At 43.4% G+C, this 278,111-nt stretch overlaps 2 protein-coding genes and 1 non-coding gene across 4 annotated transcripts; all 3 read left to right on the forward strand.

Moving 5' to 3' along the window:
* Nucleotides 1-5,441: 5,441 nt before the first annotated feature.
* On the forward strand, nucleotides 5,442-176,681 carry PRKAR1B (protein kinase cAMP-dependent type I regulatory subunit beta). Its single transcript, XM_029053257.1, has 11 exons — nucleotides 5,442-5,686; nucleotides 8,732-8,916; nucleotides 38,680-38,850; nucleotides 41,535-41,626; nucleotides 107,068-107,129; nucleotides 110,935-110,981; nucleotides 120,523-120,681; nucleotides 138,365-138,425; nucleotides 142,096-142,217; nucleotides 173,141-173,222; nucleotides 173,564-176,681. The coding sequence occupies exons 2-11, from the start codon at nucleotides 8,740-8,742 to the stop codon at nucleotides 173,734-173,736; spliced, it is 1,146 nt and encodes a 381-aa protein (XP_028909090.1). The 5' UTR covers nucleotides 5,442-5,686; nucleotides 8,732-8,739; the 3' UTR covers nucleotides 173,737-176,681.
* Nucleotides 35,489-35,626, forward strand: LOC114809758. Its single transcript, XR_003757536.1, has one exon. It is a non-coding gene; the product is annotated as a small nucleolar RNA SNORA7 (small nucleolar RNA).
* Nucleotides 176,682-220,366: 43,685 nt separating the features above from the next.
* Nucleotides 220,367-254,491, forward strand: PDGFA (platelet derived growth factor subunit A). Of its 2 annotated transcripts, XM_029058036.2 has the most exons (7): nucleotides 220,367-221,026; nucleotides 222,861-222,957; nucleotides 231,951-232,055; nucleotides 235,701-235,888; nucleotides 249,510-249,636; nucleotides 250,743-250,826; nucleotides 252,309-254,491. In XM_029058036.2, the coding sequence occupies exons 1-6, from the start codon at nucleotides 220,964-220,966 to the stop codon at nucleotides 250,796-250,798; spliced, it is 636 nt and encodes a 211-aa protein (XP_028913869.1). In that variant the 5' UTR covers nucleotides 220,367-220,963; the 3' UTR covers nucleotides 250,799-250,826; nucleotides 252,309-254,491. The 2 variants fall into 2 exon arrangements, with proteins under 2 accessions (XP_028913869.1, XP_028913870.1); XM_029058037.2 differs by lacking the exon at nucleotides 250,743-250,826.
* The last annotated feature ends 23,620 nt before the right edge of the window (nucleotides 254,492-278,111 follow it).

The raw sequence follows: 278,111 nt of genomic DNA on the forward strand, positions 1-278,111 counted from the left end.
CAAGATGGCTGTATATTGGTCTTACCTTGCTAGAGAGTTAAAGGTGCTTGATGGTGAGATCTGGGTTGAACGACCAGTGCCTTTTTGCTTGTCCTTGTAGGGGAGAGAGAGATGTGCCTGGGAAGGATAGGTGTTGGGGGCTAGAACGGGGCCTGAATCGAGTGGCCAAGGGGGCTGTCTTTTCGTCTTACCCAGCTACGGAGTTAGAGGTAGTCAATGGTGAGATCTGGGTTAAACAACCAGTGCCTTTTCACCTGTCGCTGTTGGAGAGAGAGATGTGCTTGGGGAGGATGGGTGTGAGAGGCTAGAGCAGGGCCTGAATGGAGTGGCCAAGAGGGCTGTCTCTCGGTCTGATCCTGGGAGGAAGTGACAGGTAGTCGATGGTGAGATCTGGGTTAAACAAGCAGTGGCTTTTCGCCTGCCCCTGTAGGGGAGGGAGATATGCCTGGGGAGGATGGGTGTGAGGGGCTAGAGCGGGGCCTGAATTGAGTGGCCAAGAGGGCTGTCTTTTTGTCTTACCCAGCTAGTGAGTTAAAAGTAGTCAATGGTGAGATCTGGGTTAAACAAGTGGTGCCTTTTCACCTGTCCCTGTAGGGGAGAGAGATGTGCCTGGGGAGAATGAGTGTGAGGGGCTAGAGCAGGGCCTGAATGGAGTGGCCAAGAGGGCTGTCTCTCGGTCTGATCCTGGGAGGAAGCGTCAGGTAGTCGATGGTGAGATGTGGGTTAAACAAGCGGTGCCTTTTCACCTGTGCCTGGGGAGAATGAGTGTGAGGGGCTAGAGCAGGGCCTGAATGGAGTGGCCAAGAGGGCTGTCTCTCGGTCTGATCCTGGGAGGAAGCGTCAGGTAGTCGATGGTGAGATGTGGGTTAAACAAGCGGTGCCTTTTCACCTGTGCCTGGGGAGAATGAGTGTGAGGGGCTAGAGCAGGGCCTGAATGGAGTGGCCAAGAAGGCTGTCTCTCGGTCTGATCCTGGGAGGAAGCGTCAGGTAGTCGATGGTGAGATGTGGGTTAAACAAGCGGTGCCTTTTCACCTGTGCCTGGGAGAATGAGTGTGAGGGGCTAGAGCAGGGCCTGAATGGAGTGGCCAAGAGGGCTGTCTCTCGGTCTGATCCTGGGAGGAAGCGTCAGGTAGTCGATGGTGAGATGTGGGTTAAACAAGCGGTGCCTTTTCACCTGTGCCTGGGGAGAATGAGTGTGAGGGGCTAGAGCAGGGCCTGAATGGAGTGGCCAAGAAGGCTGTCTCTCGGTCTGATCCTGGGAGGAAGCGTCAGGTAGTCGATGGTGAGATGTGGGTTAAACAAGCGGTGCCTTTTCACCTGTGCCTGGGGAGAATGAGTGTGAGGGGCTAGAGCAGGGCCTGAATGGAGTGGCCAAGAGGGCTGTCTCTCGGTCTGATCCTGGGAGGAAGCGTCAGGTAGTCGATGGTGAGATGTGGGTTAAACAAGCGGTGCCTTTTCACCTGTGCCTGGGGAGAATGAGTGTGAGGGGCTAGAGCAGGGCCTGAATGGAGTGGCCAAGAAGGCTGTCTCTCGGTCTGATCCTGGGAGGAAGCGTCAGGTAGTCGATGGTGAGATGTGGGTTAAACAAGCGGTGCCTTTTCACCTGTGCCTGGGGAGAATGAGTGTGAGGGGCTAGAGCAGGGCCTGAATGGAGTGGCCAAGAGGGCTGTCTCTCGGTCTGATCCTGGGAGGAAGCGTCAGGTAGTCGATGGTGAGATGTGGGTTAAACAAGCGGTGCCTTTTCACCTGTGCCTGGGGAGAATGAGTGTGAGGGGCTAGAGCAGGGCCTGAATGGAGTGGCCAAGAGGGCTGTCTCTCGGTCTGATCCTGGGAGGAAGCGTCAGGTAGTCGATGGTGAGATGTGGGTTAAACAAGCGGTGCCTTTTCACCTGTGCCTGGGGAGAATGAGTGTGAGGGGCTAGAGCAGGGCCTGAATGGAGTGGCCAAGAGGGCTGTCTCTCGGTCTGATCCTGGGAGGAAGCGTCAGGTAGTCGATGGTGAGATGTGGGTTAAACAAGCGGTGCCTTTTCACCTGTGCCTGGGGAGAATGAGTGTGAGGGGCTTGAGCAGGGCCTGAATGGAGTGGCCAAGAAGGCTGTCTCTCGGTCTGATCCTGGGAGGAAGCGTCAGGTAGTCGATGGTGAGATGTGGGTTAAACAAGCGGTGCCTTTTCACCTGTGCCTGGGGAGAATGAGTGTGAGGGGCTAGAGCAGGGCCTGAATGGAGTGGCCAAGAGGGCTGTCTCTCGGTCTGATCCTGGGAGGAAGCGTCAGGTAGTCGATGGTGAGATGTGGGTTAAACAAGCGGTGCCTTTTCACCTGTGCCTGGGGAGAATGAGTGTGAGGGGCTAGAGCAGGGCCTGAATGGAGTGGCCAAGAGGGCTGTCTCTCGGTCTGATCCTGGGAGGAAGTGACAGGTAGTCGATGGTGAGATCTGTCTTTTTGTCTTACCCAGCTAGGGAGTTAAAGGTAGTCAGTGGTGAGATCTGGGTTAAACAATTGGTGCCTTTTCACCTGTCCCTGTAGGGGAGAGAGATGTCCCTGGGAAGGATGGGGGTGAGGGGCTGGAGCGGGGCCTGAATGGAGTGGCCAAGAGGGCTGTCTCTCGGTCTGATCCTGGGAGGAAGCGTCAGGTAGTCGATGGTGAGATGTGGGTTAAACAAGCGGTGCCTTTTCACCTGTGCCTGGGGAGAATGAGTGTGAGGGGCTAGAGCAGGGCCTGAATGGAGTGGCCAAGAGGGCTGTCTCTCGGTCTGATCCTGGGAGGAAGCGTCAGGTAGTCGATGGTGAGATGTGGGTTAAACAAGCGGTGCCTTTTCACCTGTGCCTGGGGAGAATGAGTGTGAGGGGCTAGAGCAGGGCCTGAATGGAGTGGCCAAGAGGGCTGTCTCTCGGTCTGATCCTGGGAGGAAGCGTCAGGTAGTCGATGGTGAGATGTGGGTTAAACAAGCGGTGCCTTTTCACCTGTGCCTGGGGAGAATGAGTGTGAGGGGCTAGAGCAGGGCCTGAATGGAGTGGCCAAGAAGGCTGTCTCTCGGTCTGATCCTGGGAGGAAGCGTCAGGTAGTCGATGGTGAGATGTGGGTTAAACAAGCGGTGCCTTTTCACCTGTGCCTGGGGAGAATGAGTGTGAGGGGCTAGAGCAGGGCCTGAATGGAGTGGCCAAGAGGGCTGTCTCTCGGTCTGATCCTGGGAGGAAGCGTCAGGTAGTCGATGGTGAGATGTGGGTTAAACAAGCGGTGCCTTTTCACCTGTGCCTGGGGAGAATGAGTGTGAGGGGCTAGAGCAGGGCCTGAATGGAGTGGCCAAGAGGGCTGTCTCTCGGTCTGATCCTGGGAGGAAGCGTCAGGTAGTCGATGGTGAGATGTGGGTTAAACAAGCGGTGCCTTTTCACCTGTGCCTGGGGAGAATGAGTGTGAGGGGCTAGAGCAGGGCCTGAATGGAGTGGCCAAGAGGGCTGTCTCTCGGTCTGATCCTGGGAGGAAGCGTCAGGTAGTCGATGGTGAGATGTGGGTTAAACAAGCGGTGCCTTTTCACCTGTGCCTGGGGAGAATGAGTGTGAGGGGCTAGAGCAGGGCCTGAATGGAGTGGCCAAGAAGGCTGTCTCTCGGTCTGATCCTGGGAGGAAGCGTCAGGTAGTCGATGGTGAGATGTGGGTTAAACAAGCGGTGCCTTTTCACCTGTGCCTGGGGAGAATGAGTGTGAGGGGCTAGAGCAGGGCCTGAATGGAGTGGCCAAGAGGGCTGTCTCTCGGTCTGATCCTGGGAGGAAGCGTCAGGTAGTCGATGGTGAGATGTGGGTTAAACAAGCGGTGCCTTTTCACCTGTGCCTGGGGAGAATGAGTGTGAGGGGCTAGAGCAGGGCCTGAATGGAGTGGCCAAGAGGGCTGTCTCTCGGTCTGATCCTGGGAGGAAGTGACAGGTAGTCGATGGTGAGATCTGTCTTTTTGTCTTACCCAGCTAGGGAGTTAAAGGTAGTCAGTGGTGAGATCTGGGTTAAACAATTGGTGCCTTTTCACCTGTCCCTGTAGGGGAGAGAGATGTCCCTGGGAAGGATGGGGGTGAGGGGCTGGAGCGGGGCCTGAATGGAGTGGCCAAGAGGGCTGTCTCTCGGTCTGATCCTGGGAGGAAGCGTCAGGTAGTCGATGGTGAGATGTGGGTTAAACAAGCGGTGCCTTTTCACCTGTGCCTGGGGAGAATGAGTGTGAGGGGCTAGAGCAGGGCCTGAATGGAGTGGCCAAGAGGGCTGTCTCTCGGTCTGATCCTGGGAGGAAGCGTCAGGTAGTCGATGGTGAGATGTGGGTTAAACAAGCGGTGCCTTTCACCTGTGCCTGGGGAGAATGAGTGTGAGGGGCTAGAGCAGGGCCTGAATGGAGTGGCCAAGAGGGCTGTCTCTCGGTCTGATCCTGGGAGGAAGCGTCAGGTAGTCGATGGTGAGATGTGGGTTAAACAAGCGGTGCCTTTTCACCTGTGCCTGGGGAGAATGAGTGTGAGGGGCTAGAGCAGGGCCTGAATGGAGTGGCCAAGAAGGCTGTCTCTCGGTCTGATCCTGGGAGGAAGCGTCAGGTAGTCGATGGTGAGATGTGTGTTAAACAAGCGGTGCCTTTTCACCTGTGCCTGGGGAGAATGAGTGTGAGGGGCTAGAGCAGGGCCTGAATGGAGTGGCCAAGAGGGCTGTCTCTCGGTCTGATCCTGGGAGGAAGCGTCAGGTAGTCGATGGTGAGATGTGGGTTAAACAAGCGGTGCCTTTTCACCTGTGCCTGGGGAGAATGAGTGTGAGGGGCTAGAGCAGGGCCTGAATGGAGTGGCCAAGAGGGCTGTCTCTCGGTCTGATCCTGGGAGGAAGCGTCAGGTAGTCGATGGTGAGATGTGGGTTAAACAAGCGGTGCCTTTTCACCTGTGCCTGGGGAGAATGAGTGTGAGGGGCTAGAGCAGGGCCTGAATGGAGTGGCCAAGAGGGCTGTCTCTCGGTCTGATCCTGGGAGGAAGTGACAGGTAGTCGATGGTGAGATCTGTCTTTTTGTCTTACCCAGCTAGGGAGTTAAAGGTAGTCAGTGGTGAGATCTGGGTTAAACAAGCGGTGCCTTTTCACCTGTCCCTGTAGGGGAGAGAGATGTCCCGGGGAAGGATGGGGGTGAGGGGCTGGAGCGGGGCCTGAATGGAGTGGCCGAGAGGACTGTCCCTCGGTCTGGCCCTGAGAGGGAGTGAGTTGATGGTGGGCTGTAGGGCTGCGGGCCCCGGGGAGGTTGTCCGGATGGAGGGATGAGCTGCGGGGCGGGCGGGGGGCGGGGGGGGGCAGGGTGTGGGCCGAGGTTTGTCCCTCGGGGTGGTGGGGGGGGGGGGTGGGGGGGGTGGGGGGGGCAGGGTCCGGGGTGGCGGCGGTGGGCGGGGCTTGTGCCCGGTGATTGACAGGCGGGGCACTTCCGGCGGCGGCGGCGGCGACGGGGGACGCGGGGCTCCGGGCCCAGCTTCTCCATCGCCCATCGCGCCGCAGGACCGGCCTCCGCCCTCCGCCCTCCGCCTCGACCGCCGCGGGGGGAGCAGGAGCAGGAGCAGGAGCAAGAGAAGAAGGAGGAGGGGCCGGGGTCGGGGCTGAGCCGGCTGCAGTGCGGAGCCCCGGAACCGGGAACCGGGAACCTGCCGCCGCCGCCACCGCCGCCTTCCTGCTGAGATTGCTGTCTCCTGACAGGTATTTCCCCGCCCGGGGGGCTCTGGACCCCCTCCCCTTCTCTCCCCTCTCCCCCTTCTCTCTCCCTCCCTCCCTCCTCTTTCTCTCCCCTTCCTTCTCTCTTCCCTCCTCTCTTCCCCCTCTGCCTTCCCCCCCTCTCCCCTCTCCCCCTTCCTTCCCTCTTCTCCTCCCCCTCCCTCCTCTCTCCTTCCCCTCCTTCTCTCTCCCTCCCCTCCTTCTCTCTCCCTCCCCTCCTCTCTTCTCCCTCCCCTCCTCTCTTCTCCCTCCCCTCCTTCTCTCTCCCTCCCCTCCTTCTCTCTCCCTCCCCTCCTTCTCTCCTTCCTCTCCCTCCTCCCCTTCCCTCCCTCCTTCCCCTCCTCTCTCTCCTCCCCTCCTTCTCTCCTTCCTCTTTCTCTCCCCCCTCCTCTCTCTCTTTCTCTTCCCCCTCCTTCCCTCTCCCCCTTTCTCTCCCCTCCTCCTTCTCTCTCCCTCCTCTTTCTCTTCCCTTTCCTTCCCTCCTCCCCTCCTCTCTTCCCCCTCTCCCTCTGTCCCTCCTCTTTCTCTCCCCTCTCTCTCCCCTCTTTCCCCCCTCCTTCTCTCCCCCTCCCCTCCTCTCTTCTCCCTCCTCCTGCTTCTTTCCCCCCTCCACTCCCCCCCTCCTCCTCTCTCCCCCCCTTCTCTCCCTCCTCCTCCTCCTCCCCGCCCCCCGTCCATCCTCATCCCCCTCCCCTCCCAGTCGAACTGACATCCTCCTTCCCCCTCCCGAGGACCAGGAGGACCACCCCTCTCATTTCCCCTCCTCCCTGCCCCTTCCCCCTCAGGACCCCTCCCCTCCAGGGGCAGCAGCAGCAGCAGCATTGGCCAGGTCTGCTGGGGGGCGGGGGAGAGGAGGGGGTTGGCTTGGGGCTGCTGATGGTCCACACCCCCCTGCCCCAGGCCAGGCCAGAATGAAGCCCACAGTCCTGCCCGTGCACAGAACTCCAAGGATGGATGCTCCAAAGAGGTGGGAGAATGGGCAGTACAGGCCCCGGCTCTCCGGTTCTCCCCCGCTTGGGGAGGACAATCCATGCGTTTTCTGCTTCCCTCCCCAACAAAGAGAGAGATCGTGATATTCCTAATTGCCAGTGGTTGGTGGGATTGCGAAGGGAGGATTTCCAAGCCCAGGTGAGATGCAGAGACCAGGGTGACTCCTCTTCCTCCCTACCCGCTCATCCCCGTCCGTCCCATCCCAACTGCTCTCCCCTGCTTCAAAGCCTTATTGAAGGCAGATCTCCTCCAAGAGGCCTTCCTAGACTAAGCCCCACTTTTTCTCACTTCCCACTCCTCTACTCTGACTTTCTCCCTTTGCTCTTCCTCCCTCCCAGCCCCAAACCGCTTATATACATAACTGTAATTTTATTTGGATTGCTGTCCATCTCCCACCCTCTAGACTGTGAGCTCATTGTGGGCAGGGAATGTCACTGTTTATTGTTGTATTATACTTTCCCGAGCACTCGGTACAGTGCTTTACACACAGTAAGCACTCAATAAATACTATTGAATGAGTGAATGAATCCCTTTCTCTGTCTTTAATATTTGAGTACTATGAGGTTGTAGTCACTGATTTAATTCATTCATTAAATCATTACTGTGCTTGGGAAGTACAGTTCAGCCACAGGGACACTCCCTGACCCCAACGGGTTGACAGTCTAGAAGGCGGGAGTCAGACATCCAAACAAGTAATAATAAAAATAACGTAGGTATTTGTTAAGCACTTACTCTAAGCCGAGCACTGTTCTAAGTGCTGGGGTAGATTCAAGGTAATCAAGTTGTCCCACATGTGGCTCACAGTCTTAATCCCCATTTTACAGATGAGCTAACTGAGGCACAGAGAAGTTAAGAGACTTGCCCAAAGTGACACAGCTGATAGGTGGTAGAGCCGGGATTAGAACCCGTGACCTCTGACTCCTAAGCCCGAGCTCTTTCCACCGAGCCACGCTGCTTCTCGTGTAAACAGGCATCAGTAGCATCACTATAAATAGATTTGCTTTGGAGGTGGGGGAGGCAGAAATTTACAGTAGAAGTTCTGACAGGTGCATACTGGTAGGGATCTTGGGATTGTAGGATATTCTAGGACAGGGGCCAGGTTTTTTTTTTTCCAGTATATGTTCCCAAGCACCTAATACAGAGTTCTGCCACCAAGAAGGTACTCAGTGAATGCAGTTGATGGTAATGGAGATCCAGAAACTGTTGATACCCTTTGGAATGGTCAATAGGTCACTAAAGGAGGCTATAGAATCTATTGTTTCAGACATCTTTAAAAACAGATCAGGTGATTGGGTTGGTTTATCTGTGGTAGGAGCATGCCCAAAATGGCCATTTAAGTTCCTTTTTATCCCTAATTGTGTATAATTTCCATCATGGAGAAGCAGACTTCGTTCAAGTTGCCAAGAATTGATTTTAGGCCATTAATCAAGGCTTTCCTTAGTGCAGAGAAGGAACTTAGATTTTTTTCCAATAAGTCACCATAAAACATTTAGAGATCTCTCAGACTTTCTCTCTCTTCTCGCCGCTCTGTGGTTGTTGTTGCCAAATACCGTGTGTCATGACCAAATTGAACTCTCTCACATCCGTCGCTTAATAAGACTAGATTTAGCGAAGATCATATAAGCGCTGATTATAAATGTATGCAACTATTTTACATTAAAGCCATTCTTGAGTTCTCCACTCTGACTTGTCCCAAGAGCGCTCTTTGGTCCGATTAGACTGTGAGCCCATCATTGGGCAGGGATTGTCTCTATCTGTTGCTGACTTGTACATTCCAAGCGCTTAGAACAGTGCTCTGCACATACTAAGCGCTCAATAAATGCTATTGAATAAATGAACGAAGGCCACTTTGGCATAGATCTGAGTTTGAAAAAAAACACAAAATAAATATCTGCTCTTAGATTTTGCCAGGTATAGAAAACATTAGATAAAAGTATAATTTGTCATGTGGTTTGATTAAATCCCTAAGCAAACTTTTGGGGCTATTAAATGCCATGTTTTACTTGCTCCATTTTCTTGGGTATCTTTTCTTTTTTATAGGTTTGAAGATGGCTTCTTCTTCCTCCTGTAATGTAGAAGAAGATGAGAGCTTAAAGGGATGTGAACTATATGTTCAGAAGCACAACATCCAACAAATTTTGAAAGAATGTATTGTAAACCTTTGCATTGCCAAACCAGACCGTCCCATGAAATTTCTGCGAGAGCACTTTGAAAAACTAGAAAAGGTCAGTGTCTTTGAACTGTCCATTACTTTCCATTTGCCAGTGTATTGATAAAGAGCATAAAGTGAACTTTCTTTTCCATTGGAAGATTGCTTACAATTGCTCTAAGAAAATCTAAAGTGTTTATATTTTCAGGGGGACTGTGGAGAAGTCATGCTATTTTTAAATGATAGTTCTATCCTGTTTGGAGAATTTGATGTATTTTTTTGGTTCGAGTTTTTAGCAAATTTATTTACAAATCCAGTTCCACAGCTATTATTTCAAGAACCAAATTATCACCAACCGATTCTCCCTCTGAAGTATTAACAAATTAGATTCATTCAGTCGTATTTAATGAGTGCTTACTGTGTGCAGAACGCTGTACTAAGTGCTTGTACTAAGCTAAATCATTACCAAAGCTGAAGATTCATGGAAAAATAATTTAAATCAACAAATAATGACCTTTACATACTGGAAATATTCCAAATTCAAGCCCTCCATCATTTACCCATAATCCACGTACTGTGTTCTCCAGCCTGAAATGTAAGTAAAATGTTAATATTAAAAATGAGGAAAAGGCTGCATATTTGAAAGTCAATTTTAGAGAGAGTTTTCTAGATGAGTCTTTTGACTTGAATTGTTTGCAAAAGATATATTTGAAGGTCGGAAAAAAAGTTTCCATATCTACTGACGTTCTCAGCGCTCAAGTGGTCCTGGAGAATCTCAGCAATTGTTTCTCTCCCACCGTTCCCAATTTGTTTCTCATAAAATGGCAGAAAGACTTTATAACTTCAATTCCCTTTTTAATCCTGAATTTTTTTCAGCATTTACTGTTACTTTTTTTGAATTATATTCAATATTGTCAAACCAGTAAGATTGCGTGCCTCATGTTGGTAGTAAATTGGAAGATTTTGTTTTCTGAAAATTTTGAAGTACACTGTTGTATTTATGACAGACGTTGGTTTAAACCATGCTGGTAAATTGATTTTATAGCACTGTACAATTTAGTATTTGAATTTACTAATACAGAATAGGATTATATTTTAATGACTTAAACAGAATTCATTTGTTTATCAAATAGCCATATTAACCATATGTGGAGGAAAGTGGTAATTTTTTGAAAATAATTTGTAGGTGATGTAGAGTTCCATTTTTTTCTGTTGTAGGAAGTATCTTCTTGGTTCCTGACAGTGAAACTCATTTTTAGAAAAACATTTGGAAACGAGTGTGTTCGTGACTTTGTTGCCAAGTATGTGTTCGTTGGATAATGGATAAATCACTTTCCAGAGATAGGCCAAATCTTGGGAGTATGGATGTGGAAACTCTGGGCAGTCAATTAAATTGTGAAATATGGAGATTAGGTGTAATTGGATGAAAAAAACATATTTCTTCAGCATCTTTTCAGTGTTACTTTTTTGGGTCATGCATTGCGTTAGCTGCCCAGTCTCCTGTATGTAACAGAAAATTAGCTTTCAAAAAAAATCGTTCATAAATATTTGGGTAAGGGTTCACACATCCCAGTGGGGAAGTCCTTCTAACTCATTTTGCACTGTAGTCTATAGTATTTCTTTTTTCCTTCAGTTTTCCTGCACCCAACTTAAATGGGAAAAGAGTTGTAAAAATGACAATGCCAATAGTGCCGGCCTTCAGGAGCCACTTAAAGTAGCCTGTTCAGCCAAGCTCTATATTTAGAATTCCTGTTTCTTCTGGGACCTATGTTGAATAAGGAGTTCTATTTTTAAATCTCTTCGAATATATAAATGGCTGTGGGCCTTCATAATAAAAGTTTGACCAGGATTGTGATATTTGAATAGGACAAAGGGAAGAGAGTTTTGAACTTGTTTTTCTTCAAAGAATGACGTCACAGAGCTGAAGAGGAAGAAGTAATCATTTCTGAAAAAAGCCCTGCCCCGAAAGAGACTCGTAACCAGGAGAAAGGGCACATTTTGAATTCCAAGTTCCTCACAGTTTCCTGAATTACATGATTAATAGAATGTGAGAGGACGGAAGAATTCTCCCCCACCAAATGTGGTAGACTTGAGGTAGTAAAGAGAATGGTAATAGGACAAGGGTGTTTCCTTCTCTAATTTAGGAGACAGATAATTTGTGCATAATTATTTTCTGGATTTCCAAAGTTTCAAATTCTTACATGAAAAACATGGTACCTTTATGAGTCTACTCTGAAAATTAACTTTATACATAAATCAGAATTTCCAACTTTAGTTGACCTTAGCCCTCGTTGCAAAACCTTGACAAACCCTCCTCTTTGGAGATCTGATTTGAAAATAGGCTGGGAACTTTCAGGATTAAAGTGATGTTAGCAAAACTGCACATCCGTGACCCCTTTGGCTATAGGCCATGGTACATTTTGTGTTTCTTTCCCCATTATAAAAGACAGTAAGTACATTGCATTAGCATTTTTCACTTGCTAAGATTTAAGGAATTACCACTATAAAGAAACCACATTTGTTTGACTGATACCTATTTCAGATAGAATCCATATATATGTATATGTAATGTGCTGACTTTTTTTTCTCCTTAGTCAATGTTTATTGAACGCTTACTATATGCAGGGGACTCTGCTATGCTCTCGGGAGAGTATAATACAATAGAGCTGGTAGACATGATCCTTGTCCTCAAGGAGTTTACAGTTTAGTCGGGGAGGTAGAGATTAAGAAATTACAGATGGAGGAAAAAGCAGATTATTAGGATATGTACATAAGTATTGTGGGGCTTGGTGTGGGGTACTTACATAGCAAGTGCCTAAGAGGCCCAGAGTGAAGAGCATAGGTGGTGCAGAAGGGAGGGTAAATAGGGAAATGAGGGGGTAAATCAAGAAAGGCTTCTTGGAGGGAAGATTATTTTAGTGGGACACTGAAGATGGGGAGAGTGGAGAAATATGAAGGGGAAGGGAGATTCAGGCCAGAGGGAGGAGGACATGAGGGGCCAGCAGTGAGACAAGATCGAGGTACACTGAGTAGTTTGGCCTTAAAGGAGTGAAGTGTGTGACTGGGTTGTAGTAGATTAGTGAGGTTCGGTAATAATAATAATAATAATGTTGGTATTTGTTAAGCGCTTACAGCGCTAGGAGTAAGAGAGCTGACTGAGTGCCTTAAAACCAACGGCAAGGAGTTTCTTTCCGATTCCAAGTCTTTTGAGGAGTGGGGAGATGTGGACTGAAAGATTTTAGTTTTGTTTAGGGTGTTTTTGTTGTTTGGATAAAAATGATCATTCCACCCTACCTGATGAATGTATTACCTTTTCATCTGATCAATTTAACTTACGGTGCAGTGATCTGTGCCGGTGTTGTTTTGTTTTCAACAGAGTAAAAGTTTTAGCATTTGCGTTCAGTGAATGGAGGAAAGAAGTCCAAGATAAGTCTAGTCAAATAAAAATACTCTGAAAACACACATGGTGTAGGCCGAGTTAGAGGTGTCTCCACTGTTTTTGCAGCAATCGCTTTCTTTGGAGTTATAAAAGTTAATCGTGCCAAAGGATTCATCTCTGGACTACTGTTTGGATGATTGCACATGTGGCCAACACTTTCAGACATGTAATTGCGCTCTCATTGATTTGAATGCTGTGCTTGTATTCTGGTGGGAACTATTCTTTTGGTTAAATTGCACCTTTACATATCAATAATGTTCACATCTGTTCAAGGTTTGAAACTTTAGCTGGGACAATAACAGTTATGAGGCAGAATAATTCTCTTGCAGTTTTTTTAGCTGGAGAAGTAGCATAGCCTAGTGGATGGAGCACAGGCCTGGGAGTCGGAAGGTCATGGGTTCTAATCCCAGGTCCGCCGCTTATCTGCTATGTAACCCTGGGCAAGTCACTTAATTTCTTTGGGACTCAGTTACCTCACCTGTAAAATGGAGATTAAGACTGAGTCCAGTGTGGGGCTGGGACTGTGTCCAACCTGATTTGTTTTTGTATCTCTCCCGCCCCTTCCCCTGCCCTCCACTGCTTAGTATGGTGCCTGACACATAATAAGCGCTTAACAAATACCACTCTTATTACTATTATTGTTATTGTTACAGAGTGCTGTTGCAGAAAATTGATTTACATCCCATAGGCTACTTTTGCTATTAGATCCTAGTACCTTTTAGAGTCAAAGGTTGCAGGATGTTAGTGCCTTAAGTGGATGATTGCTTTCCAGACATATCTCTTGTGGACTATAAGCTTGAGGTAGGCAGGGATGAAGACTACCAACTCTGTTTTATACTTTCCCAAGCACTTAGTATAGTGCTCTGCATAAACTCTCAAATACCATTGATTGGTATACACACACTTATTTGACAGTGCTTAGACAAAATTTTTGAGTCAAGCCCACATCTCCTTTACTCGAAAAAAAAAAATACTGTCTTGAGTGCAGAACAATGCTTTAGGAAAATTATCTAAGCAGTGAAATATGGACTGGAGAGGGGAAGAGACTAGAGGCAGGGAGACAACTGAGGAGGCTGATGCAGTAGTCAAGTAGGAACATGACAAGTGTCTGGACTACTGTGAGTAGCCACCTGAATAGGGGTTGGGGGGGAAGAACAGGGTAGACCATAGATCTGTTGTAGAGTAAAAACTAACACAATCCCACTGCACCTTCAGCTGCCACCCCATCTCCCACCTCCCATTTCTGCCCCAATTCCTTGAATGGGCCTATTGCCTGACTTCCTCTCCTCCAGCTCTCTTCTTGATCTTCTACAGTCTAGTTTTTGTCATATTCACGCCACCAAATCACTCTCTCCAAGGTCCCTAGTGGCCTCGTTGCCATTTATAATAGACTTTGTCATGATCGTCCTCGAACTCTCAGCTGCCTTTTCATTCAGTGGTATTTGTTGAGCTCTTATTATCCTGCCTCTGCCACTTGGCAGCTGTGTGACTGTGGGCAAGTCACTTCACTTCTCTGTGCCTCAGTTCCCTCATCTGTAAAATGGGAATTAAGACTGTGAGCCTCATGAGGGACAACCTGATTACCCTGTATCTCCCCCAGCGCTTAGAACAGTGCTCTGCACCTAGTAAGCGCTTAACAAATACCAACATTATTATTATTATGTGCAAAGCTGGGTACTAAGACCTTACTAGGTGCTAGCTTACTAGCTACTAGCCTCCAAAACTGTGGGCTATTACCTTCTGGAAACTCAGCATTCTTGCCTGACACCCTTCTCATCACGTTTTCTTGTCTCTTTGGCCTACTCTTCCTTTGTGCCTCTCCTTTTTGCTTCGGATGCCCCTCAAGACTCTGTTCTGGGTCCCCTTCTCTTCTCAATTTACACTCACCCCATTCAGGAACTCAACTGCTCGCATGTCTTCACCATTTATCATGCAGGTTATTCCCAGATTTACTTTGTGAGCCCCAACTCTTCTTTCTTTGCAGTGTCATATCTCCTCCTGCCATCTCTACATCTAAGGCCCAGCTGCACCTTAAGTTTAACGTGTCTAAAATTGAACTCATCTTCCTTCTCAAATGCTCACCATCACCAGCTTTCCCAACCCAGTTGACATGACCACAGTCCGTCCCATCGCTGAAGCCCACAACTTTGTTATCTCCTCTAGACTGTAAGCTCATTTGGGCAGGGAATATGTCTGCTAATTTTGTTGTAGTGTACTTGCCCAAATACTTAGTACAGTGCTCTACACATAGTAAGCGCTCAATAAATATGATTGATCCTTGACTCCTCCGTTCTCTGTTTGATTCAACTCCTATTTTCAGTCTGTTGCCAAATTGTGTTAGTTTTTACTCTACAACATATCTATGGTCTACCCTGTTCTTCCTCCCTCCTCCCCGCATTCAGGTGGCTACCCACAGTAGTCCAGACACTTGTCATGTTCCTACTTGACTATTGCATCAGCCTCCTCAGTTGTCTCTCTGCCTCTAGTCTCTTCCCCTGTCCAGTCCATATTTCACTGCGTGGATAATTTTCCTAAAGCATTGTTATGCACTCATTTCTCCACTCCTCAAAAACTTCCAATTGTTCCTCATTCTTTGACACATAAAGCACAAACTCCTGATGTTGGTTTTAGAGCATTCAATCTGCTCTTTTATCTACTTGCAAGTTTAGCTTGACTTTTGTTCCTCAAGCGTATGCGCTAACCTGTTCACTGTGCTTCATTCTCTTCTGTCCCACCACAGATCTCTTGCTCATGCCCTCCTTTTTATCTGAAACTCTCTCTTCCTTCAAATGTGACAGACCACAACTCCTTCCATCTTTAAAGCCCTTCCAAAAACATGTCTCCTCAAGGAGGCCTTTCCCCATTAATTTCTAATCTCCCCTGCTTATATTGAGGAATCAAATACCACTAAAAACACTTCTGTTCTCCCTAGATATTTTCTGTGGAACTTGCTAAGTGCTTACTATGTGCCAAACATTGTACTAAGTGTTGGTATAGATACAAACTAATCAGGTTGGATACAGTTCCTGTCCTATGTGGGGCTCACATTCTAAGTAGGGGGGAGTAGGATTTAATTTCCATTTGATAGATGAGGAAGCTTAGGCACAGAGCAATTCAATCACTTGCCCAAGGTCCCATAGCACGGAAGTGGCAGAGCTGGGATTAGTACCCCGGTCCTCTGATTCTCAGGCCCATGTGTTTTCCACTAATTCACACTGCTTATCGTTTTAAGTATTCACGATCTTCTGAAATGTTTACATGCCCTCTTCCCTAAGCACCAACTCATCCCCTTTTTCTTCTTCCTCCTAGCTATAATTTATTGTAGTGTCTAGATTGTAAGCTCCTTGAGGGAAGAGATCTTGTCTGTTAATTTTGTTGTACTCTCTCAAGCACCTAGGACTGGGCGGGACAGAGTATGCACTCAATAAATATGACTGATTGATTTAATTATTCTTAAAGTAACTGTGCTTCTCTTTTATGCCTATACAAAGTAATAATAGTATATTTAACTAAATGGTCTGAAACTAGTGTATGTGTGTGTGTGTGTGTGTGTGTAGTCTTTCATAGACACAAGTGCTTAGTCCAGTGCTCTGTACGTAGTAAGCACTCAATAAATAAGAATGAACGAAAGACACTAATGATAGTGAAATTCACCTATGAGCTTACCTGTGGCTGAAAAAAGGGCTCATTGCGGGATTCATTCATTCATTCATATTTATTGAGTGCTTACTGTGTGCAGAGCACTGTACTAAGTGCTTGGAAAGTACAATTCAGCAACACAGACAGCCCCTGCCCACAATGGGCTCATAGTCCAGAAGTGGGGAGACAAAGATCAAAACAAGTAAACAGGCATCAGTAACCTCATTATAAATAAATAGGATTATAGATATGTACACATCATTAATAAAAAAATAAATGTAATTATAAATATGTATATATATACACAAGTGCTGTGGGGCAGGGAGGGGAGTAGAGCGAAGGGAGTGAGTCAGGGTGGTGGGGAGGGGAGGAGGAGCAGAGGAAATGGGATCCTTGGTCCCAGCCACCCTGGGCACAGGCCTGGACTCCTTCTGCTAGGCTACACTGCTTCTCATGGCTGCTGTCAGTCATTTTCCACCTGTCCCACCCGGTGAAGATGTGTTATGGTGAGCTTAACTGCAATGCTAGGAGTCTGACTATGTTCCCTAACTCACATAGATAGTATTTCCTCTTATTTGTAGCCTGCTAATCATCCTGCCTCAATTCAGCAATGGCCAGTTTCATTTAAGAAAAAAAAATCCTAGGAGTTGAATTCTTTTCAAGAACAACGTTGTTTTGCCCTAAAGAACGATATAGAGGAGTTTTGGCGAATTCAGCCCAATATAATCATGACCCACAGCCTACAAAAGATGCGGTGGTTGATTTCTCTGACCGATTCTATTCATTCTATGCAGAAGTTTGTAGTTAGAGAAGCAGTGTATTTTAGGAAACGCTTGTGCTAAAATAGCACACAGTTTGGTTTTCAACACTTTGCAAGACTAGCTGTAAATCAGGGGACACTAACAATGTAGTGTATGTTCAGGTGGTCCTTCAGAAGAGTAACTGCACAATCTTTTGGCCAGGAGATCTGGGTGACCAAGGGCAGTTATTCTTCTGAAGGACCACCTGAAATGTGTCTCCAGATTTATGGCCACTCTTGGAGAGTCAACTGAACAGTGGGTTAGTTATTTTAGCGAAGGTATCTCTTTCTGCAGCATGTAACAACTCCCATCTGGCATCAGACCACCTCCAACTAGGTTGAATTCAGCTCACATAATACTAATGTCCACACCCAGCAAACTGTATGAAAGATGGTGAAGAACTCTTTGCTTGAGCTGAACTACATTTTCTTAAAGGGTGTGAGGGCTTGAGGGAAGAGAGGCAATGTTTATTAGGAGAGAGGTGCGGGTTGAAGTTGAAAATGTTGACGTTGAATCCAAAATAGCATTCAAGTGAGGATTACTAATAATGAGGGTATTTAAGCACTTACTACGTGGCAGACACTGTTCTAAGCGCTGGGGTGGGTACAAGCAAATCAGGTGGGTCAAAGTCCTTGTCTCACATGGGGCTGAGGATCAATTAGCAATGCTAACTGATTGTGGCATTAGATCCATTTTCAGACATTTTTTTTTTCTCTGAGGTTTTATTTTATGATATGATTTTTTGGGTAAAGTGTGTTCTGTTACGGAGCTTCATGTAATGACGATTATGGCATTTATGTGCTTACAATCACTCTCCCCACCTTCAAAGCCTTATTGAAGGCACTTCTCTTCCAAGAAGCCATCCCTGAGCCCTCACTTCCTCTTCTCCCACTCCCTTCTGTGTCACTCTTGCACTTGAATTTGCACCCTTTATTCAGCCCGCCCTCAGCCTCGCAACACTTATGTGCATATCTGTAATTTATGTATGTTGTTGATCTCCCCATCTAGACTATAAGCTCATTGTGGACAGGAAATGCCTCTACCAACTCTGTGGTACTCTCCCAAGCACTTAGTACAATGCTCTGCACAGTAAGCGCTCAGTCAATACAGTTGACTGATATTATGTGCCAAACCCTGTCCAAACACTGGGGTAGACACAAAGATAATCAGGGTAGAAGGCAAATAATATTATATGGCCTGTTACGATGGAGTCTCCTTCAGTTATAGTGTTATCTATTAAGCACTTACTATGTGTCAAGCACTGTACTAAGTACTGGGGTAGATATAGGATAATCAGGTCCCATGTGGGCTCACAGTCTTTGTAGGAGGGAGAGCAGTTATTGATTCCCCATTTTGAATGTGAGGGAATTGGGGCACTGAGAAGTTAAGTGACTTGCCCAAGGACCCACAGCAGACACGTGGTGGAGGTGGGATTAGAATCCAGGTCCTCTGACTCCCAAGCGCCTGTTCTTTCCTTTAGGCCACACTGCTTCCCTCCCTATCCTCAGTACCGAGAAGCAGCGTGGCTCAGTGGAAAGAGTACGAGCTTTGGAGTCAGGGCCCATGAGTTCAAATCCCAGCTCTGCCACTTGTCGGCTGTGTGACTGTGGGCAAGTCACTTAACTTCTCTGGGCCTCAGTTCCCTCATCTGTAAAATGGGGATTAAGACTGTGAGCCCCATGTGGGACAACCTGATTCCCCTGTGTCTACCCCAGCGCTTAGAACAGTGCTCGGCACATAGTAAGCGCTTAACAAATACCAACATTATTATTATTATTATTACCTAGAACCTATGCAGAGGAATTGATTATAGTACTAGTGGCTGCCCCTGCTATTCCTATTCCTTAAGGGGGACAGAGTGCAACAAGCAAGTGGGTGGGACGTGCAGCACAGGTGCAGTCTTTGCCCATGTCAGCCAGTTAGAAGCAGAACCGGGACTAGAACCCAGGTGTCCTGTTTCCCAGAACAGTGTTTTTTCCCCCTGAACCAACAGCAGAGCTCTCATAGTCCTAGGGAAGGCATAGATCTAAGAACAATCAGGAAAGTGGGCCCGATAGACAATGTGATGCTAGGCTCAAACACAGGTTATAGTAATAGTATTAAGCACTTAACTGTGTGCAAAGAGTTATGCACTAAGTGCTGGGAAAGAATACATAGTTGGGGAAGCAGCGTGGCTCAGTGGAAGGAGCCTGGGCTTGGGAGTCAGAGGTCATGGGTTCGACTCCCGGCTCTGCCACTTGTCAGCTGTGTGACTGTGGGCAAGTCACTTCACTTCTCTGTGCCTCAGTGACCTCATCTGTAAAATGGGGATTAACTGTGAGCCTCACGTTGGACAACCTGATTACCCTGTATCTATCCCAGTGCTTAGAATAGTGCTCTGCACATAGTAAGCACTTAACAAATACCAACATTTCTTAATTAGACATGGTACCTGTCTCCTGGGGGGCTCACAATCTAAAAGATATTAGCATCAAATGAAAACTTCCACTTCCATAGACTGACTTGCAAATCAAAGCACTGAACTCTATACAAAGCTCCGCTGTGCCCCACCAAAACCGTTTAAGGAGTTAATGTTAGACACCAAGATGATTTGCCCTGAGACTTTTCCTTTATACAATGTATTTTATTTATCACCAGTATGTGAAACAAACCACAACTACCACTTTACTAGGAAATTGGCCCTAAAGGCAACTCAAACAGGAGGATCTGGTTGGGGGTCAGGAGAGGAAAAGTTCTCACAGGGCTTGCTCTTTGTATTTATTTAGAAAACTTCCCCTCCCCCCTACTTCTCAGGGTTCAGTTGCTGTTTTGTTCATACTTTTTATTCCACACCAGGTGTTTCTTAAGAAAGCTATCTAGAGGGAGTTGCTGACTTATCTAGGTTGGCAATTGCTGTTTGGTAGGCAGGCAGGCTCAGTAGTGGTGGAGCAGAGATATGGCTAACTGCCCCTACTTTACATCAGCATCATCGTCATCAACAACATTTATTGAGCCCAGTAGGAGCGCCACTCATTCAACCCACGTATTCAAAACTCCACTCATTCAATCCACAAATTCAATCCATCACTAAATCCTATCGTTTCACCTTCACAACATCGCTAAAATCCTCCCTTTCCTCTCCATCCAAAATGCAATCACTTATCCTATCCTATCCTGTCTCGATTACTGAATCGGCCTCCTTGTTGACCGCCCAGCCTCCTGTCTGTCCTCACTCCAATCCATACTTTGCTGTGCTGCCTGGATCATGTTTCTACAAAAATGTTCAGGATATGTTTCCCCACTCCTCAAGAACCTCTAATCGTTGCCAGGCCACCTCCATATCAAACAAAAATTCCTCACTTTTGGCTTTAAAGCACTCAATTGCCTTGCCCCCCTCCTACTTCACCTCACTACTCTTCTACTACAACCCAGCCCACACACTTCGCTTCTCTAATGCTAACCTTCTCACTGTACCTCGATCTTGTCTGCCTCGTTGCCAGCTCCTCACCCACTTCTTGCCTCTGGCCTGGAACGCCCTCCCTCCTCAAATATGACAATTTATGTCCCCTCCTTCAAAGGCTTATTGAAGTCACATCTCCAAGAGGCCTTCCCTAAATGCCCCTCCCATCTCCCACTCCCTTCTGCATCACCCTAACTTGCTCTCTGTATTCATTCCCCCTCCCAGCCCCACAGCATTTATGTACATTTGATGTGTGTCTCCCCACCTCTAGACTGTAAGCTTGTTGTGGGCAGGGAAGGTGTTTACTGTTGAATTGTACTGTCCCCAGGGTTTAGTACAGTGCTCTGCACACAGTAAATGCTCGATAAATACAATTAAATGAATGAATGAATAGCTGTAATTTATTTACATTAATGTCTGGCTCCCCCTCTAGACTGTAAGCTCACTGTGGGCAGGGATTGTGTGCATAGTACAGTGCTTGGCACATAGTAAGTGCTTAAATCCCATAATAATAATAATAATAATAATATAATTTGGTATTTGTTAATAATGTTGGTATTTGTTAAGTGCTTACTATGTGCCAAGCACTGTTCTAAGCACTGGGGTAGATACAAGGTCATCAGATTGTCCCACATAGGACTCTCATTCTTCAAGCACTTCCTATGTACTCTCCCAAGTGCTTAGTACAATTCAATAGTTGTATTTTTGAATGAATGAATGAGTGAATCCAAAAGGAATAAAACATGCAATTTCCATCATCCCAAGAGCTTTTCATATAATGAGAGGAGAATGAACAGTGAAAGGGAAACAATGGGGCAGGTAATTGGGATGATGACACTGTGTCCCTTCTTCTTGAAGGCTGATTTGGTTCTGGTTCGAAGCAGCGTTGTCTAGTGAAAAGAACCTGGGCCTGGGAGTCTTTCATTCATTCAATCATATTTATTGAGCGCTTACTGTGTGCAGAGTACTGTACTAAGTGTTGGGAAAGTACAGTTCAGCAATAGAGAAAGTCCCTGCCCACGATGGGCTTACAGTCAAGAAGGGGGGAGACAGACATCAAAATAAGTAAACAGGCATTTATATATAAATAGAATTATAGATATGTACGTATATACACAAGTGCTGTGGGGCAGGGACAGAGGACCTGGGTTGTAATACTGCCGCCACTTGTCCCCTTTGTGATGTTGGGCAAATCATTTAAATTCCCTGGGCCTCAGTTTCCTCATCTGCAAAATGGGGATTCAATCATATTTATTTTCAATCAGTGGTATTTACTGAGAGCTTACTATGCAGAGCATTGTACTAAGTGCTTGGGAGGATATAATGCAACAGAATTAGCAGCCATGTTCCCTACCCATAATGAGCTTATTGAGCACTTACTGTGAGCAAAGTAATAATAATAATAATGCTGGTATTTGTTAAGCGCTTACTATGTGCAGAGCACTGTTCTAAGCACTGGGGTAGATACAGGGTAATCAGGTTGTCCCACATGAGGGTCACAGTCTTAATCCCCATTTTACAGATGAGGTAACTGAGGCACAGAGAAGTGAAGTGACTTGCCCAGAGTCACACAGCTGACAAGTGGCAGAGCCGGGATTCGAACCCATGACCTCTGACTCCCAAGCCCGGGCTCTTTCCACTGAGCCACTCTGCTTCTCTAAGTATTGTACTAAGCATTTGGGAGAGTACAGTTTAACAGACTTGATACTCATGTTCCCTGTTCACAATGAGTTTACAATCTGAAGGGTAATTCAATACTTGTTTTCCCTTCCCCTTTAGACTGTGAACCCATGTGGGACCTGATTATCTTGAATTTACCCCAGTTCTTAGTACAGTGCATGGCACATAGTGTTTAACAGATCCCATAATAATAGTAATAATATAGTTGGTATTTTCTAAGCACTTACTATGTGCACGGCACTGTACTAAGTGCTGGGGTAAATATAAGCAAATCAGGATGGACACAGTCCCTGTCCCAAATGGGGTTCACAGTCTTAATGCCCATTTTACAGATGAGGTAGGTGAGACACAGAGAAGTGAAGTGACTTGTCCAAGGTCACACAGCAGACAAATGGCAGAGCCTGGATTAGAACCCAGGACCTTCTGACTCCCAGGCCCCTGCTCTATCCACTATTATTGTTCTGGAATGGCTGTGTTCCAGTACCACATTGTGAGGTCTGGTGAGACTCTAGGTCCTCCCAATTTTGGAAATTCTGGGGGCTGATACATGTGGGTCTGGTTCGGGAGGGAAAGTAGTGGGCGGGATTTGCAGACAATCTGGACTGAATCAGTCCATCGGTGGTACGTATGGAGCGCTTACTATGTGCAGAACGCTGTACTAAGTACTTGACAAGAGTACAGTGCAGTAACGTTGATGGCCACGATCTCTTCCAATCAGGAGCTTACAGTCTAGAGGGGGAAATGGCAAGAACTATCAACCCTAGCAGTTAGGGAAACAAAATATTTTCAAAGAAGATTTTTGCTCCTGGACAGATAAGGATCTAAAATAGAGCAAGTGGAAATACTGCTCCTCAGAGTTTGGAAAGATTATTTTTGGTGGTGATCTACAGAGGCTTCAATAATAATAGTAATAATAATGTTGGCATTTGTTAAGCACTTACTATGTGCACAGCACTGTTCTAAGCACTGGGGTAGATACAGGGTAAACAGATTGTCCCACGTGAGGTTCACAGTCTTAATCCCCATTTTACAGATGAGGTAACTGAGGCACAGAGACGTTAAGTGACTTGCCCACAGTCACACAGCTGGCAAGTGGCAGAGCCGGGATTCGAACCCATGACCTCTGACTCCCAAGCCCATGCTCTTTCCACTGAGCCACGCTGCTGCGTTGGGGCTAGATAGATCTGAAGTAAAAATAAACTATTCGTTGTGTATTATATGTCAAGAAGGGTCTCCCCCTTCCGTAAAGTCATCTCTGATTGCTGAGTGCAAAGGCAAGACAAAAGATTTCCTGCTCCATTTTATGAGGGGACTGAGGTTCTTTTATTCTTCACGTGGCACATGCAGGAACCTTCCGGCATAGACAACTTGAGTATTTCAGTTATCAAGAGTTGGCTTGGTGGTTCATTCAGGGTGGCCGAACCTACTTGTATCTATCCCACAGAAAAATTTTTTATCTGTTTCTGTTTTTTGCTGTTGGTCTAAAATTCCACTCCCCATACACAGATAGAGTTCTGTAAAATAAGAAACTGTCTTCCCAATTGTTGAAGGGTTGCCAGGAGATAAAGATGTAGGTGCAGCTGGATTTTTGAGAAGTACATATTTGCCCGACTGTTGCCGTGTTTGTTCCATGTTTTCCCCAGACAAGCCTTTCAAGATATGGGCCTGGAAACCTGGTGGTTTTTAGTCCCATGAGGTCTTGGAGGAAGTAGCTCTCAGAACATAGACTGTAAGCTTGATGAGGGCAGGGAACGTATCTACTAACTCTGTTTATTGTACTCTCCCTGACACTTTGTACGAGCTCTGCCCACAGTAAGAACTCATTAAATACCATTGATGATGATGATGGTGATAAGCCAACCTGGTCATTTGAGGTCATCCCACAGTTTATTAAAAAAATCAAGATTGGACAGGGTAATATGTTGAAAACGAAAATGATAGTTTTTTTTTATTCTTACTGTAATATTTACCTGGTTGCAGATGAATACAGTATTTTTCCTATTTTACTCCAGCAGGAAACGTGCGTACCAATTGTTATATTGTACTCTCCCAAGCGCTTAGTTCAGTGCTCTGCACACAGTAAACACTCAATAAATACCATTGATTATTTTTTAAATGGAAAGATGAACTGAACTTAGTGTTGCTCGGTGGAGGAATTTCAAAACTTAATTGGTTACAGGAACATGCCAAATTGGTTATAGTCCAAATTGTTTCCCTCTGCAGCTCTGTGGATCTGCTCTATTTAGAAGCCTTCCAAAGGGTACTCGGAAGGATGAGAATTGGGTTTTTATTAAAATGGAAATAATATTATCACTGGTAATTTAGCTGTATTAAAATAATCACAACAAATATCTAAGCACCAGTCGTAGGGTTTTCACAGTTAAGCTTTCCTGTGAATACTTACAAGAAATGTTTTATTGTTATAACAATGTTATATAGTACTTTCCCAAGTGCTTAGTACAGTGCTTTGCTTCCAGTAAGTGTTCAATAAATTTGATTGATTGAAATGCAAATCTGCCTTTATTTTACTACTTTGTCAAATTTTGATGCCCACCCAATTTAGTCCTTTGACATTATGCTGCTGTTTTATACAATTCTAGTTGAGTACTATGCTGATAAGCTCATTTTGGGTAGGGAACGTGCCTGGAGGGAGAACTTTGTAGGAGATGCAGCAAGTTGTAAGACTTTTATCACAGAACTCTATCTTCCTACCCAAACCCTGTCCTCCCCATGAATTTCCCATCACTGTAGCTGTTTGGGTACTGCTCTTGTCCATTTTCCCCCATACATCACACCCAGAGGGTCTGATAGGACCAGCATGATTTTAAATCTGGAAGTCTGTATCCCAGGAGAGCAAGGAATATTAAAAAAAACCCCACAAAGAAATATGGAATAAGCAAACTGTAAAAATAAGCAGGTTCATGTAAATTAGGGGGGGCAAATGAAAACTTAAAGTGTCAGAAGAAATAAGAAGGCTTAGAGTCAGATGAGGTTAGACCAGGAAAAATTCAGGGAAGAAGAGAGTCTTAAGCAAAGCCTTCAACAAGTAGATAACAGTCTGGCAGAGAAGAAGCGGGAATATATTCCAGATGGGAGGAGGAACAGGAGTAGTGGATGAGTGGCTGGAGATAGGAATGTCTTGGTTTGGCTGGATCAGATAGTACAAGTGGGTGAGTGGATAGGGAGAGGAGAGAAGAGGATGGATAAGTAAGGGGAGAGCCAGTTGTTTGCATTGAATCTAATGCTCAATTTTGATTTGGTTTGATCAGTTTTGATTTGTTTGTGAAGCAAATAGGAGCCATTAAAGACTTTCGAGTAGAGGGAGTGACATGGTCAGATTTGGTTTTTGAAAGTGATTCTTGATGGTTAGAGGAGATATTGGAGTTGGAGAGGCTGCTAGCCAGGAGACCAGCAGGGAGATTTTTTTCAGTAATCCAGTGAGCTGGTTAGGATCTGAATGAGGGCAGTGGCTATGACATCCCAACTCTGCCACTTGTCAGCTGTGTGACTGCGGGCAAGTCACTTCACTTCTCTGTGCCTCAGTTCCCTTATCTGTAAAATGGGGATTAACTGTGAGCCTTACGTGGGACAACCTGATTACCCTGTATCTCCCCCAGTACTTAGAATAGTGCTCTGCACATAGTAAGCGCTTAACAAATACCAACATTATTACCCCAGCGCTTAGAACAGTGCTCTGCACATAGTAAGCGCTTAACAAATACCAACATTATTATTGAGAGGAAAGGTTGAAGCTATGAGATTTTACTGAAGTAGAGAATGGCCAAGTTTAGTAATAGGTTGGTCTGGGGACAGAGAGGAATCAAAGATAACCCTATGGTCACCAGAATAAAGAACAGGCAGGAGAATGATGCTGTTGAATTTTGGTTGAAGTTAGGAGGAAGTGAAAGTTTGGGAAGTTGATGGGTCAAATTTTCACCTTATCGAGCTTGAAGTAAGTGTCCGGGCATCCAGGAGGAAATACTAGACAAAGTCTTTGCAGGAGCCTACGGAATTAGAAGTTGATTCTGCTGAGTGTGTAAAATAGGGATGAAATACCTGCTCTCCCTCCCACTAAGACTGTGAGCCCCATGTGGGACAGGGATTGTGTCTGACCTGATTATTTTGAATCTACTCCAGTGCTTAGGTGCTTGGCACATAGTAAGCACTTAGTAGATGCTATTACTATTATTGCTATTACTATTATCATCATTATAACTGGGAATCTGAGTCAGCCAGTAGCAGTGGTGTGATAGCACCTGCTTTTCTTTAATTTTCTTTGGTTGCTGCTTCTCTAGTCTGCCCCACACGAGGAACATCCAGGTGGGCGATTAAAAACTGTGTGAGAGAGAGACTGAGACTATATCACACCTGCAGGAGTTGGAGTTGTGGGGGCTAGTGGAAGGAAGGGCAAAGGTAATTTGTATAGTTTCCCTGCCACTGGGAGTTGGTGTTATCCATAAGTCGATCATATTTATTGAGCACAGAACCCTGAACTAAGCACTTGGGAGAGTATAATATAGCAGAGTCAGTAAACACTTTCCCTGCCCACAGCGGTGGTTTTATCAGAGAGCTGGGAATTATTCTGTTCTTTGGATTACATTCATTCATTCAGTTGTATTTATTGAGCGTTTACTACGTGCAGAACCCTGTATGTACTAAGTGCTTGGAAAGTACAACTCGGCAACAGATAGAGACAATCCCTACCCAACAGTAGGCTCGCTCACAGTCTAGAAGGGGGAGACAGATAACAAAACAAAACAAGTAGACAGGCATCATTAGCATCAAAATAGATAAATAGAATTATAGAGATATACACATCATTAATAAAATAAATAGAATTACAGGAGGTACGTGGATTGTGCTCCCCCATCCCCTTAGCCAAGTGTCACGTGAAACCATCTTCAAGCCAGTTAAAGCATTTGGAGATGGCAAAATAGTTGGCCACACTTCTAATTTTGCAGATACAGAGCATCCATAAATAGAGACACTTTTTGCCCTTTTATGTCTCAGAATGGTTTTTAAACGTATCTAAGTACAAGCATTCCTCCTACAACATGATGGTTGTATTCCTGCAAAGCTTGTGCAATAAAAAAAAGTTTTATCGATCACTGTTTCAGCAAAGAATAAGAGCTTAAGGAAAAGATGGTTTGAAAACAGTTGAAATAGTACCCAACCTTGGTCATGCCAGGTAAAATTCAAAAAGGTGCTGAATAAATTAAAAAAAAAATTGTTTCAAGTGACTGCCTTGAACTGACACTAACTGACCTTTTTCCAACTCATTAGCATGGCACTGGGCATCAATTTACAGCTGCTTAAAGTTCAGTTTCCAATTAATAATGAGAACAGCACTCATTTGGTTCTATGTGCCATACTAATGAACTGATAACAATGTTACCATGGTGATTAATTGATCTTGCTTGAAATATACTTTTGGAATGGACCATTTCATTTGATGACACCATTCTCCACTTTTTCCATCCCCTTTTCTTCTGTCCAAATTATGCACGCTCTGGCAGGAAAGCCTCTAAGTAATTTAAATTAATATAGAAAACTGATTGCCTAAATCACGATTAAACAAAATTGGGCAGGTGCTTTTGGAGATAACCAAAACCAATTTGGTAATCTGAACTCTTGAATTTCTGAAGTTGATTCCTTCCACGATAGATTTTGAGGGGGGAAAAATTATAATAAAGGACATTTCTACAATTTTCTCTTATTCATAAAATTCCGTAAAAATAATAAAATAGTCCTTTGATTCAAATGGATAATTCACGATCGGCAGTCTACTAGAGAACAATTGAATAAAAATGGCATATTATGGATGTGATTAAGGCTGTAAAAAAACCCCCACATAGATACTCATATTTCTTTTCAGAAGAACCATGATTACTTATGCAGAAATCTGGAAAACCTTTTGCTTAAATTGCCCTTTGTCCTGTGATACATGCTTTTCAACAAGCCACCCTTTATTTCAGTTTCAAAAGTGATTTCTAAAAAACAGTTGCCCAAGATCAGCCAGGCCTCTTAGACTATTTCGCATCTCTTCAGGAGAAGGCGCAGTAGTTAAGTTGTTGAGGGCCCACTGGGGCCAATGTACTGTATTTAAGTGTTTGGGAAAGAACAACAGAAGCATGAGATGGGTTCCTTGCCCACAAGGGGCTTTCATTTTCCATAGGGAACACAGTTGCTTCCTGCAATCCAGGATTATTTTCCAGGTTTCAATGTTAATCTTAGTAAGAACCATCAATGCCGGTGAGGTTGAGCTGCCCCTCTTCCCAAATTCCCATCTTGTAAACTCTGCTTTCCCAAACTGGCCAAATCTGGTTTTTTTTTAATGATATATGTTAAGCTTTTTACTATGTGCCAGGCACTGTACTAAGCGTTGGGTTAGATACAAGCTAATCAGGTTGGACGCTGTCCATGTGCCCCATGGGGCTGCTAGTCTGAATCCCCATTTAGCAGATGAGAAAACCGAGGCCCAGAGAAGTGAAGTGACTTGCCCAAGGTCACACAGCGGGCAATTGGTCGAGCTGGGATTAGAACCTAGTTCCTTCTGACTCCCAGGCTCGTGCTCTGTCTAGTAGCCCACACTGCTTCTCACAAGTGCATCTCGACTGATGGGAGGAGGCACCCAGGGAGCATGATGTATATCTCAGCCGGGGCATGAAAAGAAGACCCGGTGAGTACGGGGGAGGGTGTGTTTGATTGCCATGTGATCCCCAGGTCTGTAGCATCTCTAAGTAAGCTCTGGCCCCGTGGGTTCACAGTTATGAATGGCAGGCCTTTGGATCAGAGACCGCGGGGACTGCAGCTGTCCAGCAGGCCACAGGACTGGGGCTCTCTAAGACTAAATCAGACTCCCGGACCCACCGCCAGCCCAGCAGTCCCCAGAAGAGGCAGTTAGCCCAGGGCCAGCACTGCTGTTTCCCAGGCTCCTCGGGGAATATGGCCTGTTCTTGGCTGTGCCTGCATCGGATAGAAGTGGAGATGGCAGCAGTGTAGGCAGCAAGTGAATGCCTCTTTCCAATCCAATCAATCAATAGTATTTAAGTGCTTTTCATGTGCAGAGCACTGTAGTAAGCGCTTAGGAGAACCTGCTCCTCTCCAGTCCCTCCCCCCTCCTGTCCCTTTTCAACTCTTCCAACTTTCCCAGCAGTGACTCAAGAGATCTCCCACCTTTTCTCAAAATCAACCCCTCCCACCTGAGCCTCTGATCACGTCCCTTCACACTTTATCAAAACGTTTGCCCCCTCTCTACTTCCCTCCCTGACTGCCATTTTCACCTGTTCCCTTTCCAATGGCTTCTTCCCCTTCTGCTTTCAAATGTGCTCATGTCTCCCCATCCTAAAAAAAAACCCCAAACCTCCCTTGACCTCACAGTTATCCCTCCTGTTATTGCTCCATATCCCTCCTACCCTTCCTCTCCAAAGTTCTTGAGAGTTACCTACACCCTTCCTACACTTCTTCTCCGATTCCCTCCTTTACCTTCTCAAATCTGGATTCCGTCCTTTTCACTCCACTGACACTGCCTTCTCAAAGGTCACCAGTGATCTCCTTGACAAATCCAGTAGGCTCTACTCCGACCTAATCCTCCTCCACTGCTGAGCTACCTTCAACATTGTCGACCATCTGGAATCATTATCCAACCTTGGCTTCACTGACACTGTCCTCTTTTGCTTCTCCTCCTCTCTCTCTGACTGTTCATTCTCAGGCTCTTTCATGGGCTCCTCTTCTGCCTCCCACCCCCTAACTGTGGGGGTCCCTCAAGTTTCAGTTTTGGGTCCCCTTCTGTTCATCTACACCCACTTCCTTGGAGAACTCGTTCACTCTCATGGTTACTACTACAAATTTCTATAAGGATGATTCCCAAATCTACATCTCCAACCCATATCTTCTCTGTAATCTTGTACTGCCTGTTGCCTAAAGGACGTCGCTACTTGGGTGTCCCAAAACACCTCAAACTTAACATCTCCGAAAGAGAACTCATTATATTCCCATGCAAACCCTCTATTCCCCCTGACTTTCCCATCACTGTGAGCAGTACCACCATCCTCCCTGTCTCAAAAGCCTTTAAAATTGTGGTGTTATTCTTGACTCATATCTCTTTCAAATCAAATCTCTTTCAAATCGTTAAATTCTACCGGTTCAACCTTCACATCGCTAAAATCCACCCTTCCTCTCCATCCAAACTGCTACTACTATATTACCCCTATTGTGCCTTGATTACTGCATCAGTCTCCTTGTTGACCTCCCTGCCTCCTGTCTTCCCCAACTCCATCCATTCATTCAATAGTATTTATTGAGCGCTTACTATGTGCAGAGCACTGGACTAAGCGCTTGGAATGGACAAATCGGTAACAGATAGAGACAGTCCCTGCCCTTTGATGGGCTTACAGTCTAATCGGGGGAGACGGACAGACAAGAACTTGTCAGCTGTGTGACTTTGGGCAAGTCACTTCACTTCTTTGTGCCTCAGTTACCTCATCTGTAAAATGGGGATTAAGACTGTGAGTGTGAGCCCTACTTGAGACAACCTGATTGCCTTGTATCTACCCCAGCCCTGATTGCCTGGCATCTAGTAAATACCATACTGAGGGAAGTCAATAGCCCCTGAAAAAAGCTTTCTGTATGGACAGTGCCTCTCCAGAATAGCCCTTTTTCTTCATCCAAGCAAAAGGGAATTGGGCAAAATATTTGGTCACACTTCAGCATCTTTGGCCATGATCATAGAAAGTGGAACTTTTGGAGATGAGGTAGATAGATCTGTAACATGTACTACCTTAATCATACTTTGCCCACACCACTTGAATGAACGGGAAGGTGCTTGTGGCCCTATCAGGGCTTGAGGCCACTGGCCCACCTGAAATTTTCACTGAAGTCACCCTGACCTGTGAAGTGGAGACGGGGAGGGGTTGTGGTGAGGATGGAAGAAAGGCTGTGACAGTGCCGAGAAGCAGCATGGCTCAGTGGAAAGAGCACGGGCTTTGGAGTCAGAAGTCATGGGTTCGAATCCTGGCTCGGCCACTTGTCAGCTGTGTGACTTTGGGCAAGTCACTTAACTTCTCGGTGCCTCAGTTACCTCATCTGTAAAATGGGGATTAAGACTGTGAGCCCCACATGGGACAACCTGATTCCCCTCTGTCTACCCCAGCGCTTAGAACAGTGCTCGGCACATAGTAAGCGCTTAACAAATACCAACATTATTATACTTCACTCTGTTGCCCAGTTAATTACTATACAAAACCACTGAGTCCATGTTTCTCCTCACCTCAAGGACCTCCAACCCATCCACCTCTGCGTCAAACGGAAACTTCCTACTATAGACTTTAAACACTCAGTCACCTTGCCCCCTCCTATCTGACGTCCCACAAAAACCCAGTTCTCACACTTTGTTCCTGTAATGCCACCCTACTCACTGAACCTTGATCTTATCTCACCTCTGCCCCCTCGCCCATGTCCTGCCTCTCTCCTGGAAATTTTCTCCTTCTTCATATCTGATAGACGTTCCCTCTTCTCACCTTCAAATCCTTATTAAAAACACAGCTCCCCCAAGATGCCTTCCCTGAGTAAACCTTCATTTCCTCTTCTCCTACTCCCTTCTGTGTTGCTCTTACAGTTGGATTTGAACCATTTATTCACCCTTTCCTCAGCCCCATAGCACTTATGTATAAATCTGTAATTTAATCTATATTAATGTCTCTCTTCCCCTGTAGGCTCTTTGTAGACCGGAAACAAATCTACCAACACCATTATATTATACTTTAGTGCTCTTCACACTGTAAGCAAGCACTCAGTAAATATGACTGATTGAGAGAACTGCTACCTCTCTCCCCTCATCTTCCTTTCCCCCTTTTCCCTCTTCCCTTTTATATGCTTCTTTCATTTTTCCCTCTCTCTTCTCATTCCCTCTTCTCTCCACTACTCCATTTTGACCCCACTCCTTTTCCTGCCTAAATTGATCAGGTTTTTGGTCACCTTGCACAGAAGAAAAGGAAGAGGGTGTAGGTAGTTGGGGGAGGGATCTGGACTTTGAAATCCTGGATCAGTTCAAAATATGTGGCAGGAAATAGGTTCACAGGTTGGGTTTTGACTCTGAGTTTGAGGAGAGTTTCAAATGTCATTTTAACATAATTAGCTTCAGGTTGGAAGAGTGGCTGGATAAATTCCTTGTGAAGCATATTGCAGGGTAAAATGCCCACTTATTAACTAACATGCTTGTGGGAAATATTTTTCTAGGGCTATTGAAGCTGTTTGCATTTTGGAAACTTGCCACGACCCAGTGAATTTCAGTATACTGAGTGTTCAGACAAGGACTCAGCTTAGAAACAGGGTCTTAAACAGTTCTTTTCATGAAATCACTAAAAGGAGACGGAAAGAGATTATTGGAAAGTAATTACTTCTTATCATCAGCATCATTAACACCCAAGCTATTTTGTTCTCTTTGCTGATAATAATAAACACTGAAGATAGGCGGATTGTGAAGTCATCCAGGATCAGCAGGGAAGCACCTTTATTTTTGCCACCTGTATCCTGAATCATTTAAAACTTCTCTTTACAAATAGCCCCAGCTTCTTGCTTCCAACGGATCTGTAAGCTATCCATAGTTCTGTGAAAAAAACACCATCTTAATTGCAACAGTATCTTGCTACTTTGAAACAGAAGACTGGCTGCTATTGTTTAATTTACTCAATTCTATTTAGTTGATTAGAAAAAAAAATAAACCATCTGACTTTTTCCATCTCATTTAAATCGTTTGACTTGGCTATTGTGTCCCACAACAACGTGTTCTACCTTCTCCTCCGCATCTCCATTGTTTCCTTAATATTCTGCATTTTTTTTCGGATCTGGAATAATGCCTGTGCTATGTCATTAGCACAAGTAGTCCATATTGTTTAATCCATTAAACCAAATTTCCATGGTCTTCCTGCTGGCTTTGGTAGGTGGACTATTGATTTTCCCCAGTATCTGATCATTTTGTCCCTTTTCTTTTAGGGAGCCGAAGGTCCTGAGTTACCGATCTTAAAAAACAGTATTAGAAAGGATGACGCTTCCATTTATTCCAAATGCCTGTAAAAGTCTTTTTTTATGCAGCTTTTAGAAATTTGTAGTGTTTTCACCAAAACAGTGTCCTTTATCAAACCAGACATCATCACTGAAAAAAATAAAGCTGCAAGTAATTAGGTTAAAAGTGTGTATTTGACATCTTCACTGCATATTCTTTTAAATCTGGCTGTTTTATGTAAGTATGATTTCTTAGCGATGTGAATGTTTTGTACCATTCTCATGGAAAATGAGCTGGCTGGTTGTCATGACAACAAAAGAATGGTGAGGTGTTTACTTGGAAGTATGTTCCATATAAGTAGTCATAGCAAATGATGAATGATGATAGGTGTTTGCATAACTAGTCTGCTTAGAAACTACCTTTCTGTAAAACTTACTTGCTGTTAGAGGAGTAGCTTTATAGACTGGAGCATAATTCAGGATATAATAATAATTATGGTATTTGTTAAATGCTTACTATGTGCAGAGCACTGTTCTAAGCGCTGGGGTAGATACAGGGTAATCAGGTTGTCCCACGCGGGGCTCACAGTCTTAATCCCCATTTTGCAGATGAGGTAACTGAGGCACAGAGAAGTTAAGTGATTTGCCCACAGTCACACAGCTGACAAGTGGCAGATCTGGGATTCGAACCCATGACCTCTGACTCCCAAACCCGTGCTCTTTCCACTGAGCCACACTGCTTCTCTTATACTAAAAGCCCAGAGACAATTAGAAATATGCCAGTTTAGTGAGGATCCTGAACAACTGTTCCTTAAAGGCGGGTTACAAGAGCCTCAAAAATGTGACTATATCATGAGGGTAAGTTTACCCATAGACAAATATGAATAACATGAACTTCCCTGACTAAGCCCTCCTTTCTCTTCTCCCTTTCCCTTCTGTGTCGCCTTGACTTTCTCCTTTCATTCGTCCCTCTCTCCCAGCCCCACAGAACTTAACGTACGTATCTGTAATTAATTTATTTGTATTAATGTCTGTCTCCCCTCTAGACTGTAAACTTGCTGTGGGCAGGGATTGTGTCTTTATGTTATATTACAGTCTCCCAAGTGCTTGGGTTAGTGCTCTATACATAGTCAGCGGTCAGTAAATACTAATGAATGAACATGCAGTTAGGTGTCTTTCGGGAAGCAGCTACTTCAACATGACAGTCGAGCCCATCAGCTCAGCCAAGATTACGTTGTAGATTCCTCCCCACCCTTCCATTCCCTCACCCTTGTGCAACGTAGAGGCTTTCTTGACCCACCTGCACCCTAAATTTCCCTGATTCCCTAGGATGTCATTTTTAAATGAGTGTCACTTATGGTGCCCCTCTCAAGCCATGTGCTGTAGCCAGCAGGAAGGGAGCAAGAACATATTACTGGGGGCTCAGCTGGGACCCTTCTCACAGCTGACTGACTCCTCTAGACTGTCCCTTTTGTGGGCAGGGAATGTGTGTCTGTTGTATTGTACTCTCCCAAGATCTTAATACAGTGCCCTGCACGCAGGAAGCAATCAATAAATATGATTGATTAGCTGGATGCTTGGGTCCTGTCCCCACCTCCTTAACAATCACAATAACAACTGTGGTATTTGCTAAGCGCTTACTATGCATCAGGCACTATACTGAGCGCTGGGGTGGATACAAACAAATCGGGTTGGGCACAGTCCCTGTCCCACACGGAGCTCACAGTCTCAATCCCCATTTTACAGATGAGGGAATTGAGGCTCAGAGAAGTGAAGTGACTTGCCCAAGCTCACACAGCAGACAAGTGGCAGAGCAGAGATTAGAACCCATGACCTTCTGCCTCAGTCCGTGCTCTATCCACTATGCCTTGCTGCTTCTTACCTCAAGTGCCCAGGAGCTGCCCTGGTTTGACCAGGTTAATTCCCTCTTACCCCTCTCTGTATGGTTTCAACCTCCTTTCCCCGGCCATGTGTGCCCAGCGGCTGCCCACTCGGGCTGCTTTGGCTTTCATTCAATAGTATTTAGTCAATAGTATTTATTGAGCGTTTACTATGTGCAGAGCACTGTACTAAGCGCTTGAAATGAACAAGTCGGCAACATAGAGACAGTCCCTGCCGTTTGACGGGCTTACAGTCTAATCGGGGGAGATGGACAGACAGGAACAATGGCATTGGCAATGGCAATGGCCCCCGGCCCCCGAGGAGCGCCAATCCCCAGTGCGGCAGAACTTTGGCCATACTTCCCCCCACATCGGGATGCTTTCCCCTCCTGCTGAGAGTGGCTCTGAGCTCATCAGCTGCTCTCTCTCCTCAGCTGTCTGTGTCTTGTTCCCTGTCAAATGGAGTTCAGCTGCTTCTAGTGTTGCTGCTCTAAGCAGACCGACCACCCCGGTTACCATAGAGACTGGTGGCAGTGTCTGTCCTGAGCTGACGAGCCCAGAACCACTTGCAGCAACTGGTGGAGAGCTTCCATGATGCGGGGGGGTGGTGAGGGGCAAGGGGGCTGGGAATTGCCACAGCAGTGTGAGCAGAGCCCCAAGAGGGCCTGGGTGTGGGGGCCAGGTAGGGGGAACAACTGCTGAAGCCACTGGGGAGCCCAGCAGCATGTGGCTGGTGGGTTGGTTTGGTGGAGGTGGAGTAGAAGATTAGATCCCTCTCATTATCACACCTGGAGAGTGTCCTGTATTCTACCGGTCTTGGCTACTAGAGGGAGAGTCAAGCAGAGGCCTATCCACTCCATTCCTAGCTTGGGCAGTGGCTAGCCAGTGGAAGGCAATCTGCTATAAGTCAGAATTCACCTGTTGCTGGGCAGCAGCGGCATGGGAGAGAGTGAAGGGCGGAGACTCAAGTTTATTGCATGGAAGAAGGCAATGGTAAACCACTTCCGTATCTTTGCCGAGAAAGCTGTATGGATGCACTACCAGAACGGCTGCAAATTAGGATGTGACAGTCTGTCCATAGAGTCGCTATGGGTTGGAGACAACTCAGCCTAAGACAAGACAAGAAGATTGGAACCTGACAGAAAGCATTAAGGGGGAGGTAGGTTAAATTGAACCAGCATCCCTATGCTTAGGAGGGACCCAGATGTCTGGCCACTGAGTGGGTCCAACTAGGGCCTCATGAACATTTTCCTATTCACTTCCCTTTGGTGGCACTGAAGCATGTCTTGAGTGAAGTGCCTGTGTGTCATGGTTTACTAGGGGTGGGGGCTCTGAGTTTGGGTCAGAAAATGGGATAGGAACTGATCGCAGGCAGAGTGGAATTGGAGCACGGCGAGGAGAGGGAATGTATTTATCAACAGTGGTTGGTTGTGACAGGATTGGAGGGAGGTTACTAATCTTTTTCCAAACTCTATGTACATATAAGTGGGAAGGGAATGTGTTTGTTATATTGCACTCTTCCAAGTGTGCTCAATAAATATAATTGACTGACTAATAATGATGATTGTAGTATTTAAGTACTTACTGTGTGCCAAACACTATACTAAGCACTGGAGTAAAGGCAAGAAATTCAAGTCAGACATTGTCCCTGCCCCACGTGGGGGTCACAGTCTAAGTAGGAGGAAGAACAGGTATTTAATCCCTATTTTACAAGTCAGGAGTCACAGAGAAGCTAATTTGATTAGCCTTGATTTGTTCAAGACCGTACAGCAGGCAAGCGGTGGAGACTCAATTAGAACCCAGGTCCTCTGACTCCCAGGCCCAGGCTCTTTCAACTAGGCCAAGCTGTTTCTCTGTATACCAACAATGACTATAATATCTACAATTTAGAGCGGATTAAAAAAATCTCATTTCCTACTTGAAAAGCTTACCTTCATGGGAAATCAACTGCTTTCTTAACCTACTTTTATTTTTTTATGGAGAAGACAAGGAAGGGACAGATATCAGGTCTGTGATGGGAAACTGGATACCTTTTTTCCTGACTTACCTACTCTGGGAAGACGTTCTGGAAATAGTGGATTCAAGGGAGTTTTGAATGAGGAGTTGAGAGATACCTTGATAAAGATAAAATGGAAGGGGTTTTTCGGCATCAGGGCAGCGTGGAGGAAGGAGATTTGTAAATCAAAAGATTTAGTAAATGCCTGATGAGTACATGGCAGTATAAAAATGCTCATGAGTGTACATTAGAATAAATAGACATGATCCATACTCTCAAAGAGTTTACAATCTAGTGGGGGACACAGACACTAAAGTAAGTGACAGGTAAGAGAAAGTAGTGGGATGGGAGTACCTAAGTAATGTGGTGCTGAAGTGGTACAAGTGGGGAATATAAGATAGAGGGAATAAATGTATATGGAATAGGAACTAAAGTAGACAGAGAGGGTTCACTTGACCAGAGGAAAAAGTATAGGTGGGGACAGCTGGAGGAAATGCAAAAGTCAGTGATAAAAAGTATGACTGAATTTTCCCATCAAAGGTAGTCTTTCATTTTTAATTGTAATCTTTAAAAGAATGGACATATGCCAGGTTTCTAACACAGTTCTTTGTGGTGTCATTTTTGATGTGTCAGTTATAACTCATTCCCCTCAATAATACAGTTTGGCTAAAATATTGGATTAGGAAGTGAATTCAACACCAAGTATTCACTTTGTCAACATGTGGAAAATAAATTAGTTTTGGAGGCGAAAGACTGGAAAAGCATATGTAATCACTGGCAACCGAAAAGCATTCCATGTTCATCTTCCTGTACCTTATCTGTCTTTCACTGAATTTTTGCTTGGGTGCATAACATCAGGACTTATTGGGGATATCGCAGCTCATATGTGATGAGCAGCATGGCCTAGTAGAAAAAACACAGGCCAGGGGCAGGGGGCAGGTGGGTCAGAGATTCTGGGTTCTAATTCTGCCTCTGCCACTTACTTGCTGTGGGATCTCGGGCAAACCATTTAACTTCTCAACGCCTCAGTTTCCTCATGTGTAAAATGTTGATTAATACCTTTTTCCCCCCTTTTTAGACTGAGAGTCCCCTATGTGACAGGGACCATGTCTGATCGATCTGTAACCATATCTCAGTATCTTCCCCAGTGCTTAGCATGTAGTAAGCCCTTAACAAATACTATTATTATTATTATTATTATTTTGACACTTTGTTACTCCTGTCAGCTCCAGCACATATGTAAGTATTCTTACACTCTTTTACTACCCCTATCTGTAACTTATTTTAATGTCTATCTTGCCCTGTAGACTGTAAACTTCTTGTGGGCAGGGATCATCTCTGCCAACTCTGTTGTATTGTACTTTCCCAAGTGCTTAGTAGAGTGCTCTACTCTTACACTTAGTAGAGTGCTCAATAAATATCCTTGAATGATTGGTTGATTTTATGTGATACCTCTTTTTGCTAGTCGGTGAGACAAAGCAGTGGGGAAAGAAGCAGCATGGCCTCATGGCAAGAGCACAGGCTTGGAAGTCAGAGGTCATGGGTTCTAATCCCAGCTCCATCACTTGTCTGCTCTGTAACCTTGGGCAAGTCACTTAACTTCTCAGTGCCTCAGTTACCTCGTCTGTAAAGTGGGGATTGAGATTGTGAGTCCCACGTGGGACAGCCTGATTACTTTGTATCTACTTCACTGCTTAGAACAGTGCTTGGCACATCGAAAGCACTTAGCAAATGCCATAATTATTATTATTAATTATTATTAAAAGCCTAGCCAAGGACATGGAGAATTTATTAGGATCTAGTTCAGTGTCTTGTCTGGAGCAGATTCTAAACAAATGCTAGGTGATGATATATTCTCATATCTACTTAGCAAAGATTAAATATTTCACCTGTATGTTTATTTTTAGGTCTAGGAAGAATGACTTCTTTTGTTTATATATATTAACTTTTTTCTTCCATTTACAGGAAGAATGCAAACAGATTTTGGCTCGACAGAAATCCAATTCTCAGTCAGATTCCCATGATGATGAAATTTCTCCACCTCCTCCAAATCCGGTCGTTAAAGCCCGCCGAAGAAGAGGTGGTGTGAGTGCTGAGGTTTACACCGAAGAAGATGCTGTCTCTTATGTTAGAAAGGTAATTTGCCACATTTCAGCAGATTTTCATATATGTCGTACAACTGCAGTGGAGCCCTCATTGCTCCAGTTTAGGCAAAAATCCAAATTTGAAGCCCAGGATCATTTTATATCAGAAAGTCTTAGAGAGCAGATCCACTTTCCTCCACTAACCAACATGCTTAACCCCTTTATACCTAACTGGAGAAGAAAATACTTGGGCATTTTCAGTTGCCTCTATGCTATTAATGATAAAACTGGATATTACATAGAAACTAGAGTGGCCTAGTGGAAAGAGCACAGGCCTGGGAGTCAGAGGACTTAAGTTCTAATGCTGACTCTGCCACTTGTCTGCTGTGTGACCTTGGGTAAGGCACATCACTTCTCTGTACCTGTTACCTCCTCTGTAAAAGGGACATTTAGTATCTGCTCTCCTTCAATTTAGACTGAGCCCAGGTAGGACAGGGACTCTGTCCAACCTGATAACCTTTTTCTACTCAGTGCTTACGACAGAGCTTGACACATAGTAAGCATTTAAAAAAGATCATACAAAATGAAAGAAACTTCATTCAGATCACTTAGATCTTCAACATTTAACAGTATATCCACAGCGTCAACATTTAACAGTGATTGTCACTATTCCATTCCAGAGGATAATTGTCAAATCTCTGCTAGAGTGGTATCCTGCATCTTTCCTCCCATCATGCTTCCCTTCTGATAGTTTCATGGTATGGCTCACAATTCCATTTTGACTTGGACTTTTGGGCTCATGGTGAATATCTATTTCTCCGGTCTAGTAAAGTTTTCCAGTTTTGTTGAAAATCATTAGGCCAGTGCCTGGATGAATTGCACTGACCTGGTCAGTCTTTTGGAGCTAGTTAGGAGAGCTGAGCATGGCTTCCAGATCTCAAAACCCCTTCCCCTCTGCTCTGGAGCACTTTCCAGGTTGGTCATATAACAGTGGTGAGAGTCCTGAATACTCAGGACGTCTTTATGCCTCCTCCTACCTCCTGTTTTCCTTGCACTCAAGAGGAGAGACCAGCTATTTCAGATTGGTACCCCTCCTGGAAACCTGCCTTTCTTCACCCTCTTTCCCACAGTTTTCCCTTCCCCCTGGTTTGTGTACAAACATGGGGAAAATGAAGTTTTCATAAATCAGAAAATGAAGTTACATAAATCAGTAGAAATGGGACATTGCTGACTCACACGGTTATTCTGTGTTTTTCAGAAGTGTCATGCTCTTCCGTTTCGTATTCTCAAGTGCAGAGTACAGTATATAGCTCGTAGTAGGCATTCAGTAAATACTATTACTTCTAACACTCTTAGACAAAATTTTAGGGGAACCAGGAACAATTCCTTCTGCCTATAGGGATTGTATTTTGCACTCATCCCTACCATAGCCTACTTGACTCATGACCGTGATTTTTGTTTTTTGACTCTTCACAAGCAAATCCTGATGCAAGGATACACTTAACTCCCTCTTGGCTGAGGAGACTAAGGCTCACTGTTTAGTACCTAAAACATAGAACTGGATTCAGGAGGTCAGGATTTTAGCCCTTCTAGTCATACCTCTGATTTGCTCTGAAACCTCTGTGAATCTACTTCTCCTTTGAGTACCTCACTGCAGAGAAGCAGCGTGGCTTGGTGGATAGAGACCTGGGAGTCAGAAGGACCTGCATCCTCATCTTGGCTCCACCACTTATCTGCTGTGTGACCTTGGGCGAGTCCCTTCATTTCTCTGTGCCTCAGTTCCCTCATCTGTAAAGCAGAGATTAAGACCGTGAGCCCTGTGTGGGACGGGGACAGTGTCCAACCCAATTACTTCGTATCTACCCCGGTGCTTAGTACAATACCTTTCACATAGTGAGCACTTGAGAAATACCACAATTATTATTATCTGTAATTTGGATTTATCTTTCCTTCACCAGTCCCAAATCAAAGTAAAACCTTAGATGAAAATTTCACTGAAGTGTAGTCAATTATTCTATTTAATGGAAGCAACATGCTAATAGCAGCGTGGCTCAGTGGAAACAGCACGGGCTTGGGAGTCGGAGGTCAGGAGTTCTAATCCTGGCTCTGCCGCTGGCCAGCTGTGTGACTTCAGGCAAGTCACTTAACTTCTCTGTGCCTGTTACTTCATCTGTAAAATGGGGATTAAAACTGTGAGCCCCACGTGGGACAACCTGATCACCTTTTATCCCCCAGCTCTTAGAACAGTGCTTTGCCCATAGTAAGTGCTTAACAAATACCACCATTTTATTGTAAAATCTTGTGCTGATAGGGATAAATGAAAATTTGTAGCATTTTTAAAAAGAGAGAATCTCCTTTGTGTTTCTTACCCTAATACAGTAGTGCTATCAACTATTCCTTTATGTTGTTCTATAATTCTTATTTCCAGTTAATTGTATTGAAGAAATTGACCCTTGGTTTTTCCATGCTTACAGAGAGGGAGTGGTGATATGTGGCTCCAGGGGCCTTTCCAGCCAGTGAGGGGAAGAGACAAGCCTGAAGACAGTCACTTGCAGATTGGCGCCATAGTGTGGAAGGAAGTCAGAGGGTAGACAGACTCACAGCTAGTTAGAGCTTAGAAAAATCTGCCGTGCCTAATCCCCTTGTGGATAATCAAGGTTAACTGCAGTCACTTTGACTCCCTAAGATCTAAAGTATATTCAGAGGAAGAATGGCTCTCTTTTTTTCTTTCTTCAGGTTATTCCAAAGGACTATAAAACAATGACTGCCTTGGCAAAGGCGATATCTAAGAATGTACTCTTTGCTCATCTTGATGATAACGAGAGAAGGTATGAAATATTTGTTTGCTTATTCCAACTTTTTGTTTATGCATACCATTAATCCAAAGAATGCATAACTGTCCTTAAAGACAAAGCCTCTGTAAGATGAGAAACATATGATTTTCCAAGCTAGAAGCCTCAGATGCCCTCCCACACTGTGTCATTAAGTTCCTATGACTATAGGGCGTTCACTATTTATCGCTGCTTCACCACCCAGTTGTGTTGACTGTAATTTCAGGGATCTGCAACTGTCGTTAATTTTGGAAAACTCTGGATTTTTAGAGCAAAAGCAGAAGTTCATTAACATATGGAAACATGATTTTATACGCTAACTTGTAATTTAAAGCCTTTTAAAAGAGGATTACTTTTCTGAAGGGGGTCATTCAGTTGGCCAGATACCTACAGTAACTCTCAAAGAAACAGAATAAACTACCTGGTACAAAGCAGGGAATGAAAAGTTGCCCTCATTATCAGAATTTAAATTGGATTACAGAGTGGCAGGGCAATATGCACATAGGAACCAGAAGAAGAATAACAAAACCTGTATCGTACTGGAGAATTAAGGCACATAAAATGAGGGAACTGTAGTAGATCTGAAATACACGCAGTTTGGCTGTAAGGGGTATTTGGCTAGAACATTGTTAGAGAATTGGGGACTGCCTGTCTGACAGCGGCAGTCCGTTTGGATCCAGGGAGCTGTAGTGTAGAACAGAATGGCTTGCTTGCGTGACCAGGGACCAGGCAGCCTCAGAATTGATGAGGATTACAGCTTGAGTTTGCTTTAATATGGAGTTTTGCAACTCCACTTTCGGCCTGGTCAGAACATTTTGTATTTTTCTGTTACTCGATTGGGTAATTCAAGGGTTGTGAAATTTCCAATTCTCTTTCCTCAATGAGAGTAAATCTTTCAAACACCTTCACTTAGCCTCTGCAGCCACAATGGGAAAGTCAAGCATGTAATGCAATTATCTTGATGAACAGGGATGATAGGTGCTGCAAGTGGCAAACTCATCTGTTGGCCAAGGACAGTATTTACACGCATACTGAGTGGAGTGGATTGTGAGTAACACATAGGTCTGTTTAGCCACTTGTGTGAACCTGGGTAGGATATGTCATCATTTTTGTTGCTGCTACGAGCTCTAGAATTTTCTCCCTTACCTTTTCTCTCTCTCCTTTTCCCGCTTTTTATAATACAAAAATCTGCATTAAGCCAGCTAGAGTCCTTAAAAAATGAAGCCCCAGAACCAAAAAGCACAGGTACGAGAAGAATTAAAAACCATGCCCAACCATCCATCCATCCATGTCATTTTTTAAAAATTCTCACTGAGGAAACTAAGGGGAATAATGGTTTTTCTCAAAATAATGATTAAACCAGAGCTACTTTCCAAGCACTTAGTACAGTGCTATGCACACAGTCAGTGCTCAATAAGTATGATTGAATGAAAGAATAAAACAGAAATAATTCCTTTTTAATAACTATATATTTTTTCTGAATTTAAAGTTTAAATGAGGTTGCACAAAGACCTAATAAACTAATCTCCAAAATTTCAGTTGAATTGGATATAATAATGAAAACAATTAGTAAATGCCAGCCCTTGAATTGACCCTTTCACTAGACTGTATCAACCGAGCTTGTGAAACAGGGTTAACTGTGCTTTTTCTTATTTCCAATGCCTGAGAGATAACAAAAGATGTGGAAAAGGAAGTTTTTCCTAGTAATTTTTTAATGAATTTCTGAAATTCCAGGAAAAATACTGGGCTTCCTATTCTGGCCAGGTGATGAGACAGCATATAGGGGCTTTATGGTCTTAATTCCTTACCTCCCTTCACTACCAAAATATATGGCTTGAAAATCATTGCCTGTCTCTGGCAGTAGCTGGTTGCTTCCTCAGGTTCAGATCACTGTCTTGCTTCTTTGGTGGGGCATAAGGATCTGATCCTTGGATAGGATCTTTGGACATATAATCAGGAAGTCTAATTTTCTGGAGAAGGCACTAATGCTAGAAAAAGTTCCGGGAAAGCCTGGAAAAGGCAGACCAGCAGCTAGATGGGTAGAGACCGTAACAACGATAATGAAGAACCATTAGAGAGGTTGTGGCAGAGGACAGGAGGTTCTGGAGAAAGTATATCCATGGAGTTGTTATGAATCGGAAATGACTCAATGGCACTTAATAATAATAATCATAATAATAAAGATCTTGATATATGAAGGGATGGGGGAATGGGTGTTATTCCTCAAGAGACAGTGGAGTTGGTGGGAGGGGTTGTTCCTTCCCCGGTGCAGTCCTAGGCCCCCAGTATATGGAGCTGGGGAGGCTGAGGGGATTGGAGTCCCTTCACCCTGGTAAAGTCCCAAACCACCCAGTGATTGGGGTGGGTGGTAGGGGGTGGAGGGGATGGAAAACCCTCCTATTGACTCCATTCTTGGCTTGCAGAGAGGCTCTGGGGGTTAGGGGATTGGCGACCCCTCTGTCTGGCATTATGCTGTACTAAATCTTTACTTATAGGTACAGGCATTGAAAAACCATTATTTCTATTATTTTTGTTTACCATTTGATAATTTGTTGATGATGAATTCTCTGGCCATATGCTAGTAAAGTTTCATGAAATCCAGAATGGAGGGTGGTGTTAGGACCTAGGGGTTGCTTTGCCGTGGCAGGAAGAAATGAAGAAGTCCAGATGTGGAGAACAGCGTTCTGAGAAGCTCAGGGTAGAAGCTGCCTTTAGAAAGGAGTAATAATAATGTTATTTGTTAAGCACTTACTATATGGTAGGCACTGCTCTATGTGCTGATAATGGTATTAAGCGTACGAGCCAGGCACTGTACTTGGTGCTGGGGTGGATACAAGCAAATCAGTTTGGTTACAGTTCCTGGCTCACATGGGGCTCCCAGTCTCAATCCCCTTTTTACAGATGAGGTAACTGAGGCACAGAGAGATAAAGTGAAGTCATACAGAGCTGGTATTAGAACCCATGACCTTCTGATTCCCAGGCCCATGCTCTATCCACTAGGCCATACTACTTCTGTAGCAGGAGTGGTCCATGAGTGGTCCATGTCTCCCCTCCTGAATTATCAAGCCCATGGCCGAGGAATCGCCACTGTAGTTTGGGCTGAGTGCGTTAAACCGGGGTGGCTCTTGAGCCAGCTGTAGCTCTTTTAAAATCAAAGCCCGGCTTGTTGGTGACACCCAGAGAACGCATACTTTGGTGCTGCTGCCTCCATGTTGAGTTTTTTGCCTCCACTCTTTGTCTATTCTATCAACCCCAGTCCCAAGGGTAAAACTTACGAAGGAGAGTTAGAGGTGAAACAAACCCTGTGAATTTCAGCATTAGTTTGGAGTGTATAAAGGAGGGGGAGTTGGGCAGATTTGCCACCCTAAAGGGCAGCACACATCTCATTAATCACTCAGGCTTTGCAGCTCTCTAGTTTTTGAAGATGAGAATTCCATAGTCATTGGATTTGGACAGCTATGTGCTAAACGGGAGCCCCATGGCTTTGGGTTTCCTGTGCTTCCCTCCACCCTCTGAGCCTCCCTGGCAAAGTAAGCCATTTACTCTGGACTCACTTCTCACTGGAAAGGTCAAACTCCTTGGCTACATGCTATATAGAATCTAAGAATGGGTTGTCGTCAAATTCTACACCCTTGCAAGAAGCATCATGGATTTCTAAGTTCCACTATCACTCAGAGCTCCAGAGAAATAAATCTGAAAGTAGCCACGTGTGCAGATAGATGTCTGGAAACTGTGTGCCCTGGACATCCTTCTCTGCCGTCCACAGTTCTATTTCCATTTAATAATAATAATGTTGGTATTTGTTAAGCGCTTACTATGTGCAGAGCACTGTTCTAAGCCCTGGGGTAGACACAGGGGAATCAGGTTGTCCCACGTGGGGCTCACAGTCTTAATCCCCATTTTACAGATGAGGGAACTGAGGCACAGAGAAGTGAAGTGACTTGCCCACAGTCACACAGCTGACAAGTGGCAGAGCTGGGATTCGAACTCATGAGCCCTGACTCCAAAGCCCGTGCTCTTTCCACTGCGCCATGCTGCTTCTCGAACCTGCACTGGAACCTAACTCCTGTCCCACATAACTCTTCCTCAGGCTCCTCTGGACATTTGGTATATACAAGGGAGTAGAAAAGAGGGATGATGGGCCATTTTTTAAGATTCCTATTTGTCTGGTTTATTTGAACCAGTGTACACAAAGGATGCATTGTGAGCCAGGGTCTTTTGTTCAAACAGGAAAATCAACTTCCACTTTAATACTCTGCAAGTGCCCTCTTTTCAGGCCCAGTGCCTTAACGAAGCAGCTTTGTATAAGCTGTTAAACCTGGAGGAGGCAGAGAAGATAGCTTTCCCTGAACTTTCACAAGAAATCTCCCCAACCTATTATACAAATATGTTGCCTTTCTCCAATTTACTAGAAGCTGGGTTTAACAGCTTTGTCGCTGGGTTATCTGTGGTTTGGCTCGTTCAGGGGAATTCTTTCCTAACTTTTTGAATGTCTGGGCTGGTTCTTAACTTGGCTGTCATGGAATATGTTCTTTAAATTCTTTCCCTTTTTGGTAATATTAAAGAACATATTTAAAGAAAGCCTGCATATGTTTGGTAAAGACCTCTTTTAAATCTATGTTGTAAATAAGCAGATATGGTGACTTTGCTTTCACCAATAATAATGGAGCCTTTTCTTTCAGGACATTTTTTAACTCAAGCCAGAGATGTGAAAGCTTGGAAAAAAATAATTATACTTAAGCCTATAAAATTGAAAGAAGGCAATGTTAAAATAGCTTATTGTTAATGCCTGCGAAGGATACTGTCGCATCAATTTGTGCTATTGTTACAGTAAAATCCCCAAATCTGCTACTAACAGGTGCAACTAGTAAAAACTAGAATCCCATATCAATGATTGATAAAAACTAGTCTTCTTTAGGAAGAACTAGAAATCACAACAATTTTTGAGTAAAACACAAATTTATAGGATGACCATGTGTTTTTACTCCTTTTTTTTAGTAACAATTAGGTTTTTCCGTACATCTCTTAGAGAAAACCAAGGTCATATAAAATAAAAATATTTAATTAGAAGAAAAAGATTTCAGTGGAAGACAAACTTGCGAATCTTATCCATTCTTTAAAACTAAGCATTTTCAAGAAGTAGTTATTTAAAAGTTGTTACTGAAGTGAATAAGAATAGCTGTAGTAAAAAATTGGCTATTCATGTATACTTTATATTCTAATACTTTAAAATTTAACATGTGAATTCTTATTAAAAATAGTTACCGAAATGAACAAAAATAGGTAGAGAATGAAAATAAATGATTTCAGTGTGTTTCTGCATGAGTTGCTATTGTGACACTCTCTTGTATTCTCCCAAGCAGTTACCTCAGTGATCTGCACATAGTAAATGCTCAATAAATACCACTGATAATGACCATCATAAGTAGAACCAATTTCGACAGGTCAGTAGTGATAGTAGTAGCGTTTATTGCCCCTTTGGAACGAGGCACTTGGGAAGAACAGAATGAAGGAGCAGATTCCCTTTCCTTAAGGAACCTAAACTCTAACAGTAGAGATTTGTAAGTATATTTACAACTAGAGTGGTCAAAATATTTATTTGAGTATGTGTTTACATCCGTGCCTCCCCTTCCCCGGGCAAACTTCCCTCTGCCCCTTATGAGAGGTCTTAATGATAATACTATTGATGGTATTTGTTACACACTTACTGAGTGTCCAGCACTGTTCTAAATACTGGAGCAGGTACAAGCTAATCAGGTTGGAAACAGTCCCTGTTCTACAAGGGGCTGACAGTCTTAGTCCCCATCTTTTAGATGAGGTAACTGAGGTATAGAGAAGTTAAGGGACTTTCCCAAGGTCACACAGCAGGCAAGTGGAGGAGCTGGTAGAATCCAAGTCCTTCTGCCTCCCAGACCCGTGGTTTTATCCACTAGGACATGCTGCTTCCCTTTTACTCTGTGTTACCTGTGCACTTGACTCCATACCCCTAAGCACTTGAGTATTTTCCCCACCCCTCATAGTACTTGATGTACTTTATTCTTCATCATTTCCTTATATTTTCCTTTGATTTATTTTAATATCTGTATTTGCACTGGATTGTAAGCCTATTGAGGGTAGGAATAACAAAAAGACAACAATAAATAAATAACAATAGACACAGTCCCTGCCCACAGCAAGCTCACAGTCTAAAGGGAGGAGTCATATATCAATAAATGACAGATATGTACATAAGTGCTATGGGGCTGGGAGGGGGGAAGAACAAAGAGAGCAAGTCAGGGTGATGCAGAAGGGAGTGGGAGAAGAGGAAAGGGGGGCTTAGTCTGGAGAGGCCTCTTGGAGGAGGTGGGCCTTCAGTAAAGCTTTGAAGTGTGGGGAGAGTAATGTAAAGTGAGGTTTGGGAAAAAGATTTAAGTTTGGTTTTGTTTCTTTTTAAAAGGATACTTGATTTTCCTAGCCCATTATACTACTCAAAGGCCCGTTTCCACATGGTCTCTTCTTTTGCCCTCCAAATGTGGTCCTGGATTTGATTTCTATCAGTCAGTGGTATTTATTGAGTGCTTACTATATGCAGAGCACTTTACTAAGCACTTGGGAGAGTACAAATCCTGCCTGATTTAGGAATGGTATTCAGTGCCTGTAGATAATAATAATGTATGCTGCACTTAAAATTTGGAGAGTATTTTATAATTACCCTGACAGGCAAGGCTAGAATTAGAATACATTCCTGACTCCAAAATTCCACCTCATCCATTAGACCAGACTATTCCCTGAGGCAAAACCACCCATTTAATACAGTAGGGGCCTTTTTTGAATTGGGTTCCTAGGAATTAGTAAAAAATCTACTATCTGAAGGCCTTTCAATACCTACGCCTAGCTCTGTCATATAAGTCCTGAAAAGTTTCAGATCAGCCTTGATGATTGACCAAGAAAAATGCTTAGATTTTTCTTAAAAATTTTAAATTAATAATCCATAGTTCTAGCTCCTAGGTCTAGAACAAAGAGTTAAAGAACTAACCACCCCAAAAGAGCTCACTTCACAAGTTTAGGCACCCAAGCATTGTCGCATCATTTTGTGTGTGAGAGCAATTATGTTTAAACCTTGAATTTTACTCCCATTGAGCATGATTCTTCCTTCCCCAGTCCCCTCTTAAAGAGGGAGAACTGGCTGTTAACTATATTAAGGTCCGCAAAAGGATCTCCACATATTTTTTTTTTTTTACAGTTTTCAGTCCCTCTAGACCATAAGCTCATTGTGGGCAGGGAAATTGTCTACGAACTCTGTTATATTGTGCTCTCCTGAGTGCTTGGTACAGTGCTCTGCACCCAGTAATGCTCCATAAATAGGAGCATCATGGCCTTGTTGATAGATCATGGACCTGGGAGTCAGAAGGACCTAGTTCTAGTTCCAGCTCCGCCAGTTGTCTGCTGTGTGACTTTGGGCAAGTCACTTAACTTCTCCGTGCCTCAGTTCCCTCATCTGTAAAATGGGGATTGAGACTGGTGAGCCCCATGTGGAGCATGGACTGTATCCAACCTGATTAACTTGTATCTACCCCAGTGCTTAGAACGCTGCCTGGCACATAGTAAGTGCTTAACAAATACCATAAAAAATATGATTGATTATAAAGCCTGCAAAGTGGAGACAGTGCTCTGTGTCCCTGCTTGGAATAGAGCCCCAAAGTCCTTAACACCACTTGGATGTGTAGTCGAAAGTCCGGGGAGTGGGACACCCTGTTGGCATTTCTGTGTTTGTGCAGCAGCCACCAATCTAGTCTGTAACCTTGAACTCCTCTGAGGGATGTTTAGAAAAGGTGGGCAGTCCAGACTTCAGCTACTTTTATGTGCTGCCCCTGGGTTTAGCCAAGAAGAGAGGGGCAATACCTGGAGGTGAGAAGAGGAGGAACAGGAGAGCAGTTCTCTCCTTCTCTCCCTTGTAAGTCTAGCTTAGCCTGGGTTTTTGCAAGTCTGAATTCTTCTTTTTAGAGAGAGAGGAGATCTTGGCCTCACTGATAGTGTGCAGGCAAACTTCGTGGTTCAACAGGATTATGTTCCCTCAAAGTATGTGACTCTTGTGGGATATATTTTCCCATGGTCTTAAAGCTTATAAATTAGGATCTGTTTTAGAACCTCTGGAAAAATATGATATTCCTTTACATACCATAAATGTAATGTTAAACTTTGTTTAAACCTTTGTTACAGTAGTTCTTAGTGTAACACAATATGAACTAAACAAGTTGTAATATGATTGAGTTTTTGCAGGAGGCTGCAGAAGAAGAGGCTTATTCTGTTGTCTGTAGTGGTTTTTCAGTTTTAGTAAAGAATGCAAAAACTTAGATGGAATGGCATTATTTTTCTTTTCTTCAGAAAGTACTATATATCGGGCTAACACTTTGTGAATACCTATGCACCTGCGAACTCTTCGTGGAGCTCACTCTTCAGTGCCTCCAAAGTTAGGGCTCCAGAGTCTGCATGCCAGTATTCCTTCGTTCTTTTTCCAACTGTAGACTTTGCCTCTGAAATCCCTAACCCTCACTCCCTCAACCCTTTCATCTATAAAACAAATTACATCGGGTCGACCAGACCTTGCTGAGAAAAGGCAGCAGTTCCCTGAGTATAAAATGCCTCCTTTTCCCCTTCCTTGCTCTCTCCTTACCCTCCTCATTCCCATCAGATTTCTGTCCCTCTGTGCTCTCTTTGTACCTAACTATACTAAACAGTATAATATTTTGATTTTTCGCTTCCACCATTCATTGTAATCTTAGCAGCTGCCTTCCTTCTTCCCCATGCCATTTTCTGGCTTGCAGTCCCACTTTCCTGGCCTGCTCATTAATATTTATATTAATGTCTGTCTCCCCTTCTAGGCTATAAGCTCGTTGTGGGCAGGGAATGTATCTATTCATTGTTGTATTGAATTCTGCCAAGTGCTTAGGACAGCTCTCTGCACACAGTAAGCGCTCAGTAAGTACAAGGAACCGAGGACAGTCATGGATCAGGCTGGGATGATGGGGAGGACAGTGGCAGTGGCTCCTCCCTTCATCCTGCCCCAATCCATCCCTGCCTCGGTCCCTGCAACTTTGGCCACGATGGGGGAGAGGGACCACAAGTCATCGATCTGGAAGTGGCGATAGATATGTGTGAGTAGGATGGCGGTGACTACCATGGTGTCCCCTAAGGGAAGAGTTAAAGGTAAAAGAAAGATGTAAAAGCTGTACTCTGCAGTACAATTCAGTACAAGAGGACCAGGGGCACAGAAAAGCTGCCCAGAATAGAGAAGGGCAGGGCTGAGGGAAGCAAGAGGGTTTGGGAGAAGAAATGGATTTTCCTGCAGCAAGCAGATGTAACTTCTAGAGTGCTGGAGTCGGTCATCAAACCAGGTAGCATTTATCTCCAGGGCTCCACGTGTTGTGGGGTACTTCTACCCTGGGGCATGCCTGGAATCATTGCACCGCCTAAGATATTGGGTATTTGGGGTTTGTGAGAGAAAGGAAGCCGACCCAAGCAGGCGTGAATGCTCTTTGGAGGTAGTACTTTTTTACGGCCCATTACTCTTTTTCATTTATAAGAAGTAATCATCAAAATTTATACTTGTGGCATTTGTTTGGCTCATCCCCAACTAGTGCCCTTTTCAGGAAGGCCCTGTTGCCATAGGTTGCCATCCTTCAGCCTGCACCTCCTAAAATAGAAGGGGCTACAGATAAGGTTGAAAAATAACTAGATGACCTAATACCTCTTTAAAATAGGTCCGTAATTAATTAAAAACAAACAAAAAAATCCACTTTGCCATGACACATCTCAACCACCCTGTTGGTTTGGTATGGGCAGTACCATATAATGCCATTAAGTATTTTGTTACCCACTGCTTCATTTTGGTTCAAGAGCTAATTTCCTGAAGATATTAGAGAACTTTCTATATTGTTCTCTACTCTCCCTCCCACCCCAACGTGAAGGTAAGCTCTATTAAAATGAAACATTTTGAGGCTTAAAGGGATAGCTCTGTGGAACCTTTTGTTTTGTTAGGTTAGGGGATAGCATATTAATAAATATAATTTACTTGGAGATCCACAGCCCAAAATAATTCTGAATCAAGATGATAAAATGCTACCCGTTTATTGTAAAAATGATTTCTGGATGAGCATAGGCACTGTTCTAATTGGTTAATGTAACAGGCACTCCAAGCCCCACACTCAGGAGGGGCAGGAGGATCCTGAGCTGTGATCCTGGGAGGGTAGTAGAAGCAGAGTGGCATAGTGGATGGAGACGGGCTGGGAGTCAGAAGATCATGGGTTCTAATCCCAGCACCGCCACTGGGACCACTACTGTGTGACCTTAGGCAAATCAATTTTCTTCTCTGGGCCTGTTACCTCATCTATAAAATGGGGATCGAGACCGTGAGCCCCATGTGGGATAGGGACTGTGTCCAACCTGATTTGCTTGTATCCACCCCAGCGCTTAGAATAGTGCCTGGCACATATAATTGCTTAACAAATACCATCATCATTATTATTAGTAATAGTAGTACTTGGAGAAGGTTTGAGCTTGCGGCCCTGGAAGGACACAGTATGTAGAGAGAGTTCTGTGATGCCATTCTGTAGGGTTAGGATACCCAGAAGTTTCGGAGTCCAAAGGTTAGGACTTAAGAGGAGTGAGGCTCCTATCCCCGAAGAGGAGAAACAGCAGCCAGCTACCTTGGTATCTAAAGATCCTAAGGGAAGGCTTTGGAGAAGGTGAGTCTGAAACCTGGGACACTCTGAGACAGGTGGGGAAAAGACTAGATGAAAGTATGCATTGGGCACTGACAGGGAACTAAAAAGCAACCCGGGAAAGGGAGGAAAGAGAGGCAGGAACAAATTCTGTTCTATTTGTTATCTGATTTCCACACTAATAATTCTTACAAGACATCTGTTGAAATCTCTAGAGAGCTCTGACCTTGTTGTCTGCCTGCAATATGGATGGGAGCAAAGGCTCTGAGTTCTGGGGAGACACATGGACCTGGGAAGCCAATGGAAGGGGAGATAGTTCTTTCTCCAAGTTTCCTGTAGCTAGAACCTGGAAGGGGCATGGTTGGCTTATTCCCAAGTGATCCCTGTGCCTTTGGGGAAATACCTAGAATTGAGAAATGGAACGGTGGTATTGAAAGGAGGGGGTTCACGACTTGGGGTTTGCTAGGCAGGGAACCCCAAAATCCTGCCTGACCCAGAAAGAGAAAAACTTGTTTTATGCCGTGGAGTCCTAGCCGATCCATAGCAACACCATGGACGCATCTTTCCCAAAATGCCCCACTTCCACCTGCAGTTGTCTGGTAGTGTATCCATAGAGTTTTCTCGGTAGAAATATGGAAGTGGTTTACCATTGCCTCCTTCTGCGCAGTAAACTTGAGTTTCTGCCTTTGACTCTCTCCTTGCTGCTGCTGCCCAGCACAGGGGAATCTTGATTTATAGCAGATTGCCTTCCACCTGCTAGCCACTGGCCAAGGTAGCAATGGAATGGATATGCCTCTGCATGATTCTTCCTCTTGTAGTTGAAACTGGTAGAGTACTGGAAACTTTACAAGTATGACCCTGAAAGGGTGGAGGGCATTAAGACCCAATAGAAGCTAGCAGGGGTCCGGATACTCTTAGGGACTCTGAGGGTCTATTTAGCCCAGGATTTAAAACTGAGAACTCCTGGAACCTAGAATGAGAAACTGACTTTATGATGATATAAGCACACTACAAAATATTGCCCCTTTTGAAATCTGAAGGTGGGCCCCCCCCCCCCAAAAAGATGCAATGCTGCCAGTACAAATGAGACATCCATGAGATGTTGGAGATGGACTGTTTGCCTTAAACGTTGCTGAGGTGGCTGTTGGATCATAGTAATGACAAATATGCTCATTTAAGGACACAAGAATTTTCTTGTAATCTTGAAGCATTTGAAAATCAAGATAAGATATTTAATCATTACTGCATTTTTTTATATGAAAAAGGTACTAGGAAGCAAATACTTTAACTGACCCTTCATTTGGAACTTCAAAGATGAATATGATAGCTAGCCAAACACTCATTAGAGGGCATTATTATCAGGATGTGATGGCCGATACATAAGTGTCCAGTGTTAATTAAAAATAACCAAGATTGAAGTCTGTTTTGATTTGAAAAACACAGAAGTGCAGTCCACTTGTTATCAAGATCTCTAATTGCTTTCCTCTCCCTTATCTTAAAGCATGGCTTTTTTTTGTTTGTTTTTCTAACGCTATTCGTTAAGCACTTGCTATGCGCCAGGTACTGTTCTAAACACTGGGATAGTTTTAAGGTAATAAGGTCCTGCATGGGGCTCACAGTCTTTCCCCATTTTACAGATGAGGTAACTTAGGCACAGAAAAGTAAAGTGATTTCCCCAAGGTCATAACACAGATGTGGCAGAGCAGGAATTAGAACCCAGGTCCTTCTGACTTCCAGGACTGTGCTGTATTCACTAGGCCACGCTGCTTCTCTGTTCTTCCAGGAATTGGCCCACATTCTCAATTAACTGAAAAACATACCTTATGTGCCAAATTCCAAATTCCAAATCTGCCTGCTCCCTTGTATCTTCCAAGTCTCTCTCTCTGTCTTTTTGCATGGATAGTGTGTTTCTAGAAAGGTGGTATCTTGCAGAATAGCCTTTTACCTAAGAGAGACTGCCTGTACAATCAGTTTGCATATTTAAAGTTACACATTACACAGTGCTTTACTTTATTACTGTAGAGCTGACCCATTCTGTGAACATATAATGTGCTATAAGAAATCAGTTCATATTTAGAAGTTCTCCCCCCTTTAGGTGGGGGTTTCTGAAATTTCCTGAAAATAAAAAATCAGCTCTGCTACAGAAGTTAAAATAGATCATTACATTGTAAATGCTCTAGCTTAGAATATTCATCAATCGATAGTTTCAACAGAGAGTTTGCTCCATTGTACAGAGCACTGTTCTAAGCTCTTGGGGGAGTTGGTAGATATGCTTCTTACCCTCAAGGAGCTGAAAATCTAGCCAGGGAGACGGAGAGACACTATAATCAATTCACAGGGAGGGGGAAATAATAGAGTATAGTTGAGTATGGACAAGGAATCACTCAATCCCATCTCATTGCGATAGTAATAATATTGATTATATGTTTTCTGTGGACAGAGGCTCGTACTAAATGCTGGGAAAGAGTATAGAGGGAGGAGTGAGACACGGACCCTGAATTTAGGCAGTGGAGGGAGGGGAAGTGAAAACTGGAGATGGACACATCAAGAATAATGAAACTCTAAAACATTAAAAATATGTGAAGGACAAGAACAATATGCAATTCACAATTAAAAACAAAATTCGGGAGGGAGGAGCTGTGGCTAGGGCAGCTTAATTTATCCCAGTGATTGTCAACCAGTCAGACATGTTTGTTGAGTGCTTACTGTGTGCAGAATGCTGTACTAAGCTCTTGGGAGAATGCATTATAGAAATGTAGGAGACACATTCCCTGCTCACAATGAGCCTGCAGCCTAGATTCAGAGTCTGCAGTAGTGGCTATGCAGCCACTAACCATCCCAAGATAATACGAGGCCTCACACTGCAGGTGCTGTTGTCATTCCCTCTGGGCCAGTGGGAAGCAGGATGGGGGATGACCTGGATGATGCAGAGGGGAGCTGGTGCTGACCTTGGGTGGTGGGGAGGGAAGGCGGTTGGCTCAGCCGTGGTGAGGGGCTTTATTTATTTATGAATTTATTGGTACTTACTGAGTGCTTACTATGTTCAGAGCACTGTACTAAGCACTTGGGAAAGAACAATGCAACAGAGTTGGTAGTCATATTTCCTGCCCACAACGAGGTTACTGTCTGGAGGGGTAGACAGACATTAATAAAAAATATCCTGAAACTCAGTTCAAGTGAAATAAACTAAGCCTATAACATTAAAGATTCTTTTATTCAGAAATCAAAGTCAGAAGTTATGCAATCTAGGGGCCAGGTGGCCGGTCTAAGAGTTGAGAGGCCACGGTTTCATTCCCAGCCTAGGGAGATGAGGCTGTAAATGCTGGACGTTTCACTCAGCTTCGGCGTTAATGAGGGGCCGAGAAGGTGCGGTGGCAACTTTTGTGCCCGACCTGGGCTGCACGGAGCTTTGCGGCAGACCTGTAGTGAGTTCCTCAGCCATAGTGGGTGAGCCGAGGGTGTGCAGTGTGCATTTTGCCACCTGGGATTGAAGAAGAGGCACAACAGTTGCTTTTGTACCCTGCCTGGCATTTGCAGAGTATGCTGGGGGCCAGCGGAAGGTTCTTCAGCCACAAGGAGGGCATTTGGGCTGAGGGTACCCAAGGAGGCGAGGTTGCAATTACAGGTGTTTCCACTCGATGATGCTGAGGGGAGCCAGTGCCGGCCCTGGTTGATGTTCATTCGTTCATTCACTTGTTCAATCATACTTATTGAGCACTTACTGTGTGCAGAACACTCTACTGAGTGCTTAGAAAGTACAGTTCAGCAATGAAGAGAGACAATCCCTGCCCACACTGGGCTCACAGCCTGCGGGCGGGGAGACAGAACAAGTGAACAGCCATCAATGTAAATAAATAGAATTATAGATGTTCAGCTTCACCGCACTCTTTCCATTGAACCTTGGAGTGAAAGCCAAATTCTGTCAATTCAGTTGGATTTATTGAGCGCTTACTGTGTGCAAAGCACCCTTGGGAGAGCATAGTATAAAAAAGAAAAGACACGTGAACATGAACACATTCCCTGCCCGCAATGAGTTTACAGTCTAGAAGGGCGACAGACATTAATATAAATAAATAAATTACAGATAGATTACAGTCAAAGGTAAACTCCAGCTTACCAGCTTGCTTTGATGCCTCCAGGCCTGGCCTAGCTACAATCAAGCCATCAGTGGTATTCATTGAATGCTTCCTACAGAGCACTGTACTTGGCACTTGGGAGAGCATAATACAACAGAATTTATGGACATGTTTCTTGCCCTTATGAGCTTACAGTTTAGAGGACAGTCTGTTCCATCCCTCTGGTCACCCACATTGCTCACCTCGGTTGATCCTCCAGCCCTAGGACCACAGGCCGTGCAGCTCTGCCCACAGCTCAGTAAACCTGCCCTTTGGGGGCTCAGGGCCACTCCTGTCCTTGGGCTGGACTTCTGTCCTGGAAACATTTCCCAGTTGTTTTGGTTCTGGCTGACTACACTATTTGTGATTTGTAGGAAAAAAATGCCCAGTGGCTTGCCAGCTGATAATCAGTGGCATTTATTGAGCGCTTACTGTGTGCAGAGCTCTACTAAGCTCTTGGAAGAGTATGATATAACAGAATTGGTAGACACGTTCTCTCTCCACAACAAACTTACAGTCTAGAGGAGGAGATAGATGTTGGGGCTGTATATGATGCCCAGTATCTTTTGCATCGGAAGAGTTTTCCAGAGGAGCCGAAGCATATTATAGCACCCGCGTTCTCCAGCACGGCTTGCAGAATAAATTGAATAGGATGGGGTCCACTACCCACCTCTCTCTTACCTTGTTGGCAACATGGAGTAGATCTGACCAGAGCACTCCCAGCTCTGTCCCGGCCAGCCATGACTTCAAAATCTCAATGAACTTTTCAGCGGAGTTAGATTTACTAAGCAGTTTCTAGAGTCCATGTGTTCTGATTGTTCCTGGAAAGTCTCTGAAGACATTGTAACAGTCTTCATGCTGTGAAAGGAGAAAGATCCAATGTTGAGGGTAACTTTTTGTGGAAGGGGTAATGGATTACAGAGAGAGAGAAATAAAGGGAAATTAGTGGAGTGGCATAGGGAAAGAATGAAGGCAAGGAAAGTGATGAAAATGGGCAATATGCTGCAGTTGAAGAATTGGCTCCTATACCAATAAAAATAATCTCCATCACCTTCAATAGACGTATAACTCCAGTAACTATAACTCGATTACAGTTGTGTACTGTACTTTCCCAAGAGCTTAGTATAGTGCTCTGCCTACTGTATGTTGTCAAAAAATCAGTGGTATTTTTGAGCACTTACTATGTGCACTGTGTACTGTGTGCGGAGCACTGAACTATTGATTAGAATTTGAAATTGGACTATCAGTGTTCTTTCATTTTTCCACAATGCAACATTTCTAGGTTCAAAACAGATTAGCACTAACTATTGATCTCATGTGGAAAATGAGAACTACCTGATTCTCAGCAGTCTCAGAGCTTCTGATCACTAAACTGAATTTCCATTTAAGAAATTTGACCTGTGGCATTTATAAAGAAATGATCATTGTTAATCAGACTCTCTTTGACCAAAATTAAACTGTTTTTTTAAAATCCATTCGTCTTTGTTGTTGACTCGCTTTCCCCAAATCTTTGTCTTTCAACTATTTCTGCTCCCTCATTTGTACTTCAAGCTGGGATTTTGAAACCACATGTGAACTTTCAGTAACCATTTTATGTCAGAGGAACTGAAGATGTGCTCAAGTAGAATCCCCAACCCTGTAGAAAAGAAACTACCCATATTTTGGGATTAGACACAGATTTAATGCAGACTGTTTTTAAGCTTATCCTCTCTTTAACCGGAGATTTTTTTTTTTAATAGCCTGATAAGAAGGGTGTTTTGCCTGAAGGCAGCTTTGTCTTGGTTAGTTTATATGACATTCCAAACTTTGTGCTCTTCAGGAGACTGTTCTGGTATGCCACCAGTTCCATATATAACCATTTAGAAACCCATCAATTTTTAATGTAGTATATTCAGTACAAGACATTTTATAATGGTATAGTGTTGAATGGATTCTAATAATCCAGGGAACTGGAAATAGATGTATTCGGTCTTTACATCTTTGCCAAAATTTAGGCAAGGTTTTTATTTCAAGAAGAAGTAGGTGAATCAATTCAAGAACACATTATCCCTTTTAAAAATGACTCCTAATAAAACACTTTGCCACATGCTGCTAATGGATCAGAAGTGAGTAAATCAGTGCAAATCATTTTTCTAATTCACCATGAAGTTTTGATGGATGCACTGAATGAGCAAATAAAAGACTATATTTGCCAGATGTCATCACTACAACATTTGGTTTAAAATTCATATTCTTCCTTCGTTCAGGCAGTCAAATAGGTTACAAGTCCAAAGTGGATTTCATCATTCTACATTGTAGCTACTGTATTGGCTGACATTTTTAATAGTTCTTAACCACTTTTCAGCTTTAAAATGTTAAGCAAAAAAAAAATCAAACCGTTGAATTTATTGACCACTTGCTATTTTGAGACTATTTCAAAGTTATTTCTGGCAATTGGTAGGACCATGATGTAATTCAGAAATTGAACATAGTGGGTTTGAACTGCTCTTTAGTTTGCTGTTCTATTTTGGAGGTGAATTAATCACCAGAGTACTGTTTAGTGTACTGGTTCAGGTCAGTTTTCAAACAGTTCCTTGTGAGTAGAAAAAATTCATGTGTTTTTAAAGAACTATTTCCTCCTCGCCTTCATCGCTGATCTCTTCAACAGGACTTACTGAACACCATAATGTCTCTGCAGTAGGTGCAGTTACTTTTTTTCATAACCATCAAGATTTGAAGCAGTGTTTTCATATTCCCTCTTTATCAGTAATCCTATTCTTTTGTTTTTGTCATTTTGCAAAGTAATGGCTAACTTTTTGGGAGTGAGTTATTTTCCTCTTTGGGCCAAAATGGTCTGTTTAATTTTCACAGCATGTTTAAATATATTTTTTAAAAGGGGGCGGTGGTTAGATTTGAAAATGTGTGGTAGTCATTTTTGAGCTGTTTCAAAATTTAGGATCATGGGTGCATTTTATATTGGAATTTAGGTACTCTGATGAGATTTGTATTAAAATTGTTATTTTGAATTTAGTTCATACATGTATTTTTGTGTTTTTGCTTGTCTCCAACATGGTTGAAAAACAGATTGGATTTTTTTCCTACATTAAATAGTTGTTTGGAAACTAAAGATTTGCTTTAACAGCCATATGAATTTTTTCTTCAGTGCACTAATGGAAATTAAGAATTCCATTAATTTGACTATGAGGAGGTAGAAATCTGTTTTTTTTTTTTTTAGAAAAAGGCCCACAAACCTAAACAATGATTTCGTTCTTTTTTAAAAGTTGGTTATTAAGGATTTTGACCTGTACTATATTATATCTTGTGAGGTAACAGCTGGTCTATCATTGTCCTTCAAATAAAGTAACAGTTGCTAAGATTTCGAGAAACAAAGATGGTCTTTGAATCAACTGGAACAGCTGTAAGAGACTGACACACCATGTACTGTCAGCTGCTAAATTCATATATTCAGACTGACTGAAACAGAATACTTTAACCCTTTGGCGCCATTAGGCTACTTTCTCTATGCCCCCATCTCCCATTCCACCCCACCCCCTTTCTCTCTCTCTCCAGAGAGAAAGTGCCATCTTCTGGGTTTTTGCATTCTTGTAGTAGAAGTAAAGTCCAAGGTCGATACATGCACAAATACAGTAATTAAAGGATCTGCTACTTTTAATTATTGTCTCAATGTGAATCAATTTTCTGTTCTGGTTGTGAGATGTATACTAAGACTATTTCCATACTTCTAGAATGATATTGCATGTGGCCTGGGGGCTGTTTTTTTAAAAATAAGCTTTTATGGTGCCCTTTAACTCTTCAAAGGGTTCATGTGAAATATTAAAGATTACTGTCATACTTAGCACTTGCATGTATCAAATCACTGTTGATACAAGACGATCAGATCAAAATCCCTGTCACACATGGGACTCCCTGTCTAAGAGGCTGGAGAGCTGGCATCCCCATTTTAAAGATGGGGAAACAGAGCACAGAGAAGTTATGACTTGCCCAAGGTTACACAAGAAGCTCAGTGGCCGAGCTGGGATCAGAACCCAGATCTTATGACTCCATGTCCCACTAGGCCCTGCTACTTTCCTGAGAATAATATAACAATCAGTCATATTGATTGCACTGTGCACTGCGCTAAATACTTGGAAGAGTACAATATAGCTGTCCTATGTGTAGATTGTATATCTAACATCACAGGTTGTTGCCATTTTTCATAAATTTGTCAGAACTGTGAATGTTTGTTGCTATTTTAACTGCTGGCAGCATTTGAATATTTTTGTTGGTCCTGTGACTTCTGGGTTTTCCAGAAGCTCATTTGAAGTAATGGAAAACATCAAAAGTATGGAACCATGTGTCCTCTGGTTCTTTTGGATATGATATATACATATATATCCTGTTTCCCTTAGGTTTTGTTTACTTTAAGAATTGGAGGGCTTAACTTTAGAAAATGTTTTATTAAGTATGAAATTATTTTACCAATAAGGGGACCAAAAAAGCAGACAAGGAAATTTAGTAGATATCCAACTATGTTGGTGTCAGAAAGTTGGATTATATTTCAACCATTGCTTAAAATAGTGCTTGTCACAAGGTAAGCCCTTAAGAAATACAATAAATAATAGCGAGTTTAAACTCTGTTTAAGCAATTTAGATAGAATTATATCTAGATTATGTAAATGCAGTATTTTGTATAAAGTACCGCCTCCGGTTTGGATGTTATAGTGAAACAAATGGTGTTGCAATCTTGTGCTCTGGGCAGTTCATACTTCTCTGCAAGTTTTAGTTTTTTGATGACACTTCAGAAGACTTTGGCATTCATTTTAGATTCAAATACAAGGTTAAAAAGACATTAAGAGAAGAATTGTGGGCTGATCAGTCAGTGATATTTATTGAGCACTTACTGTGTGCAGAGTACTGTACTAAGTGTTTGGGAAGTATAATACAGCAGAGTTGGTAGACCTTTTCCATGTCCACAAGGAGCTTACAGTCTAGAGGGGAGTATACAGTCTAGAAGACTGGGAAGAAGTCTGGGATTCTGGGGACCTGAGCTCTAATCCCAGTCTACCACTTGCCAGCTGTGTGATCTGGACAAGTCACTTAACTTCTCTGTGCCTCAGTTTCTTCATATGTAAAATGGGAATTCAAAACCTGTTCTCTCTTCTACTTAAGACTGTGAGCCTTATGTTGGACTGAGACTATTTTTGACCTGCTTTTTCTTATCTACTCAACACTTGGTATACATTAAGTGCTTAACAAATACCACTGTTATTATTTAAAGATATAATGTCTTCTATTAGCCTTTTTCCTGTGGGAGGAGGACTGGAAAAATCAAGTATTTCTTACAAAATACTAGTCTAACTTCCTTGTTTTCCATCCAAAATAGCATTAGTTATTCTATACTACTACGACTCCATAGCATCCACTTGAGAATCTCAAGCATTTTACAGAAAGCTATTTGTTATAGCTTACAAGCTTATTTGAGGCTTGTAGGTGGTAATGACATTCCCTTTTTCTGAAAGCCAGCTTAGTTCTCTTGAGGCTCAATTTGTTCTCTAACTGTAGATTGCTCTTTTTGATTCTCCTCAAAGAAGACAGATATGTATTAAGAAGACAAAAAAAAAAGTTCAGTCCAATAGTTGCCTAACCACCTCTGCATCCTTACCATTGGCTTTAAAGCACTGTCACCTTGCCCCCTCCTATCTTAACAAGCTCATTTCGTACTACAACCCAGCCTACTCATTTCACTCCTCTAAGTGCCAACCTATTGACCCTACCTCCATCCCATCTGTCTCACTGCCTAGCTCTTTCCCTCATCCTCCTTTTGGCCTGGAACTCCTTCGTCATATATGATAGATCACCACTCTCCCCACCCTCAAAACCTTAATAAAATTAAATCTCTTCCAAGAGCCCTTTCCTGACTAAGCTCTCATTTTCCTACTCTCTTACACTTGGATTTGTACCTTTTAAGTGCTTGATATTCACTCTACCCTCAGCCCCACAGCATTTATGCACATATGCAATGTCTGTCTTCCCCTTTAGAATGAAGCTCTTTGGGGGCAAGGACCATGTCTAACAATTCTATTCTACTGACCTTTCTGAAGTGCTTAGTACAGTGCTCTCCATACAGAAAGCCCTCAATAAATACCATTGATTCACATGAAAACTGCCTTCTTGGTGGTGGCACAGGAAGATAGAAAGGGAATCCAAGCCTATTGCCCTTTTTGCTCCCTAACTTTTACATTTAAAGTTTTTGGTTAATGTACTCCCTTGGGTTTGGTGCCTTCTTCTTGTTATGTTTGGGATGAGGGCCAATTTTAGTATTTAAATCTTGCTTTTAATTTAGTTTGTTTAACATGGATTATTCTTAATTACCTGGATTATAATGGCACTATATTAGGAAGCTTAAGCATTGTTGAAGCAATTTCCTAGTAAAGGAATTTATGTTGGTTATTGTGAATTTAAAGATATTTAGGCTTAGGAGAATAGGCCAATTTTAAAATCATGCTTTGGGAAAAACAAGGTTTAATTGTATGGAAAATGATTTTGCAAGCTGCTCTAGTAGATAATTTTTTCCTTTCAATAGTTTTTTAAAGTGGATTAGATGAGAACACAAGAAAAAAGAATGAAGATAAAAAAAGACAATGTCATACTATGTTAATGCTGCCTCACCCTCATCTTCTGGTCTGGTCATAGAGTAATAGTAATTCATGTTAATGTGAAAAAAGAAAAGCCATGCAGGGATATTAAAAAACAACAACTTTGGGTCTACTAAACATTTCTTCACTCAAAAAATCTTCATTTGCCCGACTGGTACTTACTAATATCACCATTTCTCTTATCCTTCTGTATTATTAGGCTGCTTGTTCAGTCCTTGTGCACTTAGAGGTTTCCCACAAGCCCAGATTCACTTATAAACTTAACTAAGAGACAAAATACAAAAGAGGCAGATTTTATTAGCCTTTTTTTAAGATTGCCTGGTTTTCCCTGTATCCATGGATGATTTTTCTTAGAACTATTTTGATTTCATGTAGGCCCTGGGCATTCGGTTATGTGTTCATTTACATGACTAAAGCTTCTTCTGTTAAACATTTCTTTGTATTTATTTTGGCCGTTGTGTCTGTAGTAGAGATGGTCTTTGGAAGGGTAATGTTTTCCATCTAGTCCAATAGCTGCAAGCAGGATTTTGTTTAAATTAGATAGGATTGGGATAATCCTGATCATCTCAGGAACACACTGATCTGCCTCGTTAATTTCTTCATTCCGATAAGATTGTTTTCTCTTGTATAACTGGTAATGATAATAATAATAATAATAATAATGTTGGTATTTCTTAAGCGCTTACTATGTGCGAAGCACTGTTCTAAGCGCTGGGGTAGATACAAGGTAATCAGGTTGTCCCATGTGGGGCTCACAGTCAGCGTGGCTAAGTGGAAAGAGCATGGGCTTTGGAGTCAGGACTCATGAGTTCGAATCCCAGCTCTGCCACTTGTCGGCTGTGTGACTGTGGGCAAGTCACTTAACTTCTCTGTGCCTCAGTTCCCTCATCTGTAAAATGGAGATTAAGACTGTGAGCCCCACGTGGGACAACCTGATTCCTCTGTGTCTACCCCAGCGCTTAGAGCAGTGCTCGGCACATAGTAAGCGCTTAACAAATACCAACATTAATCCCCATTTTACAAATGAGGTAACTGAGGCACTGAGAAGTCAAGTGACTTGCCCAAAGTCACACAGCTGACAAGTGGCGGAGCCAGAATTAGAACCCATGACCTCTGACTCCTAAGCCCGTGCTCTTTCCATTGAGCCACGCTGCTTCTCTAATTGTATTGGTATTAATATGTGAGATGGCTGCTAAATGAGAAAGCTCCCTTCCTCTCAGGAATTCAAAGTAAAGGACTGTACATTCCAAGAAGATAAAAGTGCAGAGGATATAATGTCATCTGCATTAGGAACTAAGGAAATGGACACTCATCTATTCACCTGGTGCAAGTAATAATTTGTCTTGGGTTGAGAGAAAAATGTTAATGTCATTCCTTCTGCCAGTATCATCTCCGTGGAGGGTGGTCTGTTTAAAAAAAAAATGTGTGGGCTGTACTTATTTTTAGTACTTATTTACAAGGCTGATGTAGGCTTCACACGCAGTTGAATCAATCCTTTTTGCTTTCCTTGCTGGTCTCATTCTCTCAGGCTCCCTGGAGAAAGAGCTGTCAACCGTACTAAAGTGTTATCTTCAAATAGAGAGTAGGGTGAGACCAACAGACTCCCTTTTACATGTAGTTGTGTTAAAGCACTCCAGTGAACTCTTTAGTGACTTTTTTGGGGGATGAAGATATTCAGCCCTGGTTTGGGAAATATTTCTCAGCTATTAAACTCTGGCTGTGGTTAGGATTTAAATGAATTGGGCTAAATGCAGGAAATTGTTACTCTTAAGAATATTGCGAAGAGATTTTTATGCTGACCCACTTGACCTCTGCATTCTTAGTTAATATATAGTTTGAAATATTCGCTCTGCCTCGTATAAGAGGATCTAATCAGATGACCTAACATTGAGACTTAGTGGTAGAATATTTTTTTCCCTCCAGGAGATATCAGGTTCCAAATATTCCCTCACAAGATGAATAGGGAAAGAAAGGATTGTTGAAAATCCTTAGAGTTCCCATGGCAGCCTCTGTGGGTTAATGGAGAAAGGGGATAGGGCTTTCTGTGTCCTTTGCCTCTTCTCACATGCGTGGGTATGTTGACTCAATCAATGTCATTTATTGACTGCTTACTGTTTGCAGAGCACTGTACTAAACACTTGGGAAAGTACAGTACAGCATAGTTTGGTAGGCATACTGCCTGCCCACAAGGAGTTTACGGTGGAGACTGACATTAAATTAGGGAAGGAGGAAATAGAGTTTAAGGGTATTTACACAAATGCTGTGGGGCTGGAGCGAGTATCGATTCCCCCTGGGATACTCATTGGCAAGCCTGATTTCTTATTCCAGGGACCGACTGGGCCAAGGGAGAATTGGGAGTCAAGCCAGAGGCCTTATGCACAAAGTTATTTGGCCTATGGTGGTACATTCCTGAGCAAGTGTTTTGTACACCGATTTAGAAAAAGGGTGAGAGAATCCTTCTGCTGGCTGTCGGGGGCCCCTCCTGCTCTGAAACCCCACTTAGAAGGTATTATTAGCTGACTTGAGGGCAGGAGATGGGACTGGAGCGGAGGGTGCTCTTATTCCCTTACTCCTCATCCCCAGAGGAGAGTTTAGTTATCCTCTGTTGACCGTAAAAGGGAGAATCAAACTCAACTTTGGGAAGATTGAGAATCAGAAGGTTACCAGGTTTTGACAAGCTGAGTTTGAAATTTATGTCTTAAGGTTGTTAAACTGTGATGCGAGAGGCATTTGAACCTATTTATTTTGTTAATGAGGTATACATCCCCTTGATTCTATTTATTGTGATTATGTTGTCTTGTTTTTGTCCATCTGTCTCCCCAGATTAGACTGTAAGCCCGTCATTGGGCAGCGATTGTCTCTGTTGCCGAATTGTACATTCCAAGCGCTTAGTACAGTACTCTGCACATAGGAAGCACTCAGTAAATACTGTTGAATGAATGAATGAATGAATGAGCCTTTCAGCAGAGCTGAAATAGGTGATGTGTGTTGAGGACCAATATCTGTAGTCACTATAAAATTCCTCCTACGGAATATTTAAAAATGACAGTTCTTTGATTAATTGATTTATGGTAGGCGTTATTTTGCCACAGCAGTTAGGAGTAACTATTTTGTAATGGTTAGAGCCCAGGCAGAAATTGAAACCAAGCTGATTCTTTACTGAGACAAATGAGGCAATAAAGACTTCTTGGTTGAAAGAATGGAGGATAGAATGAGTGGACCATTATGGAACCTACCACCTGGGGTCACTGTGTTCAAGACTATTACGAGGAGAAAGATGTTTGGGCAACAAAAAAAGTAAACGGAGAAAATTTTCAAGGGAAAAAAATTTTGGTAGCTAGTAATCCTAAAAAGATGTTAAATTAGACTTAAAAAAACCCATTGGGTTTCAAAGTATGAATCACATTTGGTTAAGTAAATAACCAATCCGTTTATGAGATCGGTAAGATTCACACAAAGAAAATATTAGATTTTCCAAATCATTTCATCATCTATTTTCTGCATACTTACACGAACTCTTTGTTTGATTAAGTATGCAGTAAAGTGTAGAATTTTTTTTGGTAGTCCATTGCCCTTAGAATTTGTAGGATATTTTAATCAGTTAATCAGAAAGCATCTTAGGTGCCATCTAGCTGCAGAACACTGTTCTAGTGAATACTTGTTATAGGATAGACAGTCCCTACCCTACACAGTGTACAGTCAGTTTAAGAAGAGAAAGGAACACCTTACTGATGGCAGATTGGAGATTTAGGACAATATTTAGATAATTTAGGCCAAGTCTCCAGCTCTTGAGAAAGAAAGGTCATACCCCATTTGGCATGAATTTATTTGTATGGCAATTTACAGCTGTCAAATTTAACTGGTCTTGTGTAGGACTAGTGTTAGACTGTGAGCCCATCCTTGGACAGGGATTGTCTCTATCTGTTGCCGAATTGTACATTCCAAGTGCTTAGTACAGTGCTCTGCACATAGTAAGTGCTCAATAAATACTTTTGAACGAATGAAACAATGAAACCAAATATTCCATACATTCTTGGGTCACTGTCTTCCAATGAAATCATTCCCATTAGAAAAATTCAGTACTCTTTTTTTTTTTTTTGAGAAATTCATTTGTACATTCCAGTTTGCTTAGGAAATTAACCTCTTCCAAATTATAAAACATTTAGGTTTTGTGTTCAATCTGTAGAGTGATGATGGAATGAATATGTAATCTGCGCACACTGCCATCTTTACACAGACATTCTCTTTTATTCCAGAGTCAGTAGCTCTCAAATAAAGATTTTGCTGTTGGTCAGTGTAGATTATGCAAAATTTTTGCTAGAGTGGCCACAGGGTGGCCCTGCTTCTCATTTCTCATGTCTCAAAGGCTAAATTGATTAAGTAGATTAGAATTAGGGTGCTGGAAGGGTGCTTCAAGCTTTTAATATGCTGAAAGCATAAATGATGACAGTCTTTCATTTGAGTGCTAGAAAACCCCAGTGTCATAATAGGTTAGTCATAACTGCTGCGATCCACTATATAACCAACTGTTTTTCAGCTTGCCAGGTATTTACTCTAGATTGTACCTAGAAGGATTCTCCTTACTGAAGTAGATGGTAGCAAAGCATCACCATTCATCTGCTTCAAAAGTCAGTTTAAAGGTGTGAGAAACTAAGCCGGCTGGGGTGAAACCCAGTATTTGCCAAAGTAGTTTATTCAGTGACTTTTAAAGCTGATCTAGAACATGGTCTTGAAAGAGGCCATTAAGAGTGAGAGGTGGAGTGATTGTCAGTTAATGATTTAAAATTGTACATGTTATGTTGGAGGCAGATTTCATCCCAGAATTTCGAAGTTTGTCAGGGAGTCAGTCAGCAAGTACTACATATAGGGAGTACTGAGAAGACTCATTTGTGGGCCCTCGAAAGACTCGAGCTTAGCACTTATGACCCCCTAGACTAGAATGGAAAGCTAGGTCTCCCTCCCGCCCAAAGGTGATAATAGACACTTCATTTTAGGCAGTCAAGCTAAAAATAGTTAAAGTCACAATTCCCTTCTTCTGGTCCCAACCTAAACAATCATCTGGTCAGTGGGATTATGAGATCTATTTAATTAAAAATCTACTAGATAAAATGTTTATTTCAGTCAGTGGACTTTGAGTGTCTACTTGAGAACAGTACTAAGAACTTGATAGTACGGGTGAGGCAAAACCCTTGTTCCCTGACTTTAAGGAGTTTACAAGCTAATGAAGGAGATGGACAGAGGTAAAATATAATTATTGGGAATAGGAAGAACAAGTAGGATAAGGCAGAAAGTAAAATTATAAAAGGATGAAATGCCCAGATTAAAAAGCATGTACACTTTTTAGAAGTGTACATAAGTCCTGAGGCTAGGAATAAGATACGTAAGTTCTAAGGGTGGATGTTGGGTTAACAAACCTGGGTTCTTATGAAGTGATCAGGGAAGACTCCCTATAGGAGGAAGGATTTTAGGGCGGCTTTGAAGATGGGACTTGATGTGTGAACTATAAAGCAATGGAAAATGGAAAACGAGCTACCCTTCTTCCACTAAGGTGTGCATTTGAAAAACAGGACTATACTTAACATCAAATAGGTCCTCAAACATTTTTTGCCATCCTGCTTATCTACTCACGTCTGTAGATGAGAGTAGGGTATTGGGAAGGTGTGAAGGTGAAGGGAAAACTATTCTACCTCCTGTGGGTCTTATGGTAGGTAGAATAGAGGGCAGTTCCAGAAACCGTTGAAAACCTGCAGAATGGTGGGAGTGACATGGAAAAGTAGAACTTTCCACATTTCTCCTACCCTCAAATGTCTGTCCCCTGCTGGTTTATGGTCAGTATTAATAGTACTAAGGAAAATAGTAGGGGTCTCTAAGTACTTACTCAGTGACAAACACTGTACTAAGTACTGAGGTAGCTAGCTACAACACAGTGTTGTTGAACAGAGTGCCTGACCCACATGGAGTGCACAGATATAAGAATTTTCTGCAATCCAGCATTCCAGGTGGTTGCCTGGGGTTCTAGTCCCTTAAATCTAGATTTGTTTGACTGCTGTTTTGTTGGAAATGCTTATCATTTTATGAATAAGAAAGATTTTTTTTTAAAGCCATACCCTCATACAAAAATGGTTAAAGCTACCTTATGACTGTAAAAGAGGCAAATCAAACTCTCGGTCTGCTGTTAGGTTATATGTGATCCTCAGAGGACAACCTACCTATGATGGAGGATGAAGGGAGAGGGGAGAGAAATACAACTCGAAGCCCACTCATCCTTTGTTTCTTGCTCTGGGCTGGAAGCTCTGCTCTTGCTTGGGGCTGTTCTGTGGCAGCTGGAGGCATTCTGAACACAGATCTCAGTGGGAAAAATCAGACAGCGGGAGCTCTCCTCCTCCTGTATGGAACATGAACCAACAGAGACCACCCACAAAGGTCCTCCCCTTCCTTGTCTGTCTTTCCCTCTCTGTCTCTCTTCCTCTCTGTCTCTTTCTGTCTCTCAATCAATCAGTGATATTTGAGTGCTTACTGTGTGCAGAGCACTGTTCTAAGCACTTGGGAGAGTACAGTACGTCATTGTCGGGAGGTACGTTCCCTGCCCACAAAAAACTTTCCGTCTTCCCTCTCCCATTCCCCTCTTCCCCCTCTCCCCTCTCTCCCCATCTAACCTCTCTCCCCATCTCACTTCTGTCCTCTGTCTGTTTCTCCCCTCCCTCCCTTAAAACGAGGTCATCTTGGTTTATGTGTGCACTTGTTCTTTTTTTGAGTGCTCAGTGTGACTTTGTGCCTCTCACTCCTCCTTGCCTGAGAAGCACACAGTGCTTCTCCCTATTTCTCTTTCTCTCTTTGTCTCTCTTTCTCTGTCTCATTTATTTTTCTCCTCTGCTATTCTTAGAGCACTATCTCTGCACCCATTGGAGCCCCATCCACTAACACTTATCTGCAAAACATTTTTAGCATGGTAATAATTTTACAAAGCATTTTTTAGAAATTTGCCTCCTTTAAATTGTTGTGGCCATATTTGAAAATGTAACTGGATAAGCAACCCTTTCACATGCTTGTTTTAAAAGATTATATATTCTCTCCCTCCCTTCCTAATCTGATTTACACCAGTAGTACTAGTGTGATAGGCGCCATTGAAATACAAAGTTAGATAAATAGTTTACATTTTGACAGAGACCACTTAACTGAAACTGCTTGATAGTATCATTAACTTCTTGAGGTAATAACAGCAAGAGAACACATAGTTTGCCACTTGAACATTCTTCAGATTAAGTGTGGTTAGGGAAAAATGCATAATATTAGATGCAATGCAGCATAAGTATGAGTTTCAGATAAAATGGCTGAAGGTGTAAAGATCATGTTTTGAATTGCACCAGTAATAGTTTGTCTAATATTCTTCACTCCCTGAGAAGAACATAAATCAGTAAATTCAAATCCTGTCTTTATAGGCAAATGTTTTAGAATAGGTATATTGTAACTACTGCACATTAACATATGAACATTTTTCCAGGCTCTTAAAAAGTCCAGAACTACTGGAGGTTCTTGAGGAGTGCAGAAAAATGGACTGACTGTTTTTGTAGTAAACTGATCTGGCCAGAAGAGTGAAGTATGAACTGGAATGGGGAGAGACAGGAGACGGGAAGGTCAGCAGTGCCATGTCAATTAATATGAAAATTTTGAAGATATGCCTCTAGATCTCAAAGATGCCATTTTCATCATTGTTTTCATGAATAATGATGAAAGATCAAGACAGTCAGTGGTATTTATTGAGTGTTTAGCTTATACAATAGTTAAGGCATCTCTTTACTCTCCAAAATCCTAACCAGAGTGCTCCATGGAGTGGCTATTTAATACCATTAGCCGAATGATCCCACAATTACAGTGTAACTTCACATCAAATTTGGCACTTAGACCCCTTTGTGGTTTTCGTAGATCTCACAAAAGTATTTGACACCATGGTTAGATCTGGAAATGACTTGGTATACTTGGCTGCCCTGCAAAGTTGATTAAGATTCTGAGACTATTTCAGGACACCATGATTAGCTGGGTTAGACTTGGGATGCCGTCTCTGATGCATTCCCCATTGGAGTGGGATAAACTAAGGCTGTGTAGTAGGCCCAACCCTATTCATTTTATTTAGTGAGTCCAAAGGACCTGAATGGAAATGTAAGCACATAATAATAATAATTGTGGTATTTAAGTGTTGACTATATGCCTGGCACTATTCTGAGCATTGGGTTAGATACAGGATAATCGGGTTGGACACAGTCCCTGTCCCACATGGGATTCTCTATTTTAATCCCATTTTGCAGATGAGATAACTGAGGCACAGAGAAGTTAAGTAACTTGTCCAAGGGTCCAAGGTCACACAGTGGATAAGTGGCAGAGCCGGAATGAGAACCTGGTTCCTCTGACTTCCAGTCTTGTGCTATATAAACATTGGACCCTTTTTTTTTTTTTTAAAGAGGCCTGGATGGTTCTGTGAAATGTTATTTCGTTCTCTGGCTTATATTTTAAATTTGATTTAAGGTATGTGTAACTCAAATGTGATAATCATTTTATCCCATTTCATCAATGGAATTCATTGTGTGTGTACTGTGTGCCAAGCACTGTTCTACGTGTTTGGGAGAGTACAATACAAATAAGTTAATTCCTATAGAGAAGCAGCATGGCTTAGTGGAAAGAGCATGGGCTTGGGAGTCAGAGGTCATGAGCTCTAATCCCATCTCCACTACTTGTCAGCTGTGTGACTTTGGGTAAGTCACTTAATTTCTCTATGCCTGTTACCTCATCTGTAAAATGAGAATTAAGACTGTGAGCCCCATGTGGGACAACCTGATTACCTTATATCTACCCTAGCTGTTCAAACAGTGCTTATCATATAGTAAGCGCTTAACAAATACCATCATCATCATTATTATAGAAGTCAGAAAAAAGAAAGCAACCAACATTTTTTCCAGTTGCACAATTGTGGAAGCAGATAGTTGGTTTTTTTCCTCCATTTTCTCAAGCATAAGACATCGGGCATTGAAAAGTGGTGGGCTTTAAGCCCTAAGAAATCTTTTTCAGCCTATGAATGGGGTCTATGAATGGGGTTATCTTGAAACCTATCTTTGGCAGATGAGCAAAAAAGCCATTCAAGAGCTGTGACTTCTAAGGACAAAATGTAGTTTTGGAAGAACATTTTCTGATAGAAAATGTCATTTGGGCCAGAATGTACCCTGGCAAACCTAATGTCGATAGTGATGAAGGGCCTTAAAATAGTCTATTTTAAAAGCACCACCCTTCATCTTAAAAATAATAGATATTATGGAAAGAATTAGTGTATAAAAGGCTACACATGTTTGCTTTTTTACAATATTCATGTTGGTATTGTTCATACATTTCTATGTCTTCAAATGTCAAAGACATTGTTCTCTCTAAGGACTAAGGCCCTGCGTAATTGTCTGTTGCTGTTTGCATTAAACTAAATGAAAACAGTTTGAGTTCACTAAAATCCCCTCCCCAGAATAAAACAATGATACTAAGTCCATCCACCAGTGACTTTATAATTGTCCAAAACAGTACTTTTCAAATTATTTTCTGCCAGTGATCTTTTGGGCAGCCATTTAAATAACACAGTCCTCCTATCAGCGAAGTTTATTTAAGTTCTCCAACTCATCGTCTCCCAACTGTAACTTCTCAGTGTTTCTAGGACCTGGTAGTCATTAATACACTCCCTCTATTTTGCCAGAAATACTGCCGGCCCCTGGACTTTTCCTTTGAAAATATTTCTCTTGGTCCCTGCTTCTTTTTCTCTCCTCAGTCTCTTCCCTCAGAAACTAGCTTAAGAACAACAATAATAATATAATAGTAATAATAATATTTAAGAGCTTACTCTGCACCAAGCATTGAACTAAGCGCTGTGGTAGATACAAGGTATTCAGATCAGACACAGTATCTGCCTCAGCCAGTGTTCACTTTCTAAGAATGAAGGAGGTATTGAGTTCCCATTTTACAGATGGGGAAACTGGGTCACAGAGAAATTGAGTTCCTTACCCAGGGTCACACAGCAGGCACAGTGGCAGAATCGGGATTAGGATGCAGGCCCTCTGACTCCCAGGCCTGTGCTTTATCCACTAGGCCCTGCAGCTTCTTTCACTAGTAGTAATTCTAACCCTAAGAACTCTTCAGAACTCAAGTGGGTGGATGGGTGGGTGGGTGTGTATGTGTGTAGAGAACACACTTTGGGGACAATGCTCTGAAATTCTTTTATGCGGATTAGAAGATCTGTATGCATTGGCCTAGTGTATGCTCATTTGATAGCTAACGAAGTTTTTCAGTGTCAGGATTTTGCTCGTTGAGGCATCACTGCTAGCTATTAATTGATTTAACAGCCAGGCAAAACCCCTGAAAAACAAGAGTCTTGGAGAAGGGCATGTTTCCAAGGATTTTGTAGAATTGCTGTTTTTTATATTTAAACATCCTACACACTTGGAGATTGAGACGTGATTGTTTTAAAAGGAGCAAATCGGTTAGTCTTGTGATCACAGGCTGCATTTATTTTGTTTAAAGTAATGCCCCTTCTTTTCCCAGAAATTGAGAAAATGGTTTTTGAAGCAGAGAGCCAAAGAGCACCAAGGCTTGCCTTTAACTTATGCTGACCTTTTTCTTCTTCGCTATTGTCTCTGGAGGCACACGTGGAGTTCTGCAGGGTCATGTAGAATCATACCTGTAACATTTATATGATTGTTCTGGGGTTAGATCTTTAAGAGCAAAGTAAATGGAGCAGAAGATGGAGGCAATTAACTCGATAATTAAGGCAACCAAGGGGAAAAGTATAGTTGCCAAGTAGGCAAGCTTCATATGATGACTTGCAACTTTCAAATGACTTTTCTGTAGTCAGGAATTGTAAATGGAATCCCCCCACCCCCCTCCCCCTACCACTCCCTCCCACGCACACACAACACACACACACACTCTTCACACACAGAACCATCTTCTCGGGTCTAGGGGAGATTGATTTTTAAGTAAAATGTAGTTGGCCTCTGGTGAACCAGTCTGTGATGCATCTGTTTTCATGTGCAACCCAGTTTAGCTAATTCTGTTTCGGACCTCAGGAAGGCCTTGCAGAATAAGTTTGACCAAGTTTCCAGTTTTGGTTTCAGTTACTTGAGTGGGTAGGTAGAATGCAATTGGGTGCCATTTATCCCAATCTTGTCCTTTCCTGTCTTCTTTTAACTCTACTGTAATCACTTAAGAAATGCTTTGCTTCTTGACCTCTGTTTTTTTTCTCATTGCATAGTTCCACTGGTGTTTTCATTTATTTACCTGGTTGGTAAACTTCAGGCATTGGAACCTTTTCATTTTTGTAAATACAAGTTTATTATGCTTCCATTTGAATAACAGAACAGATTTTGCTCTAAATTTGCATGTATAAAGCAAGTTAATCAGTTTTCTGGGCTCTTTGCAGTAGATAGATTATGGTGACAGGTGTTTTCCCAATTGGGAAAACTGTCCTAAATTTCTAGTCTACTGCTGAATCTGAAACTCCCTTCAGGATGGTCACCTCTATATATCCCCACATTAGTCTTACCTATGTACTTTGGGGAGGGTTTTCACTTCATTTTTATCTTAGTTTCTTAGTTGTGAGGCCATCCGTCCCCCCCCCCCCCAAAAAAGGGGCAGGGATCACATCTAATTGTATACTTTCTTAGTGCTTAAAACAGTGCTCTGCAGTCAATCCATAGTACTGCTTGTGGAGCACTCTACTAAGTGCTTGGAAGAGTACAGTGTAACATATAACAGACACATTTCCTGTCCCCAGTGAACTTACAGTCTAGAGGGCGAGACAGACATCAGTGCAAATAAATATATTGCAGATATGTACATAAGTGCTGTGGCGCTGGGTGAGGGAATGAATAAAAGGAGCAAATCAGGGTGACACAGTAAGTACTGAATATTTTTATGGTATTTGTTAAGTGGTTATTACATGTCAATCACTGTTTTAAAGATAAAACAGTAATTAAAACTGAATTAGGTTGGACACAGTCCCTGTCCTGCATGGGGCTTACAGTCTTAAGTAAGAGGGAGAACAGGAGAACTGAGGAACAGAGAAGTGAAGTTACTTGCCCAAGGTCACACAGCAAGCACTTTGCAGAGCTGGGATTAAAACTCAGGTCCTCTGACTTCCAGGCCCCTGCTCTTTCCACCGGGCCCTCCTGCTTCTATTACTGTATTATTTCCATATCTGATGTTACTTGGAGATTTCTTCCTGGGCTATCTTGATTTCCCCCAAGAGAAAGCTTATCAACTGGGATCGTGGGATCTACGAGTGTTATCTGTGACCCTTCCAATTGTGCCGGGGCAGCCCTGAGAGCTGCCATGTCTGATTTTATCGTGCACGCATGGACACGCACCCAAGGGGAGTTCTGCCTCTTTTTCATTGTAGGGCACATCAAAGGCATGAGGATCTGCCTGTGAACACCTCTTTCCTTTCCATTTGCTCCCACAGACTTCTGGGCTGGCCAGGGAGGGGTAGGAAGAGCGGTTGCCCGCAGACTACTCCTTTTGTCTTCTGTATGTCTGGAAACAAAAAAACATTGGGAAGCACTGCCCTAGAGGTTATTTAAGCAGCAACGCCTACATGGGAATTGTCAGTCTTCTGCCTGTGCCACCACCCCTGTAATTTAAAACCACGACTTTGGGCTTCAGAAAGCCAAGGTGTTGTTAAAAGGGAGGCTGAGGCTTCTGAATTTGGAGAATCGCTCAGCTGTTCGGGGTCAGATCCTCTTTTATACCGTCTCTTCCACAGACCAGATGGGCTACAGTAGGAATTTCTGTTCGGGGTTGAATTATAATTGAATGTCTTCTTTTAGAAACTCCTAAGTTTTCAGGCTAGAATTTCCTAGTCATTCATCTAATTTCATCTCTAAGAAACGAATTCTGGGTACTTAAAAAAAAATCATTTATGCCAGTTATAATGAAAAGGAAGTCCGGCAGAGAGGGGCGATCAAGGTATGATTCCAAAATTCTTCAATTTAGAAGGCTTCAAGCTAGTGTGTATTCTATCTAAGCACTTGCTTTTCCACATAGCCATCTTTCCAGTCTCTTCTTCCTATCTGTAATTTTTTTCTCTGTTTCCCCCGGCCCTATAAACACCTGGAAGGCAGGAATTGTGCCCTCTAATAAGAAATAGTGATGATATTTGTTCAGTGCTTATTTTGTGTCAAGCACTGTTCTAAGCACTGGGGTAGATACACACTAATCAGTTTAGACACAGTCCCTGTTCCACCTGGGCCTCACGGGCTTAATCCCCATTTTACAGATGAGGTAGCTGAGGCACAGAGAAAAGATGTGCCTTGTCCAAGGTCACACAACAGACAAGTGGCAGAGTGGAATTAGAACCCAGGTCCTTCTGACTACCAGGCCCATGCTCTCTCCACTATATTCTCCCAAGCCATAGCATAGAGTTGTGCATGCAGTAGCTGCTTGATTCAAATGATGGATTAATGGACTGGAAAGGATAAATTTTGCATTCCTGTTTTAAAAAACAAAGGGGGAAACTGATTGTAGGTAGAAATTATTGCTTCTTGGATTCTTGTGTTACCTCATTACTGTATTAATCTTCAAGTGAGTGTGCAGACTTTTCTGTTAGGTGCTCAGAAAGTTAGCAAAGGATCACACACAATTACTCCCCTCAAAAATCTAAAAGTCTGTGGAAGACATGCATATATATAAGAAACTGAAAAAATACAAGATCATAGGTCTCTCCTTTAGCCCCACCTTCCCATTAAGACATAACTTTAAAAAAATCCAAAGAGCATGACTGAGAAATTTCCAGTCCTGTGCCTTTCTAATAAAAAAATGAATATATGTAACAGTGACAGTTTTATTTCTTTGCTACAGTTATCTATTGCCTTCTTGTTTCAGGCACAAGATTTATTAGCCTCATGGTCCAATAGAGAAGCTGCATGGCTCACTGGAAAGAGCACGGGCTCTGGAGTCAGAGGTCATGGGTTCGAACGCCGGCTCTGCCACTTGCCAGCTGTGTGACTTTGGGCAAGTCACTTAACTTCTCGGTGCCTCAGTTCCCTCATCTGTAAAATGGGGATTAAGACTGTGAGCCCCACGTGGGACAACCTGATTCCCCTGTGTCTACCCCAGCGCTTAGAACAGTGCTCGGCACATAGTAAGCGCTTAACAAATACCAACATTATTATTAGTGATCTGTTTGGAACGTTACCTTTTGGGTCAATGACTTTTTGTTTACCTCAATCAGAGGTAATATCTACTTACACTTTAGATATATTTTTGCTGTTTAGTATTTTAAAGTGTATGCTGTGATCCTTGGAAGATATCAACATTACCTTATGTCTCACCTTACTAGATTTAAGATCTACTTAAGAAAGTCTATATTTAGTCAAGGTGTAAATTCCCCCTTTATTGCAGATTACCCAGTTTGGGGCATTGTAGCCTAGGTTTGGTCCTGAATGTCTGGTGGCCTGGGTTTCAATCCCGGCTCTACTGCTGGCCTGCTGTGTAATCTTGGGAAATCACTTACCCTCTCTGTGCCTCAGAATCCACATCTATGGAATGGGGATCATTGTTTCCCCCTCTTCTTAAATTGTCAGCCATGACACAGGGAGAAGGAATGTATCTGATCAGTTTATCTAGTACTACTCCAGCTTTTAGCACAGTGTTTGACTTAATAAAAGTCAACAGCGGCATTTTTTGAGCACTTACTTTGTACAGAGCACTGTACTAAGTGCTTGGGAGAGTACAGGACAATAAGGATGGTACCCACAAGCCCACGGTCTAGAGGGAGAGAAAAAGAATAAATATATTTATAATATATAATTTATAGATATGGGCATAAGGGCTGTGGGGCTGAGGGTGGGATGAATATCAAATGCCCAAAGATCACAGATTCAAATGCAGATAGTTTTCATAAGTAACTAGTGAGGACTGTCTCCCCTAGTTCAACCGGGGATGTAAAATATGGTTAATCTGGCACTCAGAAGACTTTTCCAGTGACATTCTGGGAGTCTCCTGAGATTGGGCCTAAAACCAGAATGTAAGTAAAAAAGAATTGTGAAATGGAGGTTGTAATGGAATCGCATGAGATATTTCAGGCAATGGCACCCTGACTTCTTCTGTGAACTGGTGAGTATTTGGTATGGGTCAGGCTTGTGGGTGCAGGGAACACTCAGCTAATGCTGTTGTCTGATTGACTGAAGCAGACAAAACTGAATGATGTTCAGCTGGTCTTTAATGGGTCCTGGCAGCCTGCCTTGTCTCTGAAGATCTGGTTGCTGATTTTTAGACTTGTCTGGTGGGTGCATCCACTCTGGAACAAAAAGTCATTTAAAATTATTTAATTTATTATTTACTGAACTTTCAGGGGCTTGCCATGAATTAATGTGAAAAGAGGAGGACTTGCATTAGGAGAAAGATTCTCTTCACTAATGGGCTGTAACAGTGTAGACAATCAAATTTCCAAGGCAGCTTAATGTTTTCAGTTTTGAGGAATAAAATAATGGTACCACGAGCTTCGAAAACGTATTGAAAGTGCTTCACTGCAATTCTCATTCTATTCTCAGAATAATCCCCGTGATTTGGGAGAGGCAAAGTATTACTATCCACATTTTACAGTTGAGGGACAGATGAGGAAATTGAACAAGAGAGGTGAAGTGGCTTCCCTGAGGTCACACAGCAAGGTCTGTGGCAGAACTGAAAAAGGAACCCAAATCTTTCTCATTTCATTAAGCCACACTGCCTCCTTGAGGAAGATAGCCACACAATTAAAGTAGCAGAAATTGAGTCCAGCAAGTAGTACATGACAGAGATACCATCTTAATAATAACAATAATGGTATTTGTTAAGCACTTTGTGCCAAGTTCTGGTCTACGTGTTGGGGTAGATATAGGGTAATCAGGTTGGTCACAGTCCCTGTCCCACATAAGGCTCACACTCTTAATCTTCATTTTATAGATGACGTAACTGAGGCCCAGAGAAGTGAAGTGACTTGCCAAGGTCACAGAGCAGATAAGTGAGTGGAGCTGGGATTAGAACCCACGACCTCTGACTCCCAAGCCCGTGCTCTTGCCGCTAGGCCGGGTTGCTTCTCAATGTATTTTCTCTGGAGAAGAAATAAAAATCAAATTCCCCATGCCTCTGTTCTATACTATTTATATATGTCTGCAGTACTCTAGATGGTAAGCTTGTCTGTAGACTATAAGCTTGTGGGCAGGGAACATATCTGCTAATTCTTTTGTGTCATTGTCTCCCATGTGCTTAGTACAGTGCTCTGCATATAGTAAGTGCTCAATAAATGCTGTTGATTGATACATCCAAAGAACAGACTTTATGGGTTTAAAACATTTTTTTATTACATTTGTTAAATGCAATTTTTGTGCCAAGCATTGTGCTGTTTAGGGGAAAGGTATGAAGATAATAATTCAGATACGATCCTGGCCTGCAGGTGGCTCACAGTCTAAAAGACAGAACTGATGACAAGCCCTCAAGGAAAAGGTAATGTGATTAAAGAGAAACCAACACATTAACGAAACAAGGACACCAGCAAGAACGATAAGAGTAATGCTAAATTACTGCAAGAGAAGAGTTTTAGGCTTCGTAACTCTCCGGCACGGCCATCCATAATCCAACAGTCACAGCTTTCCCAAACATTTTGGCAGTTGGGGAAGGTAAACAGCAGAATTCATATTATTACCGTATTTTGTTTACATATTCCACAGTGAGATTGTTCCCAGGATGTCTTTCCGGTCCCTAGGATCCATTCAGTAAATAACCCCATCCAGAACATTAAAGAGTACAACGGTGGCCTGTCAAACCTCAAAAAAGGAGCAGTTTACTGCCTTCTTGCCAAAAGGGTCAGACCTAATGCTTTTGAAATTTACTACAGCCTCCAAGGACCTTGTGATAGCTCAGGCCGTCTTGTCCAGAACAATTTTTGTTTACTTACCAGCCATCCCAGAGCTCCCAGGGTTCCGCAGGCAACTTACTTAATCCTCTCGATAGCCCTATAAAATCAAGAGGGAGCAAGGTTAATTTCCACTCTGACAAGTAGCAAAACTGAGATGCAGTGGGATTATGAGGGAGATAAAGGGTGGGTATAATGGAAAGCTTCTGTGAGCAGCCTGCCACAGCACAATTAGCAACCATGGCAAGAAGGGTGACTGTGTTGGTGGCAGAGAAAAGGCAACACTGATTGCCTCTTTTTTGCACTTATCTGCAGCTGCTGCTGTTTGCTGCCCCACGCCAAAAATGCCATTGGGGTGAATAAAGTATTTCAGTCTGTGTTTGTATGTGCACATGTGGGTCGGTCACCCTGCCTTTTCATCTTTCTGCATCTCGGGCTCCCTTTCTGGTCTTTTCTTTCTTCCTCTGCTATTCCTGGACTGGTGGTCCTGCTTCTCCTTCACCTTGCTCCCCTTTGAGCTCAGGAAAAGAGGGTCACATTAGGATAAGGACCATCATTTTCCCGGTTCTCAACTGGGTTCACCATAGGACCTGCCATTCTTTCTAAGAGCCTGAGGAGGAGGCAGCCATTTCAACAGAAACAAAAACATACATTTTCCAGAAGCTCATCAGTTCTGGGGGACCCGATTGGCTTAGGATGTAGCCTATTCTCGAGTGCTTGTTCTGTGCATAGCAGTATATCAAGTGCTTGGGATAGTGTAACAAGGTAGACACAATCCCTACTCTCAGGTTGCTTACAAACTAGCATGAGAGGCAAACATTAAAATACACAGCAGGTAGGAGGAAGCAGTAGAACACAAAGATATATACCTAAGTGCAGTAGTGTAGAAACTAAATGCGCAGGTGACGCAGAAGTGCTGATGTGGAGGATGCGGGGAATAGGTTGGTGGAGATGAGAGATTTATCAGGGAAGGCCTCCTGGAGGAGATGTGGTTTCAGAAAGGGCTAGAATATGGAGAGAGCAGTGGTCTGCCAGATGTGAAGCAAGAGGGAGTTCCAGGCAGAAGAAAGAGTAGTGTATCTTTATGGTGTCGTCTATCAAAGTAGAGCAGTTGGACCTTTTTTCCAAATATGACCAAAAAAGCCGGTGACTCATCCTAGTTCATTTCTTGGTCAAGGCAGCACAAGAATTTGTAGGTCTTGTTTTCTGAAGTAGAACAAATTGTAGGGAATCTGGACTGACCTGAAGTATTTATCTAAAGAATTATGCAGGATCATTTTTACTCACTTAGAAAAGCTGAAAATGCATGTTAGTTTTGAATGAATGTCAAGATTATCTGCCTAAAAGTCAGTATCAGTTTAGGGAAACAACTGCAAATTAGCTTTTTCCTTCCAGAGAAGATAACATTTTGAACAAGTGCTTAGTTCAGGGCTTTGCACAGTAAGCGCTTAATTCGATTGAGCGAACATTTTGTAAGCTCTCAGGAGAGCTGACTCGATATTGATATGAGGTGTAGGCCAGGTCCATGACACTGGAACATCCCGCTTGCTCCTGAGCGGTCCTGCCCTTCAGCTCTGAAGATCTCTAGGGTCCTGGTACGAGCATCAGTCCGGGGCTGAAGGAGATGGGCAACACCAGGGGAGATACAACCTAGTCCCTGAACTTCACTCCTCTAATGCCAAACTACTCACAATACCTCCATCTCCTCTATTTCTCCACCCACTCCTTGCTCCGCATGTCCTCCCTTTGGCCTGGAACTCCCTCCCCCTTCATTTGTGACAGACCACCACTCTTCCCACCACCTTCAAGGCTGTATTATTAAGAGTGTGAGCCCCATGTGGGTCAGGGACTGCGTCCAGCTTAATTAACTGGTATCGACCCCAGCACTTAGAACTGTGCTTGGCACATAGTAAGTGTTTACTAAGGACCTGAGACCTTCCCCAACACTAAACCCTCCTTTCCCTACTCCCTCTCCCTTTGGCATCCTTTATGCCCTTGGATCTGTACCATTTAAGCACTTGATATTCACCCCACCCTCAGCCCCATAGCACTTTCGCACATATTCATCTATCTTTTAATGTCTGTTTCCCTTTTAGACGGTAAACTCCTTGTGGACAAGGAATGCATCTACTAACTCTGTTGTATTGTACTGACCCAAGCGCTTAGTATAGTCTTCTGCACTCAGTAATCACTCAAATAAATACCATCGATTGATTTGATTGATTACCCACATCCTACCTCTGGCCTGGAACACCCTCCCTCCTCATATCAGAGGACTAATTGCTCTCCCCCACCTCAAGTCTTCCCTGAATAAGCCCTCCTCTCTTCCCACTCCTTTCTGCACACTCTTAACTTGCTCCATCATTCATCCTCCCTCCCATCCCCACAGCACATAAGTATATATCTGTAGTTTATTTATATTAATGTCTGTCTCCCCATCTAGACTGTGAGCTTGTTGTGGGCAGGGACTGTGTCTGTTTTATTGTACTCTCCCAAGTACTTAGTACAGGGCCTTGCACGCAGTAAGCACTCAATAAATGCCACTGAATGAATTGATTGAAGTGGCATGGAGCTGCCAAGCTGCCACTATCCACACAGCACTGTCTCCTCAAAGGAACCCCACACTTGTGCTGAAATGGTCTCTAGAGTTGGCAGAGACACAAAGCTGACCTCTCCGCCACCTTGGTCTCCATGGCCAGCTTTGGAACCCACTTGACATGTAGTCTAGAGTAGTTGCCCTGCACACTTGTCTTCCCTGCAGCCCTCCTCCTCCTCCTCCCTGGTTCCTCTGGCCCTGGCCACGAGCCACGCTGGAGCTGGTTTATGTATGAGTTTTGATAGAGTGAGCAGTGTACTTGACTGCTTTTGTGTGACATTTACCCTGAAGTCAGATTGAAGAGCAGCTTACTGTTGTCAACATTTGATTCATAGAGTTGTGTAAAATGGGAAAAGAATTCTTTTCTGTCACGCCAGAGGCCAAACTAAACAGAACTCTGTGAACAAGGAGGGAGTTTTTGGTTAAAGGGAGGAGATGCTGCATAGATCAAGTAACATTATGATTCCTGCCCTCATTGGCAATTTCGCAGAGTCACACACAAGGCTTATTGAAGTTTCCTAGGCTCATATTGGATTAAAATAAAATTTGCTCCACTTGGTAAGTTGTGGTAAATCTTCTAACCACATTAAAGCAAACAGACAGTCTGCAGTGAATGAAGGACCAGCAAAAATAATCACATTAACCCTCCATGTTGGAGGAAGGCAGAAAAAAAAGATTGACTTGAAAAGTTTCTGCTAATGAAGTCATCTCTCTAGACTGTCTGGAACATTCTTTCCTTTCATACCATCATATGAGGATCCTATTGATGATCCACTTTGTTTCAGCTATATAAGGTGATGAAAAATCCAAATCTTTGTTTGCTTAGAGGCGTTTCAAGAGCGTTTTGCTTCCCAAAGGTGTATGGGTATCATGAGGAAAACCCATCTAGATGCAACATGGATGCCATCATTAGTGGTAATTATTGAACACCATGACTGGAGCACTGTTCTAAGCGCTTGGGAGAGACAATTGAGAAGCAGCGTGGCTCATTGGAAAGAGCATGGGCTTTGGAGTCAGGGCTCATGAGTTCGAATCCCAGCTCTGCCACTTGTCAGCTGTGTGACTGTGGGCGAGTCACTTCACTTCTCTGGGCCTCAGTTCCCTCATCTGGAAAATGGGGATGAAGACTGTGAGCCTCACGTGGGACAACCTGATTCCCCCATGTCTACCCCAGCGCTTAGAACAGTGCTCGGCACATAGTAAGCGCTTAACAAATACCAACATATATATATATATGTATATATATATATACAATACAACAGAGTTGGTAGACACGTTCCCTGCCCTTGACAAACTTAAAGTGTAGCGGGGAGCTGTACTCTGAATGAGGCTTTCTCTTGAGAAGGATTGTTCATTTGGGGTCCTCAAGACTCTTCTTCCACCCAGGAGTGCTGGTTAAATATTCCTTTCTCCAGGAAGCAGAGCCATTCATTAATGTATTTTAATGCCTGTCTTCCCCTGAAGACTCTAAACTCCTTGTGCGTAGGGATTGCATCTACCAACTCCGTGGCTTTTTCCCGAGTGCTAATACAATGCTCTTCCCACAGTAAGTGCTCAATAAGTACCATTGATTTTTTTTTAAAGGTTTTTGTTAAACGCTTACTATTTGCCAGGCACTGTATTAAGCATCGGGGTAGATACAAGCTGATCAGGTTGGACACAGTCCCTGTTCCATGTAGTGTTCACAGTCTTAATCCCCATTTTTCAGATGAGGTAAGTGTGGCAAAGAGAAATGAAGTGACTTGTCCAAGGACACACAGCAGACAAGTGTCAAAGCTGGGATTAGAACCCAAGTCCTCTGATTCTCAGACCCATGCTCTTTCCACCAGGATACACTGCTTTTCAACTGATTGAGTGATTGATTGGCATAGCCAAATGTTTCTAGACAGCTGGTAATGTCAGTAGGATGACAGCTTGCTCTTCTAAGTCTGTGTTTCTGCTCAAACCCCCCAGAAAATGAAGGACCTGTTCCTTACTGTTTAATGGGGATAACCTCAGATCCTTGTAGAAACCTAATTCTCTCACTGCCTAAACTGCTGACCCTATGGTAGGAAGTTAGACAAATTAGGAAGAGCATGAATGCTGTTAGTTCATCTGCTCTATGCATCGTAGGTATATTTCTGAGATTCCCAAATGAGCCCCTGGTGGTCTGAGAGTAGGCTGGTCATTTGCTTGATTTTCTACTGGGCAATCTCATTTCAGCCAGTCTGTCTTCTGCCTCGAGTCAGATGCATTTAATAACAATAATAATAATAATAATGTTGATATTTGTTAAGCGCTTACTATGTGCTGAGCACCGTTCTAAGCACTGGGGTAGATACAGGGTAATCGGGTTGTCCCACGGGAGGCTCACAGTCTTAATCCCCATTTTACAGATAAGGGAATTGAGGCATCGAGAAGTGAAGTAATTTGCCCAAAGTCACACAGCTTTATGGGCCTGAAGATGTTAGAAGTATGATGACTCCTCCCTCCCAGTATGTCCTGTAGCTGATTTTACATTGCTTTCTTGGATTGTTGATTTTGTGATTTATTGCTCTTTTATTTTTCACTGTTATTCTGTCTGTGTGCTTATCCCCATTTAGATTGTGAGCCCCAAGTGGGACTTACCAGGCTCTAATCTGTTTACCATATGATTACCAGGGCACTTAGCGCAGTGCTTCTAATCTCTACATGCCATTGCTCCTCTGCTACTACTATATCTAGTACTCTTTCTTGGATATGTGCGCCCAACTTTAGTTATCTTCCCCCCCAACCCCCCCCCCCCCCCCGCAGGGATTGGGTAGTTGACATTTCAGAAAACAATTCTAAAGTGAATCTTTGGAGAAAACTTCACTTGAAGCAAATTGATTTGGATCACTTTGCAGACATTTCTGTTATCTTGAGCAGAGATAGTATTTTTTAAGCCTTACTACATGCCAAGCTGTATACTAAGTGTTGAGGTAGATACAAGATAATCAGGCCCCATGACCTAGTGGCTAGAGCATGGGCCTGGGAGTCAGAAGGATCTGGGTTATAATCCTGGCTGTGCCACTTGTCTGCTGCGTGGCCTGGGCAAGTCACTTTATTTCTCTGTGCCTCAGTTTCCTCATCTGTAAAATGAGGATTAAGACTCTGAAGCCCACTTGGGAAAGGGACTGTGTCCAACCTGACTGAGTAGCTTGTATCTTTTTCCAGTGTGTCGTACGGTCCCTGACATATAGTAAGTGCTTAACAAATACTATTCAAGTAAAAAAAGTGTCCCATATGGGGCTCATACTAAGTAGGAGGGAGAACAAGTATTGAATTCCCATTTTGCGGTTGAGTAAACTGAGGAACAGAGAATTTGTGACCTGCACAAGTTCACACAGCAGACAAGTGGTGGAACAGGGATTAGAACCCAGATCATCTGATTCCCTGGCCTCTGCTCTTTCCATTAAATTGCATTGCTTTTCAGAGGTAACACATACTTGCAGCAAAACATGAGCCCTATTTAGAACAGTGGCTGTGCCTGACTTGCTTATCTTGCATGTACCCTAAGGTTTAGTATTGTGCTTGGCACATAGTCAGTGCTTAACAAATGTCACAATTATCATTATTATTATTGAAATGGCAAAAATATATATTTTGAAAGTAGCCAAAGGATTGGTTGCCTTGGCTGTTCAGTTGTTGTCTCCTTTGAAAGATTGGCAAAACGTTGCAATCAGGGTCTTGGCTTTTATATTTCATGATTGCTTACCTTGTAGTTACCCTGACTCTCACGTAGTGCTTCATACATAGGACTCATTCAATGAATACCATTGTTACTTCCAGCATTGTTAATGAATATGATCTGTAAAGGAGCTATAGGCAGGTATTGATGCCCCTCTTCATTTCTTCATGCTTGGTGGCATTTCTTTGACCCTCATCATTTTGAAGGTTAGTGGATTTGGGGAAAATGTGGATATTTTAGATTTGTTTTTGAGGATGCTAGTTGAACCTGTTTCATTTTCAGTTTTCTTTAGGTAGTCTTTTATGTTTTCTTCGGGGCTTTATTTTTGCAGCATATTGTATAGAGAAATGAAATACAGACCAATAAAACATTTAAAAGCAATATAATTGAATATTAAAATAGTGATCTAAAGAGGCATCAGGCATTCCTCTAGGCATTATTATTAGATGGCTCAAAGATTTTTTTGCGTTATAAATTTTTTGAGAGGGAAGGGAGTTCAAAGGAAAATGACCTGGAGGTTACCTCCATGCCTTCCTTTATATGAGTTCTGTAGAGTTGGGTTACATTCCACTCTTTATACTATATATTTTTGGATGATTCTAGACTCTCAACTCCTTGTGGGTAGGGAATGTGTTTACCAATTCTGTTATATTGTACTCTTCCAGGCACTTAGTACAGTGCTTTGCACAGAGTAAGTGCCCAGTAATTACGATTGATTGGTTGAATGTTCTCCTAAACACACTTTCTACTATCAAAGAGGAGGCCCTGTAAAACCTAAAAAATTGACCAACGTGCAAAGATGTGGCACTTTCCCATTATTGAGGAAGTCACCATGATGGTTAGAGGCATGAACAATGAAAAGCATGGGGACCCAATGTCATGAAGAGAGAGATGTACAAGGAGATGTACTGCCCGGCTCATCTTCCTGCAGAAACGATCTGGGCATGTCACTCCCCTTCTTAAACAACTCCAATGGTTGCCTATCGACCTCCGCTCCAAACAAAAACTCCTCACTCTAGGCTTCGAGGCTCTCCATCACCTTGCCCCTTCCTACCTCTCCTCCCTTCTCTCTTTCTACCGCCCACCCCGCACGCTCCGCTCCTCTGCTGCCCACCTCCTCACCGTCCCTCGGTCTCGCCTATCCCGCCGTCGACCCCTGGGTCACGTCCTCCCGCGGTCCTGGAACGCCCTCCCTCCTCACCTCCGCCAAACTGATTCTCTTTCCCTCTTCAAAACCCTACTTAAAAATCACCTCCTCCAAGAGGCGTTCCCAGACTGAGCTCCTCTTCCCCCTCTACTCCCTCTGCCATCCCCCCTTTACCTCTCCGCAGCTAAAGCCTCATTTTCTCCTTTTCCCTCTGCTCCTCCCCCTCTCCCTTCCCATCCCCACAGCACTGTACTCGTCCGCTCAACTGTATATATTTTCGTTACCCTATTTATTTTGTTAATGAATTGTACATCGTCGTGATTCTATTTAGTTGCCATTGTTTTTACGAGATGTTCTTCCCCTTGACGCTGTTTATTGCCATTGTTCTTGTCTGTCCGTCTCCCCCGATTAGACTGTAAGCCCGTCAAACGGCAGGGACTGTCTCTATCTGTTGCCGACTTGTTCATCCCAAGCGCTTAGTACAGTGCTCTGCACATAGTAAGCGCTCAATAAATACTATTGAAAAGGAGAGGGTAAACACACAGTTTAAACAAACAACCATTTCCTCAAGATGTGAAACAGTGAGTCAGTGCCACAGGATCACCCAGGTCCTACCACTATCACCATTTTAATGAGGACTGGTGAGTGATTAGGGAGCAATAGCTATGAAGACACCTAAGTACTCTCAATTGCTGGCAAGATTCTGGCCTGTCGTCCTTCCAGACGATTTCCTAAAGAATAGCTTTCACCCTCTGTTCCTGGAATCACAATGTGGGTTCAGACCCCAGCATGGCACAGTAGAAACTACTTTTGCAGCTAAACAGATGCAGTAACTATGGGGAGCTGGACCAAGACCTTGGGTTGGTTTTCCTAGATCTTTCAGAAGCATTAAAAATCATTCTATTTTTAGAATGGGAAATTGTTTAGTTAATTTGATTGTACTTAAGGCATCCATTAAATTAAGATTCTAAGATCCCGATGGCATAATTGGTCATATAAATCAGTGGTATTTGAGCACTTACTATGTGCAGAGCACTGTATGACAGAGTTAGCAGACATGTTCCCTGCCCACAATGATATCAGAGAATATCGGCACCCTTTCTAATAATAATAATAATGGTAACATTTGTTAAGTGCTTACTGTGTTCCAAGTACTGTATTCATTCATTCATTCAATAGTATTTATTGAGCCCTTACTATGTGCAGAGCACTGTACTAAGCGCTTGGAATGAACAAGTCGGCAACAGATAGAGACAGTCCCTGCCGTTTGACGGGCTTACAGTCTAATCGGGGGAGACGGACCGACAAGAACAATGGCGATAAACAGAGTCAAGGGGAAGAACATCTCGTAAAAACAATGGCAACTAAATAGAATCGAGGCAATGTACATTTCATTAACAAAATAAAAAGGGTAATGAAAATACATACAGTTGAGTGGACGAGTACAGTGCTGAGGGGATGGGAAGGGAGAGGGGGAGGAGCAGAGGGAAATGGGGGGAAAAGAGGGTTAAGCAGCGGAGAGGTGAAGGGGGGGTGGTAGAGGGAGTAGAGGGAGAAGAGGAGCTCAGTCTGGGAAGGCCTCTTGGAGGAGGTGAGTTTTAAGTAGGGTTTTGAAGAGGGGAAGAGAATCAGTTTGGCGGAGGTGAGGAGGGAGGGCGTTCCAGGACCGCGGGAGGACGTGGCCCAGGGGTCGATGGCGGGATAGGCGAGACCGAGGGACGGTGAGGAGGTGGGCAGCAGAGGAGCGGAGCGTGCGGGGTGGGCGGTAGAAAGAGAGAAGGGAGGAGAGGTAGGAAGGGGCAAGTTGATGGAGAGCCTTGAAGCCTAGAGTGAGGAGTCTTTGTTTGGAGCGGAGGTTGATAGGCAACCACTGGAGTTGTTTAAGAAGGGGAGTGACATGCCCAGATCGTTTCTGCAGGAAGATGAGCCGGGCAGCGGAGTGAAGAATAGACTGGAGCGGGGCGAGAGAGGATGAAGGGAGGTCAGAGAGAAGGCTGACACAGTAGTCTAGCCGGGATATAACGAGAGCCCGTAGCAGTAAGGTAGCCATTTGGGTGGAGAGGAAAGGGCGGATCTTGGCGATATTGTAAAGGTGAAACCGGCAGGTCTCGGTAACGGATAGGATGTGTGGGGTGAACGAGAGAGACGAGTCAAGGATGACACCGAGATTGCGGGCCCGAGAGACGGGAAGGATGGTCGTGCCATCCACGGTGATAGGGAAGTCTGGGAGAGGACCGGGTTTGGGAGGGAAGATGAGGAGCACAGTCTTGCTCATGTTGAGTTTTAGGTGGCGGGCCGACATCCAGGTGTACTAACTGTACTAAGAGCTGGAGTAGGTACCTTCTAAGCAGATCAGACACAGTTTCTTTCCCGTATGGGGCTGTTAGTCTAAAGGAGGAGGGGAGAGCAGATATTTAATCCCCATTTTGAAGATAAAGGAAACTAGGCCACAGAGATGTTAAGTGACTTGTTTAGTGTCACACAGCAGGCAATCAATCAATGATACTTAGGGAGTATTTACTGTGGGCAGAGCACTGTACTAAGCCCTTGAGAGAGTATAGTGCCAGAGAATTGCTAGATATGTTCCCTGCCTACCGGCCACTTATAGACTAGAAGGGGAGGCAGACAACAAAATAAATAAATTATGGATAGGTACATTTGTGCTGTGGAGCTGAGGGAGGGTGAATAACAAGTGTTTAAAGGGTACAGGCCCAAGTGCATAGGCAACACAAGAGGGAGAAGGAGTAGGGAAAATGAGGGCTTAATCAGGGCAGGCCTCTTGGAGGAGATGGGATTTTACCAAGGCTTTAAAAGTGGGGAGTGATGGTCTGTCATATATGAAGAGGGAGGGATTTCCAGGCCAGAGATAGTTCATGGGCCTGGTGTTGGCGGGGAGAGAGATGAGACTGAGCTACAATGAGTAGGTTGGCGTTAGAGGAGTGAAGTGTGCGGGAGGTTTGTAGTGGGAAATCAGTGAGGTAAGATGTGGGGGTGAGGGTGAGCTGATTGAGTGTTTTAAAACCAGTGGTAAGAAGTTTCTGTGTGATGTGGAGATTGATTGGCCACCACTGGAGGTTTTAAAGGGATGGGGAGATGAGAAAGAATGTCTTTTTTGAAAAATGATCCAGGCTGCAGAGTGAAATATGGACTGGAGTTGGGAGAGAGAGGAGGCAGAGAGATCAGTGAGGAAGCTGATGCATTAGTCAAGGCGGGAAAGGATAAGTGTTTGCATCAGCAAACTAGTAGTTTGGATGGAGAGGAAAGGGCAGATTTTAGCCATGTGAAGGTAAAACAGGCAAGTGCAGCACCCTAAGTCCCCATCCCATGCTCTTTCCACTAAATCACCCTTGCTTCTCCAAAGGCTAATCCACCAGCCTTTGTCCGTGGCATGATCAGGGTGTTAAGTACGCCTAGCCAAATTGAATTTATTCTAAGCAGCCTTACTGTAGTTTATAACAGTGAACCTGGATTCAGGTGTTAGAAAACATTTATGATCCTTTGGAAATCTCTTCCAGCATGAAAGAGTATGAACATCATCCTTTATTCGACAATTCCTGTTTGCAGATGACTGTGCCCTAGAGCCATGAACCCAAGAAGTCATACAAATGGTTGTAAAATGCTCTGTAGAATCAGGTAGTTGTTATGAACTGACACTATGTTGGAAGAAAACTGAATTAATGTATCAGCCTGCACTGGGGAAACCTTACACAAGATAGAGGATCTATACTGGAAGTGTATTCATAGAATTATGTTACCTAGGCAGTACTCAAGCAAGGAAGTAGAAAATCCAATCAAGAGAGTCAGTACATCCTTTGGAGGCTATCAGACAGCAGGGCAGCACTGAGGTATATAAAGCATCAAACTAAACTGAAAATCTTCAGAGCTAGAGTGCTCTCTGACTTTCTTCCTTATTGTGAGACCTGATCTCTACCCATAATGCCCCATCTGACTCCGTGAGCAGTTCTTCATGGGGGTCAGCCCCAAGCCTTATTAAAATCTCAACCCCTCCACGAAACCTTCCCCACCTAAGCCCTCATTTCCCCTACTCCCTTTCCCTTCTGCGTCTTCCTTGCACTTGGTTTTGTACCCTTTATTCACCCTACCCCTAGCCCCCCAGCTCTTATGGAGAAGCAGTGTGGCCTAGTGGATGGATAGAGCACAGGCCTGGGAGTTGAAAGGACCTGGCTTCTGATCCTGGCTCTGCCACTTGTCTGTTATGTAACCTTAGGCAAGTCACTTAACTTCTCTGTGCCTCAGTTACGTCATCTATATAATGGGGATTAAGACCGGGAGCCCCATGTGGCACATGGACTCTGTCCAACCTGAGGAACTTGTATCTATCCCAGTGCTTAGTATAGTGTCTGGCAGATAGTAAATACCTAAGAAATGCCATTTAAAAAAATCCTCAAATTTATTTTAATGTCCATCTCCCCCTCTAGACCGTAAGCTCCTTGTGGGCAGGGAACCTGTCTGCCAACTCTGTTATATTGTACTCTCAACAAAAACGGTTAGTCCATGTCTCCCACTCCTCAAGAACCTGCAACGGCTGCCCATCTACCTCCGCATCAAAAAGAAACTCCTTACCATTGGCTTTAAAGCACTCGGTTTGCCCCAACCTACCTCACTTCACTGATCTCCTACTACCACCCAGGTCACCCACTCCACTTTTCTAGCTCAAGCTTACTCACTATGCCCCAATTTCATCTGTCTCACTGCCGACCCCTTTCCCATGTCCTCCCTCTGGCCTGGAACTCCCTCCTCCATATACTCTCTCCACTTTCAAAGTATTATTAAGGTCATATCTCCTTCAAGAGGCCTTCCCTGATTAAGCCCTCTCTTCCCCAGCTTGCTCATCCTTCTACATCATCTTTGCACTTCGATCTGTGACCTTTGGATATTTGATATTCATCCCACCCCTTAACCCCACAACACTTATGTATGCATCTTTAAATTAAATGTTATTCATAGTCATATTAATGTATGTCTCCCCCTCTAGACTGAAAGGTCATAATGGGTAGGAAACACATCTGCTAATTCTGTTGAATTGTACTTTCCCAAGCACTAAGTACAGTGCTCTGCACATGGTAAGCGCTCAAGAAATGCCATTGACTGATTGACCCCAAGTGCTCAGTAGAGTGTTCTGCACACAGTAAATGCTCCATAAATATGATTGATCGATTCCATCAGTGTCACTTTTAGGCTGTATTCAATATCAAGTGGCAAAACAGGATCACAACCAATGAAGTCCTGGAATAGTGTCAGTCTTTTAGCATTGACACTAGGCTTCTCTTGATGCAGCCTCGCTGCTAGGACATGTGAGGAGAGGACCGGAAATTAAGGTATCCAAACAGCAGTAGTAGGGTGAGTTGATTGACACTGAATAACTGAAAACAAAGGGGACAGAGGAAACATTTGAAGAATGCAATAAAACAGAGCCTTGGGTAATACTGCATCTCAGCTGAAAATTGGGCAGTAACTGCGACAGACAGTCGAGTATGGCTCACTGCAATCAAGAAAGGAGCAAGCTCCTTTTGAGTAGAAGTTCTGAAAAGATCATGAAGGAAAGAGAGAAGTGTATTAACAGCACCAAATACTACAAACAGCAGCACAACACAGTATTTTTGTCCAACACAGTATGGATGGGACTGGGGGTCCTTCATTGGCCTTTTCAGCCACCCAGGCACCCCATAAGCGAACTTCATCAGCCATTTTGTTGCCTTTTGAATGCTAAGAACACAGGGATGTGTGTGTGTGTGTAAATATAAAATCTTGGTAAAATGAAATGACACAGTGGGTTGAATTCTCGACAGCCTCCAGGTTAAAGAATAGCCCCACTTTTCTTCAGCTCCCCCTCCCTTCCATATCACCTTGACTCGCTCTCTTTGCTCTCGCCCCCCCACCCGCCCCACAGCATTAATATGTGTGAAATATCAGGTATTGAAATAATTCCATTTGTTTATATTGATGCCTGTTTACTTGTTTTGATGTGTATATATATATATAACAGTGTTCTTGAGGAGTGGGGAGACATGGACTATATATATCTGTAGTTCTATTTATTTGTATTGATGCCTGTTTACTTGTTTTGATGTCTTTTTTCCCCCTTGTAGACTGTAAGCCTTGTGTGGGCAGGGATTGTCTCTCTTTATTACTGAATTGAACTTTCCAAGTGCTTAGTGCAGTGCTCTGCACACAGTAAGCGCTCAATAAATACGATTGAATGAATGAATGGTTTGACTGTTGCTGTGAGCATGCACACAACCACATTATCTGGCACTGTACTCTGTTCTCTCCAGAAAAAAAGTGCTTTGTTGGAAGAGGGTCCCTAATTCCCAGCAACATTCTATCCCAAAAGCTTGAAAACATATTATGAAAGAACTAAGTGCATATGCATTTCTCCCCCTCTAGGCTGGAAGCTCCTTGTAGGCAGGGATCATGTCTGCCAACTCTGATGTATTTCACTTTCCCAAGTGCTGAGTATTGTGCTTTACACACAGTTAGTGTTGTAGTAAACCCCACTGATTGATTTGAAAAACCTCATTTGCTGAAAGTGAATTTTCTCCCTTAACCCTATTCTCCTATTGCTATATCTTCCTCCAAAGTGTAAATCTTACTGCATCTCGGGCTGTGAGTCTGAAAGAGAAAAGAGCCCCCTGAAACTGGCTGTTGGAAATATGTCTTTGCTTGTTAGTTACCATCTGCTGGAATTTGTTGAGTGTCAGCTATTCCTGGCCTGAGGCAAAATATATGCACGGGGAGGACAGTGTCTCCTCTAGCTCCTTGCTTGAAGCATCTGCGTTAATTTGGCAGTCTTGTCAGAGTCCCTCATACAACTGGAGATGGTCCCATAGAAATATTTAGATAAAAGTGTAGGTAGAAGGGGAGCGGGTGGACCTGGCAGCACGATCGTATTGATCAGCAGGAATTCAACCCTGTAGGTCAGGATACCTTGATGGAATAATTTGGAAACTTTAAATGACTGCATGGATACCATTCTGCATATCGAGTACCTAGCAACACTTGACACCTAGTAAGGCAAGTCTCAGTGTCAGCATTATCCCTATCCATCAGGGCTCTGAAGGAAGGCACTAGCGCTCTGCACACAGTAAGCGCTTAATAAATAGGATGGAACAAAGTGAATTAAAAAGATTTTAGTGACTTAGTTTCTTTCCGTGTGGAGGAAAGTCACAAGGTGGGAGTTCCTTGTCCAAAATCGGAGCAGTGACTGCAGCATTCCTGGACTCGGCCTCTGCTCAGGGGAAGCAGTACTCTGGCTTCCACTGTGGCATGTCGGTGGCAGCTGAGGCATGTACTTCGCTAACATGCACGCGGGGTGCCTCAGACTTGCTCAATCAGCCTGTGCAGCAGAATCCTTTGGAGGGCTTCTGAGGGGAGGAGTATCCCACTTCAGGGAGACAGTGAACAGAGAGCCTAAGATTTACCTGATGCTTGGCCAATATATGACATATCTGGGATTTCGCCTGGGGTGATCTATTGAGCACGAGCTGCCTCACATTATCCATTCGGTCTTACGTATAAAGGATTTCACTAAAGGCTGTTAGTCACTCGGCGATTGCCGTTTCATTTATATCAAATGGTTATGGAGTGCATTTCCTGGTTGGAGGCCAGAACTAAGAATTTCACAGAGGAATAAGTAATGAATCCTGGACCCAGACAACTTAGGTGAAAACAAACTGAAGGGCCTTTGGGAGTCCAAGTCCACAGCCAAGTGAGCAATAAGGAGTTTTATTTTAGAAGGGTGGACTGTGGAGGTGCCAAATCTGTGAATTATGAAGATTCCAAGTGGAGCTTTTGGGGTGGAATTTGTTCTCATAAAGTAGGTTTCAACTTGGGTTTTGCACTTTTAAAAGAGGGGATTGAGAGGGATTCTGTAATAACAGTAGTGATGTTAAACATTTACTATATGCCAGCACTGTAGTAAGCGCTAGGGCAGATAGAAGATTATCAGATTGGACATAGTCTCTATTCCCTTCATTGTCTAAGTGGGAAGGACAACTGGCATTTACTCTCCATTTTACAGTTGAGGACACTGAGGCCTAGGGAAGTTAAATGATTTGTCTAAGGTCCCACGGCAGGGAAGTGACAGAGCCAGGATTAGAAACCAGGTTCTCTAACTCCCAGGCCCTTGATCTTTACCCTAAATCACGCCGCTTCTCACAGAGTGTTACAGAATCAGGGCATTCTTAGGAAGTCATTCAAAAAAGAAGAGAACTTCTACACAGAGCAGGGTAATTGTACTGAAACAATTCAACATTTGTAGGAAAGACAAGGAAAAATGAAGTTAAGAGCTTTGCATTGCATCTAGAATGTCCTAAACCCAGGCCCAATATGCCTGGAATGGTTCTCAAAGTGTCAACTAGCCATTTAATATAATTGTAAAACCTTTCTTGTAACTATAATAAGGGTAGAACAATGCTTCATCAAGAAATGGCCTTTACAAACAGAAGAAATCACTGAAATACATTTTCTCTCATACATACATGTAGAAGAATGACAGGACATTTTCATCCAAGCAATGACCTTGGATTCATAAAAGAAATCAGCAGTAGAGTGTCTAAACATATTTTGAGGAAAAATACTATATAACTGATTTGTTTTGTAAAGTTGTATTATTCATTTGTGACTGTTCTTCTAGGTAAACTATTTTAAAGCACAAGCACCAGAGAGGTATTTTATGTATTTAAACCTAGGCAACCAGACTAGTACGTTTTGTATTTCAGTCCCCAGAAAATTGTACTCTAGAGGATTTTCAAAAGATTTTTTTAACTAATCAGAGCCATTAGGCATCCTACTCCCCACAGAATTTTAGTTGCCAATGGGAAGGGTAAATATTTTTTTTCTTCAGAATAATAGTGTAGAATAAGGAGGTTGAGATGGCAGAGTTAAGCAAACCAGAGAGAATATCAAGAAAAGGTATTTTCATATGGTATCATGTTTTATGGTTACTTCCTATGATAAGAAGACTAGTGCTATGTAACTGATGCTTTTACCTGACATAAAAGGGATATTTTCTTTTGTAGTTTCCTTTTCACTCAGTACTATGAAGCAATTTTACTTTGTTTTCCATTCAATCTAAATGTGACTCTTCTATAACAACAGAGTTCTTCATATCTAGATGTGATAACAATGAAAAAAAGGAATTTGAGCAATGGATGGTGAAATCTTAGATCCCCATTTTGTATTTTGAACTGAAATATAAAGGGCATAGAAGTTAGATTTTCCTGTTGATAACAAGTTCTTTAGAGCCAACGTGTTTGTAGAGAATAGCATTGCATTCAGAAGTAGGGTTTGGCTTTCTTACATTACTTTCCTATGTCTGAAAAAACCATTCAGTTGGAAACTTCATCAAATAAAAAGTTTGAAGACTACAGCTGGAATAAAGTATTTGTATGCAGTCTCCAAGTTTCCACTTGAATTTTTTTTGCTGCTCAATAGTGAGTATACCATACCTAAGCAGAACTGTCAGTTTCAGGACTATACAGTTTTGAATAGTATGCTCTTGAAAATTGTTACCGTGAATGACATATGATTAAATGAATGGCATTTGAACTTATGTATAACATCTGTAGTGTAGAATAAGAATGTGTGTCAAAGTGTGCATATATGTAAGAGTCCTTAACTCCCCTTTCATTCTTTAGTTTTTTTTAAAACTTAAAATATACTTAAAAATACTGAAGAAGTAGTGGGTGTGAGTATTCCTTTCACTTTGAGGGTTCCTCTTTTCCTTACCCCTCCCAGAGTTCTTTCCCCTTGAACAAAACTGTTAGAAAAAATTACCATCATAGAGAAGCAGCGTGGCTACAAAGAGCACGGACTTGGGAGTCAGAAGACCTGAGTTCTAATTCAGCCCTCGCCACATACCGACTGTGAGACCTAGGGCAAGTTGCTTCACTTCTCTGGGCCTGTTCCTTCATCGCAAAATAGGGATTCGATACTTGTCCCCTTCTACTTTCACTGTGAGCCCCATGTGAGACCTGATTATCTTGTATCTACCCCAGTGCGTAGTACAGTGCTTGGCACATAGTAAGCACTTTAAAAATACCACAGTGATGATGATGATGTTGATTATGATTAACATTATTCATTAGCCTTGAAATGATGCCGAATGAACCTGGGGTAACAGATAAGTTCAGAGACTAGTTCAGTGGCATAAAATGAAGATTATGTGGTCACCAATTCTATCAACAGTAAGCCCTGAGCCACGCCACCTTCTAGGTCTTAATGTTTGGGGCTCCTCACTGGTTCTCTGGCCATATGCCCGAGTCTCATTACCTTTGAGTGCTAGGAGAATGAGTCTTTCACTCTCCTGTAGCAGCTGGCATGAGTGCAGAGTGGATGTGCCAATGCACTCTCATTAGGACCTCCCCTCTCTGCGCCCCCCTCACTCCCCAGACCCCCCCTGTCCTTACAATAAAGGATAAGGGGTGACATCATGCACTCCATTAGTGACTGCTGCTACCACTCATAATCAAAATAACCTGCTCTGGTTAAAGGAGGGAAAATTAAGGCTCTCCTTCTCCCCCCACCACTTTAAGGATGAACCGATCACCTAGCTCCTAGAAACTGTAATGTGCTAATTACTAAACCCTGTTTGCTTCCAATTCAGTGAGCGGTAACTTAATTATCTCAAAAAGGTTTACTTCATAGAAGTGGAAAGCTGCCAAGTAAATTTTGTGAAACACAACAAAAACATTGTATAATCTTCACACGGCAATGTATTTTAAACATATTGATTTGCCGTACAGTGGTAAATTAGAAAAGGAGAGAAAACCTGTGGTGTGCCTGTTTGTGGGTGTGTGAAAATAATCTGAATGAAGTTGACAAATGGTTACCTGAAGATGAAACAAACATTTTGTTTTTGTGTCTTAAAATACAATGTCTTTTGTTTAGGAGTTGCTCTTTCTTTGTGCTCTATTCATAACCCCCTAGGATGAAAAGGAATCTCTCTTCCCTGAAACTATTAAGTTCTAACTGTTCAGTGCTTGCCCTTCTTCGTAATCTGACATGAAAGAATATTTGAAATCCCTGTTCTCTACCTTTGTTTTAACAAGTCATATACTGTTTGTTTTTTAATATCTGTGACCACGGTCTGAAATGCCTTCATCATTTCTTATTGCTTTTCTTGTCTCCTTCTGCACGTACTAAAAATGTCAGTTCCAAGTTTTTATTTATTTTCAGTTGAGCGTTTCTTGTGATTTGGAGGGAATTGGTTGACTTTTAAATCTAACTTTGCTCCATCTTTCTGTCTCTCTCATTCTCTCTCTCTCCCTCCCCCTTCTGTGTATTAAGCATTCCTCTATGTATTATGACCTGTACAAATTCTTGGTATCCACAGCCATTTGATAAAAGAAAAAAGAAAGGGAAATGTTGATATTCCCAAAAAACCTATTTTTAAATAAATGAATACAGATTATAATCCCTTTTACATCTAAGCAAATTCATTGGTTTTTACTCGGCTGGGATCATTGTCATCAATGGTGGCTACAGATATCGTTTTTAAATTTCATTCAATAAAATGCCTTTTAAAGTTGTATCGGAAGGTTGTTATCAGATTACAGATCACAGGAGACGTAGGGTGAGACTGCTAGCAGAATAATAATAATATTATTGTATTTGTTAAGCGCTTACTATGTGCCAAGCACTGTTCTAAGCACTGGGCTAGATACAAGGTAATCAGATTGTCCCATGTGGGGGCTCACAGTCTTAATCCCCATTTTACTGATGAGAATCTCCATTTTACAGATGAGAAATCAGAGAAATGATTCTCATTTCCAGTAAAATAGAGAGAATTCTTTGAAGGAAGTCGCTGAAAGTTGAAGAAAATCAGAATTGAGGGTGGCAGCATGGTTTAGTGGATAGAGCCCAGTACTGGAGGTCAGAAGCAGCGTGGCGTAGTGGAAAGAGCACGGGCTTTGGAGTCAGGGCTCATGAGTTCGAATCCAAGCTCTGCCACTTGTCAGCTGTGTGACTGTGGGCAAGTCACATAACTTCTCTGTGCCTCAGTTCCCTCATCTGTAAAATGGGGATTAAGTGTGAGCCCCATGTGGGACAACCTGATTCCCCTGTGTTTACCCTAGCGCTTAGAACAGTGCTCGGCACATAGTAAGCATTTAACAAATACCAACATTATTATTATTATTATTAAGTCTTGAGTTCTACTCTCAACTCTGCCACCTGCCTGCTGTGTGACCTTGAGCAAGTCACATAAACTTGCTGTGCTTTTATGCCCTTCTATAAAATTAGGATGATTGTGAGCTCAGTTTGGGTCAAGGACTGTGTTTGATCTGATTATCTTTTATCTACTCTGGTGCTTAGCCCATAGTAAATGCTTAATAAATATTATAATCAATTGTCAAGGAAGGTGATTGAATTACAAGTAGATGTTTTCTAGTAGTGATATTATTTACTAAGTGCCTACTGTGCACAAAATACTGTATCAGACACTGGGGAAAAAATACAAATTTGAGAATTAGATTCGATCCCGGGCCCACAAAGAGGGCCACAGTCTAAAACTAAGGGAGAGATGGGGGGGCGTGGGGTGGAGGTTAGGGCATAGTAATGAGCTGGTGACAGATAGTAAGATATCTGATAAAAGAAAAAACTCAATATAAAAATCAAGGTCAAGAGTAAACACTAAAAATTCAGAAAGTACAATAGGCAATGAATAGCAGTAGGGCAATTCTATGTATGGAAAAGTTATTGTAGTTTAACAGGGCAGGATATTGTCCCTGATTAAGCCACCGTGATATTAGTCATTTTTTGGAACGAACCCCCATGAAAGCAAAGTAGTCTCACTCACAAACATCTCGCAGCCCCTTACCCTTTTCTGCTGTAGTGAATATCGCTTGGGGTTTATGTAAATATGATGCCTCACCCATTGGACTCAACAGAAATCACTCACTTCCTCAAGACTATATAGCTAGCTAGGAGCAATCTGTTTCTTCCCATAATTGACCTGGCCTTTAGACGCGATTATCCTTTATGGCATTTCAAAGATGCTACTGATGATAAGCAAGGAGGAGGCTCTTCCCTGCATATTGATAATTTTCATGCCTTATAGTATGCATGCCCTTTGTACAATCTTGCCTGCTCCCCTGCTCCCCAAAAGCTGCAAGACCACAGTACTCCAGCAGCGAGTGATAAACTTGGTTCTTCCCTTGAAGCTACAGGGAATCGTGTCATCAAAAGCTAAGAAGGGAAAAGACTATATTCTCAATCAGTTGATCCATTAAATGTATTGAGTGCATTGTGTGCAGAGCACCATACTAAGTATTTGGGAGAATAAAATATAATTGAGTAAGTAGACATCTTCTCTGCCCCATCTTAGATGCACTGTGGTTCAGGCACAGACACTGCCCTCCTAAAAATCCCACTCCTCCAGGAAGCCTACCCAGAGTGATCACAACTCCCAAAAAACTAACACCTACTCATAGTACCTTTGCATTTTAAAATTGAGAAGAGATGTATATTTGTTAGCCATATATTCAATTATTGATCTATTTTATCCCAATTTATTTTTTTATATTTTGAAAATGGCATATGTTAAGCATTTACTATGTACCAACACTGTACTAAGGGATGGGGTTGATGCAAGCTAATCAGGTTGGATGCAGTCCATGTCCCCCATGGGGTTCACAATCTTAATCCCCAGTTTACAGATGAGGTAAGTGAGGCACAGAGAAGTGAAATGACTTGTCCAAGGTTGCACAGCAGACAAGTGGTGGAGCCGGGATTAGAATCCAGATTTTTCTGATTCCCAGGCCTATCTATGCTTTATTCACTAGGCCACACAGTTTACTTACTGCTCTATCCTTCCTCCTGCTTTCACTATTCATACATAACTTTGACTATCTCCCCCATTAGGTTGTAAGCTCTTTGAGGGCAGGGAAATCACTCCCCAACTCTACTGACCCCCTTATTCCACCCCACCTCATCTACACGCAAACTTGGACCCAAGCTGGATCTCATCATCACTAGTCCTTGTACCATCCCTAATCTCATTAGCTCTAAATTACCACTGTACAACCACAACCTACTAAATTGCCTTCCCTCCTCTAAACACCTCCCTGTAAAATTGTCCTGTCCTCCCATAATGACCTGTAATCTTAAGACCCCCTCCATTTACCTCAGGCTTTCATGGCCCATTTAGATTCCTTATCCAGCCTCCCTTCTCTCTATGCACAAATCTACCCTCTCTCTCTATCTGGCCCTTCTTTGATCTCACAACCCTAACTCCTAGACCAAAATCAGCTTAACAGTATGCTTCCTTCATTCTTGTGCTCATTTTGTAACATTCTGTTGGCAAGAATCCAGGCAGCAGGCTATTCCTTATTTAACCTTAACTGTTACAATTCTCCTTCCTTTTTCTCCCTCTTCAATTCCCATTCTTATGGGCCCCACCAACTATTTCAGAGTTTAAGCCTTCTCCTGAAGATTCCAGTGATCCTACCTCTCACCCCTGATAACTTTACCAACTACTTTGTTGACGGAATTGATGCTCTCAGTTGTGAGCTCCTTCCCACCCAAACATCTACTCTCCCAAACTTCCCGGCCATCTATCAAGAGGAGGACTCCTGCCTATTTTGCAAATCTGCCCCCTCTAACTGTACCTACCACCCCATCCCTTCTCAGAAAAAAACTTGCGCCCATTCTTCTTCCTTTCCTGACTGCCATCTTCACCCACTTGCTCCCTGATGGCTCTTTGCTCTTTCCATTCAAATACATCCACATCTCCCCAATCCAAAAGTCAACCTACTTCTTGTCCTCCAATGCCACTTTTGTACCACCACCCATCTCCATCCTTCTCTCCTCTCGAAGCCCATGCCATCCACCTCTACTATCCAGTACAGTTACTTGCTGATGTCATCTTCCATCCCCATGTTCACTTTCTCACTTTCTTTCCCTTCTTCTCTTTCCTCTATTCTGACCCTTGGGGATTTTAGCCCCCATGTAAACCTGGACTCCAATTCACCCCCCACCCCCCCAGCTATCTCACCATCTCTCCGCTCCAAATCCTATCCAAACTCCTCCAATGGGTGATATACACTGGCTCCTGTTGCTTCGTTTCCTCTAACTCATCTCTTAACCCTCTACAATCTGGTTTCTACCCCTTCTCACACCGCTGAGACTATTCTCTCCATGGTCACCAATTACCTCATTCTTGCCAAATCTAAGTGATTTTAATCCATTCTAATCCCCTTGTCCACTTGGCTGCCTCAAGACTGTGGATTATACCATTCTCCTGGAAGCATTCTCTGTCCATGGTTTCTCTGACAACCCTCTCCTGGTTCTTATCTCTCCAATCAGTCATTTCAGTCTCTTTCCCTGGATCTTCCCCTGCATCCCACTTTTTAACTGTAGGTGTTCCTTCAAGGCTATGTTTTGGGGCCTTTCTGTTCTCAGTCTATACTCACTGCTTTGGGGAGTTGATCTGGCCTCAAGGTCTCAACCACTTCTTGTAAATGACTCACAAATCTCCCTCTCTCCCTCTGTGCAATCCCCTATTTCCTCCTTCATTGAGGACCTCTTTATATGAATGTCCTGTTGGTATGTCAAGCTCAACATATCCATACATGAATTATTCATTATCTCTCCTCAATCCTGTCCATCGTCTGACTTTTCCATCAACATCCTCCCTGCCTCTCAGGCCCATAAGCTTGACATTATCCTTGACTTTTTCTCCATTCATCCCCATATTCATCCTCCGATCCAGTTGGTTCGTTCTTCACATCATTTCCAGGATCACTCCTTGTCTCCTGACCTAAATGGGCCACCATGCTGGTTCAGACATTTGTTATATCCCAGTTTAACTAGTGCCTCCATGCTGATCTCCTTGCCTTTAATTTCTTCCCTCTTCGGTTCATTCTTCATTCCCCTGTCTAGGTAACTTTTCTAAAGAGTTGTTCTTCCTGTCTCTCGACTCAGAAACCTCCAGTAGTTATTCATTCCTCTCTGCATCAAGCAGAAGCTCCTAACTATTGTCTGTGAGGCATTCAGTCAGTACTCTCACCCTCCTACATATCCACTGTCTTCTCCCACTGCACCCTAGCTCTTACACTTGATTCCTTTCAAGCCAACCTACTTATTCTATCTTATTCAAGCTTCTCCCACCTCCGACTCCTTGCCCCTTTCCCTCCCTCTTAGTCTGGAAACTCTTCCCCTTCACGTCCAACAGACCACAGCTATTCCCATCTTTAAAGCTCTTTTGAAATACCTTCTACTTCAGGAGGCCTTCCACCATTAACTTCATCTCCCCACTTTTTACCCTCCCAACTGCCACTTCATCCCTTCCATGCCACTTAAATATTTAACTACATTCAATCAGTCCTATTCATTGAGTGCTTACTGTGTACAGAGCACTGTATTAAGCCCTTGGGGGAGTACCTTATAGAGTTGGTAGACACATCACCTGCCCACAGTGAGCTTACAGTCTACCCCTCCCTACCCCTCTGTAGCACTTATTTATATATCTTAATACTCTTTTACTTTATCTACAACTTATTTTAGTTGCTACACTGCAGGCTCCTTCAGGGCAGAGATCTTTAATGCAAAGTCCATTGTATTCTCCCTCAAAAGTACAATTGATTGATTGATTACCAAGGCACTGGGTAAGCAAACATGCAGGTATCCTTTGTGCTTCCAAAGGGGAAATGTTCTTACAACTGACAAAAGAATTAGTTTGTGTAAGCTCTTTTGTAATGAAGAAAAACCAGTATGTCAAAGTTTATATACTTCTCATGCAAGTCCTGGATTTGATTGCTGCCCAGCTCCAAGTTAATTGGCCCAGAACTAAGCCAAACTGAGGCAAGTGGTGTTATCTCATTTTCAAACAGCTCAAAAGTGGACTACTTGTGTGGACATTTATTTTGGGATGTGTGCCATCATTTGCATTACTTGGGCTCCCAGTTCCTTCCCTGAAAAAGGTCTAATACTAATAGAGGCCTCTTTGGAGATGAGGGAAACTAAGACTTTAAGGAGAGGGAAAGACATTCATTTGACAGGTTAGGAATGGCACTGGTTTTGAAAACCTCTGTCTCTCAAAAATGATGTGGCTTTTCTAGTATTTAAAAAGTGTTACTGTCTCCTCAGTTGCAATTATTTTCTGTGAGAATCCGGGGATGTCTTCATTTATTATGCTTCCTCAAGGCTTTATTTTAGCAACTCTGATTCCCTAAAATCAAAAATTGCCAGGTGAGAGTCCTTGGGCCTTTTTTAGTCATTAGATCTTTAAGTGCTTCCTAGAGTGCTCTATACATGGTAAGTGCTCAATAAATACAATTGATTGATTGAATGATAGATGGTTGGAAGCTCTTGATAAATATCCCTCCTTCCCGTAATCTATTTGACCATTTTTGAAGGGGTTGTTGGGCTTAACCTAGTTGTAAGTGCTTATCCTGTTGCAGTTGAAGAAGAAAGGATGTTTTGAAGCTGTTGACATATCACTTTTACTGAAATGGGATATAAGTACCCCCAACTAGTCAGGTGACAAAAAGCGTTTGTATGAACTAGGAAAACAGTAAGCCCTAGAGTGCTTTGCAGTTGAATATTGTCTATAGAGGCTATAGAGGAATGGTCAGGAATCCTGAAGTTGGAAAGCTCCCTGTGGTCAGCGATCTTGTCTACCAATCTGTTGTATTGTACTTTTCCAAGTGTTTGGTACAGTGCTCTTACACACAGTAAGCCCTTAAATGCCATTGATTGAATTACTGATTCTGCTGGTTCCATGTTCACCAGTTTTTCCGTGAAGAAAAAGATGAGTTAAAAAGAGAATTGCCACCAAACCCTAAAATCTTTAGTGATTATTACTAGAATGCCAGTGCAGGGCTTTTTAATAACATTTAAAAATCTTGATTTAGGAAAATATGTTTTTAAAGGAAAGAAAAAATAGAGGGGAAAAGGGAGGCTAGGAAAGGTAAACTCATCTGACTGGATTGGATGTAATTCTAATGGGTTAGTAAACTTGCATTGACTTATTTCTTCACCATATCAGTGACATGAGGGCATATACCTGCATGCAAGTTTAGACTTAAAGGAAGTAAATCTAATAGATCTTTTTTTTTTCAAGTGGCACTTTCATAAGGGTACTTCCAGTCCCAAAACCATTTGTAGAAGAATTGAAGACCTTTGTTTGCTTTCTCTATCTAAGTGTCTTTATAGCCAAAATACAATAGAGAGTTGAGTTACAATCTGGATCATTCAATGGATGTACTTGGCCAGTCTGATTCCTACTAGCCAAAAAAATTGTCCTTTTTCTTCAGTAGCAGGGTTTCTAGTCTAAATTATTCGGCTACTTGCCTCTTCTCCATTTTCATGGTATTTTTAAAATGCAATCTGAGAAAGATAGTTCACTGAGCTCTAGGTTGTAATATGTGGTTAAGCATTTATTGTAGGTGGGAGCAGAGAAGAAGAGGATGCGACCCTGTTTAAAATAAGATATGTGCATTTTAGTGGTTCATGTTTTGACATGTCCTTTAATTTGAGATTTTTGAAAGTATTAAAATCCCAAATGAAATTAAATAGGGAAAAGAAGAACAAAAAGCAAAGGTTTTAATGATGACTTTCCTTCCTGTCCAGTCCAGAAAAAAAAAAAAAACTGAACAAATTGATTTTTCACTTTTATTGTTGCTTTCAGGAACTTAATTCTGTTTTGAGAATCGTCGTTAGGGAAAGGATGGCCCCAGTCTCATTGCAATAGTTGTTATTCATTCAGTTGTATTTATTGAGTGCTTACTGTATGCAGAGCACTGTACTAAGCACTTAGAAAGTACATTTCTTACCTTGGATCTATTGTACAGTAGCTTGTTCCTTTGGGATTCTCAACTTTAGCCTCTGAGTAAATGTTTCCAATAATGGATTATTTTTTTTAAGCAGTTGGGGCAGGAAATAAGTTAACCATAGAATTTTACAACGTGTATTTCCCATCTGAGAGTTTTAACAATCACCATAAGCTTGTTGGCCTGGCTCCTGCTCCCTTATGTATGCCAAGTGTTAGGTGTGCTTATCCTTTTAAGGATTTTTATCATTTTCCTTTACTTAATGGAGAGGAATTTGAACCCCATTGTCTGTTTATAAACATGCTAAGTTGAGAACTGCTTAAGAGGTGCGTATTCATTTATGTACTTCCATAGCTGAACAAATGTTTCCACACTGTGAAAATTTCAGTCTGCCCTTTGCCAGCTCATTGTTGGATGAATTAAAGCCTTCACATTCCAGCTTGCATCCTGCTTGTATGGTCGTATTCACATATAAATTTAGAAAATAAAAATGCACAAGCTGCCTAATTTGCAAAATGTTTCCATTTAATGTGGGTCTTTGCGTGCTAGCCATAGTAGTGTCATTTTGTTGAGTCAGCATGTCAGGCATCTTAGCATTTAAAAAATTTAACCTTAGCTCCAACATTTAAAATTTATTAGCGTTATATTTGCTGATTTTTTTCTTCCCTGTGGAGGTTCTTTGGGATGTTTTGACTAACTTGTTCTTTCTCCAGTGAAAGCTGATAACGATGAAGAGAGACCGTAGTTCATTCACCATTATGCTTACATTTTCCTTTTGCTGAAAATGTAAACAGGTGAAATGTTAACGATAATCAGCCAACCCTGCAATTTACACATACTTTTTTTCGCAGTGACATTTTTGATGCCATGTTTCCTGTTACCCATATTGCTGGAGAAACAGTCATACAACAAGGTAATTTTCATTTATTTCCTTTCCTGCTCAACTGCAACTATCTGCATATTGCTTATGAATATGAATTAAACCATCCGTGTTCATGGAATGTATTATTGTGCCTTGGATCAAAACAAATGTGCCCCCATTCTAAAACTTTCATTCACAAAAGGAGGTCCTTCCTGAATATGCACAGATCACTTAATTGATTCTTTAAAAAGAGTGAGTTGCTCAATATGGTTTGTTTGGGGCTTAGTAGGCCAGATGGGAATATAAAGTATAGAATGTGTACAAAGAGGCCCAACTAGGGAGGTGTATATTGCCCCACCCACACTTATTCATCTCTCCTCTGTTAGTCCAGAGGCTCTTCCAAGCAAGATGCCTGGTTTGGGTTAGGTTAATAATAAAAATAATTGTGGTATCTGTTAAGGGCTTACTATGTGTCAGCCACTGTCCCATCGCTGGGGTGGATACAAGTAAACTGGATTGGACACAGTCCCTGTCCCACGTGGGGCTTACAGCTTCAATCCTCACTCTACAGATGAGTAACTGAGACCCAGAGAAGTGAAGTGACTCGCCCAAGGTCACAAAGGCAACATATGGCAGAGCCGGGGTTAGAACCCATGACCTTCTGACTCCCAGGCCTGTGTTCTGTCCACTGTGCCATGTGCAGAGTAGAGGTGAAAGGATTGGGAGAGATTGGGAGACAGAGTGAAAGCAGTACTAGGGATAGAGAGTTGGAAATAAGGAGAGAAAACTCCAAATGGTAAAAGCACCCAATACGGTGACTGTTCAGTGCACAGTGGGTGATCACTAATACTATTGACATCGTCAATCAATCAATGATATTTATTGAGCACGTAGAATGTGCAGAGTACTGTATTAAGCACTTGGGAGAGTACAGTTCTACAGAGTTAGCAGACATGTTCCCTACTCACAACAAGCTTACAGTCTAGAGGGGGAGACGGACCTTAGCATAAATACACAATTTATAATTTATACGTATGTACATAGGTGCTGTGGGGCTGAGGGTGGGACAAACAGGGAAGGCCTCTTGGAGGAGATGTTACCTTAACCAAGGTTAGACTTGCTGTAACCAAGAAAGTTCTCTGGCAGTCGCTTGGAGGTGGGTCATCTGAAAAGCATTGTCCCAGAAATGTCAGAAACCAGAGCTGGGACCTTACCTCCCCTGGCTGTGCCAAGGGTGGAGGAAGGGTGTGGTGGATGAAGGGGATGTTTAGTGTGGGTGAGGTCATGGAGTGGAAAGGTAAAGATTGTTAGGCAAGTGGCACCTTCAAAAAAAATGGCCACCTCTTTTGCTAGGCTCATTCGAACCCTAAATCAATGTTTTCATCAACCTCCTAGTTTTCTCCTCTCTGGGAATGATGGAGTGCTGATGGATGATCTCTGGGTAGTGATTTGTCATAGGGGCAGATGGGGACCAATAAAAAGTCAGTAAGGACCCAGAGAAAGAAAGGAGGGGAGAAGAGAGGTGGATCATTTGAGGTGGTGGTGGTGGGGAAAGAGAAAGGGAGCATGAGGGGAGGTTTTGGGTGGATAAGAGAGATTGATAGTTATAGGTAAAGTGAAAGGTGAAATGTCTTTTCCATATAAGTATTGAGGCTAAAAATTCAATTTATAACAAATCAATCAGTCAATGGTATGTATTGAGTGCTTACTTTGTACAGAGCATTGTACTAAGCGTTTAGGGAAAGTTCAACACCATAAAGTTGGTAGACATGTTCCCTGACCACAAGGAGCTCACGATCTAGGGGAGGAAACAGAAATTAAAATAAATACATTATGGATATGTAAATAAGTGCTATGGGGCTTAGGATGGGGTGACTATCAAATGCTTAAAGGATAAAGATCCAAGTGCATAGGTGACGCCGAAGGGAGAAGGAGTCAAGAGAAAGGGAGGGCTAAATCGAGGAAGATCTCTTGCAGGAGATGTGATTTTTAATAAAGCTTATAAGATGGGGAGAGTGAATGGGGAGGGAGTTCCAGGACAGAGGCAGGATATGGGTGAGGGGCTGATGGTGAGATAGATGAGTTCAAGGTACAGTGAGTAGGTTGGCATTAGAGGAGTGAAGTGAGCATTCTGGGTTGTAGTAGAAAATCAGTGATGTATGATAGGAGGGGACCAGATGATTCCTTTAAAGCCAATGGTAAGGAGTTTCTGTTTGATGTGGGGGTGGATAGGCAATCACTAGAGGTTCTTGAGGATTGGGGAAATGGGGACTGAACCTCTTTTAGAAAAATGATCCTGGCAGCAGAGCAAATATGGACTGGAGTGGGGAGAAACAGAGGGTAGGGAGATTAGCAAAGAGGCTGATGCAGTAGTCAAGGCAAAATAAGGTAAGTGTTTAGATCAGCAAAGTAGTAATTTAGATGGAGAGGATAGGGTGGATTTTAGCAATATTGTGAAGGTTGAACTGACAGCATTTGGTAACAGATTGAACATGTGGGTTGAGTGAGATGAGTTGAGGATAATTGCAAGGTTACAGGCTTGTAGGATAGGGAAGATAGCAGTGTTGTCTACAGTGATGGGAAAGACAGGAGAGAACAAGGTTCTGTTTTGGAGATATTTAGTTTGAGGTGTCGCTGGGACATCTATATAGAGATGTCCTGAAGGCAGGAGAAAATGCTAGTCAGCAGAGTGGAACAGAGGTCAGATTTGGGAATCACCCATGAAGACATAGTAGTTGAGGCCATGGGAGTGAATGAGATCTCCAAGGGAGTGGTTGTAGTGGAGAATAAAAGGGGACCCAGAACTGAGCCTTGAGGCATTCTTACTGTTAGAGGGAGGAAGACAAAGGAGGAGGTGGAATCTGTGAAAGAGACTGAGAAGGAGCAGCTAGAGAGATAGGAGGAGAACCAGGAGGGCACAGTCAGTGAAGCCAATGTTGGTTAGCATTCCCAGGAGAAAGGGGTGGTCCACAATGTTGAAGGCAGCTGAGAGCTCAAGTAGGATTAGGATGAAGAAGAGGCCATTGGCTTTGGCGAGAAACAGGACATTGGTAACATTTTAGAGGGCAGTTTCCATATGGTGAAGGGGATGGAAACCAGATTGGAGTGGGTCAAGGAGAGAATTGGAGGAGAGGAAGTTGAGGCAGTGGGAGTAGACAATTCGTTCTAGGAATTTGGAGATGAAAGGTAGAAGAGAGATGGGGCAATAAGTGGAGGGAGCCACGAGATCATGGGAGGGGTTTTTTTTAGGATAGGTGATACATGAACATGTTTGAAATCAGTGGGGAAGAAGCCATTAGCTCCCATCTAGACTGTAAGCTCACTATGGGAGGGAACAAGTCTACCAACTTTGTTATACCCTCCCAAGAGCTTTGTACAATGCTCTGCACAGAAGAAGTGCTCAATAAATACAATTGCTAGATGAATTGATTGATTGAAGATGACAGTCAGGGAGGAGGTACTGGAGGGGCCAAGTGTTTTGATGAGATGTGACGGGCTGGATTTTGAGATGAGGTGGGAGATCGCCTCTTGAGATAAGGTAAGAGTTGAAGAGAGGGCAAAAGGAGGAAGGGGCTGTAGTGGAACAGGGGAAATTTTAGGGGATCACCCCTTATGATTTCAAATTAGTACAGTCCAGTTGGATATTTTTTTCACTTGTCCCCCAGTGAATCAAATACTGATGGAGACAGAAGCATTTATAGGAAACACCTTTGAAGGAATCATGTGATAAGGTAGGGTATGGAACCCCACATTCAGCACTCAGAAAGCACTTGCTAATTTTGACTTGATGGCATCTTCTCGACTTTTAGTTTCTGGGTAAACTTTGCGCTAGCATATATTTTGTGTTTGGTTCTAGGGGATGAAGGAGATAATTTCTACGTAATTGATCAAGGAGAAGTTGACGTAAGTACCTTTTAAGTCACTTTAAGAAATTATACTACTCAAGTATATTTTTGAAAACCAGGAAATTTGACCTTTTTATGGTATTTGTTTAGTGCTTACTATGTGCCAGACACTGTACCGAGTTCTGGGGTAGATACAAGCTAATTAGATTAGTCACAGTTCATGTCCCACGTGGGGCTCACTGTCTTTATCCCCATTTTATAGATGAGGTGACTGAAGCCCAGAGAAATGAAATGATTTTTCCAAGGTCACATAGCAGACAAGTGACAGAGCTGGCATTAGAACCCAGTCCTTCTGACTTCCAGGCACGTGCTCTATATCTACTAGGCCAGGCTGCTTCCTATGTCAACTGTTATTCTGTTGCTTCCGTCTTAACTCTTTTGCTGTCACCTGATTGATCTAAATTGTCTTTGTAATCTCACTTTATTAGAGCTTAGACAGGAGATTGACAAGGTCAGTTCCTTTATTTCTAAGTGTAATATCATCAGTTTTGTTCAACAGTTCACCCTCTTCCTTGTCCCCTTTTGCCAACCCCTTCTGGAATAAAATGGAATCCTGAAGAACTTGTGAGAGCTATCATTAAAATGGTTTCTCTTTGTACAGCTTTACTTTGTGTTTTTTTTTCAAACTGTGGTTACAAAATTAATTTGGTTCTGAGTCAAAAACCAAGCAAGCAATAAATTATACAGGTAGATCATACTTAATTTTAAAACACTAAAACAATCTTCCCAGTAAATGTTCACCTGACAGACTTACTGGCAAAGTTTAACACATTGCAAGTAGTTTCAATACCTACTCTGACTGTTTCTTCACAGTTTCACAATAAATTATGACACGGATCTGACTCCTTTTAAGTTTTGCCTGGATCCTGGACTGCCATCCTGCTTTTGAAAATGCTGGCATATCTAGTTGCAGGGCTAGACAGCCTTTGCTTACAAATTACACTGCAATGCAGTCCTCAGATTCATTGTTTTGGGATTTTTTTAAAAAACAGGCAGATTTTTCGGTTTTCTGAATCTCAGGCACCAGTCATAGCTATTTTAGTGAAAGTTATTTATTTTACCAGTTCGTGTCAAGTCGACCATCTAATTGTAGTATTTCTGGGAACTGAAAAACCTCACACTCTGTCTCTGGCAGCAAGTTACACAGGAAATCCTTATGAGTCACTGTTCCTATCAAGCTGGCAAATTGTGCCTATTGAATCCACTCAAGAGAAAACACTTTGCATTAGAAAAAGAAAGGATTTTTAAAACGGATCTTTTGCCTTCAGAAAGTGTCAGCCAATTATAATTGTGCCTAACCTCAAACCTCTGGAGCTCATCGTTTAGCAGAATAATTCTTGTTTTTGCAGATGAAGAACACTGAGGCAGAGCTGGGCATCGAGTTGCCCAAAACAGTAGAGGAAGCCAGGGACAGGGCTAGGATGAGAAGTCAAGACATTTTGGCTTCTTGTCCTTTGCTCACACCATTAGACCACATATCCCTCTTCTGATGGTATAAGATTTATTTTTAAAAGATCCTCATAACAAACAAATGTAAACATGAGTAGGGATAAACAATCAAATATGTGTTTGTCTTCCATCTTGCTTTGTTGACTGCCCATATTCTACTCTGAATTTAGGGGATTCATAAATTCACAGCCTTGATTTCTCAAAAGCAGGCCAACAGCATGTCATTTGATCTGGTATTGCCTAATGCTCACCCAGGCTTCCATTACCTCTCTCTTCAGAAAGTCTCCAGATTTTAATCAAGAGGCTCCATTATTTAGTTCCTTAAAAAGATTCAATAAATGGTTCCATTAAGTATGGTAGCTTTAGGTCAGCATGGTTGACCAGTTCCATTACAGTTCATTCTTTTTATCAATCAATTTATTACAATTAATTGTTTGATTGATGGCTGCCCCTACAGTTTCTTCTCTTCTGTCTTTAAAACCTCTAGAACAGCTCTCTAATATATTATTAATTGTTCTATTCCTTTTTCATTCTAAAATAATGAAACCCCCGTCATGCAAGGCTTTTGTTTAGGGTTCAACGTCTATACCTCACAGTATATATAGGCATAATAATAATATAATAATAATTACGATATTTTTTAAGCGCTTACTATGTGCCAAGCACTGTTTTAAGCGCTGGTGTATATACAAGGTAATCAGGTTGTCCCAAGTTGGGCTCACAGTCTTAATCCCCATTTTACAGATGAGGTAACTGAAGCACAGAGAAGATAAGTGACTAGATCAAAGTCACACAGGAGACAAGTGGAGGAGCAGGGATTAGAACCCATGTCCTCTGACTCCCAAGTCCATGCTCTTGCCACTAGGCCATGAAGAGTGGGCCACTCTAAATTGTTACATTTGGGGGTGATTGTCATTCTGCCACACTTCTTTAAGGCAGCGAGACATGGTTATCCAAGAGAGCGGAACTTCCATTTGAGTTGATGTTGCACTAAAACCTGCTACGTGAGAAGCTTGTATGTAGCTTCAAGAAAGTCTTGGTGTTCCCTCATTTTGGCCTGTTGGCAACATCTAGAGCTGTTTCAGTACCTAGTGTTTGATGTGGCCATTTCTGACATTGACACACAGGCAACCTGAAGCTGCACAAGTTTTCTTTCTCTCTCTCTCTCCCTCTCCCCCTCTCTCTCCCTCTCTCCTCACCCCCTTTAGATGCTGAGGTTAGTGAAAGATGCCTAAGTTGAGAAAATGATTCTGCAGTTCCTTCCCTCAGCCAACCACCTATTGTCGAGTTCTCTTTTCATACATAGATATGTAACTGCTCCCTGGCTAGTCTCCAAAAATGGGGACTTGTGGAGGTAGGTTCATGAAGGAAAAAAATTAATTCACTGTCCAGTAACTGAGTTTCTCCAAATATATTGTCTTGGCAGATGCAGTCATCTTCCCTTTAGCCCTACTTTAAAGTTGCTTTTGTGCCCATCTAAAAATAGTGGGAGAGTTGAAGAAGGTAAACTTCCTGTCTCAATCAGTCCATCTTTTCTGATGCAATACCAGAGTTACAGAATGAAAGCATCTGATTTTCTGGCCCCTGTCAGGTTCCTTACAATTCCAGCAATGAGACCTACAGGGTACAGGGTAGAACTGAGGGTGTGCCTCTCTGAAGGAAGCGTATTTAGAAAACTCTGCTTACTGATGTGGGAAGGACTTAATTTTCAGAATAAATATGGAGGTATAGGTAGATGAATAAGCAGTAAAGTAGGCGTGTGGGTACCTGCCACATTTAAGGAATCAAAAGATTCTTTAGATTCTAAGCATGGCATCTGGAATGAAATAAATGAGATCATGGACAAGCACACTTGAGTTATTGGGATATATATTATAATAATTACTGTTATTGCTGCCCATGGACAATCTAACATTTCTTCTCCCTGGGCCTTCACAGTCCTTTTTGTTTGTTTCTTTCTATAAACTTACTTTTTTTGGTGTGTGGGCAATGAAATAAAATAACACAGAGGCACATGACCTAGCTTGATGGGAACAGAAAGCCAAGGATCACCAGACTAGCAGCTTTCATATGCAACGTGTGAGGTTTCAGAGGACTGGCAGTCTATGACTGCAATGATAGCAGTTTTTATTGAGAGGGGAGAGGTGGAGAGAAGAACATTAACTTCTGCTTAATTGCGTTCAGTGAAATACTTACATTCTCCCCTCCCCAACTCCTTCTGGGCTTAGGAGAAATTAAGTCTCTCCCCCTTAATAGATATGTAAGGAGAACCCCAACAGACTCCCTGCTCCCTCCCCACTTCAAGGACATGTTGCTTGGAAGTTGTGTTTATGCGGAAAACTTTTCTCCAACTGGGTGAAAGATGTCCAGAGACACCACTGTTTAGAAGCCAGGTGAATAAATGCCAAAAAATACCCATGTTAAGTTTAAATTACAGTTGAAATGCCTGCTGAAGTGGATGTGTTGCCAAGAATTATAATCCATTTTTCTAATATAAAAATATCTTTATTTATTTTATTCATGGAACCTAACATTTCTGCTTAAAAGGAGATTTCAACCACCAATTTTTATGGACTCCTTTTCCAGTTGGGTTACCCATTTTAGAGACCTAATTCTTTCTTTAATTGTTTGCAGGCATTTGTTATTTATAAAACAAACTACAGCACCATCCCTGCTGTGCTGGTACAGATACTACAGATCCGTTGAAAAGCCCTGACACCGACTTTCACCAGAATCAATGATGCATCCTGTAAATTCTACTTACTTCCAATCACTTTTAGATCTCGTGACGCGGGAAGCTATGTCATAGGGCTCCTAATTTGTTTCCGTTTCCATCTTGTGAGTTTTGTAGCCTCTCTTTGTGGCAGCTAGGTCCTCTGTTGGATTTTCTAATGCTAATATTTTCTGAAGTTGACACTATTTTATTTTTCAGTAAGTTTTAAAAAGAAGTAGTAAAGTTGGATAGCTGCATTAAACCAGGGGAATTCTGTCGAGGGAACTCAATCTCTTGATCCTGAAACCCTAAATCGGAGTAGCGTTCAAACCTGGGTAGCGGGAGGGGGAAAGTTTCAGTGCCTTAATAATATAAACAAGTCATAGCTAAGATTAGAGTCCCACAAAGAAATACCGGTTCACTGATCTGGGTGCATAATCTTACCACCGCTTCAGCTACCACACACTGTATTGGAGCAGGAATTTAGAAGCAAAATATTGGATCCTGCTGTTTTGCGTGAACCAAAGTTGAAGAGAAGAAACCAAAGGAAAATGTAGTAATATCTGGAAATCCAAATGGCTCCATTTACCACAGCGCTTAGTACAGTACCTGGCACATAGTAAGCACTTAACAAATACCATTTAATAACAAAACAAAAAACCCCAAAACTCGATCATTTCCATCAGAAGAGCAATGAAGCATCAAGTTGAATCAAATTCATAAAGGACGGACATTTCCGTAGCTTAATGTAAAGAAAATCATTGAGCACAAATTTAACAAATCCAAAAATTGGGCACAGCTGCCGCAATGTCAAGTTGGTAGCTGGAAGTATAGTATGTCCCACTTTTCAAGGGTAAATAATGGGATTACTGTTAAATGCTCATATTACATACTGCTCCTGCAGCCACCTTCGCCTGGAAGTAAAACATGTTCTTACCCCAGTGGATATTTTGTGAGAACAGCTTTGATTTTTCTCACCATTAGACCCTGGGAAGAAAGGAGGAGATGGATCATTAGTTATTTTCTCACCAGTTCAAGAAAGAGGGAAAGAAAGAGGCGTCCAGAGAGTGAGGGCACTTGGATAATTTTCTAGTTTGCACAATTAGTATTTGTATGGGGAACATAGAAAGAATCCAAGTTTCTGAAGATCAAAGTCATTCAAGACATCCCAGGGGCTGGTGATGTGTTTTCCTTTCAGCTGCAGCCACCCAGTTCCTTAAAAAAGACTTCAGGCTTAGGGTTGCCCACTCATCTGTCTTAGATAAAAAGTGGAAATAGTTTGATTTTTCTACTGTCGTTGATGAATGTTCAAAACTACTTGTGCTAACCCACTCTAGGTTGGGGAAATAATCTTCAGTAATCCCAGAGGTATAAATAACATAATATTTATGACATTTTCCTAAGAAAGATTCAGAAAGAGTGGATGAAACTGGAAAAGATCTATCTTCCCTACACTTTTCCTTTCTTCTTTAAAAAATGACCCATCTTGTAAGGAAGCTTAGTGTAAGTGAACTTTGAGCTACAAGATGGAGTGACAGTGCTTAGTGTCCTACAGAATGCACTTTTGTTTCCTCGTTGGTGATGTAGTGTATTGTTGACTTGGTTCCATTCTGGAGAGTTCAGCACAATGACTTTTCTCTTTGAATACAGTAAGTTGTTCTTGTGTTAGGGTCTTGAAGAGATTGCCTTTGGAGAGAAGAGTGGGGTGAGGAGGGGGAGTGGACGGTAAAGAAAAGCACTGTCATGGGGAAGAGAGTGCTTGTTTCCCAGAAAGCCTTCCTATAAGGGATTTGTTTGAGTTAACAATTCTGTATCCTGACTCAGGATTGAGTAGTCTTAAAATGCAGTGTTTCTAGCATTGTGGTCAACGGACAGAAGAAGCAGCAGAAGTAAAAGGTGGGATGCGGAGGAATAACTTCAAAGCTGAATTGTATTATCTGACCTAATCAATCAATAAATCATATTTGCCGAGTGCTGTGTGCAGAGCACCGTACTGAGCGCTTGGAAGAGTATAGTATAACGGAGTTTGTAGATATGTTCCTTGCCCACAATGAGCAAGAAATATTTCCTTTTTGCTAATATGCTCAGAAAGCTATGCTCAGAATTGCCTTGATTCTATTTAGTTGCCATTGTTTTTACGAGATGTTCTTCCCCTTGACGCTGTTTAGTGCCATTGTTCTTGTCTGTCCGTCTCCCCCGATTAGACTGTAAGCCCATCAAACGGCAGGGACTGTCTCTATCTGTTGCCGACTTGTTCATCCCAAGCGCTTAGTACAGTGCTCTGCACATAGTAAGCGCTCAATAAATACTATTGAATGAATGAATGAAAGCTGTATAGTAATATTAGATTTTCCAATCAAAAGCAAATTCTGTGGTTAACTATTCAACTGGTGATGTATTTTGGCCATTTCCATATTTCATTCAGTCAATAGTATTTACCGAGTGTTTACTGTGTGCAGAGCACTAGAAGAGTAAAGTATAACAGAGGTGGTAGACATGTTCCCTGCCTGCAATGAGCTTACAGTTTGGGGGGGGATACAGGCATTAATATAAATTATAGGTGTACATTACTTCTCTGGGCTGGGGGCGGTGAATAAGTGTGCAAATTCAAGAGCAAGGGTAAAAATCATAACAATGTTATTATGGTATTTGTTATGGTATATGACAAGCACTGTTCTAAGCACTGGGGGTAGATACGAAAGAAGAAGCAAGGCTTAGTGGAAAGAGCATGGACATGAGAGTCAGAGGATGTGAGTTCAAATCCTGGCTCTGCCACTTGTCTGCTGTGTGACCTTGGACAAGTCTCTTAACTTTTCTGTGCCTCAGTTACCTCATCTCTAAAATGGGAATTAAGACTCTGAGCCCCACTTGGGACAACCTGATTACCTTGTATCTACCCCAGCGCTTAGAACAGTGCTTGGCACATAGTAAGTGCTTAACAAATACCATAATCATTATGATGATGATGATGATGATGATACAAGGTAATCAGGTTGGACACAGTCCCTGTCCCACATGGCTCTCCCAGTCTTAGTCCCCTTTTTACAGATGAGGTAACTGAGGCACAGAGAAGTTAAGTGACTTGCCCAAGATCACACAGCAAACAAGTGGCAGAGCCAGGATTAGAACCACCGCCATCTGCCTTTAGGTTTTGCCTAATTCAGGTGCTATCAGGTTTAGATTTTACTTATTTAAGTTTCGTCTAAGAGGGAATCAGAGAGGGTTTCAGGGTTTCTAACTCAAAGTTGCAACCTGAAAAGGTAGAAGAGAGTGGATGCAGGCATGCAGGAAGAAGTGGGCAAAAGGGCAAAAGAAAAGTTTTAAGGCACTGCTCCAACTTGACATAACTCTGTACCAGTGTTGCTGTGGGGTGATCAACTAGACGTTCAGGGCCCAGACTGCACAGAGGTTTGGGTACTGAGATGGAGAGAAGATTTGCGTGGGTGTAGTAGTTGCTCTCTGAATGGAAAATTCAGGGTTTGAGGTGGTAATTTTGTGACATAAATTTAAAATAAAATGACAGGTGTTTTCAAATGCAGTTGGTCATTTCTTTTTCCTGAAAGGTGAAAAATCTGGGTGGGAGAAAGGGAGGTTTGCAACTGTACATTCTTACTTTGGGCTAAGCCAGTAATTTAATTCTCCTCTTCTATAAAAACTCCCATCCAGTCATTCCATCCTGCTGTTCTTGGGAAATGCAGAAGTCTCCTTGTTTCCAGGTAGCTAACCTTTGGAGTATACTCTTTTGAACATGAAGACAGTTTCTTCATTGCTTACATTGCTGCTTACCCTCAAATGTCACTTGGTCTCCTCAGAATCCATCATCTTCTGGCTTCCTTCCAATGGTTTGGAAGTACTGAGTTAGCAGTCCATTCGTCTTGACCGTGTAATTAGTTGGGTTCTTCTCTTGCTCCCTGATGAGCACACTGGATGGACAGGAATTTATTAGTGTTGAAGCTGGAAATAAATAACCAAGCCAGGAGGAAGGTGAATTGTTTTCAGTCCTATGAAGTATACTGCAGTTGTCCTCCGAAGAAACAAGCTCCTCAAGATATGGTTTAGCTCATAAATTGCCCTGTATCTTTTTACTCTGCTAATTCTTTTGTGCGGTCAGGTACTACATTCCTTGCAGCAAGCTGGTTTTTTTCATGTATCCATTCGGTTACCAACTACAGAAGTATTTTTCAAAGTGCACTGCATGTTAAGCTTCAGAGATCATTCTTCATTGATTTCAATTGTAACTGCTTCCATAATAGTTTGGAATACATTCTATTCCAGATGGAATATATGCTCTTTTGGGTACTATTCTCTAAGCTCATTGACACATTGGTAGAAGAAAGAGTTTTTTGTGTCAATTTATAGTAACCGAAGCTGCATAAAAGCTGCATAATAAACAATTTGTACTATTCTTCGATTGACTCTGAATGTGCCCAGTCAATGCATAGTAGGAATACTGTGCAATAAAACACATCAACCCACATAGGTTGAAAGAGAATCTTGTCCAAAGGAATCTTTGGTCAGATACAGCTCAACAATAGTAGCAGAGTCAGAGTGATTCCATTCATACTGTGCCCCCAGGCCCAAAAAGCTGATAGGTTCTTCTTGGAGGTGAGAAACCATCGATCCCCGTGTTTTCCAAAGTGAAAATCCAGCTCTGGGCCCACCTGAGTTTGTTCACGTTTTGTCATCTCCAGAAGATTCCACTGAGTGGAGCAGATGAGAGTGGAAAGAGCCGTTCACGGGGGTGGAGGAGGAACGAGGCCGTGGCTGTAGGAAATGAGGAGGGAGGAGAGCTGCCAGTGAAAAAGAAATGGAAATTCTGGGCAGTTCACTCATGAGTTTAAAGGAGTCATCTGAAGAAACAAATTGGGAACCTCTGCATTAGGCCAAACCGTTTGGGATTCAATGAGTGGAGTGGAGGATTTTAAGAAATCACTGTAGAAGTCAAAACATTTTGTTTTTCAGTTCACAGCTATGTTGTTTGCCTACTAACCTCATTAGATTTTTTCAGCCAATATCCCTCCTTTTGACTTTGACTATGCTAATGAAGGGTAAAGTTGTGACAGTTCTGCTTACTGGCTCTGTTAGGATTGAAGCCCTAAGAAGAGAAGCTTCAAGCCAATAAACCACGGGAGCTGAAAAATTCAGAGAGTAAATGCAATCATTGTGCTGAAGCAAGAGGACTTGAAATTCTAGCCGCAAAGCAAGTTGTCACTCTTTTGGGACTGAGTGAGGAAATGATTTAACTGTTCTTTTCACCCCTTCCAGCCTAGAGCATTGGAAATGAAATTATTAATGGGAGCATTAGGTTAACCGAAAGGGAGTGGACAACAGAGATGGAAATTTTTCTAACCAAATTTTTCCCTATTGTTTTATTCAGGTGTATGTGAATGGAGAATGGGTCACCAGCATTGGAGAAGGAGGCAGTTTTGGGGAACTTGCCCTGATCTATGGCACCCCAAGGGCTGCTACGGTCAAGGCCAAGACAGATCTCAAACTTTGGGGAATTGACAGGGACAGCTACAGGAGGATTTTAATGGTGAGTGATACACTTTGTGCTATATGTGTGTGTGGCTTATTTTGCTATTCTGTGTTGGGTATTATCATTATTACTGATGAAACAATAAAGGCAACAAGAAACTATTGAACTGACCATCTGGTGCTTTAAAATGTCAAAATTGCAGTATCTACAAGCCATCCACCCCTGTCAGGTTCGGTCCTGGAGTGTTTCCAGTACTATACCAGTCTCAACTATGGGAGCGAGAGTCAAGAAAAGACATACCCATTTCATTCCTAGCTTGGCCAATGGCTAGCCAGTGGAAGGCAATCTGCTACAAGTCAAAACTCTCCTGTGTTGGGCAGCAGTGGCATGAGACAGTGGAGGGTGGAGACTCAAATTTAGTGCGCGGAAGAAGGCAATGGTAAACCACTTCCGTATTTTTTACAAGAAAATCAATGGATACACTACCAGAATGATTGCAGGTGGAGGTAGAGCATTCTGGGAGGGATGTGTCCATGGAGTGGCTATGGGTCGGAGATGACTTGACAGCATGAGACGAGTCTTCCATTTGCAACCAAGATAAATATAACAAAATGTTAAAATAGCATTAAGGGTTTGATTTAAAAGCTCATCAAAACATAGTAATAATGATAATAATAACTTTGGAATTTAAGTGCTTACTATATGCCAAGCACTCTACTAAGCGCTGTGGTAGATACAGGATAGGTCATCCAGGAGGCTCACAGTCTAAGTAGGAGGGAGGACAGGTATTTGTTCATTCAATCATATTTATTGAGCACTTATTGTGTGCAGAGGACTGCACCAAGCACTTCGAAAGTACAGGGAACTGAGGCTCAGAGAAGCGAGGTGACCTGCCCAAGGTCAAACAGCAGGTAAGTGTTGGAGCTGGGATTTGAACCCAAGTCCTCTGATTCCTAGGCCTGTGCCCTTGCCACTAGGCCATGCTGCTTCTCTAAAGTTGGATGTAAGTTATGCATAACCCTTAATGCCAAGAAGACTTGTTTATATAGAGAAGCAGCATGGCTCAGTGGAAAGAGCATGGGCTTGGGATTCACAGGTCGTGGGTTCTAATCCTGGCTCTGCCACTTATCATTTGTGTGACTTTAGGCAAGTCACTTAACTTCTCTGTTCCTCAGTTACCTCATCTGTAAAATGGGGAATAAGACTGTGGACCCCACGTGGGACAACCAGATTACTTTGTATCTCCCCCAGTGCATAGAACAGTGCTTGGCACTTAGTAGGCACTTAAAAAATAACATTATTATTATCAATTGTATGTACTGAATGATTACTATGTGTGGAGCCCTGTACTAAGCACTTGGGAGAGTACAGTGTAGTAGAATTGGAAGGCACAATCCCTGCCCTGAAGAAGCTCACAGTCTAATGAGAGGGATCCAGAGATGCATTGGAATTGTGATACCGAACATCACAATTAGAACTGAGGGTCTTCTTGAACACAGGGTTCAGCCTGACTGTTAGTCAAAAAGTATACTCCGAAGCATGGCCAGGTGATTCAAGTGGCAGCTACAACCCACAGTTGGAATTGATATTATTATCCTGCCTGTTGGTCCAGTGGAAGAGCATAGCTCTGGGAATCAGAAGTCCTGACTTCTTGTCCTAGCTCAGTAAGGAAGTGAATGCCCTCGGGGACTATGCCATTAGTGATCATGGTTTCTGACTGAAGAAGCTGAGAATGAGAAGGCCCTGGGTTCCAATCCCAGCTCTGCCAATAGTCTGCTGTGTGACTTGGGCAAGTCACTTAACTTCTCTGGACCTCCGTTACCTCATTTGTAAAATGGGGATTAAGACTGCGAGCCCCACGTGGCACATGGACTGTGTCCTACATGATTAGCTTGTATCTACCTCAGTGTGCCCGGCACATAGTCTCTGCTTTAACAAATCCTATAAAAACCCCCACCAGAAACAAAAAAAGCACCTAGGGCACTCCGTGAGGTGGCAGGCCCAACAGGACTCATGAAACATAATGGCTAATATAGGCAGCAGTTACTGCAGAGGCTACCCAGACAGCTACCTGAGAGATTTCAGTGCTTAGTTACAGCATTGGCATTATGTTGTGGTAACTTTGCCATATGTGGGCCATGTAGGTTAAAAACCTTTTCATTCCCTTCACAATGTGCTGCACCCCGTCCGCCCCCCTTTCCTGACACTTTGTGTCCTAATCAATCAGTCGTATTTATTGAGCTGCTTATTGTGTGCAGAACACTGTACTAAGCGCTTGGGAGAGTGCAAATACGGTAGGTAGGCGCGTAACCTGCCCACCAAGTCTAGAAGCAAGGACAGTTTAGTCGGGAAGACCTAACAGGAGTATGATGGGTAGGGATGAGAGCGTGCAAAAGGAGCTGTGCACTCCATAGTCATAATGGTCAATTCGTTCAATCATATTTATTGAGCATTTACTATGTACAAAGCACTGTACTAAGTGCTTGGGAGCATGCAATGCAACAATAAAAAGACACATTCCCTGCCCATAATGAGCTTACAGTCTAGAGTGAGGGGTGGCAGGGCAGACATCAGTAGTGGATAAAGCACGAGCCTGGGAATCAGAAGGTTATGGGTTCTAATCCCAGTTCTGCCACTGTCTGCTGTGTGACCTTGGGCAAGTCATTTAACTTCTCTGTGCCTCAGTTACCTCATCTATAAAATGGGGATTGAGACTTTGAGTCCCACTTGGGAAAGGGGACTGTGTCCAACCCAATTTGCTCGTATCCACTCCAGCGCTTAGTACAGTGGCTGGCACATAGTAAGTGCTTAACAAATACCATAATTATTATTATTATTATCAATACAAATACCTTTGAGCAGGTCCTCTAGCCACAGGACTGAGGCTCCTCCATTGTGTTTTTATTGGGAGATTCCATCCATCATACATATGTAGCATTTTCTATGCAAATTGGATATTTATCTTTTTGGTCACACCCATACTTCTCCTAACTACAGATCCATAGGTCAGTAAAGCAACTGTCCACTGCTTGACATTCTGTAAGGTCGTTCAGCCGTCCTAATACTAGGCAGTGCCTTTCTTAAGCTTATTATCCATCATCCTTAATGCAAACAAAGCAGTAGGGCCAAAGAGTGGCCCCAGCCCTTGGCTCCACCCATTTCTTGGAAATCGGGAATAAGCCTCCTTATTCAGGAACCCCTTTGACAGCACAATCCTTCCCATCTGTTCTTTGAAAGTTCCCTGTACCCAGAAAATAATACTTTCCATGAGCATTAAATCCTCTTCTCAGAAAAACAATACTTGACATGCATCCTGCAAATCCTTGAGATTTTATGATTCCTTTGACTTGGGCTATCAGGCACATGCTGCAAAAACACAAAAATGTCAGAAGAGAAAGAGAATTACCCACGATATTTTTTTTTCCTAGTGAAAAATATACCTGAACTCCCAAATTTGTCTCAGGTCACAGAAACGTGGGGAAGTGGGATGCAGGCCATAAAATGAACAGGTGCTGGATTTGTGTTTCACAAAAGTACATACTGTTGAATATGCTGAAGTCCAGTTAAGACCTTTGAAGATTACAGTATAAAAGGGGTTGAAATTCTCTTTTGGTATGTTATGGTTAGGTTTCTCCCAACATGATCCAAAACAGTTACCTTATGTTCCAATGCCAGGTTGACCAAGGATTTATGGTGAGTCCCTTAAAGGGTTCAGAATGGCAAAGTAATGAATGCATCCATTTACCTTTGCCCATACATCTGCTTGTTAGGCATTTGTTTACTGATTCACTACATTGACTTTTTAGCTTTTTAATATCCGCCCCCATCCCTTTTCCCTTTAAATGACATCCTACAGTCTTACTTGTCCACTTCTATTTTGATTTGATTTGTTTTGATCATTTGTTTCTATGCTCTTATTCTTTAGCCTTTGAATGCTTCCAATTTGTCTTGGTTTGTCTCCCTCTTTAGATTTAAACCCCTCAGTGACAGGAACTCAAGAGTCTAGTATAGTGCTCTGGATGCAGTCAGTATTCAGTATAATAGTGGTGATGATAGCAATAATAATGAAGTAGATAGCCTGAGAAGATGAACTGAGGTGAACTGAGAAATATGGAGAGAGAATGTGAGAGAGAAATGGAGTTAGAGGGAGATACACAGAGTAACAGAGAGATAAAGACTCAGAAAGGAAAACACAGAGATACCAACAGACTGAGGAAAAGCAAAAAGAGGAAAAAACCTCCATTTTGGTCTTTTTCCAGCCTTTCCTATCTAGGGCTCTGCCTCCTCTTCTAGGACTTGTTTCTGTGGAATGGCAGAGAGGAAGGGAAAGGGAGGGAAGTGCCTCAACTGCCATTATTTGATGGCAATTGCTTAGACTGATATTTTAGGAAAAATCTTTGGTTTTCAGGGCTTCAGTTGGGCTAAAAACCTGTCTTGGCTTTACAGTAATGTAGTAAATAGGGACTCCCTGTTTAATGCTCTTAATGTGTTCCATGAAAATACAATGTTAAGCAAAAGAGCTCTAAATAAAGTAGAGGTTCCCAGATAAAATAATGGAAGTATTTTCCATAGGAAATAACATTAACACATTCCCAGGTTACAAAAAAACTGACCAAACCAATGATGAAAAAATAATATAGTGACATGTTCAAATGGTGATATAAATATGTACCAATAATAAAAGATTTTGAGTTCTATTTTATGTGATCAAATAAAAATGATTTTCAAAGTGCTATCTTTCACAACCTACTCAGCAAAGAAGCATCTTGTGCTAATAAACTAAGGATCTATCATTAATCTAATGCCAAACAGAAAACAAACAGCTTTTGAAATGGGCTTTTAATTTCTCTCTTCAGTCAGTTAAAATACTTCAAAGGAAGGGGAGGCAAGTGGGAAGGAAGGTAAGTGTTTGAGCCAAAGTCAACTCTGCACGCACTGCAAAACCAGAGCATTATTGTGAAGTGAAAGAGCTCTCTAAAGAAAACCAGTACTAAAAGTTAAGAGTGCTATTGTGAAAGAGCTCTCCATGAAGTGCATTATCGGAGGATCCCTTTGTAGCCTTTGCTACTCATCTGGCACAATTTTGATTTTAGTATTTACCCAAAGGTGATAGCTAGTATTATGGAGTTTCCAAACTGGTCAGACACAATCATTCCTCCAAGTAAAAAACCAAAATCAGTGAGTCAGATAAAGTGTTCTTCAAAAGCTGATCACTTGAAGAATATCCACCCTGCTAGAAGTTATTTCTCTAGAGATGAACATAATTTGAAGGATTCTTCTTGGTCCTTGAAGAAGGATGATAACTATATAGCTTGAATGCTGTTGGCTTCTAGTCAGTTACAACTCACCATTTACCTTCTTATTGCACTGAGGGATATTTGATAGAGTCAGTGACTAAGATGAGACCAGTAACGAAAACCAAAGATTATCTCTGGCTCTCATGAGGTCACGGTTTTTTAAACTTCTTTGGGGATGGTGATTAAAGTCGGGAGGTAGAAATTTCATGAACATTTGAATGCATCCGAAGCCTATATTATGCCCACAGATAAATTGTCCAGGATTTAAAAAATTTAATGTCGTGTGAAGGTGGTCAGTTTATGACTCTTGAGTCAGAGGTGGCTCTCTTGAAGTCATTTGGGAACACACACTTTGTGATTCACTCCTGGATGACTTGGTTCCCAAATCAAAACCATCCTGAAACTGTTTCCGCCTCCATTCATCATAATACATCGTCATAAACTGAGAATGATAGTAGCAATAGAGAGACTGTAATTTTGCCAGTGGAAACCAGGGGGAAAGTGGGTGTCAGAGAAAGTGAGTCAGTGGTGACCAGTGCCAACCACCCCTACCATAAGTGCTTTCTTTCTTCTTCCCCCAGTCATTTGAGTTTTATGCTCTTGAACTTCTGAAAGTGAATGTCTGCATATCCAAAGGTCAGAAGGTCAGCCCACACATTGATAGCATTAGTAGAGCAAGTAGACTTCATTCCCCAATAATGCAATTCTTCCTTGAAATAAAAGTCTCTCAGTTCAGAGGCAGAGAGGAAATAAACAGCACCTCGCCTCCATTTTTTCACCTTAAAGACATAAACTCTAATCACTCAAACAGTTGCATTCATTGGGTACCTACTGGACGTAGAGCACTGTACTAAATGCTTGGAACTACTTCCATCATACATCATGCTTCCCAGAAACTTTCAGTCTAGTGGGTGAGACAGACTCTGGAGACAGATACTTGAATAAAATACCAAGAAGAAGTAATAGACTATATGAGATATGTACATAAGTGCTTGTGGGTGGGGTTGTAATTACTTAAGAGCTTAGGTGGTGCAGAAGGGTGAAGTAGGGGGAAATATGGGCTTGTTTTGGGCAGGGAATGTGTCTGCCAGTTCTGTTGTATTGTACTCTCCCAAGCACTTAGTACATTGCTCTGCACAACCTAAGCACTCAGTAAATACATTTGATTGATTGGAGATTGGGAAGAGATGTGATTTCAGAAGAGTTTTGGAGGTGGAGAGAGCTGTGCTCTGTTGGATGTTAAGACAGAGAGAGATGTAGGCACGGGGATGATGTGAGCAAGAAGTCAGCTGGGGGAGAGATGAGGACAAGACAGAGTGAGTAGGTTAACTTAAGAGGAATGACGAGTATGAGCTAAGAGTAGAGAGTAGTTCAATAGGTGGGATAAAACTGAGAGCACATCGATATTCACCATTCTTCCTCTTTCGTCCCTTGAGTTTCTTAGTTTGGGTTTTTGTGTTGCCGGAAGCATGCTTCCAGGACTGTTTGAAAGCTACAGAGGGTCTCTTCTTCCTTCCTTTAATTTAGGTACTTCCTTTCTTTAATATAGAACTCCCTTTTGCTAATAATTCTTGGTAATATGATTGGAAAACCAGTTGGCTTCATGAAAAAAGAAGTAATTTCATCTGTACAATGGGAAAACAGAATTGCACAGTTGAGATTGCTTAGCATTCTTTGGTCATATCCAGGCTATTTGGGAGGGACTTAGGTGTTCAGGTGAACTCCGTTTCAGGAAAGAAGAAACAATCATTTTCACCAAGACATCCTTGATCTTGGAGTAAATTGGAGAGAAGAGCAAAAGATTTGTGAATGGCAAAAGCAAGCTGGGTCTCCTGAAGGCAGTGCAACTTGCTTCTACAAAATCAGATATTGGAGGCTTAGGTATCATGAATATCGGACTCAAGTCTTCATGTTTTGCAGATACTTTCTTCCAAATAAAATGTGGTGGAGTCAGGAGTTGCACAGAAATCATATGACTCAACTATGCTCTTCCTCTCTCTGCAGTTAAGTACAAGTAATGATTCTTCCATGTAATGATTATGGGAGTCTTGAAGGAAAAGGACTTTGAAAAGTGAAAACTCAGGTCATGCTACCTTATCCTCCCTGTGGGGGAAAAGAATAAAGCCAAGATGCTGTGATCTTGAGTCCATCAACAAAACAGTTTCTAAGCTGTGTAGTCCATTTATAGGGGTGGCTTGGAATGGAGAAGGCATGTTTAGAGGAAAAATAGACCTGCAGCAATTCTGCTATAACTTTTCTCAACTATGTTCTCTTAAGTCCAGATTTTCTACCATCCAGTTTTCAGTCCATTCCAACTTTCTCAGCTTCTGCCGAGTCAGAAATGTGGACTTGGCAGTCAGGATTTGAGGAAGGTTTTTCTCATTCCAGTGCTCAGGAGAGTGCATAGTTCCTGCCTGTAGGCTCACATTTCATTTCCCTTTCTAGTTTTCAGTTTGGTGTCCAGACTTGGACACAGATGATCCAGAGCAAACTTGGTTGACACAGTATAAAATGGTAGCTTTCTCCCAGTTTGAAAATGCATGTCAATCGCATGCTAATTTCATTTCATTTTAAACACTTTGCTTTGGAGCCTAGAAATCTAAGTGTGTGTGTGGCATTCATTCAACTTTTCATTTTAAAAGCCCTGAGTGAAGGTATAATTATGTGGCCCTCTGAAGGAAATATTTCTTAGGATTAGAATTGCAAGATGTCTCTACCTTCCACAGCAAATTAGTTTTAAGGCAGTTCGTTTTTAACATACTTTTAAAAATGATATATAATGCTAGTGGCACTTCTAGGGCTGTTACAGTTAATTGGTCTGTCTGTGTTTCTGTTATAAACGGTCTATTTTCAAGCGTTTATTTAACTGATCATAAAATTTAGTTTTGAGATATTACTTGGCATGTCAAGCTTTTATTAAACCTTCTGGAGCTCCAGATGATGTGGACAGCTCAGGAAGGATCCTTACTTTATTAAAACATGTTACACATAAACTCCCAGCCTGAAGTGTGGTACCACCGTGTTATAAGTGGGAGATATTACAAGAGATTAACCCCCAGATTTTTATTAAGTGAAGTCATCCCATAGCCTCCAGTTTCACCCTGAAAGTTGGAGAATATAGACTTTTCTAGATATGTTTTGGTAGTATCCAGCGGGAGGTAAAATTTGAGAAAATGAGACTTCAGTGACTTCAGAGCTTGTCTCTTTAGCATGGGTACCAAATTTTAATTTTGAGCCCCAGGATAGAAAGTGGGTATTGGATATAGGAGGGATGAGAGCTGGGAGGAGATAGGTTTCAAAGAGTTAAAAAACCCAGAAAGCCCTTTGTGATTCTTTTCAGCCCTTTTTGGAAACTCCTCAGTTCTTGTCAGAGACCTGGGATGAACAAGTCTGGACATCTAGCTCAAAAGCTGTAGGGGGCTTTCCCTCTGAATGGGAAACCCTTGAAGATAGGGAGGGTTAAGTAAAGTAAGTTAAAGACCATTGCTTTCATGGGAAACAGCATGGTCTAGTGGAAAGTTTACAGACTTGGGAGTCAGAGAACCTGGGTTCTAATGCAGAACCACCTTATTTCAGAGCACCAGTTTTTAAATAGGAGTACTTTCAGGTTAATTAGGAAGCAAATGATTCAGATGTAGAGGGGGAAGAAATGCCCTTTTTGCATGATGTCTATCCCTACCAGACTAAATTGCTCCAAACCCCCAATATTAGTTGGATAGTGAGTCAGATGTCAACTTATGTACTATGTGCAGAGCACTGTACTAAGTGCTTGGAATGAACAAGTCGGCAACAGATAGAGACAGTCCCTGCCGTTTGATGGGCGTAAAGTCTGTACATATATACTCGGCATAAAACACAGCATCTATGTACATATCCATATTTTATTCATTTATATTAATGTCTGTCTCCTCGACTAGACTGTAAGCTCCTGTGGGCAGAGACCATGCCTTGCAACTCTCTTATATTGTATTCTCCCAAGCACTTAGTTTAGTGCTATGCATACGGTAAGCATTCAATAACTGTGCTTGACTGATTAACTCCAGTTAAGACTGATATTGATACTCTGAACCCTTTTTATATGGTATAAGTTAAGTGCTTACTATGTGCCAGGCTCTGTTCTAAGAGTTGAGGAAGATACAAGGTAATCAGGTTTGACACAGTCCATGTCCCACATGGGGCTCACAGTCTTCATGCCCATTTTACAGATGAGGTAACTGAAGCATAATGAAGTTAAATGAATTGCCTAAGGTCACACAGCAGACAAGTGGCAGAGCCAGAATTAGAACCACCACCACCTCCCTTTAGGTTTTGCCTAATTCAGGTATCACCAGTGTATGTCTGAACACCTCATCCGGACATCCAACTTGGAGCTCTCAAGTGCCACACCCTCTGCCTAGAATACTTTCCTCCTCCAGGCTTCCCACGTTTACTCTTTCCATCATTCAGACAGCTTTTGAAATTCCACTTCAAATTCCACTTCCTCCATAAAATCTTTCCTGGCTTCCTTAAAATGAGGTGTTGATATTTTCAGGCCCCGCTCTGTATCTTCTTCTTCTACCCCCTCTTTCCATCACACACTGCATTTTCACATTTGTTTGTCCAGAAGGTAAATATTTTAATTTGTATATTTGATATTTACCTGTATGCCTCTAAGCCCTTTTTATGTTGAACAGTAGTTTCTGAAGGTTAGAGGCTTTATGTGTTTACTGATTTGTTCAGCTTTAGTGTCCAGATAGATACTTAATGAGTTACATTCTTTCCAGTGCCTAAACTCGAGTAAATTAACTGCTAATGGAAGACTCTTTCAGTCCATTAAATAAATTAGTTTTCTGAAAAATAATATACTCCTCCAAGACCCTAGTTTATAAATTACAAGAGATTTAGGTATTGGGAGAATAGGGTCCTGTAAATTGATTTTTTGGGGGAGGAGGGGGGAGTGATTATAACTTTTTTAGGGGAAAATGGAAGACAATAATAATATTTATTAAGCACTTATCATGCCAATCACTGTACAAGTGCTGGAATTAGATACAAGAATATCGGGTCATACACAGTCACTGCCTCACATGGAGCTCACAGTCTAATTGGGAGAGATTTTTACAGATGAGGAAACTGAGACACAGAGAAGTTAAGTGACTGGCCCAAGGTCACACAGCATACAAGTGGCAGAGTTGGCACTAGAACTCAGGTTCTCTGACTCCCAAGCCCTGACAGTGTAGAAGCCCAATCCATGAGGCATTAAAATCTGTTTTAATGTCTGTCTCCCCCCTTCCCCAAGCACTTGGTTCAGTGTTCTGCACACAGTAAGTGCTAAATAAATACTATTGATTGATTGACTGGTGGGAACCATGGGACAGGACTCCCAGCTTTGTTCATCCCAGGTCTTCACAGTCAAACCTGAGAGCTACTGAGAGAGGCTGAAAATGGGATCCTTCTGAGCCATTAGGTCTTCGAAACCCACCTTCCACACCCTAGCCTATCCCATCCCCCATTTTGCCCCACACTCAAAATGAAAAGTTGACACCTGGCTGCAGGTCGTTTGGCTCCATGTTCAAAGCGGTACTTGGGGTGCTGTGTCCCCGCTGTACAAAGAGAATGGGAACAGCCTGCACCTAGCCTATTTGGCCTTTTGAAAAAGGGAAAGAGCAAGTAAGGGGAAGTGGTTTATTTATATTCATGTTTATCTCTCCCTCTAGACTTGCAAGCCCCTTACTAACTCTACTGTATCGTACTCTTCTAAGTGCTTGGGACAGTACTCTGCACACAGTAAAATGCACAATAAATACCACTAAGTGATTGATTGACTGAATACCACCGATTGGGAGGGACATATTGGAAAGAAAATGAGGAGAGAGTGAACATATGAGGGGAAAGAGCAAATGAAGTGTGTATGAAATAGTAGAGGTTGGGATATGTGATAGAGCTTCCTGTTACATTAATAAATCTTCCTTAGTGACCCCGAGTCATTTGCAGCCCTTAGACGTTTTATTTTAGGATTGTTAATATTTCCTCACCTTCCATTTTTTTTTAGACTAGTGCCTGCCAGGAAAATCTCAGAATTTTCACTGTGAGGAAATATCCCCCAAGTTCATGTGTTGCCTATAATCGATGCTGATCCGAAATCTCATTTAAAGTACCTGACATCCTTTGGGGTCCTAACTGATTTAAGCAATGGACAATTTTGATAGTCCAGCAGTTATCATTATAAATCTTACAAATGAAAGCCTGATTTGAGTTCAGCTTCCACTTCACACTCTTGCTTGGGACATATTTACATACGCAAGCCTAGAACAGAAATCTCAGTGCCAGGAGAGAAAACGTCCTATTTTCCAAAACACTACTTGGCTTAATTTAATTCCTTACATACATCTAGTGAGGTCTGCTCTACTTTGGACTTCAAACTTAAAAATGACAACTTGAAACCCAGTTTTGGAAACAGATCTTGCTGTCTCTTCCAGGGAGGGTAAAGATTATACAGCGTAAGAAAGAATGCCTCACTTACTCCATGTGAACTTCCTGGGCAGGCCGGAAAGCAATTTTCGTGGTCAGGCATATTTTTGGGGCATATTTGCAAACCTGCTTTTAAACCACTTCTGACGATGGAGTCTCCCAACAAGAGTAACAGATGAGAACCTGTGCCAAGGAATGGACTCTAGTGGTGGTGGTTTGCATAACATTAATCACACTCTCGCTTCCGTACCCAATCATGGCAGAAATTGTGGATTCAGCCATGTCATGAAAAGGACAGAAATTACTCTTGAAAACTATAAGCACTGTGAAAACACGATGAGAAGCAGTGTGGCCTAGTGGAAAGAGAACGGGCCTGTGCCTGGGGGCCAGAAGGATCTGGGTTCTAGTCCTGGCTCTGCCAATTGTTTGCTGTGTGACCTTGGATAAGTCACTTCACTTCTCAGTACCTCAGTTACCCATCCATAGAATGGGGATTAAGATTGTGAGCTCCATGTGGAATGTGGACTGTGTGCTGCCTGATTAGTTTGTATCTACCCCTGTGCCTAGTAGGGTGCCTGGTACATAATAAGTGCTTAACAAATACCATAAAAAAACAACTGCAAATAAGAAGACTTCAAAACAGTACTGATTAGGGAAGAGTGCATGTAAGTGAAAGGGGAAACAAGAGCCTTTAAACCCCAAATAATCATTCAGTGGTATTTGAGCATTTATTGTGGGCAGACCATTATAATAAATGCTTGGAAAAGAACAATACAATAGAGTTGATAGACATAATCCCTTCCCTCAAGGAGCTTGCAGTCTACTTGGGAAGCAGCTTGGGAAGCAGCATGGCTCAGTGGAAAGAGCCTGGGCTTCGGAGTCAGAGGTCATGGGTTTGATTCCCGGCTCTGCCACTTGTCAACTGTGTGACTGTGGGCAAGTCACTTAACTTCTCTGTGCCTCAGTTACCTCATCTGTAAAATGGGGATTAACTGTGAGCCTCACGTGGGACAACCCGATTACCCTCTATCTACCGCAGTGCTTAGAACAGTGCTCTGCACATAGTAAGCGCTTAACAAATACCAACATTATTATTAACATTATTACTGAAGAAAGAAGAAAGTATTAGAAAAAGCAAGGGAATCGGGGACTTGAGAGTAATAACTCTGACTAGAGTTAATGTCCTTTATTCCATTTTGCCTTGGTGCTCTCTTTTTCATTTTATCTTTTCCGCATCCACCAGAGCTGAGAATAAGGCAATAGGAGCTTTTTCAAGAGAGGCTGTGGCTTGTGTTTTTCCTTGTTTCAAAAAATCAACTTGCTATCTCCATTTTGCTTCTCCTTTTCACTGAATATGGTAGTAAAGGTAGACTGCTTTCTCATTCAGGTGTCGGGTTACATCTCAAAATGTTTTACTACTTTTGCCATAACTTTATTTAGTCCATAGCAGTCAGTCATTGTCAAAAATAGCAAGAACTATGTTGTAGTGGTTCTTGGTGCCTTCCCATATGATGGTATCGTCCCATTGCAATTTGTATCTGTGCACTGTGAATACACCTTTTTGTAAACAGTGTGAAAATCTTAGGAAAGGAATAGCTGTTGGGATTGAAAATGACCTACCGTTATTATTAATAATAAAAGTAATGGTAGTAATGATTGCATAGATTAGTAATTACTTGGAATGGATCACAGCCAACCCATTATTATTCACTGAGGGTTCATCTCCTTTATGAAAAATTCATAACATTTTAAAAACTCTCAATAGTTATAAACCTGTGATCCTATAAGTCTTGTCCCATACAGGTATTCAAAGCCTATAAAGGGCTTCTGTCTAGGTGTTGCTGACTTAAGTCTCCCTCCCTGGACATGTAAATAAGTCATTAGATTCTGGACACCTCATTTCTTTTTTTTAATGGCACTTAGTCTGTGCCAGGCATTGTACTAAATGCTGGGATAGATACAAGATAATCAGTTGGACACAGTCCCTTTCCACATAGGGTTTACACATGAGAGAACAGAGGTAGAGAGAAGTTAATTGATTTGGCCAGGATTGCACAGCAGACAAGTGGAGCTGGGGTTAGAACACAGTTCTTCTGACTCCCATTTCCATGCTCTTTCCACTATGTCACACTGCTTCTCTCCAGCCAAAGATTGTATCTTTTTGTATGTTCTCCAAACCCCTACTATCAGAATACGGTGCCCAGAGTAGGTGCTCAATAATACCTCAATAATGGAGTCACAGCATGGCCTAGTGGATAGAACATGGGCTTAGGAGTCAGAAGGAGAAACAGTGTGGCTCAGTGGAAAGATCCCAGGCTTGGGAGTTGGAGGTCATGGTTTCAAATCCCAGATCTGCCGTTTGTCAGCTGTGTGACTTTGGGCAAGTCACTTAATTTCTCTGTGCCTCAGTTACCTCAGCTGTAAAATGGGGATTAAGACTGTGAGCCCCACCTGGGACAACCTGATCACCTTGTATCCTTCCCAGCACTTAGAACAGTGCTTTGCACATAGTAAGCACTTAACAAATGCCATTATTATTATTCTAATCCCAGCTCTGCCACTTGTCTGCTGTTTGACCTCGGGCAAGTCACTTCTTCTCTGTGCCTTTGTTGCCTCATCTGTAAAAAAGGGGGTTAAGAGTGTGAGCGCCATGTGGGACATAGTCTGTGTTCAACCTGATTAGCTTGTATTTACCCCAGTGTTTAGTACAATGCTGGGCATACAGTGTGTGCTTTGTAGAGGTCAAAAGAAAAAAATGAATAAATTATTTAGTTGTTAAAAGGCAGTCTCCTCCTCTGGTTCAGCTGCCTCCTCTGTATTACCTCTTATTTGCACTATCTGTGCCACTGCTCTTCTGAAGTAGCAGAGATAATAAAGACTTGATAAACTACTTTTTTGCAAAGATATCTAAAAATATATGAAAAAGTTATGAAAAAACCCAAGATAAGAATGGGAAAATTATTAAATATCTTTGCAAAAAAGATATCTATTTTCCCATTCTTATCTTGGGTTTTTTCATAATGAAATTCCTTCTGAATTAGGAAGGTCTAGGTATTATTACATTTTATAAGTGGAGAAACTGAGGCACAGAGCAGGTGAGTGACCTGCCCAGAGTTGTCCATTGAGTCAGTGGTGAAACTGTGATTAGGATATACACTTCCTGATTTGAAGTCCCTGTCAATCATCTATCACCTAATCTCCCATCTCCCCTCCCTATTTTCCCTCCCTTTACCTCACCTATACACTTGACTCTGTACCCCCACCCCCTCACAAGCACTTAAGTATTCACTTCTCTCCCCCTACACCTATATTGGCATATGTTATCCCTTGCATCCCTACCTATAATTGATTTTAATATCCTTCTCCCTTCTCCCTTGCTAGATTGTAAATTCCTTGACGGCAGGGATCATGTCTGCTTACTCTATTGAACTTTCCCCAGTGCCTTCCCCAGGGCTTTACACCCAGTACATACTCAACAAATACTATTGCTTGGTATTTGTTGAGTACCATCATCACTATCAATGTATTTATCGAGTGTTTAGTGTATCCAGAAGTACTAAGCAGTTGAGAGAGTACAGTAGGATACGTAGGCACAATCCTTGTCCTCACAGGCCTTAAAAATCTATCAGGGAGAAGGCATTAAAATAAATGACATAGTAAGTGAAGCAACGTTCATTCATTCATTCATTCATTCATTCATTCATTCCTTCAATAGTGTTTATTGAGCGCTTAATATGTGCCGAGCACTGTACTAAGCATTTGGAATGAACAAGTCGGCAAAAGATAGAGACAGTCCCTGCCGTCTGACGGGCTTACAGTCTAATCGGGGGAGACGGACAGACAAGAACAATGGCAATAAATAGAGTCGAGGGGAAGAACATCTCGTAAAAACAATGGCAACTAAATAGAATCAAGGCGATGTACATTTCATTAACAAAATAAATAGGGTAATGAAAATATATACAGTTGAGCGGACGAGTGCAGTGCTGAGGGGATGGGAAAGGAGAGGGGGAGGAGCAGAGGGAAATGGGGGGAAAAGAGGATTTAGCTGCAGAGAGGTGAAGGGGGGCAGTAGAGGGAGAAGGGACGCTCAGTCTGGGAAGGCCTCTTGGAGGAGGTGAGCTGTAAGTAGGGTTTTGAAGAGGGGAAGAGAATTAGTTTGGCGGAGGTGAGGAGGGAGGGCATTCCGGGACCGTGGGAGGACGTGGCCCAGGGGTCGACGGCGGGATAGGCGAGACCGAGGGACGGTGAGGAGGTGGGCGGCAGAGGAGCGGAGCGTGCAGGGTGGGCAGTGGTAAGAGAGAAGGGAGGAGAGGTAGGAGGGGGCAAGGTGATGGACAGCCTTGAAGCCTAGAGTGATATGTTACATAAGTGCTGTTGGGGTAGGGGTTGGGGTGAGTACTTAAGTACTTAGAGGGTATGGACTTAAGTGCAAAGATGATACAGTAGAGAAGGAAAATAGATTGAGGAGATGAGAGGTTAGTCAGGGAAGGCTTCGTGGAGGAGATGTGATTTTAATAGGGCTTTAAAGATCGAGAGAATAGTGACTTGTCATGTATGTAGGGGAAAGAGTTCCATGCAGGGAGAAGTATGAGCAAGTGGTAAAGAGTGAGAGAGATGAGCCTGAGGCACAATGAGTAGGTTGGTATTAATCATTGGTATTCATTGAGCACTTACCATGTGCAGAGCACTGTACTAAGTGATGATGATGATGGTATTTGTTAAGCGCTTACTATGTGCCAAGCACTGTTCTAAGCCCTAGTGTAGATATGAGGTAATCAGGTTGTTCCACGTGGAGCTCACAGTCTTTATCCCCATTTTACAGATGAGGTAACTGAGGCACAGAGAAGTTAAATGACTTGCCTAAAGTCACACAGTTGATAAGTGGAAGAGCCAGGATTAGGACCCATGACCTCTGATTCCCAAGCCCATGCTCTTTCCACTAAGCCGCACTGCTTCTCCAGTACTTAGGAGAGTACTGTACAATAAAGTGGTAAATTCTCTGCCCACAATGAGTTTACTGTCTGGTATTAGAGGAGTAAAGTGTGCTGGCTGTGTTTTAATGGGAGAAAAGTAAGGCTAAGTACGAGGGAAAGAGTTGAGTTAGTACCTTAAAACTGATAAGGAGTTCGGGCTTGATGTGAAAGTGGATGGCCAACCACTGGAGGATTTTGAGGAGTGGGGAGATGTGCTCAAAATGCTTTACCTACTTGAGTAACTCCTGAGTGCTAAGCACCATACTAAGCACTTGGGAAGTTCAGAAGTTAGCAAGACACATTCCTGGCCCTCAAAGACCTTGCAGTTTAATGTTGGAGACTGGTAAAAGTTATTTGCTTGAAATAATTGTAAAGCTGTTGGAACTCTTTATCATAAATAAATGGATCTCATTACTGGGAAAGGTCTTCTAGTTAAACACATGTGTAATGAACCTTGTAACTACATTTTTTTTGCAAGCTAATTACCACTTTTTAAATAAATCAAAATGATGTTAAATGCCAGGTTTCCAATTTATTTTATTCATGTACTCTTGCTAATTTCAGGTAATAGGAATTGCATTTTTACTTAGTTAACTGAAAATTTATTATAAAGGCATTCTCGCATAACTTCTGAATAATATGACTCTAAAGCCGTTTGGAATTATTTCATTTTTGAATGTACACTTAAATATATGCATATGTACTTGAGTACCGAGGGTAGGAATAAAATTTGTAAACACAAGTACATTTATCCCCTTTATTATACTGTCTCCATCCATGGGATGATATTTTCTATAAATGTAAGTAAGCTCAGAGGAAGCATTTCAATGGAGTTAAAATCTGAGTCTTGGTACCTTGCATTAATAGTAAATGAAAGAGTAAATTTAGCCTTGGGTTGTGTATTCTATCTGCCCTTCAGATACAAAACAGTTCAGGAAAGACATTTGTAGGAGCACGCTATGCAAATATTTGTATAATGCCTTGTGCTCTTATCAGTTTCTTTCTTCTCTCTAATAGGGCAGCACACTGAGGAAACGGAAGATGTATGAGGAATTCCTAAGCAAGGTCTCCATTTTGGGTCAGTTGTTCTTTATTCTTCAGTGTCGGCGTGTCTCTCTCATGCGTGCTGGCTAAGTGTATTTCTGTTTGGGATGAAATGGTGAAAGCGGTAAACTATATAATAGAATTCTTCCCAGTAGAATATCCATCTAGAAAAACATGTCAGAAGCATACAATCATGAGGGCAGGAAGAGATGTAAAAGGTCATCTCAGCTAGCTTTTCAGTTGAAGATTGGCCCACAGGCTGGGGAACTGAAAAAAACTAGGTGTAGTTTCAAACTGCAGATAATTTTTAAAAATAAAAACAAAGGGAAAAATCAGCCCCTTGCCGAGGCCTTGCACCAATGCTCATAATCATCGGGAGTATGCATATCGTCAAGGCTTTGGAGTCAGGAGGTCGTGGGTTTTAATCCCGGCTTTGCCACTTGTCTGCTGTATGATCTCGGGTAAGGGTCTTCACTTCTCTGGGACTCAGTTACCATGTCTGTAAAATGGGAGTTGAGTCTGTGAGCCCCACATGGGACAGGGACTGTGTCCAACTCGATTTCCTTGTATCCACCCCAGCGCTTAGTACAGTGCCTGGCCCACAGTAAGCACTTATCAAATATCACAATTGTTGTTATTATTTTTATTAATGTGATATTGATAAGGCAGGCCATTCAAGTCCACAGCTACCAGCAGTGTGACATCTGGCCTGAAGGACTGTCCAGTAACAGAACTTTTTTTAATGATGGTATTTGTTAAGCACTCATTATGTGCCAAGCACTGTACTAAGCATTGAGATACAAAATAATCAGGTTGGAAATAGTCCCCTCCCCCTTTTTTTTTTTTCATTGGTTCCACTTAATGGAAATAACCTGCTAGTTAATAAGAATAATAGTAATGGTATTTATTAAGCACTTACTATGTGTCAAGCAGTATTCTAAGCGCTGGGGTAGATACAAACTCATCAGGTTGGACACAGTCCCTGTCCCACATGGGGCTCATAGTCTTAAACCCCATTTTACAGTTGAGGTAACTGAGGTACAGAGAAGTGAAGTGACTTGCCCAGAATCACACAGCTGACAAGTGGCAGAGCCACTAGATGACTCTGGTCTAAAGGAAATTTGGAAAGATGAGTAATTTAGTGTCATGTTTTACTATCATCCAAGATCTTTCTACTTTTAAGGTGAGAAATGTTTCCTGTAAAAGAGATGATGTAACCTCTCATATAATTTTGCGGACATTAAACAAACTAACACCCCAAAATCAAAATGGTCTGAAGCCTATTCTTTTTGGTCTGTGGCTTTTATAATCTTGTCAAGCATCCTTAAAACATCTGTTTAGCTTCATGTGTGTGGATAATGTTTTTCTTTGATTAATGTGATAGTCACAAAATGTGGACATGTTCTTGATGGCCTTCAGTAGGAAAAACAACAAGCTCCTAATCCCTCCTGATCAATCACCATTAAAAGAAGAAAAGTCTCTAATAAATGGAGCAGTTAGACAATACAGAAAGGTTGACTTTGGAGGATGTGTATCATATTTCAGTTGAGAAATTTACCTTTAGAGTGTATTCTTAAATTATTTTTTCTAGGACTAAGTAAACTATTTCTAGTTATAATTCTAAATTTTAATCACATAGATATGAAAAGAAAATTGTACTTAAAAAAAAAGAAGATTGGTCCTCTTTCCTGGAGAGTGAAAAAGACTGAAAATGGAGTTGAGTTTCCTACATGGTCTCTGCTGAAAGTCAGCAGTTGAATAACGTGAATAGGCAGAATTTAGAATTAAATTATTCTTTTAGATCATTTTTATTTCCAGTATAACAAGAGCATCTTCTTCATTGCTGAATTTAAGATCGTTTGTTTTTTAACACTGGAAACATCAATTTTTCTAAATTATTTCTTGATGCTTTATAAAACTCCACCAGCATTTATTTTGGGCAATTCAATGTTGAAATGTTTAAAATGAATTTCTTGAAAAGGTTCATTAAATGTCACTTAAACTCCAGTCATAGGTTGCTGCTGTAAGTATATTCTGTGATTTCTAAATATAGCAGGTTTTTAGCATTCAGTGTATTGATTGTTTCAAGGGGGTCTGAATTTAGTTGAAAAGACTGAAAAATGTTTTTTTGTTTTCAAAGAATTGCCACAAATCCATTTGACATTTTATAAATTTTGTTGAATAAAACTGACATGGCATTATCTTCTCTTTCCTCTCGATCTCTCTCTCTGATCTCTTCTAATCTTGGCAAAATACAATAGAGGGATTTTTTTTAGTGATTATGAAGCTGTTGAAACTCTTTATCAGAAATAAACATTCTCAAATTACTAGGAAAAGTCTTCTAGTAAACAAATGTGGAATCGAATCCAGTAACTACTTTTTTGGGCAAACATAATACCATTAATTACCATTTTGAAAATAAATACAAATTATGTTGTTAAATGCCAGGTTTACCATGTATTTTATTCTTATCCTCATAGTAATATCAGGGATATAATAATCAATATTCTTACATAACTTCTAAATAATATGACTCTAACACTGTTCTCAATTAGTAAATGACCATATCCATAATGCCAGAGCACATTTTTTTAGAATGTTTCTGAGCAAACTTACTTAAAATGACATCAATTCACTTGCACTACAACTACAAAATTGTTTAGGGTTTTGAAAAGAAACCAGCTGTTCATATTTCAATATAAGCACTATTGTATAATTTGTAACATTTAGAACTGGCAAGAAGTTTTTTAGCGATTCCCAATGTTAACCTAGTTTTTAAATAAATTGCCTTTACCTTTATTTTTAGCATCTGCCCTATATACAGGGCAAAATCAAATGAAATTTACTTTACCAAAAAAAGAAAATGCAATAATTATTCAAATAAGTTTTTTTCCTACAGAAAGCACATATCCCTTCTCTGCTTTGGAGGAGGTGGAGAAAAGATGGAGATGGAAATTTTAAGCTTCACTATTTGTTTTAAAAGATTAAAATTTCTATTATAATTAAGCATTTTCACCTTAAACAGTTAAAACTAGGATATGTTTCTAAATGAGAACATTAAGGCCAGTACAAATTCCTTCAATATTTCTCAGATAGATGATGATGATGCTGTTTGGTTGCACAGTTTGCTTTCACCATTAAATTGAATTGAAGTCATCAAGCATTCATAAATATTTATTAAGTGCTTATTGTTTTCAGAGCACTGTACTAAGTGCTTGGGAGATTACAAAATAAATAGAAAACCTTTGCAGTCTAAGTAGTCATAGTATTTTTGCAAAAGTGATTCTTGCTAAATAATTTGCTATTCCCCCCCTAATTTTCAGGTTTGACTAATTGCATCTCTTACAGTGTTATACCATGTATAGTTGCTAAAGGCTGGGTTCTAATCATATGTTGCAAGTGTCCAACTAATTTTAAAGTCTCTGGGCTTTTGCAGTATAAAGAGATTGGAAAATGCATTTTTGTAACCTTTGCTGCCTCATGTTTTATTCATTATTCCCTCAGCAAAGTTTAATCATCGCAGCTATTTTTCAGATTTTTTTGAGTATACATTCTGAGGAAAAAGGCAAAAAAGATTATCTTTTATTTTCAAATGTTTCAGGAGGAATACTGATAGCATTGTCATGGTTTAGGTCGCAAATTCCACACCTTGTGAGATTCAGTGAACAGTTTTTTGTTTGTTTTTTTAATCTCTATTGCTTTAGAATCATTGGATAAATGGGAGCGACTGACAGTGGCTGATGCACTTGAACCTGTCCAGTTTGAAGATGGAGAAAAAATTGTCGTTCAGGGTGAACCAGGGGATGATTTCTTCATTATTACGGAGGTGAGTGCTACTTCATGAGACTTCTCTATCTCTCTACTACTGAACTAATATTTGTAGCCCTAATTATCTGGATCTTGGGACCATCTAGGTCAGTTTGCATTTAGCCCTCACTGTAGCATTCTTCTAAAAAGCAAGCAATTCCAAGACTTCTGGGCCATCCTCTTCAACTCTCGAAAATTGTCCAACAGTGGTATTCCTCCAGTCAATCAGTCATTGGAATTGGGTGCTTACGAAAGGTGACCCAGATTTCCTGAGGTGAGGGAATAGCTTTGTTTCAGCTCTTTCCCTAACTGCTTTCTCCAGCGAACCACCATTCCTAAAACTTCCTTCCTCCAGGCCATTGGTTTTAATATGGTTTGTTGAGTATTAAATTAGTTTTGTATTAAATTAGTTTTAAATCACAGGCTTCTCTGGGTCCTTCAGATTATCAATCAGATAAGCTAGGGCCAGTTCCGATATGTCCAAATAGTGAAAAACCCAGTGTAGAACTCTTTCTTCAAAAGGAACAAACTTTGGCCATAGAATGGAAAATGTAGATCTTCTCTCCAAAAGAATTTCAACAAATATTGTGTTACCTTTAAATGATGATGGTGTCTTCTGTCGGGAATGACAGATGAGCCTCAGTCCTGAGATTTCAGGTCAAAGAACCTGCGCGAAGCAATTGATTATAGCCGCTAGTGGTTTTGCCCAATACCGCTCACACTTTTTAATCCCTGTCGGTCATTTTCTGGACCAGAGGAGCATGTAGTGCAACAAGCAAAACGAACAAGTAGGTGGGCTGGGCTACGGCACATCGCAGAGTTCATTTAAAAATATTTTGGGAAGCAGCATGGATAGAGCATAGGCCGAGGAGTCAGAGTTACCTGGGTTCTAAACCTGGCTCTGCCACTTGTCTGCTGTGGGACCTGAGGCAAGTCACTTCATTTCTCTGTGCCTTTGTTCCCTCATCTGTAAAACGGGGATTAGGAGTGGGAGCCCTGTGTGCGACACGGAGTGTGTCCAACTTGATTATCTTGTATCTACCCCAGCAGAACAGTGCCTGACACATAATAAACTCTTAACAAATACCATAGAATTATTTTACTTGCTAGACCCATTTCCAACCGAAGTGACGAAAATGTAGTGTTACAGTACCATAGCACCATGACCCCGCAGGTCTTTTCTGTTGATATTAGCCGACTGTCTTTTTTTTATTATTCCAGGACTCCTGTTGGGTCCTGCAGAATGCCCTGAGGTGTTCTATGGTCAAAAAACATTACCACTTGGTAGTATAGTCCCAAAAGAGGGAACCAGGAGTAGAATCCAGATTTCCTGACTCCTAGAGCAGTAGTCTTTCCACTGGACCAACAGCAGGGTTTATCTATCAGATAGCTCCTTGAAGACAGGAACAATGATTACTGATTATCTTATATTCTCCTAAGTGCTTAGTATACTCTCTGCATGCAGTAGGTGCTCAATAAATATTATTGATCATCATTATCATCAATGGTACTTATTGGGTGCTTACTGGGCTCAGGGCACTGTACTGTTTAGCGCTCTACTAAGTGCTTAGCATTATACTATTGATGATAAATAACATGTAATGAGCTCTGAAAATGGCTGTTGTGGAACAAATATCTGAATGATTCTTTGAGCTTTTTAATTGGCTACCAATTTGGGCTTTTAGTTATGAGATCCATATGATTTTTGCTTTTTGTGGACATTGTTGCATTAATTTACTCAAGAAATTAATGTTTTATCCCTAAAGAAATATACGTGAGTGTTGGTAAATATGAATGGGGGAAGAATAAGGGTGCCATGGTAGAAGTCTGGGTAGCCCTAAAATAGCCAAAGTAGCTTCAGGTCAGAATTTAATGGTGGAAGAGGACTTAAACCAGGTATTTGCTGTAAAACCAGTTTAACAGGTCTGAGATCATCGAACAGATTTTTCATTGTGTGGGGACAGTTTCCTTGTTCAGAAAATAGAGGAATCCACTAGCATAAATGTCCTTGATTTGATTCTTACTAGGAGGGAGAGATTAGTCAAGGATCTAAAAATGTCAAATGGGAAAGAGAGATGGGGAGGATATATTGAGTGGTGCCCCCAAGGGACTGGTCTTAGTGTGTTTATTTCTCAGTGATTAGGGTGAAGGAATTGAGATATTACACTTTTCAAGTTTACGGATGACACTAGATTGGATGGGGTGACTAACACTTTTTGGGAGTACAATTTAGAGTCACTTGGATTAATTATATTTCAAAATACCAAAATGTCTTGGTAAGTTCTACGATTTGTAAAGATGTTAATGCATGCTTTAAAATTGAAGTCCACGACTCCCTGGAGTCATAAGATATGGTAGACCATGTTCATTTTTTTTTTTTTTTGCCATCAATCCAAATCTCAGCAGCTGTTCACAGGAGGAGGAAGGGAAAGTACTCTTTGGTAACTGTTTGTGCATGCCGCCAATTTTCCACACTGGATTTGATGGTTACAAAAATCCAGTTTATCTCTTTAGGAGGCGCCTGTGCCTTTCTGTAGCAAGATGTAAAAACCTTCCAACAGCCACTTATTTTTGTGTACAGTGGTTAAAGCTGTAACCTCTAGTATTGCCGTGGTGCAATGTTGCCAACTTCCTGCTATAAACTCATTTTGTTGTCCAGAGGGTTGTAGAATAGCAGTAAATGTTCACTTTGAGATAACGTATGCTGCACTGTGGAGTCCAGAAATGAATTATCCAGCAAATTTAATTTATTGCTGTTCTATTTTCCCTGGTTAAAAATGTGTTCCCATTTTGGCTCACTACCTGCAATGATCGTAGTGTACCTTTATCACATGTAATCCCAGAGCAGTCTCCCCAATTTTATGTAAATCAAATCATAAATACCAAAGGATCTTGGAATCACTTTTCTCACTATTGAAATGTGATCCCCTCTGGAGGAAAAATACAGTTTGCACTTTGGAGCTGTGGGCAAGAAAAGTGTCACTTCTTTATTCTAGACTTCCCAAGTGCCCACTACAGTGCTTCTACTACTATTACTAGAAGAAAATCAAATGACCTAAAAATGTGCTTAGGAAAAACTATTGAAGCTTTAGGGGATTCATAGAGAAGGATGACAGTTATCTTCAAGTGAATTTTGGCCAGAAACCTAGTACTTGTTCTCTTACAAAATTGTATAGTATGAAATCTTTTGAAGAGCGCAGTCCACCTAAAAAACTGGTTCCATACCACACGGAACATTTTATAAAATCATTTCTCAAATATCAGTTGCAATGCAGAATGTGAAGAGCATAATAATGAAATCCAGATCATGTAAAAAAAATTATTCAACATCCTCTTCCATAAAGCTTTTTATTAGAGTTGTTAAGTAGTATAATTAATTTGTTTCCTTTCCCCTCCAATGATTAGAGGAGATACAAATGAGGAATGAAATAGTCAAAAGAGAGACAGTAAGAAGGGGGAAGAGAGACAAAGAGATCATCTAAACCCATAAACTAGATCACCAATCCCAGAATAACCATTGCCTACCTTGCATAAATGGAAAATATTATTTTAAAAGAGGGGAGGTCAGTTCGGTGACTGTACTGGGAGTCATTGCCCCTGTGGATTTGATTCTGCAGACATGAAGCCATTACATTTCCTGCTCCAACTTTTTGGGTGAGGCATGCAGCCACAAGCCAGTCAATCTTCTTGTAACCAAATGGAGATTGGGACTAGAACCATGGAGCCATGATGTTGGCTTCATTTCTTGCCTTCTGCCAAAGTAGTAATAATAACAGTAATTGTGGGATTTATCAAGCACTTTACTATGTGCCAAGCACTCTAATAAACACTGGAGTAGATATAAGATAATCAGGTTGCACACAGTTCACTCCACTTGAGGCTCACAGTCTAGAGGAGCAGAAGAACAGATATTTAATCCCCTTTTTACAGGTGAGGAAACTGAGGTACAGAAAAGATAAGTGACTTGCCCAGGGTTTCCCAGCATGTAAGTGGCAGAGCTGGAATTAAAACTCAAGTCCTGTGATTCCCCAAACCCTTGTTTTTTCCATTAAATCAAGCTGCTTCTCTAAGCATGTCAAGTGTCCCTGGCCTGGTCCCAGACCAGAACCAGCTACTTGTCAGCTGTGTGACTGTGGGCAAGTCACTTAACTTCTCTGTGCCTCAGTTCCCTCATCTGTAAAATGGGGATTAACTGTGAGCCTCACGTGGGACAACCTGATTCCCCTGTGTTTACCCCAGCTCTTAGAACAGTGCTCGGCACATAGTAAGCGCTTAACAAATACCAACATTATTATTATTATTATTACTTCCCATATTCACTGGATAGCCAGGCGGAGGATCATTTACCCCTGCAGAATGAGCTGGGCACCCCTCTCATCCCCATTGGATTCAGAGCCCAGAAGTCTTTTGACTTCCCCCTTGGCTCCTGGGATTGCTAGGACCTTTTTGCATCTCCATCAGGCTTCAAGGGCTGGAACTCTTATTTTATTTATTTATAGCATTTGTTAAGCACTTACTATGTGTCAAGCACTGTTCTCAGCACTGGGGTAGATACAGATTAATTAGGTTGGACACAATCCCGGCCCACCATGGGCCCACAGTCTAAATAGGAGGGAGAAAAGGTATTCCCATTTTACAATCGAGAAAACTGAAGCACAGAGAAGTTAAGTGACTTGCACAATGTAACACAGCAAGCAGTTGGCAGAGCTGGGTTTAAAATCCAGGTCCTTCTGACTCCCAGACCCATGTTCTCTCCACAAGGCCATGTTGCTTCTCTTCTTCTGGGAGATGGGAAAAAGGGAGGAAATTCTGCGTCTCTAAACCGCACCTCCTACAGGCTATGCCCCTTTGGGGAGACCTCATCCCCTCCAAGCTCCACCCCAAGTTCTCCTGCACAATCAAAATGTAAAGTTGTCACCCTTGCTTTTGTACTGGGATAGAAGGGTGAGGGGGGAATTAAATAGCTTGTTCTTATCGTGAGAACAAATTAGTTTTAAAAGAATCCATTAAAAATTGTTACTCATCCCTGGGGCTAGAATTCCTCCAGCTATCATTTTTACATGCACAGATAGAAGTCTCAGCAGAAAATATAATCTTTCTGGTCAACCTATATAAATGTATATATGAATATTTTTGTGCCTTAAAAGGAAACTTCTTCTCTCCTAGGATAGAAATCATAATTAGAGAAAGGAAAAAAAAGTGTACCATTTTTCGGTAATGACATGAAAATACTTTAGTCTACAGGCTGATGCCTTAAATTGCCTCCAAATTAAAATAAACCAACCTGTGGTCTATGGAAAAGCCAGAATTTTCTTATAATTTATCTCTCTGAAGGCCGTGATTAAATTGTGAATTTTTTATTAGGTTTTTATTCTAGAATTTTATAGGTGTTTCCAACCTGGGTGCTTGTATTTTTGTCATGTATAGTATTCTGGTAAAGCTGGAAAATTATTCCTTAAGGGTACATTTGCACTGCTTTTTAGAAAAGAAAGTTTCTAGGTAGAGGACAGTGGAATGTAATTTCTTTGCCCTTTAAAACTAATGCAGTTCTACTACCCCATTATCTTTAAAGTTCTGGCTACAGCCATTATGCCTGTTCTATTGTAATATTGCACAATATTTGACCTTCAAGTAGCTTTAGAATCCCTGTCTTAACCGGGGCTATGAAAACAACAAACAGCCTATTCAAAATTTCCCATCATTATTTCATAACATTTCAAGATACACCTCTTTTATGAAAAATGGAAATCAATCTGACTTTTTAGAAGAAAATCTGTTTGTATTTTAAGTACCCTTGGCTCTCTTTGTATGAAACATCCTAATGCAAGTGTCTCTCAGGATATGATTGGTGCTGTTGCATTGTCATCTAGTGCTTTAATGGTATTATTTCTCTGTGTTATAAAGTGCCTTTGTCTCACTGATTCTGTGGTCGGAAACTTGTAAATTTCTACTGAACCATTTGGATTAGTTTCCTCCAAAGTTTTCTGTTTCTGTTTCTTTAGTGGGTCCAATTTACTTGGTTTCAAACAGGTGTCCTACAGCTATGTGAAATAACGGGGCCTAAAAGAAATTTGGACACATCTAAAGAAAATCAGCCTGTGGGCAAATACAGAAAGTAATAAAAATGGAAAATTCAAGATGGAGAATTAGGGTAGTTTGGGCTTATTAATCCTCATTTTGGTGGGCATTTTATGCTCTCCAAGACTTTTACACCATTGCTTTACTCGGTCTCCTTGATAGAGAGCATAATGGTAGGAAAGCAGTCTTGTCTTGTCATTTTTAATTTACCGTCAGCTTTCTATGAAGCTTGGGAACCCACTGGTGCCAACATACATTTACTTGACTAGCGAAGTAGAAATTATTCCACTCCACATGGTCAAATGCTTTCTGATCATTCAGTATGGAGTTATCTCCCAGGTTTTGAGGACCACTTTTCAGGACATGGGAACCGAGCTGATGCTTATTTGACTAGTAGGGAGAGCATTTGTTCTCCATTTCTCCATTTGGAAACAGGTAAATTTTTATATCTTTCCCTGTTTTTTCTCATCACTGAGTCTGATGTTATGGTTGCAATGATTCAGTGGGATTTAGTAGTGACCATACAGAAAATGCTCAATCAGTGGCATTTATTGGGCGTTTCAGGGCCCAAACCACCATACACAGCACCTGGAAGAGTACAATACAAAAAGATTGGCAGACACGCTCCCTACCCACACGAAGCTTAGAGTATCTAAGGGAAGACTGACATTAAAATAAATTGTGAATATGAACATAAGTCCTGGGGGTTGAAGGTGGGGTGAATATCAGGTGCTTAAAGGGTACAGATCCAAATGTGTCACTGACTACAACGGGGAGGGAGTAAAGGGAAATGAAGACTTAGTTGGGGATGGCCTTTTGGAGGAGGTATGACTTTAGTAAGTCTTTGAAAGTGAAGAGAATGTTGATCTGTCATATATGGAGGGGGAAGGAGTTACAGGTCAGAGGGAAGACATGAGCAAGGGGTCGGCAGCAAGATAGAAGAGATCTAGGTAGCGAGTAGGTTTGTGCTAGAGGATCAAAATGTGCAAGCTGGATTGTGATTGATTGATAAATGAGTAAGAGGGAAAGAGAGAGAAAGAGTTTAAAATGTAAAGGGGGAGGGGCAGAGAGCGGGAGAAAGATAGAGAGGATTCAAGGAGTTTGTCTTGTTTCTGGATTTCAGCTCCATGACCTGAGAAGACACCATCTCCCTCCAGGACTTCTTCCCTCCTGCTGGTGGAGGTTGTGGAGGAGCCTCCTTTTCTCTGGCGGCTCACACCAGCTGTCTTTGAAGTTATTTAGGAGTTGCCAACCGCTCTGAAACATGATCCCCAAAGGTCTTGGAAAGTATGCTCCGCCGCCCAAAGTTGAAGCACCCCTTTCCCTGGCCTGGTACTTGTTATTAGGAGCAGGAAGAAAGGCAGAATAGAAATACCACATGGCTAGAAGGTGGATGATGTCAATAGCAGCTGTGCTGCCTCATAAGAGTCAGCATCTTCCCCTTGCTTGGTATCCACCTCAAAGAAAAAGGGACTTACCTAAGGGTAGTTGACTATCCCCAGGATTCTTTCTTCTACCTTGCGGGAACACAAAGACCTCAGAATTGGGTGTCAGAAACAGCTGCTGTAGGGCTTGCATTTTCTTAATGCGTGATGTCTCAGAGATCTGGAAAGTCCATCAGTCAATCAGTAGTATTTATTGTGTGCTTACTAAATGCAGAGCACTGTACTAAGTGCTTGGGAGAGTACAGTTCAACAGAATTAGCAGACATGTTCCTTGCCCATAATGAGCTTACAGTCTGGAGAAGGAGACAGACCATAAGCTCAGGAACTGAACAAATGGGGATCGGAGAATGCAGAGAATGGGTATCATAGGACGCAGCATGGCCTAGTGGATAGAGCACCTACCTGGGAGTCAGAAGGACTTGGGTTCTAATCCTGGCAACGCCACTTGTCTGCTGTGTGACTTTGGGTAAGTCACTTCACTTCTCTGAACCTCAGTTACCTCATCCATAGAATGGGGAATAGGACTGTGAGCTCCACATGGGACAGGGAAACTGTCCAATCCAATTACCTTGCATCTACCTCAGCACTTAGTACAGTCCCTGGCACATAGTAAGCACTTAACAAATACCACAGTTATTATTATTATTATCTGGGTTAGAAAGGAACTTATATCAGAGTACAGACTTTTTGTCTGGTCTGGAAAAAGATAGGAAAGAAGCCACCAAGAGAGTTCAGTTCCTATATATGTCACTGACTGACTGTCCGGCTGTTATAAAACCTAGACAGAATGTGGATCTTCTTATACTATGCTTCCCAGGATTGTGATTTAGCAGAGGATTTGGTCAGGGAGCTTAAGGGGAAGGTTCGGAATTGGGAGAAACATTGTTTTCTCTCCACCAAATGGCTGTGTGACTCTTCTGGGTTGCCAGCTTTCCCCCACATCCAATCATATCTCCCAGGGCCATGCTTCCGACATATGCTATGCACCACTAGTCTCAGGGAATCAAGTCACTCTTAGGAGTTCACTGCAGTGAGGCGTAGTGGGTAGAGCCCGGGCCTGGAAGTCAGACGGTCATGGATTCTAATTCCAGCTCCACCACTTGTCTTCTGTGTGGGAACTTGGGCAAGTCACTTCACTACTCTGTGCCTCAGTTAGTTCATTTGTAAAATGGGGAATGAGACAGACTGTGAGCCCCAAATGGAACAGGGACTATATCCAACCTGATTTGCTTGTATCCAGCCCGGCACTTAATACAGTGCCTGGCACATAGTAAGTACTTAACAAATGCCAAAATTAGTAATTAGTATTAGTATTACCTCTCCCCCAGATGGCCGTGGGACTCCTCGGGGCACCTGCCACCACCTCCATCACAGTTCCAGTGCCCATGGTATCCCCCCTCCCCTGATGCTACCCGCACCGCTGTCCTCCATCCGGGCATGCGTCTCACCACCCTGTTGGGTCAGAGGAAAGCAGCCACCGTTACTGTTGTAGCGGTCACTGTGGCTGTGGTCGTGACTGGATTCTGAGCCGTAGGAACCTGAAATTCTGCTCTTTTAGCCACAACACCCTACCGGCCTTTGGTTTTTGTCTTATGTTGTCCTTATGTTTTTGTTTCTTCCCTCCCTATGTGTCTGTCACCAAGAGAAGCAGTATGGGCTAGTGGATAGAGCGTGGGTCTGGGAGTCAGAAGGGCCAGGGTTTTAATCTTGGCTCTTCCACTTGTCTGCTGTGTGACCTTGGGCAAGTCACTTCACTTGGCCGTGCCTCAGTTACCTCATCTGTAAAATGGAGATTAGTACAGTGAGCCCCATATGGGAAATGGACTGTGTCCAAACTGATTAGCTTTTATCTACCCTGGCACTTAGTACAGTGCCTGGCACATAGTAAACACTTAACATTTACCATAAGTCACTGCTCCCATTTTTATTTTTAGATTGTGAGCCCCCTGAGGGATAGGGGCCATGTCTAATTCCCATCTGTTTATTTCTTCCCGGCACTTCATAGAGTGCTCTGCACTTAGTAAGTACTTAACGTTTTTACTGCCACTACTTGTGAGGTAATCATATTCATTTTCACTAAATCCCCCAATTATTTGGTCAAGTCATGGTCACTGTGCAAACCTCTGTGCTGGCTCCTCTTTTCCAAGGCACTAAAATTTCCTCCTTCATGAGAACCTACATTCATACTGGTGGCAGCTGGGTCACTGGAAACAGGTTATCCATAAAATTAAGGCTTTTTTTTCCCCATAGATCTGAAGAACGAAATCTTTACAGCCATTCCCACATCAATATCTCCCATCTACTGAGGCTGCACACTGCTTTTCTTTGGAGACATTTAGTTGGTTTGAACTCTGTCTTTACGGATTTGTTTCATGAATGCCCATATTTTGAAGGAACGGTAAAACTTCCCGAGTGCTTATGAGTTTTTCCTGGTCTCTTAGCTTTTAGTAATAGGTGCACCAGTTCTGTAAGCTGCTGATAAAGTTGACACATAAGGTTTTATGTGATAGGTCAGTATAATGTTTCAGAAAAGAAGTGGAACCAAGGAACCTCTAAACAGTGTGCAGAAGCACAGGCATTCTTCTGCTGCCCTCATGGGAGAATTTTCACAAACTTTTTAAGTTATCTGATAATTTTCACTTTTTGCTTAAGTAGAAGTATATTCATGGGGTTCCTCAGCTATTTTATATTGTAATCAAGGCTTCCAGTATCGAGTAAAATCTCTCCCTCATGCAGTTGGATCATCTGTCTCATCTGTCACGTCCTTCTGGGCAGAGAATGTGTCTACCAACTCTATTTGGTACTCTCACAACTGTATAAAGCAGAGAAGCAGAATTGCCTAGTGAAAAGAATGAGGGCCCGAGAGTCAGATGATCTTGGTTCTAATCCTAGCTCTGCCACTTGTCTGCTCTGTGACTTTGCACAAGTCACTTAATTTCTCTGTGTTTCAGTTACCTCATCTGTAAAGTGGGGATTAAGACTGTGAAGCCCTATATGGGACATGGACTGTATCCAACCTGATTAGCTTGTATCTATCCCAGCGTTCAGTACAGTAGTTGACAAGCGTTTGACAAATACCATTCGTAAGCATTTGACAAATGACATTTCAGTGCTTAGTACAGTGCTCTGCACAAAGTAAGTTCTCAATAAATACCACTGGTGGATTGATCTTCACATATGGAATACTTTCGTCTTTACTGTCTGTTTTCATCAGACTTGGAAGTAACTGCACTCCTTGTAAAATTGATTTTCGTCGGTTCAGGGCAACCATCTACTTTACTGGTCTCTACATATTAGTTTGTTGTTGGGCAGCTAATTGTCTCTGGCTGTGTTCATTACAGAGAAACCACTGTAATTCACCCCCTGAGAACTTGGGTGGTATTATTACAAACAGCATATTTTAATTTCCATCTGATTGGCCCCATTGAACATGTCCTCATGTTCATGGGCCATTAAGATAATCTTGAAATGATTTCTGTATATGAGGGTGTTGGGACTGTTTCTAGGGAAGGTGCCTATGTCCTAAAATGTGTCTGCTTATAGTTATATTGTACTCTCCCAAGTGCTTAGTAGAGTGCTTTGTGCACACTAAGCACTCAATAAATGCTGTTGAGTGAATAAAGCTTCCCTGAGAACTAAGGTCTTAGACACTCAGCATTCTTTTGTGGGGTACTAGATGGTCAGGCCATAGTAGACTGTGAGATGATCTTGACACTGATTGTTGTTAAAGTGTTTTAGGGAGTAGTTTGCCTCAATCATCCAATTGTTTGACCCATGATAATGAATAAAAGTGATATTGTTAATCTTCAAATAAGCCTTCATATAAATAGTTGAGGACCAATCAAATTGGTATTTTTCCCATAAAGATAGGAGGAATCCACTGGGAGATCAGTAAATGCTTAGTCTTAAGGTACATAAAGACTGGGGAAAAAAACACCCAAAAAACTTCACCCCTCCTCACCCCCCACAAAAAAAACCTCTGAGTTATTTTCAATGTTCAGACATTTCCATATCTTGTTTCCCACTCTGCTCTCCACACAACAAACAGCTCAGGCTTTCCCAGACTAGACAGATGTGGAATGTATCTGCCGGATTCCAAGGTCATGGGATTATCCCATATGAGATTCCTGGCACCGAGGTGAAGAACTTTAAGCACCATGCAATGATTGTTGCCATAAAGAATGATATTTTGGCAAGGGAGAATCATAACAGATGTACAGTTTTTAACAAATAAATTTGCAGTTGTAACAAACCACCAAACTGTGTATACGCACAGCAAGGAGATTGACTTTGGAGAGAGCATAGAGTGTTTTTTTGGCTATCAGTTCAGACCATTAGAGTGCACATTTCACAGAGCTATGAGGCTAAAAAAAATCTTCCTGGACATAGTAATTTGAATTGGAGCTGTTATTCAGTGGGGATCAAGGGAAAAGCACTGTCCTAGATGTGCGTTAATACAGATTGGGGTAATGACATAGCCAGCGAACGATAGTAGCAAAAAGGGAAGCTGTTCTCATGGTACTCTAAATTCTACCCATATATTAGCTGCAAGGTTTACCCAGGGTGACTATATGATTCACTTGCTCTGATTACTAGAGATCGCAGCTGTGGAATACTATGTTGACCCTACCACTTTTTCATTTTTGATCCTGTGAATCAATTTGTCATGAAAAAGCTGTGTATTGGAGGCAGTGTGATCTAATGAAGAGAGCGCGCAGCATGGCCTAGTGGCAAGAGCATGGGCTTGGGAGTCAGAGGTCATGGGTTCTAATGCCCGTTCCAGCTGTCTACTGTGTGACCTTGGGCAAGTCACTTAACTTCTCTATGCCTCTGTTGCCTCATCTGTAAAATGGGGATTGAGACTATGAGCCCCACATGGGAAAATCTGATTACCTTGTATTTACCCCAGCACTTAGAACAGTGCTTGGCACATAGTAATAATAATAATAATAATGATGTTGGTGTTTGTTAAGTGCTTACTATGTGCAGAGCACTGTTCTAAGCGCTGGGGTAGATACAGGGCAATCAGGTTGTCCCACGTGAGGCTCAAAGTCTTAATCCCCATTTTACAGATGAGGCACAGAGAAGTGAAATGACTTGCCCACAGTCACACAGCTGAGAAGTGGCCGAGCTGGGATTCGAACCCATGACCTCTGACTCCCAAGCCCGGGCTCTTTCCACTGAGCCACGCTGCTTCTCGAGCACTTAAGCACTAGTAAGCACTTAAATTCCATTATTATTATTGTTATAATCCCAGGTCTGTCACTGCTGTGTGACCATGGACAAATCGCTTAACTTTTCTGGCTCCCAGATTCCCCATCTCTAAAATGGGAGTAATAGGCAATATGGCCTGTTGGAAAGAGCACTACTCTGAACCAGGGGAACTGGATTCTTAGTGCTATTATTATTGTCGTCATCATCGTTATTACTATAGTCCTAGCTTTGTCTGCTGAGTCTATACCATAAGTGAGGAAGATTAACTGAAGAGCCAATTAGGGCATTGCACAAGATGGACAGACCCAACAGGAATCCTGATAAATAGCTGGCTAATGAGGGCAAGAAGGACCGTAGTGGTTACCGAGGCAACTGACGGTCGGGTCACGGCAGAGCCTTGGCACTTTGTTATGGTCACTTTGGCCAGAAATTGGTCATGCAAATAGAAAAAGCCTTTGTCCTTGGAATTGTACCACACCCCTGCCTGCCTACACTTGTTGCACTCTGTTTCAGTCATTCAGACAATCGTATTTATGCAGCACTTAGTGTGTGCCGAGCACTGTACTAAATGCTTGGGAGAATACACAGTAACAATATAACGGACATGTTCCCTGCCTGAATCATTTTTCTACAGAAACATTCTGGACACATCACCCCACTCCTCAAAAAACTCCAGTGGTTGCCCATCCACCTCTGTATCAAACAAAAACTCCTCTTTGTTGGCTTTAAAACACTCCATCACCATGCCCCCTCCTACCTCACCTTGCTTCTCTCCTTCTACTACCCAGCCCACACACTTCACTCTTCTAGTGCTAGTCTTCTTACTGTGCCTCGATCTCACCACCAACCCCTAGTTCACGTCCTGCCTCAGGTCTGGAATGCCCTCCCTCCTTGAATCCGGCAGACAACCACTCTCCCCGCTTCAAAGCCTTATTAGAAGAACATTTCCTCCGAGAGGCCTTCGCAGGCTAAGCCCCACTTTTCCTCATCTCCCACTCCCTTCTGTGTCTCCCTGACTTGCTCCCTTTGCTCTTCCCTGCTCCAAACCCCAAAGCACTGATGTACAAATCTGTAACTTTATTTATCCCTTTGCTCTTCTCCCCCTCCCAGCCCCAAAGCACTATGTACATATCTGAAATTTTATTTACTTTTATTGATGTCTGTCTCTCCCACTCTAGATAGTGAGTTCGTTGTGGGCAGGGAATGTCACTGTTTTGTTGTGTTGTACTTTCGCAAGCGCTTAGTACAGTGCTGTGCACATAGTAAGCACTTAATAAATAAGTTTGAATGAATAAATGAATGAATGCCCACAACGAGCTTACAGTCTAGAGGGAGCTTACAGCCTGTCCCCGCGGGAACATGAATGACAGGGACGAGAGAGGGTGAGCGGGACCGTACAAATTGCTAGCACTGTAATCACTTCCTTCCTGCAGATTTTCAGTCCCAAAATATCAGGACTGAGTCTCATAGCAGTAATACTAATAGTAGGAATGTTTGAGTATCCATTTGGTACAGTGGATCCATACTAGGTGCTTAACTAGAGTCTCATCTGTCATCCCGCCCCATAGCACTTGTGTATATATGTACATATTTATTATTCTACTGATTTTATTAATGATATGTACATATCTATAATTCTATTTATTTATATTGATGCTATTGATGCCTGTTTACTTCTTGTGAAGTCTGTCTCCCCCGTTCTAGACTGTGAGCCCGTTGTTGGGCAAGTATTGTCTCTATTTGTCCTGAATTGTACTTTCCAAGCACTTAGTACAGTGCTCTGCATATACTAAGCACTCAATAAATATGATTGAATGAGTGAATGAATGAACTCCCAGTGGGAGACTCCATTATCCATTCATTCGATTATTCATTCATATTATCTGACCGCTTACTGTGTGCAAAGCACTCTACAAAGCATTTAGGAGAGTACAATAGAATAACAAACAGACATATTCCCTGCCCATCATCATCCTCACCACCGTCATCAAAATGAGAAATGATAACCACTATTCTCTTCATTACAGGGACACAGAGGTGATTACCCACTGTTCTCTACATCACAGGGATACAGAGTTGATTTCTTTAAAAACCCTTTGTAAAATAAGCAGATGCTATAAATCATGTATTTAATAGCTCAGAGTCAGGCTGAGTGTGCATCAAAGTGAATATGCTCAAAACTTCTCTCTCTTGCCAGTTGGTAGCCACAGAACTTTCGTCCTGATGTGTGCAGAGTTAAAGAAGAAAGAAAGCTGGACCCAGAAAGAATCCTCAAAGCTCTAAAGTGTTGCCAAAGTATAACCATGTAGGGTAATGTCTCACAGCATTTTGCTGTCTTTCCACCCTCCCTGAGTGTTCCGGCATAAAGCTAGGAAATAAAATAGAATGGCCCTGGACATGTTTCCCCTGAATCACACTCCATCACCTCCCTGGCATTGTGCAGGTTATGAGAAGATTAAAGGCAAAGTGGAAAAACATGTCAATGGATGTGATAAGAATGGAAGTTGCTTTTTGTTTTTAAATGAGTAACATTTGAGTCTCTAAATTCTGATGTGCTTTTAAGATAAAAGGAAGTCACAGAAATCGCTCAGTGACTAGGCAGCTCCTAAATTTAAGAAAATGTAATTCTCCCAACTAGCATATTAACTTCTGAGGTGAGAGATAGAACCAGTCCTGTTAGCTGTCTCCTCGAAGTAGAAAACTTGTTGTAGCAAAAGTTTGGAATAAAACAGGTTGAAATTCCTGAGAAAGCCATAGACATGAAGCAGTCATTGCCTAAATATGAACCATAGCTATTACTGAAAGGGCCTTTCATTAAAAACCATGTATGTTATCATGTGGCTGATGCATGCCTAAGCTGATCCTTCCTCCCTTTGCTACAGAAGCAGGGGAGAATAGGTCCAGGGGCCAGGTGTAGTGATAAAAACCAGCCTCCGAAGATGAATGGTGGAAGAGCAACACTGAAAACAAGAAAAAAAATGACTGTGCCAGTGGGTTTTCTGACTTAAATGGTCACCCTTCGACTTTAACCTGAAAAAGACCCCCTTTGGTCTTCTCTACAGCAAGCAGAGGAACTACAAAGCAAACCTCTTCAACCTGGATTAATGAAGTCCCTGCCTTAGGCACACTCTGCTATCACCCTGATAATCTCTTTAGAAACACCGCATGATTAATTATTAATTACAAAGACAAATCTTGTCTAGAAATGGTGCCTCAGATGCTTCAGTCTGCACTGCTTTGGTGTTGCCTGGGTTTTTATTAATTCCAAAAATAGCAGAACAGTTTACCAAGCTTAGAACAGTGCTTGGCACATAGTAAGTGCTTAACAAATACCATTATTATTATAAAACGTACAACCAGCTAAGGAAAGCGATACTCATTTTGGGCTGAATAGGAAGAACATTTTTGGTTGAGGACAGAGTAGTCCTCTGAAGCTGAGTCCATTCCCTAGAGAGTGGGAATTGTATTTCATTCTGTGCATTATGTACTATTGGACTAGGGATTTTGTTTTGGGGGACCATAGCCCCCCAAAATCTCTGGCCACTTTCTGAATTTACTAAAAGGACTGACACCTATAGAAGTCATCCATTCTGAGAATGGGCCCATGTGGTGTATTGGCACAGTTAAAGTGGAAATTTGACAATTATCAGGTTCCAATAAAATCCCCTCAATCTAGTCAAATTACACAAATAATAGGCAAATTTCCAGCTCACTTAGTACTGAAATAATAACTTTAAATGGCTCACATCACCTATGCTACCTGTAAAATTGGAAGTGAATTTGTGTTAGGGGACGTTTAGGGTAGAAGAAAAATAAATGAAAGTAGTTTAATTGGAGTAGTCCCATTTTAGTTTGGCGAAACTAAGCAAAGTTTTAGATTGGGAAGAATACATTTAAAATGTCAGGGCCATATTCAGGGAAACAATACAAGGAGTCAGAAATACAAATAAAAGGAATTCAATATTATTTCAGAGAGCAACTAGTGCCCTTCGTTATTCATGCTTTTATGCTCCTTTCTATTGTTTTCTTCTTTCAGGTACCAATACATGGGGAACCACATTGAAATTTAACTCTCAGGAAAACAAAGCCAGAAAAAAGGCTTGTGTCTTTAGGTAGCACAATGCAAACAATAGACTTCCCCAAAGGACTTTTAAATAGTTTTTGGGTGGTCCTCAAACAGTACTACAAAGTTACCCCATTGTGGATTAGCTTTTCCCTTCTTTTTGGCAAAATACTTCACATCTGGAATGACAGTTTGCATATAATTTTCATTCTCATTCGGATGTAATTTGAAACAGCTCATTTATTCCCCCCCCCCTTAAAACAGGTTTTTCCTAGAACCAGGATAAACCCATTGACTTTAAAGCTCTTAATCACCTTGCCCACTCCTACCTTACCACCCTGATTTCCTATTACAGCAGCCTGCACATTTTGTTCTTCTAATGCCAACCTACTCACTATACCTTAGTCTTGTCTGTCTCACTGCTGACCTCTCACACACATTCAGTCTGGCCTGGAACACCTTACCTCTTCACATCCCGCAGATGACCACTCTCCCCACCTTCAAAGCTTTACTGAAGGCACATCACCAAAACACCTTCCCTGACTATGCCCTCATTTCCTCTTCTCCCACTCCCTTCTTCATTGCCCTTGAACTTGGATTTGCACCCTTGATTCATCCCTCCCTCAGCCCCACAGTACTTATGTACACATCTGTAATTTATTTACTTATATTAATGTCCATCTCCCCCTCTAGACTGTAAGCTCATTTTTTATGGTATTCATTAAGCGCTTACTATGTACCAGGCACTGTTCAAAAAGTTCTGGGATAGATACAAATTAATTAGGTTGGAAATAGTCCCTGTCCCACATGGGGCCCACAGTCTTAATCTTCATTTTACAGATGAGGGAATTGAGGCACAGAGAAGTGAAAGGACTTGCCCAAGGTCACACAGCAGGCAAGTGAAAGTACCTGGACTAGAACTGAGGTCCTTCTGATTCACTGTGGACAGAGAAAGTGTCTACCAACTCTCTTATGTTGTACTGTCTCCCAAGCATTTAGTACAGTGCTCTGCACAAGTAAGTGCTCAGTAAATATGATTGATTGCTTGACTGTCTAGGGACCTGACTGCAGCTCCCTATGGCCTCCAGATGCTTCTTCAGTGAGGCCCAAATAGGAGGAAAGTGGATAAAACTAATACCTAAATCTGATTTTAATCATCAGCAGTGCCATTCCTCCACCTGCCCTCATTTCCTGATGATGGCAAGTTTTCATGTGTAAGTAGTTTTAAATTGTTAAATATTTTTAAGATTCCTTCACTTTTTATAGTATTCACTGTAGACTTATGGGGAACTGCACTCTGTTAGAATTTTCTTGATGCTACGCTTAAATGTGCTCAGTCTCTGAGAGTTTTCCGGAGGTTCCCAGGATATGTCTAAGCCCTTTGGGGAATTAAAGTTATTTCTCACATGCCATGACTCAAACTACGTAGTCAACATGATCAGGATCTGCTGGTTCCAAACTAAATGCCTTTGGTTTTTACTTGTTCTTTTTCACTTGTAACTCAGCAGTTTTCTTTCATCTCACCTGAATATTGACATGACTGAAAACTTCTGAATGTACCACACTGCAATAATGCATATTTTACTGAATGGCAAGTCCAAAATTGCTTCATTTCATTTGTCCAAATAAGAAAGAGAACTGGTGTGCCCCCCCCATCTCTCTGTCTTTCTATCCCCACCCTTTCCTCCCTTCCTCCCTCCCTCTCCCTCCCCCCATGTTGGTAGCGGCTTTGGAAATTTCTTCAGTGTTTGTTAATGAAAAATGTGCTTTCTCACTATTAGCATAAATGCTTGTTCCTCCTTCCCATTTCCCATCCCTCCATTAGTTATGAGACTTTAATCATGATGTCTGTCCCAGACTTTTGCTTGGTCTGGTTACTTTAGTATCTTCAGAATGTTTTCACAAAGTAACAGATGGTGGTAGGAGTAATTGGGCCGGGAAACGACATTCACAACTAAAACTGGTTATCGCTAGGAAAGCTTTTGTTTTTTCAGTGTTTTTTTCCTCTTGTGTTCAGTATTTTTCATCCAATATTGCAGGTTTTGTAGGTGGAAGTGTTCTGTACAGCTAGTCTTGAGACATACTAGCTATTAAGGTCAGTTAGAAGTGTGAACAGTTGATGAATTATCCATTATAGAGTCACTTTTTATGTCAAACCAGTGGACATTTCCTGGCTTCAGAGAGAATTAAAATAAAGGCTAGCTTTGTAGAAAGAAAGAATCTTTAAAATGCAACTTTTTTTCTTTGTGACTTTTATTGCCTTGTACATTGATATGTATGAAGGAGGAAAACAGTGCATTGTTGGCAATAATCCACAGTGCTTGGCACAGACCGTCTTTAAAATCTGGCATCAGAATGAATGTTAATTCAGTTGTTTTCCCACAGAAGCTACTGATTAGTTCCTTAGCCAAGGCCAAGTATCTCTAAGATGATTCATTAAAAGTTGGCACCTGGGTCTAATTTATGAAGTCCACCTACCGAAACAGGTTCTTACACTGTTTCAAGTACAACCAACTCCACAAAATGTATAAACTTGGAATGTTTGATGTAGGAGTGAGTGTGTGTGTGTGTGTGAGAGAGAGAGAGAGAGAGAGAGAGAGAAAGAAAGAGAAAGAAAATCAGAAAGAGGCTAAAAAAAGAGAGATTTCACAAATAAAGGGTACAAACACGTTTATTCCAAGAGTTTTGGGAACATGAAAACTGTAAAAAGCAACCCCAAACCATAAAACGTTTTGCTAATTGGGAAGCCCTTGGGTAAGTTGCCTGTGCTAGTGGACAGAAAATGATTTGAAGATGGGGAAGTTTAAGTAACAGTTATGAAATAATCCTTTTCAAATGCCAATGTGTTATACAACTATTTAGTGATATGTTCTCTATGTGGATGCATTTATTTCTATATGCAAGTCAGTACATAAAATGAACACATACTACAATATAAGTATATAAATACACAAATAAAATAGAAAAACACCCACACAAGGTTAAATATCATTTAGTTCCCTAAAAATAAATTTAAAAAGTGATTTACAAAGTGTGGATTCCTGTCTACTTTTGTTATTTTATTTTGGGAATTAACACTGTCTGAAAATGGGGACAATCTTCTATTCATGAAATTCCATTTTAGCTATTTATTATGCCCTTACTATATGCCAAGTATTGGGACGTCCTTTAGACTGTAAACTTGTTCTGGGCAGGGATGCTTATTCATGAAGAGGACACCCTTTCAGTGCAAGCTACTGTATAGATTGTGCTGACCAGATTTATGGTTTTTGTTGTTCTTTTTGTCATTTTTTAAACAATATTTGTTAAGCCCTTACTGTGTGCCAGGCACTGTACTGAGCGCTGGGGTAGATAGAAGGTAATCAGATTAGACACAGTCCATGTCTCACATGGGGCTCACAGAAGTAATCCCCATTTGACAGATGAAGTATCTGGGTTCAGAGAAATTATATGACTTGCCCAAGGTCTCACAGCAGACATCTGGCAGAGTTGGGATTAGAACCCAGGTTCATTTAATAGTATTTATTGAGCGCTTACTATGTGCAGAGCACTGTACTAAGCGCTTGGAATGAACAAGTCGGCAACAGATAGAGACAGTCCCTGCCGTTTGACGGGCTTACAGTCTAATCGGGGGAGACGGACAGACAAGAACGATGGCAATAAATAGAGTCAAGAGGAAAAACATCTCGTAAAAACACGGCAACTAAATAGAATCAAGGCAATGTACATTTCATTAACAAAATAAATAGGGTAATGGAAATATATACAGTTGAGCGGACGAGTACAGTGCTGAGGGGATGGGAAGGGAGAGGGGGAGGAGCAGAGGGAAAGGGGGAAAAGAGGGTTTAGCTGCAGAGAGGTGAAGGGGGGTGGTAGAGGGAGTATGACTCCTAGGCCTGTGCTCTATCCACTAGGCCATGCTGCTTCTCACCTGATCTGTGCTTACTTAAATATGGAACTGGATTTTTTTCATTAATATTATATTGCAGGGAAAGGTTTGTCAACTCACTGCAGATTCACTGTTGTTGTTCCAAGAGGTGAAGGGCATCGAGGGGTTTGGTGAGTCAGAAAGGGAATGAGATATGGCTAATTACTGCAGAGTTGCGTCGCCTAAGGGAAAGAGGAGTCAGAAGCTTCATTCAGGTTCTAGACTCATTTCTGCCACTTGCCTGCTGTGTGACCTTGGCCAAGTCCCTTACCTTTCTTTGTCTCAGTTTCCTCATCTGTAAAATGGGGTTCAAAGACTCGTTCTCTTTTCTTAGTGTGAGAATGCTCAGTATGAGATAGGGTCTGTATCTTTTGGGGTTATCTTGTATCTACCCCCAGTGCTTAGACCAGCGCTCGACACCTGGTAAGCACTTAGGTACTAAGCTGGAGGACAAAGTGTTGGTTCTTCATTTTGGTGAGAACCTTTGGTGCTTCTTACCACAGATGCACCCACAATCATAGAGAACCTGGAAGAAAAGTGGGTTGAACCAGGGACAGAATGAACCTTGTTTTTTATTCCAGCAGTCACTGAACATGCTTTTCACTCTTCTGAAAACATCCATAATTCTCAAAATTTTCAGATCCTGAGTGTGGGGAGTTTCAGGAGTAGGAGATTCCAATGGTGCTTTCTTTGCTGAGCTCTTCCTCATCTCCCTCTTCTAATGCCCAATGTCTAGAGGCAGAGATGTAGATAAATTGGAGCCTTAGGTCTAGTGAGGGGATAAATAAGTACAAAAAAGAGAGAAAGGTATTAGGTGTTGTAACAGTGTTTAATAAGTGCATAATGTGTACAGAGGACTGTACTAAGGGCTGGGGAAAAAGATCCCCTTGAGAGAGAAGCAGTGAGGCGTAGTGGGTAGAACACGGGCCTGGGAGTCAGGAGGTCTCGGGTTCTAGTCCCAGCTCTGCCACTTGTTTGCTGTATGACCTTGGGTAAGGCACTTTACTTCTCTCTGCCTCAGTTACCTCATCTGTAAAATGGAGATTGAGACTGTGAGCCCTAAATGGGACAGGGACTGTGCCCAACCTGATTTCCTTGTATCTACCCCAGCACTTAGTACAGTGCCTGGAACAAAGTAAGCACTTAACAAATGCCATAATAATAATAATGAAAAAATAAACATGTCCCTGGCCTTCCTTTCAGTCAAACAATCAATCGTACTTATTGAGCACTAACTGGGTGCAGAGCACTGTACTAAACACTTAGGAAAATTCAATAGAGTGAGTAGACATAGCTTAATGTAGTGCTTGGCACATCATAATAATGATAATCCCTGTCTTCAAGGAGCTTAAAGCGTTCACAGTCTAAAAATAAGGTGGGAAAGGATTTGGCAACAGATACAGTATGAAAGAGGAAATACAAACGACAGAGTTCAGAGTCCAACAAGTCTGAAGGCAAAGGGGTCTTGTAGGGGCCTCAGGGTGCCGCCTGTCCAGGTCAGCCAGAACCCAGGCAATCAGAGCTTCCCAACACCCTAAAATCTGTGGAGGCAGCTCCCCACTGCTGCTGCTTAATGCCCCAAGGGAGCACGGTGGGAGGGCGGCAGGAGGTTCCCACTGGCTTTGCTCTGAAGTCTGGTGGGAAGAGTGGTCTAATGATCACCCACAGAATCTTTGAAAGGCCAACTGATAATCGGTGCAATTTTACTAAGCTTTCCGATATGCAAACCTATCCCTCAAGGTAGGATTGCTGTCCATTAAGATGGCCACTGATAGTAAGAAAGGGTTGGGCTAAGTGATAGTTACTTTGAGGTTTCCTGACATTTCAGTGGTGACCTGGAGGATTGGCTGTATTTAACTCATTATCAAGAGCCAATCCAGTCTCCTGGGAGACTCAGCTGTTAATGGTGTTTGAAACTGCATATTTATTTGAAGTTTTAAAGCACCTTCTGCTTTTGCAGTTGCCCTGTTTAGTGACAATGCCTTGCACTTTATGACTACTGTATTACTTCCACTTGACATTTATGTGCAGTAATGACTTTCTTCCAAGGAGCTCAAAGCGTTTATGAAAGGATCTCAGAGAGCTGCCCTCTGTTTGGCTGGGTTCTTTGTGAGCCAACTAAAGTGAAAAATTGGGACAATTATCCCGATAATTCTAGAAAAATGCCGCCCGGGCCCCAGTTATCTATGTAGTTAAAGTTAAAGTGTTCTTTGGCCATAATCATCCAGGGATTGCCTCATTTGTCCACTTCATTTTGCTCTTGCTCATCCATATCCTAAAACTGGGGCAACACTGGTGAGTGATTGGGATTAGAAAATGCACTTCAAATCGCAATTATTTTGAAATTTCAGATCCTTTTCAGGCAATTGATTCTCTGAAATAGGATAATCGAGGTTGTGTCTTCGCAGCCGAGAGATCCTGATCATTTAGATGGGGCTAGAGGAATTAGCCCTTTTTATGGATTAGAAACTGAGGCGGAGAGGATAATTGACGTGTCCCAGAGGCTCCCGCCAGCCAATGCCGAGCTCAAACCACTAGACAACACCCCCTCTCCCTATATGAGGTCACTGATATACATATCACACCACACATTGGGCTGTACCAGGCGTTCACGGAGAACTAATGTCTAGTACATTAACCAGTCAGGTCTCAATTTGTTTTCCAGCATTCCATTTGGCTTATAGCATGCATTAATATTGCCAAGCAGATAGTGTCAGAATTTTGCATAGTAAGTATACTGTGCATTAATATTTCCAAGCTCCTATAATGCCAGTGCAATTGTATTAACAATATAAAGGCCCCTTCTGAGCCGTAATACTGTCAGGACAAGTGTATAAGCAGCACAGTGCTCTCATTATTACAGTAATGTCATTTGGGGCCTCTTCTGACATTAGTAAAAGCCTCAGTCTGTGAAAGTACAATTCTGTTTCACATAGTAAATGCTATCTGGTGGACTCATAACTTAAGAGAAATTTTGTAGCAAAATAACTGTGTAACAGCAAAGAAGTTAAAAAGGATGTTTCCATGAATAGATTTAGAAGTGCAAAGTTTCCTCCCTCTTTACAAATGGACAGTTCATTTCTTTAGTCTTTATGTATGTTTGAAACCAATACCAGTATAGGAGGAGTGTGGTGTAGGAGAGAGCAAGCCCTGGGCAAATATTTGATTTGGGGTCTACAGTGAAGAAGCAGCACTCTTTGGATGGAGAGCTCTGAACAAGGATTCTAATATGAAATCCATAGCGAGTGTGACCACCGGCGTATTTTGACTGAATCTACATTAGCAAATAATCCCAATAAATCCAGTTAAAAATATTCTTTGGCCTCAGTAATCTGGAATACTGATAAAGATAATGGTATTTCAATCTTAAAATTCCTTCATTTGAAGTAACTATAAAATTGTCACCAAAGTTAGGAAACAAATTGAGTCATATCTAACGAGGACCAGATTTATGTCGTTTGGGGCAAATTACTTAAACCCTTTTCCTCCTTTAAAAAACGAGTTTACCCAAAGACCTATCTTTATCTTTTAGGGGTGAGGTGAGAATAAACAAGATAAACTGAAAGAATGAGTGAAATCTATTCCCATAATATTATTGTTTAGGAATCCACTGACATAACCTGAAATTTTCCAGGCAAAGTGATAAGCAGTTGTGAGATGGGCTCATAACAGAATTTACATTCTTCAAAATAGTTTAACAGGCATTGAAGTTGGCAACAATTATTTGGCTGGAATGGGATGTTTTTCAGAGTCACATCTACAGTTAAAGTCTTCAAGTGTGCTCTTCTGGTTAGAGTAATTTTACTGAGGTTAAGTGACAGAGTATGAAAGAAAGCTGATTTTTTTTTTTACTACTTGGATCAGTCAAATGAATAATATTTAGTGAGTTCCTAATTTATGCAGAATACTGTACTAAGCAGTTGGGAGAGTACAATAGAATTAATAGAAATGATCCCTGACCTCAATGAGTTTACAATTTTGTGGAAGGATATCTGAAAACTTTGTGGCCTGGGGCAAGAAAATGGTGATGGTGGTGGTGATGGGCTGGTGAATGTTTAGAACATATTTGTAACCCTAAATTGGAAGATGGGGACCAGGAAGGAAATGATGGTTCTTCTGTTGAAATGACAGATGAAAATGCAACTTTTTAGGGTCTCAGATTAATAGGTCTTGAAGATATTGTCCAACATGCACTTGAGTGAGTTATGGTGAGAGGGGGGCAGTCTCTCAACCACTGATGACTAATTCTCCTAATTTATCATCCAGTATTATTTATTGAGTGCCTACTGGATGCAAGAGCAACTGTACTAAGTGCTTGGGAGAGTCTTGGGAGAGTCCAATGGAAGATGAAAGCCATGATCCCTAAACTTAAAGAGTTTACAGTCTGCTGGAGGAAGCAGATTCAGAATAGATTACTGATAGGAGGAAAAGCTCCTTGTGGGCAGGGATTGTGTCTCTTTATTGTTGTTTTATACTCTCCCTAGAGCGCTTGGTACATTGCTCTGCACACAGTAAATGCTCAAGAAATACGTTTGAGTGAATGAATTCATGAATGAAAAGAGTTTGCTAGATAGAGGAATAAATGGGTGCTTAAACAGAGTACATAAAATTCTAAGAACCAAAGTTCATTGGGTGATGGTGAATGCCTAAGTGCTGAGATGATAGTAGGAAGGATGTGACCGGGGAGGAGAAGGTTAATTATGGAATGCCTTCCTAAAGGAAGCATGATTTCAAGACCACCTTGAAGATAGGGGAAGGTGTGACCCGGCAGATATGAATGAGAAGGAAATTTTGAGTAGAAGGAAGGCCCTGAGCAAGGGAGTCAGAGATGAGGGGGTAGAGAACAAGGCACAGTGAGAAAGTTAGCTTGGGTGTAACCAAGAGTGTGAGATAGCTCAGAGTGGGAGAAAAAAGCTGATAAGTAAGAGGGAGAGAGCTGGTAAAGTGTCTTTAAACCAATAGTCAGGAGTTTGTGGTTGATTCTTTAGACGGTAAGTTTCTTTTGGGCAGGGACCATGTCTACTAACTGTTGTCTTGAACTCTCCCAAGGGCTTAATTCAGTGTTCTGCACACAATAAGCCCTCAGTAAATATCATTGATCGATTGATTCGGGAAGGAGTATTCTAGTTTTGCCTGTCTAGTTATAGCATTTTGAGTGGAGGGCAACAATGGCTGAAGATTTGTTACTGCCTTAGCTTGGGCATCAGGGCCACTCAGAGTGCAGTGCGCAGGACCCCATCTATCTCCTGAGGGTCGAGGTGGTCTGAGAGGAGGTTCTGTCCTTAAATTTCCCTCCCCATATTCCCAGAGAGGTACTGTGCTGCCACTTCTCTGCCTCTCTAGGCAGGTCAGCAGGCTGCCCAGGCACCTCCACTCTGGAATGTCCCGTCCCTCTTGCTGAGCTGAGCTCCAGAGATGGGGTGGACAGGGTCCAAAACAGTGTCTGGGGCTGTGGTGTGCTTAGAGAAGCAGCATGGCAAAGTGGATAGAGGAGCACGGGCCTGGGAGTCAGAAGGTTCTAATTCTGGATCTACCACCTGTCTTCTCTGTGTCTTTGTGCAAGGTGCTTCAATTCTCTGGGACTCAGTTACCTCATTGGTAAAATGGGTATTGAGACAATGAGCCTCACGTGGGACAGGGACCGTGTCCGACCCGATTTGCTTGTATCCACCCCAGCTCTTAGTACAGTGCCTGACACAGAGTAAGCACTTAACAAATACCACAGTTATTACTACCAGAGCATTACCACTCCTGCTGTCCCTGGCTGTGCAATGCAAGTCATGGTTATGTATTCTTTTCCAGTATTTAATACAGTGCTCTGTACACAGTAAGGGCTTATTAAATCCTATTACTATGACCACTCGCTGCAGGTCTCTGTATTTCTTCTTCCCGATGGGCACTGTGGTGTGGGCTTTGCTCTAGGTTCAGTCCTGGGTATTTATCCCCTTGGTGTATGGAGTCTCCCGCCAAGAAAGATGAAAGAGGACCTTCATCAGAGTCCTCATGTTTTGGGGATGAGCAGGTGGATGAAGAGAGGGTAGTGAAGAGATTTTAGAAGCAGGGTGCTTTTTAATCAGCTTCATTTGTTGCTTTTGCAACTTGATCCCTAAATTTACTGAGAGGAGAGGTTAATGGAATCAGTTACCGAGAAGATAGAGCCCTTTCATTGCCTCAGAGAGAAAATGCCCAAGTCTACTAAAGATTAAGGGTTTACTCCCAGACATCTCCTGGTGATGAGCTGGGCTTCCTTCCCTGCTTTCAGGAACTAGGTATTTGCTTAGTTAACAATTCCCCTATCAAGATCTGTTAAAACTTGGCTGTGGTTTAAGCTGCGTTTCCATAGGTGTCCAGGGTTGTTTAAGTTCAAGCATGTAGGCTACTAACAGGCTATCAGTAAACATGCTAGTTTTAAGAGAATCCTGACTGGGTGTTGTTCTGTGGCATTTTGAAAGAAGTCCTCAAAAGAAGAGATAGACCAACCTGGAATACTGTTAGGTTTGTGCAAATAAATATAAGAGGGTTTCAGAGGTTACCAGATGCCGAGAACTGAGATCTGAGTTCTACTCTCCCTTCTATTGCAGACAAATTGTATCACTTGGTGCAAATCACTTAATCTCACTGAACCTCAGCTCACCCACCTAAATGGGGGAACATTATCTGGTCCAACCAACCTCACAGAGATATTGAGAAGACAAATGAGATGTGAAAGCTCTTTGGAGAAAAAGTGTGATAGAAATCCAACAGAGCATAGTCATTATTATAAAGGTTCTCCTGGGAGGTCTTACACATTTTCTCTTTGGTATCCAAACTGGCAGAGAGTACCAAGAAAAGTCAGTCTGGCAGTCCCCTATGAATTCCTCATGAACTATCCCATCCTCGAATTGAAATTGTGGTACATGAGTATAGGTATCAGGGATATTTGCCTTGGTTTTAGTCCTGTACTTGCTCAGCAGCAGGAAGAGAGTATGACTGTTAAAATGAGAATGGAAAAATATGTATCTGGAATAAGCATTGCTTTCTCCTGCCAAGCACTGTGTTTATTGAGGAGCCCAGACATCTCAGTCTTTCTCCAGCAGATATCACAGTGTTCCTGAATTAAAGATGCAGACTGCACCAGAAGGGTCAAAGAAATTGCTCTGGAGGACTGATGAAGCTGAGTATTGGCTCTTGCCACGATTAAAACCATGGATGCAGCATGTTGTTATTAAGTGAGATAAAATAGCATTGCTTAATGGTGTAATTACCTCTGAATACTCCCCTTTATGCTGGAACGTTGCGCAAGGTTTGTATTTCTGTTCCTGGAAGCTATGTTGGTTTGTTTTCAGCAGAGAAGTTGACAGGAATGGAAATTAGGAAAAAGGGAGTGCAGGCTTGATACAAAGGCAGTTCTTTATCCTCTGACTTTGGTCTGGTGGTTGTTAGAAAGTCTTTAAGGAAGGGTTCACTTTCATTGCACTCAGGTTTGAGGGTGAAATAATTAGAGGACTTGAGAACTGGGTCCCTCCTGAACTGGGTATCTCCATGAATTTGGGTTTGCCATGGAGGGAGTTTCAGATTGTGGTGATCAGATTCTCAAAGTTCCTATTTGTAGCATGTGAGTGGTCCATTTGAAGGGACCTATGGAAATTATCTTCACTCTTCAGCCAAAAATCCTTTCTACTCAGCCCAAACTCATCAGGCACTTCATTGCACAGTATATCACTGCCTCTCCCCAATTTGCCCCTTTGCCTCTTTTATTGAAGCATCATGGGTCAATGGAAAAAGCATGGGCTCTAATCCTGGCTTCGCCACTTGTCTGCTCTGTGGTCTTGGGCAAGCCGCTTAACTTCTCTGTGCCTGCTACTTCATCTTTAAAATGAAGATTATTACTGTGAGCCCCACGTGGGACAACCTGAATTCCTTGTATCTATCCCAGTGCTTAGAACAGTGCTTGGCACATAGTACCATAATTATTATTATTATTATTCTACTCTTTCCTATTTATATTCCATATTTTCAATTACCTGAGTATGGTCTGAAGCAGCATGGTGTAGTGGATAGAACACGGGCCTGGGAGTCAGAAGGTCATGGGTTCTAATACCGGCTCCACCACTTGTCGGCTTTGTGACCTTGGGCAAGTCATTTCATCTCTCTGTGCCTCAGTCACCTCATCTATAAAAATGGAATTGAGACTGTGAGCCCCACGTGAGACAGGGACTGTGTCTAACCCTATTTGCTTGTATTCAGCGCTTAGTACAGTGCCTGGCACATAATAAGTGCTTAATAAATGCCACAATTTTTATTATATAAAGCTAATATGCTGTGAATAAAAGCTCCTCCTTAAAGGTTAGAAGGTATGTTGACTTCGGGGAAGGCCCTCAACCCAATATAAGAAGACTGTACTAATATTATTAATTATTGTGATTGTAAGGTAGTATTATTGTGGTTGTCATAAAACTTCAAAACAGTTTAAATTTGTGAATATGAGCAATTGACAATCTGTTCTTTCTCCTCGCAAGCATTTCCACAATCTAAGTGTAGTTTGCACTTTCAAATAGGGGCTCGGGAGAAACTGTTACCTGCAATCTTTCAGATTGAGTTGGTAAACATGGCACACAGTTTATAACAGCTGCCAATGATAGGGACATGGAGACTCAGAAAATTTCATCCGAGCTTCAAATATAAGGTGCCTGCAGGTTCTTGGTCTAGGCAGCAGCAGTTAGGTCCTCTGACTTGTGTACACTATAGGCCGATTAGAGGTTAAGATTATAAATTAACCTGGTAAAAAGCTGAACATTTCTTAATGCGTTGCTCCTCAGGTGAGCCAGGGTAAGCAAAATACAGTCACGGAGTAAAGGGCTCACTCACACTTAGCTGATAACTCTTTTGGGGAATTTGGATGCCACTTGTTAAAGTTAATCGGACGAAAATGGCGTGTAGGTTCTCTGAAAGGATTAAGAATAACTGTCTAGATTATGGTTGTATTCACAAATGATGAGGTTTGAAGACCGGTGTGTAATTGTGGATGAAAAATGAATCCATTCTTATCTCTCCTCTAGTGCCAAAAAAGTTGCCTTACTGCATTTTTGGCCCTGGGTGAACTAGATTGGCGCTCTGTATAACCAGAGTCACTGGATTAATGCCAACTCTCCATTACACTCTGGGTTGTGTAGCCTTAACCCAAGAAACAGAGGAGACGTTGTGCACAAGAAGTAACCAGCAGGTTTACCCCATTCACTGATATTGAATTTGGTCAGTTGTATAACTTGATACTGGAGTCTCATCAGACCTCGCATCCAGCTCAGTAAATGTTGTTATTAACATTGGTGTCATTTTAGGTAAGGGGTCAGAGAGCACTTCTGTCATTGTGATAAACTATGTTTTGGGGACTCCCTGGAGCTGAAGGTTGGGCTTCTTTAATGTGTAATGTATTTTGTGGGGACTTTATCAGGCATTCCTTAATTATTATTCTGCCATGTCCATTTAGCTCACAGTCTTAGTGTTAATAATTTAACAGACAAATGTCTACCCAGCTCCCCTCTCCACCCAGGGTAGATTTCTAAGGGGAGAAGAATTGTCCAGTTGATGGTCTGTCTCCTGCAAGCTTGCTTGTGTATGGTGGGAAGACAGAGAGTGTTGTGGCACATTTCCCAGATCTTGAATACTAATAAAAGGTCAACTGGAAGGATTGGGCAGCAAAAGTGATAGTAACATAAATACTCTTGTAAAAAAAAAAAAAAAAGGGAGTTATTTTCCTAGCATTCTCCTTCTTGCTTCTTGCTATGTAAGATTCTGGCTCTTGTAACTGGTTCTTTTATTGGTTTCTATTTCAAGAAACTCTAAATATTTCCAAAAATACAACTGGAAATCGGGTTATTTAAGGTATGGCAGAATATGTAGAGATGCATTCAGTCATCGAGCAGCATTTCTGTCCCATGACCTTATATTTACACTGGGAAATAATGGGCTGGTCTTAGCTAACTCATTTTTTCTCCATATACTATAAGAATACCTCAGCAGAAACACAGCAGGCAGTGACGAGAGAATATCATCAGTGTAATCACTTCCTCTGCACAGATTCTTGGTCCTGAAGTTTTCTGACAGGAGACTCCATCATTAAAAGGACTTGACTGTGAAGAAGGAAACCTCTCGAATCGCATTATGCGCCAACATGTCCTTTAAGTTTGGGACCCCATGAGTTAGTCTCTCTTTTTTTGACCTTTTTCTTTCTCTAGGGCACAGCTTCTGTCCTTCAGCGCAGATCTGATAATGAGGAATACGTAGAGGTCGGAAGACTTGGACCGTCAGATTACTTTGGTAAGAACATCGTCTTTGTTTTTCATGTCGCTCTGAAAAAATTGGCGTTTTTCCTCATCATTTTGGAACTGGTTTTCTTGAATTTCCAACAAAAGCAGAACTCATTAAAACCAGTCCATCCATCACTCATTAGGATTTATTGAGCCCGAGATTAAAATCTCTCTTTCAATGCATATGACCCGCCTGGGCCATCTGAGCTTCTGGGCCACAGAAATAGGTTTAGTATCCAGAAGACACCTCTTCATTCAGCCCTGTTAGTGTGCTGGCGGGGAACCATATTTGCAGGGCTCACCGGAAAGAGAAATAAAAAAGTGTGATCGGAATTTTCTTCCTTCTTTCAGGAGAAATTGCTTTGTTGCTCAACCGACCTCGGGCCGCCACCGTGGTGGCCCGTGGTCCCCTGAAGTGTGTAAAACTGGATCGTCCTCGCTTTGAACGGGTGCTCGGCCCATGTTCTGAGATCCTGAAGAGAAACATTCAGAGATACAACAGCTTCATTTCTCTGACCGTTTAAGAAACATCATCTGGAATTGCCACCTTTGTGTTCCTTTGTGCCCGAAAAAATTTGACCCGTGCTGTTTCCCTAGTTGTTTGAGAAAATGAGATGTGCATTTTTTGTGAAATATTATGTTACTTTCTGATGTACTGGGTATAAATTCCATTTTTGCACACCAGTGAAACAGGGAGACAACTGTGTGGATGAAACTAGATTTTCAGCATCTTGATGAATTGTAAGATTTTTGACTCATATATTGGCGGATAAAATACCCACCTTCTGTATTTCAAAACCTTTATGAAAATTACAAGACAAAATGCCAGTGAAGGTCCTTATATTTTAGCTGAATTTCATGAGGCATTCAGGTCATTTTCCCTTTGCCTTTGAGTGGAAAATATTTTTAAATGGCTACGGACTCTGGTTTCTAAAATACATGTGACAGTAGTCATTAGCAAATTTATAACGAGAAAGGTGAGAGAATCAGTCAGTTGCATTGATTGAGCACTTACCGTTCGTGCGGAGCACTCTGTACTAAGCACTTGGGAGAGTACAATACAACAGAGTTGGTAGACACATTCCCTGCCCACAAGGAGCTTATGATCTAGAGAAGGAACACTGGAGTGCTAAAACATCAAGTCCTGGGTCATTCTGTTTGTTATTGAAACTTGCAATCTGCTTAGCAACTCAGGGTTGCGAAGGAGAGCATCTAAGAGAGGAATCATTTTTCAGGAGCGTCCAAGTGTCACCAACTAATAATGTCTGTAAGTGGGAGAGAAAGAGAGAAAGAGGAGCTACTGATATCACGTTTTCACTTCGCCATGTACTTACACGAAGACATTACAGGTGAAGTGTAGGGATTGGGTAAAACCATACTTGTATAAAAGGCTGGGTCATTTAGATGTTTATGTCTTCTACCATAATATGGACATTTACAAAGATTGAAGAGGTCTAAGTGCCTGGGCTCTGGGAGCAGAGAACCAGGGACCTGAAACCAGGACTCCAGCCTTAAAAAAAAGATGGGTGCTGCATAGAGGAAATCATGAGAGGGGCCGTCCCTCCTCCAAGATTTTAGGACTGTTTCCATACCCAAGACTCATTCACCCTCTTCTTTCCTTCCCCTCATCTTCCTCTTTCCTTGATTCCCCCCTCAGATATTTTTAAGTGACAAAGCGTGTTTCCTTGGGATGGTTTTAAGAGTTGTATAAAGTGGGTTTCACATCTCTCTGCTTGAAAGATCACACAGAAAAGGTGTTGGAAATGTTTAACAGCAATTCAATATTTCAAGTAATGGATCAATTATAAAATGTTGGAGCTCACTTAGCTCATTTGAAACTCAGAGCGTAGTTAAGTCCATTAACTATGTTTTTTTTGCCTGATTATATTTTTTTTCTGTCTCAAACACCTGTTGCTCTTATTTTGAAAAGTATCATATTAGCCCTGTTTTGGAATCTTCTAAAATTGGGAATTATGGGAACAGTATCAAATATTAACCCATGATAAAAAGCAGCCTCTTCTGTCTTAACAACTGAGGCAATTTTTTATTGATTTGAACATCTTTCTGCCTTTTAAAAATAATAAATTATTACCTTTTTATCTCATCTCCAGAGATGTTACCATGCAACTGCAGTAAGATTCTTTATGTGAGGCTTCATGCATGTGAAGTAATGCAGTGAACCAAATTACGTTCTGGGACATAGACTCCAGAAATTGTTTTTTAACTATCTAAGGTGAAAGGTCCTTTTACATACATGAACTAAACAAAACCAAAATGTAAAAACAAATAAACTCCTGTGTTTTCTCTACCAGCAGGTTTTTAGTCATTTCAAGATATTTTAGATTATTTTTGGTGGTTTCTTGAGTTATATTTATTATTTAATATTATGCTTTAGATATTTCATGTATTATCCAGTATAAACAGAGAAAAATGGGGGGTTTTTGACATTTTCTTGACAATCCATCGGACGAGTAGGTATTTACAGACTCAATCATCTGCACAGACTATTACATTAAAATCTCTTTATAACTACTCTAAAGTAAAAACCTATTAAACTAAATCACTTTAAAATGTAATAGAGCAGCAAAATGCCCTTCTGGTCACATAATTTATAGCCATTGACAAATTCCAGTTAAAATTAAGGTTCCAACATTCTCGGTCATCAAAAAAGTTATTCGGGCGAAGGTTTGGCTGAGGCTTATGGAAAGGACTGATTCACAAATAGGTGTCGATGATTGGTTTTTCTTTAGAAGATTATTAGAAGCCAACTCAAGATTAGATGATTAATTCTTCAGTGTTAGGGTTTTGATTATTGCATCCTTGGCCACAGAGCTTTGTATCAGGAATTCTTAGGTTCACTCAGATCTCCCATAACACATGTGCTCCCTATATACCTTTTGGCTAGAAATGCTGCTGGGGCATTAGGGAATGTTCTTCCCACAAGGGAGAATCTTATGAATCTGGGTAGATGCCATGCAGAGTCAGAAGGAACAGTATATGCATGCCCATGGTGTCAGTCAGAATTCACATAATCTGTGACTTTTCCTTAACTCATCAAGAATGTAGCCTCCTGCGTTATAGGAGAACTGACTGTACAAGATCCTACAAATCGTTTCCTTTAGCTTGGTTACATAAGGGCTGTATTTTCTTTGCTGGATTTTGCCATCTTCATCTTTCGAGTAGATTTATGCAGTCTGTTTTTTAAAAAAAACATTGAGGTCTTCATTTCAGCATTCACATAATATTTACCTGTTGTGTTTTTGCTTCTGTATTAGTAAAATGAAACAAAGCAACAAATCTTGTGTTTGGTGTAATGTGTGGGAAAACATTTGATTGTTACTTAAACTTGAAAGTGCTTATCTTGAAGTTTAACTCCTGCAATTGTTCTGTGAGCTAAACCATACATAAAGATCGTGGAAACCAGATTTGAACTCTTGTGTGAAGAAAAATAAAATCATTGAAGACTGAAGTATGTGATATTCTATTACCTTATAAAAATGATCATAATAAGTAATCAATTGGAGGAAGACATAGTATGAAGTAATTGTATTAGTGCAATTGTGAACTTTCTAGTAGTGAAAATCATGGTTGAACTGGGGACCTACTTAGACGTATTGGAACGTCATATAGTATCTGAGATTTTGCTTTGGTTTTTTGTTTGTTTTTGAAATGGTATTTGTTAAGTGCTTACTGTGTGCCAGGTACTCTACTAAGTAGTGGAGTAGATGCAAGATAATCAGGTTGGACACAGTCCCTGACCCACATAGGGCTGATAGTCTTAATCTTCATTTTATAAATGAGGTAACTGAGGCACAGAGAAATTTAAATGATTTGTCTGCTGTGTGATCCTGAGCAAGTGGTGGAGCTGGAATTAAAACCCAATCCTCTGACTCCCTGGCCTGTGCTCTATCCACTTTCCTCTTGGCCACACTGCTTTTGGAGCCCACAAAAGTTGAGAACACCAATTTTTCATGGTATCTTAGACCAGGCCAGAGCTTTCTTTTTTTTCTTTGCCTTTTATGGTGTTTGTTAAGTGCTTACAATGTGTCAAACACTGTTCTAAGTGCTGGGGCAGATTCAAGCTAATCATTCATTCATTCAGTCGTATTTATTGAGCGCTTACTGTGTGCAGAGCACTGTACTAAGCGCTTGCAAAGTACAATTCAGCAACAGAGACAATCCCTACCAGTCCTTATCCCACATGGGGCTCACAGTCTTAATCCCCATTTTATAGATGAGGTAACTGAGACACAGAGAAGTGAAGTGGCTTATCCAAGGTCGCCCAGTTGACAAGTGGCACAGCCAGGTCTAGAACCCAGGTCTTTCTGACTACCAGGTCTGTGCTCTATTCTATAGGCCACCCTGCTTCTCAGAAGCCACACAGACCCACCTACAGAACTTGATCATCCCCAAGGCAGGTTGGGAACCCTACTACAAAACAAGTGCTAGGAATCCCAGCCCTTGCACAGAGCTCCCTGAAACTCTGGGTGTTTGTACAAAGCAGGAATTGAAGCAAGGATCCCTTGAAACCCAATCCCTCCCCCACATTGGGGTTCAGGGATATGCAAAGAGGTTAGTAGAGTTCACAGTGCTTGCCTCCGAAAATCATTTAATTTAACCTGCAGAGCCTCTGTCTATCATTGCATATCAAACTATCAATCTCTGGATAAAAAGTTCCCACATAATCAGCTCAATTTAAAATAGTACTGCCATTGGTTTTTCAGATAATCTAATCCTGAATCCCCACCTTGCCATGATGATATAGGTGAGGAGTCCTATTCATATTTGCAGAATGAGAAAGAGAAGCCCTGAAAAGGTTAAATTGGGGTATTCCCCAATAAATAAATGGCTAATCCTGGACTAGAGACTGAGGCTCAGCAAGGCTCTTTGGCTGTTGTTGTTTTATAATCAGGTATGCATGAAACTCAGACTCACATTCATTTATAGTTAACTAGCAAAAGAACCCATACTTCATGCCAGGGTGACACAGAGGGAAACATAGACAGGGGAGGGGTCACTGACACAGAGACAAAGTAAGACATTTGAGGAGAGAGAGAGAGACATATGGAGACTTGGAGGGGGTAGGAGATTAACTGCTCTTCTCTTAGACTCCCTGTTGCCACTTCAGTCAGTCAGTAGTATTTATTGAACGCTTACTCTGTGCGGAGCACCATACTAAGTGCTTGGGAGAGCACTGTAGAGTTAGTAGACACGATCCCTGTCCTTGAGTAGTTGGGCTTCTATTGTGACTGCCATGGCTAAAAGTGCGATCTCTTCGGCAGTCTTGACCACCAAGCTATGCCTGTTCTAGGGGAAGCCACTTCTGTAGCCACCTGGGACGGCAGGCAGGAGGAAGAAGCTTTTCCTCACCCCACCCTGAGATTCAGCTCTTACTTCCATAACTGGGGAAGGATGGAGAGAGAGCTACAGCAGGGGTTGGCAGATGGGAAAGGGGTGAAACCAATTGGCTCACCAGGGGTCATTTTCCCACACTTCTGCTTCTCCGGGAGACAGTACTGCAGTAATCGAGAAGCAGCGTGGCCTAGAGGAAAGTCACGAGTCTGAGAATCAGTAGGATCTGGATTCTAATCCCGGATCCACCACTTGTCGGCTACATGACCTTGGGCAAATGACTTCACTTCTCTGGGCCTTAAGTTATCTCATCTGTAAAATGGGGATTAAGAATGTAAGCCCCATGTGTCCAACTTAATTAGCTTGTATCTACTCCAGCACTTAGTACAGTGTCTGGCACGTAGTAAACGCTTAACTAATACCATTAAAAAAAAAAAGTGGGAGGAGGTGATGTTGGAGAATGGGGGTGCCTGTATTGTATACATGGCCCCTCGCACGCTCAGCCAGCTCTCTTGGGAACATCTCCAAGCCAGCAGAGAACATGGAGGGAGTGACCCAGACTGTGACAACTTCACTCTTATACATGTAGACACCAAAAAAAAAGAATGGCATGTGAATTAATCATTTGTATTTATTGAGCACTTAATGTGTGGAGAGCATCAGAGAGTACAGTACAGTAAAGTTGGCCGACAAGAATCCTGCACTCAAGGAGCTTGCAATCTAGTGGAGACAAACATTAAATTACAGATAGGGGAAGTGACAGAGTTTAAGTATATATACATATGTGCTGTGGAGCTGGGGATGGGGTGAGTATCAAAGTGTTGAGAGGGTAAAGACCCAACTGCGTGGGCAGTGCAGAAGGGAGTGCTATGTGAATGCTGAGGCAAAGTCAAGATAACTTTAAAAATATCTCTCTGGAGGATAATGTGAATTTCAATGCTCCAAGTTAAACGATGTTTTTTAATGGTATTTGTTAAATACTTACTTTGTATGTGTCAAGCATTATTCTAGCCCCTAGGGTAGATACAACTTAATCAGGCCGAATACAGTCCCTGTCCCACATGGGGCTCGCAACTAAATAGGAGGGATCTGTGAATTCCCATTTTGCAAGTGAGGAAACTGAGGCACAGAGAAGTTAAGTGACTTGGTCAAAGTCGCAGAGCAGGCAAGTGGCAGAGTCTGGATTAGAACCCAGGTACTCTGGCTTCTAGGCCTGCGCATTATCCTCCATACCGTGGGGGTGCTTCCCATTTATTCTTCAGGTAAATGTGTTAATTGACAGTGTAAGTGACCACCTCATGGTGCTGGTCCCATATCTATTTTCTGGTTGGCCCAAAAAGAAAGTCGATGGTGTGATTCACCACCAAAATCAGTTTATTTGAGGTGGTGAATTCTGGGGCTCACTGGCCAGGATTTAGACTGGAGATGAGGAGGGAAAGGGAAGAATGTGGAAGCCATTTTTTGGTACTAAGAGCACTGCGAACTGGAAAGGGAAGCCTCCTGGAAAGAAACTGAAGCAGTGAGAAATTTATCCAAGGGAAATGCAATAAACTAGATTGTAATTTTATCACCCTGGGTTCCAAATACTCTGGACTCCTCCTCACTGGTCACAAGACCTACTTAAAGATTCACTTGAGCTGCAGCCTTCACAACCCAATAGCCAGGTTTTGGATGACAGAGTTATGCAAAGGGCACTTCAGTCAATCAATCCATTCCTGTAGGGAATGGAACAGGCATCTACAGATCCCTCAATTTCAAGCAGGTTAGAGAGCTGGAGGCTAAATGGCAGAGTTTCCTTTTCGCTCAAAGCTCCAGAGAATGCCAATGCCAGGAGGCTGTCTTGAAAAAAGAAAAGAAGATTCTGAGGGGCAAAGAGAACCACTCAGCTCTTGGACTGTGCAAATTCATATGTATTGAGCAACCCTGGAAAGGAGTCGTGTTTTCGGGTCCCAACTCTGACACTTACCTCTAGACCGTAAGCTCCTTGAAAACAGGGAATGTGTTTACCAACTCTGTTATATCATATTCTCCAAAGTGCTTTTTCAGTGCTCTGCACACAATAAGTGCTCAAGAAGTATGATTAACTGATTGCCTACTGTGTGACCTTGAGCAACTCACTTCACTTCTCAGTGCCTCTGTTTCCTCATCAGTAAACATGGGGATAAGATCCCTGTTCTCCCTTCCCCTTAGACCATTAGCCCCGTGTGGGGTGGGGACTGTGTCCAATCTGCTAATACTTTACTCCAGCACTTAGAATAATAATTATGGCACTTGTTAAGCACTTACTATATGCCAGGTACTGTTCTAAGCGCTGGGATGGATACAAGCAAATCAGGTTGGGCACAGTCCCTGTCCCACATGGGGCTTACAATCTTAATCCCCATTTTACAGATGAAGTACCCGAGGCACAGAACAGTGAAATGATTTGCCCAAGGTCACAGCAGACATGTGGTGGAGTCAAGGTTAGAACTCTTGACCTTCTGACTTCCAGGCCCTTGTTCTTTCCACTAAGCCATTAAATACTGCAATTATTATTACTAAATATGGTCGTCCCGTGTATTTAAAGAAGATACCATTGGCAGTGAAGTTCACCTTACGATTGCACGTGTGCCTGAAGAGGTCAATGCAGCATTCACAATCCCTGCCTCTTTGGGCCTTCACAAAGATTGTTCTTTGTTGTGTTGTTGAACTTAATGTTCGTAGTACCTGCCACTGTTTTCTCTTTGGCTTTATCTTTAAGAGAACTACTTACTTCTTGACGGTTGGCCATTGCACCAGGCAGATCTGTCGTCTGCAATTGACTCCCAGTTTTCAGTTGGGATGTATATTGTCTGAAGCTTCATTTTTCCCGGGTCCTTAAGATGCTTCCACTGCCCTCCATGCTTACGGTTTCCCTGCTTCAGCTTGCAATAGAGCAGCTATTTGCGTATCCTGCTGTTGTTGCTCATTCTGCTCACGAGCCCACGCGGGATAGCTGTGCTTAGGTGAGCACAGCTATGCTCTCATTATTATTTTTTTAGTATCATTACAATTATCGAAGGGTCAGAAGTTTAGGTGCTGGACCTAGAAGTCGGGTTACAGGATCCAAGAGGTGTGGATTTGATGCTCTGCCTTCCTTGGCTGAGGGTTTAGCTGGAGCTGCTGGGGGAAGGGAAGGTTTCCCTGAAGGCTGACCTTTCTTCCAAAAACATTGGTCTATCCTGGTGCCAGTCACTGTGGCCATCCAAAGGCTCTCAAGAAGCCAGGGATATTTTGGGCTTCTCTGGGCCCTCTCCCGTGGGTGATCTCACTTGTTGATCTTTCGGAAGTCATAATCCTATCTGGAAGCAACATTCTTAAGCCTGCCTCCTGCCAGGTGGAGGAGGGGGAGGAGACTGATCATCACTGGTATTTGCTGAGCGCTTACTGTGTTCAGAATACTGTACTAAACACTTGGGAGAGTAATGATGATGGTATTTAAGCGCTTACTATGTGCCAAGCACTGTTCTAAGCAGTGGGGTAGATACAAGGTAATCAAGTTGTGCCATGTGGGGATCACAGTCTTCATCTCCATTTTACAGATGAGGTAACTGAGGCACAGAGAAGTGAAGTGACTTGCCCAAGGTCACACAGCTGATAAGAGGTGGGATTGGGATTAGAACCCACATCCTCTGACTCCCAAGCCCCTGCTCTTTCCACTAAGCCATGCTGCAAATGACTCAAAAACAGTACAATACTACAGATTTGGCAAACACATTCCCTACCCACAAAAAGCACCCTGTAGTTCAGTCTCCAGATAAACTAAACTAAATAAGTGGGAAGTTTGCTCTATGCTGTGATCTTCCCACCCTCACAGTAATAATAGTAATAATAATAATTGCAGTATTAGTTGAGCGCTTACTATGTACAAGGTGCTGTACTAAGCACCGGGTGGATACCAGCAAATCAGGTTGGACACAGACCCTGTCCCATGTAGGGCTCACAGTCTCAATCCCCATTTCACAGATTAGATAACTGAGGCCCAGGGAAGTGAAGTGACTTGTCCAAGGTCACAAAGTAGATAAGTGGTGGAGCCAGGATTAGAACCCAAGACCTTCTGACTCCCAGGCCTGTGCTCTATCCACTCTGCCATGCTGCTTTCCTCTATGCTATGCTGCTTAGATATTTGTTAAGTACTTAGTACGTGCCAAGTACTGTGCTAAGCACTGGGGTACGTACAGTACAATCAGATCAGTGATTTTCCCTGTCCTACATGGGACTCACAGTTTAGGGGTGAAGGAGAACAGCTATTGAATCCCCATTTGCAGATGGGGAAACTGTAAGCCCAGAGAAGTTAAGTGACTTGCCCAAGGTCACACAGCAGGCAAGTAACAGCATGAGGATAAGAATCTAGGTCTTTTCACTCTCAGGCCTGTGCTCTTTCCACTAGGCCATGCTGCTTCTCACTTAACTGATTGGAGGCCAAACCCAGTTTTGAAAGTACGCCCTGAGGGAATTGCACGTGCAAAGACACTGATGGTCTGAGTGTAGAAAGAATTTCAGTTCATTTGGACCATGTGAGAGTGGAAACACAGTTTCTAGTTTTGCACTGATTTGCGCTTGGGCAGAGAAAGAAGAGATGAGGAAATGGGCTTAATTTATAGAAGGAATTTTGGGTCGGACACAAAGAAGAACATCCTGACTGTCAATAAACACCAGTGATTGATTGACTGCCAGGGTGGTTAATTCAGTGGACCACTGAGAAAGATTGGAAGCCTCCATCTCTGGAAATCTTTATAGGCTAGGCAATCAGAAAGGCATGCTGTCTCAGATGGTTTAAGGTGGAAGGAAGGGGAAGGAGGGGAGCAGGTGACCATACAAACCCTTCCAGCTTTCATTCCCACGTACTATCCAGAATTGTCCCTTCCAATTCCGATTCCTATGTTCTATCCAGAACCTATCCAAACCTAACCGTGTGTGCAGCTGCAACTCTGTATTGCTCCCTGTAGCCTATTGCAAAGAGCCCCACTCACATGCCACTGGAGAATTTACCCGTTCCACTTCATTATCATCATCATCAATGGTATTTATTGAGCACTTTTGTGTGCAGAGCACTGTACTAAACACTTGGAGGAGTACACTACAATAGAGTTGGTAAACACTTTCCCTGCCCACAACGAGCTTACAGTCTAAAGTAGCATCACCTAGTGGATAGGCCATGGGCCTGGCAGTCAGAAGGACCCGGCTCCACCACTTGTCTGCTGTATGACCTGGGGCAAGTCACTTCATTTCTCTGGGCCTCAGTTACCTTCTCTGTAAAATGGGGATTAAGACTTTGAGCCCCATGTGGGACAGGGACTGTGTCCAACCTGATTACCTCATAGCTACCCCAGCGCTTAGAACAGTGCCTGGCACATAGCGTGTAACAAATACCATAAAAAAAGGGGGGGGAGACGGACATTTTTTTAAATGGTATTTGTTTAGTGTTTACTGTGTGCCAGACACTGAACTAAGGGTCGACATTACTATAAATAACTAATTTTCTTGGTTGGGGTTTCAGTAAAGCAACCCCACTGGAGAAGGCTCTCTGCTGAAGCCTGGATTTATGAGGATGTCGGGCTACTCTCCTTCCCCTCAGTCATAATAATGTTGGTATTTGTTAAGTGCTTACTATGTGCAGAGCACTGTTCTAAGCACTAGGGTAGATACAGGGTAATCAGGTTGTCCCATCTGAGGCTCACAGTTAATCCCCATTTTACAGATGAGGTAACTGAGGCAAGAGAAGTGAAGTGACTTGCCCACAGTCATACAGCTGGCAGGTGGCAGAGCCGGGATTCGAACCCCTGACCTCTGACTCCCAAGCCTGGCCTCTTTCCACTGAGCCGCAACTCTTGTCCTTCCCGACCGCCTGGGTTTTATGGCTCTCCAGCCGAGGTGGTGGGGAGGTGGAGGTGAGCGAGGGTCCGGATGACTTCTGCCAGCCGCCTGCACTTTCTGCATCTGTGGGCTGCTGCTGCTGCTCTCGGAAAACTCTGCCGAGGGCCTTGCAGGGGAAGTAGCCATTCCTGACCCTTTTTGATACAGAAAATGGATTGTTATGGTTTTGAAAGCACCCTTGTCTTGCTGTGAGACTACAAGCCCAGCGATTGTTCTGTCCGAGCGCATCGCCGTGCGGTGCTGTGAAATACGATGGACGGTACCACCCCTCCACGTTTTCCGGAGCAGCGGTGAAAATGGTGAGAGGCGGCTGCCAATGCTTTTCTCCCTTGTGCTAATAATTGGGGCCTTTGTCCGGCGTTTACTCTGTGCCAAGGACTCTACTAGGTGCTGGGGTAGATGCAAGATAATCGGGACTGTCTCTGTCCTATGTGGGATTCACAGTCCAAGGGGGAGGGAGGACAGGTAACGAATCCCCATTTAACTGATGAGGAAACTGAGGCCCAGAGAAGTGAAGTGACTTGCCCAAGGTCACACTGCAGGCAAGTGGCAGAGCCGGGATTAAAACCCAAGTCCTCTGACTCCTAGGCTCCTGCTCTTTCCACTGGACCTCATGGTGCTTTCTCTTGTGTCCTATTTGGGGAATTGGCCCAGTGACTTAATGTCTGGCTGGTGTGTTTGCCATATGTTGTCCCGAGGGGAAGAAAAAGTACAGTGGGTGTTTATAGTTTGGCCCGATCCCTAGTCGCTGGTGGGGCTCCCCCGGCTTTCCCAAGGTTTCCTCAGAGCTTCCCAGTGCTTTTCTGGCCCTCCTCCCTAGGGGCAAACCACCTTGTCTTAAGAGCAAAGCCCCAGGACTTGGGTATCCATGTGGAGCAGATGTATGCACTGATAGGATAATGCGATGATTAGGAGACTTAATGTTTTTCATTCTTCAAGGCATAATTGTAGCCTCAAGACAGAAGTAGAACCAACCCCAAATCAGACGTGATTACAGCCAGATGCCGGCTGAGCTTCTCTGATCGTGGCCGCGTACGGACTCATTCCCGCCGAGAGGAATAAACAGGTTGACACTTGGAAATGCCACTATCTTGGAGAAACATCCGGAGCAGAGGTGGGTCGGCTCCACGCCGTGCCGGGCTCCGGTGGACAGTAGGGGGGAGGGTCACCGATCCACCGGCCCCCTAGAAGGCTGGAGAATAATGACTTCCTGCCTTGGGCTTCCCGTTCCCGAACCTGCAGGTGGGGTAACATTCTCTTGATCGCTATGCTTTGGCAACCCACAGAGCATCCTGCAGGAGCTCTGATGATCAATGCTCTCTTTCTACTAAAAAATGGCCCAGGATATTGACTTCCATGCCCAAGCCTGGGCCGGCGAAGCAGGCATGGGTGTGGTTCTGAACGGGGAATGGGTCTGTTTATTGTTATAATGTACTCTCCAGAGCACTTAGTATAGTGCTCTGCACACAGGAAGCACTCAATAAATATGATTGATTGAATGAATGAATAAATCTGAAACATAGTTTGGAGTGATAGGAAAAGGCAGCTTTCTAAAGGTCACCTCCTTCCACTTACCTGCTCCAGCATTGGCCGTTTGCTCTCCTGCTGCTCACTGCTGACATTTACTGTTCACCCACTGTGTGCTTCTCTCTTCTCCCTGAAGCAGGGTTCCCGCTCCGCCCCGATTTCCAGGAAATCAGGGCAAATGTGGGATGTGAGTGGGGGAAGGGAACATGCCCCGTGAAGGTGTTGCTGCTGCTGCTGCTGCTGGCACAATCTGTGGAAATGAAGGTGGCCTGTGGGATGGGAGACACGTTCGCCTCTGGATGCTGGGGAGTGCTCATGGCACTTGCTTGCTCTGAACAGATGGGATACAGTAAACCAGGCTCAGAGCAGTCACGGGCTGGCCTGGCGTATGCAGAAAAGTTGACTCTCCAAACCAATTCTAAACAAATGTCCTTGCCTGCAGGAGAACAGCTCGGATGTCAGCAGCATGTTAAATTGTCGATGCTTTTTCTCAAGGCGAAAGCACTGCAGCGGGGACAGCAGCTGCGGTTCCTGGAATGAAGCCAAGGGAGCCAGCTTAGTGACGGTTTGGAGGAGGTGGACGAGGGGCAAATGGACCCAGATGAATTTTTCAAATCCCTCGAGGCCACAGTGACGTCCTGTGGACTTTCTCAGAGCACAGTGGTCAAGTGTGGATTTGGAAATAAATATCCAAAGTGGGCTAAAAAATCCCAGCCTACTGGGCCACAGCTGGCCTCTGGCTCTCCAATATCTGCGGCTGAGAATGGCAGTGTTGTAGAACCCAAGGATCCCCACCGGGATAGAGGTGGGCTGACTCTCCTACACCTTTTGAGGGGCTCCTCTCTTCACCGGGCACAGGAAGCGGCATGGCCTAGTGATTAGAGCGTGGGCCTGGGAGTCAGAAGAACCTGGGTTCTAATTCTGGCTCTGCCACATGTCTGCTGTGTGATTTTGGGCAAGGCACCTCACTTCTCTGTGCCTCAGTTACCTCTTCTGTAAAATGGGGATTAAGACTGTGAGCCCCATGTGGGACAGGGATTCTTTCCAACTGAGTTGCTTGTATCCATCCCTGTGCTTAGTATGGTGTCTGGCACTTAGTAAGCATTTAACAAATACCACGACTATTATTATTATGCACAACAGCAACTAAGCTCCAGTCTTGGGACTGGGGAAAAGAAAGTGAAATTAGCTGACACGATCCCTGTCACCAAGTAGCTCACTAACTGAAATTCGTCAGCGGGGTGGGAGTCTAACTCCTAAAAGAAATCCAACTACTCTCAATTATACATAAAGACTGGGAAGATGAATAAGGAAGGAACCTTGAAAAGCAGTTGAACAGACAAAAGCCTCTCCAGAGTCGGCCCTACCGGTTCTCCGGATATTCACGTTTCCTCAGATCCTCTTCCGATTGAAAGACTGACTCCTCATTGCCTTGTATCTGAAGGAAGTGCAGCCAGTCAATTAATTGTATTTACCGAGTGCTGAGAGTGGGCAGAGCGCTCTGTTTGGGAAATGCACTAAAGTTAGAAGAAATAACCTCTCTACGTATATCTATAAATTTATGAACATATCTAAGATTTCATTTATTTAGAGGAAACTGAGGCACAGAGAAGTTAAGTGACTTGCCCAAGGCCACACAGCAAGTAGTTGGCAGAGTCAGGATTAGAACTCGGGTCTTCTGACTCCCAGGCCCATGCTCTTTCCAATAAGTCACGCTGCTTCTCCACTGAACACCCGGTTCAGTGAGCAGAACAGATGGCATCCCCCAAAGCTGCTGCTCAGGGATGATTTCTCCATTGGAAGCCGGGGTTTACCTGCCTCAATCTTAAACAGACCAGATATTCCAGGGTTTAAAGTGGGAAGAGGGTGGGATTTTTCGTGGGATGGGGCCAGTGATCCAGCACGTGGGAGAGATGGGAGTAAATGGTAGGAAAAGGAGATAGAGCGATGACAGACAGACACACAGGCACTCAGGGAGAGACAGAGACAGAGGCTAATATCAGTAAAGGCAACGGATATACACATTCTCATAGGTCCATACACACAGAGGCCGGCAGTTACGCACAGATACAGTTTCTAATGTGCACACACATGGTCACAAAGACACACACACATATACACACAAAAAAACCGAATGCCAATATAGTCTAGGCAACTCAGATTCCTTCACATGCACACACATACACCCACAAACACAGACATATTCAAGGCAACACAGATTCAAACACAAATATACTCACACAGATGCAGACAGTACACTTAAGCTCGTAGGCAGAGATGAACTCTGCCAAGAGCTAAGCAGAAGTGGTAGGAAGAGACACACGTCTTTCCTCAATTTGCTGTTTCATTCTACCCTCACAGATTTCCACAACTCCTTAGGCTTAATCCCATCTGGGCTTCTCCAGGTCCATCCCTTGCCTCCTAATGGTATTTCTCAGATGGCAGGGCAGGCCACTTCAAACATATTAATGACCGTCTCCCCCTCTAGTCTCTAAGTTCATTGTGGGTAGGTAGCATATCTACCTACTCTGTTGTGTTGTACTCTCCGGAGCACTGAGTATAGTGCTCTGCACACAGTATGTGCCCAATAAATACCATCAGTTGATAGATTTTCCTCATGTGAGTTTTTTAAATGGCATTTAATAGCATTAGGCTAGAGGAAACAGCTGAGGCCTGGAGTCAAGGACCCGGGTCCTAACCCCAGCTCTGTTTGCCTGCTATGTGACCTCAGTCAAGTCACTTAACCTTTCTGTACCTCAATTTCCTCAAATGTCAAGTGGAAAGTGAATACCTGTTCTCCCTCCCCTTTAGGTCACGAGGTCCGGAAGAGACGTGAAATGTGTGCAACCTGATTATTGTATTTCTAACCCAGCATTCAGTACACTGCTTGGCAAGTAGTAAGCACTTAAATACTGCAAATTTTAATGTTATTAGTGGACTGTCTAGTTTTCCAAGAGTGAAGCAGTTTGCCAAGAAAAAGAGACAGCACAGGATGAATCAAAAGAAGGCCTATCAAGAGGAAAGAAATGTTCACTTCAGATTTTCTCAGCGATGCCCAGAGCTGTGTAGAGACAGTGGCACCCCCCAGGGCCACCGACCTAGTTCATAATGTTGGAGTACAAAATGCCAAGTGAAACCCAGGTTCCAGAGGGAAGATGTCGGAAGAAAACCAGCCCCTCCTCCTGCTCGTCCTTCTTCTCCTCCTCCTCCCCACCCCAGCAGAAAGGAACCTACCATGGCCCTCTTCCAGCTTCATTTTACAGGCTGTGGGAGATGTAGCCTTTCCATTTGAATCGGTTCCACAGTTGAAGATATTCTGGAGGCTAAAATGATTCAGCCAAAGAAATTCATATTCATCTGCCTTAAAAGCAGATTACAGCAGCTCAACTAACTAATCTACCCTGAATCCTGTCTCCAGTGATTTAAGATGTAAACAAATCCAACTACTGTTCTATTGGGTAGACATATTTGCCATGGATTATAATGAGATTAACTTTTATTGATATCCGCAGCAGTGGTTTTACTTAGTATTTGTCCTATTTGAATGCAAGGCCTTCGAAGGCACAAATAACCCTAAAGGAGGGGTCAGCAACCTTTTCATGCACCAGAGCCAAATGAAATGGAACCTTTGAGCAGTTGGTGTGTACAGAGCCAGTCATCCCATTTAAAAGCATATCAGTGTAGTGTGCTTCACTGCCAGATTAGAACGGTTTCAAATGTCTGCCCATTCTCCCCACCCCCCGGCTCGAGAGCCACATTTGGATCCAAGAAGATCCAAATATGGCTCCCAAGGCACCCTGCCCTATGGGAATTGTGCCACCTGTACTGGGTGATACGGACATCCATACCACTGGAAAGGGGACTGGACGAGTGGGGAAAAAATGAGAAGGGTGGGAGAATCTGAACACTTCAGCTCATCTGGCAGATGTGATGATAGCATTTTAATAGGGGCTCTTTGGTAGGATCAATGGGGAAGGTTGAAGGGAGGCTGGAAAAGAAATCCTGACTGCTCCCCCTTTAACACTGAGAAGGACAAGGGCTTTTGGATGAGCTGGTGATATTTAATTTGCTAGTAGGTGAATCTGGGTTGAATATTTTCCCAAGGGATGTGTGTGTGTGTGTGTGTGCGTGTGTGCTCAAAGTACTGTGCAGCAACCAGTCAGTGGTATTTATTGAGTGTTTACTGTGTGCAATGCCATTATAGTAACCAGAAGTTCACCCTTTTTCCAATAGCGGCAGATATTCTGGGTAGAATGGGTCTCCTTGCCTGCCTCTTCCAGACTTTCAAGATCAAATAGTCTGTCCACTGGGCTCCCCACCCATGGGCATCAGTTAGTTAAGTCACAGTATCCCTTGTTTCCCTCACTCTGCTCCTGAGGGGACGAGTTCCGGCCTCACCTCTCTCTGAAAAGCCCAAGGCGTGGAGGGAAAGGGGGAAGTCATTCTCTCCTGGACTCCAATCAGCATCCTAACATGGCTTTTCAACTGCTTTAGCTTTCAATGGAAGAAAAAAAAAGCATTTTTTAAGGGAGACCAGGAGTCGATTTCAAGCAACAACAAAAAATAGCCTTCATCTCCCTTTTTAAATCTCTCTCAGGCCCTTCAAAAAGTAGAACATTGGAAAGACTGGGGCAACTATTACAGTTGTGGTGGCCCCTGGAGCTGCAGCTGGGACTGTTGAACTCTGAGCTGTTAGGAGCCTAAGTCTCTGCTCCTCTAGTAATAATAATAATAATAATTATGGTATTTGTTAAGTGCTTACTTTGTGCCAGGCACTGTACGAAGTGCTGGGATGGGTACAAGTAAATCGGGTTGGACACAGTCCCTGTCCTGCCTGAGGCTCACGGTCCTATTTTACAGATGAGAGAATTGAGGCACAGAGAAGTGAAATGACTTGCCTAAGGCCTCACAGAAGACAAGTGGTGGAGATGGGATTAGAACCCATGTTCTTCGGACTCTCAGGCCTGTGTTCTATCCAGTATGAAATGCTACTACTTGATGTCAGCATGGGAAAGGTTCTCATGTACTTTCTGATTGGGATCCAGGTACGAAAAGATTATCTGTCAACCATGAATGGAGCCAGATTACAAACCAAGGCTACTCTCTCTGGCCCACAGCCCAGTGACCTGTTCCCTTAGCCCAGGAAGGCAACAACACCCAACAGTCTTGTCTTTGAGAAAAGCAATCAGTCTGCGGCATTTATTGAGTGCCTGCTGAGTCCAGAGCACTGTACTAAGTACTAAGTACAGTACAAAAGAGTTGGGAGGCATCATCCCTACTCTCAGGGACCTGACAATTTGGAGGAAGTGACAGGTTGGAAGTGTGCCCCAGCTGTTGGGAAGAGAAACAGCTATGATTTTGCACAAAAGGAAGCCTGCCCCACTGTTTTCAGACAGACAGATGCACAGCAGGTCTTCTGTCAGCAGGTCCTCCCTTAGGTGAGCACAGGGGTCTTCTGGACATCTGAAGTGAACATCTCTTGAGCCTCTCTGCTTTCCTCCTATGCTCTTCCACTCTTTCTCCTCCCCCCACCCAGAAAAAAGTTTTCTGCTTCCTGGCTACTCTGTGGTGAAGAATCCCTTGAAGGGATGCCCCCTCTTGCACCTGGACATCATGGTCAATAGCATTTATTGGGCAGGCTGATGTGGTTACCGCCTCACTCTTCATTCTACTGAGTTGGGGAGGTTAGTTACTAACCATTACTGTTGGGGCAACTCAGCACTGTTTGCCTTGGTGATGGTCGGGCTCATGGAGACCAGGCAGGAGAGCTGCAGAGTGAGCTTCCTCGGATGTGTTTCCCGGTTGGGCCAGAAGGCTTCTCCATGGGTGGCTGAGGCCCAAGAGAGTGGGTGGGCCTACTTTCCCCTTTGCTGCTCTTCCTCCCCATTTCCCGTCACTCCCAGGTATGGACAGGGCTGGGTTCTGGGAACTGCACTGGGTACAGGGAAGTGAAAGGGGAAATGCCTGACATATGCCCTTAAGAGGGCTCAGTGGCAGAGCTAATGGTGCCCATCTCCAAAATGGATTATTGAACTAAGCCCTGAGGTTCTCACCCCACCCCCACTCCCACAGCACTCCTGTACATGGCCTTATACTCAATTGTTTTCCCTTGCACTCAATAGCTCATTGTGGGCAGAGACTGGTTTACCAGCTCTGCCATATTGCACTCTCCCAAAAGCTTTGTACAGTACTCTACATACAGTAAGCGCTCAATAAATGCCACTGATTGATTGATTACCAGTACTTTATTTCAATCTCTCCCCCTAGAATATAAACTCACCGAGGGCAAGGATCACATCTACCAAGTGTACTGTACTTGCCCAAGCAATTTGTACAGTGCTCAGCACAAAGTAAGCGCTCAATAAGTACCATCGACTGATCGATTGATCGGGAGCTCCCAACCCAGACCCATAGAGCATTAGTTTGGCATTGGTCAGACTCTTAGGAATTGCGGCCGGAAGGGACATGCCTACGGGAGAATTTGGTTGAGAACGACAGCCCTTCCTGGTGTAGGAATGACCGGTGTGAGTTCTTCAGATTTTCTTTGCCTGAAGCTGAGGCAGGGAGGAGGGAGACCGAGAACATCACCCAGCCCAGCAGTAGAGGGAGCTAAAGGCCAGATGGTAGCATTCCCTTGGTTGGCGCTTGCTCCCTCATTATGTGGGGGCCAGTTGGAGGCCATTCAGGAGGTAGAAGATAGCCTAAGGAGGGGAAATAATAATCACAACTGTGGTATTTGTTAAGCGCTTTCTATGAGCTAAGCAATGTAATAATAATAATAATGTTGGTATTTGTTAAGCTCTTACTATGTGCAGAGCACTGTTCTAAGATGCTGGGGTAGATACAGGGTAATCAGGTTGTCCCACATGAGGCTCACAGTTAATCCCCATTGTACAGATGAGGGAACTGAGGCCCAGAGAAGTGAAGTGATTGCCCACAGTCACAGAGCTAAGTGGCAGAGCAGGGATTCGAACCCATGACCTCCGACTCCCAAACCCGGGCTCTTTCCACTGAGCCACGCTGCTGGCAGAGATACAAGATAAGCAGGGGGGACACAGTCCTTGTCCTTCATGAGGCTCATAGTCTAAGGATCCAGTCAGTCAGGTAGTCATATTTACTGGGTGTTTACTGTGTGCAGAGCACTATACTAAGCTCTTGCGGGAGCTTCGATAAAACAGCCACATTCCCTGCCCATAACGAGCTTACAGTCTGGGGGGGAGACAGACATTAATATAACGAAATAAATTACAGATATGTACATAAATGCTGCGGGGCTGGGAGGGGGGATGAATAAAGGGAGCGAGTCAGGGTGACACAGAAGGGTGTTGAAGAAAAGGAAAAGTCAGGGAAGGCTTCTTGGAGGAGATGAACCTTCAATAAGGCTTCTAAGGTTTGAGGGAGTAATTGTCTGCTGGTTATGAGGACAGAGGATGTTCCAGGCCAGAGACAGGTTGTGAGTGAGAGATCAGCAGAAAGATAGAAGAAATCAAGGTATAGAGAGAAGGTTAGCATTAAAGAAACAAAGTGTGTGGGCTGGGTTGTAGTAGGAGAATAGTGAGATGAGGAAGGAGGGGGCAGGTGATGGAGTGCTTTGAAGCCAAGGGAGAGGAGTTTCTCTTTGATGTGGAGCTAGATGAGCAACTACTAGAGGTTCTTGAGGAGTGGGGAAACATGGCCTAAACGTTTATGTAGAAAAATGATCTAGGCAGCAGATTGAGGTATGGACTGGAGTGGGTAGAGAAAGGAGGCTGGGAGGTCAGCAACGAGGCTGATACAGTAATCAAGGTGGGATAGGATGAGTGATTTTATTAACGTGGGAGAGTTGGGATGGAGAGAAAAGGGTGGATTCTAGCGATGTTATGAAGGTGAAACCAACAGGGTTTAGTGATGGATTGAATATGTGGGTTGAATGAGAGAGAGGAGTCAAGGATAACACCAAGGTTATGGGCTTGTGAGATGGGAAGGATGGTGGTGCTATCTACAGTGATGGGAATGTCAGGGGGAGGACAGGGTTTGGCTGGGAAGATAAGGAGTTCTGTTTTATCCATACTGTTTGAGGTGGTGGGAGGACATCCAAGTAGAGATATCTTGAATGCAGAAGGAAATGTGAGGCTGCAGAAAGGGAGAGAGATCAGGGCTGGAGTTGTAGATTTGGTAGTTGAAGCCATGTGAGCGAATGAGTGTGAGTGTAAGGGAGTGAGTGTAAATGGAGAATAGAAGGGGTCCCAGAACTGAACCCTGAGAGACACCCAGAGTTAGAGGGTGGGAGGCAGAGAAGGAGGCCGTGAAAGAGACTGAGAATGAGCAGCCAGAGAAATAGGAGAAAGGTAAGAGAGGATATTGAGGAGATAGGAGGGGAAGTAGGAGTGGTTGGATAATGTTTCCAGGAGAAGGGGGTAGTGGACAGTGGGATAGAGAACAGGTATTAAACCCCCATTTTAAGAATGAGGAAACTGAGACCCAGAGAAATTAAGCGACTTGCCCAAGATCACGGCAGGCAAATGGCAGAGCGGGATTAAGACCCAGGTCCTCTTGACTCCTGGGCCTATGCTATTTCTACTAGGCCACATTGTTTCTCGATCCTTGTGCCCGCACAGTCCTCGTCTGGATGATACTGGGTAATTTAGAGAAACTGTAGAGACCGGGCCCGCCTCTTCTCTGTGATGGCATCATTAGTCATGGTGGCTCCTGGATAATGGCCATATATGTCCCGCTTCTTGGACCCTCTTTTCTGCATCAGACAGGGAGGCCAGGCAGGCTGACTTCTGCTGGTGATGCTGAAGATGTTGAGAGTCTGTCATGGGGATGATTGTTGAACAAGGTGATCAACTCTTAGGAAACATGTAAACAAAGCTGGCAGCTCTAAAGCAGGATTATTCCCACTTGGTCTCGCTGCCCGGCTGGCCTCCTTCAGGGCCAGGCTGGGATGGGGGGAGGGGTGGCCGACCGGTCAGCGATTGCTACAGTGGGGTGGGGACCAGGTTAGACAAGGGATGAGTCATTTTTCAGTCAACTAATTCCCAGCTGTGAACGATGTCCCCCACTCAGAAAGAGCCATAGAAAGCTGGTTTGGTTCTGTAACTCTTCCCCAGGAGAGAACACTTCTATGAAGGGAGAGGGTGTGGCATTTTCCTGGAATACAGTGCTCAAGTGAGAGGGAAATAAATGAAACCCAAACCAAATGGGATGGCTGGGAGAGTCACCATGAGAAATCTTACAGTTCCTCCTTAGAATTAAGAATTGAGAAGGAGAATGGCCTAGTGGAAAGGGCACAGGTCTAGGAGACAGAGGCCCTGGGTTCTAGCCCTGGATCCACCACCTGTCTGCTTTGTGACCCTGGGTAAGTCACTTAACTTCTCTGTGCCTCAGTTACCTGATCTATAAAATGGGGATTAAAGCCATGAGCCCCACGTGGGACACGGACGGTGTCCAATCTACCCCAATGCTTAGTACGGTTCCTGGCACACAGTAAGTGCTTAACAAATGCCATTTTAAATGTATATATTGTATATATTTTCTTCTTGTTACTTGGGACTAGTAACGTGGAGGGCCTGTGTGCTCCTGGAGTGGAAAGATAGTCAGGCACCTTGAGAGTGTGTGCGGCAATACTTTTCAAGTGAAACTTCCATGCCACTGGTGGGTTATCACAGAGTACTAGTTAGTATTCATGTCCCTTGAGTAAACCGAGACAGGATATATCCCTACAGAAGTCAGGGGCTGGGTTCAGGCTGAGCTCAGGAGAGGACAGTAGAAGTACTGTAGAAGACACAGTTCCTACCTTCGAGAAGGTCTCATTCTAATGGAGGAAACAAGCAGATAGCACTAAACGATAATCATATAGAGAGATCAGGAGGAAAGGCGGATCCAACTGGGAACAGCAGGAATATGGAAAAAATGAATAAAAGAATGCATAAAAGGGATAAAGAAATTTACGAGCCTCTCCCTTAAAGGGGATGTCAACAATTCAATCGGTCAGTCAACGGTTATTGAGTTCCTGCTGAGTGTAGAGCACTGTACCGTGTTTTTGGCAGAGGACGTGAGAAACAAGTGAGCTTAAGTTCATGACTGCTTGCTGGGACTTTGATCCCAGCACAAGCTCCCATCAAGCCGCGAGGCCAGATTCAACCGAGGTTTCGATATAGGAACAGCACACACTCCTCGAGTTTGGTTTGGGCTGGGTTTGTTGTAGAACTTCCTAGTCCGAGTCTTCGGGTTGGGCGGGGCTCTACCACAGCACACCCTTTGCTAAGAAAGGCTGACGGAATCTGTCTGCTGTAGTTGTTAAGCACTTACTATGTGGCAGGCACTGTACTAAGTGCTGGTGTAGATACAAGCTAATCCGGTTGGAGACAGTCCATGTTCCTATGGGGCTCGCAGTCTTAATTCCTATCTTTCAGACAAGGTAACTGAGGCTCAGAGAGTGGGGTGACTTGCCCAAGGTCACACAGCAGACAAGTAGCAGAGCCGGGATTAGAATCTGGGTCCTTCTGACTCCCAGACCTGTGCTTTTGGATCTTTTTAATGTGAGAAGAGTTTTTTTAGGGCTCAAATTTTCTTTGTCCTGATAAAGTGTTGTTTTAGTTCTCCATTTAATTTTCCAACCACTCAGAGGGTACAAGACAGGGCCCAAGAACAGATGCTATAAAATATTGTATCAGTACACAGGAGCCTCTGTGTTCACTAGTCTAGATGGCCCCTGTGGGGATATACTGAGCCAAAGAAACCCATCCACCCACCAAAACTTCAGCGCTTCTGCTTGGCTCTCCTCCAGATCGTAAAGAACTGAGAAGCACTTTCAGATGTGCCTATCTGAAGACTTTCCCCGTTTTTGTCTCTAAGCCTGATCCAAAATGGGCCCAGTGATTTTTCTTGGAAAGATGCGCCTGCCCACTCCCATGCAGCCCTGGGGTTGTAAGAACCCGACACCCTAACCACCTGGAGCAGAAGATGGAAATGGCCTGGAATGAATGCACTCAGTACTCAATTAGCTAACATCGTCCTGGGCCAAAAAAGCACTCTCTTCTTCTTGTGCCCATGGTCGAGAGAGTCTTTGTGCCGGAGCGCCCAGGTGCCCGTACAAGTTCTAACACAGGAGAGGTTGGGTGGCTGAATCAGCTGCGAGGGCCCTCCTGAGATTGTTGCCTCTCCCCCCTCTGCCGGAGGGGCACGGCTAGGCCTTTGAACTGTCTCATTTGGTGTCTCGTCTCACAGGTTATACTTCCACTCCCCTCTGAAGGGCAATATCGGGCCTTCCATCTGGAAAGTGAGTGGCCTCTTCCCCTCCGCCTCTCCCCAGACCGCCCTCCCCTTTCCGAGAGCGATGATAAGGCCGGGAGAATATGCGCTCAGGAGAAAGTTTCCAGAACCTCAACTCCCGAGCATGGGAGCTGCTCATGGAGGAAACTGAGACACCCTTAAGGAATGTCCACTCGGTCCTGTAGTATCCTGGGCAGAAGCAACTCTTTAGAGGATTCTGGCAATGAGCCTCAGACCACCCAACCTTCACCGCCCTCCACATCCCCCCAACCCATCCTGATTCTCCAGAGCCGCTGGGCTTCCCATTTCTGGAAATAAATCATTCAATCAAGAGGTCATCTGCAACAACCTCCTGCATCCAGACTGGTGCACACCCAAACCATCCGGGGTGGGTGGTAGTATATTTCTGGGAATGGGGAATCCAAACCCCATCCCGTGTCTGTTCCGGTATTTAATCACCCTGACAGCCAGGAAGTTCTTCCTTAAACGGTGAGAAAGCTACTTGGTGGAGATGCACATTGGATGCTTCATTTCCCCTCCTCTTCTGCTTTCAGTCAGAAGTGATAATAGAGTTCAGATTTTTCGGGCCAGGGGAGTCTTCCGCAGCTTGGAAGGGAAAAGCAGGTGAAGCGCAATCTGGATCTGTCTGAAAGCAGGATGCCTTGTGCATCTTAAAGAGAAGGGAGGATCTCTCTGGATATCCATGGAATCCCCTGGAGGATGGGCATTTGGTCTTTGACATGTCCTTGCTGCTAGTGAAACGCACCTGGTAATGGGAACAGGATACATCAAGCATTGGCAGAGAAAACAGATTTTTTAGGGGAGTAGGTTAGGGTCGTCGCTCACAATTTGCATCTTATTTGCATGCCGATGATGACTCAGTGTTGAGGGTTCTGCAGCCACAATCGATCCCTGACGAGTGATGGCAGAAGCGATGCCACCTGGGGTGAGGACCACAATCAGTCCAGGGTAGAAATGTTCCAGTGGAGTGTGATGAGATAAATAATTTGGGATATTTAAACAGATTTATCTGTTCTGATTCATACCTCTCTGGAGGGACCTGGTCTTGGTGGATGTAGGTTAACAACTTTCTTCCCCTATCCTGTTCTCTTCTGAGGCCCCAGTGGAAGAGCTGTATATCCACTAGCAGCTTCTGGGAAAGAACACAGGCCTGGGAGTCAGAGGACCTGGCTTCTAATCCCAGCTTTGCCACTTACCTATTGTGTGACCGTGGGCAAGTCACTTTTTTGTCTGTGCCTCCATTTCCTCATTTGTAAAATCGTTAAATACCCCTTCTCCTCCTCCTCCTTGCAACTGGGAAACTAAGGTGGTTAGACTATATCTGATTGTAATCTATCTACCCCAGTGTTTAGTTCTGTACTTTGCATATATTAAGTGGTCAACAAATATCACAATCATTATTAATGTTCCTGGGAAAAACTATTTTAAAGGAATGCAACTTTTATTTTACCAGCAAGAGAAAATGGGACACATTGTTTAAGACTTGTCTATTCATTTCAAATCATCTCAGTCAACCAATCTATCGATCCGCAGCATTTATTGAGTACCTTCTGGGTGCAGAACACTGTTCAAAATACTTGAGGGGTACAGTAGAGTTTGAACACACAATGCCTACCCTAAAGGAGCTTACAGTTTAGCAAGGAGGACCACAAAAAATAATTGACAAATAGAAGAGAAAGAAAAAATGAATACGCAGATGAGTAAATGCTTAAAGAGTAGGATATGTAAGTTGATGTGTACAGAAGTGTTACAGGTAAGAATGAATACAGAAGTGTGTAATAGGAGAAGTGCTAAGGTAGAAGTGGGAGTTATAACCTGGTGGGAAGAAAGATTAATCAAGGAGGGCCTCCTAGGAGAGATGAAATTTCTGAAGGGCTTTGAAAACGAGAGAACGGAGGACTGACAAATTTGAAGGGGGAGGGCAGGAGGAAGGGTGTGAGCAAGAGGTTGGAGACAGAAGACAAAACTGAGAGCCAATGAATAGGTTACCTTGTGAAGAGTGTGAACTGGGTGAAGTGTGAGAAGAGAGCGGAAAAGTAAGAGGGAAAGAGCAGATATCTCTTAGTCCTACCCAGACAGGGGTGTGGACTTGATGATTTCCCAAGATCCTCTTAGGACCTGGGATTCTCATAACCCCAGATATTTCATATAGTTGACTCCTATGCTCTTTCCATACGAAAATGGATTTCTTTTCATCAAGAGTGTTCTATTGTTTCTGATTTATGCCACTGGGCCAGTATTTCCCAGATTATCAGAAATTTAAAAGTCAGTCAAATTTGAATGTCCACCAGTCCCTCGCTTAATTCCACAGCCTGTGTTTCCTGAAATCTCCATCAGTTACTGGCATCCAGTTGCTGCTTTCAAAGCACAAATATATCCCAGTCTCCCTTCTGGTCTTCTTTCTGAACTGTGCAACGTTCATAGAGGCCAAGTCTAGCTAAATTCTCCTCCTCGGAAATACCTATGAAATCCTAGTCTCTCTCAGTCTCCTATTCAAGACTGTCTGGTGCTCCAACTGTAGATGATTAAGTTTGCCGGCAAGGCTTTGTATGTAATCACTATTTTAGGCCTTTTATTAATTTGATTGATTTCAGTTAAAAATAAGACTAGCTTTTTTCTGGATTTTTTGTTTTTTGTTATTGTTTTGATTTTCTTAAAATCCTCAGACTTCAGCTTTTCCTCTGACAAGTATGTAGGACAGGCTAATGCAGAAATGTTTTTATTCTTGCAGAACTTAAAAGAAAAAAATCAAAGGGAAAAAAATATCATGCTATGGACACAATTTCTAAAGGGGGTCAGCCCAGAATTTGTCCGAGCCTCTTGAGTCTGGGCCCCAGCACCCTTTGCCTGAGGGGAGTGGTCCCAAAATAGCCTGAGCTGGTTCTGAGAAAGAAACTCCGTGGAGGGTTGATAATGGGAGTGCACATGACATAATTTATTTTGATTCTCTTTGGAGTCCTGTAGCTGAGGGCTTTCACAATCAGAGTGGGATCCAGGGCAGGACATGGGAATGATAATAATAATAAAAAAAAGTTCAAAAATAGAAAACAGAGAGAACGTGTGAGAGCAATAAGTCTATGTGAAACTGGGAGGAAAGGGAGGGTCAGAATCCAGACCTAGGCTATATTTATTCGGAATAGATGACTTAAAAAGAACAAACAAACCAATAATTCTTGAACCTGCTGATATCATGAAACCAAATAAATGATGAGTGCACACGCACACACATACACATGCACACACACAACAAACACCATTCATTTCCCCAAGATTTCATGGATAGAATCAAAATACAAAGGAATGACAAAACCCCTTTCTGGTGTGTGCCTGGTCTTCCCATTAATGTGAGGGGAAGGTATGTGAATGCCAGGAAGAGAAAGGACCAGGCAAAAGGGTGAGAGAAAGGAAATTCAACGGAAGTCCATATGGTCAGACTGGTTACTCAGACCGTCTAGACAATGAAATGAAAAGAGCTTCTATGTTCCACTCACGTCTGGCTCAGCTTCTTTGAAGGGGAGGGGCACCTAATTCTACAGTAATCTTTCTGACTGTCCCAAGGCTTCAGGGAGGGAAGGTCATTTTTCCCCGGGGTGCTTCAAAAGCGCAGGCGATTCCTCAGAGAGGAAAGGGCCTCCGAGGTCAGAATCCATCCCCCTGCCTCCAGGAAGGATTTCATCTAAACCACCCAGAAGGATCTTCTGGCCATCCTCCAGATCTGGGTCCAGTGGAGAGGGACACCAGGAAGGCATGAGGAACGAAAGAGGAAAAGGAAAGCAGGAGGAGAAAATTTGGCTTTCTGGCAGGGCTGATTTTAAGGATCTGAAGGGCCAAGGCAGTAGAAACAAGAGGGTTGTGCCTGCTGTCCCTTCCTTCCCTTAGTACTGTGGGGGTTATTATAAATCAGGGCAACCATTTGGCCAAGGTAAGAATGGGGATGGGGAGGCGGGAAGGGATAACGAAGGGGAGGGGGGCAAGAGGGGAGAGGGAGGGGGGATGGGTAGGAGGACCAACCTCTGAAAGTGGAGGGTCCTGGAAAAATGTCCCTTGTTTGCCCAACAGTTAAGTTGCTCTGCCTTCTAAATGTCCCCCTGGGGGAAGTGATTTGCTCAAGACTGGAATTTAGGCCACCCATCATCAAAGGCTCCTCAGCAAATCACAACACAAACAATTGATTTCAAATGCAGGAGAATCTTGAGCTACTTCAAGCCCCCCTCCATCCTTGACACTTGTTTGTATCCTTTTTTTGCTTTTCTGTGTTGTGTCTGCTTCTCTACCTGATTTCTCTCCATGTCTTTTTCTTGGTCTGTGTGTCCATCTTTATCGGTTTCTATTTGTCTTCAGTGCAGGGTGAGGACAGGAGAGGTGAAGAATGGCGGCTCACCAAATCCACAACACTATGTCTAGAAGGCATCCACTGATGCTTAAAGTTGGTTGGTTCAATGTAAACAGAAAGAAAACTTGACACAGCAGGTGGTGACTGTGACAAATTTGTTTCCAGTGGAAGATGTAGGGGAAGAAAGTAACAATAAGTCGAAGATAGATTTCCATAAATTTATAGTTGCGGGGTCTGTGAGGTTTATTAAGGAGAAAGGTCAAGGGTATTAATGAGAAAGGTTCAAGAAGGGTTTGCATAGATTCACGGACATGAGGTCTATGATTAGATTTTATTTAGAAGGGGAAAAAAAGGAGTTAGGTGGCACATTCATTCATTCATTCATTCATTCATTCATTCATTCACATCCATGTCCTTGAGAATAGATAATCATGACACTCCAAGCATGCCGATGCACTGAGACAGAATCAATGAATGGTATTTATTTAGTGCTTATCCCATGCAGAGCACTATACTAAGCGCTTGGGAGAGTACAACAGAGTTGCTAGACTCGTTCCCCGCCCACAAATTTACACTCTACAGTTTAGAACCCTGCACAAGCTGGACCTTTGGTCTAACTCTGACCTAGTAGAGCATTCTAATGATCAACGATCTGTCTCTGACCTTTTCTGGCCCTCTGATTTTTCTATCACAATCTCTTTTTCTGCCCTTCTCCATTGACCTGGGAGGGATGGAGAATTCCCTGGCTGTCTGCTCAATTCCACAGGGTTACCCCACTTCCCCAGAACACAGAGGAGGAGCATTCGACGACTCTCTGGGCAAATGGATGCCTGACACCCTCAGTCAATGGGTGAGCAAGTCTTCCGAGTGATCCCTGAGCACAAATGTACTGATGTAAGCACTTGAAACCCACTCCTTGAGGGCACTGTCCCTGACTTCCAGAAGGTTAGGCTGCACAGATGATGATAGAGATGGAATCTCCCATCGAGAAGCATGATCTTGAGATTTCAGGACCAACAGCCTGCATGAAGGAATTGATTATCGTGCTTTGCACAGTTTCATTCACGCTCCAGTTTCTGCCAATCTTAATTCATTTCTGGGACACGAGGTGGGTAGCGATGCAGAATGCTGCAATGTGAATACGCATGATCCATTTAATGGCCCAAGTGACCACAGTGTAGTACCGATGCTATGTTATGTGCCATGACCCAGTAGGTAGTTGCCTTGGTAGCCATGGATGTAATTGCTGCCTATGTTAGCCACTTGCTTTTTTGGAATTCCTGCTGGGCCTGTACCTCACAGAACACCCCAGGGGTTCTTCAAGCAGAACACTTCACCACTGATGGCACTTCCCTAATTACAGAGCAGACTAGAACCCAAGTCTCCTGATTCCCAGAGTCAGGCTCTTTCCCATAGACTAACAGTAGGGCTCCACAAATTCAGTCAACAGGAAGATGTTCCTATGGAGGCCATAATGAAAAGAGTGAGGGGAGGGAAGGGCTGTAGAATGTCGCTGGGCGTGAAGAATGAGGAGAGCTAATTTGAGCAGTGCTCCTCCTTGTTCCCTCAGGCCAAGTTCCCCTTCACTAATATGCAGCCTGGGATGTGCAGGAATGGAGTGGTATTATGTGATATTATGCAGCACTGGTATGAAGATGGGGCGGTGAGCTATTCTATTTCCTTCTCTTCCTTCCTCTCTTTCTCCTTCTTTCTTTTTCTGACACACATACACGCACATGCCTGGAGTCCTCAAAGCGATATTACTAATAATCTATTTATATTAATGTCTGCCTCCCCTGCTGGACTGTAAGTTCAATGCAGGCAGGGAGCATGACTGCCAAATCTCTTATATTGTAGTCTCCCAAGAGCTTAGTACAGTGCTGGGAACATAGCATACACTCAATAAATACCATTGATTGATTAATTGATGGGAGAATTGGCCTCAGCCCTTAAAATTCTGACTAGGAAGAGACTTCTACTTCTTCTACTTTGTGGAGGTGGTAGGAGAATGGCAGTGGGCATGATCTACATTGTAAAGATCACAATGAAGGGAACTCACCAAAGCCCAGGAAACACTGGGACATGTGACAGGAAATGACTGGCTTCTCCACTGAGCCACAAGGCTCAGTGATTTGCTACTAGTTCGCCTTAAATAAGAATATCTAATTCTTAAGCCCTTTTCCTGACCTCCATTTTAGGACATATTAGATCATTTCTTATAGATATATATAGGGAAGGGATGCAATGTCTTTTTAATGGAAAGGGGGAAAAGGCTAAGCTGACTGCCATTTGTGGAGGAGAGGCACTCTATCTTTCCTTATTTCTATTAAAACTCTGGAGAGATCATGAATAAACACGTGCCACATTCAAACTGGTTCCCATTACCTAATGAGTTCTGTAATTCAGCCGTTTGATGTTTGTTCTGAAATGCCAGAAATAAATCAAGAACATAATGACTTCCCATTTCCTTTTAATCCTTAAAGAAAGTCCAATAGATTGCAAGTTCCTTGAAGGCAGGGATCGTGTCTACCAACTCTATTCTACTGTACTCTCCCAAACGATTGTCACAGTGCTATACATCCAGCAGCTCCTCAAGAACTGCCACGGATTGATTGAATACCTACATAGTTAAAGGAAAATCACAAATTCCAACGCAGGAACAGACAGACACTACAAGGCAAATTCCTGGATCACAATGGCAGCAGGAAATGGTACGTAGTCATAGAATGAGAAACTGAAAGTGATTTCCAGACAGATGCAATGGCTCAGGTCCAAGAGTGACAGCCCTGCAATGGGGATTCATGGGGAAGAGAACCTGAATACAAGATAAGAAGGGTGGAGCAGTGTGGGGGAAGGGTGGGGAAGATGTGGAGAGGAAGTCTTTGACATAGGCTGGAACAAGTAGGTGCATGGTTTCCAGGAGGTTGTTGCTGAGATGGAGAAGGAATCAGTGGAGATAATAGTGGATAGATAAAACATCTAGATTCATTTCCAGGAGCAAAGACTGGTTGAAACCTGTTGAACCCCTGAAGCTTGGAGAACAGGAGCTTATTAAAATTCTGAAGGAGGCCTCTGTTGGAATCCCTAAATTAGGCAGTAGTTGAACTAAGAAATGGAGACATGATGGTTCCTTTGGTGAGTGAATCAATCAATTAGTCAATTGTATTTATCGAGCACTTACTGAATGCAGAACACTGTATAAGTGCTTGAGAGAGTAGTAATAATAATCATTATGGTATTTGTTAAGCACTTACTATGTGCCAGGCACCGTTCTGAGCGCTGGGGTGGATACAAGATAAGTGGGTCGGACACAGTCCCTGTTCCACACAGGGCTCACAGTCTGAATCCCCATTTTACAGATGAGGCAACTGAAGCCCGAATAAGTTAAGTGACTTGTCCAAGGTCACACAGCAGACGAGTGGTGGTCAGAATTAGAACCCATGACCTTCTGACTCCCAAACCCGTTCTCCATCCACTAGGTCACGAGAGTACTGTATAATAGAGTTGGTAGACAGGTTCCCTGTCCCCGACAAGCTTACAGTCTAGCATGAAGCCCACAGAGTTCTGCAGCTGACAGTAAGAAGAAAGAGAGCCATCTTGACTTCTAAGCAAGTGTCAAGATCAACTCTGAGTTTTCTAGAATTGAATGCTGAAGGGAAAGTCTGAAAGGCAAATGAAAGTGGACTCAAAAATGACTTGAACCATTCTTCAATAGGAAGAAATTGTGATAACTCCGTGAAATTATAAGAGCAAGGAAAAGCTTCAGAGAGTTTGGGAAAGGCACAAACAATGGAGAAACTGAGACCCTAGCTACCTCAGGGCTCCTTTCAAAAGCTGCTTTGCCTCTAAATAATTTCCCAAATCTACTTATCTCCTCAGGAGGCTGATGTTTCTCTTCATTCCACAAACCTACCACTGTGGAACCCAACATGTCACCGAGATTCATTCTAGAAGATGGAAAAAAGTGGAGAAGGGTCTCTCCTCTCCACATTGACCCGTTTGTGATCCTTAACAGCCCCTGCCGGCTACAGGATGACTTTCTTTCCAGGGCTTGAGAGAGGCTCCCTTTGTGACCAATTGTGTTTACTCTCTTGTAGCCACATCTAGATGAGGAGCCCAGCCGTTGGAAGCCTGGGCTGATGTCACTGGGTGCACTTAGAGCCAATGAGAGCTCTCAAACCAAAGAAGCCCTCCTGATGTTTTCAGTAATGTGTTGACAACGCCTATTGAAGAGCCCCCTGTTATCACAGAGTCTTGCTGAGCATGTTGGGTTGCTTTTGATCGGAATGTTTGGAGGGCACCGAACTCCTGCAGGAAGCTGCCCCAGAAGAACGAAGGGCAGCTCTCACTGCTCTAAATCATTGCTTTAGGGCCGTTATCCCCACCTTGCTGAGCTGAGAGGATCCCGACAGCAGCAAAAACACTCAGAAATCCCAATAAACAGCTCCTCATGAAAACCAAACCAACAGGAATGGAAATGAGAGGTGAATGTGTTCATTTTCTTTTATGTTTACTGCCTGATTTTTCAATAGGTCTCCTAAATACCATTAGGCGTCCTCTTTCTTCCCTGTGACCCCGACCCCCACCACCTGATTTATTTTAAGGCCTGAGAATTGGAACCAGTGGGTATCACTACTTGTATTATTACTTCTACTTTTACTAGTTCTACTACTCCAGCCCAGTCTGCACTCTAAACTGTAAAGCTCCTTGTGGAAGGGGAATGTGTCTGTTTACTGTTGCATTTTACCCTCCTTAGTACAGTGCTCTGCCTGCAAAAATGCTCAATAAATACGACTCATTGACTGATACTTCACTCCTCTAGCCCCAGCTTGCTCACTGTATTCTGATCTCATCTATCTCACTGCTGACCCCTATCTCACATCATCCCCCAAGCCTGGAACTCTCTCCTCTTCCATATACACCAGATCACCACTCTCCTCTCCTTCAAAATATTATTAAAGTAGAAACTGCTCCAAGAGGCCTTCTCCGATTAAGTCCTGTTTTCCCTGACTCCATCTCCCTTCTGCTTCATCTACACACTTGTATCTGTTACTTTTAGGTATTTGATATTTGCCCCACCCTCAAGCCCACAGCATGTACATACATATTCTTAAATTATATATTATAAATCACTTATTTATATTAATGCCTATCTCCCCCTCTAGACTGTAAACAAGATTCGGTCAGGGAATGTGTCTCCCAACTCTGTTGCACTTCCCCAAGCACTCAGTGTAGTGGTCAGGACTGAGTAAGCACTCAATAAATACCACTGATGATTATAACACTACTACTAGTGTTAATAATAATAATGATAATAGTATTTAAAAGCACTAACTCTGTTCCAAGCACTATCCTAAGCACTGGGATAGAAACAGGGTAACTGGATTGGACATAGTCCCTCTCCCACATGAGGCTCACTGTCTGATTAAGAGGGAGAAAAGGTATTAAACCCCCATTTTATAGATGAAGAGACTGAGGCACAGAGAAGTTAAGTGACTTACCCCAGGTCATACAACAGACAAGTCGATCTTTCCTGCTTGCAAGATGAAGAGAGGGCCACTGAAAAAGAAAGAAGAAACAAATGGAAGGAGAAGTGGGTTGAGGGAGAGATAAAGGAGATAGGGTAGGATACACATAGATGATTCGGATGGAAAATCTTATTTATTTAGCTCTTGGAGTGGACTAGCCCTGCGTGTAGAAGCGCTCAATAAACACCACTGACTGAGTGATTGAAAATATCCTTCGATGAAGAAGCAAAAGGCTGCTGAAATGCTAGACGCAAGCTGTCTTCTTTCCACAGTCGAACCTAAACTCCACCAACTTTAACAGGCGAGACGTGCGTGCGTCTAGGGGAGTACTGAAACCGAATATTTGCTAATGGAAAGAGTTTTACCTAATCAAATAACAGTTTGGTCTCACTGGGTTTGATCTACAAACATTCTTATACCCACATCAGTTATATGTAAGAGCTCAATCTACAAAATAAGAATTATTTATAAATCTTTCCCTGCCAGAATAACTGGCTCTTTAGAGGAGGCACTCCCAACTTCTCTAGGGGTATCAGACTTCCGTGAGTTCCTTCCACAAAGTTAGGATATTATCTTCCTAGAGCTTCTCACATTGATTTCAAGAGAGTAAATTCTCTGTGTGGATTGACTGCAGGGCTGTTGAGTTTTTTTTCCCCCATGGCATTTGTTTAGCCCTTACTATGAGCCAGGCACTGAACTAAACGCTGGGGTAGATACAAATTAATCCAGTTGGACACAGTCCTTGGGGCTCACAGTCTTAATCCCCATTTTACAGATGAGGTAATTAAGGCACAGAGAAGTTAAGTGATTTGCCCAAGGTCACACAGCTGACAGGTGGCAGATCCAGGTCCTCTGACTCCCAGACCCATGCTTTAAACACTAGGTCACACTGCCACTCATAAATACATGTTGGGTTTATTAGTCCAGCACCACAGAGAAGAGGGACCAAACACTTCATTTCATGGGGCTGATCAAAGTTCAAAGTTACATCCACTGGAGCGGTGTGAGTGCTTTATTTTCTGTGTTATGATATAATATTTTCAAACTGATCAGTGAGTTGCCTGGCAATTATATAGCTAGAAAACTGAATAAAATACTAGCTCTTATAGCACAATCTTGAAATTATATTTAAGTATTCCAACAGATACATTGTTCCAAAGAAATGAATGAGTAATCTTAGGTAGGTGGGTGAATCTTACTATATTTAAATATGACTGTCAATCTTCCAACCTGGTCTAGTTTTCTAAATGGTTTTGATTTCTTAGCATAGTGACCTTAACTAATAGAAGACCTTAACTAGAGAAGCAGTGTGGCACAGTGGCAAGAGCCCGGGCTTGGGAGTCAGAGGTCATGGGTTCGAATTCCGGCTCTGCCACTTGTCAGCTGTGTGACTGAGGGCAAGTGACTTCACTTCTCTGTGCCTCAGTTCCCTCATCTGGAAAATGGGGATTAACTGTGAGCCTCACGTGAGACAACCTGATGACCCTGTATCTACCCCAATGCTTAGAACAGTGCTCTGTACATAGTAAGCGTTTAACAAATACCAACACTATTATTAATATATTTTGGGGTGCTGAACCCCAAAATGCCAAAGCAGTTCCAGATCTGTTTACTACCATTTCATTAGGGTTAATTTATCAATCACTCAATTAATTGATTTATTGGGTACTTACTCTGTGCAGAGCACTATACTAAGTACTTAGGACATTACAATAGAGTTACTTAGACTCAATCCCAGCCCTCCATGAGTTTAAAATTAAGCTCTTACAATGTGCTAAGTGGTACGCTAAACATTGGGAAAGGAACAAGCTAATCCAGTTGCACATGGTCCTTGTCCATTATTCACTATTCACTATTCCTTTGGGAGCAGAAAGGTATCTCCCCTCTTTCAAAGTCTTAAAGAAGGCACATCTCCCCCAAGAGGCCTTCCCAAACTAAGCCCCACTTTTCCTCATCTCTCACTCCCTTCTGTGTCGCCCTGACTTGCTCCCTTTGCTCTTCCCCCACCACCCCCCCAGCCTCACAGCACTTATGTACATAGCTGTAATTTTATTTATTTGCATTGATGTTTGTCTCTTCCTCCCCTCCCCCACCACCCTGCCCCAGAGTGTAAGCTCACTGTGGGCAGGGAACATCACTGTTTATTGTTGCATTGTACTTTCCTGAGAATTTAGTACAGTGCTCTGCACATGGTAAGTGCTCAATAAATGAGATTGAATGAATGAATGAAAGTAGGGACAAGCAAAGCAGGAAAGGATAAGACAGATAGGGTCCTAGAGTTTAGGAAAACAATGGAGAAAATGACTTCCGAGACAGGGGATGATTAGAAAGCTCTTAAAAAACAGAACAAGGTTTGCAAGATGGTTCTTCAGGTTCAGGATCCTCTGTTTCCCTCAGCTGCGAGGATTACGCAGATAAAGGGTTGTTCTGTAGCCTCTTACCTCCTTCTATTATTGTGATGTGGCATTTACTTTCCAAGCACTTAGTACAGTGCTCTGCACACAATAAGCTCTCAATAAATACAATTGAATGAATTTATGCAACACCTTGGGTGTGTAGCAGGGCCCTGAGAGTTAGATGCACATTTATACCTATTACGCATGGAGTGAGAGTTAGATGAACATCTAATCCTATTTACAGGTGGAGTGACCAGCCTGAGCAAGATGGTTTTGTGCCCTGACGGGGGAGGGAAGGGAGTGGGATCCCCCACTCTCTCCTTCGCCTCCTCCTAACTAGAGTAGCAGCTAGTGCATCTCATCCACTGGGATGGGATGGAGAGGAGGAGGAGCAGCCTATCCTAGATGCAGAAAGATCAAAGGAAGTCCAAGAGGACCACCTTAGCTAAGGCTGCCTTTGAAGCTAGGTGATGTGGGGGGGAGGGCTAGGGGAGATATCATTATCTCCATTTTACAGATGAGGAAACCTACTAACAGAGGTTAATTGACTTGACCAGGGTCACACAGCTAAGTGAGGGCAGAACTCGATCCAGGTGCCCTAACTTCAGATTCTGTTCACTGGTCCCTTCTATTCTGCACGGAAGAGAGATGGACACCTCATTTAACACTTTTCATTCTGTCATCAGAGTGAAAAGAGGAAAACCATTAGGTCACAGTGATCTACAGGTCTTCGTTCTTGTTTTCTTGCCTTCGCTCATGGAAACACGTTTGTGTGGCTCTCCAACCTTTGTCTCCCCCTCTGGAAAGCTACTGTGCAGTGATGACTGCTGCTACCAGCCCATTAAGGAAGTGGCAATCCATCACCATAAACCCGTTGCTGGACACCCGGGGCAGGAACAGGTTGTGTTTCAGGCCAGAGTATTTATTTCAGAGGAATGTCATTTCCTTAAATCAACTTTCGGAATATTGATCCCACTTGGCCCTCGGAGTCAGGAACTAGGAAAAATGGATAGGTCATGAAGAAGGGAAAATAGACAATGCTCTTGTCAGGCAGGAAAACATTTGTAGAAGGGATCTCCCTGCTCTCCCTCCCTCTCTTCTCACTCATTCTTGATCTCTGTCCCTCTCCCATCTCCTTTTTTCTCCCCCTCCTTCCCTTCTCTCCTCTCTCCCTTTTTATCCTCCTCCCTCTCCTCCTTTATCTCTTTCCTCCTATCTCTCTCTCCCCCTCCCTCACATTAAAAACAGTTACTCTTGGTTCAGTACTGCCTCTCATTAAGAAATGAAGCTTAAAAGCAGACCTGCAAGTACATTCTTAAAATGTATCAGCCCACAGCACTATTTTTGCCCACCCATCTTTCCTCCAGGAAGAGCACTACTTGGAATCAGCCTTCTTGACTTTTTGCTGGGTGTAAATCATTACTTGACATCAACACCAGCAACACTGGTTACTTGCAAAGATATTTAAAGGGTCAAATATTCATTCCCTTCCTTCCTCTCTGTGGGCACATTTTGCCACTTTCTCTTTTCTAACTGTCACTGGCAGGTGCCACAGTTTGAATTACTCATATTTAAAGATGGCCAACAAGTTACTCATTGGAAACAGAGGGACTGGTTACTGCTGAATTGCAAATCTGGCCCAAATGAGCAAATAGGTATTTGGAAGGACACTCTTTCCCCAAACCCCCGCTAGATGGTCACTTAGACAGAGGCCCTTTTCAGACCCTTCCTAGCAGGTGGGCAGTTTCAACCAATCCCGGTTCTGCCACTCATCTGGTGTCTGATCTTGGGCAAGCCACTTAACTTCTCTGTGCCTCAGTTACCTTATCTGTAAAATGGGGATAAAGACTATAAACCCCACGTGGGACAGGGAGTGCATCCAACCTGACAACCTTGTTTTGTACCCCAGCACTTAGTTCAGGACCTGGCACATAGTAAGCACTTCACAAATACCCCCCAAAAATGTGCTTACTGTGGGCAGAGCACCATACCAAGTGCTTGGGAGAGAAAAGAGTTGGTAGAGAGTATATATGTCCTTAAGGAGCTTCCAGAACTTCCAGGACTGCTGAGGCTTCTGGAGAGTGGCAATTCTGCTGTGATGTCACCAGGACTTGGCAAAAGATGGAGTTTAACTCCTGCTTCTCTCTCCCCTAAGGCTCCTCTCCCAAGCCCAGAACGATGTAGGCCAACCTCACAGTCGCCAGGCTATGACTTAATGCCCAACGAGCTACGAGATGGCCCAACCCTGCTTCCGATGGACACCACCACTGTCCCCGGTGACATTTCTAAGCTGCAAAGTTTGATTTGATCCTTAGCTTTCCAGAGTCAGGATGTAACTGCCACTTTTGAAGTGCATTAAAGATATATTTGGCTATGGCAGGAGGAGAGTCCAGCCAGTCAATATTAAGTCCTCAATGGTTATTTTTATTTTTAGTAACAGAGAGTTGATTCACATTCCGGTGTTTGTCTTAGACCTTCCATCAGAAAAAGAACACTCTACTACCATGGAGGGACAAGCTGCAGGGCCTAGTTGAAAGAACATGGGCCTTGCAGTCAGAGGACCTGGGTTCTAACCCCAACCCCGCCACTTGCCCGCTATGTGACCTTGGCCAAGTCACTTCGCTTCTCTTGGCCTCAGTTTCCTCATCTGTAGAATGAGGATTAAGTATCCGTTCTTCCTCCTTCTTAGACTGTGAGAACTGTGTGGGATAGGGATTGTGTCCGATCTGCTTATAGTGTATCAACCCCAGTACTTAGTTCAGTGTTTGGAACATAATAAGTGCTTAACAAATACTGCAATTATTATAATTAATTCGCTATTCCCTTATGTCTTGGTCAAACTTTCTAGAGTAGGATCCATATCGCAACAGTGACGAGGGCTCTTTTCAAGGTTCTGCAGGCCTCCTCTCCTATGATCCCAGAGTTCTCTTACATCTATGATCTCATTTGCCCTCATTACTCTCCCTCGAAGGAGATGGGCTTGGCTTCTGCTGTCCTCTTCCTCCTGAAGGAGAAATAGAAGCAGAGTAAAGTGACTTGTCAAGGTTACCCAGGGAGTTAGTAATGGATCTGAGGCCTAGAACCCCATTTGCAGTGCAGAGCCCAACTCACCAGCAGTTACTGGAACCAGTTAGGGCCGGGTGGAACTGATGGATGAACACAAACTTCTAGTCATAGCCAGCTCAGGACTCTTCTCTTCTCTGTCTCCATGGTCAGGCTGGGTTATGCTTATTTATGTCAGCTGAAAGATTTTAAGGAACTGACCCCAAGTCAGGTGCAGTGCCAAACTGGAATGCCTTAAAGCGTTAAGAGTCTATTTCACCTTCAGACCCTAAATCAAAGGCCTCACCCCTACAGTGGGTGTGAATGTGTGTACATCTGTCCATCTCTGGAAGTGTGTATGTGTGCCCTGCCTGTGTGACTGCCTCTGTTTGTTCTCTCCCTCCCTCTGACTCCCTTCCTTGCTTTTTCCTCCTTCCCACTAACTACCCTGCCCAGGCCTGAGCCATTGGCTCTCTCCCAGAAGCCCTCGTTCTCCTTTGGGCTCCAGAAAATCTGGTCGCTTTACAGACATTAAAGGAAAAACCTCCATGCAAGTCCCCAAGACTGTGTCTCTCAAACTCTCTAAACTGAATTGTCATATGGTTCTCCTGGACAATTCTGACTCCTCGGTTTAGGGTTCCTCCTCTACCCTCTCAGGTGTGGGCCAGAAGAGCCCACATTCCCCCAAATGGACCTTTTATCCCATTCTCTCTAGCCTTGGGGAATCTCTTTAGCCAGCCTCCTGATTGGGCCCTGAGGACTTCGCTTGTAAGCTCGATGTGGAGAGGGTATGTGTCTGTTTATTGTTATATCGTACTCTCTCAATAGCTTAGTACAGTGCTCTGCACAGAGTAAGTGCTCAATAAATACTTTTGAATGAATGAATTGCCTATTCTTCTGGGTCTGTCCAAACTCTGGACAGAATGTGCAAAGAGGAGACCCTTCTTTCTTGGCCAGCCCAGTTACCTGGACCTGCACTCACCCAACCCCCACCCACACCTCATGGCTGGAAGACGGCTCTGGCTGAGCTTTTTCCGGCTTTGTTGGGGTGCTCCCCTCCCCCAGGTTTCCCACACACCCATTTCCATTTGGAAATTATTCCAGTTAGGCAAGTGTCTCTCAGGAAAGGAAATAGAAAGAGATGAGGGCAGTCAGGAGGGCTGGTGAAGTTTGCCAGGTCAAGCAAAAGACATGGATGTGGGAGAAAACTTTGTTTTCTTCTTTATCACTACCATCATCATTATCATCATCAGGCAAAGAATCTGAAATCAGATCCAGGCTGGAAAAGGCCACCCAGGTTTTCACTCAGATTCATCCAAAAAATTCACTTCTCTGAAACATGTCTAACCTCAAATGTTTCGCTTATCAGAGAGTTCTCGGTATAAGAGTGTGAGTCCCATGTGGGAGAGAGACTGTGTCCAACCCGATTAACTTGTATCTAACCCAGTGCTTACAACAGTGCCTGACATCGGGTAAGCACTTAACAAATACCAAGATGATGATGATGATGATGAATGCATATATATATATATATATATGTATATATATCCATGCACGAGGGGCTTGAGACTTGATGGGGGAGAAGCATGTGTGTTCAGCAGCAGCAGGGACAATCCCAGCCTCCTTTGGCAGTTCCCTCTGCCTCTCCCCTCTTCTCCCTGCCTCCTCCCCATGTGTCTTCTTGCAGGTAGAATAAGAAGAGGACCACCGGTGGGCTTCTGTTCCCCATCCAGGCCGGCTCTGTCTCCAGCCCCCTCCCCGGATCCCTGCCGCAGCAGAGGGGAGCACGGTTCAGACACTCATTCATCTCCTGTTCTGGGTAGTCACCAACCTGAAAGTCCTGATCACCAATGCTGATAATAATAACAACATAATTAACACTTGTAGGACCCTTTTGATCTTCAAGGAGACTTACAAACATGAACTAATAATGCTTTCTGATGAATTACTCTGAACCAAGAAACCCTTCCACAGAGATAAAGAAATGTGGCGTTTAGTAATTGCAAATTGTACATAATCGTCTCCAGTAGCCTCTCTTTAAATAGAAATGTCGCTCAGCCCCAAACCGTCCCCATCTGCAAAACCCAGGCCAGTGATGCTTTTCAAAAGAGATGATGCTTTAAGAAATTAAACACACCCACTCACCTTATCAGTTAATTGAACAGAGGTTTTCTGAAGGGGCTGTACTTAAGTCGGTGACACCCCCACCCCCCGCGTTGGGTTTTCACACGGTGCCCCTCCTCCCACCAGGACACCCCCCCCCCCCATCCCCGCCCGGGTGTCAGTGTAGGCCGAGTCAGGGGCTAGCCAAGTCAACGCTCTGATGGGCGGACTTCCCGTTCCGGAGCTATTTATAGCTCTTGACTCACCTTAATTATTGAGAAATTGGCGTGTTGCTGCATGTCGGAGCATAGAAATTGGTATTCACTGCTTTAAAGATATCCAAACGAAACCCTGGCTGCTTCAGAGGAACCCCGTCTCTGTAACTGTCTAGCGTCTATCTAAACTCGAAACCTGCCACTTGCAACTGGAGGGAAATTCGCAATCCCTTGTGACTTTTATAGGCATATAACCTTTGCCACATAAACCTCGGCCTGCCAATAAATTCCGCGTTTTATTCACCAGTAATTTGTACTCTTCTTGTTTCAAATTCATAAAAGTATAACTGCAGATTTCGGCTTTCCCTGACCACTGTCTCAACAGTCGGTGTTTCGCCAGGGCCCCGCAGGGAACGCTACTCCCAGCCAAGAGGCCTGATAACATTGTTTTGTGACTAGTGTGGTAATGTGAGGGATTGAGACGAGCCTGTTTTCTCACTCCCACACAAAACCCAGGTGTCAAGTTAAAAGATCCCGGTTTTCTTTGTTTCCCGGGGCATTCACCTTGCCAAGGCTGCGAGAATAACCGAGAGGAATGAAATGGCCTACAGGAAAGGTTGTGTGCCGACTTTATGCAAATGTTCACATCACTTGACTATGCTCATCGGGCTCAAAATATATTTAGCCTCATTATCAAATATTTGCAGTGAACCATAGGAACAGCCTAATCGCCGCTTGAAGTGTATGTAACTCGATTCCAGGGGAGGAATACGCTTGTGACCACATCAATTACCCGAGATTAATAGAGAAACAGAAGAGTACCCTTTGTGTGTGTGTATTTGTGTGTGCGCAAAATAGCCCCAACCGCAGCAGACAATAGCCAGCTTCTTCTCACATGGCAGCAGGGGAGAGTTTTAAAACAACCCCTGAAATCCATTTTAATTTTACGGAGATATAACTTTTGGTGGGGGGAGGGGGAGCGTGGGTCCCAGTGAGAGTTGCATTTTTTATGGTACCTCTTGCACACTATACTATGTGTTGGGCACTATACTAAGCGCTGGGGTAGATGTAGGAGGAAATAAGGTGGGACACAGTCTATGTCCCACAGTGGGGCCCAGAGCTTTAATCCCCATTTTATAGATGAGGTAACCGAGGCACAGAGAAGTGAAATGACTTGCCCAAGGTCATGCAACAGACAAGTGGCCGAGTGGGAATTAGAACCCAGGTCCTTCTGACTCCCAGGCCTGTGTTCTATCCGCTAGGGCCCGCTGGATCTGGTGGGAAGCTCCCAAGATTTTATATTTCTTTTTGCTTGGCCACAGGTGCAGGGAGGTGTCATGAGCAAGGGCAGCCCCGAGCCCACTAGCCTGGGAAGCTGGGGATTTAGGTTGTAGCCCTACTGATTTGGGAAACCTAGGGCCTCAGTTTCTCATCCGCCCCACTCCACCCCCATCCCTCAGGGGATGTTGTGAGGATAAAAAGGGAAACGTCTGATGTGCGGTATTTTAAAATATCAGTGCTGTAGAAATGCAGGATGTTTATGTGCTCTCAGCTCTAATGGCAGAAAGTGGTGGAACATATACCCCCTTCTTTTTTTAAGCATGTAAATCCTATTTCTCTTGAGTTAAATGAAGAGAGAAATGACAGGGTCCCGCATTCAGTTTCTGCCGCTGTTTTGTTTTTCATCGATCCCGGGCAGGGGGTGTGTGTCTGTCCAGACAGGTGCTGACACTGGAGGCGAGAACGAGGACCTGGAACCTCCAGCTCGGAAAGTTTAATTCCTTCCCCCAGTTCCCCCGCCATCTGTGAACCCCTTCCTACCAGCCACTCGGGAAAAAGGACGAGCCCAGGTCAGGAGAAATCCGCATTGTTGAGAGAAGTTTTTACAACCTCGCTTAGCGCTCTATCGCTGTTATTGTTATTACTATGACAACGTGAACCGTGGTTTTATTTTTAATCGCCAGCCAATGATTAAACCAGGGCAAACATCTCTCTCTCTCTCTCACACACACACAGACACACAGACACACAGACACACATACACATATGATATCACTCGGTCAGGGGTCGTCCCCTCCTTCTCCCCGCTGTCTGGGCATCACTGAGGAGCGGATGAGTTTCAAATCACATTACTCCCCTCCTCCCTCCCCGTCCCCGCTTTATCATAAAACATTTGGAAATGCTTGCTCACTGGATGAAATGTTTTCCATGTCAAAAAAAGTCCCTTCTTTTAACTGCTTCCAAATCTTTTAGGGGCTTTTTTTTTCCCTCCCTTCCCCCCACCCCTATTTTTTTTTCCTTCTTTTGCCCTTCTCCCTCTCCAGACCACCCTGAGTGCTTCTATTACATCATGATACAGAGCAGCAAACGCCACTGGAGAGGAGAGTCACTCCTGGGAAGGTGGATGGGGTGAGGGCGGCCTGGAGGCGGCTGCCCGCGGCGGGGTGACCATTCACTAGCACAGGCCCGTTCCTTCGAGGGTCACCCGGGCCCGGGAGCTTCGCACAGGGTGGTTGGGGGAAAAGGGGAAACGGGTAGGCCGGGGGCGGGGGAGAGAAAATTGCCCTCCAGGCCTCATCTCGAAAAGCATTCCCCCTTTTGAAATGCCAGAGAATGGGAGAGAGGGAGGAGAGAGAGATGAAAGGCCTGGGGCTCGCGGCTGTGCCTTTACAGTCCATTGTCTCGCCGGGCGATAGTTATCACTCGCCCCGTTGGGTTATTGGAGTTAATCCACTTAAATACTGTTGGATTTTCAGATGAGCTAAATTCTTCGCGCCTGCCATTAAGGTGCTTTTGTTTCGTCCGGTAAAAGGGGTGCCATTTAAATCACAATAGGGTCAATGGGATGGGGGACAAGGGGAGGGGACACGGGCACCTCGAGCCGGTCCGGAGGCGGAATGGGGCCTTAAAAATAAAATGCCCTCCTAGGAGATTAGAAGAGGTTCCCGGCTTTCAACGGTCCCACCCTCCCTCCGTTCCTCGCCCCCATCTTGGGGGCCGTCCCTTCCCCAAGGATCAAATATTAATGTTTTTAAACGGGTGTGTTCCAACATGGGTATTTGTGAAGCGGCGTGGCTCAGTGGAAAGAGCCCGGGCTTGGGAGTAGAGGTCATGCGTTCTAATCCCGGCTCCGCCGCTTGCCAGCTGTGTCACTTGGGGCAAGTCACTTCACTTCTCCGTGTCTCAGTTACTTCATCTGTAAAATGGGGATTAAAACTGGGAGCCTCACGTTGGGACAACCTGACCACCTTGTAACCCCCCCCAGCGCTTAGAACCGTGCTTTGCACATAGTAAGCGCTTAACAAATACCACCATTATTACTGTTATTATTTGAGGACGTTGGCTTGGGTGAACTGCGAGGTGTCCCGTCCTCGCTTCGAACTCCCCGCCGAAATCCAGGCCTCCAGGAGGGGCGGGCCTTCTCCGAGCTTCCACCTCCCCCCCGCCCCCCCCAGTTAATGTGTAACGACTCAAACGCCGGAAGGGTCGGAGGATTTGGAGGGGGGAGCGGGGGTCGGCCCTTTACTGGCCGGGGGTCGGGCCGGGCTTGGGAGTCAGAGGACCTGGGTTCTAATCCCCCCTCCTCCGCTTATCCGCTGTGTGATTTTGGACAAGTCACTTCACTTCTCTGGGCCTCAGTGACCTCATCTGTCAAATGGGGATTAAGATTGGGAGCCCCACGTGGGACAACCTGATGACCTCCTCTTCACCGCCACCAGCTCCTCCTCCTCCACCACCACCTCCTCTTCCTTCACCACCACCACCTCCTCTTCCTCCTCCACCACCACCAGCTCCTGTTTCTCTTCCTCCATCACCACCACCTCCTCCTCCTCTACCTCCACCTCCACCACCACCATCTCCTCCTCCTCCTCCACCTCCTCAACTAGCCAGCTGGGACCTGGCCGGGGTCCAGCCTGGCTGGAGATGGGGGTGGGGGCCCCTCCCCTCCTCTTCCCCCGGGGAGTGGAGGCTCTCGTCTCCCCCGCGGAGGTTGGGAGGGGGGTTTCCCCTCCCCCGGGGCACGCAGGGCGGCGGCTGCCCTGGCGCAGCCCTGGCTTTGGGCATCAAAGGCTGGAGCTGGCCCTGCTCTGGCGCGCTGCCCTGCCCCTCCCCAGGGCGCCCTGCCCCCGGGAGACTCTTTTCCCACGTCCCGGGGACGCGGGAGTGGGAGGCCGGAGGAGGTGGATGGTGTCCGGGAGGGAGGGAAGGGGCAGGAGGGGCGGGGGGGGGGGGGGGCAAGGATCCCTTGCCCTCGGACGCGGTGAGGAGCCATCCCTCTTCATCGCCCACCCCCATCCACCTGGGGGTCGAAGTGCCAGGGCCGCACGGGGGTGCCCGGGGAGGCGACTAGGCCGGCAGGTTTCCGTAGCCCAGGGGCAAGGGGGAGCGAGCCGGCCGGTCGCCAAATAAGCTAAATAAGAGGCCCTCCCCCTCCCCCCATCCCCTCCCCAGTGCCGCAGGATCGAGCTGGTACCGGCGGGGGTGGGGGGTGGGGGGAGCGTGGAAGAGGCAGACCACCCCAACCGCCAAGACCCACCCACTCTCTTTCCGAGGTGCAGGGCCTTGCCCACCCTTGGGGAGGGGTCCCCCCACCCACTCCCCTCCCTCCCCTACTTGCCCCCGTCCTCTCCTTGTGGCCCGGCCGCTCGCCTTGGCATTGCAGCAAGGGGCTGCGTTGCCCGGAGCCCGGGTTGCGGGGGGGGGGACGGACCGGGATTTGGGGAGGGGGTGGGGGGCATCCACTGCCGCAGCAGGAAACCAGCCTCCACTTCTTGGCGGTTGGCTGCCTGGAATACTATAGGAAGGGGGGGGAGAGGGAGGGGGTGGAGGCAGGGAGGGGAGGCGCCTGGGGAGGGGAGGGTGGCAACACTATAACCTCCTCCTCCTCCTCCTCCTCCCTCGCCAGCCTGGTTTCACACTCCAGCCGGGCGCGGAGCGGGCGCAGCCCCCGAGATCCTCCCCGGAGGTGGCTTTTTTTTTTAAATTTTTCTCCCCCTCCTCTCTTGGGTTTCGTTTTTTTTTTTTTAAAAAAATCTTTCCTCTGTCCGATCCGGTCCAACTCCGGGGATTTAAACCTCTCTGTCCTTTTGGCCGGCGAGGAGGAGGTGGAGGAGAAGCCGGAGGAGGGGAAAAAAAAAAAGACTTGAAGCGGGTAGCCAAGGCTGCCATCTGGCGCTGCCCTTTTTCCCTGGGCGCCGCCTGTATTTCCCCACCTCGCGCCGGAGGGGGAGGGAGGAGAAGGGAAGGAGGAGAGGGAGCTGGAGGGAGACGTCCAGCTAGTAGGTCCCGAGAAGAGACTCCTCGCCCGGCCGGGGGTGCCGGAGGGCCGGGAAGGGGGAGCGGGAAGGCTCCGGAGAGGGGCGCACCGAGCAGGGTGCAGCGCAGCGGGGCGTGCGGAGCAGGGCGCACGGAGCAGGGCGCACGGAGCAGGGCGCACAGAGTAGGGCGCACAGAGTAGGGTGCAGCGCAGCAGGGCGCACAGAGTAGGGCGCACAGAGTAGGGTGCAGCGCAGCAGGGCGCACAGAGTAGGGCGCATTGGGGCTCGAGGGTCTCCGCGTGCTTTGGGGAGGGGGGAGCCAAGGCAGGCGAGGCCGGGCCGGGCCGGGCCGGGCCGGGGCAGACAGGTGATGGGCGTTTCGGCGGCGGCGCTGTTCCCGGCTTCACTCCTTGGGTTTCACTCTGGTCTGATCTAAGCAAATATGCTGAAGTACCGGCTGGTCTACTCCTAAAGCCAAAAGAGCAGAGCAAGAGAAGCCAGGCGGCGGCGGCATTGGCGGCGGCGGCCCCGGATCGGGAAACATACAAAAAAGAATAAGAATTAAAAAAACCAAAAAAAAAAAAAAAAACCAACCCACCCCCTCCCCGCTTCCCCTCCCGTCCCACCCCTCACCCCAGCGCCCAAGGAGGATCTCGGATCGCACACGCACAGACAGACACTCAGACAGACAGACAGACACACACGCACACACCAGTGTCTTTCCCCTTGAGGGATGGTACTGAATTTCGCCGCCACAGGAGCCCGGCTGAAGCTCCCACCCCGCAGCCCTGCGCCTCCAAGGAGTCTTAAGTGCAGCGGAACGCGATGACGACCTGGGCTTGTGTTCTGCTGCTAGGGTTTGGCTACCTGTCCTATGCCTTCTCCGAGGTAGGTGACCTCTCCCCCCCATCCCCTTTTCCCTTCCCCTCGCCCTTCCCCCTTTGCACACCCGGGCTTCTGCCTCCCACCCGGGGCGGCTCCCTGGAGGTCCCTTCGCCCGCAGGCCACTTGCGAGGTGCCGGGCTTCTCCACCCGTCCATATATATTTTCCTCTATATATTTCATTTTGGATGGCTTGATTTCGAGGCGTGCTTTTCTCTCTGGTGACTTTCCAGGAGGCATTGGAAGGAGATAGAGGAGACGGGGTGGGGGCATCCAGGGGCGGGGGGTGAGAAGGAGGTTTTGGAAATCCGTGACCGCGCCCCCCACCCACCCACCCTGCGGGGAAAAGCTGCGGGGCAGGGAGGAAGCGGGATTCAGGGTGAACCCCGGAACGGGGCATCTGGGGGGCGGGGGGCTACTGCGGCAGCGGCGGGGGCGACCGCCCTCTCCGAGGGGGAGGAAGGGGTGGCGGGAGGAGCTGGGGTGAAATGCAGAACCTCAAATGCAGTTGGGTTTTGGGGGGGGAGGGGGAGAAGCTCTTAGAATGGGGGGCAATTTGGGTGACGCCCCTGAGCTGGGTGCAGGTGGTATCCCCGTCCCCCAGACTCTAAGCCCGTTGTGGGCAGGGATCGTCTCTATTCCCGAATTGTACTTTCCAAGCGCTCAGTACAGTGCTCTGCACCCACTAAGCGCTCAGTAAATAACGATGGAATGAATGATTTGGACGCGGAGCCGGGGCGAGGGGCGCGGTGGGGCTGGGGCCCCTAGGACAGCTCCCTTTCTGGCCTCCCCGAACCCAACCGCGTGTCCGAGGGACCCTGCCAGGGGAACATTATTTATGATTTTCCAGAGAGCGGAATTTCCTTTTCCTTTAAACACCCAACGTGGGAACTTCAACCTTAGCCTTGGAGCTATTCGGGTTCCTCTGGGGGCTTTGGGGTGTAGAGGAGGTGGGTTGCGGGTGGGGAGGGAGAAAGGGTTGGGGCCTGGGAGGGGGCGCAGGGAGGGGCCCTGTTATCCCCAAATCAGGCAAAAATGAGTCTGAAAATTTTTGTCTGAAAATAGTGTCTGTCCCTACCCCCGGCTCTGGAAGGAGGGGGCTGGGATCGAGGTGGGTGGGTGGGAAGAGGGGGTGGGGAATGAACTCTCCTTGGAGAGGATCCGGGGCTCCAGGGCGAGAAACTTAAGCCACTCTTCAGATTAAAGTGTTAAAAGCTGCCTGTGGCTTTCGATTAGCGATCCATGACGCATTTCGATTTCATCTTTCTTGATGTTTTATTTCCCTATTAAATCAGAACACCTTGGCGCCCCCGCCCCCCTGCTCCCTTTCTCCCCCCCCCCCCCCACTGTAACTGACACCCCAGATCTTGTGTAGCCAGAGGTCTTTGTTCAACATTTCAGGAGGAGGAAAATAAAGCCAGGGTTTTAAAGTGAGGAGGAGGCTAGGGGCAAATTCTTCTTGGGGTGGGGGGGGGGTTCAGGGGTGCTATATTTGAGGGGTTTTGGTGGGTGGGTGGGGGAGGGTTTCCTTTGAAAGACTTGGTGTGCAGAAACGAAGAGGGGGTTGTACACGCAGGGTGTACCCAGACGGTTTCTTTTAGGGGATTAAGGTGGTGTTGGGGGTCGGGGGGAGCCCGGTGATGGAGGGGGACGGCATCTAAAATAATGAGGACTGGCTGTCATAGTGGTGGAGTTGCTAGGCACGACGGACAGGGCCAAGTGCGAAAATCGGAGGGCTGGGGAGGGGGGAGGCTGCGGCCGGCTCGGGTCCCCACGTCTGGGCAAAAGTGATAGCAGCACCGGGCGACTCAGTGATTAGGTGTTTGGTCCTAATTCCCAGGAAGCCGAGATCCCCCGGGAGCTGATCGAGAGGCTGGCTCACAGCGAGATCCACAGCATCCGCGACCTGCAGCGCCTCCTGGAGATAGATTCCGTAGGTAAATTATTCTCCTTCCTTCCTTCTTGCCTTCCTTTCTTCCTTCCTCCCCTTTCCCGAAAAGGGGGTGATGGAGATGGTGGTGGTGGTGGGGGGGGGGGGGTCGGGAGGGGGCGGGGCGGCGGAGAAGCCAGTGGGCCCCGGCCGCCCGACACCTTGTGCTTCTGCTGGAGGTGACTTCAGGTGCCCTCGCAGCTGGTCGCCACCCGGTGCAGGCCCGTCGGACCGAAAGGTCAGACTCCACAGCAATAAACCAGGGGTCGATGATTCAGGAGTTTCTCACCAGTCAACACTTTCTCTGCCGGCTTCACCTGGAGGAAAGCAACGTGGGCTGCGGGAGTAAAGGGTCCCCACCCTCCACCGTTCACGCAGTCGCGTCGATTGAACGCTTACTGCGTGCGGAGCACTGCCCTAAACGCTTGGCCCCGTGTCCGATTTGATTAACCTCGGGCTCAGCACAGCACTTGACACCTAGTTAGCATTTAAGCAAATATTATTATTTTTGCTGCTGTTATTATTATTGTGGTGGTTGTTAGTTAAAAGGGTGATGGGTGTCCACTGAAGGCTTGTCAAAGCGGAGGAGGGAGAGAGATGACCCACTCTCCCACTACTCCCCCCAGAAGGCTGACCCTGACAATAATAATAATAATAATAATAACTATAATATTAGGGTATTTGTTAAGCACGGGCTATGTTCCAGGCATCGTACTAAGCGCTGGGGTGGAGATAAGCAAATTGAGTTGGAAACAATTATTTATTCCTTTGGAACCACGTGGGTGGTGGATGCTGCCCTGGTGAGGCCAGGAGGGGAGGGAGGTTGTTGGAGCAAGAGTGATTTCCTTGTAGGGAAATCCCCTAAATTGCCCCTTAATGCTTTAGGGGATAAGACCCTCTTCCTAACCCTCTGGGTTTAGAGAGAGAGAGAGAGAGAGAGGTTGCTTGAAGTGACAGCAAGTGGGCCTTTCTTTTTTTTAATGGTATTTGTTATGCACTTACTATGTGCCAGATACTGTACTAAGCACTGGCATAGATAGCAAGCTGATCAGGTTGGACCTAGCCAGTGTCCCACACGGGGCTCACAGTCTTAATCCCCATTTTACAGGCAGGTAACTTGCACAGAGTTCCCTTCCCCATGTCATTCAAAAACCTGGAGGGTTGTCCTCCTTTCCCCGAACTGGTTGGTAAAAGAGAGGCCAACGGTGAGCTAACGGCCACTAATCTTTTACCATGGAACAAATCACTGGATGATTCAAATCATACACTGTTGTTTTTTCGGCGTTCCTGGTGGGGAGAAGTCAGGTTTTCCTTGGCTAGAGCCTTGCTTTGCTCTTCATAATGAGGAGCTGTTGCTTTTATTACTGATGGTGGGTTGGCCCTTTGTGGTTTGACATGCAGCTTTGTGCTTTTTTTCTTTTCAAAGAGCATTAAGAATTAGTGCCTGCAGGTCTGCTGTGGCTGGTTATCTGCTGTTTTTAGTATTATCTTCGACTTAGCTGTGAGGCATTGTAATAGAAGCATTTTTCTTAAGCAATGCTTAAAAAGTTTAAGCATCCGAGACAAGCCTAGAAAAAAGCTGCCTGTCTCTAGCTTGACTTACAGAGCGCCAACTTTTACTGTGGTAAGGTTGGGGTTAAGAAGGGTTCTTTTACACAGGATTCAAATCCTCCCAGAGTTTATTGCTAATGTATTGAATAAGTTTACTGCTTTTCAATGGTTCTTATTTTACAGTGATTATGTAATAAAGGGCTGTGCTTAGACAACCGGAGGTTAAGGGAAATGGTTGTTTGTTCTACCTGAGCGTGGAGACACTTTCACAAATGAAAAGATCTTTCCTCCTAAAGGCTGTGTAACACACTGAACAATACAATATTGATATTCTGTTTGAGACTTTATGGCACCACGTGCCTAGCCTACGTTCTGATATCTCAATAGTTTATTTTAAACTTGAAAAATAATGATTAAATCAGCTTGTCAGAAGAGTCAAAGGTCCAAATGAAACAACATGAACAGAAGGATCTACTTTAGTTCACGCGAGAGCCGGGAGAGAGAATTGGAACTCAAAGCTCTTGAATTTGGAAAACATAATGATGTATAGTATTTATAACATTCTTAAAGCAAACTATTCAGTGAGAACTGGGGGAGGATGAATAAGTACAATCACGTGGTACAGTCATTTTGAAATTTGTACTTAATTATGGTGCTTGAGGAGCATGAACTATTTCATTCCATGCCAAAACTATTTTATAGTAAGTTGGTTTCTGGAGTTCTGTGTCCTAGGAAACCCATTGGCTGATCCTTATCACCACTTGACTAGTATTTCATTTGGAGTTCTTAGAGGAGAGATTCAGTTTGATTCACTTCCATGATTTATACTAAGAATTCAACTTGTAAGACATGTTTCAAGTGAGACCTAAGCAACAGTTTGCATTTGGGTGGCATCTACTTTAAATAGTTAATAGTGGTGGAAGGATAATTGTCAGTTTGTCAACATTTTTTTTTTTTTACCCCCCAAAAGTCTCACTTCTCCACATAGGCTTAACGGATAACTGCAGACCGCACAGTTAAACTCTCAGGGTAGCATTCAGGAGGGTGGAGAGGAGAAAGAAGAAAGAGGAAAAAGAGATTTTCCATCCACTTATCCATCCATCCATCCATCCATCCATCCACCAAGCAATCCATCCATCCACATCCAGGGCCACGATGAGGCGAGGGGGGCCCAAGTGGGGCGACTGGGTTGGAGCCCTGCTCCAAGCAGAGAGACTGTAGAGACTGAGGAGGTGATTTCTCTAGCTCTTAGAGCAGACCTGCTGCCTAGAGGTGCCAACTCTTCATTTTGAGTGCATTTTGAGTGAGAAGCCTAGTTTATGCTAGGCTAGTGGAGAGACGATGGGCCTGGGAGTCAGAGGACCTGGGTTCTAGTCGCATCTCTACCAGTTGCTTGCCGCGTGACCTTGGGCAAGTCATTTAACTTCTTTGTGCCTCAGTTTCCTCATCTGTAAAATGAGGATTCAGTACCTGTTCTCCCTCCTACTTGGACTGGGAGCCCCATGTGGGGAGAAGGACTGTGTCCAATCTGAGTAACTTACATCTACCAGTGTTTAGAACAGTGAACCCGACATGGGGCAGGTACTGTGTCCACCCTGATTTGCTCCTGTCTACCCCAGCACTTAGAACAGTGCCTGGCACATAGTGAGCCCTTAACAAATACCATTATTATTATTATTATTATTATTAACAGTGCTTAACACAGAAAGTATTAAGCAAATAATACTAGTGATAATAAGGGATAAAGATGGGTCAGGGATTTTAGTGGAGATGGAGACTGGGAATCAATAGGGTACAGAGCAGGCAGGGTACCATTCTGTCAAGCCTTGTCGGAGACCTAGGATGAGCAAGTCTGGAAGTCCAGCTACAAAGTCTGAGGGAGCCATCGCTCCCATCACCCCTATGGAGTGGGCACTTCTGCTGCTGCCTCCAGGTCCCTACCTCTGGTTAATATGGTGATTCACTTTCCTCATAATTTCACAATCTTAAAAAAAAAGTTGTGAGCACTCTGGCAGTGCTAGTCACTCTTGGCTTTCCCAGCTATGGGTCTTCCCCCTGGAGAAGTATAATGACCATTTTTTCCTTCAGTAAAGAATTAGCCAGCCTGCTATTTGGACTCTTTTTTAAGGGGAACTCCTAGGGAGCTCCTTTATGTTGGTCAGATGTTTTAAACCAATAAAATCGCTTTGGACGATTGAACAAGGCCTTTTTTAATTTTTGTGGGGAAGACGTGAAGCATAAACATAAAGCCTTCCAGGACTGGAAGTAACCTATTTCTCAGTGATGCAAGTGGCACCCAAGAGAAAAGATTAGCCTGGATGGGGGGTGGCTGTTTCTGCTTAATGGAAACCGTTGGGGCTTGTTTGGGATCTCCTTAGGGTGGATGGGCCTAGGCCTTTGGACTCCGAAGAGCTCATTTATAGAAGAAAGAACTTCCTCTTTCCTCCATGGTTCTTTAGCTGTCGATGTGCATCAGGGCCAACCTTATCCCGTGCTTAGCGCAATGCTTGGCATCTAGTAAGCAGTTAATAAGACCCTCAATTTTTATATTGCTATCATTGTGGGAGTGTGTGATACTTTAAGGGGTTTGTCAGGAAAGTGTTAGAAGAAATGTGGTAATGCACCCAACCGGAAGAGCTGTGGATGGGGATGAAGCAGCATGGCCTAATGGAAAGAACATGGGTCTGGTGTTAAGAGGATCTGGGTACTAGTCCCACTCGTCTGCTGTGTGATGATGGGTAAGTCACTTAACTTCTCTATGCTTCAGTTACCACATCTGCAAAATGGGGATTCAGTACCTGTTCTCCCTCCTACTTAAACTGTGACCCCCAAGTAGGACCTGATTATCTTATATCTACTGCAGTGCTTGACCCATAGTAAGTGCTTAACAAATATTATTGTTGTTCTTATTGGGATGGGGAACACATAGGTTTTTGAGTAAAGGCAGAAAACCAAAATATACCTAGGTAAAAAGTTTCAGTGGACTAACTAATACCTATTGTAATGTCTTAAGGCACAAGTGTAGGGGATTCTAGAAGGTTTGTAGACTGACTCTCTTTAGATAATTGAAAGATTGCAATGAAAATCAGATATAAGCATGTGTTTGCACTTAATTATCTGAGGACTTCGGAGGGCTAGAAAGACAATCCCCTGGGGAAGATTGAGGTTACTAAGGAAGGCTTTGGCTTTGAATGATAAGATGTGTTGAATCAGTTGTTGACTATTCAATTACATCCAACTCTTATCTGGGTAAGTGGGGGTCAGTCATGGAATGGATAAAGGGAATTGACAGAAAATCCCCCTACTGCATTTGAGCAGTTACCAAACTCCTTCCCTTCAAAATACTATACAATGATATTATTATATATAGAGTACAATATATGGAGTATAGTGCGTGTGTGTAAATATATAAAAATATTTTATTTAATAATGTTGGTATTTGTTAAGTGCTTACTATGTGCAGAGCACTGTTCTAAGCGCTGGGGTAGATATAGGGTGATCAGGTTGTCCCACGTGGGGAATCACAGTTTTAATCCCCATTTTACAGATGAGGTAACTGAGGCACAGAGAAGTTAAGTGACTTGCCCACAGTCACACAGCTGACAAGTGGGGGAGCCGGGATTTGAACCCATGACCTCTGACTCCCAAGCCCGTGCTCTTTCCACTGAGCCACGCTGCTTCTCTGTACATTTTTACCTTTCTTCTCTTTTTACATTTATACTGTAAAAGGATGATATAGTGAATTTGATTTGTGTTTTCCCTTCTTTCTCTTCTCTGACCCACTCCAGTGGAAGGGCTAGTGAAGAAAGGAGGGAAGCAGAGGGGAAGGATGAGGAGGGGGAGGAAGAGAATCAATCAGTCAATTAATGGTATTGATTGAGCATTTCCTGTGTGCAGAGCACTGTATTTAGTACTTGGGAGAGTTCATTACAACAGAGTTGGTAGACATGTAAGGAGTTTACAGTCTAGATGGAGAGATAGACATTAACATAAATAAATTGTGGATATGTACAAAACATATACATATACATGGCTGAGGGTGTGGTGAATGCCAAGCATCAAAGAATAAAGGAGCATTGAGCATGAGCCTACCCATAACTTGCTAAATAGCATTGGAAGTAGCAATAGTTGACTGAAAATAGTCATTTGCCACCTAAGGAATATTTCCTCATAAACATGACATGTGAGTAAGGAAACACCCAGATTCAGGACAAAACGGTACTTAAAGCACATGTGAATATCATCATCCTTTGGCCCAAGTCGGTTCTATAAACAGTAGCCAGTGTTTTAGGACACATTCCATCTGATTAATTAAGCAGAAAAATAATGTGATGGCAGTGTGTCCAGTATGATATTGAGCTAATGCATAAATCTCATCATTCCAACCCCATTAATGGATTGACCGGGACAAATTGCAAAAGAATTTCTAACCATACTCTAAATGTCATTAGTGCATCCGTGCATACAAGATGAAAGAAGCACTATTTGATTAACTGCCTTGAAAACAGATTAAAAAATGATCTAGAGGCAGCTTGCCCTTCCAAAGGGAAAGTGTCGCCACTTCACCCACTACTAGAACTTGAAAGTTCATATGGTGAGAGTCACTTCTCCACATGTATAAATCACATTTTTTCCCCCTAGCACTAGGCATTTCTAAACGTTTTGCTCGACCACCCATCTTGCTGACAGATGACATCATATGTGACATTGGTGGGAAGGAAGGTCTTTTTGTCAGGTCATAAACCATTTTGTGTCCTGTGGTTGCCATCAAGATAAAGAAAGTCACTGTTTAATACTTTAGCACCATGGATTAAACAGGAAGGACTATTTTTTCTTGTTTATTAAACTAATATGAAATTAGACTAAAAGCTCACTTAGAATTTCAAAGTTGGCTAGGGCCTTTCACGCCCCAGGGACAGTGCTGTGGGTTAAAGGCAAGATGGCCACCGGTATTAGGAGCTGAGAGATGTAACGTTTTGGCTTTTCAGACACAGTTGGTGCCTGAGAAATCCTTATTAAATGAACAAAGTCCCAGTCCTTCTGTTCCATCAAGGATCTCACTTTGTGACCCTTTAAAAATACAGCATACTCCAAAGGAGGATAAATGAGGAGAAAGAATGGATCTCCATTCAATATCTAGATTTTTGATCCTAGCTCATAGTTTAGTCAGTTCTGTTCCAACTATTCTTCCCCACCATGGACATTTCATATCTTTTGTGGCGTGGGAAAACTGAGGTTTGTCCTCTGGGCCAGTAAAGTCCTCTCATTGAAGATTTTTTTTTTATTCTTTCCCTTTACTTTTGTGTGGTTTTTTTTTATCTTCAGCCCAACCTTCATCTCTGTTCTGCCACAGATTCTTAGAGTGAAAGGTAGATGAGATCCTATGAATCGAAAGGTAGATGAGATCCTATGAATTGAAAGGTAGATGAGAGCCTTCTCCCCCCACAGCCCCCAACCTCTGTTGCTCCTAGACACTCATAAATACCTCTGTCCTGCTTTTTTCTGGTGATCTATCTGGAATATCCCTTAAGGCCTCTGCCATTCAAGGGCTGCAACTGAACACATCAGAACACCTTCTTTACCTTAAAAAAAAAGGCCAATGATATCACTTCATAACTGGAATCTTCTGCCCCTGGGCATGTGTTTCTAGTGAGATAACTTTTCAGGTGCACTATGACTCTACCTTTTTACGCACCCGAGGCAGGTAGTCATTTCGCAACAGCTCACTCTGTTGCACATCGTTCCTCGAGGGGGGTGGGGGGTGGGAGAGAATTGGCTTGTAGACCTGCTTTGTGCCATGCAAATGGCAACCGGAGCTGAGTGTGAGATGGCTTCCTAGGCGAGCTGGGTATTGTAGCCCACGCAGGCGAATGCTCTGGGGGTGGAAAGGATTGTAAAGTTCAGAAGATGCACAGGGCGGGAGAAGCAGCTCTCGGCAAAGGCACAGTGTAACTGGTTTTCTTTTTTGGATGCCACCCACTAGCATTTTTTATGCACATTACTATGTTCCTTGGAGGCATTGATGAAACCAATAAAACGTCTTGTTATGTCACAAGGCACACTACCAGCGAAGAGCAGCACAGCATGTACGAGCATTTCTCAATTAGAATCGAGTTAGACTCCATTTATGTCAGGCTTTCTCCTCCTGACATGCTTGTAACCCGCCAGCCTGCTGCCATGGACTGGGCCTAACTTGTTCCGCTTAACAAAACAAAGCCATATAGCAGTCATTTTGTTGTTTCTTATGATAAATGAAATGCCATGTTTTCCATCTTTGCTTTTTCTCATGGCCCTTTAACCCATGTGGTAGGCTTATTTAGGGAACACGACAAGCCTGGAAGCAGTCCCAGAGAATGCAGTAGCTTCTGATGCCCCTTCAAAGGTTAGGATGTTTCAGAAGGGATTTGTTCTTTAGCAGAGAGTCTAAAAGAAAACCTAAACTATTTACGGCTCGTTTTTGAATTAGTCGCTGTGATTTCCAGAAAGCCAGACTGGAGAAAGTTTACAGAGGAAGCATTGTTACGAAGAAGGTTACAATACCACATTTTGTACGACAGACACCCACAAATATCTTGGAACATTTTACTGGGAAACGGTGTGTAGCGGCCACATGTGGTTCTGTTGTGTTCGTTTCCACACCTAGGTGGAGTTGGAAAACCCTTATAATTTTGGCATCTTTCAAAAGAACCCTGTGTGAAATCTAACATGGCTGGCTGCTTGGGCTTTCCACCAAAACAGTCAATTATTTGTTAATGTATATATGTTCGCATTCCTACTCCAGCCTAGGGAAATCACTCAGCAGAATCAGTAGATGTTCAAACTATTCCAAGATTTTTAGGTACAAATTCAGACTCCCGGGGATATATATATCATGCCATAAGCTTTTTATTCAATCTGGGGCATTCTTCTTTTGCAGTTGCAGTTTGTTAAGAAAGAATAATAATAATTGTGGTATTTATTAAGCGCTTATTATGTGCCACATACTGTGGTGGATGTGATATCAGCAGATTGGACATGGTCCCTGTCCCACATGGGGGACACAGTCTGAGCGGAGGGAGAGCAGGTATCTTATCCCCATCTTTGCAGAAGAAGCATAGAGAAGTGAAGTGACTTGCCCAGGGTCATTCAGTAGGTAAGTGGTGGAGTCAGGATTAAAATCCAGGTATCCTGACTCCTAGGCTCGTGCTCTTTCCATTAGACCACACTGCTTCAGTTTGCACATCTAGTTGGATATTCACTAGTTTGAGGGTGCAAATGGTTATAGGTGGGCAAAACTAATCTCATGTGCAAAAAAATAATTTTAGGCATTCAGATGGTTGCAAGAGAAGAGGCCAGAGGGGCCAGCTGAAAAACAATTGTGGGTACCACAAGTGTTAGATTTAGTTCAACTGTGCATGCTATGGCTTAGGCACCTGTAAAGCTGGTCAACGTTTTCATTTTCACTTTTAGGATACGAAGATGTTTCAGAAACAAACCTGAGATCTCATAATATCCACGGTGCCAAACATGCTCAAGAAAAGAGACCTGTCCCAATTAGAAGAAAAAGAAGTATTGGTAAGGAAAATGACCAATTATTTTGCAATCATAACTGCAAAAGAGAGTGGGAGGGAGCAGGGAGGGGAAAAATTCCTGTGATTAATTATGCCCAAAGGTTTCTTTGAAAAAAATGCCTCTTATTCCATTGGGAATGGATATTTAGAGCCTGCATTTCTTTGTGGGTTTCTTCAGCTCTGGTTGTCTCATCACTGGGGTATCTGGGTGAATATGTAAGATTAATGAATTCTTAAAATACCCTGTCTTGTTGCAGCATGTTAGAGGATAGACCTCAGTTGGAAAATGGGGTTATATTTAATTTTCAATTCACGGTATGGATCACCAGGATTGACTACAGCTGTTAGCTAATAGATAGTTGGTATAAACCGGTCCAGAGCTCTGGGAGAGCAGATAGCTTGCTTTCTTCCCTCCCCTTCCAATACACTCTTTTGAAATGCAGATTGAATGGCTGCAGTACTAATGTCCATCATTATGCACGTTGCCACACACATTTGTTAGCCATTTATTTTCATGTAATTTCAGATGAGGGAAATATAGCTGGTGCTCGAACTACATTTAGAAAATGGAATTTATTTTTTAATCAGTTGCTTGTATTTGGATTTGCTTGAGGCAGTTCATATTTGGTGTAGTTTAATTTGCATCAAGTAAGTGTGAGGCACTCGTATTGGCTTACGCGCAGTTGAAACTGATATTTATATTTGCATACTAGTGTGACAACCTTCACTTCTCAGTTGACTTGGCAAGGGCTTCTCATACTTAATATCTTTTTCTTTTTTTATGGTATTTGTTAAACACACTGTGTGCCAGGCAGTCAAGTCAGTCAGCGAGTCAATTGTATTTATTGAGCACTTATTGTGTACTGAGCACTGTACTAAGTGCTTGGGAGAGTATAATACAACAATATAACAGACACATTCCCTGCCCACAATGACCAAGGCACTGTACAAAGCATGGGATAGATTCAAGCTGTTCAGATCGGGCACAATCCATGTCCCACATGGGGCTCACTGTCAATCTCCGTTTTAAAGATGAAGTAACTAAGACATGGAGAGGTTAAGTGACTTGCTCGAAGTCACACAGCAGACAAGTGGCGGAGTCAGGATTAGAACCCAGGTCCTTCTGACTCCCAGACCCATGCTCTATATACTAAGCCACACTGCTTCGAGGTCAGGTCTCTGCTGGTCCCTCTTCTGGATTTCCTGAGTCATTTGTTCAACCTGGTTCCCTATAGTTTCAACAGTAATAATAATGATTATGGTATTGGTTAAGTGCTCACCATGTGCCAAGCCCTATATTAAGTGTTGCGGTAGGTATAAGATAAATCATGTCAGACTAAGGCCTTGTCCAATGTGGAGCTCACAGTCTGAGATGGAGGGAGGAAAGTTGAATACCGTATTAGTATCTCCAGAATGTGGTAAATTCAGTGGATTGAGTGGGGTGGGGAGAGAGGTCCCATGTTAACTTGATTTTAAGGAACTAATCTAAAATTACCATGAAATGCTCAGGAAGGAGTGATTTGAATTTTGAGTCCTGGGGCATGTACTTCGGAAGTACCAGAGGGATGCATTCTGGGGGCAAATATTGGTATCACTGTGGACACATGAGCATTTTGTTCTATGTCCTGATAATAGTGTCAGATTGGCACTTTCTGAAAGGCCTGAAAACTTGCGATAGGTGAGATCAAACTCAGCTTGAAATCTCGGGGATGGACATTGTGTTATTTTCCTCCAGAAGCAGCATGACCTAGTGGATAAAGCATGTGCCTGCGAGTCTGAAGGACCTGTGCTCTAATCCCAGCTGCCCCACTTGTCTGCTGTGTGACCTTGGGCAAGTCATTTAACTTCTCTGTCCCCCAGTTACCTCATCTGTAGAATGGGGAATAAGACTGTGAGCCCCGTTTGGGACATGGACTGTGTCCAACCCAATTAGCTCATATCTACCCCCGTGTTTAGTACAGTGCCTGACACACAGTGAGTGCTTAACAAATGTCTTAAAAAATGTACTCTCATAGGATGATCAGCACTGTAGTAACTCGTAGGTACCTATTAAAAGATAGATGTGGTCCTGTGCCTTAAAGAGGAGCTTACAGTCTAATAGAAGAGTTCAGACAAGCATCCCATCAGCATGAGTAGGTTCAAATAGATTCATTAATCACAAGAATGAGTGATGGGGTAAGTAGTGAGTCATGGGTGGTAGAATAGATTGGGTTAATTGAGACAAGTTTCCTGGAGATGCTGTGTCAAGCTGGACTAAATGGCATCCTGAGAGTGATCCATATTAGAGTTGATGGCAGCAATAATATGTATCCTCCATTCTGATATATGGTCTTGATTGCCAGTGGCCAACTTTAAAGGCTTTTACAGCCCAGTCGTCCTGTCAGAAGATGGACTGAAGTTAATTTGTGGTATTTGTTAGGCACTTACTATATAACAAGCATTGGACTAATCACTGGGGTAGATATAAGGTAATCAGTTCCCACATGAGACTTGCAGCCTAAGAAGGAGGAAGAACAGGTACCAAACTCCCATTTTGCAGAGAAGGGAACTTAGGCACAGAGAAGTTAAGTGACTTGTCCCAGGTCACACAGCAGCAAGTGGCTGAGCTGGGATTAGAACCCAGGTCTTCTGACTCCCAGGCCCATGCTTTTTCCACTAGGCCATGGTGCTTTGCAGATTGTGTTCTGTAATGTGATTTTGCTATAAGAGAATCTTGGTCAGCCACTCAAGTAAGTCGCTCCTTGCTTTAGCTGGATCAATCTGTACAGTTTCGTCTGCTGCCTTGAGGAGGACAGAAAACAGATTCTGGGAAGCAGCATGGTCTGGTAGACATAGCAAGGGTATAGAAGTCAGAAGGGCCTGGGTTATAATCCTGGCTTTGCCACTTGTCTGCTTTGTGACCTGGGGCAAGTCACTAACTTGTGTGCCTTAGTTACCTCATCTGTAAAACGGGAATTAAAACTGTGAGCCCCAGGTGAAACATGGACTGTGTCCAACCTGGTTAAGGTTGTATCTACCCCAGTACTTAATACAATACCTGTCACATAGTAAGCGTTTAACAAATACCATAAAAAAAGTTCCAGGTTTTTAACAAGGCAAATGCTCCACTTTCTGCCTCTGTTTCACTCTGTGACCTCACAGGCAAGGCAGGCCACTCTGGTTCTCCTTTATAAAATGGGGTCAGTGATACTGGTTTGAGGTAGAAAGCATCACCAGGGCTGAGGTGGGTGTACGTGAGAAGAAATACCCACGCTCACCCAGTTTTACAAGGCTGATGATGGTCAACTGCCAGTGTCATGGTGAAGAGTTTGCAGGGAGACCTTTAAGATGGGGAAGAGGCTGTGTTTTTGCTTGCAGCTTCTTGTAACTGGCTCTGAGCAGGGAGTTGCTGACTACATCCACACTAAATTTGAGATCATCAGTTAGCGCAGAGCCACTGTAGTCAAAAGTCCCAACCACATATGCAAAGCAGTTGTTTGATCTGAATCTCATCGGGGGGCCAGAGTCCATCCATTGGCAGGCCAATTCCAGCCCAGGAGCTGCCCTGTCTCATGCTGTCGAGAAACAACAAGGTGGACCGCTCAGTCTTGTAGAGAATGGTGGTTGTGTCACGTAGTTGTTCACGTGAAGCATTTTTTTCTTTCTGCAGAGGAAGCCATTCCTGCCGTCTGTAAAACGAGGACAGTTATTTACGAGATACCTCGGAGTCAGATTGATCCCACGTCGGCCAATTTCCTGATATGGCCACCGTGCGTGGAGGTGAAACGTTGTACTGGCTGCTGCAACACCAGCAGCGTGAAATGCCAGCCCTCACGGATACATCACAGAAGTGTCAAGGTGAGAAAAGCCTCTTCTACAGAGCAGATCTCTAATATGCTGTCGGGCTCATTGAAGACGGGGCCGTCCCCAAAGAATGCTAACTAAATCCGGTTACTAAATCCTTCCCGAGCGAGGGAGTGAAAATTCTCTCACTGGATTGCAAGCCACCAATTGGATTCATGTCTTGTGGGAAATGCATAGAAGTTCGGAACCTAAGCTGCCCCTGTATTATTAGAGAGAAAGCTCATAATTAAAGGACACTTCCTTTATATCCATCCCAGAGTTTAGTACAGTACGGGGCACATAGTAAGCACTTAACAAATACCGTGGTTATTATTATTAGCATTTTCAGTCCTTTCCCCCCGGATGTATATCCCATTGGCTCTATTCGTGAACTCCCATCTCTGGAGCTTCTGGCAGCTTTTTTTGGTTGCGATGGGTCCACTGTGTGGATGTTTGCTTGGAACTGGAGGAGGGGAGGTAAGGAGGATTTGCTGATATGGTTATCAGCAACCTTTGCACCGCTTGTCCAAAGGGTCCCTTTCTTCACACGTCTGCAGATGCCGTCAGTGCTCCGTATAGAACACGTTTGCTAGAACCAGACTGTTGCTCCACAGTGAGCTCCAGCTCACTTCACTTGTCCAGAGGCTAAACCACCTCAGAAGACCTCCTCTCATTCATAACTAGGCATCATCCCACTCGAACCCCAGCTCCCTGGCCTCGCCTCAGCCAGGGGCCAATTTCAACATGCCTCATTCCTGAGCTTTCAGATTTTGGAAAGCTGTAACATGCTTAGGTGGAGAGAGGCGGGGGTCTGTGGGTGAAGGCAGCCATGTTGAGTTCTCGAGAGAGATAGGCCAGGCAGAAGAAGAAGGAGGAGGGGGAGGAAGGAGAGTAGGGCAGAGGAGGGCGTGAATGAGGACGAGGTAGAGAAGGACTTCCAGATGAGGTCTCCCAGCTTCATTTCGGGGAGCTAGGGAGAGAGTACTTGAGAAGGCTTTCAAATAACTCTTTGGACATCTGAAAAAACTCTGTGGGTTTTGTATTGCTTATGGACAAGTTGGAGATTGCTATTCTAAGGGGAATTTCCAACTCTGAATTCATCAGAATGTGCCATTTTTTATGTTGACTGTTTACAGTGCACTTGCATCCTCTTTGGGGCCCAAAACATTGATTTTCTCCAGAAGAGACTGCCCTTGAAATATGGGACTATTGAAACGTATTTTGAGATTTTGATTTCCTGTACCACATTACATTTTTCTTTAACACACAGAAATATTTTGACTTCTTTCTCCCATGATCTCAGTCCAGCTCTCGAATCAAGTAGAAAGACCCAATGAGATACAGCCTGCTCAGCGCGATTGTTTCTTAATTAAGCTCTGCAGGGTTTTAAATGGGAACATTTATTTATCAAAGTGAGGAGCTTTACTGCATTGAAGAAGGCAATGATGAACCACTTCTGCCTTTTTACCAAGAAAACTCCATGGTTACAGTACCAGAACGTTTGCAGTTGGAGGTGGAGTGTTCTGGGAGAGATGTGTCCATAAACTGGCTATGAGTCGGAGACGACTCGACACCATAAGACAGGAAAAGGGGAGCTTTAGGTCTGAAGACACTATGCTTCAAAATTTTCTCACTTCCTTGGATATTTTATATGATGTGCCACGAGGAAGTCAAATGATTATGATCTTTCAGATATTCTCTACCGTATTCTCCCAAGCATATAGTACAATGCTCTGCTCAAATTAGGTGCTCGGTAAATGCTATTGATTCATTGGTGGAATGTTTTAGCTTGTGAATTCTGTCTTGGTCTTTAGAGGTTGCCTTTTAGAGCCCATGAATTTTAACCTCAGGTGAGAATGCCCCCATGTAAGCCCTGGGATTTTTGAAGTAAGAGAGTAGGTTTGGGGCAGAGTACAACCAGGTACAGTGCTCTGCACACAGTAAGTGCTCAATAAATATGATTGACTGAACTGCTGGCAAACAGTTTAGTACAGTTCTCTGCACACAGTAAATAAAATGCTCAATAAATAGGATTGAATGAATGGATCAGGTCATGTGTTGACTTGTAACTGTATTATTGGCACTTTTTAGATCGAAAAACATCGTGGCTTTCAATATGCAATCAGTGTGCTCTATGGGTGTAGGTTTTTCTTTTTAATTTTTTTAATATGGGATTTAAGTACTTACTATGTGCCAGGCACTCTTCTAAGGGCTGGGATAGATACAAAGTAATCAGGTTGGACACAGTCCATGTCCCCATGGGGCTCACAATCTTAATCCCCATTTTCCAGATGAAGTAACTGAGGCACAGAGCAGTTAAGTGACTTGCCCAAGGTCACAGAGCCGATAACTGGTAGAGCTGGGATTAGAACCCAGATCCTTCTGTTACCCAGTCCCTTGGCTTATCCACTAAGCCACACCATTTCCCCGCTGCAGTTTTCCTGAGTTGTTTACTAGTTTTTGATACAATTGCAAATTTTATTTAAAAAAAGAGAATTAATGTCCAGTCGAAAACGTTTCAAGCAGTTTCAAGTGGGATCAGGATTCAAAACTAATGTTGGCTTCAAATATTTCTACATGATTACCAAAACGCAAAAGTAAAGCACAAGGTGGTCTCCCTAAACTTAACATGTATTAGGAGTGCTTAAACTGTGCTTCGGCACAGTTCATTGGAACTATTTTAATTGGGGCCCATAGTTTTAGACAAGGATGTTGTATCATTCATTCAGTCAGTCATATTTATTGATCACTTACTATGTGCAGAGCACTGTACTAAGCGCTTAGAATATACAATTTGGCAACAGATAGTATCATTTTATGAGATCTGGTTGCACTAATCTTGAGGGCGCTCTGACAGTCCATCCCTTATTTCCCTTTTCATTTGGCAATTTGGGCTAGAAATATTTATATTTCAAAGCTTTGAAAAAATGATTTTACTTACCCATCGTGCAAGCGTTGGGGTCTCCATGAGCTGAACTGAAGCCCTAGAGCTGAACTGCTTTTCTGAATGGCCTGATTATGCTAACCCAGGGAAACCGCTGATCGGGCCACACTGTAGGGGAAGGAAAATGTCATACCTTATTATTGTGATTATCATTATTATCTCGATGATCTTGGTCAGGCAGAGTTAAGGCATCCCTCAATGTGAATGCTACACTGGGACCCTCAGAGAAAGCTACTCAGCTCCAAAATGCATTTCAGTTTGAAATATTCTCAGGGCTCGAAATTGAACATGACTCAGCATCTAATTTTCAACCACCAACCAATGAATAGTATTCATTAAGCATCTACTGAATGCAAGGCACTGGGTTAAGCCCATAGGAGAGTAAGCTCTTGTGGGCAGGGAATGTGTCTGTTGTTGTACTGTACTCTCCCTAGCACTTAGTACGGTGTTCTGCACACAGTAAGCACTTAATAAATATGATTGACTGACTTTATCAGAAGGAGAGCCCATGATCCCCTACCAAACGGAGCATACAATCTGGTGAGTGTAAAGAGCAACTCCCTGACTTTGTAGGCACCACTGTTACAAATCACCCTTGAATACGATTATAGTTTTACCTTTTAGCATTTGCGCTGTATGATTTCAAAAGGTAAATTTGAGGGTGTATTGTAGCCTCAAAGTGGAGTAGAGCCTGTTGGGACTTCTGTAATCCTTCAGGCTTGATTTTTTAATTTTGTTTGCTTTTGGCTCTTGTCTATTCTTGGCTACTCTTGACTATTCTTGACTATCCTTGACTGTACTTGGCTATTCTCTCTTGATTCTTGGGCGGTTGAAAACATCAACGACGGCAGTGACTGATTTTAGTAATTTTTATTATTTTTTCTCAAGCACTGCTAGTATGATTTGGGGAAGTGCCTCTCCCATCTCTAACCCTCACCCACGGCAGGTCCTTCTGGGAAAAAAACATCCGGCTTCAAGCATTCATTGGTTCAAGTATCAGAAAGGACAAGAGGTCAGGGTGGAACAGGATGCTTATTGTAGACGCTGAAAGTCGACCTCAAGTCACACCAGAAATCTCTCCACAGAATCCATATTTATCCCCCCACCAAATGTCAGACCCCGTTGTTGGCTTTGATATAATTAATTGTTTTATGAGCTTCAGTGAGGGCCTTTTGGAAATCCCGTTTTTAGAACTGAATGCCTTTGTGTTTCTTTATTAGCAAACCCTTCCGTGGGGTCAGTGAGAAGGTAGCATGGAGAGCTGTATTTGGGGGCTCATGTGGGTTATTTCTGGTATGCTGCTGTGAACCTTTTTGTGTTAGGACTTGGGGGGTTGCGGTCAGATAGTTAAAAAAATTATAAACGCTTCCTTTTGATTGAGAATCCAAAACTCACAGCTCTGTAGTGGTGAGCTCATAGCCCTATAGTCAGCAAGACTTCGTCACACTGGAAAAATGTCCAGCCATAAAGGTCAGCACCCCCTATTACATAAGAGGCAATAAGCCAAAGCTTGTTTCTTTATGCTCTCGAAGCTTGTTGTCGTCTCGTGGATTGTGTGTTGGGTAAATAAGGTGCCAATTAACCTGTCTTTGATAAAGAACCTTCAGATATCTGTGCCAGTTGTTCTTATAAAAACCTGGTCTGCCACAGTCAGCCGATCCTTTAGATTGATAAGGAAAATGCTTGGTATTTATTTACCTTGGACCCAATGATTCGCTGTGTCCCCTTGGCTGAAAGGCTCTTTGTTCCAAGCCTCTCTGGCTTTCCCTGGCACTGGGGCCCTTAACAAAAGAGAGATCTTAGCCAACCCCAGCCAAGGGGTGAAGTCTTACCCACCGATTCAAAGCTCTTCATTCCCACTCCATTCTCATTCTCCCTTGAATATTCTCTACCTTTCCTGATGGTTCTTCTTTTGATCATCACCCAAGTCCCTTTGCCAGTTAGTGGCTAGCTGTCTTTTATCCTCTTGTGACTTTATTCTTCTGGCTCAGAGTAAGAGCACCTGACAGGGAGAGGGAGGTTGGGTGGGGGGAAAATGGGGACTTCTGCCCTTCTCCTGCTGTTCCACTGTACTGCTCTTTACCCTTTCCTCTCCAAATAGTTAGTTATTATTATGCCATAGTGGTAGTGGTAGTAATGGTATTTATTAAGGGCTTTCTTTGGGCAGCACACTGTCCAAAGTGTTGGGAAAGTATATAGAGGTGGGAATTAGAGCTCCTGAGAATTGATCTTTTCCAGGGGTGATATTTTACAACATTTCATGCAACATAAGAAGGCTCTTGGACTACAGAGCAACATTGGAGGGTTTTATGGCCTATAAGCATTGTGAAATAACTGGGTCACTTTCCTCTTTGGTGTGACCAGAGCCGCCGACATCATCCTAAAGTGGATACATTACGTAAAATGGGGTGGTGGGAGAAGGGGATGGAGAAAGGAAGAAGGAAGGGGTTGAATGGGAATGAGAAGACTTGGGTGTTAGACCTGACTCTTGTTTTGCCCTCTCTGGGTGACTCTGGGTTAGTTGTCCCTCTTCTTCATGCTTCAGTTTGTCCCACTTCACCACATGGGTTCTGCATTGTTTGCTGCCAACTCTATAAAGGACTTAGGAGATGATGGAAATGGTGCCTGTAAGTGATTTTGAACTTTAAAGACAGTGAGCCTAGGGACAGTGTACTCTCTCAGGTGCTCAGTACTAATGAAGTGGTCTGTAAATATCACTGTCTGATTATTTTTCCATAAGAATATATGGTCTTTGGGTGAGATCTCTGTCCTGGGTCTCCCTTCCCCTCCGTATACACCCGACCACCACTCTCCCCACCTTCAAAGCCTTATTAAGATTACATTTTATTAGGTTTATAGTGCTTCGCATATAGTAAGTGCTTAATAAATACCATAATAATGATAATCTCCTCCAAGAGGCCTTGCCCGATTCTTTTTTCCCTGGCTCCCTCTCCTTCTGTGTTATCTGTGTACTTGGATCTGTGCCCTTTGGACACTTGATGTTCACCCCACCCTCAGCTCCACTTACGTTCCTATCCGTAATTTATTTATGTTAATGTTTATCACCCCCTCTAAACTGTAAACTCATTGTGGGCAAGGCATGTGTCTACCAACTTGGTTGAATTGTACTCTCCCAAACGCTTAGTTCAGCACTCTGCACACAGTAAGCACTCAATAAATACCATTGATTGGTTGATTGATTGAACTTGCAAGCCCACTGCCCTTTCAGCAGTCTGTCCTCATTAGCTCCAGGGTCAGTTTGCTGAAAATAAAGGTAGTTTTGGTTAGATTTAAAGGACTTGTGAAGAGCTATGGGCAACTTAGAACCTAAATGTTCTTGGTGAATATAAAAGGAGACCGATGTGTTTACCACCTTAAACTTAAAGCTGTATATGCATTCTCTACAATGGATAATTGGAGGAAAATAGATGTGTCCAAACACATGTATGAGTTTAATTGGGATTTCAGGAGATTGGCAAACTGATCTTAAATGAATTACAAGATTTTGGACCCTTGCAAACATTACAGTTTTCTGTATTTTTAATGTCAAGTAATTTCCAGGATTCCAGGTATTATACCATGTACATGGCTCTTCACCAAGAACCCGCACACCTCTTCCTCCTCAGCCTGTTTTGGAAAGGTTCATAGTAGTAGTTTTAAATAGGTTTCAGATTTATAACCTAAGTCCTTCGGGAGTGCTCTTGTGTTTAGGATTAACCTGAAGTTTGTTGAGCTGATTGGGTTGAACACTATCATTATGATATGTTATGTAGGTGGGAGTGTGCATCTATTGTGCTAAGCCAGTTAACATGAATTGAGTGTATACACTGAGGGCATGGATCTTCTGCATGCCATTCTCAGACTTTGTATTTAGGGTAGCTCATCACTCTCGGGCAAACTGATTCTATTTTATTTAGCAATTCCAGTGCAAAATATCATCTTGGTTCAGTCAGCTTTATGTGGCATGCTCGTGTATCCTAAGGAGCCAAGTGTTTTCAATGTGGTGGCCAAAGTCAGAGAATTACTCTGAACAAGAACTCAGCAGAACAATATTGGCCACTCTTAATGCCTACGGGATTTGTTAAGCGCTTCCTGTGTGCTAGGCGCTATTCTAAGCACTGGGATGGATACAAGATAATCAGATTGGACACAGTCTCTGTCATTCAATCATTCATTCATTCAGTCATTTATTGAGTCCTTACTATGTGCAGAGCACTGTACTAAGCACTTGGAAAGTACAATACAGCAATAAAGAGAGACAATCCCTGCCTACAACAGGCTCACAGTCTTAATCCCCATTTTCCAGATGAGGAAATTGAGGCCCAAAGAAGTGAAGTGAGTTACCCAAGGTAACAGCAGACAAGTGGTGGAGCTGGGATTAGAGCCCATGACCTTCTGACTCTCAGGCCTATGTTCTGTCCACTAGGCCATGCTGCCTCTCTAATTGACTGGAGGTGCTCTCTAGGCTTTCTGTTGTCCAAGGATCTTTTCTGCTGAGGCTTGACATCATGGCTCTAAGAGTGGTCTTGTGGGACAGGATGAGGTCTGGATGACTCCCAAGTCAGTGCTCTGGCATCCAGGACATTTCTGGTCCCCCAAGTGTCAATAATTGAGATATTTGTTGAGCACTTACTCTGTACCGGGTATTGAACCTAAGCACTGGGGTAGATACTAGATAATCGAAACTGGATATCCTATCTGTACTCCACCAGTGTTCGGTTTTCCAGGACTGGCTGTATGGGCGTGCTCCACAGTACAGCTATAATATGCTTCAAAAACTTGGGTATATCATGAGTGGCTGGATCATGGAGAACATTTTCCCCATGATTTACATATCGTAAACTGGGATCTGTTCCAGAACCTCTGGAAAAATCATAAGAAATTCCTTTACATGCAGTATTTTGTACCATCAAGTACAGCTATCTATTATTTATTCTATATCAGTAATTTAAAGCATGATATCACAACATTCACTCAATAGGGAGTTGTAATATGATTATTAATAACCTTTTTAGGAAGCTACAGAAGTTGAAGCTTGCTCTGCTGATTGTAGTAGTGGTTTTTCTGACTTTACTGGAGTGGAAAATTTGTCCAGTTTAGGTTGAACAATAACCGTCTTTTCTTCATGCAGTGCCTTGTAGTAGGTTAAGTTTTTCTGAACATCACTACACTCCTTTGCACTTTTTTCTCTATTGGGGTTTGAAGACTTTGAAAAAGTTCTTCTGCTTTCTTGAAAATTGATGCAAAACTTTCTATATTTTCTTAAGATCCTCAAATCTGAGGTGGTTGTGTGGTTAAGATTCTAGACTTAGCAGCAGCCATGACAACCTTCTCCTTCACCACTGGGAAGAAGGGGTTTCCTCTCTTTCATATGAAAGTAGCACCGAATCAGGGTGCTGTAGAAGGTGATTTGATCAGTCTCTTCTGCCTCGCTGTGCTTCTGTGCTGCTTTCGGCTGAAGTGGAGAAAGCAACTTCTGGATTGTGCTCACGGAGGGGCCGGGGAGTGACCAGGTGAGGTTTTCCCCATTTCTGCCCAAAGCAGCACAGAATCAGGAAAGAGAGACAGGGACGGGAGAGACCCTGACTAAAATAGAGAAGCTAGACTTCAAGTCTGGGTTTGAGAAATGTGACCGGGAGAGGGATGGTTGGTGAAGGAACTGAATTCCATGTAGTGATTGGATGTAATGCCGGGTGGGACTCTCAGATCTTGGGCTAAATCACTACAGGACATACCTCTGGATTTTACTTATGATAGAGCTCCCCAGTGCACTTCATTCTGTTTCAATCATCGAAAATAGATATCTGCAGCTACTAAGACTTGAGAGGAAAGAAACATGCCAGACTTGATGATGTGGGCCTTACTGGTGGAGAAAGCAAGGCACGGTGAGATTTGGTTCATGCCTGAAGTTGCTGAGTTGGGATTAGGGCTTCCGCATATAGCCTTTGCTGGTATCCCTCTCCCCTTACAGCATTTCTATCCATCAGTAGTATTTATTAAGCCCCTGCTGTATGCTGGGCTCTGTACTGAGTGCTTACAATAGAAGTAAAAAAAATAGACTGTGCCTTTGAGGAATTTACAAGCTAGGAAAGTGAATCAATCAATGGTATTTACTGAGCGTTTTCTGTTGGTAGACACTTCTGCTGCCCACAGGGAGCTAACAGTCCAGAGTAGGAGACGTGAAGAAAATATTTGGTACTTTGGCAAATGCTCATCTGGTTGATTGCAGTTATTAGCCAATTTATCTTTACTACTTTGTCCAAAGATTTCTTGACTTTTTCAAGTTTCGAGAGGAATTCTTGAGGGAAATTGTTTCGAAGCCTTGTAGCAGCGTGATTATCCCTGGCTTTGTAGTAACAAGTTGGGTGACAAGGGAGAGGGGGAAGAAATGAAGAGAAGAGAAAATAAAGGCAGGAGATGGGGTGGGACGTAGCCTTCAGCACTAATTATATAGTCCATGGTGGCAGCAGGTGTTATGAGATGACAAAAACGTAGGAATTTAATTGTGTCTTGTGTTGCATTAACTTGCAAACAGGAATGTCTTCAGTGTCTTATAAATCTTCTTTCAACTTGGGTTGCCTGAAGGAGAAGGAGGGGTTTTTATAAACTTTTAGCGGCAGCAAATCTTCATTTCCTAGATGGCTAGGGAAGTAACGAATCATGGCTAAATATCCTAGAATCCCTGTTTCCCCAAATGTGGAGTGAGTAAAATAACATTGTGGAAGCCAGGGAAATTCTATGAGATTGGTATCAACTCCATTGTCACCTGGGAGAAATAGAAATCCAGAATGTGCTTGGTCCCCCGAAGCCACCCCACCTCTCCGCCCACTCACGCTCTGTTCATTACTTAAATGTTTAATAAAATTGTTCAATCACCTGCACTTAGTATGCCCTTTTGCAAGCTGCCAATAGTAATAGAGGTAGCTTTTTTGGCTCTCCCGACCTGAAAAGTCAAGAGTGCCTAGAGAGGCAAGGTGTGGAATTTCAGATGGGAAAATTCTTGGAGTCTGGACTTTTATGTCACCAAGATGATAGTGTGTCTTAAGCTATAACATTTGAAAAGTGGGACCAGCTGAATAACACTGAGTCTAGTTTGATTCAAGTTGCTTTTATTTTCCAGCACTGGTCATTTCAGCAACAGGACTGAAGTAGGAAATACACAAGTTATTTCGTGAGCTGTTATGGCTTTTCCTTGATCTCTAGACCTCCTGGCCTTAATCACAATAGCTCGAAAATGTGAGAAGTATTTACCTTTTGATGCCTAGTGTCTCAGAAGGACCCTACTCTTTTCCAATTCTTGCATGCAAAGCTTTGGATAGTATTAGATTTTCATGGAAGAGAAGGAAGAAAACGTATTGCTTTGACCCAAAGTTAACCTTTCAGCAAAGCATTCTTACGGGTCATGGCCAGCTTTAAATCTTGTCTAGTGGAAATCTGGCAGCCTTGGAAATTATCTTCAACTTAGACATTTCAGCTACTGTAGCTTGAGTCTGTAGCATTTTGTTTGCAAGAAAAATGGAAATAAGCATGGTGTCTTTTGACCAAAGGGGCAACAACTTGGAGGGTGGTTTCAGTCAGTCACTTCATGATATTGATGCTAATAGGTGTCCAATAAGTCAAAGGTTTTGTTTTTTTTAAAATGAGTGTTGGCTGGTATACTTTCTTTAGTCATTACATTCAGTTTTTGAATGAATTGTCTTGGCACAAGAAAGAAGATTGATGTTTTCTGAAAGCAAAGATGAGATAAATTGTAATAAATGAGTGCAGCCACTTGAATTTGAAGCCCAGAGATGATTGAAAAAACTGCCAGTTTTGCTGCAAGATGGGTCCGGCTGATTCTGAAGCCCCAAACAAGGCAATACCCTTTGCTGATAATGATTTGCATTTGGCTACAGGGTTGTTTTAGGGCTCGGAGGGATCTCTTTTTGGGTCTTTGCTCTCTTCCTTTCAAATCACTCATTTCCAAAAAGATTCTCGATTGATTTTGAGTTGCTGCCCCTTCCAATTTTCCATGTATTCCACTCTAGACCCTGAGCCTTCAGTGTGGAGAAATTCTTTGTCCTGTAGCTAGATGAAGGAACTGGCTTCAGATGGTGTGGTAGCTAGAAACTTCCTGCTGGTTGTCTTCTTAACATGACCTGTGGTCCAGAATTGAATATTTCCTAGCTGAATATATGGTTAGTGGGTCCATGTGTTGACAGAGACTCATTAGCAGACCCGGAGACCCATATCACCTCACCACCGCAATAATACAGCGGTTTTGAAATACCTTTCTACTCCCTATTTTTACTTTGGACCTATTTAATATCAAACTCCCTTCATAGGGATGATTACTGTGTATCTACCCAGTGCTTAGTACAGGGCGTGGTACATTGTAAGCAACTTAACCAATACCACAGTTATATGGATAAGCTTGGTGGGGAGGCCCTTGAAATTGAAGAGATATCTGCTGTCACACTTCACTCCCTTTGGTTTCCTTTTGAAACGCTTAGTGACTTGCACATTCAAGAAAACAGATCACTTCCTTGGTTATGTATACCATTGCCTTCTTTCTTGCTTGCTTGATTTCTAAAGGTTGGACTTCACAGAGAACCAAATTAAGAACAGTATGGGTGGCTGCTTTATATCAAGAGGTTACACTTTGAAGCCAGCTCTGAGTTGGGAACTAAAAGCTCCAGAATTTCTCTGAAGCTGGGAGAAGATTTTGAATCATTTTTGTTTACAGGTGAAAGAGGTCCCCATTTTACAGTTGAAGGAACAGAAACACAGAGAAGTTAAGTGACTTGCCCAAGGTCACACAGCAAGCAGTTGGTAGAGTCAGGATTAGAACACAGGTCCTCTGACCCCCAGGTTCGTGTTCTTTCCACTAAGCCATGCTGCTTCTCATTCTCTCATTTTGTGTTGTTATACTTGGTAATATTTTACCTGTCTAAATAAGATTTCACACTCTGCAGACCATGCCCTTTGTACTTCCCATGTTAACTATTAATTTCAGCATACGTATCTTCTGTGGGGCGAGCTTGCTCTAGCTACTTCAGAAACTATTGCAGTAAGGCTCTGTTTTAGACTCTTTTCAAAAAGTAGAAATATGTTTATTAAAAAATAATCCAATTCAAAATTTTCACTCAGGGTGTCGGCTGGCTAGTTCCGAGGCACTATATTTGAGGACACTTGTCCTCACCCTAACTTCCTTTCTCGTGGGCTGCTGCCTAATTTGATCATTTGGCTGATTCCAACCAGTTGGGAGCTACTCATTCATTTCCTTTTCTTCCTGTTTGCCCCTCCCTCCTGATCTCCCGGCCAGGGCCTACTGGAATCGAGGTCCCAGCTAGCAACCCCCCTGACACTGTGCCATCCACACTTCCTCCCAAAGGTTGAGGTGAACTCAAACCTTGCATAATCATCTTCCTCGAGTTACCCTATCTGTTGATGTCCTTAGGTGCCTTTTTTCCCCTTGAGATGTCTCCATTAAGGAGATGTCACTGAATCCTCAACAGGGTCAGTTTCCATGGGAGAGGTGGGTGGCCGCCAGACTTCATGAATGAAGGACTCGGTTGGGTTTCGGATCTAATCCAAGCCTTCCAGTCCGGTTTTCTTATGGTCCCAGTGAGCTCATTTTTTCCTCTCAGAACCTCTTGGTGTATGTTGGGGATGATAATGATGATGCTGGGAAGGGGGAGGTGGTGGTTTTAAGGGCTAAATATACACCGGCTTTTGCACAAGCATTTAGGTGCTGTGAAATTCTGGATTCCAAATATTTGACTCTGACTGAAAGTTTGAATTATTTTTAAATTTTCCTGAGATTGAAATGTGCCAACTTTGTTGCTCATTCCCCAACTTTAGTGTTCAATACCCCTGAACTTCTCCTGATCAGGAAGTACATTTATTTTCATTTGGTCCCCAAAGGGGATTGTGCTGAATATTTTGATTCCCGTTTACTGCTGGTACTCTGGGCTGATTTGGCTGGTGATTGATTCTTTCAGAAACTTACATGTTTCTGCCACAGTTTGTCTGATCTAAAGATAGAGATCTCAGTTTTAAGTTTGAAATAACTCAAAATGCTGCAACTGCCGGCTCAATTCCCCTCAGGCTCAATGCAGACCTTAAAAAACCAAGGCCTTGTCTGCTTGGGATGGATGCTTAAGGCCCTGAGGAACACAATTTCATAAGGATTTGGGCATGTGGCAGTCTTTGGCCTAAATTTCTGGGAAGAGGTCATGGGGAAATGTTGGAAAAACTGAATTCTTTACTTCCTTTCTGGGTTATTAATATATGTGTTCATAGGACCATGCATTTCTGCCTCTAGTTATTTTCATATGCTGGTCGAAGGTAGATACCCTCCCAAATTCCTTTCATCTAAATCACAGAGATATTCACGATAGTCTCTTCATAATGGTCTCCAGGAGACCGGCTTCTTCCATTTCATCAGATTTCCCTTATCCTCACACTCCCTTTCCCAGGGGAAAATGTATATGATTTGAATCATTGATATCCTGGTGACAACTTGGATCACATTATCATCCTTGGATCAGAGTGATGAAATTAATTTTTAAAATCTTGTCTTGCTTCCTGTTAATATCTAAGAGCGCTTGCCATTATGTCACAGAGGCTGTGATGCAAAATCGATAGGTTATGATATAGAATATGTGTATGGGTGTAATTTACCCTTTTTTGTTTGTTTCTTTTGGGCAGGTGGCAAAAGTTGAATATGTTAGGAAAAAGCCAAAATTAAAAGAAGTTCTGGTGAGGTTAGAAGAGCATTTGGAATGCACCTGTACATCGTTGAATTCTAATTCAGATTATCGAGAAGAAGAAACCGGTAAGTTGTCCCCTCTTTTCTTCCCCGACGACTGCTTGCAGAGTGTTTTCAGGAGTAGCTGGACATGTTTCCAAAACTACAGGATTAGAGAAGGATGGAGCACTTTACTTTAGAAAGTGTAGTAGTTTATATTGAAAGCAGTGTGGAAGGCACTGTATTGTACTCCTTTTTATTTAAACTAAATGGTATTTGTTTAGTGGCTACTATGTTCCAGGCCCTGTACTAAGCGTTGGGGTGGGGTAGATAAAAGATAATCAGGTTGGGCACAGTCCATGTCCCCCATGGGTCTCACAGTCAATCTCCATTTTACAGATGAAATAACTGGGTCACACAGAAGTGAAGTGACTTGCCCATGATCACAGAGCAGACAAGTGGCAGAGCCAGAGTTAGACCTCAGGTCTTTTGACTCCCAAGCCCGTGCTCTTTATACTGAGCCCCGCCATAGTTAATCTATCCTTGATTATCTAGGGGCTGCTTATCCTGTTTGTGGGTTCATTTGTCCTTTGCTCATCTCACTTCTTGTGACTGGCTACTCTGGCACAGTGCCACTGTTCAGAAGCACCTCTAGGAGAGGGTGGGTGGAATAGGGGGAAAAGAGGGGAAAGTCAAACCAGTTACAGTACTTAGGCTACGGGCTAGCCACCCGAGCAAAAGGTTTTGTGGGAGAGAAGCCCTCCCCTTCCCCATGCCCAATTTTTGGAGATTTCAGTTCTCCTTAATATCCCTTTACCCCAATATTCACAGATAATCGAGAATCTTCCAAGCAGCTATGTTACTAAGGGTAAATATCATAGAAGAATGGGTGGTAGCCGCTGTTCCTATTTAAAATTCCCAAATTGCCAAGTCTGAATTCAATCTGGGGGCATTGCTGTTTGTAAATTAGGCATTCAATTAGTGTTAGCAACATTGGCTGCAAGCTTTGCTTTTATATCCTGTTTCTTTGGAATAAAGATTACAAAATTAGAGGTTGTAAAGGAGTACCTGAATGCAAAAGATAACAAGTTTTTTTTTTCAGAAAGATAAGCATCTCAAGTATTTATTACTTCATTTTTCAACCAAACACACTCCCTTAGGGCTTTTTACCTTCCCTACCCTTATGTTAACAGGAAGGCCTAGGGAAACAGGTAAAAAACGGAAAAGAAAAAAGTTAAAACCAACCTAAAAACTCCTGGACCTATTTTGATTATCAGGTAGGACCTGTAAACTATAATCCCACGAGCAATGAAAAACCTAATCAAAATTATCATCACACCAACTCAATCACTCTTTGAATCTTGACACTTGCTACCTTAAAGCTGCACAAAGATTAGATATGATTGGCTTTGATCATTCTACCTGCTGGTATTTTTCCTTTTAAGCTATACACACCGCCCCCTCTTGCATTCCTTAACTACTTTACTCTCTTGCTTTTGTAATGTAGCTAATTCCTAAATTTTGGTAATCTGAATATTATTCTTTTTGCTTTTGTTTCTTTATTATTGATTTTGGAGGAAAACGCATCATTTAATGACGCATGAATGGATGATGAGATTTAAAATGGTTGCATCTTGAGTCATTGGCTCTTAAAAACATGGAATTAAAAACATTTATATTTGCTAAATCTTATTACAGGCCTGGGCCTCAAACCTCCTTGGGTTAGAGAATGGCTTGATACAGCTTAGATTGTGAGCCCCCAGAGCGGCAGGGACTGTGTTTAATCCCACTTGTGTACTATCTCACGACACTTGGTACAGTGCTCTGCAGACAGTAAACACTCAATAAATGCTATCACTATTTCTACTACTACTATTAGAACATTTACACTGGAAAGGATTCTGAACTTGTACAAACTTCAGAAGCTAAGATCCTTTAAAAGCAGGAAGGTTAAGGGGGATCCTGTCGTGGTTTCTACTGTAGAAGGACGTTGAACAGAACTGTCAACACCAGAATAAAAAGAGTGTCACCTGGATCCAAGAGGTTTCCACCTGGGGAAAAATCTTTGACTAGATGGGTCTCAGAAGTAATTCAAATCCATTGATCAGCCTGTTTTCCCAAGCTTGAGGTGACAGCTGAGGACCATTCTGATTAATTATGATTTTTCAAATAATTATAGTATTTGTTAGGTGCTTACTATGTGCTGAGCGCTAAACTGTTGCGGTAGTTACAAGATAGGATGGTCACAGTCCCTGTCCCACGTGGAACTCACAATCGAAGTAGGAAGGAGAACAGATATTTAATCTGAATATCCATTTTGAAGATGAGGAAACTGAGGTGTAGAAGTTGAGTGACTTGTTCAAGGCCCACAGCAGGCAAGTGGCACAGGCGGGATTAGAACCCAGGCTCGTGCTCTTTCCACTAGGCCATGGTGCTTCACACTTGAAAAAGTCTAAACTCTGGATTGTTGAATTGACATTCTAGTTCGGTGATTATCCTTTCCAAAGCCCGCTAAAATTGATACCTTGTTTCAGGGGAACAGGTGTCTATTGGGAGTAGTATGGTAGAAGACACCATATGCAAAATTCAGCTTTAAAAGTGAGCATATAACTCAATCCAAACTATATTTAATATTGTCCATTTCCCCGGTTAGTGAATATTCCTGCTGAATAGCATTTTTTCCTAGGCATTCACTAAGAAGGGTAAAATTTTGACTATCCAGATGGAGTGATTGCATTTTTTTTCTTTTTTTCCAACAGATGTGAGGTGAAAATAAGCTAGAAAAATCTTCTCTGGGACACGGATGTACACAATTTGTTACATTCCTGAACCTACTATGTATGGTGCTTTATTGACAGTATACGTGATTTGTTCTCCTGTGTGAAAAACTGGCTCAAGGAACACTTAATGAGAACAAAGAGACAATGTACATTTGTTTAATGTGACATCAAAGCAAGTATTGTAGCACTCTGTGAAACAATAAGAAGCTTCCTTGTCCAAAAAAAAAAACAGTCGAATGAATGGAGGATACCAAAAGTACTACAAAACGTGACAAAAAACCTAAGTGAATAGCGGATTTCTGTCAGAGCGGTCAACGGTGCTTTATGTCAAGAAATGTGCCTGCTTTCTTGATGAAGATGGATGGACACTGATGGACTTCAGGCAACAAAAAAGCAGGAATGTATCAAATGCCACGCAAACACTATAGAAACAATACATCCTTGCTCGGTAGTGTTTTAAGTCTATTAAAGAAAAAAAAAACCTTCTGGGGAGCCTTAAGTGGAATTTTTTTTTTTACACCATAAAGTGATTATTAAGCTTTTCTTTTTACTCTTTGCCTAGCTTTTTTATTATCTCTTGGACTACATTTACCAATAACACATATAGAAGGCTGCTGTAACAGTGAGGCCATACAATGGTATTTCTCCTAGCACGATGCAAACTAATGAGATGTATTAAAATAAATACGGTATACCTACCTATGCATAATTTTCTAAACGTTTCTTGGTTTATGTTTTTCCCTTTTTTAATTTAAGTCATTTCAAGACAACGATGTGCGAATATCAATCATAGGTAAACTCCTCTTCAAGGCTATGTCGGTCGCCCAATAGTGATACTGTGTTAGCTATTTGCCCTCCTTTTTACAGTCTACAGACTAACGTTGATTTCACATGTTTGGCTGTGTGAAATGTAGAATTTCTTCTTGTATCTGTATTGTACAATGTTATTGTCGCAGGGAAGTATCCTGCGGCAAATATTTGAACAGAACCTAAATTCTTTATTTTTGGTAAGATGTTATGCTTTATGTGTATTCAACCGAAAAACGTGTTTTTGTAAAGGTGAAGTTTGTATTTTTATCTAAAATTAACAGTTTTATATACCTGAGAGCGCCTGCTATGTTTTCTTGAACCAAAAACAAAGAAACAAACAAAAGAAACAAGAAACCAAACAAACGAAAAACATTTTGTGGTCCTATTTTTCTAGTAGAATAGCCCAAATGACTCCAAAATAGAGTTTACCGAGAGCCGTGCAGAGCAGTGTCAAAGCACAGCCACTTCATCCGTACGTAGTATGTGGGATTTGAACTGGGCAATGTCAGGAAACTTCAGTCATATCTGTTCAATTCCTTGCCTACTGCTTTGAAAATGTAATGAGGAGGTGTCTCGTATTCTGTCGGGGGCTACAGTGGGGCTACTAGACTTGTTGGACTTCCTGGTTTCTTGCTCTACGGACCCCCTACTTAGATTCCCCCGGGGTTTAAATTCTGTGGTCAGTGGGGAAAAAAATAGATTTTTGACTCTCACATTGCACATGTCAAAAAACTCCAGATCATTTTCTTTGTGAAATGTATCTTGAGAGGGGAGATTTATTTCTCTATCGTATGTAGTATTGACATAAAGATCAAATGAAAGGAATTTATAAAGTAGCATGTCTTGATGAAAACACTTTCAACCTGAATGAAATGCTCTGAATGTGAACTAACAAGCTTTGAGATGTAAACACGAGGAAGTGGGGAAGAGAGGTGGGGCTTGACTCCCAACCTTAACCATTCAGTGATTTAAAATACTGAACCCATTTTGGCCACAAATGGCAGATGGCGATCAAATTGCAGACAGCACAAAAAGTAATTTTATTAATGAGCCATTATTGGCTTCAGATTTGAATGCAGAATACAAGTGTGTCTTAGTCCTGTTGTGCGGTTATCCTGAGTGCCAACCAAAGCACCATGCCTTGAGTTAAAACTGCTTGTGCTTACTGTCAGCTGCGTGTACCATTCACAATGTTATGCACACGAATGTATGTGTCTAAAGTTCAAAAAAATGTATAAAAGTGTAATTTATCTATTTATGTTTCAGTGAGATGCCAATAATATTGCTCCTTTTTTTTGCAAAGTTATCTAATGAAAGAATTCACATACCCATTAAAATCATGTAGCTGAAAAGTCTGACGTGCGCGCCTCATAGGTTTAAAGGTGCTTGAAGCAACCCAGTGCCCTATTTTATTGAGACACCCTGGGGTTCTTTTGGCTAGGCAATGTTTCTGCCAACTCCATGGTATATTTAATTCCTAAAGACATCGTGACTGAAAGACTGGCATATGGTGTCATCATAAAGAGATTGTCATAGTTTCTAAAGGAGGAGGTCCGATGTCTGTATCGAGCTGTGTGGTCACCGTTTCCATGGAAGAGTTGGAGTCAGTGGTTAATTTCATCACTAGTTCTTACAAGGAATTAGGCTATAAGGCTGTTTGGGCTAAAGCCTAATGGTTATGTGGTCTGCCTCAGCAAGCAACTCCTTTCCTTTCAATTGGCTACATTAAATTTTTTTTTTTTGATCAGTGCTACTGTTATAGTTGCTTTGCTCCATTATGATTTTTGTCTGCGTTTCTGGGATGCTTTCTATAATGTGTCACACCTGGTCAGTTAAAGATAAAATTGACCTCACCCCCCGCCACCTCCCCACCCCCGGCCCCAACTCAAACTCTTGTCAGAAGCAATAGGAAATTTTGTGAAATATTGGGGTCATTGAAGATTCAGTGTTGGACAATTTGGAAAAGATTCCATCCTTAGTAGGCAGGGGAGCAAGGGAGGAGAGTAATGATAATTGCGATATTTGTTAAATGCTCATTATATGCCAAGCCCCATTGGCATGCAAAAGTTCTCTTTGTGGTCAAGAGGAAGAAATCCTGGCCTGGAAGTCAGGACTCTGAGAGTGCCAGATCTACTGAGCCACTCCTGTGACTCATTTCCCCACCTGTAAAATGGGGATGATTCCCACTCCTTCCTACCTCACGAAGATACTGGGAAGTGGACTGGTGTAATCATGTGGGAGCTCTGGAAAGATATATGGTAGATCAATAAAAGGGAGGGTTTTTATTACTGATGCCTTTATTATTCATTAGTCCTTTCAATCAGTGGTACTAATTGAGCACTAACTGTGTCCAGAACACTGTACCAAGCTCTTGGGAGAGTACAATAGAATTTATAATCCATTGGGGAAAATAAGTATTAAAATAGGTTGCAGGTATGGAAGGCAACTGCGTATGAGGATTTGTGCATAAGTCTAAGGGGGTAGGTGTTGGGGGTGGGGATCAAGGTGCTTTGGGGGTACCAACTTAAGTCCAAGAGGAAGCAGCAAGGCCTAATGGTTGAGAAGCGGCACAGCCTAGTCAATAGAACATGGGCCTGGACCTGGGTTCTGATCCTGACTCCAGCACTTGTCTTCTCTGTGACCTTGGGGAAGTCATTTCACTTTTCTGCCTCAGTTACCTCATCTGTAAAATGAGGACTAATACTGTGAGCCCCAGTTGGGACAAGGCCTATGTCCAACCTGATTGGAATGCATCTACCCTAGGGTTTAGTACAGTGCCTGGCACAAAGTAAGCACTAAACAAAATTCTGTTTTAAAAAAGAGAAAATGAGGTGGGGAGATAAGAGGCTAGTCAGGCAAGGCTTTGTGGAGATGTGATTTTAGTAGGCCCCTATTGTATTTTCAGGGGAACAGGGTACAAGGCACATGGGCTCAGTATAAGAGAACCTCTCAGGTATACACTCAAGGTTATAATATCAGCATCGAGGGACAAGGACCGTGTCTAATTCCCACCTGTCTTCTCTCCCAGTATTTGGTACAGTGTTCTGCACACATAGCCTAGTGGAAAGGACATAGGCTTGAGAGTCAGAGGACCTGAGTTCTAATCCCGCCTATGCCAACTTGCCTGCTCTGTGACCTTGGACAAGACATAACTTCTCTGTGCTTCAGTCACCTCACCTGTAAAATAGGGATTAAGACTTTAAGCCCCATGTGGGACGTGGACTGTGTCCAACCTGATCAGCTTGCTCTTTTTTTACTAAGCGCTAACCCTAGTGCTTAGTACAGTGGCTGGCACATAGTAAACTTAACAAATTACCACACTTAACAAATTACCATTGAAACAGCGCTTCATAAGTACTATTACTACCATCAGCAAAGGACAACTCTACTATCTAATGAATTTAAGGTTGCATAGTGATAGTTACGTACTTAGTTCAGTTAATCAATGGCATTTATTGTGTGTTTACTTTGTGCAGACCACTGTACTAAGTGCTTGGGAGAGTAGGTTGGGACCCCAGGTATGGAAAAGAGGACATTGACTGTAAAGTCTACTCATCCTTTACTCTAATACCTGGTTCCAAATCAAGTGAAAGTCCCATCTGAGTGAATATATGATGAGAATGTTGCCACTCCCTAGTCACTGTGATTGTTTCCATTAGCAGAAGTTGACCCCACAGAAAAAGTGGAATGGCTGATTGGGTGGGAACCAGATTTGTTTACAAATCTTCAATCGATGGGATTTATTGAGTGCTTACTATGCAGAGCACTGTACTAAAAGCTAGGGAGAGTACAATACAACAGAATTAGAGCAGACACGTTTCCTGCTCATAAGGAGTTCACAGTCCAGAGAATCTTGCCAATTCTGATGGCTAGGTGACAAGAACTGGTTACCTCTAGTCAGTCAGTAAGTCATATTTACTGAAGGCTTACTGTTGTAGAGCACTGTACTAAGCGTTGGGAGAGTACAATATAACAATAAACAGACACATTCCCTGCCCACAACAAGGGTTGGCATTTCTCCCTTATCTAATGAGCCAATGACTCCCTGATCCGCTAGCAGCATGCTGAGAAACTTTCAGGTGGCTTACACATGGCTTCTGCTTCTGCTTCATGGACTCCCTGGATGGATGTGACAGGCAGGGAGGGAAGAGGGCTCAGGCACTGTAACTATGCAAAGGATCCTGGAACAATGCTGGTGCCCCCAAGCCTAGCATCTGCCCACACTGGACTGGGGATCCCTGGGGCCCGTTGTGCCCGGGTTCTCACCTGTTCTGCCTGGCTCTTAGTGACTCTGAAAGGGGGATAGGCACCAATAGGACAGTCATCTTTGCTGGGGCATCAACTCCCCTTCTGGAGCACTCACTGAGGCTGGCAGAGGTGAAGATGCTCAGAAAGAAAATCTGTAGAAAGGCCTTGAGTTAGATTTGAGAAGAGCGTAGCAGTAGTGGAAAGATCACCTGCCGCAGAGGCAGAGGGCCTGGTTTCTTATCCCGTCTCTGCCACTTGTGTCAATTTCCTCCCCTTTGGACTGTGCGGTCTGCATGGCACAGGGACTGTGACTGAAGGGATTATTTTATATCTATTACAGTGCTTGGCACGTAGTAGGCATTTCACCAATACAAAATTTATTATCATTTATTTTGAGATTTGAGAGAGTTGCAGGGGAGAGGAAAAGAGGGGCTTTAATTCAGTCTGACGTTCTTTTACCTACCGAATGGGGCTGCTGGAAGATAGGGGAGGAAGAGGTGGCAGGTTGAAAGTTCATCTATTTTTAATGCTTAGTACCATGTTCTGCACAGAGTAAGTGCTCAATAAATACCATTGATTGATTGATGTATTCAGTCCAGTGTGACACCAGGCCATAGTGGCTCAAACATCCACTTATGTCCCAATTCTTATAGTCTACTATTTTCCCTATCCCTAATCTATTTTAAAGTCTATTTCCCTTGAAGATTGTACGTTCCTACTTGCTTTGTTAGCTGTGTACTTTCCCAAGTGCTTAGTACAATGCTTTGCACACAGCAAGCACTCAATAAATACAACTGAGTCCCTCCCAAGCCCTTAGTGACTCTCCGCAAAATGATTTCAGGGCATCCACCCAGGTCTTGGAGCTGAGCCCTGATTAGTCTTGGGATATGTTCAGTGCCCTGCCACTTTTTTTTTTTTAATGGTACTTGTTAAGAGCATATTATTTGCCAGGTACTGTACTAAGCACTGGGGCAGATGCAAGATAATCAGGTTGGACACAGTCCATGTCCCACACGGGTTTCACAGCCTTACCTTATCTGTGATAAGGTAACTGAGGCACAGAGAAGTGAAGTGACATGCCCAAGTCCACACAGCAGGCAGTGGCGGAGCTGGGATTAGAACCCAGGCCCTCTGACTCTGAGGCTTGTGCTCTTGCCACTTGGCCACACTGCTTCTCAACACTTGTATCAACACTTGGGAAATAATCCCAGTGTTGATCCAATCACTTAGAGTTAAAAATCACCCCCCCCCCCACCACCACCACCAATCCTCTGGCTGATTTTTACCCCATTTTGGGTATAATTCAGAAATTTTTCACAAATACTGTGGTATTTTGACCATGACAGTATTCAAGCTTTACACTTGCTACTGAATAAGTCCGTTTGGCTGTCTGGAGGACAGAGGCTGCAAGTAGCCTCCAGAATCCAGAAGTGGTCTAGTATAGACTATAGTCATAATAATAATAATAATAATGGTATTTGTTAAGCACTTACTATGTGCCAAGCACTGTTCTAAGCATGGGGGTAGGTACAAGGTAATCAGGTTGTCCCATGTGGGGCTCACAGTCTTAATCCCCACTTTACAGATGAGGTAACTGAAGCACAGAGAAGTGAAGTGACTTGCCCAAAGTCACACAGCTGATAAGTGGTGGAGCCGGAATTAGAACTCACAACCTCTGATTCCCAAGCCCAGGTTTTTTCCCTAAGCCACACTGCTTCTCACAGTCTACGCTTCATTGACAGCTTAGTTTCTATTGTGTTCACTTGGCTTGAAGTTCTCCGGAAAGGAGTCAGTCAATCAATCCGTCAATCAGTGGCACTTACTATGTGCAGAGCATTCTACTAAATGCCTGGGAGAGTACAACAGAGTTAGCAAACACTTCCCTGCCCAGAACAAGCTTACAGTCCAGAGGGGAGTGTCATGTCATAGATGCCCAGGTAGTTGACATGGGCATCAATGTGGTCTAGTGGAAAGAACATGGTCCTGGGAGTCAGAGGATCTGGGTTTTAATCCCAGCTCTCTCAGTTGCCAGCTGTGTGACACTACATGCATGTGGGCATGCACACATCTACACGTGTGTGGGCAAATTAGTTAACTTCTCTGTGCCTCAGTTTCCTCCTCTTTAAAATAAGGATTCAATAGCTGTCCTCCCTCCTACTTAGGCTGTAAGCTCCATGTGGAACCAGTATTATGTCCATCCTGCTTATTCTCCCCAGAGCTTATTATAGTGCTTGATGCATAGTAAGCACATAATAAATACCACAATTATTAATAATATTGTATGCAAAGTCATCTTAAGAGGAAAAGGGGGGAGAAATGCTAGTTTAAATATACATCATCCAGCTTGTTTGCTTTTGAACTGATCTTGCGAGTACCCATTTGAATAAGCAACGATTATCAAACATTGTTGATAGAATTATTTCCTATCTACTTAAAGCAGGATGTGAAAGCATATGATGAATTATTCCATTCCTAAGGAAGGAAATTGTAGTCATGTTTACCATTGGGCAGAACTAACTCGTGATATGAGTTTACTATGTTATTATGCCTCTAGAACTTGACAAGAGTATTGACTGGGCCAATGACAGTCAGGCAAGGTTTATGACTGGTTGTATGGATGCATACAAATTAACTGGGTAATTCAGGGCATAGTATATTTTCAGGCCTCAAAGAACTAAATAATTGCCATGTCTGACAAGGGAGGTATAGATCTAAAAAGGAACAAACTGATCCTTATTTTAATTGGGAGCATATTGGACTTCTAGTGTGACTATTTCTTGGAATAATACCTGAATTTTTGCCATTTAGGCTGACAAGTAGAGTAGGTGGGATGCAACCTTGTAGAGTTCCAACACAGATATGAATCCCTAAATGTTTGTTGATTCCTTCCAGTGCTACTTTTTGAGTCCCCCAGATGGGCATTTTCTCCACCAAGTCTGTAAAAAGGATTAGTGTCTTTTGGAGTTACTTGACACCATAAGATCTTTCTTACTTAGTCTTGTGACGGTAGTTCTCTTGGTTTTCTCCATAGTCCAAGGGAATTAAAGCTTTCCAGTTGGACCCTGACCAAGCCAACTTTTCTTCTTTAGAGGTTTCAATTTCAGAATTTTGACACGAATATGCCTTAGTGGAAAGAGCATGGGCCTGGGAGTCAGAGGACCTGGGTTTTAATTCTGGCTCTGCCACTTGCCTGCTGGGTGACCTTTCACTTACCTTTTCTGTGCCTCAATTTCCCCATCTGTAAAATGGGGATTAAGTCCTCATTCCTCTGATTTACACTGCGAGCTCCATGTGAGACAAGGACTGTGTCCAACCTGATTATCATGTATCCATTTCAGAGCTTAGAAAAGTGCTTGGTATGTAGTAAGCCCTTAACAAGTACTTCTTTTTCTTTTTATTAATAATAATAATAATTAATAATCCCTGAAAGGTAGATAGAAAGGCTATATTATTATCCCCATTTTGCAGATGAGGAAAATGAGGGATAGAGAGATTAAGTGACCCACGCAAAGCCGGTGGCACAACTCAAACCTGAGTCGTCTGGCTACTACATGGCACTGCCTCTCTCTGGGTATACCTTATTTAATAATAATAATAATAATAATAATGTTGGTATTTGTTAAGCACTTACTATGTACAGAGCACTGTTCTAAGCGCTGGGGTAGATACAGGGTAGTCAGGTTGTCCCACGTGAGGCTCACAGTTAATCCCCATTTTACAGATGAGATAACTGAGGCACAGAGAAGTTAAGTGACTTGCCCACAGGCACACAGCTGACAAGTGGCAGAGCCGGAATTCGAACCCGTGACCTCTGACTAGACTGGGGTATTATCCATTAGAACCCATCTCTCACTATCATCATCAGCAGCAATAGTATTTATTGAGCCCTTACTGCACACAGAACACTGGAAAGACTTGGGAGAGTATGATGCAACAGAGTTGCTAGACACGGTTCCCTGCCACAATGAGCTTACAGTCTAGAGGGGGAGACAGATGTTAATATAAATAAATAATTTATAATATATAGCTTATTGATATGTACATATGTACTGTGGGGTTGAAGGTGGGATAGATATCCAATACCTAGAGGTCACAGATCCAAGTGCAAGAAGGACACAAAGAAAAAGAAAGAGGGAACCTGGGGAAAAAAGGGCTTAATTCAGGGAAACCTTTTTGGGGGAGGAGATGGAACCTTAATAAGGCTTTGAAGGTGGAGAGAGTGGTGGTCTGCAGTTTGTGGAGGAGAAACCCCTCCATATACCCCTAGCTCCTGGTTCACTTGGCTGGGTGGGTATTCCATTCAGTCCATGGCTCATGTTTTTTCATCTTTTTCCCTCTAAGGGATCAGTGAGCTAAGAGAAAGCTGCTTATATGGTCTTGGAGTCCTTCTGAATACTTCTTGCTCACTCACGACCTTTCTGAGTTAATCACACCCAGGCTGAAATACAGAAAAATGTGGTCTCTCCTCTTGTCTACCTAGACTTCGGCAGCTTTTCCAGCTCCTGACTAAGCTCACTGGAAAATATAATTAATGCTTCCAATGTGCAGCAGCTAGTGAATTAGCTATTTATAAGACACAGTTATCTGGTGGTCTCATCCCACTGCAGATAGCAACATGCCCGGATGTCCCCATGCTCAGTTAATGGCTCTAAGGCTCGGGTGAACCCTGACTTCTCCAGACGATGGGATGTCACCCAGGTCGCAGGTGACCGACTCTGTGGATGCCCTCCAGGCACTTGGTGGTTCTTTAAGTGAATCTGCTGCTTCCCGTCTGTGGCGACTGAAGTCCATCAGGGGTGGCGGGGGCAAGGTGGGAAATGGAGAGGAACGAACCTCCGAGAGAGTCATTCTTCTGGAGACGGAGGACTCTTGGCTCCCCAGGAGCTGGCTCGAGTTTGAATTTGCCCCCTCGTGCGGTGTTATGAGTCGCAGGCACCCAGACATGGAGATCTGATTTTGCAGAGTGAAACAGCCACTTGGTTTCCAACTCTCCCTCTCCTTCCCCAGCCCTCGCCGCCCCCAAAGCAGCCGAGAAATGTGAAGTATTCATTATCAGCTGAGGCCCTGCCAATTTGCGGGCAGGGTTACTCACAGGGATGGCTCCTGGGGCGGGCGGAGGCGGAGTGACCCTTCGTTCTGCCACTCATTCCCTGATCTCTCTGGGGCTGCCACTGCCTCATGGCCGGTTGGGAGCGGGCCTCTGTTGGATCATACTTGCTGCCCAAGGGGTTCCCTCCCCCGACCCCTGACCTCTTCCCCATCAGGCCAACTTGCACCGGCATCCCTGGGGCTCCGAGACGTTTGTCTTCCCTTAGGGCAGCAGCACCACAGCCGCCCGGAGCAAACTGTGCTGCCATCACAAATCAGGCATTTTCACAGTTAGGGCCCACCCCTATGACTCTCCTCTCCGCCTGGGAAGCAATTAGACCTAATTGGTTCCTGGGGGAGGTCCCCAGCTGGCCATGCCAAAGGGCACAAGGCTGAGTGGCATTGTTTTGGGGTAATCTGCCTCTCCTTCCCTCTCTCCCTCCCTTCCTCCCTCCAGGATCCCGGGCTCTGCTGGACAGTCCACCTTAGCCCTGGGTTGACGGCAGAGCTGCGGGGCTGGGGAAGGGCTGGGAGGCCTTGAATTCAGGGACATCCACCTTCATCTGGGGCAGGGTCCTGCCTGGCTGTTTCGGGTTGGCCTGAGGACTCAGCAACACTGAGCTGCCGAGAGAAGGCTGCCCACTCCAGGTGCTCGGTTGTCCAGGTTGTACTCTAGCTTCAGGATACAGAAGTAGCCACATCTCTGAGCCCTGTGCATTTGGGGCGGAGGCCGAGGCTGGGCAATGACTGGTGCATCTGCCTGAGCTCTGTTTCAGGGAGAGGAGCTGGGAGGACAGAGGTTGGGAGTTGAGACCTTGACTATTCACCTTGGAGTCATGGGGAGTGGAGGGGCCGGAAACAGCATGGCGTAATGGATACAGCATGGGCCTGGGAGTCAGGAGATCATGGGTTCTAATCTCAGCTTGCCACTTGTCTGCTGTGTTACCTTGGGCAAGTCATTTCATTTCTCTGTGTCTCAATTACTTCATCTGAAAAATGGGGATTGAGACTGTGAGCCCCATGTGGGACAGAAACTGTTTCCGACTCGATTTGCTTACATCCATCCCGGAGCTTTATACAGTTCCTAGCAGTTAATAAGGTTAAGTAGGCACTTAACAAAAACCACAGTTATTATTATCATTATTTTTATTAGGGGCAGGTTAGAGAAAAGGAGGCAGTCAGTCATATTTTTGAGCACTTATAGCACCAACAAGAACAACAACAATAATGGCAATAGAAAAATAGTAGAAGCACGTAGATCAATCCATCAGTGGTATTTGTTGAGTGCTTACTATATGCCAAGCACTGTACTAAGCACTTGGGAGAGTACAGTACAAGGGAATTAGGGGACACTCCCTTCCCATTACAAGTTTGCAGTCTAGAGATTCAATTAGATCAGACACAGTCCCTGTCACACATGGTACTCACAGACTAAGAGGGAGGTATTTAATACCCATTTTACAGATGAGAAAACTGAGGCTCAGACAGTAAACTCGTTATGGGCAGGAAATGTGTCTGTTAATTCTGTTGTATTGCACGCTCCCAAGCACTTAGGACAATGCTCTGAACATAGTAAGTGCTCAATAAATACCATTAATTGAATGATTACTTGTTCAAAGTCACACAGCAGGCAAATGGCAGATCTGGGATTAGAACGGAGATCTCCTGACTCCCAGGCTGATGCTCTTTCTAGTGGGCTTTGTTGCTTCTCCTGGCACTCTGATCAGGCAGCTGCTTGCACCTCTTGTGTGTGAAAGGGGGGGAGCCTCTTCATTCATTAAGTCGTATTTATTGAGCGCATACTGCGTGCACTGCACTGCACTGTACTGAGCGGTTGGGAGAGTACAATGCAACAGTAAACAGATGTGTTCCCTGCCCACAGCGAGCTTACAGTCTAATGAGGGAAGGCGACGGCGGGGAGGGGACGAAGGGAGACTCTTCATTTAGCATGAGGCAGAGAGGATAGGGCTCTCTGGATCTCAGGGCTGGATCTCGAGGTCCTTTCTTCATAACCCTCGCATTAACTGAGAATGCCTGGATGTGGCTTGCATGACTGTGAGCCCTTCTTTGGGCAGGGATTGTCTCTTTCTGTTACTGAATTGTACATTCCAAGCGCTTGGTACAGTGCTCTGCACATAGTAAGCGCTCAATAATAATGAATGACACTGATCTGTCCTGACATTCCTGGGGCCAATTAGCAAGACATTTGGAGGCATCCACAGAAACGATCAGGCCTGGGGCTCATCCTCCTCCTTTATATCCTCCGTACAAGCACTCGATGACACTGAGAGGCAGGACTGGAGCCAGACAGGGAGCAGATGGGACAATAGCTTCAGATCTACCAGCTGGGAAATGGGCAGTCCTGGAAGTGGATGGTGCTATGGGGAGAAGGGAGGGAGGAGGGGGAGGAAGTAGCAGCATGATATAATGGATAGAGCATGGGCCTGGGAGTTAGAAGGTCATAGGTTCTAATCCTGGCTCTGCCACTTGTTTGCTATGTGACCTTGGGTGAGTCATTTCACTTCTCTGGGCCTAACTTACCTCATCTGTAAAATGGGGATTGAGACTGTGAGCCCCATGTGGGACAGGGACTTTGTCCAACTTTATTTGCTTGTATCCACCCCAGAGTTTAGTACAGTGCCTGGCACATAGTAAGCATTTAACAAATACAAATACAATAATAATAATTATTATTATTAATATTAAGTTAAAGAAGACCAGAGAGGAAGCTGCCATGGCTTTGTCTTCTGGGAATTTAGTGGAATTCTGGGAGTCCCACGACCCCACCAACCCACAGTTGTAACCTGATAATCAATCAATCAATCAATCAATCAATCAACCAATCATTTGTATTCACTTTTTACTGGGCAGAGCACTGTACTAAGTGCTTGGGAAACATCTTGGCCTAGTAGAGAGAGCATGGACCTGGGAGTCAGAGGACCTAGGCTCTAATCCCGGCTCTGCCACTGTTCTGCTGTGTGACCTTGAGTCTCAGTTTCCTCATCTGTTAAATGGATATTCCCTCCTTCTTAAACTGTGAGCCCTACGTGGGACAGGGACTGTGTCCAACACCCAGCTCTTGATACAGTGCTTGACACGTAGACAGCACTTAACAAACACCAAAATTATTATTACAATACACCAGAGTTGGTAGACACTTTCCCTGCTCACAAGGAACACAAAGCTCTCCCCACCTCTGCTGGGAGATTTGTGGGAACTTCTGGAGAATAATAACAACAATAATAATAATAATAGTATTAAGTGCTTGCTATATTCAAGGCACTAAGCGCTGGGGTGAATACAAACAAATCAAGTTGGATACAGTCCAGCAGCATGGCCTAATGGAGAGCACAGGCCTGGGAGTTAGAAGACCTGGGTTCTAATCCCGGCTCTGCCATTTTCCTGCTGTGTGAATTTAGACAAATCACTTAACTTCTCTGCTTCTCAGTTTCCTCATCTGTAAAATGGGCATTTAAAAATACCTGTTCTCCCACTCCTTTAGACTGTGAGTCAAATGTGGGACAGGGACTGTATCTGACCTCATTATCTTGCATCTACTCCGACATTTAGCCCAGTGGTTGGCACATACAGCTTAACAAATACCAGTTATTCTCATCAGAACAAAGGGGGGAAGACAAGACTATGGATGGAAACAGTAGGGTTTGGCTAGTCCCACCACCTAAGGAGCCTCCTGGATGTGTCTCTCAACCTCTCCATACCTCTCACTTTTCCTATCTGTACAATGGGAATGTCAAGAATGCTAGCTATGCACCCACCTCAGTGGTGCGCGTGACAATTGAAAGTGATTTGTAGGCCTTTCCTGATCCAAATGGCTATGGAAATGCTGGAGAATAATAGCCCGCCAGACTTTCCATTCCTTTCCCTGCAGCTGCGTTTTTAGGGGAGAAAGAGGCCTGAGAAGGCTTGCCGTAACTTGCGCTGTCATAAATGCTACAGCCACCATCTGTTCCAAGTCTCCAACTTGAAAGAATACTTAGAAGTAATCTCATAACTCACAGCAGCATCTTACGCTGGTGAACCTTCCCTGACCTTATACGATAACTACTTTAATCTTTCAGCCGAGCAAGTCTCCCTCATTTATCGGAGGTGATTTGAAATCTTTTCCTGAAATCCCACTCACAAGGAGCCTCCTCCCTTAATGTTGGTATTAACCTAGGTTGAGGCCTTGAAAACAGACCTGCTATTGGATCCACAGAAGTAAAATAAAAACTGGGTTGGAGGGGGTACTTTGTGTGCTTTTAGAGTCATTCCAGACAGGGCTATTTACTAAGCACTTGGGGAGTATAGTGATGCCCTCGAGGAGCTTATGTTCCCTGCCCCTCAAGGATCTTAGGATCTAAAGGGATTTTGAAAGGGATTTTCTTTCTGACAGCCCCTGATTGCTGTGATTTGCTTTTGACCACCCCAGGAAATGATACCCAGACTGCAAGCTCTTTTACCAGTGTAGTTTAGATGCAGTTGAAAAACACTTCGTTTATGCTTAATCTTATCTGATCTGGAGAACTCTTTGGCTACTTAAAAAAAAAATTCAATCATACAGATAATTCGGTAAGCTAGACCTTGGGTGACCAGTCATCCATTTTTATACTGGAGAGCCTGGTTTTTAGCTGGTCTGTGCCTTGACAGGTAGAGATTTGGCACCGGAATGCCTTTAAGTCCAGTATTTTTATTTGCGTCACTCAGCCTCTCTCTGCCTTGACTCCTGCCACTGAGTTCTGCAGCTCAGACGTGGTAATTCTGCTCATGGGTTTTTTAAATGATATTTGTTAAGCATCAAGTCAAGCACTATGAGTCAAGCACTGTTCGTTAATTCATTCATTCAGTTGTATTTATTGAGCACTTACTGTGTGCAGAACACTGTGCTAAGGGCTTGGGAAAGTACAATACAACAATAAACAGTGACATTCCCTGCCCACAACGAGCTCACAGTCTAGCGTGAAGGAGACAGACATTAATACAAATAAATACAATTACAGATATGTATACAAGTGCTTTAAGCGCTGAGGTAGACACAAGGTAATCATTTGGACCTAGTAGGGGAATACAAAAGCTCTGGAGGATGCTAGGAAATAGTAGTCTCCTGGAGGGGCATTCTAGGCTGGGGGCAGGGGAGGGATTTGTTGTATTTCTGCAAAGAAGGAAGGTAGGACATCATCATGTCATGTTGCATGCCTGGCAAAACATATGTGACATCGTGTACCTCAATGTCAGGTGTTTTCGAATGCCACCAGTAACCACCCTGCCTAGACTTGGCACTTTACTTCTACATTCCAAAGGGAAACTTTACTATTATGGGTGCGATAATAATTGCGGTAATTCTTAAATGCATCCTGTTGACTCTGAACACTGTGGGATAGATATAAGATAAACAGGTCAAACTTGGTCCTTAGCCTTCATGGGGCTCTCAAACTAATTTGTAGGAAGACCTGGTTTTGAATCCCCACTTTACAGACGAGGAAACTGAGAGAAAGCTAAAATTAGTGACCTGCTCAAGATTACACAGGAGGTGAGTGACAGAGGTAGAATTAGAACCCAGCTCCTCTGGTTCCCAGGCCTATGCTCTTTCCACTGTCACAAAGAAAATGAACTCTGAGCTGGATGGATCAGGAGGTGATTTTCCAGGAGAATGCTGCTGGCAGAAGAGGAAGGGATTCTATCTCCTCTTAGTGCCCAGAAAGAGGCTGGGTTGGAATCATACAGCTGTTTCTCCATTATCCAAGTCATTATCCATTATTTCCTTTATTCTCCATAATCCCCTGTAAACTGTAAGCTCTTGGTGGGAAGGGAATGTGTCTGCTAATTTTATTTCATTCATTTCATTCATTCAATTGTATTTATTGAGTGCTTACTGTGTACAGAGCACTATACTAAGTACTTGGGAGAGTACAATACAATAATGAACAGACACATTTCCTGCCCACAACAAGTTTACAGTCTAGACATTAATATGAATAAATAAATTACAGCTATGTACATAAGTGCTGTGGGGTTGAGAAGGAGGAAGACCAAAGGGAGCAAGTCAGAGCAATGCAGAAGAGAGTGGGAGAAGGGGGGGCTTAGTCAGGGAAGACCTCTTGGAGGAGATGTGCCTTCAATAAGGTTTTGAAAGGGGGAAGAGTAACTGTCTGTCAGATTTGAGAAGGGAGGGCGTTCCAGTCCAGAGACAGGGTGTGGGTGAGGGATTGGCGATGAGATAGGGAAGATGGAGGCACAGTGAGATTAGTATTAGAGGAGCGAAGTGTGTGGGCTTGGTTGTATTATATTGTACCACCCCAAATGCTTAGTACAGTATGCTGCACCCAGTAAGCACTCAGTAAATACCATTGATTAATTGATTGGGATGGGCTGAGCATGGATAACAACACTGAAACATGTTTCCAGGGAAAGGTATGGAATATCTTTTCTTTAAAAAAAGGGATAGTTGCCCATCTGACTGGAACAACCTGGAGTTAGAGGTCTGGACCAGATGGTCTAGACTGTAAACTCTAGTCTGTAAAAAATGATATTTGTTAAGTGTTTACTATGTGCCAAGCATTATACTAAGTGCTAGGGTAGATACAAGGCAAACAGGTTAGGCACAGTCCATGTCCCATGTGGGGCTCACAGTCTTAATCTCCATTTTACAGATGAGGTAATTGAGGCATAGAGAAGTTAGGTGATTTACCCAAGGTCACCCAGCAGACAAGTGGTGGAGCCGGAAGTAGAACCCAAGTCCTTCTGGATTCCAGGTTCTTGCTCTATCCACTAGGCCATAGACTGTAGAACTCTAGACTGGAAGCTTGTCTCTGACTGTAAGCTCCTTGGGGGTCAGGAAACATGTCTGCAAACTCTGTTGTACTGTACTCTCCTGAGCACTTAGTACAGTGCTCTGCAAATCGTAAGCGCTCAACAAATGCCACTGATTGATTCCTCTATTGATATTGGGGTCTCTTCCAGTTTTGGTACTCTGAGTCTAAGGACCTCAGAGGCCTAGTTCAGAAAACACATTCTATTTTTTTCTAAAATATTTCATGACCCTCTCTGGCTGCACTTATAAATATCAAGAGACACAAATCATAAAGAAGAAGCCAAGGAGCATAAGTCACAGATAGGGTCTAAACTAAGTCAATTGATCTTTTACCTATTTTCCAGCTCATTTAGGGGTTGAGGACCCTGGAGTGGAGAGGAATCCACATCTAAGTGACAGCACCCCATATTCTATTCTGGCACTTGACACCTGCCCAGCACCAACTCCCCCCCTGCCCATCTCAGTGATGGGTTGCGGGCACCTCATGGAAGCCTTGAAGATAGGCCCTTGCCCATGGTTGGTAAGGACTGATGCTAAGCTGGGTATGGAAAAGGATGATTTTAGTTCATTTATGGGCTTGGGGGTGGACTGGGTAGGCAATTTCTATGGGGCTGGTTTGTCTTCGGTCTTTCCAAGAGACCCGTCTGAGCCTTTGGGACTCTCTGAACTGTGCTCAGAAACCAAAGAATCTTTGCTTTCTGCATGTGTGAGTATCTGTGTGTGTTTATGTGAGTGTGTGTGTGTGTGTGTGTGTGTGTACACACATGTGCCTGGGTGTGGTGCTTATGTTGTGGCAACACCAATATGCATTGCCAGTAGATGTTTTATCTACTGGGAGCTGGAACAGTTCACCCTGTGTTTGTATAGGGCAGCCTTGCAAATAAGACAGGTCTGATGGCACAATCAAATGAAGTGCACATTATGACCCCTCCCTAGACTAACAGGCCGGTGGCCATTTGCAAGGCCGTGGAGTGTTTTTTTTCCAGAAGCTTAAACTCTTTTACGTCTACTCTATCTCACCCAACTGACCTGTGAGTTAGCCTGCCATCCTGCCAAACCAAGGCCCCGCTTTTCCTGTAAGGACACATGCACAAAAAGGGCAACGCGATGCAGTCAGACAGGGGCTGAATCAGGAACAGACACATCTCCTCCCCACCCAGCCTTCCACATGGTATCTGCAGGGCAGTCCTGTCCCCCGAGAATCTCCCCAGGGCCCAGGTTTAGGGGTCCAACCTCCAAGGGCGGAAACTGAAATGTTCAGGAGGATGGGGGAGGAAAGGAGGCTGGGGAGGGAGGAACTCAAGAGGAAAAATATTAGCTTGCACTAGTTGGGCTAGATGGTATTCTCTTTTTCCCTGTCTGTTATTCACATCATTCCCCTTTGTTTATCCCCTCTCCCTTTCTTGACTGACACCAATTATCTCCCTGCACCTCTTCCCCATCTCCCTCTTTCCTCACTGACCCCTTTCCTTTTCCTCCAAGTTTTTCTAGATTGTAAGCTTGTTTTGGGCAGGAAACGTGCATACCAACTCTGCTATATTGTACTCTCCAAGCACTTCCCCATGCTGGGGAAGCAGTGTGGTCTAGTGGATAGAGCACAGGGCTGGGAGTCAGAAAGACCTGGGTTCCAGTCCTGGCTCTACCACTTGTCCGTTGTTTGACCTTGGGCAAGTCACTTCATTTCTCTCTGCCTCAGTTACCTCATCTGTAAAATGGGGATTAAGACGGTGAGCCGCAATGTGGGACATGAACTGTGTTCAACCTGATTACCTTGAATCTACCCCAGCTCTTAGTACAGTGCCTGGCACATAGCAAGCGCTTAACAAATAGTACCATGTTTTGCACACAGGAAGCGCTCAATAAATATGATTGATTGATTGATTAAACACTGTCATGCAAAAACACTGAACTAAGTGCTGGGGTACGTGAAGATAATTACGTTAGACACAGACCCCATTCCACAGGGGACTCACAGTCTAAGAAGAAGAGAGAGTAAGTCTCTTATCCCCATTTTACAAATGACAAAATGGTGATGCAGAAAGGCCAACTGCTTTGCCCACTGTCACATAATAGGCTAGAGGCTGAGCTGGATGTAGAACCAGAGCCCTTCCTGCAATGTCTTCCAGTGACTTTAAGAAACACTGGGTTCTTCTACAATGTGTGACCTCATTATGTATCTTGGCTAGAACCTGTTAGGGAATTAGGGAATTAGGGTAGCAGTGTGAGTTTGTTTGAACCCTGCCCTCGGGCTCATGATGACAGAACTGGTGAGTTCTTCAGGGCAAGTTTTCCTTAATGTAACATTTCACAAGTTCTGGGTGCATTTATGCCTTATTTCAAAGATCTGAGGAGTAATAATAATAATAATAACTGTGGTGTTCGTTAAGCGCTTACTGTGTGCCAAACACTGTTCTAAGTGCTGGAGGGGGGGAGGGCGGGGGGGTGGGGATAGATAAAAGGTAATCAGGCCGGACATAGTCCCTATCCTATATGAGACTCACAGTCTTAATCCCCATTTTACAGATGAGGTAGCTGAAACCCAGAGAAATTAAGTGATTTGCCCAAGGTCAAACAGCAGACGTGTGACAAAGCTGAGATTAGAACCCACAACCTCTGACTTCCAGGCCCATGCTCTTTCCACTAGGCCAAGCTGCTTCTCATAGTCAAATGGAAAAAAAACATGGGCCTGGGAGCCAGGGAACCTGGGTTCTAACTCTGGCACTTTCACTTGTGTGAGCTTGGGTTTACTTTCTCTGTGCCTTGTTTTCCTCAACTGTGAGATGGGTATTAAATAAGTAGAGATTAAATACCTGTTCTCCTTCCTATTTAGATTGTGAGCCCCATGTGGGACAGGAACTAACATTATAATAGTAATAGTAATGTTTTTAAGCACTTACTATGTGCCAAGCACTGGGGTAGCTACAAGATTTTCAAGTTGGATGTAGTTCCTGTCATACTTGGGCTCACAGTCCAGATAGGAGGAAGTAGGATTTTATGCTCATTTTACAGGTGACCAAGGTCACACAGCAGACAAGTGGTAGATGTGGGATTAGGACCCAGGTCTTCTGTCTCCCAGGCCCATGCTCTTTCCACGAGGCCACGCTGCTTCTCAGCTATGTCCAATCTCAGAAGTGGCAGGTGGGGGAAGGGGAACTAAAATGCTAAAAGGTCTAAAATGCTCCACCCAAGAAGGGGCCGTACAATAATGATAATGATGGTATTTTTTAAGCACTTGCTGTGTGTCAAGCACTTGTTCTAAATACTGGGATAGATACAAGTTAATCAGGTTGGATACAGTCCCTATCCTATATGGGGCTCACACTCTTAATCCCCATTTTATAGATGAGGGAACTGAGGCATAGAGGAGTTAAGTGATGCAAGTTAAGTTAATGCATGCACTTATCCTATCCCACATTGATTATTGTATCAGCCTCCTCGTTGACCTCCTTACCTTCTGTCTCTCCCCACCCCAGCGCATACTCTAAGTACGATTAAATGAATGAATGAATGAAGTGCCTCGCCCAAAATGTAATAGCAAACCAGTATCGGAGCTGGGATTAGAACTCAGGTCTTTGTGACTCCCAGGCCCGTGCTCTTTCCATTAGGCCATGCTGGTTCATAGGGCTGGATGGACCCGATCAGTTTGAGCAGGAAGCCGACTTGAATCCCCAGTGGGGCTTCTGCTAAAGGCTGGATTTGAAGTCACTGGAGATGTGGGAGGCCTCAACCTCCCCTAGCAACTTGTTAACATCTTTGTCTGAGCTGTTTAAAAGCACTCCCTCCTTCCAGCCTGGTGGTAGCCCTTTTTTAGTGTTTACATAATACTTAGTGGGGGTGAATGTGGATGCTTTGTAAACATCATTTTAGAGTGTTTTAGTGTTACTTATTTCTGATTCAGTGATTTTCAAATGGAAGCTCAGCAGTGCATACCTTTCTCTCTCTCATCTCTCCTCCCTGATGTCCTCTTGCCACAAAACCGCTTTGAACTCTGACCCCTTGTCTTGCAAAACAAAAGGACAATCTCTAAGGCTAACTTCCCATTAGTGTCCAGGGACTGGTGAAGGGATGGAATAGAATCGAGTTAGAAAAATCTTTTCAATAAAAACCCGGAGGGATTCATTGAGTTGGTGTGGGGACTTAGCAGGATATCAGAACTGAATGAGACCATAAACTATGTCATTTCTAGATCGGACCAATGATCTATCTAGTCCAGTATTCTGTTTCTAATCAGGGCAACCAAAGGCACTTATGTAAATGATGATGATGATGATAATAACAATAAAATTTGTTAAGTGCTTGCTTTGCATGATGCACTGTATTAAGCTTTGGGGCAAACACAAGATAAGCAAATTCATTCATTCAGTTGTATTTATTGAGAGCATACTATGTGCAGGGCACTGTAGTAAGAGCTTGGAAAGTATAGTTCAGCAATAAAGAGAGACAATCCCTGCCCATCCCAGGCTTAATCACAGTCCCTTTCTCAAGAGGGGCTCACATAAGGTGAAGGGAGAAGAGGCATTTAATCTCCATTTTGCAGATGAGGAAATTGAGGCACAAAGGAGCATGACATAGTGGAGCACAGACCTAGGAGTCAGAAGATTATGGGTTTTTATCCCAGCCCCACCACATGTCTGCTCTGTGACCTTGGGCAAGTCATTTTACTTCTTTGGGCCTCAGTTACCTCATCTGTAAAATGGGGATTAAAACTGTGAGCACCATGTGGGACAGGGACTCTGTCCAACCCAATTTGCTTTATCTATCCCTTAGTATGGTGCTTGGCATATAGTAAGCACTTAGCAAATGCCATTATTATCACTACTGTTAAGCACTTACTATGTACCAGGCACTGTACTAAGCACTGGGATTGATACAAACAAATCAGGTTGGATGTAGTCCGTGTCCCACCTGAGCCTAACATTCTTAACCCCCATTTTACAGAGGAGGTAACTGACACACAGAGAAGTTAAGTGATTTGCCCAAGGTAACATAGTCAATCATATTTATTAAGTGCTTACTGTGTGCAAAACACTGTACTAAAGCTCTTGAGAGAGTACAGTATAACAATGCCATTCCTGCCCACAAGGAGTTTTCAGTCTACAAGAAGCTTACAGTCTAGAGGGAGTGCACACGGGTACAGACAAGTGATGGAGTCAGGACTAGAACTCAGGCCCTAATCAGGTCAGTGCTCTATCCACTAGGCCATGCTGTTTCTCTTCAGGCACATCCAACCTGGCAAGAGCTGAATCTCCTTCACCTGCTCCCAAAAGGGAAACCAGAGTCAAACACCAGCAGAAGTTCACATAGTAAGCACTTAACAAATACCATAATAATTATTATTATTATTATTGTTCATTGCTGCCGAAATTGGGAAGAGTCATTCACAGGACCATCTGGGGACTTTTAGTGGGGTGTTGAGGGAGTCAGCAAAGTCATTTAGTTGCTACAGAAAATCCTAAGAAAGGAAGGGATTTAGTAATTTGATCCCCCTACAACCCCAGTACACATCTTGGGGCTGTTAACTTGTCCATATGAACCAATCAATCAATAATTTGTATTTTTTGAACACTTACTGTGGATAGAGCCCTGTACTAAGCTCTTGGGAGAGTACAAGGAGGGCAGACAGGAGAAGCAGCAGCAGTACATTTTAGAATATTTGTAAGGTTGTGATTACTGGAGTCTGGACCAGGCTTCTGGAAAAATAAGGACCTGGGAAGCTGCTCCATTAGGCAAAAATATGTCAATCAGTTAATGTTATTTATTGAGCACCCACTGTGAGCAGAGCACTGTCTTTAGCATTTGAGAGAGTACAATAAAGTTAGTAGAGATGATCCCTACCTCAAGGTGCTTACCACCAATGAGGGGAGACAGACTCTAAAAAATAAATTACTGGTAGGAGGAACAAGATAGAGGGGAATGAATGCTTGAGTTAGTATTTGACTAAAAGGAGTATGGAAGATATGTACATTAAGTGCTAAGAGAAGTTGATGCTTCAGTTCAGTGCTTAGGTAGCTTAGGATTCCTGGAGGAGATATGATTTCAAGAAGCCTTTGTTTGGGGGTCTTGTAATTAATGTTTCGTGATTCTTACTGCTCATCTTGTTTTGCCGTATTTGTTACTTCAGTACTTCATTGGGCGTCTGACCCCAATCCCCTCTTTTTCCCTCTTAGATTGTGAGCAAGCCCCCCAATCCTTCCCCCTTTCCCTGTGCTTAGTACAATATAAATCAATCAATGGTATTTATATAGTGCTTACTGGGAGCAGAGTACCATACCAGGAGCTTGGGAGAGTACAAAAGAGTTGGTAGGCACATTCCCTGCCCTCAGTGAACTTGCACTGAAGAGGTAAGGTGCTCCATGCCAGAGAGGGGATGTACATGAGGGTTCAGTGGTGAGATAGATGAGATAGGTTGGCACTGAAGGAGAGAAATTTGTGTACTGGGTTATAGTAGGAAATCAGGGAGGTAAGTTAGGAGGGGGCAAGGTGATTGAGTACTTTAAAGCCTAGGATAAGGAGTTTCTGTTTGATGTGGAGGTGGATGGGCAACCACTGGAGGTTCTTGAGGAATGAGGAAACATGAGCTGAATGGTTTTATAGAAAAATTATCCGGGCAGCAGAGTGAAGTATGGACCGAAGTGGGAAGAGACAGGAGGCAGGGAGGTCAGCAAGGAGACTGATCCAGTACTTTTGGGAATTTTCCTGCTGGCTTGGCCTAGTTAATCCAGACTAGTCCACTGGAGAAGCTTCTGGTCACCTAGAATCTTTGACTGGGGAAACCGGTGGCCACCTTGAGTGGGGAAGCTGCTGGTCTGCTGATATCCTTGACTGGGGAAACTGCAGGTGGACAAGCTTGAGATGGAAAGCAAAGCTTGTGAGAGAGAGAAAGAATGCAGGTAGGAAGAGAGGGAAAAGTATGAGGAGTGAAAAGGGGAGGGAGGTAAAGAGAGATAGATTTAGGAAGAGTCTGACTTCTGTAAATAGAATGAGGGAAGAGAGAAATAGAGCTAGCGAAAGAGAGAGAGAAAACATAATGAGAGGCAATAGCCAGAATGGCCCTTTTTTTTTAAAAGATATTTGTTTAGCACTTACTATATGCCAGGCACTGTACTAAGCACTGGGGTAGATACAAGCTAATCATGTTGGACACAGTCCATGTCCCAAATGGAGCTTACAGTTTTACCCCCCATTTTACAGATGAGATAATAGAGGCCCAGAAAGTGAAGTGACTTGCCCAAGGTCACACAGCAGGTGAGTGGCTGAGTCAGGGTGAGAACCCAGGTCCTTCTGACTTCCAGGTCCGTGCTCTTTACACTAGGTCATGCTGCTTCTCTACAGAGTGTGGTAGGTGGTTTTGCCCGGGAAGCAGACTGAACGAGTTGTCACCTTCAAGGAATTGGATTTGTCTCCCTGCTCCTGCAGTCTGTGAAGCCCATGAGGAGCCAGTTACTTGGGAATGGAGATAGTTCCCTGTTTTTTTTTTTTTAAATGGTACTTGTTAAGTCCTTACTATGTTCCCAGCACTGTTCTAAGCAATGGGGTAGATAGAAATTAATCAGGTTGGACACAGTCCCTGTAATAATAATAATAATGATGGTATTTTTTAAGTGCTTACTATATGCCAAGCCCTGTTCTAAGTGCTGGGGTAGATTCAAGGTCGTGAGGTTATCCCATGTGGGGCTCACAGTCTTAATCCCCATTTTACAGGTGAGGTAACTGAGGCACAGAGAAGTGAAGTGACTTGCCCTAGGTCACACAGCAGACACGTGGAGGAGCCGGGATTAGAACCCAGGTTCTTCGGACTCCCAGGCTCGTGCTCTATCCACTAAGCCATGCTGCTTCTCTTAGTGGATGGTGGAGACTAGGGTACTTTGGGGATGTGTAGGAGAGGGTGGCTTGCTGGGCATGGCCGGGAGATGGGCATCCTGGTGGCAGTGGGTATCTTTTACCGACCTGATAAAAGCCTGGTTCTACTAAGTATGGGAAGAGTAGTAGAGGCAGCAGGAGTAGCAATTTGAATGGGAGGATGGCCTAGTGGAGAGAGAATGGGCCTGGGAGCCAGGAGGCCTGGGTTCCAATTCTGACTCTGCCGCTTATTCGCTGTGTGACCACTGGTGAGTTACTCAATTTCTCTGTGCCCCAGTTTCTTCGTCTGTAAAATGGGTATTAAATGCTTGTTCTTCTTAGACTGTGAGCCCCATGTGGGATGGGGATTATGTCTAATCTGCATATATTGGATCTTTCGGTGCTTAGCACAGTGCTTGACACATAGTAAGCACTGAACACATTCCATAATTATTAGTAGCCAGAGTAGTGAAAACTCTGGGGGCTGGTAGATTTTCTGCCAATCTTCAAGGCTGGCTTCTTTCAGTTTTATAAATTGAATTAGGTTCTCTGAAGCTCCTCTGGCCCTTCCCCCTTCATCTCCTAGCTCCACCCATTGGCCTGGAGTGCTGGAATTGTTCCTGGCCTGGTCTGGGAGTAAATCCAACCCTGACTCTAAATGATGGTGTTATCACTCCTCTCTGTCAGAAGGAGCCAGAAGATGAGCATTCCAGGGAAGGAAAGCTTGCTCTTTTCTTGCTTTCTCTGTCCCGGTCTCTTTCTGCCTCTCTCTTTTCTGTTGAAAGAGCCTAAGGAAGGCAAGGCCTGACAGGCCAATGAAAGATTCACAGATAAGTCATGGCCCTGCATCTTCCAGGTTCCTCTTTTCACTCCTGGCTCGGAAAAACCCTGCGAAACAATAGGAGAGAAAAAGAGTCAGGGCTTGAATGTTACCCACAAGTATAAGGTCATGATTAAGAACATAATTATTTTTATAGGAGGCTATTGGC

This window comes from Ornithorhynchus anatinus, chromosome 2 (assembly GCF_004115215.2).
Source record: "Ornithorhynchus anatinus isolate Pmale09 chromosome 2, mOrnAna1.pri.v4, whole genome shotgun sequence".
NCBI lineage: Eukaryota > Metazoa > Chordata > Mammalia > Monotremata > Ornithorhynchidae > Ornithorhynchus > Ornithorhynchus anatinus.

Excerpts from the sequence above, each read along its gene's own strand:
- PRKAR1B (XM_029053257.1), top strand. The coding sequence starts at position 8,740 with ATGGCTTCTTCTTCCTCCTGTAATGTAGAAGAAGATGAGAGCTTAAAG. Across the intron at positions 8,917-38,679 it reads ACTTTGAAAAACTAGAAAAG|GAAGAATGCAAACAGATTTT; the intron begins GTCAGTGTCTTT and ends TTCCATTTACAG. Across the intron at positions 110,982-120,522 it reads TTGATCAAGGAGAAGTTGAC|GTGTATGTGAATGGAGAATG; the intron begins GTAAGTACCTTT and ends TGTTTTATTCAG.
- PDGFA (XM_029058036.2), top strand. The coding sequence starts at position 220,964 with ATGACGACCTGGGCTTGTGTTCTGCTGCTAGGGTTTGGCTACCTGTCC. Across the intron at positions 221,027-222,860 it reads TGTCCTATGCCTTCTCCGAG|GAAGCCGAGATCCCCCGGGA; the intron begins GTAGGTGACCTC and ends CCTAATTCCCAG. Across the intron at positions 232,056-235,700 it reads TAGAAGAAAAAGAAGTATTG|AGGAAGCCATTCCTGCCGTC; the intron begins GTAAGGAAAATG and ends TTCTTTCTGCAG.